The sequence below is a fragment of the Neolamprologus brichardi genome, chromosome 1 (assembly GCF_056152115.1).
Source record: "Neolamprologus brichardi isolate AB-2024 chromosome 1, ASM5615211v1, whole genome shotgun sequence".
Classification (NCBI taxonomy): domain Eukaryota; kingdom Metazoa; phylum Chordata; class Actinopteri; order Cichliformes; family Cichlidae; genus Neolamprologus; species Neolamprologus brichardi.
This window is the reverse complement of record NC_142104.1, coordinates 11,736,183-12,022,500: the sequence shown is the minus strand read 5'-3', so window position 1 is coordinate 12,022,500 and position 286,318 is coordinate 11,736,183. Positions and strand designations below refer to the sequence as shown.

Sequence of the window (286,318 nt, the reverse complement as noted above, 5' to 3'; positions counted from 1 at the left end):
CTTTGCTCCTCGCTCCCCTTATGAACGAGGCCCAAATATACTTTAAATCTCCCATTTGGGCTTTAGTTCAACCTGGTTACCATTTGATGAACCAAACAGAACCACATCAATCGTAAAAGCAGAGACAAGCTCCTGAGAACACCAAAAATGGAACTTTTAAGAGAAATTGTGTCTGTAAACATTATGAATAGAATCAATGACGAAAGGCATCCCTGGTGGAGGGCTGTTTATCTCAAGCACAGAACAACCACCCACCTTTAAACCCTCTGTTTCCAAGGACCAGCCAATATGAAAGAATTAAAACGAGTGTTTCTCATTTTCCCTTAAAATTAAAAAGTCATAGTTTACTTCATATTTTACACTTGCCTCTCTGTGATCCACAGTTTGAGAAACACTAGGATGAAATAAGGGGTTGCTCCAAGGCGAAGTATAGGACTGAAAAAGTTATTTTTTATCATGCAGTGCCACTGGAGTACATTCAAAGCATAAAAATATGGCTGAAAAGGTTCATCTTTAGTTTATTCATTATTAAGGATCTATTTGTTTTCCTAGGACAAAAGGAGTAGTGTATCACAACATTAAGAAAATAAATTTGTGTAGCTCTTTGGATAAATTGTTCCTTCTTTCACCAGTACTAGTCCAGAACTTCATGCAACCCTTAAACACAATCATATTAATATTGCTAAACAAGTGTTATATGGTTAATATCATGGAATCAAACCCATAAAGCATTTTATTGCTGTGTATTTTAGCAGTTTAACTTTTCCACAGCGGCCTCCCTGATGGAGTGGAAACAGACATTATTGCAACCATCAAGAAAACATTCAACTTCAGCCAAGGTGAAGCAATCCATCTCTTTCAGACTCTGATGGAGTGCATGAAGAGCAAAGAACTGGTAAACTTTCACTTTCTTAATCACATTTAGTTGCTCTTAATTCTTATTTATATTCACTCATTTTCTCCCACAGTGACAGTGATTTGTGAAGTTCAGAGGGACTAAACAGAAATGTATAAAAACTAAAAGCACCAGAAATTGTGAAAGAAGGTGGTTTAGATTTCAACCTAAACAGGGGGTTTTCAAAGTATGATACCATGGGCCTCCCCACCCAAACAAAGCTGAAACTTTACCTTGACAGAAAGACACACCACCGAGGAAGGGTTTGGGAGATGCAAGCAACAGCATAACCTTACCAATAATTTGTGGCGTACAACCTTGTATTTTGTTCTTCTTTCGTTCTGTTTGTTTACATTTTGATATCCTTAAAACTGAGATAAAACTCAACTTTTGATAGATCTTACATTTTTTAACACGAGTCTTCCTAAATAGCAGAATTGGTTTCAAAACTGTTGGACTGAGATGAATTACAACTTTGAGGTTAAAGAGAAGAGCAGAAGCACTCTCCAGGAAAAGAAAGACAAAACAATTAATCCATATCATAATCATATGTCTTCCAACAGTTATGAAGAAAATAGAATTGAATCTAATTTTTGGCAATTGCACAGTTTTACTTAAAATTGATCTAAATCAGTAAACGTTTTTACTTTCATAATTAAGAAATAAAATAAAATAAAAGTAGGACATCGAGTCCTTTATTTGTAATTACACTTATAGATTTTGATTGGTACTGGACAATAAAGACATAAGAGAAGAGAAGGTTAGCCGAGCCTAAAAATAAGGATTTTGTGTTTCTTTGTAGAGATGGATTGAGAGAGATAATGAGCACAAATGCTGGTGCAAATTGTATTATATTTCACATCTCTTCTTATACACTTCTCTGTTACCTCTACCTGATTGAAATCCTCTTAACCTCCTGAGCCAAACAGCACACTAATGCAGAGACGACTGTGGATGTAATGTTATAGAATAGAATAGAATAGAATAGATTAGAAAAGAATAGCTTTTTATTGTCATTGTACTTGTACAACAAAATTGTGGATGTAAAATCTGCCTTCTTGCATATTGGTGACAACTGCTGATTTTTCTAAGTAGTGGATTTTTTGTTTGGGGTGGGGGGGGTGGGGGTTATGATTTCAGCTTCAACCATGTGGATAATGTCTGTGGGAGCCTTATTATAAGTGTTTTTTGTGTTGTTTGTTTTTTTAAAGATCACTGTGTTTCACATCAGTTCTGAGGAACATCAAGATATTGATGTAGCCATTCTAAGGGCCTTACTCCAAGGTTAGTGGATTCATTTTCTCTGAACCTTTTTATCCTCTCATTTTCTTTAATAAAGGAGCCAAGAAAGAAAGTCACGTAAAGTTGATTCAGTCTGTTCATACACTATAGCCATTGGCATTTGAAGGTTAAGATTTCAAGACTTGGTAATGTTGTTTTTCTGATATAGATATGCTTTGAGAACCTAGTTCCCCCCAGTGTGCCCTTTTCTCTCAGCTCTGAGGAGATCATGTTGCTCACATTCACATGGCCTCCTTATTCCAACAATCACTGAGCTCTGTCTCTCACAGCTGTATCCCACCCTTCTCTGTATCCTATTTTAAAAAAAACTTTTTATTATGTCCTGCCATTATTCTTTGAATCGTTTTTTATTGTAAAATTGTATAGGAGAATAATATAGTTAAAATGTTGTTAAATTAAAACGCAAGCAGTCTTTTTCTCTTAACAAAACGCGTGAATGAGGTTAAGTATGTTCAGAAGATGAAAGTTGAGGGCTGTGGCTTAAATATCCACTTAGGCAAATATTTGTCAGTCTCAGGTGCTGTTTTCATAGTACAGTACTAGCTCACCCTTAAAAAGATCTTGGGGTGCAATCACTTTTTTGCTTTTAAAAATATTGGGGTTTCTTCAGAGATCCTTGAGTTTTCTAATGAGATATAGATTGTCTCTTATACACATATTTAGGTATTGTTAATGGGCACTATTCTTCCTTTGTTTGTTTTTTTTAACCTAAAGACTAATTTCAATCAAACGTAGCGTAAGAGTGTAAATGGTTCCATCCAGAGACCTGTGCAGATTAGACTAATTACTTGATGGAAGCATGAAAAAGTAGCAGTTATTTTTGCACATTTGCTTCCTTTTTCAGTTTCCATTTGCAGGTAAAAAGAGACGCAAACAAAAAGATAAGGGAAAATGACCTCAGATTGAAGAACTCACTTTCCTTTTTTACATCCAGACAGTATAAATTATGTGTACTGTGGACATGACCATTCGATTCAGATGGCTCCTAAAGTACAATCAGGTAGATTAGTGTAGAAGAGACCAGTGGACTGAGCAGGATTTACTTTGTAGTCTAATCTGCTCTGTAGCTGTATTAGTGTGTAATTGACTGTATTACTGTGCTGGACATGCTCTGCTAATGCCCTCTAATCCTGTGTGTTGGCTAACAGGAAATACACAGTTAATAAGGCTTTAGTTGCCTGTGAAGTAATATGTGTTTCTGTGTGTTTATACATAGCTTTACCTGTGTGTTTCAGGCACAAACGCATCTGCCTTCGATCAGCTGGTCCTGACTTTGGCCTGGGACCGTGTAGACATTGCCAAGAATCATGTGTTTGTGTACGGACAGCAGCTCCTGGTATGTCTGTATGTTTGTTTGTGTGTGTGTGAGCCACAACTCCCAGGAATGTTTGCTTAGCTCAGCATTAGCTACAAACCTTTGCACTCACCCAAAATAACCCCAGAATTGTTGTTGACCACAGTTTGTAGTCTGAAGACCTAGGAGACTGTGTTTGGGCAGGCTGCCACAAATTACTTGTCTTGACTGTAACGTGAACCTTATTACAGTTGTCTTCATAAGCAGGCCTCAGTGCCTTTGTTTATTTTAAAACTGGAGGACGTCTGGCTCTTGTGTAAATAAGAGAGTGGATAATATTTATTTTTATTTGTATTTGTATTTGTGTTTTTTGTTTTTTTGGTCTTCTTAATTTTGTTTTATAGATATTTTCTATAAGAGAATGCTTCATACCAGCATGTGTATTTTTTGTGTGTGAAGGTGAGCTCTTTGGAACAAGCAATGTTGGATGCACTTGTAATGGACAGGGTGGACTTTGTTAAGCTGCTCATAGAGAATGGAGTGAGCATGCACCGTTTCCTGACAATCAGTCGGCTCGAGGAGCTCTACAACACGGTACCATCCTATGTCATGTCATAGCCACTTAATGAGAGAGGTGATGGATATAAAAGATGTCATTTTAAATGTGTGGTCTTTTTTTTATATTGTAGAAGCAACCTCCCAACAACCCAACTCTTCTTCACCTTGTTAGAGATGTCAAACAGGTAATTGCTTCATTTACTATCAATTTACACAATCTTTTTTTTCCTGATATTAAGTGTAATCCTCTTAATCTATGTTTATTGTACCTTTTTACAGAGCCATCTGCCTCCAAACTATAAAATCACTTTGATTGATGTTGGCCTGGTTATTGAGTACCTGATGGGCGGGACTTACAGGTGCAACTACACCAGGAAACGCTTTCGAATCATTTACAACAATCTTCATGGAAATAGTAGGGTGAGAAACAGCTGATTTTTTGAATGTGTCATAAAACTCTTCCACTTTGTATTTTATTTTAACTTTTAGCCATCAGTGCTGGACAGACCTGGCATACCCAAATGTCTAGTGAGGGTGCATTGGGAGTGTCTTATGGAGGCCCTGATTTGCAAAAACTTCAGTTCCTACCCTAGCAATCCAAAGATGGCTGGGGAGATCGAGAATCGTGGACCATGTTTCGCACCTCCATTTCTGAAGCTGCTATATGGAGCTATGGCCACAAGGTGTCTTGATAACCCTAAAACCAGATATTGGACACCAGAGGTGAACAGAACGTTCAGGCTATAGAAGGAGACTTGTTTAGCTTGGGTTGGCTTGTAATGCCGTAGATGCGGCTAACAGGTACTGACTGGCCAAGTGAACTCTGTCCCTAGGAAACTGAAGCAAAAAATGTGGTGTGGGAGGAGCTCGGTGAAATCCTCAACTATGGTCAGAAGCCTTGGGAAGTGACCAGAAAATTAGTTTGCAGGCAGATACAAGTGGCAGAAATGAGCTTCTTCTGAAAGGTGTTTGGCTTTCACTTAGAGCTAGGGTGAGGGCCCGGCCATTCAGGAGGGGCTCAGAGTAGAGACACTACTCCTCCACATCAAAAAGACCCTGTTGAGGTGATTTGGGCATCTGACAAGGAAGCATCCTGGACGTGAGGTGTTTTGTAGGTTGTTACCTACAGGTCAGGCCCAGGACGCACTGGATAGACTGTTTCTCAGCTTGCTTGGGAGCACCTCTCTGACGCCCCAGATGAAGTGGAGGAGGTGGTGGATGAGAGGGGAGATCTTGGTTTATTTAATTCGACTGCTATCCTTGCAGCCCATTCTCACATATGCTGCAGAAAATGGATGGATGGATTTAGGCCAATATTTTTGTTTTTTATCTTGCCAAGCTAACAAGCAAAAATTGTCAACAAAACATGTTGGTGACATTGTTGGTTGACATATTTTGGGCTTTAATATGTATAATTATATTTGTTATGAACAAGTAGTCTACTAAACGTGAATATGGGCTCATGTTTTTGCACAGAGGTCTGGGCGCCATACAGCAGGTCCTGGTTTAAGAAAAAGTCATGAGTCTTTTAGCATGCAGGCTGACAAGAAGGAGAAGACAAGGCACAACCACTTTATCAAGACTGCGCAACCGTACAAACCCAAGGTAAACATGCCTAAAAGGCTGTGGTGAATTAAAGCCTCTGCATATCTGGAACCATTGTAAGGTCTGTCTCCTTCTTAACCCCCCATTGTTCATTTACTTCTCAGCTCGAGTCTTCCACTGAGCAGAAACAAAAGAAAAGCAAAGAAGAGATTGTGGACATTGACGACCCAGAGACGCGGCGTTTCCCCTACCCTTTTAATGAGCTCCTGGTCTGGGCTGTGCTGATGAAAAGGCAGAAAATGTCACTCTTCCTCTGGCAGCATGGAGAAGAAAACATGGCAAAGGCACTGGTGGCCTGCAAACTCTGCCGGTCTATGAGCTATGAGGCCAAGAAGAGTGATGTAGTGGATGACACCTCAGAGGAGCTAAAGGTGTACTCAAAGTAAGATTTTCTATGACTTTTGATAAGTTTCAGATATGAGTGAAATATTCTTTTTATATATCAGGAGTGAAATAATCGTGCGGGTTGTATCGCAGTGAGTTTGGCAGGTTGGCAGTAGACCTGCTGGAGCAGTCATTCAGGCAGGATGAGACTATGGCCATGAAGCTTCTGACTTATGAGCTAAAGAACTGGAGCAACTCCACCTGTTTGAAGTTGGCTGTCTCGTCTCACCTACGACCATTTGTGGCTCATACCTGCACCCAGATGCTGCTGTCAGACATGTGGATGGGACGACTGAATATGCGCAAGAACTCCTGGTACAAGGTTCATGTTCCATTTAGATTTTATTTTTGGTAGAAGATAAAGCTGGTATAATTTTCATGTGATATTTAGTGCTTTGCTTCCAGATTTAATATACAAAAATTGCTATCAGTACCTTTTATTTAAAAATGGTCAACAAAAATCTATTTTCTGTACTTGTTAAGTGAGTCATTAGGGAATAAAGCATTTATTTAAGGAGGTCATACTCTGAAATCACAGTTAGACCGTGAGCAGCTAATGAAGCCGAGTTACACTGTAGTGATTAATATTGGACACCAGAGATGAACAGAACGTTCAGGCTATAGAAGAAGAAGCATTGCTTCGCCCCGCCACACACACTATAGAAAAGTATTTACATTTGTGAAAAGCAGCAAAATTGGTAGTGCACACATCAGGTTAGTTTTTCTCTTAAATAGCAATATTATGGGTTTCATCAGTGTTTGTAATTCAAAGGACTGTCTCGACAAATATAGCAGTACCCACCCCCATGAGTTTGCATGTATCTGCAGGTGATTCTGAGTATCTTGGTGCCTCCTGCCATCCTCCTGCTGGAGTACAAATCCAAGGCTGAGATGGCTCACATTCCTCAGAGTCAGGATGACCACCAGATGACCATGGAGGACAGCGAACACAACTTCCAGAACATAGCTGAAGACATTCAAATGGTTAGATTTACTCACTGTCTTTGTTGTGTGCACTCTAGAATTCACCAATGTTTCGACAGACTTTATGAATGAAAAGCTGTCAATTTGTTCTAGTTGAGCAGTATTAAAGGCTGTATCTATGTATAACAATGAAAAGTGGGAAAACTGTAATAAGATAATTAAATCTTTTTTCCTCATTGTGTAATTTGGGCCTGTTTAATGTTTTTTGCAGGATGTGTTTAAGGAGACAAGATCCCATGACCACGTGGAGACAAAAAGTGACATGGAGACACATGTTCGTTCCAGGAAGCTGCCTTTAACCAGGAAAATCTATGCCTTCTATCATGCTCCTATTGTCAAGTTCTGGTCCAATACGGTACGAAGATTACAGTGAAAGTGCATAGATATATATGGAAAAGCAAGTTGACTAAGATCTTCTCAGACACTTAAATGATCTTTTTGCCAGCATTGCTTCACTTAAGAAATTTAGTCGCCAAATATCCTTCAACTAAAGCCAATATGCACCCTTGTGTCAGGGAATCAGATACCATACAAGAGGTTTCTGCCACAACTTTTTCTACTCTTTGGTGCATGGAGAAGGGGATAAAGTCTGAAGAAGTTAAAACTCCAGCAATACTTGTCTAGGAAAAATTCAGTAAAGCAATAAAGGTGTTGCTCGAGACTTAACGACTTCAGGTAATCAAACACCATTGAGACAGTAGAAGGTACAAGGGGCAGCCCTGATTGATCTCACAGTATCTCACCCACATGAAAGCTTATGGAACATAATCACACTAAAATATCCAATATAAAACTTACAATTAATGGTTCTAGATTATTGGTAAGAGGTCTTTATATATATTTTTTTCTTCTTCTTTTTGTTTTGTATCTGGTATTCATCATTCAGTTGTTGGTTTTGTTTTACCTGTGTTTAGGCAGTCCCCAAGTGGCAAAGCACCACCTTCATCTCCACATCGTTACTTTTTATTTTAAATAAAATACAGTAGAGAGTGGGCAGGAAAGTATGTTCAAATCAGAAGGCAAGGGGTGCACCTTTCAAACAGCATGAGTCCTTCTACTAATTTTCCTTGAGGAAAATTATGTTATAATATATTTTCTTAAATACGCTCATGCACTGTCAGGTTCACGCTCTTCTTTTCTCTCGCATTTTTCTCACTGTTGCCCAACACTAGTTCTCAGAAACTTAGGCTGGGAGTGATCTTTGTTGGTTACCGATACCATCACTAAAACCCACCAACCTACAGAATATAGCCTCTGCCTACGCTTATCTACATCTGCTTTAGCGGATTTCATCCAAGTTTCAGCACATTACTGCATCACTGCACCGCTGACTTGCCTATCACCCGTGGGATAATGGCTGATTTTTCCAGCAGATCACACCTCACATGTCAAGGTTCAACAGTTTTCACAACTGACTTAATTAACGTTACACTAAGAAACTGGACGTGTGTGTGTGTGGGAGGACATTTTAAGACTTTCCCACAGTTTACAGTGTGTTTGACCTACTTAAAAAATAGTACTACTTAAGTAGCAATTTTATATAAACTTAAATTGAGAGTCAGCGTAACGATGGGAAACACTAGAGGAAGGAAGGAAGGAAGCAAGGAAGCATTGCTTCCTTCCTGAACCCCTCCTGTGCTTAAAAAGTTATGTGACTTAAAAAATAGCAGAAAATTAATGTTACTTAAAACAGCAAAACTGGCTGATTCGTATAGGGTCAGGTGGGAACTGTTCTCAGATTTAGTTGATTTTGATATGAATGATATTTGCGTGGAGGCAAAGTCTCTTCAGAAATGCTGACAGTTAAACTTGCTGACACAGACACTGCTGATGTTAAGCAGGTATAATGTTCACCGTCTTCGTTTACTGTGTTAGTTTGTTCATGGTTGTTGCTAGGTATAGAACACAAAGTGAAACTGAGGTGGGAAAGGTCTCAAGGTTTGTTACTATTTAACCACAAAACAAACTGCTGGAAAATTTTAAATTTGATCTGAGATATATCTATATCTGTCTATTTATCTGCCTGTCTATTTAACTGTCTGCCATCAGAGAGTCTGATTTTATATATTTTTATATATATATTTATACTTATATATATATATATATATATATAGAGAGAGAGAGAGAGAGAGAGAGAGAGAGAGAGAGAGAGAGAGAGATTATTATTTTATCAGAGTGTCTGTGTAAAATTGTACAATATCTGGCTGTGCAGAAGTTGAAGAAATTTACTTAAAACCATATGCCAGCTTCATGGTGCCTCTAAAGAAAAAGCTGGACTCGACAAAAACATCAGGCATCTGACACTTATTCATCCGCACAAGAAAACATGTTCAGCAAATAGTAATAATATAGTAATGTGATACAAATTACACGTTTAAAGACTAATTTGATGTTATGGTATGACAGTTTGTCTGTGTAGGTTCTCAGTCATTTAGGTCATGGTAGTTTAAGGAGCTTGGAAAGAAAGTGACTGGACTTCTGAAAGTTTCTGGAAGACATTGCAAATCTTATCCAAGAGGCTTCTTTAGTTCTAAAACCAAATGGTGTCCCAGATATTTAAACCCTAGTGCAGATTGTCCCTTAAAGGGTTGGCAGCTTCCACTGAGGCTGCATTCTATTTCATTTTATTTTTTTAACTTTGTGTCATTGACATTTTATTTTATTAAAATGTTTGCAAAATAAACGGTACCTTTTCCACCATTCTATTGCCTAAAGACCTGCTCTGTCAACATCCTTTTTAAACCTTTTGTTGCCAAACATTAAAAACTCCCCCTTGTTTGGTTTCTTGGTGGCACACTCATCCTGTTTCTTGCATCCTCCTCTAACACAACAGCCATCTGCATGGCCTCTTTTACCACATCCATGAACCGTCTCTTTAGCAGCTCTATGTTTAATATCCTCTGCCAATTATGTCAGGGATCCCTCTTCTCCACATGTCCAAAGAGGGCAAATGAACTACTAAGCCCAGGAGTTGTGACTAATATTGGGTTGTTAATATGTTACAGTAAATGTGCTGCTGGTAAGAGGCCCTAAAGCCTTTATGGTTAGGTATTTACTTTTCAATTTATCACTGTGAGTAATCAGTTTTATATTAAATGCACTGACTAAACAGGTTTTAATAAAAATAACAATTGTTTGAGCATTTTCTGTTCTATTTATCAAGTAATCCACCAAAGTGCCCCATTAATACCTTTTGGGAACTGAGAGTTGTGACTTTCACCTGAGACTGAGAGGGATGAATTTCTCTCACAATATTTATTCAGACGGCTAACCACCAGCTGAGCTCTGAGGCCAGAGACTTCAGGGACATGACTATTTGTTCCCAACTCAAAGTGATGAAGTTCAACCCTTTCGAAGGACTTTAACTGACCTCATCTCAAAATAATTAACAGGGGAAGTTATCTGAATTAGGGCTCTTTGTAAGCCAGGGCCATTTTCCATTTCCGTCCCCTCTGATTTATATACTATAGGGAATCTGGTGTGCATTGTTTCACATGTAGGAGGGATGGGAGGGAGAAATTGTTCTTCTTTTCTTTTTTTAAATGAACCTTACTTTATTTGTCTCCCATATTCAGCTTTTCTACTTGGGCTACTTGATGTTGTACACATATGTGGTGCTGGTGAAAATGCCTCCATGGCCTTCTCCTCAAGAGTGGATGGTCATCCTCTACATCTTTACGGCTGCCATTGAGAAAATCAGAGAGGTGCGTGGATCAGAAGTGTTCCTTTTTCAGATGCATGAGTCTCCATAAGTTCATTGTCCAAAATGAGTTTGCATTTCATAGGAATACACAGAGGTTAGCTTATTATTACAGCTTCTTTCTGGAGGACTGACTGTTGTTTAATGTCGTTCTGATTTCACTTCTCCTATCTATTACCGTTTTTACTCTCTAGATGTTTATGGCTGAGGCTGGCAAAATAAGTCAGAAAATAAAGGTGTGGTTCAGCGAATATTTCAACGTGTCCGACTTCCTGGCCATTGTGACATTCTTTATTGGTTGTGGCCTGAGGTTGGGCGGAGGTGATGCCTTTGGCCCTGGGAGGACGGTTTATTGTCTTAACATAGTCTTCTGGTATGTGCGACTCCTGGATTTCCTGACTGTTAATCAACAAGCTGGGCCCTACGTTATGATGATTGCCAAAATGGTGAGTCTTTTCTAAGTTTAGTATTCATTTGAACACAAATTTTACAGCAACTTTTGACACTGAGGGTGAGATTGTTGTGCTTGTGGTACGAAAGTAAATTAAGCAATGTCTGGTATGTGGTTCTAGGAAAATTCAACTTGAGGCATGCAGAGTGAATCTCACGTAAAAGGGAAAACATTGCCTCCAGGCTCCTGGGCCTGTCAGACATAGTTTCTGCATAACAGAAATGAAGAACTGCAGACTGAGTTACTTTAGCCCCAGGTTGAGTGTTTTAGTCCTGCAAAACCTTTGCTGTGCTGGTTAACAAGGGGCATCCTCCTTTAGAGGCCCATGAAAACCCCAGAAACCTCAACAATAGTACCTAGCATGCTAGGTGTCCCATCCCCACCCCCACTCCCACTTTTACCTCTCATGTTAGACGTACTGCAGCCCAGCTGGACGACGGCGTCTTCTAAAGCCAATTTGCTGTTCCTCTCAGCAGCCTCTGATAATGACCTGATAGCTTGTCAGAAGGCTTGTCCTCGAACCTCCATGCTTTCTGTGTGGTTGTTGGCCGCAAATTCTCCTTATCCCATCTCTGCAAGGAGCACCAGCTGCAAATCTGGCTTCTTTTTTCTTAGTTTGTTTCTAAAGTTTGTTCATAATTTAAACATACTCTCAGAGATTCCTGGCTTTTGTGTATTGATGAATATGCCATGTTTATTTTCGCTTTTTTAATCACTTTCAATTCATATTTAAACAGCACCATCTGCAGGTATTGTACCCCACTATGTTATCCTAAACTGCCACATTTAGTTTCACAATTTATTGTGCTATTAAAATATAACATCACATGCGATGGCATAGTTAACTATAATATTGGATGAAATGATGAGATAAACTCTGAAGCTGGTTCATTTTAATTGGCATTCTGTGGTGAAACACTAAATTGCTTCCTTACTGGGACTAAACAATTATGAGCTAGCTTAGCACTTACTTGAGCGAAACTGATTAGCCTGGCTTTGTCCAAAGCTTAAACATGTCCATCAACCAGCTCCTTTAAATTCTGACACCCTTTAAAAATAAATAATTATTATAATAATAATAATTTCATTCTTTATTGCAAAGTGAATTTTTTTTTTAAAAAAGGAATTGTGTGGCATCACACTTAATTCGAAGTCTAATTGGTGCAATTCCAGGTGTTGATATATGGATTTTTTTAAAACCTTTGGACAAAATCAGACACATTATTTTGCTTATTTTCAGTTTTGTTTTGTTTTTAGTTAAGCTAACTATGCTAGCTGGAGCTTCATATGTAGTTGGCATTTGAATAAATAAATATTATGTATATTTGACTGAAGTCTACTATATATACGGTATTTAAAAGTAGTGGTATTAGTGTTGTATTGGTGGTATCAGTGTTCCAACTCAGCCAGAAAGCAAATACATATTTCCTAATTTATTAGATTTCTTCTTAAATTAAGCAAAATTTAATAAGAATGTAATCAACATATGTTTAATAATGTGCACTTCAACAGCTTAAAAAATATATTAGACTAATAATCCTGGTGATTTCAGTACAAGCTTTGGAAAGGTTTTCTACTATCAGCTAAAATCAAGAATTTTTTAGACCAAACTAAAAACTGGAAAAGCATCAGCTTGTTTTTGTTTCATATAAAAACTTAAATTCGAGTTTACTTGAAATCCCGGATGTTTTATTTATATTTATATTTATATAAAAAAAAATTTTAGGGACTTTTTAGTGTGTGTGTATGTGTGTATATATATATATATATATATATATATATATATATATATATATATATATATATATATATATATACACACACACTAAAAAGTCCCTAAAATTTTTTTTTTAGCAGTCTAATATTTTCATATATGGATAAATAATATGGTTATTATTTATCCATCATGTTTTCCATTGACTTGATGTGATGCACTTGCAGGTGGCCAACATGTTCTATATTGTGGTAATAATGGCTATAGTCCTGCTGAGCTATGGAGTACCTAGGAAAGCCATTCTGTATCCGAATGAGGAGCCAAGCTGGACGCTGGCCAAAGACGTGGTTTTTCAGCCGTACTGGATGATGTATGGGGAAGTATATGCCTATGAAATCGACGGTAAGGACGATGAGCTTGGTAGGGGAGATTAGGAGGGTAAGGGCAGTTTTGTTCAAAGCTTCTCACCACAGCATGACAGCTAATCATCAGTCAAAACATGCACTGGAAATCAAACCCACGATATCCTAATCATCGTTTGCTCCCACAGCCTCTTTGGCACAACATGGTTCCCAAAAAGCTGCAACCAGAACAGGTCACTTTAGGAGGGCAGGACATTTTTCTCTACCACAGCATCAACTGTCCTGATGTGGCTCTTAATGGTCTAGATTAAAAGGCAGTGCTTAAGTGGTCATCATTTGTGTTGGGTGCATTTGAAGCTTTGGTGGAACAAAACACTTGGCCAACCTCCATAATCTGAGCTGGTATGCTGACATTTTACAAGCTGCTAAATTTATCACATAGGTTATCATGACCTTGTGGCAGCTAAAGAATCAATTCACGATGTTTCAAACAGCTGTAGCCAGTAGAAATAAAAATAAAATGAATACGTCTGATACAAAACTATGAAGAATGTTACACGACTTCAGTCATTTGAGCATTTTTTTCCCAGTCCTTTTTTATCTCCATCACACTGTTGAAGCTTTGCTGTCCTCCTTTATCTTTGAATGTTAGTTGTAGAAGACAATGAATTAAACTTGCATGTGTGTGCATTGTAATATTAGAAGGTTGGTGGATGTTTGTCCTGCTCCTTCCTAATGGACTTCTTTTCTGTGATCACTGTTGTTGGCACAGTTTGTGCCAACAATAGTGAGCCATCGGTGAGGTCGCTGTGCACAGCAGGAGTGTGGCTGACGCCTTTCCTACAAGCAGTCTACCTCTTTGTGCAGTACATATTGATGGTCAACCTCCTAATCGCCTTTTTCAAGTAAGTACTTTTTAGCCTCAGCATTGCCCAGCTTTGAGCTATGTGAACATTTAAACTTCTATTCCTCCATATTGGTTTTGTCCATTTACTGATACTGCTTTCTGATTTCATTGTTGATCTTTGTATTCTTGCCATTGATGCAGTTGACAGTTAAATGTTTAACTCTGCTTCCAGCAATGTCTATATGCAAGTAAAGTCCATTTCTAATCTGGTGTGGAAGTACCAGCGTTACCACTTCATTATGGCCTACCATGAGAAGCCTGTCCTCCCACCTCCCTTCATCCTACTGTGCCATATATACTCCCTCTTCTGTATGTGTAGAAAAAGGAAGAAGGAGAATATCTACGGACCAAGTACATACTCCATGTTGTTTTAAATATGACACATTTAAATACTTTATATACTCATTACAAGCAGTTTAAGTGGTCATCAAAGAAATGTACAGCAGTTACAAGTTGCTGTTGCTTCGTTTTTTTTCAGAGCTGTTTCTCACAGAGGAAGACCAAAAGAAGCTTCATGATTTTGAGGAGCAGTGTGTGGAGACGTACTTTCATGAGAAGGATGATCAGTTTCACTCGGGAAGTGAGGAACGCATACGCCTTACTTCAGAAAGGTAAGACCACTGTTGGCCTTCACAGAGGCAAGATACAATTTCAAAATATTAAAACAAATGGCAGTTTCTTTTTGTTTATTTGTTTTAATAAACACCCAGAAAATTGTACCAGTAATATTAAACAAGAAATCTATTTTCTTAAGTTTTAGCACCAAATTATAACATGAGTCATCTCAGGGACGTAAAAAGGCTGTTATGGAAGTACTTGCCCAAGGACAGGAGGAAAAACTCAGCAAAAAGGGAAAAGAGCAACATTCAACAAACAATATAACAATATCTGAACAGTTTTATTGATTTGAATTGAATGAGGAAAGTTACAGGTAATTTGGGTTGTTCTGTAAGTAATGAAAGCTGCTGTTTGTCATTTACAGGGTTGAGGTCATGTGCTTGCAGCTGAAGGAGGTTGGAAACAAGGTGAACTTTATAAAGCGCTCATTGCACACATTGGACTCTCAGATTGGCCACCTGCAGGACCTCTCAGCCCTGACCGTGGACACTCTGAAGACACTCACAGTTCAGAGGGCATCAGAAGCCAGCAAGGTCCACAATCAGATCACTCGGGAGCTCAGTCTGTCTAAGAATGTGGTCCCGAGCATTGCCCCCATGTCGACAGATACTGGCCCCCTCTCCAAATCATCTGTGAAAGGAAAGAGCAGTGTTAGTGCCTACTTTGGCTCCTCTTTTCCCCAGACAGGAGCTACCATTGCAGATGCTCTGTTTGGGATGGGCGCAGAACGAAGGGCTGGAACAGAAAGCCGACGGAGAATCGGGCTCAGTCCTGCATCAGAATTGGGGCCGGACCCCACCCTGAACCCAGCATTGAGTCTAGAGAGGAGGGGCTTGTTCGGGCTTGGACACCTCGCTGCAGAGGTTGGCTCGTCAAGCAGTGCCGACTGCAGGGCCTTTGAGCAAAGTGTTGTGCCCATTTCCTCTTCAGAGCTGCGTCAACGAGGACACTCGCTCACTCAGACTAAGCAGACCCGTCCACAAGAGCTGGGCCCTTCCGACTCACCATCCAGCCTGCCTAATGTGCCCTCCCTTGGGGTTCAGTTCCACATCAGCAGCACCCCCTCCCAGCCCAGTGGCTCCAGCCACCCTGAACTAGCCCTGTCTGGGCTTTACCAGCACCCCCTACAGTCAGACAGCACCTCTGTAGAGTTTGGGGCATTTGTGGGTAAGTATGTGAATGAGGCTGAATCTGGTGATGAGAAGATAAAAGAGGAGGATGAAAAGTGTGTGTGTCTCTATCCTACTGTTGTTATTGTGTCTAAGACTTCTGGCTCTACTCAGCCTGTTTGCTTGCCTGCTTGCACTGTGAAGCCTGAGAACACAGAGAGGTTAGCAAAGGGGGAGAGAGAGTGGGACTCCAATTTGGGATATGTAAACGAGGCATTCAGTGACGACGAGGACAGATCCGGCTATCTGAGTAGACAGTATACAGATGATGAACTCTCTCCAGACCCCGAGTTAACATCACCACTGGGTGACAGCTATGGAAATAATAGACTGCCAGGCTGCACTGAAACGTTTGCTGTGGCATCCAGGAGACCCCACAGACAGTGGATAAAGAGAGTGGGAGTGTCAGAACAAGCAACATCTTGCTATGAATGTCAGAGTTGGTCAGAAGGTCATCATGACAAGAGGAGCCTGGCGAGTGGGCCAAATGCAGCAAGAGGTTTGAGTTTCAGTCTGAGCTCCGTTTGCCAGGTGCTGGGGCTGTCCACCTCCAGATCAGGAGTGCAGTAGTGCTTTGGCTGGGGACCTTCTCCTTTCCTTTCTCTGCTCTGTCTGGACCTTTTGCCCGACTTGTTCTTGGGTAGTTCTGTGGTTTTCACCTAAGTCACACGAGTGTGGGTGATTGGTTTTCTTATTGAAGTTAACAATGAATTTTGTTTTGTATTGTTTTGTTTTGTAGGGCTGCACCCAAATATTTGAGTATTCGGATTTATTTAGTTGCATAGGCATCAAAATAAATAAATAAATAAATATATGTGTATTTATATATCAGAGACACACCTGGAAATTATGGGTTTTCACAGTTCTCCTTAACAGCAGTGATCGTCATTTTAGCTCACCACCTCACTGTTTTAAGATTGTTGCAAGTTTTAGCAGCTCTTTTTTATAACCACAAAAAAAAATCAGTGGGCATTTTTACTCGGCGTAAACCACATCTCTCTCTCTCTGTACCATCCAGCAAGCAGCAGTACCTAGACAGATTTTTACACTGCATGTGGCACTATTTCACAATAGTTAGTGATTATGCGTGTCCGCCGGATCTCAAAAGAACTTGTATTCGGGACAGCCCTATTATTTTATGGTATTTGTGTCTGTCAGGTGGGGGTGAGGAATCAGATGTTGAACTGAGATTATTTCACCTTGAAGGGGTTGGTCGTGTCATTAAATCAGGGACTGTGTATGTTTTTTTTTGTTTGTCTTAATTTGAATTCATTTGAGCAGTTGCATTAGATTTTGTAATAGGAATATAACTTGATGTTTTCTTGGTTCAGGACATAAAGACAGTGAGGAACTCCAGCACTCTTTGGCCAAAGCAACCCCCACCTCTAGCAAACAGCAAAGCCCGACCCCACAGACCAAATCCCAGGTGTGTGTATGTCACCTATACTGATGTGTATTTTATTTATTTATTTTAAAATTTCTCTTCTCATAATGTCAGACCTCCGCAGACAGTGAATGTTTTTTTTTTTTCTTCTTTTTTTTTTTTCATATGTAGACTCCTAACATGACTGACTGGCTGTTTGCATGTAAAAACAACAAAACCACAGCAAAACAAACTGGTGTAATTTTTCCTGAATTTGCAAATACGTGTTCTGACTAATCAAAAAAAAAAAACAAAACTGGAAGAGTCATTCAGTAACTTGTTAATTGGTGTGTGACAGATGGCTGACTCATTAAAACATGATGAGTAAACAGGATGCTAAATTTCTGTTAGGTTAACTTAACAGTTGTATGAAATAATCTTCCCAGTTACAGCTAAGCTGTCAAATTCACCACAGATCTGTGATTAAGAACTGTTTGCCTTCATGCAACTTTTTGCATGTGTGCTTTTGTTTTTGTTATTTTAGTTTTTTAATCTCACTGTGTTTTTATGTCGTCCCCAGGCTCAACCCGAAGGTCGCGCTCACATCAGAGCAGTCAACTCTTATGCTGGCTTCACCGAGTTTGACAGAAACCCAGCCTTTCTTCATCCAGACTCGAGTAAGTTCACAAAACAGCGATGAATTATAACACGCAGTGGGTCCAGAAGTTTTGTAATTTTTCCTTTGTACACCACCACACAATGTGATTGTGTCACACAGTTTCAGTGTGATTTTAGGTAGCACATTAACTGTTGAGGAATTATAGCTGTTTTTATACAAATACTGCGTTAGATTGAAAGTGGGAAGATGGAAATGCTGCACGTAATGGTAGTGATGGTTGAATGATGGGGAACAAAACAAAAACAGCTGCAAATACTAGAACTCAGCCATCTTGGGTATGACGTCACTCCCAGCTTAAGTTTCCAAGGTAAAAAAACACAGCAAACGTCCCCTATTTTCAGAGGCTCAAGGTAACTGAACAACTGACTGAAGAACAGTTTCGTGAGGCCGATAACGTCGCTGTCGCTCACTGGGAATCAATCACGTTCTGATTGTTTGAACTAAAATCCACTTTGAAGATGGCCAGATGAAAAATGACAAACATTGTTCCAGAATACTTTTGAACAGACTGTATATTGATGTGATCAATGTTTCACGTCTTTTGAAATATACGGGTTGTTTGTCACTGGTTGTGTTTCTTTAGCTCTGACAAAGAAGGACAGGAGCAGAGTGTCTGCTGAAGACATCCTCACACATGATGACCCCAGGGCTGCAGTACTGGTAAGATTAGTCCGTGTACTTTCCATTGGAAAAAGTCATATATTGTGCAGATTAACTCTAAACTATATTTGTACCTGTTCCTGTAACTGTTTAACAACTTCTGCTTTCTTTACCAGGAAAGAATTCAGGTCAAATCGGCCCAAGCCAGCAGCCTGTAAGTTTTCACACCCACACACGCACGGGCACAGAGTAAAGTCAAAGTCAAGCTGGGCTTTAGTACTTATTTGTATTTATTTGTGTATTTCCCCTATCAGGCGGGCCCCCGGGGAAGACACACTAACAGGTGAGATCTGTGCTCCTCTGAAATCTGCGTAGTCAGGGTTTTCTGTCTGGCTTAACTAGTCCGGTTGCTTTACTTACAATGTTATCACAATGATCTTTGATCTGTTAGCTTTCTCAGCATCCTTTGTGCAATAAAATCTATACTGTAACAGGTTTCACCAAAAACACCATTCCCTTTTTTAAAATACCATTTTCACAATATTTTGTTAATGTTTAACTGAAGAATTGTGATTTGTCTTTCGCAGCATTGTTCTTTAGAATAAACTCAGTTGACCTTAAGGGAAGAACACGTCACAGCACGTGTTTAGAGTTGTGCGAAGCATTTTCCAGAGAAGGAAAGGTCTAGAACAGATCAATAATATGTGATAGAGAGGAACAATTTCACTGATATTTAAAAGCCTACACATGCAGACAAATCTGATAGGAGAGAGAAACGCTGCTGCAGAATGTTTAATGGGGGTTTTTTTTTGGTTTGTTTTTTTTTCTGGATGAGTTTTTTACTGTTTAGTTCTTCTTCTGTGGTTACAGCTGCAGTTTCTCTCTATACGCCACGTCACGCCCACCTCGGACCCAGAAAGGACTGTGAGTGTCGCTGACTGGCCAAAAAGCACAATAATTATCTGCATTAGTCATTTCATCTATTCTGAGCTTTAGTGGGAGATTAATCCAGTGAAAAATGGCTAATCCAATCAGTTTTAAAGCAAACTTTTAAAATGAGTGGAAAATGGTATTTGTTGTTTTTGTCTTTATATATGAAAATCATTTTATGTATTTTTGAACAAAACAAGTATTTAAATGTATCTGCAACACATTTTTGGCTCTGAATAGTGTCAGTCGGTAAAAAAAACAGTCATTAAAATATTTTAAATAATTTTTTAATATCTATACAAACAAATTGATGATACTAAAGACATGACAAATTAAAATAAGATATTTGTGTGAAATATTTGATCATACATGTGACTTTTAGAATTTCTTAGAAAACAAAGGACTGGTATGAAATGGTAATAAATGTAATAATGTATAGATATTACATTTTTATACTTAAATCTATTTTTTTTCTTAAATTAAAAAAACTTTTAGAAGTAAAAAAGAGCGTGGGCCTGTTTGTGCCTCTGTTAAGTGGTGCAGTGACACCTGCTGGCGGATGTTGGAACAATTCACATTTTTCTTAAAGGAACATTATTTATTTAACTGTGGACATGCAGTACTTTTAATCCATTGAGATTGCTTTAATGGAAGCTGCCCTAATTTGGAAGTGTCAGGTCTGGCTTCATTTGATTTTAATAGAAATAAATGGCACTTCTCTAGTGCTCAAATCACTATTTGAAAAACTCAGGAACAGCAAGGCTTCTTTGCAGAAACCATGACACAAACCTTTTTAAAAGCAGGTTTAAATGTGAAATATTTCAACTGAGCTGAATCTGTTAACCAAAATAAGCCACAAAACACAAAATTCCATCTAGTTTCCCAATAATCAAGTAAAGCAGGCATCTATACAGCTAATATCTCCAAAACGTATCATTTAAAATGTTGTTCTGGAGATTTATTAAAACAAGATAATTAAAATAGAACAATTATTAAGCTGCATAATGTTATGCAATTATGCCCCTTTTTTAAAATGTTGCTTCTCTCTGGTAGGATTACTTGTATTACTACAACTAATTATTTAGTTTTAAATGATTATAATTAAAGTTCAAGAAAATTCATGATTACAAAGAAGTTGATTTTTCTTAATACTACAGTGACATTATTGAAGACAGTTATTGGAGACTCTGGTACAACCTAGAGTATTACAACAGTGTGCAATGAACTTAACCTTAAAATGATTGCTTCAAACATGCATACGCAGTCAGCTTCCATCGTTAAAGTGACTTTAGTGTATGAAGTGCAGTGCAGTTTATTTCCAATAATACCGCGAATCCCCCACAAATAGTCAACTAGTTGCTGCAGAATGGTGATTTAACGGCTTGGCGACCATGTTTTTATATAGGAACATAACCAGAATACAAGTTGACAGCTAGTTAAGTTGAGTTTTATAATACTAAGAGCTGATTGCAAATATGTCCTGCACTTATTTCTGTGTTCTAGTCGCAAGGAAGTTGTAGTTCTACATTACTGTGACTAAACAAGCATGATCTCAGTATTAACTAAAAAATTACAATAATGATTTTTTTATAATCGGACAGCCCTGACTTACAGCAAAGAAGCTTTATCAATAAAATAGCACTGAGGGTCAGAGGTAAAACATGTCTGTTTGATAGTCTGAACGGTCTTAAATGATTAATTCCAAAGATCATTGAGTCATTATTGCTGGTATGTTTTGCACAAATATAAACACATTATTTTCTGTTTTCCGTAGCTATTGGCTCTCCATTCAAGCCCATTGATAGCTACCAGTACTCAGGTGAGATGGTGATGCTAGACAGTAAGATCTGTTCCATGTTTGTATCTATTAATATTTTATTAAAATCAGTACTAAAATGTAGGCGAAAAGTGTAACCGAGACAAAGTATTTTGTGCAGTTTTACTTCAGTTCACTCCTCTACTGCTGCTGTATATGGTGTATGTTCATGTGTACTTTTCCTCTTGTAGCTGTGGAGCGGAACAACTTGATGAGGCTGTCTCAAAGCATCCCCTTCACCCCTGTGCCACCTAGAGGTAAGAACACTACTTTACAAGGTGAAAATCCCAGCCGAAAGCTTGACGCAGGCAGTTGAAGAATGAGGAAGTATCAAGACGGAACATCACAGATCTGCTTTCAGTATTGTTTGTGCTTTTTTCCTCACCCTTTATCTGCAGCTGGGTCAGCAATAGCTGTCGTTTGATCGTGAAGCAAATAAGTGTACTTGTGTGTGCTGTTCATTTTGACTTCTCGATTGTCACAAATCTCTCTTTGCACATCTGTGCTACCAAATTATCTGCCATTAATACTGCCTGACAAAAGCAGTCACTGTTGAAACAGTAAAGCAGCCAAAAGGGATTCAAATTTGCTAAAAAGCTAGTAAAATATTTATATACTGCATGTTTATGGCACAGAATCAAATGCTACAAAACACTCCATCTTCACCTGCTTAGTCCATTTGAATCAAAGAGGTGCTTGAACACGAGTGTCTTAAATCTATTTAGATATATATTTTAAATGAGGAAAGCGGAGTCTTATCTTGTCAAAACAGCTGCTGAAGTGGAAACTAAGTACTAGAATGAGGAAGAAAGGTGACTTTAATGACTTTGAATGTGACACGGTTGTTGTGCCAGACAGGTTTGTCTGAGTGTTTTTAGAAACTTCTGATCTGGTGGGATTTCTCCACATCATCTGTAGACTTTATAGATGATAGTAAAAAAGAAGCAAATATCCCAGTTTTCCAGATGAAAATGTTTTAACTCAGAGCAAAATGGCCACACTGCTTGCAGCTGATAGGAAAGCAACAGTAACTCAGATAACCATTTTTCATAAAAATGGTTTAATAATAGATAAAGCTCAATTTCTGCTGCAACTTCAAGATGGCGGGGTCAAAATCTGGTGTAAAGCTTATAAAAGCATAGCTCCATGGTGGTGGATGATTAATAGCGTGAAGAATATTTTCTTGGGACACTTTGGACACCTTAGTCAGCAACAAAACTCACGTAGGCTATGGTTTTAAGCGATGCTCATTTGATACTACGTCCATCTCTTTATACCTACAGTGTACCCATCTTCTGATGGTTGCTCCAGCAAGATAACCCACCATGTCACAAAGCTCAAATCATCTGAAACTGGTTTCTTGAACATGACCATTAATTCACTGTACTCAGATGGTCTCTGCAGTCACCAGCTCTCAATCCAGTAGAGCAACTTTGTTTTTGAATCTGTCTCTCAAAGAATGAATGCAGTTCTGGGGGCAAAAGGAAGTCCAAGCTGGTGTTATTCGTGAACCTAATAAAGTGGCCTGTGAGTGTATGTGGTAGAGTTTGATGTGTTATATGGGTAAGAGGCATGCTGCCAGTTACTGATCAAATTTCAGAAATAAAATCTGGTTAAGTTCTATGTGAATTAGTGCTGTAACAGCTGTAAGAGTTGGCCCAAATCACGTTTGACTATTCTTTCAAAGAACATTTAAATATGTTTTACGCGCACAACTTCTCTGTCAGAAGTCCAGCTCCAGTCTGTGCTGCTCAGAGCACAAAGAAATGCTTCTTTTTTTTTTTACCCCCGTAATCAAATCTAGAATATTTGTTAACAGCCCTAATATGAACACCTCCAGGATGCAGCACGACAGCCAAATGAGTCTGTATAGTCTTTTAACCATTAACCGTTACTCTAATCCTATTCTAATCTCTAATCTAATGCCAAATGTGTTTTATTTTTGTTGTTTTCTTGTTGTTTTTTTATTATTCTCCCAAATCAGCCAGTGAAAGAAAATAATCACGTAAAAAACCACTAGGTTTTTCAAAACATAGGGTTGCAAACACGTCTTAGCCTTGAGGCTCACATTACCAGACTGTATGAATTTATTTCCATGTCCTGTTCAGAGGCTTGTTGGTTGATCGATATCTGTTAAATTTATGTGATCAAATTGCTAAACTAATGATTCCTTTTTAAATTAATCTGTCATACTGGTTCTTAGAGAAGTGGATGTAAACTGTAAGTGGCCTAAGAGCATTCAAGGACCTGCAGTTCTTGTTACACCTGGATTTATTGGGTGTTGTTTCCTGAGCCCTTGTCTGCTCCTAATGAGGAAGAGGAAGAGTGGAACAAAGGGTTTTCAGGCTCTCACTGACACACCCAGAGGAGCTCTGTGCCAATTTTCCAATGCATGAGTTGTAAAAACCCCGACTCATTCAGTAGAATAAGTCTGATAAATCCCTGATGAGGATGCATCTTGTAACTGCACTGACTTCAGTTAAATTCCAGCCCAAAGACATTGTTTGTTTGCCTTCTTTGATATAAATGTCCCAAGAATAGTCAATCGAAAAGTGACTTAAAGTATTCAAATACAGAGCACGGAAGAGAAATGTGTAGCAAATATACATCCCTTATTTATCCAGGTGAAAATTTATTAAAGTGGTAGCAGAGATTGACAAAACTTTTGCAACTCATGCACCAGATTGCCCCCCCCCCCCCCCCCCCCCCCCCCCCCCCCATTACTTTCAGACTCTGGCGACCAACAATTGAGAAACAAAGTGAGAACAGTCAGAATATGTTAGTTTGTCCAATGATGTTTTAGCATCTGAAAATTGGGCCTTTATATTAAAATGGCTGTAATTCCTAACCGGTTAAAGTTATTTATTTTTCTTTGCATTAATGGAAGTTATGCCATTTACAAAAAGATTTGCCTCAAGATGCTTTAGGTAAAAATCCACAAATATTATGGTGAAAACCTAAACAATTAGAAAATTTGGAAAAATGAGCATAGAGCATAACTAGCTGCTCGACCCGCAGCTACTGTAGTTAAAGAGACATTGAATCAAATCTGTCGAAAACAAGCGCCTGTCACTATTAGACCAATACGCCTGCATGAATGAGTTTTAAAGCTACTGTTTATTTTAAGGTCGTGACAGTGTGAGGTGTAATCATCACCCGCTGCTCTGTGTTCCTTCAGGGGAGCCGGTGACCGTTTACCGTCTGGAGGAGAGCTCCCCGAACACGATCAACAACAGCATGTCTTCCTGGGCTCAGCGGGGCCTCTGTGCAAAAATAGAGTTTCTCAGCAAGGAGGAGATGGGCGGAGGACTCAGACGGGCCCTCAAGGTGCTCTGTACTTGGTCAGAGTACGACATCCTGAAACCAGGACACCTGTATATAGTCAAATCCTTCCTCCCTGAGGTGGTCCAAACATGGCAGAGCATCTACAAGGAGGACACTGTGCTCCATCTTTGTCTCAGGGTAAAATATTTTGACCTGTGGATTACTCTGGCATGTTGGGGGTAGCAAAATAATGTCATTTATGGCAATATTTTAACATTTTTATTCGTTTATCACTGTTGGCAACCCTCACATGCACTGCTTTGTGTAATTTTGCATTATAAAGGTTATTTGAAGCTTTTCATCCAGTGCTGCTTTGTGTCACTGCAGGAAATTCAACAACAACGAGCTGCTCAGAAACTGACATTTGCTTTCAACCAAATCAGGCCGAAGACAATCCCCTATTCACCGAGGTGAGTGTGCCTGACACAGAAATCCCATTCAACCATAAAGTACAGAACCACTTTCAGGCTTTATTTTTCATATCCTACCATTCCTCTTATTTCTGTCAGTCATTCACTAGGGTGTACAACATCCTACATCCACTTTGATGAGCATGTCTGTCACTGTGTTATCACTGGGTACTAGTATCAGTTCTTTAAAAATCTAATTATATTTCCATAGAAATATTTTTTGAGACCTTGACTACAAGCTTGTTCAAGTTTTCCATCTGCGACATAAACTTTAAGTTGTTCATGAGGCTTGTTGATTGTGCGTCATGGTGACAATTTTTATTTACACTTTTACACCCATGTACATCTACATAATAAAAATAGTCTGTTGGAAGATGGTGGCTAGATAAAGCCATTATTGTCATCCTGTGTTCTTATTTACTGTCATAGTCTGAACTAGAGGCCAGTCTACATTCCTTTATTTGTTAAGCAAATGAACCCTTTGTTTACTATTCATCTGTATCAGTTTTGCAGGCCTCAATTTCCAGGACTTAAAGCATAAAAGTCAAAGATTTCACTTCCTTTTTTTTTTTTTAAGCTTGTTACAGCTTTAACAGTTCTGGTCAGCTGGACAAACTCTTGGTTTTTTTTATTAAAGCATTAAAACCACAGTCGGCCTCTTTTTCCATCACAATGTGTGTAATCTGATATCATTCTGGTCATCGCATCAGTCACAATAATTCAAACCAATGTCTAAAAATGACCACCGATGAGTCATGGCAACAACAACCAGGCCAGTATTTCCTGAGACCACTTCAAAATAAAAGTCAGCTTATATTAATCCAGTGCAGTGCTTTCACAAAACAGGAAGAGTTTCGTTTGCACTGGCAGTGAGCAGAATTTGTGTGCGTCTTTTGATCTGTTTGCGTTTTTTTTTCTTGTACAGTGCTCCTGTTGTTCTCATGTGATGTGCTCCATGAGAGCTAAAAGTCTTTGTTAAAATGTTTTTAACATAGATATTGCTTTACTTTATGGGTTCAGTCACCAGCGTCGCATCATTCAGTTATTTGGTGGTATTTTGATATCATTTTTTTGAGATCCAGCCATTTAGTGAGCTTGATATTTCCTGTGTTATTGCAGTTCACCTGGCTCGGCTGCTTTCCAAATTAAAATGCAAAGCAGCTGCCACATTTCTGGTGCTAATATTTGCATTTTAAGAAGCCAAACTAATGTTTCCTGGAGCACCAAAGACTTTCTGTCATTTGAAATGTTTGGGGGGGTTTGTTTAACTTTAGATGCAGTTCATTTTTTAACTAATACCAAGTCTCCATAATGAAAACTTAATGCATGATATATTTTGTTGCGTCCTTTCCAACAACTTCAAACTGCTTTTGAATGAAGCCTGTTCTGCTGTGTGCTTTCAGGTTCCTGGAGGTCTTTTTGCTGTATTGCCACTCTGCTGGACAGTGGTTCGCTATAGAGGAGTGCATTACCGGCGAGTTCAGGAAGTTCAACAACAACAATGGTGATGAGATCGTCCCCACCAATCTCCTGGAGGAAACCATGCTGGCCTTCAGCCACTGGACCTACGAGTACACCCGGGGAGAGCTACTGGTGCTCGACTTGCAGGGTAAAATGTCTTCACACACCCTCAGGACATGTGATGGGTCCCACCTAATACAACTACAACTCATCTTTCAATGCCTCAAAAACTGTCAAGTTCATTTATTTAACAATAGGATCCATCACTTTCAGTGCATGGATCCATCAATAATCAGTTATGAAGTTCAAGACAAAGGGCTCGTTTAGAAATGATGACATCTGTACTTGTAGTTGCCAAACGTGAGCAGTTAGCTGAGGTGTTCTCATCTTCTTTACTCTGTCAGCTGTGAAACAAATCTTGTGCCTCCTGTAGGTGTCGGGGAGATTTTGACGGATCCTTCAGTTATAAAGAGCGGTGAGAAGGGGTGAGTGCTCCATTTCTTACATAAATCAGTCGCCCTTTTAATCTGTGATGTTATTTCAGAATTAGAATACTTTTTTCTCAGAGGAAATAATGCAGTCCTAATTGCTCTAAGACAGTAAGAAGAGCAACTAGCAAGTTAAAGTTAAATAGTGCAGTATATTACAAAATAGCTCTAATTTATAAATATCCCAATATATTACAAAGAATTGACTGTAGGTAAAGTTAAAATTATACTGTCTTCATATTTAATTCAGTTTTAACATTACTGTCAGTTTGTCCTAAATGATGTCTCCGTGCCTGCTGCAGATCTTACGATATGATATTTGGACCTGCAAACCTGGGAGACGATGCTATTCGAAACTTCCGTACAAAACACCACTGCAACTCCTGCTGTCGGAAACTCAAACTTCCCGGTGAGAGAGATTTAATTGTTGCTTTAGTTAGATTAATTTTCACTTTAATCTTACATGAAATGAGTGGTTCGCAAACAGTGGGGCCTGGAGCCATTACAGGTAGAGTCCAGGGGATTTTAGTCAAATTTAACTTGATCTGCTTCTGAGGTGGGACATACTAAGAAAAAATCCAAAGCCCAGCTGATACATGATTTTAATGACATCCTAAAGTATTTTTTTTTCTGCTGGCCAGACATTGTGGATCATGGAAGGTTGGATGAGTGCTATCGTAATGGGTGTACACCAACCTCCTGCTGCCACACAGTCATCAGTAATACCACACTACCACAGTAGTTATATCTAAACCTTGCAGTATTTCACAAAACAGCTGTTCTCACATTAGAAAAAGATGCTTTGTTCCACATTTAGTTTCTTGCATATTTCCATTCCTAGTCTCTGGGCAGGAATATTTAACACTAAACGGGTTATAAACAAAAAGCAAACACATATCAGACATACAAGTTCCAGTCATAATCAAATGCACATGCAAACCTTCAACCCTTACATCACCTCTCCACCCACGGAAGATACTACTGTGAAACCACACGCGTCAATTTGTGCGCACACATCCTTTCATTGGTCGCGTTATAACGTCAACAGAATAAAATTAGTGACAAACAGGGTTGCTTACTGGCCGCTGACTCATGATTGTTTTTTAAAAAAAAAAAACCCTCACACCTGATGATATATATTAAATATTAATATTATTAATATTTATTTACATTCTCATTTTATTTAGACTTTATTTTCATTTATGTATCCATAGATTTTTAATTGTTATGTATTTAATGTACTCTTATTCTGCTTTTAAGCCAATTAAATTTCTACTTTTTAAAAAAAATGTATTCTACATTATTGCATACATGTTTCATTATTAGGTTGCCACTTATCTGTGAAGCTTTTTGAACTGCACTAACCTGCGTGAATTCTGATTTATTGACCACACTTTAACTTTGTTCCCATTTTTCATGTTCATCAGATCTGAAGAGGAACGACTACACACCAGATAAAGTGACATTCCCACAAGAAGAACCTCCGAGCGCCGGGGGTGGCGTTAAAGAGTCCCGCCAATCAATGAGGCTGATGCTGTGATGCGTGCGAGGAGACACTAACCTGATTCATTATAGTCATAGCCAAGGAGCAGGAAGGTGCAATGAACTGGAATAGCTATGTTTCAATCGAAACCGGTGCATGCAGACTGTGTCATGTTTTTCTGTCCCACCCACCAAAATGCTGTGTGAACATAAATCAAGCATCTTACTCTTTGTTTTTGTTTTTTTTAGTATATACATGGGAAGGGTGTGGAGAAGGTTTTAAAATATTTTGTACAATTTTATGAATATATATATATATATATATGTAAACTGGATATATCAACAGGTACAGTGTCATTGCAAAGGATTTATTTATTAAGAAGTCTGAAAAGTTGCCTTGTTTTACCAAAAAAAGAAGAAAAAAAGAACAAATCTAAGTGCATTGTATATCTGTTACAGCAGCTTCAGAAGAGATCGCTTGCTGAAACCCAGTCACTGCTACACGGCGGATTGCCACCAGATCATTTTTACAGACTTGTATCAAACGTTTTGTCTCTTAGTTATTGAAAACATATACACGAATAAAGATCTTGTAAAGTATGGGCAGATTGCAATGCAACTTTTACAGAACAATGTATGTAATTTTATTGTATTGAAAGTGTGTCCAGCAAAATATCGATGATAGTTTTTATTGTTACAAAGGTACTATTGCTATATCTTTGTCATCAACTATTGTATGAGCAAAATACAGTCTAGTGTATCTTATAGATACTGTTACCTGGCATGAGCTGAACAGATAAAAATATTTTATTCAGGGGAAGTGACAAACATAAGGGTATTACTGTATACATTTTGTACTGGATATCATTTTAAACAAATAAAATGTTAAAGTTTTAGCAACATCGCCCAAGACTTAAAATAATCATTGTGTTAACATTTTGTGGTCTCTATTCAGATTCTAACTCTTATTTTTCTGCCTGCCTGCAGCTCTTACAGTAAGTACACATCAATATTTTGCTCTTTTTTTATTCTAAGTTATGATATTATTATTTTTCAACCAAAATAATTATGAACATGGTGATTTTGTGCTTATTCTGAAAAAACAAATCTAAATGTATTCAGGGTTTAGACAGATGGTTTGATAAAACGCACTTTAAATGCATCACCGTTAGTGACGGCCAGTCAGGTGTATGGAGAAATGACCTTAACGAACCTTAACATTTTATGATCAAACCTAAAAAGAAAGGTAACAGCTTAACCAGAAAGCAAAAATTAATTGACAAATTATATTAATTGATCGTCATCAATAATACGAAAAAATAAAAGTGAAACCGCTAGTTAAAATTATAGCTTAAAAGTTGAAAATTATTAACAAGATTTAGGTTAGCCAACTGTAGTGGTTAGCTAAGGCTGAGCAGTAAAATATTAATAAAAAGCTGGAAATTATTAGCCACTGGTAGGTTAGCTTGTGGAAACTGTTCAAACTCGTATATAATAGTATCGGAGACACTGAATCGTTAGCAAACATTAATACTAACGATTAATGTTAGTATTAATATTACACACAGCTGTAATATTAACGGTTATTACAGCTGTCTAAAATTAGCAATAAGCTATAAATTATTAACTCAAGGTACTGACTTCAGAGTTAATGTAGCTAATTAGTAAAACGTTGGATAATTATTAGCCAATATTATAGCCAGCAGCTAAAATTCTTGAATTGGAAGCTGATTAAATTATTGTATGTAATTAATGGCCAATTTATTAGGTACATTTTGCTAGTACAGGGTTGGGCTCGCTTTCAGAACTGCCTTAATTCTTTATGAGACAGTCAATAAGGTGCTGAGAACATAAACCCAAAAATGCTAAAGTTATTAGACTTAGATGTTACGGCTGGGGGCCATTTGAGTAAACTAAACTCAGCGTCATGCTCATGGAACCAGTTTGAGACGATTTGTGGTGCCGTGTGTTATTCTGCAGCAATCAGAAGATGGATACACTGTGGTTATAATGATGGACATGGGCATCAACAATACTTTGGTAGGCTGTGGTGTTTAAGTGATGCTCTGTTGGTGCTAAGAGGTTCAAAGTGTGTCAAGTACAACATCTCCCCGCGTCGTTATGCCAGCAACAGCCTGAACTAGTGATACAAGGTGGGTGTATTCTTTCACAATCTGACCCTACCCGCTAAATATTGCAGCAGAAATGGAGACTCACGGGGCCAAGTAATATTGTTTTCTCAATCTTGTGTTGTCCAGTTTTGGTGTGAATGCACCGTTTCTTGTTCTGAGCTGACAGGAGTGAGGTACCCACCTGTTGAAATTTTAACTGACAGTGTGAATAAAGGAGTTTGTTGCCAAAAAATGGACAAACAGCTGAAAGTGTCTATAAAACATAACTAAAAGGAGTGGAATATTGACATAGTTGTCCTGAACTAAGAACTGGGAATGTGTAAGTGTTTGGAGCTACTGACATAACTACATTTCTACTCTAAGAAATACAACAAGCCAAATTCAGTTTTGTAACCTTTTCTAGATAAAGTGAAAATGATTAGTTGTTCCCATGGTAAAGTCTGCCACCTGACATTTAGTTATAGTCCAAGCATGCACATCTAACCAACACGGGTTAAATTACACTTGAAATATTGCCGGTGCGCTCAAGCTACCAGCAGCCCTGCGTGCAGATGAAAGGCTTAGAAATACTTGATTGTCATTCTGCAAAAGGAAACAGTAGCTGTGCTGTTTTCACAGATTCCTGAGGTGAGAAGCGGCTGCTTGTTATCAAGTCCGCACACAGAGAAACCTCTGTTGAGCTGCCTCTGGTCACACTCACCTGTGCCATAATTTGATACTTGAAAGGAGAACTTTGACTGTAGATAACTGGAAGATTTGCATTTTTTACATTCTTAGCAGAACCTTCATCCCCACAAGTCGGACATCAGGTGTGGCTGCAGTCATTACAGGACAGAGAGTCACTTGAAAACTGTATGAAAGAAAGAAAAAAAGTCTCATCCACCCTCCCACTGGGTGTGGTTTGCTTCTAATATAGTCGACTGTGATCGTGACTAGGCGTTTCACTTCTTGAAGCTGAGCACTGAGTTTACATCTCAGCAGCTGCAAACCATGGCCACAGTCACTGTTGAATACTGGTAAGTCTAATGTATTCTGTGCACACTGTATCAGCACGCTTGCTTTGCTTTCTACTTATTCATTATGCTTTTAAGATGTAGCTTTACTTTGAGATGATTTTTTTGTTTTTAAATGCATCATTTAATTTATCATTTATGTTGCTTATTTTTTCTGTATTTCAAACTAGAGCTTAAAGGTGTGGTAAATGTTGATGTTCCCTTATTGTTGGTTTGTGGCACAGTAAAGGATGAAGTTATGCTTTTCGCTACCGGGATCTAGCTGGTCTCCTCCGGCAGGTTCCTGGTGTGAAAGTAACAGGACTCACAGGAGAAGACAGTAAGCTGCTCTGGTCTTTATGTCATACATTGTCTGTGGAAATCCACTCATGCCATTTCAATTACAAACATATTTCACTGTCGCTTTTTAAGTTTCATGCGGGGAAAAAAAGTGTACATATACAGTTTTCTTTTATTATTATTTACTTATTTCTACCTACCCATGAAACATGTCACAGATCTGTATTTTGGTGGTAGAAGGAATAAATCAGTATTTCAACGTGGCGTCCTCCCCCCACACAAACCCCCCCCCCCCACAGTTTAGCTAGTAGTCATGCTGACAGTATGTGTGTGAAATGATATGAACACGGTTTCATTTTTGTGAATTTCTCACCCCATCGCAGACAGTTTTGAGGTGTCAGTGAACGGTGAGCTAATCTACTCCAAGCTGAAGACGGGAGAGTTTCCTGATAATGAAGAGGTTAGTGAAATGTAGATCTACATCTTATTCAGACTGTAGTGTCCCTTTTTTCCAACTGAATTTATGTTAATTTGAACACTGTGCTGTTCAACAACAAAGCCAGCTAAGTACAGTTTTCTTTTCAAGCTGAACAAACACATGATTTTCATGAACATAAATTAGCTTCCTTTTTTTTTTTTAGTGGCACATGTTTACAAACCAACTTTTGGCTTGTCATTCTAACAAGGAAGTACCTGGGCTCTGTTTACAAAAGCGGGTTTATCAAACAAACTCTGAGTTTGGCACTGAAATCTGGATTGAATAACCCTGAGATGAGGACACAGCAGATCAGAATTGCTTCAAAACCATTAGTTATTAATCTGGTTAGTGTTTGTCTTAGGCAACTTGCACACGAGTTATTTTTAAAATTTTAATTTTGGGCTTTCTTTTTGAAAAACATATCTGTCCGCATTAAAATGCAATAAATTATAAGTGTTGTTTAGATCAGAGGTGGGCAATTCATTTTCTCATGGGGCCACATGAGAAACTTGGGACTGTTGTGGACGGTGGAACCAATAAGCTAAACTCAATCTCAATGCTGCTCGATATTCATTTTATCCCTTTATAAACTGATTAGTGCAGCAATATAATCTTAACTGTATAGAAGTGTTGGCCAATCAGACGTCTAGAAACAACAGCACAGCATCGTTTGGCCTCATAAAAAAGACAAAGATGGTTTCTGAAGGTTTTTAAAAGCTCAGTGATCTAAAACACTGTTTAGATGTGAACCAAAGCTACTTGTAGAAAAGGCTCCATTTACCAAAACAGCCATGTATGTGTGCAGAAGACTTTAGCCATGTGTTATAATGAGGCACATTTTTAGAAACTAGAAGATGTGTTTTCACTTAGGCAGTAGAGCTTTGTTCTACATGTCTATGTTTGTTCTGATTAAGGGAAAAAAGTCTACATTAAGCAGAGACATTAACTTAACCTCTAACCTAACCCCTAACAAAGATTAAGTGATTGCTAAAGCGATGAAATGAGTGCAGAATAACCTAATAACACTTGACAGCTGCCCCACAGTCCACAGAAAGATGTCGTTTATAGATTATATTCTAAGATGAAAACAAGTCCCCGATGATTGCTGTGTTCTCATGCTGATAACAGACTGGTTAAAAAAGGAATTAACTGTAACAAATAGCAAATACATAACTGGATAACTGGGTTTACAGTTTGTGGAGGTGTGAACTTGTACGTGTTAAACCCCAACTGAAGAAGCTAATTTGGTCAACAGTAAATAGCACTGTCCTACTCGCGCACTCAATGCACTTTAAATATAAATATTTTTAGCGACTATCATTCTGCTCAATATTAATTTTATCCCTCGTTCTGTTCACATTTATCACACTTATGTTACTTTGTTTCTATATGAGAGAGATTCTGAAATGGTTTTGACTTATTTCTGTTAAAAGAGATTTTAAAAACCCACACAAATGTACATTTCTCTCTGTAATCCTCATAGTTTTTTCTTATTTTAAAAATGTAGATTTTAAAATTGTTTGAATTTGATTAACAACAAACTAATAGCTTCTTATTTTATCATATTTATGTTTCAACTTTTTGAATTCTTCACCCTTTTGTAGTTTCTGTTGAACTCTTCACCCTTTAAAAGCCTACAGGGCGTAACCCTTCAAGTTTTTGTCCTGAACTGAGCAGTTTCTGTCACATTTCTGCTTATAGAGTTGGATTAAAAGTTAGTAAGTAGGGTGTATGCCTTTGCAGCTGCCCTTGAAAAAACTTGGAACTATTTGAATGATTATCAAACCACACTTTTATTAAGATTTCCGGAGGTGTCAGAACTCGTCATCATGGGTACAGGGAGGTTGTCAGATGTCAGTTAACTGAACTCCCTCTTCATTGTGTTTTCTTCTATGATATTGTTTTTATTTTACTGACCCAACTCGTGTATTATGTTTTAGCTGCAATAACACACAACTGTCCCGACTTTTTAGTTAAAAAACTTGCTCACAATGAAACAAAATTTAAACTAAATAAACTTTTTTCTTTTTGTTTTTTTTACAACTTCTGAAAAATGTTGCAGGCAAAGTAGGCTGACAAATCAACTGTAGCGCTGCATTTGTAGATACTCGACTGGGGTCACAAATGAACTGAGCTTTGAAGTGAGCTTTGATGTCGACTGTATGATTGAGGAAGTGAAGCTGTGTCAGTCATCTGCAGGAAGGGAGGGCTTAGAGAGAAACTCGGGCTTTGTTGAAGTGAGCAGACGAGCGTCACAGACTCTGTTACTGTGGTAACTGACCCATGGGTTATTTCTGGAACTGAAAACCAAGAGGTTTTTTCTCATAATCAGGGTTAACAAACTCAGAGTTCTCACTGAACCTGCTTTCTAGAACAGGATGTGTTGAATTACTAACTTGATGGGGCACGCTGACAGCTCACCACACATCAATGTTAAATATCTTTGTGTTCAACCAGCTGACAGAGAAGGTGAGAGCGATGGTCCCAAAAACGAAAGGAACGAAAAAGAACTGGAAACAGAGATGCTCTACCCAATAGGAGATGGAGGATGAAATGCCAGCTGATTTGCACTGACTGTATTTGACCGATGTTCTTATTTGTTTGTGTGTTTCCCTATTCTCTATCCAAAGAAATTAACATAAGCATCAAAGAAAGGGACATTAACACATTTTGTTAATTAAGTGTCACAGATCAGACAACTTGTTTGCTGTGAATGCACACACAGATGAGATGCTGATGGGAGCCCATCAGAGGACCTGACTGCTGATCTGCACTCCTGTTTATGAATGCCCACACTAAAAACTGCATGTGGTGTGTGCACGATGCCACTGGAGAAGCTTTTCAGCCGAGCCTGGCCTGAAGATGTGCTCTCATCAGGTCTGTGTAGCACAGGTTATTATGAAACACATCTAAGTTTAGTTTATATTCATCATTTGGATTTTCCCTTTTTAGATAAACAAAAACATTGTTTCTGTGCCTTGAATAGAATAATTGTGAATGAGGAGACTGATGTCACTCTCATGTATCTGCCTTAGGATAGCTCACACAGGTGAACAGCAGTCCTTGTTAGCCCCTTGATTATTATGCTTGTTTAATAGAAACCTTCAGTTTATGGAATAAACGAGTGTCATGTTTTAACTCCGAGCTGCACGTCAGCTGTGACAAAATGGTTTTTTGAACACTGTCGAATACTCGCAGACTGTTTTAATTCAGATCTGCTGCAGTGGTCTCTGCACACTTCCTGTCGTCTGTGGTGCTCTGCATATATTCCTGAAGCGCTATGTAGTAAATGTGTCAAGCAAACAGGAAGTGCACAGAGTTTTAAATAGTTTTGAAGTGTAGCTGAAAAAAAACAAACACATTTTATCACATCTTTGAAATGTGCACAAAGATCTGATCATCAGTTTTGTGCCTCATAGTGTATTGTGTGGAAAAAAACAAACAAACAAACATGAATGATGGGTTACAAATGGACTCTTTCGACACAAATGAAATATAAGATGTTGATTATGGTATGTTTTTGTGATTTCCAGTCCTCTCTATGTTACGCTGATAAGCTAACTAGCGGCTAGCTGCAGCTTCATATTGATGGTGCAGACATGAGAGTGACATCCATCTTCTAATCCAGTGGGTCTCAAACCTCTTTCTACCGTGCCACAAATCCCACAAAAGTTTAACGTTCCTTAAGAATAAGAAATATCTAAGCTGAATTTGACTTAAAATAAGCTTCAGATTAGCATTTGTAGCATTAGCAACCTCAGCAGCACTTTATAGTAATGTCACACTATTAACCATTAATATAGCAAATTCATCATTTATATAGCATTATCTGCCTTGGTATGTCATTTATATACACAAATGTTTATCCATCTGTTGCTGTTACCCTTGTATAGCTAACACTGCTACTACATCACTGCTAACAATAATCACAGTCATAATAATATATGTGTATTTATAAATGGCATACTAAGGAGGAGTAATGCTTCATAAATGATGAATTAAGCACTTGCTAATACCTTAATCATGATTAATAGTGCGACATTATTATTAAGTGCTACCACTGTCTATTTATCCCCTCCCCCTCTCAACTGGCCACCCTTGCCCCACAATAGTGCCCTGCCCCACTGTTTGAGAAACACTGTAACATTACCTGATAAGCAAGAGAAGTTACAAGAGTCGAATAGTTTTTCTTTTTTGTCTTTCTATTTAGTGAGCCTTCCAGTGTAACATTTTTAACCTCCTAGGACCTGGCGTCCACATATGTGGACATCCCATTTTGGGTTATTTAGACTAAAATACTAAATTTTCCTCTACAAGGGCCTGATATCCACTGATGAGGACATTATACTGCTACTGTTCTATCACAATTTTAAACGAATATCCTCATATGTGGCTCTGATTTTTCATAAAAACAAAAATAAGGTAAAAAAAATATCTGGTAATTCTTTGTTTTTACATTCATTGGGCCCCAATCAGCCCAAATAGCAAAGAGAAATTAAAAATGCATGCCGTGGACGAGTTCGGGTCTTAGGAGGTTAAAGAAGCTAGACAACATGAGATACTTTGTGAACTTTTTTTTTCTAGGAGGTATTTTTTATTTTAATATGTGGTGTATATGTTTTATACTTTGCCACATATAAAAAAGCACATGGGACTATTATTTTTGATAGACCTGTGTGGTGAGTGCACTGTCATCTGATCTTTTTAAAGGTTTAGACAGATTTTGAATTAGTGACACATATTTAATATATGTTTCAAACACGTTAGCTTTGTTGTTCATGTTTGCAGCTCTTTTTTTTTTTTCTCAAAAATGAAATAAAAACAAAGAAATCACTGTTGAATCTCTGCGATTTTCACACCCGGGCTGATGTCATCCGTAGGATAATATTATCAGTCACTGTAATGAAAGGAAAAACTTTCTCAACTGATTGTCATATCTGATAAATGATATTAGTCTAAATATACACAAGCTGTGTTATATGATATATTTGTTTACATATGGTACAACAAACAAATATATATTCAAATATTTTATGACTTTTTAAAAATCTTATTGTATCATACACGTTCAACCCTGAAATGAAGCATTATCAAAGTAAAGTCTCACTGTTGTCATTTGTTTAAATGGAGTCTTTGTTTTCCACTGTGTGAAAGGATTAAATCTAAAGCTTCGCCTCTCTGCTGTGTAACAAGTTTTTCTTTAATTAAACATGCATCACAATGACACACCAGACTGACGTGGTGTTTCCTATTGTCACTGAACCACTCCAACTTGCTATTGTTTGCTATTGCTGCTATTGTTTCCACAGTTCAGAAATTCAACAGCTATGTCCTGTTGAGGCATTTCTAAAACCAGGAACAAAAAAAAGGCGCATTAGCTGGAAACTATTTTCCTTGATGGAGTATTTGGTGTTTGGTGGAACTGGGAGAGGATGACATACAATAAACTACGACTGAATAAAGGGCACTAATGAATTCCTGAAAAATACAACATTATAAACTAAAATGTATCATTATTTCCTCCAATTTTACCTTATTTCAGCTATTTTCTTATAGTATGTGTTGATTGTTTTGTGTGCAGTAACACAGGAAGTGCCCATCATTGATATTTTATCTATAAAAAAACAAACAAATTTAATGCACAGAAAGAATAACCAGACACCATCTTTTAAAGGACATCAGACAGCTGAAACAATGCAAAGCCATGGCCCTGTTTGGTCTTCTTTCAGAGCACTTATAGAGGTCACCATCTGTGTAATCTTTGTAGCTTATAATCCATAAAATAAACAGATCATGATAATAACTGAGGATTTGTAAGCAGCTGCTTGGCTGCTCGGGTTCACTAGAAGACTAAAAAAACTATCAACAGGAAGCACAAAGCCACATCAGAGGGTCAAGGTTTTCTGTTTCACAAACAGTGGGACTGCATGTATGTCATGTCTGTAACGGAGTAACATGCACATACTACCCTGAGAGCAGAGTTTCGGTGCCCCATTAATGCTCTATTGTTAACGCTGTAATTGTGTCTCCCTCAGCAGAGACACCCACATCTTATTTATAACAGACAAGTTGGTCTTTATCTGTTTTCTGTGATTTCTATAAACGCTGTCATTCTCTGCTGCTGGCCAGTTCCACTCTGTTAAGCCTAAACTCTCCATGTGTCTTTGATCCTGTTGTTTGTGATTGCTCCTGTAAGCTGCTTTAGCTGGTAAATGTTTACTGACTGTTAAATGGCTGCGATAATGTGGAGGAACCTCTTTAACGCTGAAGCTTGTTGAGTAAAGCAAAGTTTTGGGGAGCTTCAGGCATCTTCAAGCTTCAGCCTGCTGATTGGTTGGGCTTCTTCTGTGTTCCTACAAGGAGTCTGCAAGCTTTCTTGACGGGTTTCTCCCACAGTCCAAACAGATACATGTTTGGTGACCTGGTTATTCTAAACTGAGATGAATAATGCAGATTTTTTTCCCTAGTGATTATGATGGTTGAAAGAACTTGCAATATCACAACAATGTCCATATAAATAATTGTCCTTGTGCAAAATGAATGAAGTTCAGAATACAACAGGGCAAATATTACTGTAAATAATACAAATACAGTCAGATTTTGTGTTGAATTACAGGATGTGGGCAAGTTTGGTTTCTGGAGAAAGGAATCTGTACTTTTATGATCAAACCTGAAAGTTAGAGCTTGATCGGATGAGCTTGAACCATCCCTTAGTTTTGCTGCCTTTAGCGTCAGGATGATGGGGAACTTCCCATGATGCACGATGTGTTTTTACTTTATATTTCTGAAATACTACTTCTAAAAATAATACTTCTAAATATCATTCAGGCATAAAAAAGGAAATCATAAGCACAACTGCAAGAAAGAAATGGACTATTTTGCCTGCAGGATCATTTTTCACATGCACAAAAAAGGTCACTGCCCCCCCCCCCCCCCTCCCCCTCCCCCCCTCGGAGTCACATATTTGTTTAACTATCAGTATTTTTTTGGTTCAGCGAGTCCTGCAGTCTGGCGATCTGTACCCCATCTCTCACCCTACAGTAGCTCGAATAGGCTCAATTTTACACCCACTCAAAGTGTCACAGTTGTCTTGTGTTCAGTGCAGTATCCTCATCTGCTGGCCGACACTCAAATTATCCACCGAGACCTTTCGTGACTGGGCACCGCAGTGGTTAGCACTGTTACCTCACAGCAAGCAGGTCCTTGTTTCAAATCCACGGGGTCTTTCTGTGTAGCGTTTGCAGTTCCTGCTCGTTTCTGTTCCACTGCGTCACAGAGATTAAACTGGTGAAACTTTGCTCTTGAATGCAATCATGCTCTCGGTTAAAGAATAATTCTGAACAACATAGGAGTTGATGGCGTAAAACTGATTTGGATGCAGTTTTAACAGAGCTTTTTTTTTTTTCATACTTAAAAATGTCATGTGGATATCTTCTGTTCTTATGACGTTACAAAAAAATTATTAAAATTATTTCTTGGTATGAAGGTAAAATTTTGCACGGCTTCAATAAATACACTAAAGGTATTGTACAGAAAAAAGTGGCAGATTCTGAGGGGGCAGGTAGGGACTTTTTCTAGATTTGGTTTATTTTATTTTGAATTAACATACAGTGATTTGCCATTCAAAAAAAAAACACATCAATTCATGTGCAGGCCAAGTTTCGGTTTCAGTCGGGTCAAACTGTCACGCCGCGCTAGCCCTCTTTAGTCAGTATACAGCTAATTCACTGGAGGTCTCCATCTCCTGAGAGCGTAACACACCCACAGTTTAATATTTGTGGGTTTGATACACTTTCCATGATTGCCTCGCTGTTATGTATCTTGGTTAACAGCAGGATGTACTCACAAACACAGCCAGATTTTACCAGAAATCTGGAGTATGTGGTTTACATCTTTCTACTTTCACTCATTTACTGAGAAAAGCTCATATATAGCTATGGCCTCAGCCCACCACAAGCCTTTGACCTGGTTTCCCTTCCTGGGAAATGGATTTGGTGAATTCTGTATCTGTGTTGAAGTTGCTGTTTCTCATGGCAGCAATGCTTTTTTTGTCACATGATGAAGTGGTCACATTTGGTCCAACTCCCAGTTCCCACGAAACCATTTCAGGGGCCGTGTTCTGCTCCCTTGAAAGCCTTCGATCTTCAGATTAGATACTGAGAAAGCCTCGCACAGTTTAGAAAAAGAAATTGACCTCTGACATTTTCTCTAACTTCTTATGTTTCCCACGAACGCAATCATACCCAGAAAGCATGTTTTGCTAAAATCTTGAGAGGGCCTTACTGGTATAAAAAGAGTTGGTGGGGGGCAAATTCTCCTACCTCCTCCTTCTGCATTTTAGCAACGAGACATGTTTCATGACAAACTGGGGTTGATTGTCTGTTCCTGTTGAATCAGGTTTGTATAGAAAAGCATGGCCAGGTTTCTAAGTTTTAAGAAATATGTAAACAAGGTTTGCAATTTCTGCTGCTACCATTTCAGAGGTATTGCAATAAAAATAATTTTAGCAATAAAATAAAATGAATCAACAGACTTGAAATTATTCAAGAAACCACTGAAAGAGTCTACAAGAACCCCAAGAAATGTGCAGATATTACTCGAGTTTGACTCTCCAGCTGTCTGTTTGTTTTAGATTCAATTTTAAGATTTAATTTGTCAGTCTTTGGCCGTACCAATTGTTTTGGCATAACTTTTTCCCGCTTTCTGTGTCAACAGATCACAAAGCTTTGAGTTTTTGATTCCTAAAACAGAGTTTTGTTATCTTCTGCTGTCTTAATCACCGTCACATTTTACTGTGAGATGGCATCATTCAGTCTGGCAGTGTCTTTGACACCATGACTAACTTGGTTGGTCAGTGAGTGCACTGAATCTCAACTAATCACTTGGTGGCTTGGGGTGGTTTTGATCACAAGGCAGTTGCTAAGGTCACCTGCTGGAGGTGACCGACTAGAGTAACTTAGACTGCCAACACACTGAATGCATGCGTCTCTTTTTTGTACGCACTTCTGTAATCTACATGTGCACTAAAAGCACTTTTCAGATTTTAAACTGCAATCACCCACATTTAGTTTCTTGTGCACTTGTGCAGATGCTGACGATGACCTGCTTTACCTCCAAGGCACAGCTGCCCCATTGATTTTTATATTTTTATTGTCCTACTTTAATATTTTATTTAATGACATTTAATAGTTTTACATTTATTTTGATTTAAATAATTAATTAATTTTCCGTTACTGAAACATTTGCTACAGGTTTAATGTTTTGCTGCTGAGCGTTTTAGATTTTTCGGTTATTTAAAATTCGTTCTTGATCATTTAGTGACTCTGTTTATTCTTGATGTCACACTTGCTATGGCCTATTTTAAATTTAAATTGCTTTGTATATTATAATTGATCCTTTTTGCAGGTCTGAATCTTCATTTAACTATTTATTTGCCACTTTGGTGTTTTTGTAAAGCACTTTGTAATGCTAATTCTTATAAGTGTTGTCCAAAAAAACGTTCTTATTATGAAACTGAAAAATAAGATAACCCTTTAAACTTGCTGCGATATCTCTGCATGATTTGTTTGGCACTGAAAGCTCCTTTCATTACATGTGGTTTTCACAGCTATAGCTTCCTGATGCAAATATCACACCTGAAAAGATCTCCAGAGGTCTTATCTACCTAACTTATGAATGTCATTTGAATTAATTTTGTCAAATTACATTTGAGCCTCATTGCAGATCATCTCCATGTGTTCAGTGATTCCTTCAGGTGTCAGGGGTTTGTGAACCTGGCTTTGAAGACAGTGGATGTGCTGATTATGTTGTGTAAACAGATGAAGCAATGAAAGCTGGCAATGTAATTTCCTGCAAAACATTAATAAAGGATCTAAGTTGATAATATGCAAACCTACAATTTCCTTCCTTATTTAGAGTGATAAGAGCATCACTTCGCAGCAGCCTCTCACTGCTAAGTGGCAACAGTCACACCCAGAACATCTACTTTGAACACAACATGGCAACTAAGCAGCCTCTCGTTTTGTATAGCTTAACTTCGAATTAGGATACTTATACATTTTAATTGATGACATACATGAAGGAAAAAGAAGGCCTTTGTGTGGAGACCTATACATCTACCCGTGATCGTGAAATCAACTATTTATACTGTCTGGATTCAACTTCTGTTCCTCTGGTCGTTACTATTACTTCCTTCTCCTAACAATACAGAGAGTAGTCACTTTACTAAAATGTTGGTTTTTTTTTTAATTATTTAATTCGTTTATTCGGTGCTGCACTAAAACATTTTTTAGTGCAGCACAACAGGATTTGAGTTTGAGCGTCCACCAGATGGATTTTTTTTTTGTGAACCCTTGTTGTTTAAGTGGAGGAGCACTGGAGAGACAGCAGGATATCTTATTTATGAAAATGTGTCTGCACGTGAAAGGAGGGACTGCCATTTACATTTCCCTGTCACGCTCCTGACCTCCGGCACAGACATTCAGGGGAGGAAAAAAATAAAACATGACAACATTTAATAAACACTTTTATTTAAAAAAGCAAAATAAATTAGAAACAATGTAAAAATATAATTTGGAGGAATTTTATTTTATTTCCCAGGAGTAATCTATTTGTATTCAGAATGGTCCCTGCTTTTTGGTAAGTTGACAAAGAAATGTTTTATCTAGCACCGTTGGATGGGAGTACAGAACAGCGTTGCTGATCTTGCAAAAATTATACAGTTCATATGAATTCAGGACAAACAGCAGAATGCAGTGTACTGGTTTCATATAAATACAATATATTAAATTTTACATTTTACTCTGGAATGCCTCTATACCATAAAAAAGAGAGGGGCAGAGGATCATGAAATCAAAATCTGAAGCCTTTTACCTTCACTGCAAAAAAAAAATAAAAATAAAAAAATCAGCCAGGATATGTAAACTGATCTCACTCACTGCAACATTTCCAAAGGCATTCAAATTGGTTTTACAATCTTTAGGGGCAAGCGACGAATGTCAGTTTTAAGGGGCTCTGAGACTGTGCAAACGTTACAGTAACATCGTGAAATAACGTTCTTTCACTACAGAGGGCCCGTTTTGCAGAGTGGTCGCCGGACGTTGTCCAACGTTTACGAAATCGTGCCGAATAATTTTAAAATATGAGGATGCATCAAGTGTGGAGAATGCCAGCTAGCGCACCAAGAGGAAGGTAAGCCCAGCAAGGCCGACACCGGCGGCAGCAAACAGCGCTTTCTTCATGGATGAGTCCTGGCTCACTTCTCTGGCACTGCGGGAGAACTTACAGAAGCCTTCCTACAAGAAGACAAACAGAAACAACATGTTCAGTATAATTACGAGTGCTGCTTCCAGTTATCCCCCCCCGTTTTAGAGAAAGCAGCTACACCTCTGCACCCCCCCCCCACACACACACACACAAAGCCTGTATATAAAAGATGGAGGTAGCCACCACGCTGTAAACAATTGGTTTGTTAAGTCTTGTTATGAGCAATACTGCTGGGTCTTTACCTGACAGTACAAAGGAACTGCTGTTGTGATTTGTCGCTATATAAACAAACCTAAACTGAAGCCTCGAGCTGAGCGTTTTCACCATCTTTATGTTTTTAAAGCAGACACAACAAACAAGGTGCAGATCTGTCTGCCAAACCACACACCATTGAGCACACCTGGATTTAACCTCCTTTTAACTCTCGGAATTACCAAAATTTACAAAATGAACTCCATGTTGAATAGTGCGGGTTTAAAAGCACGTCCGTGTCACTGGTTTACTGGTCAGACATCCAACTTTAATACCATCTACATCATTTCATTTGTTAATGTTTTATGATGATTGTTATGGTACATTAAAACTAAAACTAGGTGTGAAAACTAGAACAACTTGAATCAGGAGGCTTTGCGATGTTTGTGACACAAAATTTACCAGCTGCATCAATTTTGTTCTGGCTAAATGTTGAAGGGTATGAAGGCCAAAGTCTTCAAAATCGATTCATTTTTGTTTGTTTGTTTCCCCAGGAACAAAGAGGACATAAAAAAATGTATAAAATATATATGTATTTTTAATCTATTGGCTGATTTGTTTTTGCCTAAGTATCAATGTCGACCCCAAATTCCTATTATGTTAATTATGAACAAATTTAGGCATAAACAATGATAAATATTGGCTACTGCCATCAGTAGAAGTCATCTTAATTGTTTGGGCTGATATCAGTACATCTTTGTGTATAAAACTCAAATAAATGTACAACAACAAAAGTAGTATGTTGGAATTTGAATTTTCAATATTTAAAATTGTTTGTATTGATTTCTTGTCAAGTGGGCTCTGGTCAGATCTTATTTTATCATTTGTTTTTATTTTATTGTGGCTTCGAGTTTTGTTTTTTTGGCTTTGTTTTAATGAGCAATAATAATCTTGATCAGTGCATCCCCAGCATTAAAAACAGGGAAAGTCCTACAGCTGCATCTCTCCATCGTGTTTTCAGACTGAAGACATACATTCTGACCAGCGAGTGCACCTGCTCTCAGCTCCAGGTGTTCTCGCTGCCCGACAGCTGCTTGTTTTTCTAGTCATACCACGCTAACTTTCAATACAGCTAAAGCCAAACTCAACACACACACACACACACACACACACACACACACACACACACACACACACACACACACACACTTTGACTGTTACTACAAAAAGTCCATCTGGCTGTGTCTGTTGAAACCAGCTGCCAGCCAAAGAAAGGAGGGGTGTGTGTGTGGGTGTGTGTGTGTTGGGTAAGCCCATTCATAAAAGCCAGCATCTGATGTTCAGTTGAGGCTTTTGGGACTCAGCCAGAGGGCATTATAGTTCACGTTTTTCCAGTAAATAAGCAGCCTCCCAGCAGGTTTAACCCTGCTAAGTCATCATCTGTGATCACCCTAACCTTCTGCTACTGGAACATGTTTTATATTTTTCTCTTTTTTTTTTAAATTGTTCCTCTAAGTCTAATCCTTCTAAGTTGCCTTAATTACCTTTTTTCTCCACTTTAAAATCTTTTAGATTTCTTGGCTAGACAAACTTTTTTTTACCTACCACCATTATTGAGATCTTGTTGTTTTAGCATAAATTCCCCAGCATGTTGTCTACAATTACTTTGTAATTCCCAGAATCACAGCAGTCTCAACACTCATTGTGATGCCAAACAAAGTAATAAACAAGGCAGAATCTAAGAGAATTGTCCCTGGTTGTATCTTATGGCATAAACCTAAACAACAGTGATCCTATCAGACTGGTGATTTCCAGTGACAGTAATTCAAAGAAAAACAAAACACAAAAATCCCCCAGACAACTACCACTTTGAATCCACTGTTTTGCTCTTGACATAATCAAAGCCTCCCTTATCTTCAGTTTTTGTGTTGACTCAGTTTCAGGGAACACCTACCCATCCATCATTATCCAACAGCCAGTCTTTCTTCTCTTCTCCCAGGTAATCAGCTATGGTCTCTGCCAGCCTTCTGCAGCTCATGGGCTCCTGTCCCAGTTCCTGCTGTTGACCAGGGTCCAGCCCCGGCTTCTGCTCCAGGATCTTTCTGGCCAGCACTCCAGTAAAGGCGAAAAGAGAAACAACCCTCCCCCAGTTCAAGTGTCCATCTCCAACCAGCTCCTTCATCACCTTTCTGAGGCTGAGGCAGTGGTCCGGTCCACACTGCACCAGGAAGGTCTGAGCGAGGTTGTCGAAGCGAGCTTGGTGCTGTCTTTCGATGTCCCAGCCTAGACGCCTCATGGCAGCGGCTGATTCGCTGGGAGGTGGAGGGGCTTGATGTGGACTCGTGCAGCAAAAGGACAGGTAGTCCTCGGCCAAAACCAGGGTCTCTTTCCACAGCCCACAGAATTTCATTTTCTACAAGTGAGGGAAAAAGAAGACGAGCTTAAGGAACTTGCCAATCGAGACACTGAACTACTATGAAGAACAAATGCTGATGATCTGGTTTTATCATCAGTAAATCTGCCGACTGCTTCCTAAACTGTGTGTTTGGTTCTGTATAATTAACAACTACAAAGCCTCGCTGTTATCCCAACCCTGGATAACTGGGAGGGTTATATCAGGAAGGGCATCTGATCTGCCTTGCTGTGGCAACTCCCTTGAGAAATATGGAAGCAACTGAAAGTACCTTCTTCATTTGAAAAGTGAAAATGTGACACTGGTTTTTCCCAGCATTTAAAACAAGGTGCTAACACCCACCTTCTGCCAAAGGGAAACAAACACAATTATTTTTTTTTTGATTTAAAAAAATGTGTATAAAAGCTACCAAAAATTATGGTAAAATGACTCAAACAACCACGATGACATGGTCAAATTACCAAACTGTCTTCTTTGTATTGTATTCCCTCTCTGTACTACAGTAACTAAACGGTTTTAAAGCCTTTTAGCTCTGAACTGATGTCATATAAATAATGAATACTGGCTGCTGACATCTCCCAGAGTCATCTTAACTGATTACAGTCTCTGTATAAAACCTAAATGTAAAATTATGAAGGCAAAATCCTTTAGCTTTTGCCTCCAGCTACCTCAATCGTGTGATTAACAACAGACGGTCTTTCAAACTAGTTTCATCAGCTTTGCTTTTGCACCCGCAGCTGTTTTCATATTAACACCGGCCAACCTAACGTAAGGGTTTTTCCATTCTCGACATAAAAATGCGTAAAAGTCAAACACTATGACCTGTGAGTCGGCTTCGGTTTCCGCGTCAGGTGTCGTTAAACGCAGGCAAAGAGAAACTGTGGTGTTAGCAGAGTATTTCCGTAGGCTGTGCTGCGGTTTAGCGTTAGCTTTCTGTTAACGGAAGCCACAGCGATGCTGAAGACGCTCAGCTATCTCCACTTAAAGAGTAACGAACAGACACGCAGATCAAACAGATTGTAGTTTGGGAGTGGGGTCACTTTACATGACCGTTTACTGTAGCAGCTAGCCGTCGGCCGGGTTGTTGGCTTTAGCTTCGCTGAGTAATCGTTGATCTGTCACCAGAGCAATGGAGGACACAAAGGAGCGCTCGCGGACGGAGAGCGAGCTCAGCTACGACAGCCACGTCTACGCAGTAAAAGCCGGTTTAAACCGACCAAAAAAAGACACCCCAGTGTGGACATTTTCCTGTATCTCTCTAACAAGACACAAATCAGCTAAATAAACACGTTTTTCTTAAATATATTAAACAAAGACTCACCCTCCCAGCGATATCAGACTGCTCTCTGCACATACAGACGGCGGAAGGAGAGCGTCGGTACAGTTCAGTCTTCCCTTCAGCTGATGCAGAATGTGTGACTCCGCCTCTCGACATGATTTTTGTGCTGGGAACGTCGTGTGGACTGTGGAAAGAAGACACCACCGTCACGGAATAACCAGCGGAAGTGTGGTCATGGTTTGGTGTGGTACAAAAAAGGGTGACAAATAATCCATAAATCATTGTTTTACGTTAAGTAGTTGTCATGAAAGATGTCTTTGTGCCTGGGTATTTTTTAAATTTACATTGCCACAAATGAAGACTATAAATACAATGTAGAAAGTTATTGTAAACCCCCCCCCCCAAAAAACTGGATGGTTAACTTGTTTGGTGTTGTGTTTTACCAGACGAGGAAAGACTTGACATGATCAGAACATAAAAGGATCATTCTACAATTCGGGGACAATTTAGGCTTTAAAATGTTGTTTGTTTGTTTTTTAATTAACCCTATATTTTAACATTTTCTGCTGTCCGTTAAGAAACTCAAATAATAAACCACCAAAAAATTAGGCATCAAAGTGATATTTTTTTTTGAGATGCCATACTACAGAACCTGAAAAAGGAGAGTTTAAAAATATAGTTTAATATAATCTTGACCGTTAATTTAAAGGAAGTTACCATCATACTAAATACTCAGTTTTAGATAAAACTTGTTTTATATCAAAGTTTGAAAACAAGCTAGCACAAATTAACATGGATGAATAGATATATAATCTAGCATTATTTATCATAATTTGCATAAGTGTATAATACTTGTTTTATATGCATGGTAACAGGGTGTGTAGATAGCAGTGTTACAAATCAGTGCGATCAGTAAGTATCTGTGTTTTCTCAGAGAAAGGTTGAGCTGAAGGTAAATAAACAAGTGTAGTTATATAAATAAAGGAAAGAAACTGAATTTAATATGTCTTCTGGACACCAAGTATTACAAACTATGCCAAAGAGAACTGACCTCAGAGAACTGCCACTAGCACATGACTTATGTCACTTCCTTTTTCCAAGTTTTTTCTCTTCTGTTTCCCAACTAGATAGGTTTCATTAACAGAAGTCCACAAGTGTTGTGGGACATAACTTGCAGTATATAATTACTGTTCTTTAAAGTATATTGATGATTAAAATATCACTTAACAATTGTAAAAGACATGTCAACAAAATTTAAAAAAAAAGAAAGAAGTGGATTTATAGTTTATTTTAACTGTTATACTTAACATGCAATTTGGTTATCAAGAAGGACACAGGGCTATATTTCTTCTCCAGTGTATGGATTTTCAGGGAGTCCAGGACTTCTGACTTGTAGCTTTCAATTATTAATCATTTACTAGTAGGGACTTAAAAGAGGGGGATTTAATGTCTATCAGAGAGATCAGCAAGTAAAAAAATTAACAATTTTACTTTTTGGTGAAGTCAAGGATGTTATATTGTTCTCTCTTCAAGGTGTACGCCCTATAGCTTACGCATTACTTCTTAGATGCAATAGACAGTGGGTGTTGTCCATTGTGTCTAAAAAAAAAAACAATGGACATCTCTGCACAGGCTCTTTAAAAATTGGTATGTCCTCTGAGCTTTCACCTTCCTGCTCTAACGTCTGGAGCTCCTCCATGTCATCTGCTGACAGCACGAAATCTTTCTTTCTTTCAAGAATTCTGTGAAAATTCCTTTCTGCATCACTCAGTCCTCTGCCTCCTGAAGTGTGGGCAGTGGTTGAAAACAGGAGTTGGTAAATCCTGCTCTCCACCAAATAAAATATTATAACATTTCTGAAATCCTATGAAATGGAAGTCATGAGTCTCATTGGACTTTTTGGACCCTTGTTGACATAAAATGTGGAAGCTGCAGTCCCCGTCATTAAAAAAAAGTCAATGTTGTCTGTTAGTCAAACCCCCCTCATTATGCTGTCATTAAAAATCCCAGGATATCATAAACTGTGATGAAACTGTGATGACACAGAGGTCACAAAACTCATTTTCCTTAGCTTGGTTTGTCTTTTGGCTTAAAAAGTCCAGGTAAATCTAATTTTGAAATCAAGGATTAATTCAGTTAATTCTTAACATTTCCCACGGCTCAGAAAGTAAACTTGCGGTTTATGGACATTTTTTTTCGCCACTAAACAGTGACATCTGTTACTCGTTCCAAATCCATGATCAGCATGAGGAAGTGAAACATACAGAGGATATGCATATAATCACTATGATGATAAACTCAGTGTTAATTTTAGGGACTTTCACTTCATGGTAATACCCGTTGTATGCTTGTCCTTCAATCTCCGTATCACCTTCCCTACATCACGGCCTTTCTCTGTCTACACTGGTGTTTCCCCCTGGGTGATTCCCATTATAAATTTATGACAATCTGAATGCAGGCAAGCAACGAAAGTGAAAAAAATACACATAAAACAGAGCAACCTAATCCCCAGAGTGCATGTTTTCTATGACATAAGTTCAATCATCTGAAATGCAAAGTTAGTGGCTTTCGGAGAAGGTCGGTGTCACAGAAACACAGTGATGCAGCTGTTATGTTATTAAAGTTGGATGCTGCCCTTCCTACAGCAGAAACAGCAGAAAACAGCAGAAACAGCAGAAAACAAAAAAAAACCCCTCCTGTGCTGTACTGACTGCACTTAGTGGCATTGTGGTAAACATGTCACTAGATACATAAAGTGATGATGTGGATAGAGGTGGCCGACCTTTGACCTTTGTTTAGAAAAAACAGAGACGTGTAAGAAAGGCATCAACAATGCTTTGAGGTCACAGACTGAACAAACAGTAGAGGGTCATGACATGAAAAGTCAATGAGCGTCTCCCACCTGACACCCTCAGAATCAGCTTATTCTTTGTCTCTTAGGCTATTTAATGAATTCATGCAAGGCTTTGATGCATAAACTTGGAGGGATGGATAAAAATTTGGGGCTTTTTGATTCATTTGATATTTCTCAGAATTTGAGCCCTTCTAATAAGCACAGGAGATTACCACAGGGCGATTTTATATGGAAACAATATGTTTGCTTCCTTCAGGGGAATAACGTCACTGTTACAAAATGCTGTTTAAACGTTATCGTTCTGACGTAAAAGTTCATTTTTTTTCTTCCAACATTATGTACACTTTACATCATCGTGGACCTTTTCACATGCTTCCTGCATTACAGCATTTGTTTTCCTACCATACAGAGAACCATTGTTCACCCTTCATCGTCATAGTCCATGAAAATCAAATATCAGAAACAGGAACTCAAAAGAGATGTGCGTATCTAGAAATGCCTCGATAATAAAAAAAACCAAACAAACTACCAGATGAAAATTTAACTTAACAGTTTTAACTGGGATTCCAATAAGAAAGGAAACCCAACTTTACAAAGTTGACCTTTTTTATAAGACCATAAAAAAGCTTCCATGTGTGCTTATTGTTTTACTTAGCAAGTGAGTCAGGAATGTTACATTCAAAATAAAATATATATTTGGCTTTCACATACCAATACCAACCAGTAACTTAAAGTTAAAGTAACTAAAGTTAGTGTATCTTTTTTGGTGAGATGGTTAACATTTTTTTGTTCTGTGTATTTCTTTATTATTTTCTGTGGTGTTTATTTTGGTCAAATCCAGATATAAAAGCGTTGCAGTTTAGATGGAGTTGTTTAAAAAGGGTAGATGTGCTAAGCTAAAACTATAGCTTTCACATTTTTAGTCAGTAGCTTGTGTTATTTTCCAGCTGTTTTTGCAGTTTGTATGACACTAAAGATAAGATTTAGCACTATGTTAAAATTTCAAACATCCTGTCAGCATTAGTAATGTCCTGCTTTGAGTCCCCTCTAGCATACGTTTTGCTTCCCATTTACTTTTTTGATATATGGTCACCTTAATCACAAACAAAGTCAAGTGTTGAATCTTTTTTTTATCTCCATATCCTCTGCAGAGCCAGACAGTTTTATGTTTACTGTGGATCAGTTACGTAATTCAACAAGCTCAGTACCTGTTAACTGATTATCAGACAATCATAAAATGTCTGGTATGTGGAAAAAAATAAGGTAAATAAAACAGACAATATAAATCAACTGCATTCAAACAGATTGTGTACTATAAAGCAATCTGGCATGGTATGTGAGTAGTAATAATTGTGATAACAAGTACCCGACTGAAATAGTCCAACAAGGTTTGAGAATTCAAACAAAATCCTGTCCTGATCTTTAGCACAGGGAACCAATATCTTTTTCTTTCAGGAACTGTTATGAAATCATTCATTAATTTATATGAAAAAAACAAAAACAAACAGCAAAAAAAAAAAAGCCAACAAAAACCTCAGTTTTACTGAGCTTTTCATTGCTGCACTACCCTCTTTCTGCTGGGATACAGTGTAAACGCCCCCTAGTGCCACTAAATGGAACCAAAGAAGACCACATTTTCTTCTGTCTACTACCCCCTTCTCATTTTCTCTCTACTAACTTTCCCAAAAATCATACTTGGGGGTTTAAATGCTTCAGTGATTTCACCAATTATAACCTTGCAATAAAAGGTTTGTCAGATCTCTGCTTATTTACATCTCTCCCCTTCCCAGAACAGAAGAAATGCAAATTTCAGCCACTGGAACCGAATCTAGGTCATCCTAAATGCCGGGAGGCTGAAGTTGAATGCAGCTTGAAAGGCACAATCAGTTAAAATGAGGGGATTTACAAAAGTCTTTACATGCTGCTGTATGCTTTGTTAAGCCATATCAGGTCAACCTTATATGGGTTGGCATTTGCATCTTTAGAGTGCGGTTAGACATGAGTGCATTAAAAGGATATATATAGTATCCTGTGTGTCAAGTAGGGGCCAGGGTAGAAGTGGCTGTAGCCTACATGAAAATTTATATTTTTTCCACAATAAAATATGCATTTTGAAATAAGAAAACTGAGGTTCTATTCAAATTTATTTTCTTGTGTTTAATCATGACATCAGCTACAGCAAAATACCAAAAAAGTAGAGACAATATACACAACACATTTAACAGCATGTGCAACTACAGCTTCTTAAGAAAAGCGACAGTGGGCATTATTTACATGACAATCGGTAATAGTGTTTGCAGTATGACACATAAGTTTGATCATGCAGATGATTTCTAAAGGTTATTTGGTTCTTTACAGGAATACATATTTCACACTATGTTAAAAAATAACATATTTATTTAGCATCAGTCATCAGGGTAACAATAACAAAGACTGGGAATACCAACTTCTGCTTAAACAAATATCCACTTTATAGATATTATTGAATATTTTGATTCAGAGACGTCTGAGGGCTTGGCTGACTGAAGGTTTCTTCAATACACACCTGAAGTAGTGCTAATATTTCAGGCTGGGCTTTGGGATTATTGGCCACCAAATGTAGATACCTTTGTTGGAAACTACCACGATAAAAACTCTAGGCCCAAACCTGCATGAGACAGAAGTGCAGAGTTAAAAACATACATTTTTATGTCTGTAGCTACATTAAAACAATAAATTAACCAGCCACTTTATTAGATACCCATTCAACTACTCGTTAACACATATATCTAATCGGCCAATCACCTGGCAGCAACATTTAGGCATGTAGACATGCTTTGACCAAGCACTGGAATGGGGAAGAAAGATGATTTAAGTCTGAGTATTTCAGAAACTGCTGATTTATTGGGACTTTCAACAGAATCATATCAATAGTTTACTGACAAAGGTCCAGAAGAGAAAATATCCAGTGATCAGCAGTTTTCTGGATGAAAATCCCTTGTTAATAGGTCATAGGAGAATGGTCAGACTACTTCCAGCTGATAGGAAGTTAACACTAACTCAAATAATAACTTGAAAAAGAGTATCTTTGAGTGCAAATATGATGAGCCTTGAAGCAGATGGGCTACCGAATGCCACTCCTGTCATCTAAGGACCGACAACTGAGACTACAATTTGACCAAACTTGGAAAAATGTTGCCTGGTTTGATGAGCCTTAATTTCTGTTAGCTGGTGCGATCAGAATTTAGCATAAATAACATGAAACCATGGATCCATCCTGACTCGTTTCAACAGTTCAGGTTGCTGGTGATGGTGTGACAGTGTTTAGGATATTTTCTTGGCACATTTTGTGTCCCTCGCTATCAACTGAATATCATTTAAGCACCACAACTTAACCTGAGTTTTCTTGCTGACTATGTCCACCTCTTTATAACTACAGTGTACCCATCTTTTGATAGTTACTTCTAGCAGGATAACACACCATGTTACAAAGCTCAAATCATCTCACAAAGAATTAAAGACGTTCTGAGAGCAAACGAATGTCCAATCCAGTATTAGCAAGGTGTGCCTAATAAAGTGGCTAGTGAATTTATAAAATGACTCATTCACTAACGGAACATGAAGTATATTTTTAAATTAAAAAGCCACAGTAAATTCCAAAACAAGCCTACTGTTTACCCAAAACAAGAGTTTTATAAAACGGGAAATATAATTTGATCCTGTTGAGAAACTCCAGCTCACCCGTAAAGTGCTATCCCAGGAAGCTGAACAGAGCGCTGTGCCATCAGGTGACACTCTCACTCTGCTAACACGGTTCTCGTGACCAAACAATATGGTGGCACGAGTGCCCTTCAAAACATCCCATACATTGATAGTGTAGTCATTATAACCAGCGAAGAGCAGACGGCCTGAGGGTGGAAGAAAGAGAAAGATATGGTGGAGACATAGATGAAAAGGAAGTGGGAAAACCAGGGAAGCAGGCACTCACAAATTATAAGGTGAAATTCCCTTTGAATCTAAATTTGAGACAGAACAGAGAACCAAAGCGTTCTCAAGCTTTCGTGAGCCAAAACGTACTGAACACATTTGTTACAGCAATTTAAAGAGTGTTTGACTGACTCCTCACCGCTCAGAGAGAAGTCACAGGTGGAAGCACCAAATATGATGCTGTCCTTCTGGTAGACGGCCACTTCACGGTCAGCTCTCAAGTCATAGAAACGGCACTTTGGAAAACCAGAAAACATAGAAACAACCAGTATGTAAAAACATACCACGGTGGTTATTCCAGTAAATGGCCTACAGTGCAGATTATCAGAGTAAATCACAGCAACGAGGCTGAGGTTGCTTTTAGAGCTAAACTGATGTTGGCGTTGTTCCTGCCACGCCGTAATTAAGGTGACCAATCAAATTACAGTGAGACAGGAAAAATAATGAACACTTAACCTAAATCCAACCTGAGAGGTAGCATAAAACTAAACATGTTTCATGACACAGAATACACATCTCTGTACATGTACATGGGACAACTGTTAGTTAAATGTAACACATGTTTAACGTTTGTAAAAGGACCTTCTTTGTCTCAAAAAAAAAAAAAAAAACTCCCTCAAAAGGCAATTTAAAGATGACAAAAGGAAATTCGAAATTGGAAAATGAGTCAGCTAAGTTTAAAAAAACAATCTCAACAACGACTATTGTTCAGAGACAATAACTCCAGTCTCCCAAGGGAAATGGATCCATTAATCTGGGACAATCTGCTCTTTATTGTGACCTCGTTGCACTTTATATTATCTCGGCTGACGTCTTAAAGTCTTCCTGCTTTAAGGTATTTCTGCCAGAAAGCACTGAAGGAAAATTTCTTCCATCAATGGCTTTTTCCTTTTGTCTCAGCCACTTGTCTGCTAATATAAAACCTAATGTAGTTGTACAATTTTATCCAGGTGTAAGCTTTGAACCACAGTTCAGAGTATCAGTGCAGTCCTGCTTTCTTCCAAAAACATAAAGTCTCTCAGGCTTTGCAGGTTTAAGGAGGAATCATTTCATCCCAGTCCCAGCTTGTGTCCCAGTTTGTTTTAGAAAGAATTTTACGGATGACAATAAGTCTTTATACTAAGGTAATTAATCGATAATAACAATTTTACATCTTAATAAGTCTAAATAAGTGCTGATAATAAGATTACAAACACTCATAATACCTTACAGGATTTGTATGTTTTTTTTGTTACTTTAATGATATTACCACATTTTTTAAAATGTATTTAATAACAGTTAACTATGCACTTTAAAACTGACCTATACATTTTTTTCCTAGAAATACCTTATTAAGGGTAATAAAGCTATTAATAACTAATGTGCTTTTTAAAACTTTGGGTGTCTGGCTTGAGTACTACATGATGTCGAGATTGAAAAAATGTGACTAAAAACAACCTAAAGTACAATATTTTAGTGCAATAACATCTCAATGTCTTTTGTTGTCATTGCTTTTAGTCTCTTATTGATAGTTCTGTATTGATTTTCTGCATTTGGTATGTTTCTGTTTTTTACTTCTATTTTAATCATCATCCTTAAGGTTAAGCTTATACTCATTTTTATCTTGTTTTGTACTCTTAATGTATCTATTCTGTAGCGTTGCTTTTAAAGCACCTTTATAATAAATAAAACTATTAATGTTGTTATAAATGCCTTGATAAGAAAAAGCGAATCACAGAGTTCACAATAAAGCTTAATGATGTTCCAAAAATAAATCAGAGGAAGCTCTGTGACTCAATATTACTGCTCCACGCAGGAACTGAGACAGTCATTTAGGTATCGTATCACTGATGGCACAGAGTGACATGAGCTCATCAAAACAAACAGATGAGCAGGTCACATGACAGGACTCACCGTCGCATCATCAGAGGCAGATGCAAATGCATCTCCACTGGGGTAGTACCTATGCACAAGTAGACAAAAGCAGGTTTAGAAATGATGCGGTAATAATGTACTTTCCATTGAAGAGGAAATTGACAGATTCTGTTTTTAATTTAAGCTTTTCTTTTGAAGTAAGTAAATTATTTTGGTGCAGGATCTGCATCACAGAGCTCAGTCTGTATGACACAAACAAGTCTTCTAAATGAAAAATGTGTTGGTTTCTCAATACTCTCCTTTTGTTCACACACTCAAAAAATATCTATAAGAAAATACAAAAATGTAAAAATAATGTCTCAGAAATAAATTAAAACTATTATATTTATTTTTTTATTATTATTTTTTTGTTTTTCTCTCAACATCAAAAGGCAGCAGCTGTCTTCACTCAATGTGTAAACATATGTGGTTTTGCTCTTCGTGGATTTTGATTTATTCAATTTGCTCCCTTTGGCTACAGCTTTTTAATGTCTGTCAAAGAAATGATCCATTTTTCATTTGTAAAATCAAGAAACTGTGATTCACTTAAGCTTTTTAAAAGAGTAGGACCCACTTCACGCAGTTGATGTCAGACTCGTGGCTCTCGAAAGATTGAATGTTCTGTCCAGAGCGCATGTCCCACACATTGGCCTTCATATCACAGCCCTGACAACACAAACACACACATACAGATAAACAGACACACACAGGCGCACAAAGAAAATACTGTTGTTCTCCAGTAAAATCCCAGTTTCTTCATCATAGTTCAATGAAAACCAAACATAAAGAAGTGAATTACAGGGTTTCCCCTGAAGAAGACCACATGAATCTCAAACCAATCCACAGAATATTTCTCTCTATCTCTCTTTCGCTCTCACCCCAGAGACAAAAGTGTTTCCAGTCTCAGATGGGGCGAGGTCCAGGGACAGGACATCAGCTGTGTGACCGTGGAAACTCTGCAGCAGCTGCCCGCTCTCCACATCCCACAATGCACATGTGCCATCGCCACTGGAGGTCAGGAGCTAGCAGACACAAACGTACAGAGATACATGAATATAAGAACAAGGCCGTGCATCTTCTTTATATATACAACACTTTTTATCACTCATGTCTGTTTGTTTAACTCTCAAGCAACCCAACTACTTTAGCAGCTAAAATGATAAGCATCATTTATGACCCAATCATATTTTATGGAAACTTGAACTAAAAGCACAAATTGCAGAAACTAAATAATTTAGACAATTGCCATTTTACAAAACAATTTTTTTTAACTCAAAGGTATATTTCAGTGAATTGTGTAGTACAATTGTGTATTTTTACATGCTAGTATAATTTTAACACCAAAATATGACACCATCGTCAGTGTGTTTTTTCCATCCTGTTCTAACTATACACAAAGCTCTGATTGTTGATGTGTAATATTATAAAACACTGAAATATAACTAAATGTTAGCAGTTAAAAATAAATACAGTCCTTTCCGCAGCATTGGGGAGTTCCTGTAAAAACTTTTCGGAGAAGCAGATTGAAGTAATCATGGCATGAAACGTCACAAAGGCACGTTCCAATATCTGATTGAGGTTAGAAATGTTTTTTAGGGAAATGTTTTTAAATATCTTTGCCCAATCGAGAACCTTGAAGCCAGTGAAACCCAGACCATAGAAACTAAACAAAAAGGAAGCTTAGAAATATTAAAATAGTTTGGAAATCCAAGCTTGGCTGAAACTGGGATACACAACGGAACAATGATCCCAAGCACACCAGCGAATCTACAGCAGAATGGCTGAAAAATAAAATAATCAAGGTGCTGTCCTTGCAGCACCTTGATTATTTTTGATTTTTTTTTTTGCTGCGAAATGTGGTTCTAAAAGCTACTGAGTCATGAGGTGTCCTGTGACAGCAGCCATTTTCACATGACCGTTAACTCTAGCACTTGATTAATTCAGAGAAGTGAAGGTTTCCTTACCCTAAACACCCACACAGACATATGATTAGTGGTTTTATCTTTGCTGGGTTTTTTTCCTCCTTCTTTAAAAGTATTTTTAGCTGCTTGGTTTCATTTCTCAGTTCAATTACGTAGAAATGAAACAGATAATACACTAGATAGTGTGCTCCTAATCATTACGGAATTATGGTCAAATAAAGTACTTTTTCAAATTAAGTGTTCGGCTTGTTTTATTCTGCTTTTATAGATGGATCGCTCTGAGGGGTTGTCAGTTAATTTGCCAGGAAATCTGATCTAAAGAGGGACCTTTTGGTATTTATTAGTCAAGGCAGGGTTTTTTTTATAGCACAGTTCAAGCACAAGATAAATCAAAGGGCTTTACATAAACATTAAAAGGACATTAATAATAAAAACCTAAAAAAAATAAATACATGAATGAAATAAAATTAAAAACGAAACAAAATATCGAGAAACCGTCATCAGAATACATAAAGTGAGTTGCATATGATACAAACAGGCAACGTGGGGAAGAAGAGTACATCCTCTCTGTTACAAAAGCTCTTACTATGTATCTGAATACAAAGAAGCAGACAAAATGTCAACAAATCCTCTGATGAAAACAGATTACGGGCACTTAGAGACACATGCAGACATCTGAGGTCCCTGCCGGCTGGTGGATTAGAGAGCTCCTGCTGGATGACCCCAGGCACAGAAAACACCACACATCCTGCCTGCACCAAGCGGTAACTCCAGTTTCAACACGAATATAATTATCAGTAAGCCACAATTACTCCCACACACAGATGGAAATCTCAGCGATCTGACGGAGAGCCTTTGCATCACTTTACGCACCACCAGCCTGATCTTAAAACTTCCATGGTTGGTTCGTTATTACTCAGTGAAACCACACAACAGCACCAGCTGAAAACCTGAGCTAACACACGCATATACGAAAATACTACATGATCAAAGCATGTAATCTAGACTTTAAGGGATTTTAAAGCTGTTCAATTGAGTCTCCTACACACTGCTGCAGTAAAATATACAGGAACTTAAAAAATATAAAGACTGGCATGCATGACAGTGTGTTGAAGGGAGAAAAAAGATGACAGACAGGAAGACGACATGCATGTGTGTATTTTTGTGTCAAATGTTCTGCCCTCAAGTCACTGTGCTCCACTCTTCTTTAGATAAAAGCCACTCAGTGTCTATTAATACACCCATGAGAGAGGATCATACCCCCCCCCTCGTCTCTTTCCGGCCCCTCCTCATCCCTGCCACCCATCTCCTTTCTCCTTTCCTCCTCTGCCCTCATTTTACCTCCACTCCCACTGTGTTCCTGTGCCTCACCGAGGGCCAAAGTGAAGTAAATTATTAATGCCAAATATTTCAGGTCGTCTCCTTCATGTTCCCTTTTTGATTCTCTTCCTCTCCCTATCTGTATTTCCTGCTGGGGTAAACGCAGAAAAGACCCCTAACTTTCAACATATGGAAGCCAGTATTTAAAAGAAAAATGAAGAAGATAACCGTCACTATTTCTTGAAACAACAAGACTGATTAGATGTAATGAAGGAAGGATGGAGGTGGAAGGGAAACATTCATACGATGAGCGGCTTGATCGGGTAATTATGCCATGTTTTTTCTTTATATTTAGCAGTGCTACAAAAGCTTTTCTCGCTATCATGGCTCAAAGTAAAGAAAAATCCTTGTTGCACTCGTTGGCTGCATTGAATATGCTACCATGTACTTCTACTGGCTATTTGAGAAGCCTGGATTGGGCCTGGAGGACCACATCCCCTAGAAGCTCCACCAGCTGATGCGCCGCTCACCTGCATGTCAGAGTTGGTGAAGGAGCAGCCTGACACATAGTTGGTGTGCATAGCAACCGACTTCTTCTTCGCAGCCAAGTTCTCATTTTTGTCCAGAGACAACGGGATCACTGAGCACTTGTTATCCAGCCCACTTTGGGAGAAAGCAAATGTTCAGTAATGGGTTTCACCCCAGTTACAGCGACAAAGTAGTCACCGATAACCATTCATGATTAAACACACCTACCCGCATGCTATAGCACAGCCTGAGGGGGCATAAGCACACGCCAGCACCCACGTGCACGGCAGGGGAACTCCATGCTCCTGTGGGGAACAGAGAACGTCATAAACACACATACGCACAGAAAAAAAAAAAAGTTATTATGGTTAAGAAAAACACATATCTTCTTTTTAAACATAAAAACAAGCAAGGCAGCTTGTGCACAGCTGTGGTTTAATCTGGATGTGGTGTGTATTAATGAGGATTAAATTCAGTGTACTTATGCTTCCTCGTCACGAGGCATAACGGCTAGAAAAGCTGAATCCTGGCTATCATTTAAGGCCGGACACATACACTGAGTGATTATGGGGGACAGATGGATAGATAATATTTAAATTCATATTTCCATATAGTCGTGTCAAGTCCTCTTTCTCTCTCTTTGAGGATATGGATGGCCCACTCACACCCTCAACACCAGCACATATGGTGATGGAACAGGCATCTGAGCATTCAGAGGAAGAGAAAAATCACTCAGACTTACAGAGTGGACCACCGGGGGAGGTTATACGGGGCTATTGGGAAGAAGAGGCCTATTCATTTATCTCCCCTAAAGACACAGTTTACCTTCTTTGGGACGGAGACTGATTCTGATCTTTTTTTATGTTGAGGGAAATTATTAAGGTAGACTAAAAACATGAGCATTAGCATTAATGCAAGAGCATTAATGGTGCTGTAACAGTATGCATTATATGTTATATTTACTCAAAAAATTAAACTTGTTATTTTTAAACTTGGGACAAAATTCCTGTAATGTAATTTTTGCTGCAACTTGAGATGACACAATTTGGACTGAAGCGTGAAAGATTCACAGCAGCAGATTGACATATTTTGCAGGCCCCTGACGTAAAATGTTCCTCTTTTCCTTTCCAGAAATTTGCAAGGAGAGGAAAAGCACATAATGTTTCCAAGTTCCCAAATTTCATAGACATGAAATTCATAGTTTTTTTGTAATTTTGCAAGAATAATAAAAAAGACACTAATTCAAGGAATTCTTACACATACAAAAACGCCACATAAAGGTTTACACACCTTATTAAGAGTGAATGCATCCCAGACGATCACTTTTCCGTCCTAAAATAGAGAAATGAAGTATTTTAATGGAAAAATAAACGCACAAAAACAAATAGGACAACACAGAATAACAGACACACTGTTGTGTCATAGAAACAACACAATATTTATCTTTAGATACTACATCTTGTGTATGGATGGATGTATGTGTGTGTGAGCAGGTGCATACCTGTGATGAGCTGACCATGCGTCGCTTATCTTTGCACCAGTCCATACACAGCACCTTGTTCCCGTGACCCTTCAGTACACGTCTGGTCTTTATGGAGAGAGCACTCAACACCTCAACCTTCTCTGCCACCTGGTGCACTGAGGTGTAAAACACACACACACACATGCACAATTCACCAGTGAAAAGGAAGTGAAAACATTAGTGAAACAAGTGGTTTTTATGAATGTAGAAATCTGTGCATTTTGCTGTTTTTTCTAACAATTTCATAATCAAAATAATCTTTATCTAAAAAAAGATAAAGATATTTTTTATATTTCTCAACTGCTAATGCTCTGTTGTTGTACATTTCACTTAAATGCACATTAGCCTGTTATTAAATATCAATGATCTGATGCTCTCACTCTGCCAGTGAACATCACTGTCGATAGGCAATGCTTTTATCAGATAGATATTTAGTAAACTTGGCTTTCAAAACTGCTGTCATGTAATGTTTTTGTAGTTCAAATATGCTTGTTATTAGATCATTGCTAGCTCTGCCAGTAAATTAGAGCATTAGTAGGCATAACGCTAAAGAGTTTGTCCTTGCAGGTGCACTGTTGTCTCTGCATGCCAGCTTCATAGACTGGAGCCCTAAATTATTATATATAAAGGCAGTTGTAACATTCAAGTGAAAAAAAAAAACCCATTAATAATTCTGATCTGTTAAATAAAGTTTTTCATTCACCAGCACTTTTAACTAACAGCCGTATATTTCCAGTGTTTTCTATACCAGATTTATTCATGATCAAATATCTAGTGCCCCCCCCCCCCCCCCTCTTTTTTTAAGGTTCCCACCCTTTGCCCCTCAATTAAAATAACAAATCCTGGAAACGCCCCTGCACGCTGCCTTCCTCCTCACCCTGTCAAAACCTCTCCTCTGCCACCCCATGTAAAATTTCAGAGACAAGTCCGACAGCTGGCAGCTGCATATTTTAAGCAGATAAGAAAATGTTTCATTAGAAAACGAGAAGCAGAGTGCTTGAAGCTCGTTTTGCTGTTTGTTTAATTCATCACTTACACTCCACGTCGTTCAGCTTGTTTCGCTCCTCCTCCAGCTTCTTCTTCAGAGTCTCGCTCTCCCTCTTCAGTGACTCCAGGGTTTCCCCTTTTTGGAGCCCCTGACAAGCCATCTTCGAGAGCGGAGAAAAGAGGAGAGCAGAGGGAGGAAGGGAGCGGGAAACAAGGGAGAATTGGGAGAAGCGGGTGGTTGGCGGTTAGAGGTTTGTTTAAATAGTCCTCGAGCGCGACTGTGATGCTGTTGCGCGTGCTGCACTCCGCTGCTCTGCTCAGCCTCCTCCCCCTCTCTGCTCCCTGCACCGCTGTTCACCGGGTGCTCCTCAGTCTCCACCTTTTGTCTTATTCCCACATTTCAGTTATGGCATGAGAGCTGCTTTCAAAACACGTTGTTATTTAACATAAAAATGTATGCAAGAAAATTTTATATGAGAAAATATTAAGATGTTTAAATAGTGATGCGGCATTATATATGAGAAAGCTGACACTCAATCTTCAGTTTAAGTTTGTGGGACAATTCTGAAAAAGGTAGGTCTAAATCCTATTTTGAGTTTTTAGCTTTTCATCAGTTTTTTTCTGGAAAATGTTAATTAAAGTTAATTTAGACAGTCCTTCAAAATATTTAGTTTTCTATTTTATAATTATATTAAAATATCTATAAAAAAAATAGGAAGTATATTATACATAATTCTGACTATATAAACTGCTATTGTAAATAGGCAGGGTGCAGGGGCGTTTCAAGGATTTGTTGGTGTATCCAAACACCTGCTTATAAAAAATAAAATTAAAAACCATCAGAATCTTAGAAAATCTTGTTATAGCCTCTATTTGTCTTTATATATTATTTACTGAAATGTCTGCAGAGGGACCAACTCAGTCACAGAAGGTCAGGCAGTCTGCAAACGAGTGGCCACGAACAAAGAAGTGATTCAATATTTAAAGCTTGATTCTCACACATACACGCTGGCTGGAGTCTAACAGAATGAAGCCAGATTGACCTAAACACAGATGCAAGATGCATAAACCAGAGCTGCTCTGCTCGCCTTGAGGCACATGCAAAGGGTCACTGCTTATACACTCCCATTTACGTTAACCTGTGTGCAGACAAACAAAGCTTTCACAGTAAAACAAAGAACAGAGTAAAACAGTTACAGCTTTTATTTTTCTACTACACTTCTCAGCGCCAGTGCTGGAAGTGAGTCGCTCTTCTTGCATCACTTTGCCACTACTGGAGATTCCAGGCTCTGGTTTCCTAGGTAACCCTTTACCATATTGCCGCCCTGTACCACCCTGACACATGGCTCAGTGGTTCGCTTCGCTCTTACTGATGCTAAAAAAAGTTTTATATTTCTTTTAGTTTGTTTATTATATTCTCTCTGGAGACCTCATCTTTCAGGCTGCTTTTAAATAAAAGGTTAAATGGGTAAAATTATTACTGGTCAGTTTGTTCCCTGCGCCATCTTTAGGTAATAAATGGTATTACATGAAAGTATAGCCCAGCCCTTGTTTAACTTTGCCTGATGTCTCTTCAGCACAATAAAGAGATTTCTATGACTTAAGCTCAGAGCAGCTGTTTCTTCACATTCTGTTAATAGCTTTTTAGTAGAATTTAATGAGTGGTGGTGATGATTGTGCACTATAACTTCAATGAATTTAATCATTGTTTTTATTTATTAAACGAAGTTTACTTTAAACCCATAGCGGTACCACCTATACATTCTTGTAACAACAGCAGCAGCACACATAAAGCTTGATGAACTAGCTAGCAGGTGATGATACAACATGTCTAAACATGCTTCAGTTTCAATACTGTGCCATGTTGATAGTGATTAACGTGTTTGTGTGTCCTTTTCTGCAAGTGAATATCAAATAAAATTGACAATTTTTCCCACACTGGCCATTCAAATGTTATTTAACATAATCATTACATCAAACCTGAATAGAATCAAAGTAAGCAGTTTGATCCTTTGTTACAGATCTATTGTTTGTTTAATTGAAGCAGATATGTTAATATTATGTAAAGTACATGTTAGGAAGTGTATTTCTGTCCTTGTTTGGAGATGTTCACAGGGGACACTGGTGTCAAGTGAGCTGAGAGCCACTTCCTGTGTGTGTGTGTGTATATGTCAAAAGGTGCTGATGAGCGATGGGTCATTAGTTCAACAGATGCTGCACAAACTGTGAGTGTCTTCAAACTAAAGATGTACCTCACATGTAGAAGCACGTCCTGATTTTACCACTAACCCTAACACTAAGCCACAGGAAGAAATATATATTTTTAAAAAACAGCAAGAAAATTGTTTTACAGACAAGTGCAAATAATTTGTTTACACCCATCTGCTACTACAGCTTTAATATTGTGATAAAATTAAAATGCATATTAGAATAGTAGCATTTTTTGCCAGCATGGAAGTACAGTAACTTGGACAGGTGAGCTAACCTGGTTTCCACCTGTCAAAACTACGAACACTGGCATTTAGCTGTGTAAAGTGAATAATTTCAAAGTAATACAATGGTTTTGATATTTAACAAAAAAATCTCCAGTTCATCTGCAGAATGAGGCAACTAAATTAATAAAATGGAGCAAGCTACCAAGCTCAAAACCAGAGCTAAACAGTATTTATGTGTTCCCTAAATGCAGATAATACTTGACTCACACATTTTTTATATTTAAAGGGGACTAGCAGAATATCTGCCTTCAGATATGCAAGGTTGTAGCATTCATGTTAGTGATGCTGGAGGCAACGAGCATTAGTGACAAAAACATCCTGCAGCACTGTTGAGCATACCAAGCTGTCCATATTATCCCTCGATTGGTGATTTAGGAATACTGGCATTTTTTGCCAGTATTGCAGAAACAGACGTCTCATCATGTGAATGTTGTTAGGTGGTAGCTGCTCAAGTATAACGCTTTTAAATCAGGGACAGAGGACTTTTACATCTATGCTTATGACATCTACACATGACATCTATGCTTATGTTCAACTTAATAAATTTAGTAGACATGGTTGATTAGATTAAAGGCTATTTGCCGGCCCTGAAGGGCGAAGACCTTTTCTCTAAAAACAACAACCTTCTGTTAGAAAATGTTGACTGCTTAGGTATAAATTTGTTGCACAATCATAAGATTACTTACATAAATGCAGTATCAGCTTTTAAATTAGGCTACATCTTGTTAATTGGTATGCATTGCATGAGCCAATAATGAATGATTATGTTATAAACATGGACTCGGGCTGTTTTTATATAATCGTAATGAATAATTCGAGACTGCCACAACAATCGTAAGTGGTGCATGCTCTGTTGTATTTCAGGTAAACAGCAGTACACACTCATTGCAATCATTCACAATGGTATTCATTAGCATAATGCTGCCTTTTGTTTGATTTTTGAGGGGAGATGTAGCAATGAAAATGAAAGGAGAACATTACCATTTCCACACAGAGGGAGCAGTAGTTGGTGGCCTCGTTCTTAATGTAGATGTTCATCAGAGGACTCGGTTTACTGCAGCTGTCGCAGGGGCCAAAAGTGGCCGCCACGAAAGTCTGGTCACACATGGCTGCAGAGGATCACCAGCACACCTGCAGAAACCCACAAGACACACACATAAAGATGACTTTAATCATCAGGATTACATGTTGGAGGGTTTTCTTTGTGGCTCTTCTGGTTTCGTTTCTCAGCTCTGACACTTGTCTTGTTTTGCGTTTGTGTGTGTGGAGCTGTACAGAAGATAAGCAGCTGGTAATCTACTCCAGCCTGATCCTTTTCTGAGGAGAGAAGCTATTCTGGGAACCACACACATCCAGCAACACAGTGTTCACAGCAATGCATGATAAAGGACTTCCAAATTTGAACTAAATATGGTCATCCAAAATATGGATCAACATTTTATCATTTCCCTACACAATTATATACATTTAAACTGAAACATGAACAGTTTCCCTCATTTATAATGAATTATCATTTCATGTCATTGGCTTTCCATGACAGTATAACTCATATAATGTGTAAATAATGTATATATAGAACAGCATAGTGTCATATTGGTAGATTGCATTGAGAAGTTTGCACGCAAACTCAAAAAAGTTAGTTTTCATTTGAACTTCTTACTGTCCTTTGATATGTGATGTAATCACGTGTCAACTTTCTGTTTAAGTTGTCCTCATATGATCTTTTGTATCCAGTGTCTTAATCATTTGGATACATTTAAATACCGAACACGGTCTTTGATGATTTTATCTAAACTGCAGAGTCCCAAACATCTAAAACACCAGCTTCCAGTCAGTTCACACAGATAGCTGCCATATCAACAAATAACAATAAATCTTACCTTACAAAATACTTTTTCCCCTCTGTAGAGCAGGTGCTTGTCTCTGGAGATGGAGGTTTTCTAGTGAAGAGGATTGTCAGTGAGGGACAGAGAGGGAATGGTAAGCTTCTTAGTGAAGCATTTAAGCCCCAGCTTTTACCGCCATGCTTTATACACTCCTGCAGCATTACCTGTAAGGCCTGGGAGGTTACTTTTACTGTGTAACCCCAGTGCATTAGTCTTTTGGATCACCACCAGCTGCACAATTACTTTATGGCACCAATTTACCAGTTATAAGCACAACCGAATTTGCAGAGGTTTTACAGAAAAAGTGAAAACATTTCTGTGGGTGAAAATGTCTCATTAATGTCAGAGGACAATGGCTGGAGTGCTTCCAGCTGATAGGAAGGCAACAGTAACTCAAACAACCACATGTTACAACTAAGGTATGCAGAAGAGCACGTCTGAATGTTCAATGTGTTGAACCCTCAGTATCAGCCGGTATCAGTTGGCCATCATTTAAACTCACAGTCTGATCACTTATTTCAGAGTGAAAACACACCTTCTGATGACTGCTTCCAGCAGGTTGACTCACCGTGTCATGAAGCTCAAATCATTTAAAAGTGTTTTTAGACTGAGATAGGGAGTTCAGTGTACTCAAATGGGCTCCAAAGTCACAAGATCTCAGTCCAGTAGAGCACTTTTGGGAACCGATTTGCACCACGGGTCAGCTGACATCTGCAGTAAATTGTGTGTGATGATGTGATGTCATCATGTCACTATCAAACAAACTCTGAGGAATGTTTCCAGCAGCTTGTTGAATCAGTGCCACAGAGAATTAAGGCCGTTCGGGACACCAAGCCAAGCGGGTACTAGCTAGCGAGGTGTAACTAATGAAATCTGCTGTTCAGCAAAATATTGATTTGAGTTTAAGCATAATAAACATTTTTGTTCATCAAAAGCTCAGAAAGTACAGTACCCTCAACAGATTAAAGGCAATAACATCTAAATGAAGTCAGGGAAACTGTGTGTAAACCTTCCAATTTTCAGGTTTTATACTTTCACTGAAACCTCAGAAATCAGACTGCTTCACCCCCCAAAAGAAAAAAAACAAAAAAATTCCACATCTTATTTTGTTTCATGATTAATTTTACCTAAAACAACCCAAAACTCTCAAAAATAAGAAACACAGAAACCCAAACAGTGCGGAATTCTTTTATTTTACTTTTACAGATTTGACAATTTATTCCAAGTTTCTTAACAGTGAACACATTCACTAAGCACAGCTACCAGAAACTACAAACAGTCCAGTTTTTCCAAATGTACACATGGGATCGGAGAGGAAACATCTGGTACCGGCTTCAGCATGTTCACACCAGTACCTCAAGAGCTCGGGAGGGGATGTATCTCTTTTTAAGTTAGTTTTGAACATTTCTTTAAAACGGCACAATTTATGCTAGTGCTGATGAGAACAATGGTAATTTATAATGTCTGAGTCATATCATACAGCCGATTCTCTCTTTAGTATGGAAATGCAGAGTGAATGAATGACATATTTCTCTTGTTTGAGAGCCCAAGAGAAGCCCAGGGGAACAAGATGCTGCAGCAGCTCTGCTCAACTAAGAAAGTAACACGAACCACTGAATGAATGAATGAAGATGCTTTTTGTTTTTACTCTGAAACTAGCTAATCCTTTGCAGTGTCCTCTGACTCTGAGCTTCATCTCGGACACCTGCGCCACACATCAACTTATAGTGTTAACAAAGAGATGTTAGTCAGTCAGGACATTAGCTAGAGGAAGGTCAACAGGCTGCACTTGTGTGAAAAGAACGGGGAAGTTTGATGGATTTCTTTTTCCAGTCCATACCCATCTATCGTTTATCAGATTTCCTCTGCAGTGTTGAAAAAAAGTTCATTTTGATGTCTGTGACACCAACTGCAGGACCGAATGACACGCAATCAAAATAAAAAACACATTTCTATTCATTTTACAGTGAAAGAAAACAAATACTGCACTGACAGAACAAAACAATGCCATAACGTTCGTCGATCATGTGTGTAAGTCATTCAGATAGCAAGTGATTCAGATAAGGCTTGGTCTACAATGTGCAGCTAAAAATCATGATACACTTCAATGTTTTTAAACATTCATATAGTTGATTAATTCCTTCAGTAACCATCTTTCTTACGACTACAAGATATGTTCTCTTTGCACACGACATACACTAAACCAACTACAAATCCAACCAATATAACAAAAACATGGTCCCAGGAAAGTGCAACACAAAATAGCTTTACATAATTACTCCACTTAAAACTAGAGTTTGGCATTCATACGTCACCTTGATCGTTTTTTCCCCTCTGAATGTAAATTTTACATCCTTGAAAAGGTTTCAATCAAAACTGCAGAATCCAGTTCATGTGTGTAAGGAGAAAATATTCCATCAAAGTGAAATGTGTTTTTTGAAAGGGTAAGGTCACCGCGCAAAATAAGGTTCACATCAAGGCGAGAGGCAGCTTAATACTAACGGCACAACAAGAAGTAAACTAGAAGTGCCAAAAGAAGAGGCAGCGAATGAAGGAAAAGCTGTTTTCACACACAAACTCTGAATAATGGCTGGTAAATCGGGTCACTGCATCCTTTTACTTCTTTTCCACTGTGTCCAGTCGAAACTGGTTTTATACGTTTTCTCAAAAAGCACTTGTGCCTAACCCCAACCAGTGATGTCAGTGAATATAGGAGGGGCTATCACAAGAAACTGACCAATGACTGGCCTGATTTCTTCACATGGAAATGACCCAAAATCTGCTGGTAACACTGCATAATAACGGTTTCTCACACCTGCTGAAATGTGAGCTTATTCTCGGAACTGTTTTCACATCAGCACTGGTTCCAGTACTGCTGCCCACGTAAGTGGGAAAAGGGGATTTTGTTTAGGTGAGGATGCCACCTGGGTAATGTAGGAGGTTGGACATGATACACCCATTTAGCTCCATAATTAGCTGCACTTTTTTTAACGCGAGCTGGCAGGTCAAATATATTAAATATCTCATGCAACTCTTCTCACAAATCCAGCAGATGCATGTGTGAAAACTACTGCAATAACAACATGGGCAGATTACCAGACAGTCCGACACTTCACCTGTGCCTGGGTTTCTCTTCTTTAAAATCAAAAACATGCACTTGGATTTTGCCAAACCCATGCAGTTTAAGTGGGGGCAGCAGGAGTAGCAGTGCATGCAAGCAAACAATCTGTGCACCAACAACAAAATGACAAAAAACAAAACTTCTTTGTCACCCTTAACCCAGCTGTGAAACTGAGAAGAGGAATAAATGAACACATTCTGGTTTCCTGGTAATAAAAGTCCACGTTGGGACATGCTGAGTGAAGGTGGATGGGTAGGAGATGTAAGAGGAGTCGAACAGAGCTGTGTTTGTGAGAGGATGTAGCAGAGGGAATGTAAAGCTCAATAGATTTGTATTAAACCAACTTCAAAGAGCCTTTAGAATCTATTCTGCTCAGTAATACATGGATTTAGATTATCTTAAGAAAATAACAATACTGAACAAAGTAAATAATCACACAATGACAACAGTAAAACATTTTATGGCTCTGAGCCAGAAGACAAGAAAAAAAAACAGTAAGCAGAGTGTAAGGTTGGTACTCATACAGTATGTGTTCATGTCAGTGTTTCCTGTGACGCTCGGCTTTGGTCACAGCTGTAAACGGTGCAGACTGTCGCAGGTTAAACCCTTTGCAGAGTTTGAACCTCAAACCTTCTCAATCTGTCCTCGCCTATAAAACCTGTGCTACACTTCATCTGCCAGACATGCAGGCTAAACATGACAAAAAAAAACATATCAAGGTTTAAGACACGACCTAACAAATAATTAGCTGTGCCGGCACTCATTAAAGATACTACATATTTACCTGATATTGACATAATAGCCAAGGAAGCAACTAAAACTGTCTCTAAGAAGCTGTTTGCCGTGGGAAAGAGTGGTCCCATCCTTTACTTCGGACACATTCGCTGCAAGGGGGAAGCTTCTAATCTTAAAAAGGGATGTAGCTATAAGTGCAATAAATAAAATACAGGATATATATTATTCATATTTATATATATATTTATTTATGTATAAATAATATAGTACAGATGATGAATTTTGTCTTGGCTTGACGTGTTCAGAGAATAAAACGTACAAAGTGAAATCTGCTCAGTGGTCACCTCAACACGGGGTGGAGAGAGCGCCGACTTTTTCACCTCATCATTCAGCTGCCCTCACACAGGAGCTCAGAATTCACCCAACATGAGGGCAGACTGCTAGACTGACAAATCATAATTTGTTTTGAGGCTTCAGCTCCACCTGGTGGGCCTGCTCTCGTGTATTGAGACAACAACAACAACAACAACTACTATCTTAACGATTACTGGAAACGCAGATGAAGGATCGATGGAGAGTACTGGAGGCATTGATCTGGTCCTGTGGCTTCTCTAAGAGGCAGGCGTTTTGTACAAGCAGCGGATGATGCTCAGGGCTTACGGCCAGATTTAAACCAGCGGAAATGACCACATGTGTGCGTATCTGTGCGTTCGTGAAAGAGAGAAGGCGAGTGTGCGTCTGTACGTTCGGAGGATGAAAGTACTTTACAGATGTGACGTGTCTGCATTTTTCATGTATGTGCGTGTTTAAACTAGAGAAACTGCTGAACCTTTTCACCTGTATATTTAAACATGACTTCAAATCGTGTTAACTTGAGTGAAATTTGCAAGTGTTTGTGGTGTTTTAAATTTTTTGGGGAGACGGTGACTTGCAGGGACTGTGGCCACTAAGACAAATTTGCCGCAGGGCTCAGAGTGCTCTCATGGGCTCGGATTAGACACGGGTGAGGAAGGCCAAATTGAGCGAGCCGGGGATCTGGATGGTTTCCAGTGCGAGGCAAGAAGGGTTAAACGGGAAGGTGACGGGATAGATCATCTTCGTGTCCATCAACAGCTGGGGACTCTCACAGCGGTCCCGCAAGCGAGTCTGGAGAGACAGAGATGATGGAAAAAGTTCATGTGCATTAAAAAAAAAAGGTAGTAGACAGAAAATATATTAAGCCAGTCTGTCTGAAGACTCGACAAGTAAGAAAAGTTATCTTGGTGCAGAATTGATTGCATGAACTTTTGTTCGTAAATACAGATCAGTGCAGTGACTCAGATCTGAGAGGACCCCTGAGCTCAACATAGTGCCTATGGGAAGTGTCAGGGAACTGTACTTGTTATCAAATTTACAGCTCTCCTATTACAAGATAGCTACCACTAAAAAGTAACCTGTTACTTTAAAAATAAATTATATAAACTCCATCTTTGCAATTATCTATCCAGCTACTGTACATCGACTTTACTTTACTTCACAGTGAGTCGATCTTGGCAGAACCCGCTCCACCACATAAACAAGCGCATTCATTTCCATCAGAGCGACGGCTTTAGGCAAAGTCAAAGCTAGCAGTTGTGGTTTTGGAGCTGTAGCTACATATCATTCTCTTCCTCACCAGCAATGTAGTTTTAACTTGACGTTACTTCTGACATATTCCTCTCACATGACATATATTAGCACAAAGGAAACTGAATATAAAAGCCATCCCTATCCAATGCTGACCTTAACATGCACACTGACACTGGATGCATTCATCTCTGCAGCTGTGTTGCTTGGCGTTTTAGTTACTCAAGCAGAACAGAAGTTTCTGTTTATCAGATGCCCAGAAATGCCAGAAAAATGCTGATGTTTTTCAAAGCAGCACACATTCATTGCCTTTACGGTACATGCACTAGTTAACAACAACAGGTGTCTCAAAGACCTCACAATATTAGTGACAAAACCCAAACAATCAGACAGTTTTCTACGAGTGACCGCTTTGAGGAAGAATTTCCTTTTTTTTTTTGCCTGTCCCATTTGGTTCTTTAGCCGTCAGAATTGTTGTCTGAAGACCAACAAGGATACCCAATGGATTTATTTTGCCAAATGGATCATCATGGCATTGCCGTATTGGTCCATTTGACTTCCTGTTAAAAGGAAGAATTTCCTTTTAACAGGAAGATAACCCGGGTAGAGCCAGCCTCACTCAACTGCAGCTTGCCTGGAACCAGGAAAAAATGACCCCAAAACACTGAAGATATAGCAGTATAGACTTGATTTAGCCAAAAAAGAAATTACCTGTATGGTCCGTATGAATGCGACTGACACTCTCTCCTCAAACTCGTTGACGGGGGTGTAGAGGTTCAGGACTTTTACGATCTGAAAGACACAAGACAGAAAAGTTACAAAACACAGAAAGAGAAACGTTTTAGCTGAAGCTTTAGCTGATAATAATTTTAAAAATCAGATTTTATCTGAATGAGGTGTAATGACAGAATATTTTACCTGAGCAGTGGTGAGAGCGTGGCACATGGAGCAGATGGCCTCTGCATCCTCGTCAGTCTTCTTCTTCACCTGCAGCAGCTGAGCGGCCTGGATCAGAGGCTCCAGCGTCTCTTTGGCTCCGCAGGTCATCAGACCTTTGTCTCTGAGCCACTCCTCCAGCTGACTCACATTGTACCTGCAAACACGCATTATGAGATAACACATCCGGCCTCACTCTGGAGATCTTCTCTGAGCAGCGACACCTCATACCTGATCTGCATGCCTTTGCTCCAGGAGCACATGTCTTTGCGTAGCAGCAGGTTGTTGAGTGTGACAGCGCCGATGATGTAAAACTGCTGCTTCACCACCTGCTTGATGAGCTCAGGGTCGGTGCCGTGCTGGCACATGGTGGAGTGGAAGGCGCTGAGCTGTCGCAGGATGGAGTCCAGGGTGTAGGTGCCCTCGTCGGCAATGCTTGATGTCCGTTTACGCAGACCCGTGGGCTTAACTCCCGACACGCCCTGAATGGTCTCGTGCTCCAACATGCCAGAGACTGAGGAAACACACGCACACAGGAGGTGTATAAGTACATGTGCTCTACCCGCTTGTTAAATGATGATCAACCGACCCTGATTATAAGTTCAACCCTCTCAGCATGTACTTACTTCTTTTGCATCGAGTCTTGTGAAAACTATATGTTAGCCCAACTACATCTCTGTAGCTAGCTGTGGGTGCCTGAACATTTTATGGCAACTTCCTAACTTCACCAACCACCTAAAATCGTACTATTTTTAAATCCTCGTCTATAATTACATTTATAGCAGTAAAATTATAGTATCACATGGATTTATTTCAGAAATTCCTCAGCTAGAATTTTTCATCTTTTCTTTATTTTGATAGCTTACAGTTATGGCTAACTGCACCTCATAAATCCTCTTTTTCATGGAAGTGTAACATCAGTAAGAGCAGATACAGTGAGTACTTTGGACCATATTTAACTGTCAAAGGTGTCTTAAAGCTTGTTTGCATAAAAGAACCAAAGGAGCAGGAAATTACTTATCAAGTGACACACACACATCACATGTACAGGGACACACCTATCATGGGCTGGAGGATGTTCTCCATGCATTTGATCAGCTGCTGGTAGATCTGGATGGCCAGGTCGCTGATCACTTGTCTGTACTCTGCGAGGTCGAAGTTGGACAGACAGTGCTCGTTCTGCCTCGACGTGTTGTGCTTCATGAATTGCTGAGACAAGCACAGAAAACAATGTGTTAGAGAAGGTGAACGATGTCAATATTAATCCACGACACAGTCGGTCAATACAAAAAACAAACAAACAAAACAACAGCTTGTTACGTCAAGCTTTATATTTTTTGTCCTTTAGGTCATTTTTAACAGATTAGTATATAAAGGACTGCAACAGCAAGATAATAAAAGAGATTCCTTCTTTCCGAATATCTAAATACAGTGATACCAGATGTCTTATTGAACTGACTAGAAAAACCTTGTATGTACTGGAATGGGACATTTTCTGTGTTTTGTGTATTGTTGTTGGTCTCACTTCGTCTCCGCTGTACTGTTTCAAACAGTGCAGGAAGCGGCAGGTGTTGGCCAGCCAGAAAGAGACGGTCTCAAAATCATCTCCTCGTTTCTGATGAAGAAGAAAACATCAGCAGAAGTTTGTGTTCACTGCAGAACCTTTTTTAGTTATGTAATGCAAAAAAAACATCCAAAAATTTAATTTAAGAACAAAGGAGCTGGAAACGCAAAATGTGAACTTTATTCAAATATTAAAAGCATACGTACCTTTAAGATCTTTTTAATGCTGTTGATGGTTGACGTGAGCAGAGTGCGGACCTTCTGGTCATCGTTGACGTAGTCTGCATGTCTCAGACACATGAACAGGATGTAGGCTGGCAGACCTGGGATCAGATTCACTGCTACACCACGAGGTTTTAGTTCTGGAGAGATGGAGGAGGGGTGAGTTTATTTGTAGATTTTATTTTGTGCAAACCGTGAATTGAGGCTTCAGTTTCCAGGGAATTTCAGTAATTTCAGGACTCCTTTCCATCTACTTTAACGCTTTAGATAGTGGACTATATCATTAATTCTAAATTCTTACCCAGGATGAGGTTCTTAACCAGTTTCATTTCATCCTCCTTCTTGTACTCTAGCATTCCCTGGAAGTCTTTCTCCCTGCGAGGAATGTTGACAGGGTGGATCGGCTCATCCACCATCTGTCCCGGAGATGTCTGGCCTTCGGTTTGACCGGCTGGAAGAAGCATGGCATGTGACAGTCAGCTGACATGTGGTGGAAACGAGCATATATGAATAGAGATTTTTAGGTTTCGGTTTTTCTCGCTTTACCTCCCATCTCTCCAATCCTCTTGGAGTAAACTTTCAGCTGCTTCTTGAGCTTTCGGATTGTTCTGTCCTGCTTCTCTAGCTGCTCCATTAGATCCTAAAAACACAGCGAGGGACACAGAGGAGAGAACAGTGAGGACTAACAGACAGCATCATCAGACACAGACCGCTTAGCAATGTCGCCCTCCAGTGGCGACAAGGAGGAATCCTACTCTTCTGTTAGTGGCTTTGCAGTGGACATCAGCTCAAACACGGAAATCAAAAGGTTAGAAGATGAAGAGAAAAGAATTTAAAAACATCCTTAGTGTGATTTTTAAAATCAACATTAGTACTGCTGTACTGGTTTTTGTTTTGGGGGGGTTTTCAGAGGAAGATTGCAGGATTTTTTTGGCTGTTAGGAAAAAGAAGAAGGTGCAGCGCTGCTCTGCTGTGAGTTACAAGACACTGTTGCAGAGAATTAGAGCGGCACCCTGCAGCATTTCATTCAGAACAATCTCAGTTAGTCAGAAACGTGCAAACATGCAGGCAAACACACACGCGGTCTCTACATACAACCATCCGACGTAAAATGACGACTCGAGCCTCTCGGGATGCCGTGGGGTCGTCTGCCATGAGTTCCTGTCAGGTGACACCATCCACACAAATGAGCGTGTGGGACGCAGCTCTGTAGCGGCTGGTTTCGTTTGTGTATGTATGGCCATGAAAGTGACTCAAATCACACAGTCGAAATGCTTTTATTCACATTTCCACCACTGGAAGAGTTTTTAGTCATGGTCTTATTATTAGTGATGTAACATATCAGTCAAATGAGCTGTGGCCATCTTTACGGATAGTGTAATATCCACACAAGTCTTCGTAGTCCCAGTTTTCTCAAACCGTGGGGTGGAATGATTATTTCAGAAGCGTTGGTTGGGGGTGTGACCTTTTCTTAGTGGTATGTGGTAATGTATTTACAGCAAATTAAAATTATTCTGTGGGTTTTTGGCCTGTTAATAATAAATAATGTGATTGCAGATTTAATATGAGTGTAAGATATACAAATTGTCTGTAGCTGTCAGTAGTTATATGGATATATATCAAGAAAAGTTTGTGTATACACACACCTAAAATCCATTCTTGTGTGTATACTGGTAAAAATAAGTGTGTTGTTTTTATTTTTATCATTTAAAAATTATGCTGAATTTCTGAGACAAAATTTAGCTCCTCCCCGTATCTGTGTGTGGAAGCTGCAGCGTACCAGGTTCTCATTGGTGAGCCGGGTGATCTCGTGTTGCAGACTGGCTTCGATTCTGGCCTCTGGAGGCAGCTGCAGATTCTGGGCTAAGAGCTGCTGCTGCCGGTTGTTCTCCTCCTTGACGTTCTGCAGCTCGCTGCGCAACGACTCCACCTCATTATCGTAAGTCCTCCGCTGAGTCTGCAGCTGGTGCTCCAGTAGCCTGAGAGAGGTAAGAGAGAAAGAGACAGAAATCAGCATCATACTGTGAGGGGGAGAAAAGCAGTGAGACGCCCAGTGCAGAAGGGAAAGAGAAGCTGTAGTTTCCACCAGAAAGTGGTGCTTGAGGACAGCAGCAGCAGCATGCTGTGCAGACACTACCAGCAGCCCAGAGTCCGGCCTCTCTGAACAACGCTCATTCATTCTCCTCCTCTCTTCAGAGTAAAAGTTTCTCTGAGGAAAACTGAACCGAGCCAAATCAGTACTCAGAGATCAGGCTCAGGAACGGAGCAGGTAGAGCTGACAGAGGTTCAGTTTTCATTCAGCAACCAACATGCAGTGTTTCTACCTTTTTATGAAAACTACAGTAGCAGTTAGTATAACAGCAGCACTTCATACACTTTATTAAAAAAGAACTTTGACTGCCTTTCTTGGTGGATATACACTGTTTTTCTGTTTTTCCAACAATTTCTCTGATGCAATCCTTTCTTGCTGATGCCTTTTAGGGATCAATCGTTTTATGCATATAGTGCATAAAATGACTTCTATTATTTTACTAGTTTTTATGATCCATTTGTTTTTCTGCATGCATAAATCATTTTGTACAAAGATGATTAGCAGATATTTCTTCTTGAGTTTGTCCAACCAGTCTACATGTGTTTTGTGGACTTGGAGAAGACATTTGTCCACATTCCTCGAGGTGTCCTGTGCTTTGGGAATATGGGGCTATCGGCTCTGGTGGGGATTGAATTCGTGTGCAGCCGCCTGTTTGATTCTAAAACGTTTTTAAGGTTATAGTAGTCTGGGTTTTATTTCTAAAACTTTCTAAAAATATTCCTCTGGAGAAATTTTTTTCTCTACCAGCACCTCGTATAGCTCAAGGTAAAAAATGTGTTTGAACTCTTTATTATGTATTTAAAGTACTGCACGCACACACATCACAGTGCAACCCCCTCAGAGAAAAATAACTGCTCTATGACACTACCAGACCTCTCAAGATTTAAAGACAAACACTGTAAAAAAATAAAAAGCATGAAGAAAGTGATTAACCTTAGTCAATGTCTGTGAACAACACTTAAGAGTTTTTTCACAGCTTTTTAACGATAGTAAGCAGTTATTGAGGAAACACTTGAGTGAATAAAAAAATTCAGCCCATCTAACTTCACAAGCTGAAGGCATCACAGCATAAAAGGAAGAAAAATTCCAAGGTCAACTGACATTTAACAAGCTTTCATAGCTGCATAAAACATGGTTAGTACAGTACGAAGACAAATCCTGCTTCACTGTCAGAAATAAATCTAGAAACTCAAACCAAAGCTTTGCATCAGTGACTGTACATTACACAACACCTAAAGAAAGTTTTACATTATAGCACCCTGTGAAGTGTGTGGCAGAAACAATAAGGAAGACAAATAATCAGAAGGCAGTCAAAATAAACAGACTGATGTGAGAGAGAAACGTGAGCGAAGAAAACCAACGGGTCACATTCTTTCCCGTGAAAAAAGGCAAACGTATCATGCTCAAAAACACCGTTAAACCTGATGGTCTCCTTCAAGCCCTGATTAACCAGCCACAGCTCTCCGTCCTCATTCAGCTTACGCAAGTCTGGAGCAGCAGATCTAACCGACACACAACACAAAGCAACATGAACATTACAATGGCACAAAGAAACGTGAAGGGTGGTCGGGTGAGCGGGACCACATGAGCAAGAATATTTATCTGAGGTGTGATAACATCCTGCATCTGGTCTTCAACACAAAATAACAATAATACTAATTTGTGTGATGTCATAAAGTTAAAGGAAGAAAACCTGTAAAACCTGATCCTGATGATGTGTGAAGTCCTATTTCTGACTCAATGCATTTCAGTAATACATTAAAGTGGACCTATTCCGCTCGTTTCTAACCCCTTCTGTCTTTTACAACAGCTGCATCAATCTTGCCGCCTCATTAACAAGGTTAGAACAGCAGGTGGCGCTTCTCTGCCTGAAATGACCAAATTAGAGAAAACTACTTTCACAGGGATCACGAAGAGTAAAAAAGACAAAGGAGCATCTGGAACAGAGCCTTTAGTGTCAAACCTGAGATTATGGTTGACAGAGATGAGATGGACATGTGCAGACCTCATTACTGTAACAGTATGTGCACAACAGAAAATAAAGAAAAGGTCCACTTTAATCATTTATTCAACCACTGCAGGTAACAGTGGTATAAATCTACTGATGTGAATTAGCAGTATTTTATATGTGTGTGAGTGAATGAGTTTGTTCTTGCATTTACTGAGTGATCCAGTGACCAAACTTTGTAGTCAGTGGGAACAGAAAAGGTCAAGAAATGGGACACATGAATGCAGCGATACAAAGTTGAACTTTTAGGGAAGCTCTACTGTAAAACAACATTGTCGCTGTAGATATTTCTAATCTGATCTCATTGATCTTATCAGCTGTCAAACATTTGGCCTCATTCAATAAAATGTGCATGTGTTACTGTGCACAGTAATGCTTATTCTTGCAAGATCACTTTCAAATTTAGCTCCCATCGCCTCCGTGTGCAAATCCAAATCATTCTATATTGAATGGCATGTGGCTGTTTTTTGCTGTCTAGAAACTGTCATACTCCATTTCTCTATGAAGTCGAGAGTGAAAAGGGAAGCACGGTTGCTAAAAAAACAAAACAAAAAAGTAAAAGGAGTGAGAGCTTTGAGGTAGAAGCCAGAGAAGGCACACTTTTCTGAAGTGTTTCCTTAGGAGTGAAAAGCTTGGACTGCAATAGCCGAGGCAGTAAATATTGTGTCTCCAGAGACTCGGAGCGAAAGGTGACACAGGCAAAAGTTTCGACATCAGAGCTGCTGTGAAAACTTGGAAACAGACCAGAAGAAAAAGGAGGCAACGGGTGAAGGATGAGCACCACCTGGATCCATCACCCAAAGCCATTTATTACGCCGAAGTAGCATTTAGTAAAGAGGCGATGTTAACTGTCAATTAGGATGATCTCTATTAAATTAATTGTGCCAAATATGCTTGGATTATTTATTTTTTAATAAAGCCACCCTAATATGCTACGCTTTCGGCAAAAATGTGTGTGAGACAGAAAGGCCCTTGTGATTGTCTGAGGCTGCTGTAAACCAGCTTTCAGGAAAAAAATATGGATGAATTTGGGATTTCTGCATGAAACGTTTGAAATGTTCAAGCGCAGATTTGTGAATGAGGCCTAATGTCTGCACTGTTCTGAAACCAGTAAAATTATTATGAGGAAAAGTAAATTGACTTAACATTTTAAAATACAGAGATTGTAACATTTTACCCTTTTCCATTTTAGTTGTGCACACAGACTGTATATAAAAGATGGAAGCCCTGCTGTGACGTGTTTTGGACTTTACTATCTTCGTGTTTTGAAATTGGATGAGCATGGGTCAAATCTAATGAACCCTTTAAAGCCTGAACCATTAAATAATAATTACCAGAAAATTAACATTTTTTGAAAATGGAAAATTCTGTGTTGAACTTTGTGACAAAATTTTTAAAAAGATTGTAAATTAAATATTAATTTGCAAACATGAGCTTTAATTTTTGTCATAATTGCTACAGGTATTTTTTTTGTGCAATGTATTGTGTAAATGAATTTGTTTTTTTGGAGCGTGGAGTGGGGAAATCACAGTGACGTCTGAAAAACTCAGAAGGTACCCCTGATGAAGACAATACATTACAACATGTGCAGCATATAAGATCTGAATAATAATAAGACTTGAACCAAGTGTTGAGGCAAAAAAAAAAAAAAAAAAAAAAACATCGGAAGGCTGCTCATGTGGCCATTTTCCAATAGATTTCTCTCTACAGTAACTTTGTTTGCAAACAGGAGTCAAATGTTTGCAAACGCAGCCTCTTTTGCATCTCCTTCCTTGCTGCCTCCCTCCTTTATATACAGTCTGTGGTTGTGTGTAAATGCACGCTTCCGCACAAGTACGCTGTGCATCGCTGTTTTAGTGTAATAATGAAAACAATTAAAACATAAATGAATCATTTCATGCACCATTCATGCCAAACTCCTTCTATAAAGCTGAGGCTGAAGCTCTTCTACATCGGGATCTAAACTGTGGCACGGTTAGTCACTTTGGGCGTAAAAGTCAAACCGAAACTCAAAGCCGTCTCCCTCGCTGCTCAGATAGTTTCATGCTGTTATGTGAAGCAGGTCCTGCAGTAACTACATCACCGTGAATACAGAGATAAAGTCACAACAACTGCAGAGCCATTAAAGTCACAGAACTCTTTGTTTTAAAGAGAAGACAGAAGAAGCAACTCTGCTCCGGTTCATGCTGAACAGTTTGACCCATGCAAACCATTTTCTCACTTCCCTCATGAGCCACATAAATATTCTTGATGTCAGTAAGTACAGCTACATATACACAATGTCCTCTTTCTGTTAGGCCAAAACAGAATCTAATATTTTATTTTGCAGCGTGTTCTCACTCCTGTGCGTCAAATATGCCGTTTTTGCCGTCTGTCCACCATTATGTACAACAAGTTACAAAGACCTGCTTTAGGAAGCTGAAAGGTTAATCATCCAGAAAATGTCTTCACGTCCTACTTCACTTTTTAAAACCTTTTTTCACTTTCTTTTTTTAAACGTTAGAAGTCAGTCATATGCATATAGTATTAAAGACAGAAAATTAGGGGACTAGATTAGTTTATCCTAATAAAGTTCTTTCATTCTAATCATAGTTCATTGTAATGAAAATGTCTTCATGAGCTATAATTGTTTATTTATTACTCTAAAGGGCAGACAGATGCAGCAGTATTATATTTTCCAAACGAGTTCAAAACAAAAAAAAATCAATATAAAATTAACATCCATCCATTTTTTTTCAGCATTTTCAAAATATTTTGAGTCTCAGAAGGAAGTTCAAATGTTCAATTTCACACATTTTCTGAACTATTTTTAATCGATTAAAGGATTTTTTTTGTTCAATTATTTCTGTAACATTTTTCTATCCGTCATATTTTTCAAATCCAATCGGCACACTTCACAAATAAATAACACTAAACCTAATCGGTCAGCTAGTTTCCAATCAGTAAGACGAAATTACAGATCAGGCCCACAATATACCAAAATGATGTGAACTTTTCTTTTCTCCTTCATCTTTCCCTTTCAGTTTTACTGGAAGGTTTGGTTTAGACACTAAACGCATTAGTTTTAGGAAAAACTAACAATGAGTTGGGTAAGACACGCCGGTGGCATTATTTGACGCCGTGATAATGACAATAGGCGCGTTATTCATCATGCTTTTAGGGCCAAAAAAATGTTACGCTCTGCCGCTCAAGCTTTCATCAGCACTACAGACTGAAATCAGCTGCAGTAACATCTGTCATTTATAACCCAGTATTTCAGCGACAGCGTGGCCATGCATGCTCTGCTCCACGATGCATCGGCCACGTCTCATCAGTTACCTCAGCCTACTCAGGAGATCACTGACTTCCAGCTGCTGACGCATGAACCTAGGAGATCTGACAGGACAAACAGGGATTCACACACACATCGCACACACAGCGCTCACACATACACAGTATCATAATGGCACTAGAGAATACAAAGGTGGATGTGAGTTAGTCGAGGACAATGAGTAAAGACATGGAGGTGAGGAAGAGAAGTACCTGTTGGTGTCTTTGAGGCCTACGTAAGCTTGCTTGACTTCGTCGTCCTTCAGTTTGGACACGTCATCTTTATACACTGAAGGCTCCGTCATGGTCTCCTGGAAATAAGCGAAGAGACAATAGAGAAACAATACTTATCACTTGTGATCAAAAGTTTTGATGTTTTTTGGGATACATGACTAAGAACCATTCACCTAATACATATAATATTTGCATCTACAGTACTGCGGTTATCGCCTTTTTTTAAAAAAAAACATCTGAAATAACCTTCAATCAATTTTGTTCAAGTATTCATGACACACTCATATTATTCAAAAACCACAATTTCAACTTGAAGGGAGCTTTCATACTGAAGTACAACACACACACAGACACACACACACACACACACACACACACACACAAAGACAAAGGACAAGACAAATGTACAATACACAGGTGAAGACAGTGTCTGATTATAAATATGACTATTATGTCTTGACTCTCTAATTTTACTTCTTTTAATTATCTGTTCTTTTCCTTTCTATTAATTTTGTAATTATAGTATCGTATCCTTTAATTTGAGTTATAAATAAATACACATAAATACTGCTTGGTGTCAGATGAGCCCCAGTCTCCTCATAAATCTGAACTTGATCTGATATTAAAGTGATTTAGATCTGTTTACACCTCATTATGTTGTATTGAACAGTTAGAGTTAAGGGCGGCTTAAACTCTGAATTCATATTAACATTTAAAAGCAGAACCTCTATGCTTCAGTCAGATATCCATGATATTCAGGTAAATATTTATATATTATATAACGCTCCACTAATTCTACACATGTAACTGTAGCCAAATATGAAATTTTAAAATCTATCACTTATGTCTACTTAATCTATTGCTTTTTAGCACATGTATACTGATCACAGATTCACTGGCCACACATTTAAATGATGCTCAAGTGGTACTAAAGGGCCTAAAGTGTGTCAAGAGAATATATTTCCCACACCACCACCAGCCTGAACTGTTGATACAAGGCACAATGGGTACATGCTTTCCTGTTATTTTACACCAAATTCAGAATTTCCTGAACATAATTTCCTCTGGGATTAATAAAGTATTATACTTTATTAGGTATTAAAATAAAGTATAAAGTATTTTCACTAATTAATTTACGTATATCCGCTTAAAATTAAGCAGGCTGTCTTGACTATGTCTACACCCCTAAAGGCACTGAGCTGCTGTGATGCGGTCGGTTGGACATTTGATTAACAAGCAGTTAAACATCTTTGTACCTAACAAAGTGGCCATTGAGGGTCTATCCAATATTAAGCTACATTTCTCACTTATTTTCAGATTCTTACCCACTTACTTAACTTTGTATTACAACATTTTATAACCGGTCATACTTGCTCCACACGGAAATATCAGTAACTTCTTTGACCTTTCTACTTTAGTCTTCAATTTAGGTTACAAATTTTCACACAGCTTCAAGAGAACAGGACTTAATGTGTTTCACTGAGCGTGTGAAAGCAGACAATGGCAGCGAGTCGCATCTCTTCATTCCACAAAGTTAAACTAATGCAGAATAAAAGACAATAAAAGACAACTGAATCAAGAAAGCAGTTGTTTTATGTTGTTTTTCATTGCTGATAGCGTCCTCGCTGTAAATGGAAACCAGAATAAATGCTGTAATTCTGTGTTTCACTGAGATGCCTGAGGATGTTTCATACACAGCACAGACCATGAAAAAACATGTCAAATACTCGTGGTTGACGCCATTTTTTCAACTGTACCTTCTCATCCTGTGGGGAAGCATGAATGGAGGAGAGAAGGTGGAGACGGGGCAGTTAGGCACGATGGACAGGTTGAAGCATTGTCAATACCCCCAAAAAGAGTTCACGTGTCGAATAAATAAAGACTCGTTTTACGATCTAAGCTCAATGAAGTTTTAGTTTTAAACACAACAAGAGTTATAAGAAAAAATCCTTTGGGTCAATAGAGTTGACCAATTTTTTTGTTATCTGCTTACTAACAACAACAACAACAAACGCAGACAGAGATGAAAACACACAAATATGAGAAGGTGGATGTAAAAAAGCAGCATTTCATCCACCTTCACAGTTATGAGACCTTGTAAAACATGACAACATGCCAAACACAAGACCCCTTTTTGCTTTTCTCTAATTGAATGTGAACAAAATAAAGAATATCAAGTGCTGTCTCTACCTTGTGGTGCACGGCCTCCTTCTGACTGACCAGCTGGGAGCGCAGGATCAGCACCTCCTCCTTGCGGACCTCCAGTTCCTCACAGGAGGCGTTGAGCTGTTCCAGGAGCACCTTGTAAGCTGGCGAGCCCGGAGCACCGGCGCCTGTAGCAGCGTTACCGAGCAGACTTTTCCTCATCTCCACCAGGTCATGTTTCAGCTTCTTGTTCTCTGACTCGAGCTCCTGACGCTGAAAGATGAAGTTACAGTCAGAAATACGAGCAGAAAATTTGACTTTGTTTTCATTTGCTGTATAAGAAGCATTGATGATGTCATTCAGAGGAGTGAGTGGAGGTTAGGACACCTATGGTCATGTTACTTACCTTCAGGGACTCGTACTCCAGCTCAGCCCCACGAGCCTGAAACGAAAACACGTTTATATACTTTTAATCTGTAGTGATAATTATTCATGTAGATGATTTTGGTCTGAGTTATTTTATAAGTACTGAGGAAGACCTGAACCTAAACAAGCTCTAATTATATTCTATATCATCTCAAATATCCATTATCTGACTGAACTTCATGTTAACAGATCTTTCAACTTTTGGTTTTAGATCATCTGTTTTTCAGTGAGTGCAGTGAAAATGGGTGAAGGTACCATGGCACTAGTCCGCTGCAGCTGCTCCTCTCTGTTTTCCAGTTCGTTGCGCAGCAACTGCTTGTCTTGCTCCAGCTCTGTGACACGTTTCTGCAGCTTGAGAGTTAGCGAGGTGTCGATTCCTCGTGTCACATCCTGCATGTGAGAAGAACGATTACAAATGTGCCACATGAAACGTATTGAAATGCAAATGCTTAAAGCACATAAACATCAACTATAATAACATTTTCAAACACTAATATTAAACATCTCCTAACTTGTATTCCAGTTAGGGTTATGCTTCACTTTAACTTTAATGATTTGTTTCCCTAATGGTTGAAACTCCATCTTCAGATCACAATTAATTTTCTTACTTCGCGGCCACGGGTACCATCTTCCAACTCGGCGTACTCTGAGTTGTACGTGTACTCTGATTCGTTGCTGCTGTGGGTAGAATCTGTTCTCCTGTGGCCAGGCTTCGAGACGTTCTGCAGACAAAAGAGGAAATAAGCCTTTTAATTTGAACAAGTATTGACTCGCACTCACTCTGCTGCGCTTGCAGATTAAAAGTGCAGTTAGGCACTGAACACTACCAAGCATCTGCCTTCCACAGAGTCTATGAAGAGTCAGTATTTCTGCTGTTCTCACCTTTTCTGGAAGCTTAACATTTAAACAAAGGTGTAGAAATGTGGCTCATTGTTCGCAGTACATGAGCAAATGTGTTGCTCACCGAAGAAAGAGCCATCTCCTTGAGGTCGTCGTATTTCTCCTCGAGGCGAAGGTGTTCGCTCAGGAGATTCTGGTAGCGAGAACGCTCCTCGTTCAGGTCGGTCTCCAGCTGTTGAGTCTCCTCTGCTATCGCACGAGTCATTTTCTCTGAGGGGTAAAACATAAAGAACAAGTCGTTTCAAACTTTGCAAAGATGAAATTAACTGAGCTGTTGGATGCAACTTAAATGTATGCGGTGATGCGTACCTGTCATCTGCTGACTCTGTTCCTGAATCGACCGATTCAAGTCGTCCTTCTCTTTCTTCAGCAGCCCGTTCTGATCCTTCAGCTCTGCCACCATCTAAAAACACACAAATGTGATCCTTACATCACAAATGATTAAACCTTTCTTACAGAACATATTGTGTGGGACACATTTGTTGCTGAGATTTGTTTTAAACTAGACTCTTAGATTTGTGAGAATAATCTCAAGAAATGAAATGTAATGAGAGATGTTATGATAGCGCTGCAATGAGTCTGACTCGGTCTGTGCTGTTCTCCAATGTCTCTTTGCAACAGGGGAGTCAACTCAACTGTGTGCAGTGGTCTGGCTTATTTTTCTATCTAAAAGCAACATTTCCAACACTTACGTCCCTTTAAACCTAAATCTATGTCCTGCAAAAAGCACATCAATATTTTTGGAGGGATTTCACTCTAAGGGAAACTAAACATAAGTAAAAACAATAACAACAAAAAAAAAAGTATCTTTGATACAGTAGCTCAACCCGCTAACAGTACTTTGGCCTAATGAGCAAAAAGAAAATTAAAAATACGAAACTATGACAACTCTTTGGGTCTTCAGTCTAATAGCCTTCACTGGCAACAGTGTAAAGAAAGAGAAAGCAATGTAAACTAGAGAAAACCACAAACACCAGCTGTCTCACTAAATCACTACTCTCCTGTGCTCACCTGCCCTGGGGCAATACTGCCCTCTGAGCCCACCATGTGCCCCTCTCCCCCCGGTTCGCTCTGGCTCCTGAATTGCCAATATGTGTAGTCAAGCAAAAAAGAACACACAGTTTTGTGATAAACAAGATCTATTTCTCCTGGAGACTACCGGGGACTTTACTTATTAGGGGTCATTGTTGATTCTAGTTTCAAACTAATAATGTGGATTTTTGAAGTAGTCTCAGAGACATGAGGAAGAGGAAGCAGCGAAAGAAAAGTGATGTGACTAAATTCATCCACAGCAAGCGAGCGTTCAGTATGCAACCAAAATATGTGGAAATTAATAAAGGAAGAGAAAGAAGTGGATGACAATGAAGAGAAATATGAAGATGCTATATATTCATAGTGGACAGTGATGCGTCAGTGGCTCCTGTCTTACTTTCTCCATTTCGTCCCTGTAACTTTGCGCCCAGTCCTCGATGGTCTTCTTCTCCTGCTGTGTGGCACTCAGCTCCTTCTTCAGCCTCTCCAACTCCTCCAGCAGAGAAGACACCTGGTTGGCTTTGTTCTTGGCATCCTCCTCCACCCCGCGCAACCGGTTCAGCTCACTGCGCATTCGCTCGCTCTCCACTGCGTAGGAACTCTCCAGGCCGACTAGCCTCTCGTTGACCAACCGGTTTTCCTTGGTCTGGGTGTACAGGATAAAAGTTAAGCTAAAAAAAACCTCATAGAGAACAAAATAAATGAATAAATAAATAAATAACACGACAGGTCAACATGTCACCTGCTCGTCGATCTTCCTCTGCAGCTGCATGATTTTGTTCTCCATGCCTTTGTTGAGCTTCTTAAAGTGTTCGACTGAGCGAGCCTCAATCTTCAGCTTCTTCAGCTCACGCTTGGCCCTCATCCTGCGGATGCAGCACTGCAGGTAGACGATGGCTTCCAGGCAGCGCTTGTACCAGCACCGGGCCAACCAGCCACGAATGTGCTTCTGAATGATTACCGCCTTATGCTCCCGCAACAGCTACAGTCACATACAAAGGCAGTGATAGAGAGGAAAAGAAATACTAGTACATTAAAGTGAATTTTAGAAAACTTACACTTCCTTCTGTCCACTGAAAACTGTGCAAACATAGAATAACAGATTATAATATTAAAAACAGGAGTGTTTTCATGACTCACCGCCTGATACTTCTGCCGGGCCATGTAAGCTCTGAGGATGGTTTGCATGGCCAGAGCAGCTGCCTGCTTCTGCTTGTAGCGTTTCCTCTCCACGTACATCCTCTGATACTTCTGGATGAAAGTGGCTGCCTGAGTGCGGCGCAAGAACTTGGCCAGGCTGAGGAGAAGCAAGAGGCAGGATTTCAATTTCTGTACACCTCTAGTTTTTAGCTGGATAAAATGTTAAGTGCCACAGTTCTCACCAGCGGGCCTGGTATCCTCTGGTGAACCTTTGTATGGTAATGGCGGCACTGCGCTTGCGCAGGTACTTCTTGCGTGCCAACCAGCAGCGGATGGTTTTTTGGATGCGGATACAGGCGGCACGCAGCTTGTCTGCCCTCAGTTTCTCCAAGTAAGCCACCTGACCGGCTCTGAAGAAGATCTTAGTCTTACCAAACTGATATTTATCCTGATCCTGTGGGACAAAAGAAGCAGTGATCAGAGGTGAAACGAAACTCAATCATGATTTAAAAGTTGTTTTAATCTGTTGTTTTATAACAGAGAACTGTAAAATGAAGCAAGGGACCAACTATCTGACCTGCACTAATTTCTCCAGAACGTTCTTGCAGGTCAACTTCTTGTCAGCGAGGACGTCTTTCTGCTTCATCAGCACTCGGTAACGGCTGAAGAACTCCTGATACGTCCATCTGACAAACAAACACAGACGCTTAAAATCTGATCCTTTCAATTTATCAAATTTTCCTCCGAAATACTTCTAGTACCAAAAGCTGGAAAGATTCAAGTATTTGGAGTTTTGGTCGGCAGACTCTTTGATCTAAGAAGAAGTTATTTTGAATTTTTTTTTGCATTGAGCATCACATTGAGGGAGATGGTACTAAACTGTCTACATTTTGATATGTAAAACAATTTATTCAGTAGTGCTGAGTGTGTGAAGTTTTGCTGTTTGTTGTATAGTCGTCTCTTTACTTAAAAATTTATTCAATACACTATGTTTTGGTTTTGATTTTGCTTTCCTCAACTCCTTTTCACCTTTATTATTACCTCTACACGTCTCTTGGATTTTCTGGGGAAAGTAAGAACTGTGCACATACTGGAGAAGCTCACGGTGAGATGAGCAGTGACAGCATTTTTGAGACTCTTCACCGTGTCTCTGTCTATTTGAGTGAGTTAATTCAGTACTCATCACTTCAGATGATCCAACTGCTTGCACTGGCCTTCTGCTATGCAAATGTTATATTTCTTCTATATGAACACACATTAAATAATTAGACGTTTACAGTGTGAGTCAGTCACAGTGTTGCTGGGGTGCTTCAGTACCTCGATGGGAAGCCTGCAGCAGAGATCCGGATGGTTTCCAGGACGCCGCAGGCTCTGAGCTGCTGCACCGCACGTTTGGGATCAAACCTGCCGATATCGAATAACCACAGCCAATGTGAATCATGTATACACAGTTTTGTACAATAAAACACTGCATAAACATGCAGTGTTACTGGTGTCTAAAATTTAAACAGAGAACTTGAAAAAGAGATAAATCTTCCTACAAAAACAGCAGATTATAAAACAACGCTGACACTCACGAGAAGGCCAACTTGAAGTCATTGGGTTTGATACAGCGTACGTAGTGAGGAGTGGTCGCGTTCAACGTGTCCATCAGCTTTTGTAGAGAGTTACGAAACTACAAGAGAGGATCACCATCATCATCATGACCTAAATCCCTTTTGTAAAATTAAGATGAAAGTCTTTAAAGTTCATTAAGTCACAATTAACAGGCTTCAGATTTCCCAAAATAAACTCATAAGAAAGATAAAATACTGGCAACTCTAGTAGATACGCCTATGATAACAACTTGAAACTCTTACGTCACCTCGTTCTGGAGTTATCGCATTCACAAACTTACGTGTCCACGCCTAATGCCCACAGACACTCACATAAATACCACACAGAGTGTCTAAGTTACACAAGTCCAGCTAAGAGTGAGACAGCCACCTGACAGCCGACAGTCTTCTTGTGCTCTTTGCTGCTCGTGTCCCGGCTCTTGTCGGGTTTGATGCTGAGACGGGTGCGGCCCCCGGTTCCCTGGACCTGACCAGTGGGGCTGGTTGCCTTTTCCTCGTCCTGGAACAGCTCCACCAGCAGGTCAAACTAAAAACAACAGCCCACTCATAGTTACCAGCTGATAGTGACATGAATCCTAAATGATAAGATGCATCTCTGCTGCTGCCATATTGCTCAGGGATTCTGATTACTGGTTGTGATGTGGTTTGATAAACAATACCACACTTTTCTGCTGCTTTTCAATGTCCCAGTGGAAATAATAAATAAATAAATAAATACACAGATAATAAAAGTTGAACATGTGAGAACTTATCTTACTGTCTGAAATCTTACTGTCCCAAATATGTTTAATTTAATATATCACAATAAGCAATCCTTCTTTTTAGATGACTTAAAGTTCATAAACAAAGGCTTATATCTAACATAAGCATTTGGGTCATTCTAATTTAGCAGTTTCCAATATTGTAAACACACATCTTCTATTTAAAACAAACCAAACAGCCTCTGCCTTTGCCTACTTTAGGAGGTCCAGCTCCCCCTGAGGAACACGGCGCCTGCAATGATGCATCATTCCTACATTTGTGCATGGCATCACACACTGCAGATAATTCTGACTTACTGATATTTCATTTTGTTTCAGTATTTAGGCTTTAATTCAACTCCTACAAATCACAAATGATTTTTTTTTATGCTGCCATGCGTTCTGATTTTTCTTACTTACCGTGCAGTGCATACTGGCTTACAAAGCAGGACAGCAGCTCTATTTTTGCGACACTGAAAACCATCACTATGAGGACTTACTGTAAAACCCCATTTCCGAAAAATGTTTGGACACTGTGTTTGCAAATCTCACAAACCCATATTTTACTAACAACAGAACATATAAAACGTATCAAGTGTTTAGATATTTGAGAGATTTTACTATATCGTGAATAAAACATTGGCTCATTTTGAATTTGATGGCAGCAACACGTCTATAAAAGGTTGGAAGCGGTGCAGCAAAAGGCTGTTAAGTAAAGTGGTACTAAAAAGAAACAGCTGGAGGATAATAACAATCAGGTTAACTGGCATCAGATCAGCGACGTGGTTAGGTATTTAACAAAATGAGCATCTTAGAGAGGCAGTGTTTCTCAGAAGTAAAAGCGGCCAGAGGCTCACCACTCTACAAAAAACTGCTTCTACAAATTCTGGAAGAATTTCAGAATAATGGTCCCCAACATAAGATACTGAATATCTCATCATCTATAGTACATAATATCAAGTAATTCAGAGAATCTGAAGAAATCACAAGGGACAAAGCCAGAAATATCAATACTGGATGCTTATGGCGGCACTGCATTAAAATCATGCATGATTCTCTCATGAAATCAATGCATGGGCTCGGGAACACATCCAGAAATCTGTCTGCGATATCCATAAAGCTCCATAATGCAAAGAAGAAGCTGTATGTGAATCCATAAAGTCCACTGTCTTCTTTGGGCCAAAGCTAATTTGAAATGGGCTGAGGCAAAGTGGAAAACTGGTCTGCGGTCCGAACTAAAAAGGAGATGTGCCATCTGACTTATTCAGCACTCCCTGAAGGTGCGGTACAGCCAGTGAAATTAGCAGCTTGCACATGTGGAAAGGCACCATCAGTGCTGAAAGGTTTATACACATTTTAGAGCAACATATGCTCCCATGCAGATGATATCTTTTTCAGGGAAGGCCTTGCATATTTTAGCAAGCTGATGCTAAACCACATATTACAGTTATTACAACAGCACGGCTTTGTAGTAGAAGAGTCCTGGTGCTGAACTGGCCTGGCTGCAGTCCAGAGCTTTCACCAACTGAAAACACTTTGAGCATTATTAAGTGTAAAATACACCAAAGAAGACCCTGGACTCGCAGACGCTTACAGACCGTTGTGGTAAACTTTATTTTTTTTCTTATACTGGCACATTTGATATGTTTTGGCTGATTAAAAAATGGGTTTATGAGATTTGCAAATGATTACATTCTCTTTTTATTTATGTCTTTTTTTGGAATTGGACTTTTCAATTTACAATGTTCAATGTTTTCAATTTACAAATGCAGTGTGGAGACATCAGAGTGAGTTAATTAATTAAAACTTCTACGGACAAAACAACCAAAACAAAACAGCTCGAACGCAGTTTGAGAGTTTAAGTAGAAGAGCGAAAAGATTGGTTGATTTGTTAAAAAGTTTTGTTAAATTCAGTCACAGTCAGAGTTGTTACAATGCTTTACAAACAAATGTAATTAAAAGGTTAAGTTTTGTCATATATGACAGTATGCAGTGGCCATATATGAGTGTACGGCATCATTATGCCATGAAATAATATCACAAACATGTCATGTTCCATATGACATGAAGGTTATATGAGGAGGATGCTGTGTTATGTGTTGCTGCAGTGCCATGCTGCTTCTAACCAGCATCATTAAGCAGGACAGCCACATCCACAAAGGCTTTACGTGCTGCTCGCTCTCAGATAAAAATACTTTCCTTCCTTCATCCCTTTATTTTCAATGTTGAATCCCCCCTTTAGTGCTTTCCATGCAGCAAACAAAGGCATACACAAAACTCAAATCTCCTCAGTGCTGTTAGAGTGTATTAACTCACAGAGAGAGACAAAGGAGGAGGAAAGTCAAAGGAAAAAGGAGCTAAATGAAGAGCTACAGGCAGACTAGCGTTGTAAGAACGCTTGTGTTTACCTTCTGCTGGCAGTGAAGGTTGTCATGATGAGGACAGAACCAAACATACATGGACAACATATGGAGACACAATTACAAAAAACAAAAAACAAAAAAAAAACCCCCCCACAATGAAAGGTTAAAAGGAAAGCCAAATGTCAAAAAATCCTAAAGGTCAGTTTCTAAATCACGATCTTCCCCCATCCAAAGCAATCACACACAATTATGATTCAAATGGAAAGGAAAAGAAAACCAGGAAGACAAATGAAGCTGAAATGGATGGAAGGAACCGTGATTTAAAAAACAAACAAAACAAAAACATTTTCATTGACGTCCAGCAGACATGCAGTATAAAACACATCTGTGGTTGAAAGGTGGCTGCATTCAGACCCAATTCCTGCAAAGACATCTCATTTGGGTTGCTTGGAAAATGAAAGTTTAAGAGATGACACCTTTAAAAAAAAAATTGCAAACAAATGTAACGTGAAACTGGCTTCCCCATCACAGTGAGAAAGAAGAAAAAGTGATGTTTTCCCAAACGCTGCTTATCTGATGCTGTGCGCACACGTTTCTCAACTGTTTTGTTGTAGAACAACATCCAATTTTTGAATTCATTAATTCTTTTAATCAAAACTTTGTCAATACCGACAAAACAATAAAACTAGAGAGTAAGACACAGGCCATAATAATTTAAGAATTTATGCTTAAGAGTTGAAGAGCCTGAAATCTTCTGAAAGATTGGAGAGGAGATGGCATTCAGTGTGCCGGAGTGCATTTCTGGATGAGAGACCTAAAGCAGAAATGCAGATTCTTCAGAGTCTTTATGATACTTTATCTGTTAATGTGTTAAACTACACAAACAGCTAGCAGCTAAATGTTTATGAATCATTTCAGTTTTACTGGCTGTCGAGGGCTGGTTTAAGAGCTGGTTTTAGACGCAGATACAGACAATATTACAGATGAATAGAAGGCAGTTTTTTAGACAGCGTGATCCTCAGTTAATTGCAATATTATAAATAAATATAAATATGTATTCATATTCATATTAAGTATTAGCTAAGTAAAAACAAACACGCACACACAGAAACATTAAGAATGATGGGATAAGCTTGGCAGAGAACCTTAATTTGACTAAATCTCATTAAGAGGTCAACCCCAATTGCTTTAATGCCCCTGATTCCCATGGCAACTATAAGAGTACAAATCTGTGTGGGAGAGTGAAAAGGTCTTGTTAGATGTTAGAGCGAACTATATCTATATTTCAACCCTTACCCACTTCTGGCTTTGCTGAAAAGGTCTATAAAGGAACAGCCGAAGGTCACTGTGAGAATTTTAAACAAACACACTTCAATAAAGTCTGCGTGTGTGTTTCTGTGCGTACGTGTGTGTGTGTGTGTGTGTGTGTGTGTGTGTGTGTGTGTGTGTGTGTGTGTGTGTGTGTGTGTGTGTGTGTGTGTGTGTGTGTGTGCGTGTAGCCAAAACAGCGAAGAGGATTTAAAGGCTTAGGCCCTTTTTAACCCAACAGGGTTTTACACAGTGATCTCCAGCCAAGACCAAAACACGCACACACACGCACACACACAAACACACACAAACACACACGTGACGTTAATTCAGCTGCAATCTAACTAACTTGGACTTGCAGCTATGTGTGTAAAAAACTGGGTCTCTGAGTACTGCTGCATATATAAGGTTTTGTGATCTACTATAACATATACTTACATTTAACTGAAGTCCTTAACTCAGGTATAAAGTTGCAGAAAGGTCTTTTGTGTGTCAAACTTATGTCTATCCTGCATTTAGGATAAATGTGTGGCACACGTCTAGCTTTTTGTGCCACATGCAAGTAAAAACCTACACAACAGAATTTATCTCTGCTAGTGTCACTATCCTCTTCACCAGTAGAGGGCGCTGTTCCCCGTATACTTTAAGTTGAACAGCATGTTTGGCCAACAAACAACTTTCTATTTTTTCCACACAGAGACCAGGTGGCACATCTCTGCAGGAGCAGCAGACGTACATGTCAGTGGATGCTTCACAGTTCTTGAAGTCCAATGTGTTTTAAAGGCTAACATTTGGCTGATTACATACAACAAAACATATTTTCATTGTTGGTGTTTGTGCGTCTCACCTTGCTGGCTTTCATCACATTGATTTGCTCTTCATTCACCGTGTCCTTGTTCTTTTCCAGGAAGCCCTCACACTGGTACTCCACCTGCCCAACAACACAGCAAAGCTTGTGTTACACTTAAGACGAGCGGGTGCCCCACTTTATGTGGCAACTGCACAGCATTTCCAACCCACATACTGAGAAAATGGTCCAGTTTACAAAACTCAGCACACATGGAGGACACCTTTAATGAACGGTTGTAAGGGAAGCAGGGAAGGCTGCATCATGGGTCAAGTGCAGGTCAACAAGTCACAGTCTTTTACTGCTTAAGTGGCGCTCAACAGGGAAACTGAGCTGTTCAGTGAATCATCATGAATGACACTAGCATAAATAAATAGAAATAGAACAAAAAAGCTATTAAAATGTACATTTGAGTGGGTGAAGCTGATGGAAAGACATTCTCAAAATTTTCAGCCTTTAATTATTTTTGCTTTAATAGATTTTTTCCATTTATTATTGTTTTTGAATGAGGTGAGAATAATGACATGGAGTAACAGTGTACATGTGTGTCTGACAAGAAACGGGTAGCTCAAAAAAAGATATTAAAAGACACAGATGATTACCATAAGCTAAGAGTCTTATAATACAGGGAGCGAGGAGTATCTGGATACAATGATGTGCATTTGTCCTTTACATGCCAGAAATCAAACCTATAGTTTGCACAGTTTGTAATTTTGTCGTGTCAACATTTCAAATCACTTGTCAGCATTAGTCTTGTGTTCCTCGTTGACCTACACAATGCACTAAGTTTATCAAATCAAATGTATTTGTATAGCACTGTTCAAACACAAGGCAATGCTTTGCAGAGGGAAGAAAAGATAAGGAGAGAGAAGGAAAAAAAATCATGCAAGACATAAATGTACTGAAGAAGCACTCCTAATTTATTCGGTTTTATTTTGGTTTGCTATGATGGGAGCGACATAGGTGACCTCTTCCTGATGACCTGAGAGTTCCACATGTTTTGTAAAGTATGTTTGAAGTGTAATGTCGTCGGAGATCATTTAGTGCTTAGTGAATTTTTTTTAAAATCTGTCTTAGGAGACGCATAAAGTTTTTCTGTATATGCTTTAGAGAGGAATATTTTAATTTTTGTTGTTTTTTGTTTTGTTAAATGGTAATAGACTTTGTCTGGTCTGTTGAAAACGCGTTGTTCCACAATTATTCTGGCCTGATTTAAAAATGTAACCATTTTTTTTAGAACCTCTTTTAGAAACTCCAGCTATACAGACTTATTCAAGCTCTATGATCACGTGGTGACACTGATATGTAGAGTTGTGTGTCATAATTATAGTAAGAGATTTTATAATATCTAATAATTATTATAAAATTATTTTATTTGTTGGATCTGTTCAGCCCGAGTTACTCCTGTAAGAACTTAAGCTATAGGATGTTTTTTCCTCTTGGTAATGAGTCAAACTGAACTACAGTGAAAGCACATTTCATCTAATACAAAAAGTATAAATATTGGAAATCCTTAGACTTATATGGCTCTAGGTATCCTAATATAACATCATTTGGTCTTTTAATCCGCTTTCTCGGCAACCTTATAGTGAAGCTGTAAAAACAGACATGAAAATTAATGCTTTGTCACACAGCATCTCATTAGAGAACACAAAACTTATTATTACACCACTACACGAACATGTCATTGCGAAAATGCTCATTTACGTTAGAGCACCAATAATTATTATTATTTTTTTTAAATAGTCCATCTTCCTACCCTAAAAATACCTCACACATGCAGTTAATCTGTTCCCTCATGCTGTTAAATCTTTTAAATCAACCTTTTTTAAATGTACACAAACACTTATGATACACCAAAAAAAAAGAAAAGAAATGTAACAACCTAATATGTAACAGTGTGGAAACACAAAGCATACAGTCTGACAGACCCACCTTGTCTGCAAAATGCTGGATGATGAAGGCGCGGTTGGACATGCGAGGCTTCTCAAACAGGGAACAAGTCTTTAGGTGGGTGTTGTACAGCTTTTGAGCCCATGAGTCATCCGAACCTTTAGGCATCTGTTACAGAAAGAAAGAAACCCTGAATAATGCATTTTCATCTTTTCAGAAATGACAATGAATGTGTTTATTGCAGTTGTTTGATTGCATTTTCTTGTCATTCATTGCATACTGACAAACATACGTCCTTGCCATAATGTGAGAAATGCGTTCCCACCTCAAATGTCAACAGCCTGTAAAATGACCTTGCAGAGTTTGAGAGCGACAGAGAGATAAGCTCAACAGACACAGGACAAGAAACTGGAGCCTTTAATACCACAGCTGCCACAGCATTAACTAAAACAAAGCTCAATTCTGTTTATTTCATACACGCTCAATATTTAATTCCAGTCTTACTAACATGAATGAACATAAACTAAAAACAACCTCATGTCCGCCTCCTGTTTAGTTTCACAGTGAGAAAGAAGAAAAAGAGAGCTGTGGTTAATATTTAGCTTTGGGTTTCTCAGTTTTAGGTATTGGTGACTTTAGCCTTGTGTGTGGTGGGAGGCAATGACAAGCTGCAGGCTGACGTCAAGAAATGGAAAGCAGAATGTGGGTGTGAATGAAGAAACCCACAGGCCTCTGCTTAACATGCAGCACAGGCTCAGTTTACTTTATTTTGCTTGTTTATATTCATGAGAAAGTTTATGTAAGTAACTTATGTAATGGTAATTCCTTTCTTTTTCTTTAAAGATATGTAGTTGGAGAAAGTCGGTTCTTAAAAACTTTTGCATGAAGAGCAAACTGCTCAAATAGAAGACAAACGTGAAGAACGATGCAACCTAAGCAACAGAATCGCTGACCGTGATATAACTGATCTGAAATACACCGGTGAAGTAATCAATCGGTGTAGTAAACAAGATTGATCGCCTTGTAAAAATGAAACGCTCTGCTGGGAAAACTGATGTTAAAGTAACATGTAGCACCAACCACAGCATTGCTGTATTAGGATGATGCACAAGCCAGTCCACAGAAACTGCTCGGGAACACAACAATTACCCTGTATTCACCCACGCGGTGCTAACCTAGAACCAGTGCCATGCATTTCTACAAATAAAACACTGACACCTGTACAAACTAGCACCAGCATGGGACCACAGAATTGCTAGGTTCAGAGTTCAGTGTCTAAGGGAGGGATTATCATCAGACCTAGCACACAGATTCAACTCCCATGATTTAGTTCTCACAGAATTAGCAGGAACTCTACAAATCGAATTAGCTCAAACCTAAGAAACTGGAACCAAGTATTTCAATGTTGTGCCCGTTCTGCATACACTATTTGTCGGATAAAGTAAGACGTACCCTGCACTCCTCGTCCAACAGGTCCAGGATGCCCATCTTAGCTTCTATGAGGTTGATGCACGGCTGATTGTCATAGAAGTCGATCAGAGTCCAGGGGATCTGCTCCTTCATGTACTCCTCCTGCTCCAGTTTGAACACATGCTGTGCAGATAGAAACACACAGTTAGGTATTTAACTTTAATAGTATTTACAACCTTTAAATATAAGGAGTGGCCTAACAAGAGTTATGCTGCTCTTTATAAATTATTTACATTTTGCAGAAAGTAAATCAGAATTGATTTTTTCATGTAAATTGTCCATTATTTAGTTCTATTTTTAAACTCTGAGGTTTTTCGTGGAATTTGCATATTTTGTTCAGAACCACCACTGACATGCTTTTGAAGTTTGTGAACTGCCACGTTTTGATTGAGAGCAGTTATTGATTGTTTGCCTTTTGCTGCTGCTTACCATGTTGAACTGTTGCTGCAGCTTCTCATTAGCGTAGTTGATACAGAACTGCTCAAAGCTGTTGATTTCAAATGTCTCAAACCTTGTGAAGAACAAGAGTGATGTTAATGACCTGAAACACACTTTTTCACTGCTGTATTTTAATTTGATGAGCAAATTCAGACAAATCCAGCGAAAGAATGATGCTAAAAAGCTCAGACTGATTAGCTACCCCTTTGTAACTACTACATACTTTGAAAGTACGACACAGACATACCCGTAGATGTCGAGGACTCCGATGAAGGAGTGCTGTTTAACATTTGTCACCAGGGCCTTGTTGACGTGCTCCACAATCCAGTTGAAGAGCTTGGCGTAGATATGTTTGGACAGGGCATCACGGGCATTCGTGGCCTGCAGACGAGGAAGGGGCTTGATATACGTCTCTGTGGCTGTCTTCAGCTTCCTGTGGCACAGCCACTGGGACATATCCTGGTAGGTCACGCCCACCAGCTCGCAAAACGCCATCAGGTGACGATTGTTGGGCTACATCAGAAAGAAGAAGTTTTTATCTCCACTATCCAACACAAACCCAACACAAAAGTGATCCATGATGATCTATGATGTGGTTCCACATCACAGATGGATATGATGTGGGGCCACTAAATGCATCTTTAGGGAGGAATAAGTGAGTAAAAAAGTGGCATTTATTAAAAAATTCTCAATAAAACAAAAGAAAAAATAGATCCCAGTGGAATTAATCCAAACAACTAAAGCTGCAGCCTCATTTCTGCCTCTACCTATTTACTAATTTTAAAGCTTCTTAGCTTGTAAGCACGTGATAGGCTCATGAATACGCAAACTGTGAATACAAGGTACCTACAGGTATAAGCAAGCAAGATTTTGAAAACCCCCTAAAATTGAAATTCAGAACAAACTGGCTGGCATTACCATGTTCAGAGTTCCTACCGGGGGATTTAAAGCACAAGTATGAAGGATTCTTCTGTTTTTAAGGCATTCTTTAAGGAATGACCTACATCATTAAGTTTGATCAGGGATGCAAAACTCATTTTATCAAGGGCCACATACAGTCCACTTTGATCTAAAGTGGCCAGATGAGCGAAACTTTTCTTTCTGCCAGTGTAACAAAGTTTAATTACAGAGATGTGTGCAATTTCAAAAGTACACCTCTGTCTTTCTATGTCATAAAAGTGTAAAACATTTTCATAAAACAAAGTTTTTGTTAATTTGCAAATAAAACCCCCATTTAATTGTTTATCTGTTACTTAATTACTTTGGTGTAGTATGAATGGCTGTGGGGGACACTTTATGAGTTGGAAAAGCTGTAAAACTAATGAAAATACAGCAAAAAGCCCCCAAATTTATGCCATACTATATATTTTCAAGGAACTGGAGTCTGGAGCTGATTCTGGCCGTTGGTCTTATGTTTGACATCCCTGAGTTCAATAGAGTATCTTATCAGTATGTAGTGTTCAATGTACTTGGTGCACTACTGTTTCCATTTAAATTCAAATGTTTTCCTACATTTTGCTGAAATGTTAATGCTGAAACGTTATAACGTGTATATAACATACATATGTTTAACTTTATGTCCATATATATAGAAATCCCAATCATATCCTCCCATGCTTCTCCTTTCCAACAATCCCGTAAAGCAAAGGATATAATCATGCAAACTTCTCTATCTCTGATCAGCAGCCAGTTCCCAGGAAATGCAAAATAAACCCACTGACCAACACCCAATTCTATGGGACCACACGAAACAACTAAAATATGATTAATAATCACATGCAATCACATTCTGAGCAGCTGAACTGAGAAAGTCCCTCCTAATTCCGACACTTATTTATGCATCACCCAGTGATACGCTCCCCCTTTTCTTTATGCAGTATAAGGTGTATCCTCACAGGAATAACGCTGCTGTCTGCATCTCTGTCCTTAATCTCCACATTTCCCAGATGAAGAATGGCAGCCAAAACCTGGAACAAACCCATCTGATAGGACTCATTAATACCTGCAGAGGACACACAAACACATCCTTAGGTTTTTACTTCCATTTTTTCCATACAGATTTCAACCTGCGTGTATTTTTAGGTGTGTGAGTTACCCAGCAAGGAAAAAGCATTGCGTGTGGTGCAAAGCTCCTTGGTGTCATCCACTCCGTCGATAACGGGGCTGCGGCCCTGCCTCGTGTACAGGAAGTCATTTGCACTGCCTGAATAGAGACACAGAGGGGCAAACATGGAACAGTGAGTCTTACATTGTGCTACTTGGACACGTGTGCTACTAAAACCTCAGCCACTAACTAGGAAAGCTTGTATTACAATCATATGCTGTGACATTGTGTCCAGAATGAACTCAACGTGCAACCTTGCAACTAACCAGAGCTGCAATCCTGATTTGCTGAACTGAAGGGTCAAATAAAACAAGGACACAAAATTGTGGTCATCAAACGAATCTCATGGTCAGATTTCAGAAGATTTCTACAGGCCCTACTACTTCTACTTTCTAAAGGCCCTGGTCTCTATTTAAGGTAATACGTCATATTCTGCTGAGCTGAAGTTTTTTGTTTTTGTTTCATTGTTATGAACAACTTATTCACTGTATCTTCCTGAGTTTAGGTAGAAATGATCAAAATCTGTTTTTATTCTGTGACACTGACTCACTCAGAGTGATGCTGGGTGTTTGTTCACTGTCAGATCAGGAGACTGATAACGTGGAAAACTCTCAGTTCTCAGAAATAAACAAAATCAAGAACGCTTCTTCTGCGTATGAGCCAAACTTTCTTACAATCGGTTTCTTTATACACACTTAACACCGAATTAGGGCATGGTCTGTTGCCTGGCAACAAGAGTCAGTGACATGACTGTGACAACCACTCCATTAACTGAGCCAGGAAGTTAGCAGGAGAGGAAAAGACAGCAGCTGCGTGTGTGTGTGTGTGTGTAGGAGAAAGAGTGCCAAGTGAGTGGCAGTAAATGGCGGTGCCAGCAGAGAGTGTGTGTCCATGACTAGGATGAGCAGGTGCAGGTCCACAGTGGGAGCGCTCTATAAGGGAGCCTGATGAACCAGAGAATCAATGAGTCACAGCTCAGTTCCTACAGCAGGAACTTTGCCTGATGCATCTAAGCCGATATCTTACTAATAATTTAGAGAAATCTCTGACTGTCCATCTATGTGTGTTTCACTCATCTCATCAACTGCTTGTCCAATCGTATTAGTGCCAGACCATTACACTAACCTGAACCTATATATATATCTAAACGAGATCTAGATCTTTGGGCAGGATGCTTTGCATTTGTCGTTTCATTTTTTTTAATGCTCTAAAACACATAAAAATCAGGAAGCAATTTCAATCTAAGCCTAATTTTTATTACTCATTACAAAGTCAGTGACTTCTTGAGCCAATGGATTTCACCGTTCTGGCATACTGTCTACAGCGAGAATGACTCACAAGCCAAAAAAATAAATACACTTGGGAAATAAAATTCCCCTAGTCTGTTAAGTCATTTTAATGAAATGCTTTCACTTTACAGCATAAAGTGAAAGTCTAACCATTATGTTCTATTTGTGGGTAAGTTTCATTCACAAAAATATAACAGACGAATGAGGAAGGAAGTTAGTTCTAGCTACAGCTGGTCTTTCGTAGCCTTAAACAAAAAGGAGCATCATTTAGGAGTAGAATGTAGTATATGTGCTGAAAGGGTCAGAGGAGGAAGCGAGTAGTCTGGGGTTGAATCCCAGCTGTGTACGCAGGTGCTCATCTGGTGATCGGTGCTTAGAACAGGGAGGGTTTTTTTGGCCTCTCCTAGTTTTCTGTTCTGTAACATATTTACAGGAGTCCGATGCCACCACCAGCATGACTCATATTAGAGGTCTGGACTGCTTGTGAAATCTATTTGCACCTAAAATTGAAGTGAAAAAGAAAAAGATCACTCTTATGTGGCACTTAATGTTTTTTTCATGAGGTCTAAACAAGTAGCAACCTTTGGTGCTGAAAAAAAAATAGCACTGAAGCGTTGACGTGCCATAAACTGCATTTCCTCTGCTTCCTCCACTTCAAGGCTGCTTTAAAAAGTGAGCTTATCCCCACAGACGTCCATATTAAATTGCCCCACATTAAAGCATTTAAAAACATGCTTACACCCTGGTACAAAAACAGTAGCGGTCTCTATGGATAGTCTCCCCCTTCAGCGAGCGATTTATTTACATTTAATTAAGAGGTGTGGCCACTTTGATTGGCAAATGTACAACACAAGACTCCTGTATCCCCTGGCTGTCTTCTAGGCCTCAGCTGTGCTGGCTGAACAGTGGACTGCATTTCTCTTCTCTGTTTGTGCTATTGGTGCCTTTTGGGGCTTTTAATGGCACAGTCTAAAAAAAAAAAAAACAACTTTATTTATATAGCACCTTTCAAGATAAAAATCACAAAGTGCTTGACAGAAGCTAAAACCTAAAAATAAAAATCAACCAAAAGCAAGTCTGTCTAATAATACGGTTTGATTTGTGATACAGACCATCCAAGAAGTTTGTGTTCCCATTTTGGTGAAATTCTTGTTTTTTTAATACTCTATTGCTTGGCACTACTTTGCATATATTTATGTGACTGCATGCAATTCATGCAGCTCATGAGCTTGCTAATCAAGCTAGCTAGCATTAGCTCGCAAATTAGCACTCTAACCTCTTGTCTAAATTAGGAAACTTCTGGCTTTAAAAACACTGACATTGTTAAATGCTGATGTTGAGGCTCCAAAATGTATAGTGCAAACCAATAGCTTTCTATACTTCTTGGCCTGTATACATCCATCTTTTATACAGGTCATTGGTTTGGCGCTCTCAAAATGAGTGAGACCATGATGGCAACTTTTATAAAGTCTGAACCTCTAAAGCATTTCATTAATAGCCATGTGTGTTCAGGTGCTGCAAATGAATGTAGCACTTCTACAGCTAGAGCTTTTGTATTTAATTCCATTGTCAGTATACATATAAGTACATATATATATATATATATATATATATATATATATACATATATATATATATATATATATATATATATATATATATATATATATATATATATATATATATATATATATATATATATATATATATATATATATGTGTGTGTGTGTGTGTGTGTGTGTGTGTGTGTGTGTGTGTGTGTGTGTGTGTGTGTGCGCGTGTGTGTGTAGGTGTGTGAAACGTGTATCCGACCGACTTACTTAGCTTCAGAGCCTTGAACTCAGGCAGATGGGCAGATGCACAAAGCTGATAGAAGATATGATAATTTCTCTCCTCGTCCGCCTGGAAGAAAGCAGAAAGATCATATGTGATTAATCAATAAGATATTATATTTTTTAATTAATAATGAATAAAATGGTTTAATATTAATGTTCACTAAAATAGTTAATCATCATTCAGATATGTTTTTTTACTTTTTTACAGCTAACATTCATGGAACAAGAAAAATCAGCTGCTTGTTTCTTTACATACTGCATTCTGCTTTACAATTATACAGTTTGACAGCCTAACATTTGGAAGCTCCACAGGCTGACAGCTGGAAACTCGGTGCCTTGCTCAAGGGTACAATAGCAGATGTCAGAGAGTCAGGTGTGAACAATAATAATAATAATAATAATAATAATAATGGATTGCATTTATATAGCGCTTTTCGAGACCCTCAAAGTGCTTTACAATTCCACTATTCATTCCACTATCCACTCTCACATTCACACACTGGTGGAGGCAAGCTACAGTTGTAGCCACAGCTGCCCTGGGGCAGACTGACAGAAGCGAGGCTGCCATATCGCACCATCTGGCCCTCACCAGTAGGCGGTAGGTGAAGTGTCTTGCCCAAGGACACAACGACCGAGACTGTCCGAGCCGGGGCTCGAACCGGCAACCTTCCGATTACAAGACGAACTGCCAACTCTTTGAGCCACAATCGCCCAGTATTTGAACATCTTGAGATGTTCAAATCTTGAGATGTTCAAATCCTGGAAATTGTCCTGATATGCCCTGGAAATTCTTCCCAGTTAACATGGAGTTGTGTTACCTACCTGTGTTTAACCCTTTACTGGACAACTGACTACATTGTGAGAAATACAATAACTCAAGCTACAGATGAATATGTAGTGAAAAAAAATTGATTTAAAAGGTGCTTTTAATCTAGAAAAAAACCCCATCAAGATCTGCAGTCTGTTACCTGTGCTCCACATCAGCGGGACTGCACACACACACACACACACACACACACACACACACACACACACACACACACACACACACACACACACACACACACACACACACACACACACACACACACACACACACACACACACACACACACACTACAACTCAAGTATGTGAAAAATGTGAGGAGGAAAGTAATCACGTTTCTCTGCCAACATCCTCATTCGTCAGTAGCATTGTCTATAATAACTGTGTGTGTGTGTGTGTGTGTGCGCATGTGAGAGGGAGGGAAAGTGAGTGAGTGAGAGAGAGAAAATGTTTCTTTTTCCAGGCATTAAATGTCCTTGTTCTTTTATCATCTACATGCCACCCTACAGGCTTCTCCAATAAGAAAACACACCCACTAAATATATAAGAAAGAAAGATAACAGCTTATATAAGAGAAAAACTCTATTTATAGAATATTTAAAGACAGTATTCAGTAAACTTTTAAGAGGTATTATGAAGTATTTCCCATAAAAATGAAATGAAATCCTTATTTGAAATGAGCTGGCCAATCTCTAGTCCAGGATCATCTGCTCGGGTATGTTGAGACAGGTTCCAGTATGGCTGCTATTTTGAAATTAGTCCTGGAAGTTTAATTCAGACCACTTACACTGTGTGCACTGTGATTTTGCCATGAACATCAAACTTGCAAAGCTTATATACACAACAAAAGTCAACTTCACACAAAACTGATTTGACTTTTGTGCGCAGGGTCACTGCTCATCTGATCGGACTCCACAGTTTCCAAACCCAGTGGTCAGCCAGCCCAGACAAAGAGATGGAAGGAATAGGAAAGAAGGAAAGGAGTGCCGTGCTGTCACCCAGTGTGACAGATGAGCAGTTAAAGGACGGGTTTACTTGGTTTCCTTCGTCTTTGTGAAGGAGGAAATGATTGTTGCATACCTATTCTGTACTTACAGGGCAAGTTTTTCATGATCACCACTAATGATGTTACATAGCACATGCTGCTGAGGAGTGACTGCATTACAAAGAGTACCATCATCCTGTGTAACAGCATTTCACAGTCTACCCATTGTACAGCAGGGTTAATGTTACACAAGCTGTAGGATCAATGATTGAGACTTTACTACTCAAGTGATGATATTATTAAACACCTTCCAGTGAGTTTTTTTTTTTTTTTTTACTGCCAGTGCAGTTTTCTTATGAATGACCTGAAGAATGTTGCTGTAACTCTAGCAGGGCAACAGCTTTCATTATAATGCTGTATAGGCCAACAACAAGCTTTTCCCCAAAGCACTCCTAATATTAAGGAAGCAAGCTAACGACAAGATGCTCATCCAGAACAAAGCAAGTGATGCTCAAAAACATTCAGGAAATTCAGAGTAGAAACTTAAACTGTCTAAAGGTTAACTTTTGAGCATTAATCGGTGACTGCTGAAAAAGGCATAAAAAACGTAATGAGGGAACAAATCAATACACAGAACAACAAACACAGCATAGGCTTATTTTGTGCCCTCACCTGAAATACCACTCGCGATTTCTCCAGCAGATATGTTCTCATGTTGGCACCGATGATACGGTAACGGTTGTCAAAGCCGATCTCGATGTATTTCCCAAAGCGACTGCTGTTGTCATTTCTGGTGGTCTTTGCATTTCCGATGGCCTGGGTAAGAGAACACAGACACAACCAACAATCATCTCAAAGTGCGTCTTTAGGGGAGGCTATGCAGATAACCACAACTGGTCCGCACACTGTAAATGCAAAGAGTCTGTGCATTTGGATAGTGGAAAGACCCCGATCATGTTAAGAGTGCTCAGATTTTGACTGGGTAGATATTAGAGCAGAGTGAACGGTCATTTTTACTGTGGTTAAAACAGGAAAAAACACATTTATCTTACAACCTGGAGAACCCAGTACCAGATGCAAAGTATACCTGTTATAAAACTGAAACCTCCACCACTTTTGATGGTTCCTAAGCACAGCATCATTACTAAAGAGGCCAGTAAGTACAGTAAGGGCTGAATGTTGATCCCTGATTAATTATGTATTGCAACATATTTGTGATCGTCGGAAAGGAGGTATTATCTAGCAATTTCCACAAAAAGCTAACAACTGATGTATTATTATTATTATTATTATTATTATAATTATTATTATTATTATTATTATTATTATTATCATCATCATCTCCTATGTGTCTCTTCAGGTTTTCATTTTGGCCTCACAGTTCTGCAGAAGACTCCATTTAGATGACATTCTGGTGAAAATATGTACATTAAAAAAATAGTGTTAGGCTTAAAAGGCTAAATGACACTTTTCTACAGTTGTGCACATATAACTCCAAAAACAAGCAACTGCTGTCATGTCAAGTAAGTTAAGGTACAAAGTAATGTCTGAAGCTGGAAAACAACATTACAGTAACAGTGTCAGCGAACTGTTAAATTGGAACTGATCTGTTTGAATGTTACAGAGTTGATGATCTGATTTGCGTCTTCTGATTGGTTGTGTTGTGAACATGTAGCTTTTTTTGTGATCAACAGAAGTGACTTTGAGAGGTTTCTGCCAGGAAACCATGTTTTGGAGGAGGCTCAGCGTGGGATTTAGCGGGTTTTAGCACACACATTTTCTAGGTTTTCACAGAGGCGGCTTTTAGAGGCTCTTGCATCTAAACTCTTCTTTTCTTTTGACTGATATTGCTTTTCTTTTTTTCTTTTTTTTTTTACCCCATAACGCCAACAATGAGTGGTACCAGGTGTTAATCAGTAGGCAGGTTTTGTTGTTACCTTCTGATAGGAAACAGCTAACCTGGCTCTATCTGACTGCTGGCTTTGCAATTGTAAAGGTGACGTCAGTTCTCTCATCTTAAAGGCTGAACTACAACTTGCACATAAAGACCAAAGTTTCTGTATTATGTTCATCTTAATCTAAAACCAAAACAGTACATCAAGCTCTCAATCAGCCATATTGATGTAAATAGACCATTGAAGCTGCCCGGAGACAAAACAAAGTTAAGAACCAGGTCAGTTAAATGTAGTTAAATTGTGGGTTCTTGTTGAATTAAGGTCAAACACAGTCTTTCACTGCAGACAGAGGGACTTTTATCAGAGCAGGTATTCCAATCTCTGCCTGCATCAGCCAACACGTACAAACACCTCGTTCAAACACTCTCCCTCTGTCACGAACACAAACAAACACACACAGGTTCTGTGAAATCGATGCAACAATCTACTCTGCATCCAGGCTGAAGTGACATCACCGCAGCAAAAGAAGAAAGCTCTCTATTCATTCTGTCAGCCTGTTCCTGATTGGCTGAAGGGGAGAGCAGCAGTGGTCGAGGAGAGTGATGTTAGCAGACGGGTAGGAAAGAACGGATAAGGTGGGGGAAGGGGAGGGTTAAAGGAGTGGCATACGGGCAGAAAAGAGCTCTGCAACCTTCCTGGACTTATGAGTCCATGGGAACAAATACACAAACAAGCACACTTAAGGATAAAACTTGTGTTATCACAGCACAGAGCAGCCTGAGGCCACAGTCTGGTGAAGAAACAGAACAAAATAGTCTGTAAAGATGAGTAAGAATGAAAGCAAGGAAGAGAAGAGGCCCTTTTCCACAAGAGGATTTTTCTTTTTTGTGTGACCACAGTGAAAATCTCCCTGACAGGACTTCTGTCTGAGACTTTTTTTATGGGGAGAAAGACGTACCTACTCTGGGAAGTAGCCCAGAAAAACTTTTGGGTGAGGCTTAAAGCTGAAGACAACTATTTAAATTACAAACAGATGAAAAGTAAAAATTGAAATTGGAAAATGATGGCAGCTTTAAACTTACTGTTCAAAGAGAGTGAAAGAGAATGGGACAACAAACGGCTGTGGGTGACCGAGGAAGAAAGTGAATGAACAGTACATAAGAAGTAGTAAATAAGAGAAATAAAACACTATTTTTGTGATTCATATAAAATAGATACAAATCACTAATAAATACACCATATTCATATCTCCACATATACCCAAGGGAAGGTGCTTTTTCTAAATGAAGAGAAGGCTTCTTCCAGTCTGCTGTCAATGCTTGATGTGTGTAAGTGCGTGCTTGTATCGGCCATCGCACTGCCCTGAAGCTCTGATGCAGACTGAAAAGAAAAGACAGACGCAGACAGCCGAGATACAACCTGGCTGTTACGTGAGTAAAAACAGCTGTCAGGACTAATTTGCCTAAGCTTCACAGGTCTTCACTGCAGTAGAAACACAGACAGACAACAACAATGTGAAGGAAAATTTTTAATCCCTGAAAAAAGTTTTGGAGAGACAAAGATTCGAATAATCTAAACAGGAAAATTCTTGTTATGACGGGCAAGGAACCTAGCTTCCAACGATAAACTTTCTGTAATTCCATAACTCTTAAACTTTGTAAGACTCTGTAGTGCGGAAGCACAACGTGTGTTTTGATCTGTAATTTTAAGTATACAGGTTAGACAAAAGTGAATTTAATTAAATAGAAAACAGGTGAACGATCAGGATCGAGTCCTCACCTCCATGATGGGGTTGGAAGCCAAGACTTTCTCCTCCACATTGGCCTCACTGGCTGAGCCGCTGACCGTAGCAAAGTATCTCATGGCGTATTTGGCTGACACCGTCTTTCCTGCACCAGACTCCCCGCTTACAATAATCGACTGGTTCCTCTCATCCCTGAAATTAAAAAAACGAAACAAAACAGCCTTTATAGTTCATGCATAATGATGCTGATAAAGTCCAGTTTGTAGATTACAATATAGTGTTGGGATCATATGGATTTTTTTTATGTCACTAAATGAAACGATAACACAGGTCTGCAACCAAATAACTGAATAGGATTTTTTGACTGTCCAATAACAATAACAGTCAAAAATTTGTTATTGGACTTCTGTGCTAATCACAGTTTGGCCATAACGAACACCTTGTTCGAACATAAGAGTGTCCATAAGTGCACGTGGCACCAGGACGCTCTAGGCCGTAGGTCGATGATCGATTTTGTAATCGTATCACCAGACCTGCGACCATATGTTCTGGACACTCGGGTAAAGAGAGGGGCTGAGCTGTCAACTGATCACCACCTGGTGGTGAGTTGGATCAGGTGGCGGGGGAGGACGCTGGACAGACCTGGTGCACCTAAACGTGTAGTGAGGGTGTGCTGGGAACGACTAGCAGAGGCCCCAGTCCGCGAGATCTTCAACGCACACCTCCGGCAGAGCTTCAACAGCATTCCGAGGGAGGCGGGGGACATCGAGTCCGAATGGACCATGTTCAGCGCCTCCATTGCCGAAGCTGCTGCATTGAGCTGCGGCCGCAAGGTGGTTGGTGCCTGCCGTGGTGGTAATCCCCGAACCAAATGGTGGACACCAGAGGTGAAGGGAGCAACCAGGCTGAAGAAGGAGTCCTATCGGGCTTGGTTAGCCTGTGGGACTCCGGAGGCAGCCGACAGGTATCGACAGGCCAAGCGGAATGCGGCTCGGGCAGTGGCTGAAGCAAAAACTCGGGTGTGGGAGGAGTTCGGAGAGGCCATGGAAAAAGACTTTCGGACTGCCTCGAAGAGGTTCTGGCAAACCGTCAGGCGTCTCAGGAGGGGAAAGCGGTGCTCTACCTGCACTGTGTATAGTGCTGGCGGAGCGCTGCTGACGTCGACTGAGAAAATTGTCAGGCGGTGGAAGGAATACTTCGAGGACCTCCTTAATCCCACTGACGCGTCTTCCAAGGAGGAAGCAGAGTCTGGGGATGAGGGGAGTGACCCGCCAATTTCTGGGGGCGAGGTCACTGAGGCAGTTAAACAACTCCTTGGTGGCAGAGCCCCTGGTGTTGATGAGGTCCGCCCCGAGTTCCTGAAGGCTCTGGACGTTGTAGGGCTGTCCTGGCTGACACGCCTCTGCAATGTTGCGTGGAGATCAGGGGCAGTACCCGTGGATTGGCAGACCGGGGTGGTGGTCCCCATCTTTAAGAAGGGGGACCGGAGGGTGTGTTCCAACTACAGGGGGATCACACTCCTCAGCCTCCCCGGGAAAGTCTATGCCAGGGTGCTGGAAAGGAGAGTTCGTCCGCTAGTCGAACCTCTGATACAGGAGGAACAATGCGGTTTTCGTCCTGGTCGCGGAACACTGGACCAGCTCTTCATCCTCTCGAGGATACTTGAGGGTGCATGGGAGTTTGCCCAACCAGTCTACATGTGTTTTGTGGACTTGGAGAAGGCATTCGACCGTGTCCCTCGGGGTGTCCTGTGGGAGGTGTTGCGGGAGTATGGGGTGTCTGGCCCATTGCTACGGGCCATTCGATCCCTATACAACCGTTGCAAGAGCTTGGTTCGCATTGCCGGCAATAAGTCGGACTCGTTCCCGGTGGGTGATGGGCTCCGCCAGGGCTGCCCTTTGTCACCGGTTCTGTTCATAATTTTTATGGACAGGATTTCTAGGCGCAGCCAAGTGGCGGAGGGCTTTCGCTTTGGTGGCCTCAGGATCTCATCTCTGCTTTTCGCGGATGATGTGGTTCTGTTGGCTTCATCGGGTGAGGGCCTCCAGCTCGCACTGGAGCGGTTCGCAGCTGAGTGTGACGCAGCGGGAATGAGGATCAGCACCTCCAAATCTGAGGCCATGGTTCTCAGCCGGAAAAGGGTGGAGTGCCCACTCCGGGTCGGGGATGAGGTCCTGCCCCAAGTGGAGGAGTTCAAGTATCTCGGGGTCTTGTTCGCGAGTGATGGGAGAAGGGAGCCGGAGATCGACAGACGGATTGGGGCTGCAGCTGCAGTAATGCAGACGCTGCACCGGTCCGTCGTGGTGAAGAGGGAGCTGAGTGTAAAAGCGAAGCTCTCAATTTACCGGTCGATCTACGTCCCTACCCTCACCTATGGCCACGAGCTGTGGGTAGTGACCGAAAGGACGAGATCGCGGATACAAGCGGCGGAAATGAGCTTCCTCCGAAGGGTGGCTGGCATCTCCCTTAGAGATAGGGTGAGAAGTTCGGCCATCCGGGAGGGGCTCAGAGTAGAGCCGCTGCTGCTCCACATCGAAAGGAGCCAGCTGAGGTGGTTTGGGCATCTGGTAAGGATGCCCCCTGGGCGCCTCCTGGGTGAGGTGTTCCAGGCATGTCCCACCGGGAGGAGGCCCCGGGGCAGACCCAGGACACGCTGGAGAGATTATATCTCTCGGCTGGCCTGGGAACGCCTTGGTGTTCCCCCGGATGAGCTGGAGGAGGTGGCTGGGGAGAGGGAGGTCTGGGCCTCTTTGCTTAGGCTGCTGCCCCCGCGACCCGGCCCCGGATAAAGCGGATGAAGATGGATGGATGGATGGATGGATTTTTTGACTGTTTCAGATTTTTACTCACTGAAACCAGGAAATATTTTTAAAATTCCAGGTTTTCTTGCAAAACTCATATTTTTAGTTTAATTAAGCATACAATTTCGCTTTTTAAACTGAAATCAGGTATTTTATACTTGAGTCAAAAAAAAACATATCCAATAATGATTTCTCACATTAATTTAATATTTCTAAGAGCAAGAATCAAGTGAAATGAAGCAAAAGCGTGTTCAGAGGAGCATCGAAGAGAAGAAGAAAAGGTTTCACAGACAAAAAGAGTAAACGTAGTGTTCAATATAATCATAAATGAATAGTTTTTTATTTCTTTGTTCAATTATAAGAAAAATTATGCATAGTTAATTGTAATAAAAAATCGATTTTTTTCATCGCTGCTGTGCTTTTTTAATGTAAACTCCTCATGTTTTGCAAAAAAACTGTACATGACGGAGGGAAATGGAGATCATTTTTTGATTTAGCACCCTAAAAATCATCAAATTTACCAAAAATATCCCACGCAGCTGATTTTTTTTTTGTAGACCAGTGTAATTAAAAGAATGGAAACAGTTGGATGCATATTGCTACAGCTTTCAGTCCAAATTAAATATAGCTTCATAATTAAAAGTGTGACACACACAATTTCAGGAGACAGATGCCAGATAGGAAGTGTCACATGCTATCATCATCAACACTTTTTCAGCCTGCTGACAGAACAAGCATCGCAGGTCTGTACAATTTAATGTATCTGCAGGTCACTTTCCTTGTTCTATGCATGAGACATAATCCTTACATACTGCTACTTCCTAAGGCATCACCTTTCTTCTGTAGTTCCAGTTGCAGATCCTACTCCATCTCCAGCCACCATTTATCCTTTTTGCGGGCTTTAAGGGAAGTTTATGTTCACTCTGATTTGAGTTTACATACATTTAGTTTCACTTCAATCAGTCTCAAACATGTTGCATCAGTTAGGACTCTGAAGCTTTGTGCAAATTTCACTTGAATAAGAACACTAACCTACAGACTTACCCTAGTTTACAATAAACATATGATTATTTAATGATTATAATATAAAGAGGATTGCAACCATGAGATCGTAGACATGTTTGTGGCTGCTGCCTCTGGCCCTCCTTCACTGCCCTGTGGTCTGAGTAAACTTAGTGCAACATCCTGTCAATATTCAATGTGTTAATGATATGAGCCCCCACCACGAGAGTGCAAAGATCTACTAGTTGGCTCCTGCAGAGAGTCTTTGTGGGCTACGCATGTGATTAAAATAAGAGAGGGAGAGTCAGTGAGACCACCGTGTGACTATTTCTGGCTCCGCTTTGACCTACAAACTCTAATGAGAGAGGCAGGGCTGAGCAACAGGGAGACTTCAACCAAGCCTGCTCAGGTAACACACACATGCTCAGACAAACCTGGCCATCTGCTTGTAAGCTTCCTCTGCTACGGCGAAGATATGTGGGTCCATGTCGCCCATGTTCTGACCGCTGTAGGCATTGATGATATCTGTTCCATAGATGGGCAGCGTCTCGTACGGGTTAATGGCCACAAGCACGATTCCTACGACGTGAAAAAAACCCGGAAGAATGAGCTGAACAGCAGCAAGACCACATAAAGAGGAATTATGGTGTTATGATGCTAAATGATTAATATTGTTAATTATCTTTTTATCTCACGTGAACTGAATTTGTCTTACAATAGTAGCAAACATGTCTTGAGTTTATCAGTGAGGATAATGGAATAAAGTAGCTAAAATGCTGTATGCAGACAAAGCTCGACTTGTTTATTTAAATTAATAAATCTTCCATTATTAAGGTGATTAAAACAAGCTGAGAAATAAAGCTTATATTACTTTCAGCATTAAAAAGGAACTCTGTGACAAATCAATATTTATCCCTTCAGTGACACCATTACTTAAAGCTGTAATTTTAAACTTGCAAACATACAGTCTGGCATCTTTGATAGACGAAGCACCTACTTACCGCAGTAAGTGTAGATAAGCTTCGAGTCGATGAAGCGGACTTTGAGGTTGTGCAGCACTGCTGGCTCGTGGAGGTAGCTGAGCGCTGTGAGGTCATTCTCGCCCACCAAAATGTCAGGATTTCGCAGGTAAGGCAGGTTTTTTGTCTTAGGGTCCAGCTTGTGCTCAATGTTCTGAGGACGACCACAAGAACAGGACTTAATCAAGAAACAGCACATTATTCAAAATATGGCACAACAAGGTATTCGTTTTATTAAAAGATACAAAATCCTGGGTAAAAATATTAAAATGAGACTTTAGATTTGTTAGAACTTGTAGAAAAACATTCATCCATCTTCTACTCGTCACAAAGGTCCAGGTCACAGGGGCAGTGATGCCCAAACCTACAGCTACCATTTCCACCTGTTCTGGAGGGAGACTGCAATGTTTCCAGCCCAGCAGAGCTGCAACATCCCTCCAGTGTGTCCTGGGTCTGCCCAGAGGTCTCCTCCCAGTTGGACATGACCCAAACAACTCACCCAGGAGGAATCCTAGTCAGATGCCTGAACCACTTCGACTGGCTTCTTTTGATGCGGAGGTATGTCAGCTCTACCCTGTCTCACCAATGACTCGTCAAAAGCTTGTCGTCCAAAGTCTGAGTCCAGACAACTTCATTTGGATGTCTGGGTTCAGTTAAAAAAACAAAGACACAAATATTCGACTGGAACTAAAAAAAAATGAAGGGACTCGAGCGATATAAGCTATATTACAGGATTTACAGCACTTAAATGTGCTGTTTCTAACAATAATAAGGAGCTACCAGCCAAGTAGATTATTTGGTCCTATACAATACAATGTCACCATTAAACTCACTATGCCCACTGATCAAATGATGAGAAGAGAACATGTTTTTTAACCCACTGCTAAAAGGAGCTTTGCTAACATCAAACTAAATTAAGTCCTGCAATAAAATCCACTCAGAGATTTTATCTTTTACTGTTTCCATGCTGCTGTTTTCTGTCTGGGGCTTTCTGAAGAGATCAGATCATTTATATAACCACTAACAGAGGTCCACACTAACAGGGTATTTGAACAATATTTCATATCCACGTTCTCAGAAATGTCATGAGACAGGCTACTGATTTTCCACGGCTCAACGCTGGAGAGTATAAATGTTGTTTTCATTTTCGCTCCCCTCTTTCTGTGTGAAAGCTTCTGCTGCTCGCTCCTTTTATATCTTTGTGAGATGGATGTACTGTATTTCAGATACTTGTTTGATAAGGATATTTGGTGCGGTAAGAGGAAATCTTCAGGAAAACAATATCAAGATTGAGACAGATTAGCTACATGTTTCACAGAATAATTGAGTTATTATGATCAGCAGAGGTCATCTAACACACATGAGCATATTGCACCAAAGCTGTATAACTATTCAATTTAATCAAAATCAGAATTCTTATCATTTTGCATATTTTAATTGCTTTTTGAAAAAAAAATTAGTTTCAATTTGAGTGGATTTGCTCATTTAATTATTTTTTTTTTTTAAAAATGCTTTGTTTTAGTGTCGACTTTAGTCTTGTTAATTAGTTAATTTGGAGGGTATACGGAGGGTAGGTGACTCAAAAACAACAACAACATCTGCCTCATCAGACAGAACACGTCTTCTATACATGTATCTTATTTTTATATTTTTCTAAGTCTGGTTTTGAGTTATTTCATTTTACTGAAAGAGGTTTTTGCACCTATTTTCATTTATTTATTTATTTTTACTCAGCTATAGTAACCTTGGCTAACCTGGATTGTTACTACTTTTATGGCAGCGTAAAGCCCAGGGATAGGAGGTTTGTGACATTTAGCTTGAACAAAAAGGAAAAAACCTCATAAATCTCCATCTGACCTATACTGACTCCCAAAATCTGTTGATTGTTCTTTGGCACTTTTCAACAAATTAAATTTGAAATGTTTGAAGTTTTAGCTATATTAAGCAGCTGAGAAGCTAAACAGAACAAAACCTTTATCCTATTCTTCATGCCCATCATAAAAACACCAAATTTTGGAGCATCTTTTGGATGAATGATGCTTCATCTCCACAGACTTGGAGAATCTATACTAAGATGTGTTAAAACTGTTCTGATAGGAAGCAGAGGCTCAACACACTAACACACTTTATGTTGGTGTTTCTTTCGATTTGTTAATAGTCTGTGTTTTTAAATATGACTGCATAAATCTTAAATCACTACGGGCAATATAGTAAATGGTTCAGCCACTATCAGGCATTCATTTAAATGAGTGCCTCGTGGTAAGGAATAGCTTCATGCTGGTAGCTGTTTTTATTCTAAGCCAACAAATTAAATGTACTGAGATACATTAAAAATGCTCCACGGGGCATCTTTGCTTCTGCTACATCTCATTAGTGGTTATTGGTTTTATCATTAGCGCTCTGCATAAAGGAATCCTGCAGAGAGACAGAAAAACCAAGAGAAAGAAGAGAGGGGGAAAAAACAAAGAGGAAGAGGCTGTTTCTTCCCCCACCCTGCTCCTCTTCTTACCATCCTCACCTTTCCATCTTCCAGCATGAGCTGCAGGGAGACATCTCCACTTTTGTAGTCCTTGGTGAGCTCAGCAGACTTCCACACCTCCTCTGCATCAGGGATCCAAACCCGAGCACACTGACACACACAAAAACACACACAAAAACAGATAAAGTTAGAAACCAGACATTTCATTTCACATCAGGTACACAATAAAGTGCTTTAATACTTGCATAAAAACTGTAGAGATGCTGCTGCGTTTATACTATTAAACACAGGACCGTTTCTATGGACATCCAAATTTCTATCGTTTTCCCAGCCATGATTTTTAAATGAAATTATCCATCCATCCATCTATCACAGGGTCGCCGGGGGGGCCTATCCCAGCTATTGTAGGGCAAGAGGTGGGGTACACCCTGGACAGGTCGCCTGTCTGTCACAGGGCTAACACACAGAGAGACAGACAACTATTTACACTCACATTCATACCTATGGGTCATTTCTATGTGTAATTTAAAAAGAAACAAACAAACAAAAACAACACATGCTTTCTGCCCTTTTTACAAAATAAGTTTTTTTCTCCTCCCTGGAAGTAATACACATATAACCATCTTCGCTGTTGCAGAATTCTTCCATAAAATTTGAATTCACGATTCACTGAGTGACATATCTCCTCTTTTCTCACATCTCTGGATGAACCCACTCCCCCTGATGCTCCATGCCAACACAAATCACTTAGTTTCCTTCTGCTCAATTCACATGGAGGAGGACAACAGGACAGTTTTACTAAAACGCCTCGTTTTTAATATATCCAATATATCCTTTTAATATCCATGACCTCAGAGAAAACACTGGGTTCTGTGTTTCACAGTCATGAGAACTCAGCTCCTAATGGTCAGTTAAGTTATAGGAACAAACAACTGAACAAACACTAGCTTATACTGACTAAAGAAAGCAGCAGTGGATCTTGCATGATGATAACTTCAAACCCACAAACACACAGGCATCACTAGAAAAGTGTTTCAGGCCTTACATACATGTGACTGGTGGCAATCAGCTGATCACAGAAATGTGGGAATACAGTGATGGACGCTGCCGGTCACATGGCTGAAGAGACTAGCTTATAAATGGTGACGCATGCCCACGCTTATGCAAGGAAGCCCAACTGTACAGGAGTCAGCTGGAGAACCATGCAGTGACTGGGGCATTAATAGGACCACGGTGTGATGGGACAAGGTGACCGCAGAGTGCCTGGCAGAAGACAAAAGCTGAACAGTGCATGTGTTTAGCTTTTTTCTTTTAGAGTATATTTAACATTACAAAAGGGGAAAAAATGAACAGGAATAACTTTTAATACAGAAATATTAAAGTGCCAATTTTTTCCAGAGCATCTAATGCACATGACGATAAAAATCCTTGTTGAACTTTCAGGAACGCTCTCAAGCCTAAAGGATTTTTTTAACCTTCATTACGTAAACTGCTCATGACAATTTCACAGAAGCAAAAGACAAAGACCTCACTGTAGAGGAGCATAACGGGAGAATAAGTGGTTAATTTTGTCTGCTGCTTCACTACCAATCATCTGAATCATGACCTCATAGTCACACAAATCCTCATGAACCCTCCCTTCGTAGTGCATGAGAGTGGCGGGGGTGAAATGGCAGCTTTAGCAGAGAAACTGTTGAGTCTTAATATTTTAGAGCCTTGTGAACCAATTAGGGTTTTTCACCTGTAAAAAAAGTGCTGATTCTCATTCCAGCCCCGTCACAACTGTCTGCAAACCACCTCAGGTGCACTGGTAAGTTTTGGTAAAGAGAGAGCTGAGTGTGAAAACAAAACTGTTGGTTTATTGGTCGATCCAAGTCCTCCCCTCATACCCCATGGTCCCAAGCTTGGGTAGCGACCAAAAGAATGAGATTGCCGGGGAGAGGGAGCCTGCCATCGCTGCTGAGAATGCTGCCCCATGGCCCAGACACAGATAGGGATAGATGATGGATGGAAGCTCCATCAAGTCCTCAGGTTATCCACATTATTCCTATCTCTCTCGCTTTTGGTGCAGAAACACTAAACACTGTGACCTGTATAGTTAGGCTGTGTATAGTGTGGCACTTAAGAAAAATGAGAATGGCACTAAGTTAGAGGATGAAGAAATTTTGAGAAAAAAAAAAAAGATATACATGGAACACAGTAAATAGGGAATATTTAAGGTGTGTAAAAATAGGATACAATCACATTAAAACGAATAAAGTGAGTTGTGTTCCCAAGAGGTTAAAAACTAAAACTCTTAAAAGTCAACTCTTCCATTGAAGCAGTGTTGTTACCCAAACTGCCAGGTTTTGGCATCCATATAAAAGGGAACCAGTGCAGGATCACAAAATTACTGGGATGAAGTTAGAACTTGTATAAGTGGCCTACGAGGTTAAACCACCAATGGCACCTACCAATGATTGGCAGATTCAGCCCAGAATCCCCCAGGTGTAAATTACTAGGGCTGTCCTGAATACCATCTTTTAAATGTCTGAGAGTTAATAATGATAATAAATAGGAAATATTTAAAGCTTTGCCCAACTAAGGGGGTAGGAGGGTCAAATTTGATAACAGCAATGTTGTCTGACAATGTGCTACACTTGGAGAGAAAGGCAGAGGCAGCACAATGTCACACAGGGAGTGCACAACTCTGTCTGGGGTCACTCTGAGCTAACGCACAAGTCCCATAGGTTTTTCACAAGAAGCCCATTTGAAAGAGAAAAAAAAAACACTAAAGGGGCTAATTAGCCGCAATAAAGTGAACAGAAGCATGAGGATCAATTTTTAACATTCGTTACAGTCTCAGAAATTACAGTTCTCATGTGGGCTGGTTCTCCAAACAGCACCAAGCCTGGATATGCAGCAGCAATGTATTAGTAGAAAAGAAGTATATAAATGCTTTTGTGACAGTGGATCCAAAGTTGGATTTTTAAAGGATCATTTTAAGTCTGCAAAATGCACAACAGCTGCTTCTACAGTAGCAAAAAAATCTTTACTTGAAGTGCCTTATAGTCCCCGTGTTGTGACATTTTAAAGTTGGATATCTTTTGCATTTCTGTACTGAAATTACTCACCAGCATCTACTTTATAGCAATACCCGCATGTCTTAGATAAGCCAGTACTAGCTGATAAATCTACAAATATGAGCTAATTTATGTATCACTCTGAGTTTATCTAATACTGAGACAATAAGTGTTATGTTTGTTGTATTCAGTATGTTTGAAGACATTGACAGATGGAGAAACTGCACATCTATGCGTCTGTGCCGAGTTACACATGAAACAGCAGCTAAAAGGGAGAAGCTCTCACACACCGACCAAATGATCAAACCACAGGACTCAACCACATTACTGTCTGACACCGATGCTCGCTATCATCTGCAGCATCAAACATCCTGCCTTATCTCTCATAAGAGACACTTTGTTATTTGAATTCCAGTGGATTTCCAGTAATTTTATTCAAAATTAAATCAATAGATAACTCTCTACAACAGAACAGAACAATTTTAGTAAAAGTGACATGCTTTTGATGGCTGCTGAGATCGTTTTTAGAGAGGCTGCTGGTAAATTCTGCTACGTCGCTTCAGATGAGCCACTTTTAATGTTCATTGTTGGAAAAAAAAAATCAGACATGATCAAATGCATGTTTTCTTAAATGAAAGCATGAAATAGAGCAACATTCATCGACATGCCAATGGCCCCTGTCAGGGCCGAGGCCACTACCAAGCTTTCTCCAGACATTTTGATCCAGTTTATTTACACAATCACAATAACAGTGGCCTCAAAACCTTTATACTGCAAGGTAAAGACTATAAAAAGAAACCTCTGGCTCACGGAGAGGCAACCATCTGCCTAAGACAAGTAAAAACACCACTCTGCAAGGCAAAAACTTATCAAACAGCATGTTTGACTGAGCAGCACAAAACTCCTAAATCAAGAAAGAAGGTAGATATAAATGAAACGTCCTTTTTAAGCTTTTACTCATGAAGGTTTAGGTTCTTTTCATGTTCATATCGGTGTTTTCACTCCGTTTAGTCTTCTCAAAGAAGCACAGGCTGTACAATCATGTTAAAGATTGTGATCCTAATATTACAGGTCAGGTTATTGGCATAGCTGCTGGAAAACTGGCCTTACTCTACCAGCCCTTACAGCAGAAACTGTTCCTCCATGCTCAGCTCATGTAAACGCATAAAAAGCTTTCCACCATTTTCCTTCCAACTTCAGAGAGATTTTGCTTTGTGCCAGATAACGACCACCATCATTAAATTATGGTCGATATGTTTTGTTGTGGCTTTAAAGTTGGCAGCTGTAACTTTCTTGCGAGGAAAGTTTGTTGTAATAAAAAGTGGGAATAAAAAGAGAGCATACTGCATAGGCTGGATCTCGGGAGGATGGTGTATCATGAACTAAGTTTTCTATCAGCCAAACAGAATATTTAAAAAAAGGTGGAAATGATGAAAAGTTTTTCAGTATGGACTAGTTTTATTCTAGAAAATAAACAGGGGCTTGTTGAACTCATAACCTTTGTATTTTCTCTTATTGAAGTCTTTTTTCTTATCAAAAATATTAATCCAAGAAAAACAGAGTCCAGTACCCCTGGTACAGACAAGAATCAAAGTATTTCAGTAACATCCACCCAACACTGTCCTTTGATAATTAGCTGTATTCAATGAGCAGGATTTGGTATAGGCCCTGGATATTACTTTTAGTTACTGTAATTTGTAATTTACGCATTTCTTTTTCTCTGTGTCACTTGCAAAACTATATCACACTGCATACTCTGGTAACAAATAACAGAGCAACAATAGCTTGTCTCTATAGTGAGTTCCTCATCCAGTGAACAGACTCAAACTGCCTCGTCTCCTCTGCAGCCTTGGTGAGTTTGGCGTACCTGTACATAAACCAGTTGTTCACCTGATTAAATTTCTGGTTAAAGTGATCCTCCAGCGTAAAAGTGGATCTTCAGATGACCCAAACAAAGGCTACCGCTTCCAGCTGCAGTCCATGAGTGTGGAGTTGGAACCTGTTCAACTGCAGTATTAGAAACTCTCTGCAGAGTCTATTTGGTTAGCAGCAACTGAAATTTCAAAGTAGGAGCGAAGGGATTTTCCACTGGCATGGCAATCACAGATAAATAAGACACAAAACACTCATAAGTGGTTGTTAATATATATGATTTCTATACACATCAAGCTACTTAAAAGGAATTAAGAGAGACAGATTGGATGGAATTATAAGCTCTATATATGCAAGTGAATATAGGCTTTTACCATCTTCCTCCTCATTCCAACATGTCATCACTCCCTGCGTTAGACCATCCCAGCAGCCAGCCTCATGGCAACAAAGAGGCAGAAAGAACGAGAATGAGGAGGAGAAGAGGAGGAGGATGGAGACTAAAAATAGCAACAGCAAGTTCTGAGCATCATCACACCTCACAGAGGCAAAGCTGCACACTTTCTGATCCTGGTAATTGTCACAAAAAGCACACACACACAAAGCACGTGTTTCACACACCACTAGGTGTGAGGCACGATTATCCTGAATTAGTTAACACTGAAATATGCTCCCAATTTGCACATTAGCAGACATACATGGAGGGGGAAAGGAAAGACAGCACTGTAGTACAGCTGCAGAGGTAATGAATCATATTTATAGTCCAACAAATTCCCCAGGGTTCGGAAATAGAGGAGAGATGTAGGTTGAAACCACGCAGTCTCTCTCACACACTCGCATTCACACACAGAAACTGACAGACATCTACATGTTTCAAGGACATCATCGTCCACAGTGAAAAAGAAGCTGGAAATGCTGGAGAGAAAAATGTGATGAGTCAGGGTGCAGCGACTGTCTACCTCAAAGGCAGACAGAGGGACACGGGTGGATGGTGGAAGGGATGGATGGAGGCTGGTTAGGCTAGGCTGGTGTCTTCTGGGGTGGCAGACAATGAGGGGAGGCATGACAATAAAGGAGCAAAGACGTCAGAGCATGTGTGACATCAGCAATCATGTGACTACAGTGTCTCTACTTTCCCCCCACATGCTGAATGCAAGACACGTCCATGCAGCACATACTTGGTTGCAGCAAAGCAAGGATGAAATGTTTTCTGTGTGGCGATTTAAAATGTGTTCACTCCTAAAGAGAAAACAACATCTCTTATCAATATCACAGTATAACCAGCATATAAACATTGCAGCATTAACTTCCATTTGTCCCTCATTGTTGTTCTAATTTGAAACTAATCCTGGCGTATCCAGTTTATTTTCTTACAGTCCAGGAAAAGACAGAGTCACTGACGTGTTTATTAAAACAGTTTAAAGGGAACATATTATGCTCAATTCCAGATCCATTGAGAATAATACGTCCGTACACTGATCTGGCGGTCATTCTTTGACTGTCAGTGAATCAAAATAAAATCAAATAAGCAGCAAATTGCTGTGAAATAGATTCTCGTGAATTTGGAGGCAGCGAAATGACCTCCACTGGAGGTTTATGCCCCTGATTCTTGGCATGCAGGAAGATTTTCCATGTATACAAATGTAAGTATGAAATATGAAGGGAACACTTTTTTTTTCTAAAATGAACCTTCCCCATTTTAAGCGCTATCTGAAAATAATAAATCAAGCTAGTACAAGTGGAGCTATGGAGGGTCTACTGTGAGCTCCTCCTAAATGACTGAGGCCTTATATCTAAGAGTGAGCAAAGCCCACCCAGGGTGGAGCGCCCACTCCAAGATGGGAGTTGCTACCCCAAGTGGAAGAGGATACTTCTCTGGAAGTATCTCAGGGTCAACTTTATTTTAATTACTTTTGTTTTTAAATAGATTTGTAGTATAGGTTTCATTGAATACCGCATGAACTACTAGAGCAGCTTTGCATGACTTCATGGATGAAAGTAACACCTATTTATCTCATACTATGTCTTGGTGCAGCTTCTTATATCGTCTGCCGTCTAAAAGATGTTGCTTTAGCTCCCTTCCCTGCTCCAAACATTGATGATTGGCTCATAAACTAACAATTTAGCTGACACTATATATACTTTATATATATGGGGGGGAGGGGGGGGGGGCATAGCAGATGCTTCAGCTTTTTCATATTGGCTACATTCAGAAGACAATGATTTAAAAGAAGAAATCCTGTATTTTAGTTCTTTTTAAGGGCCAAATAGCGCAATCTTGGGATTGGGTTTGTGTAACACATTTTTAATCTCCAGGTCTATGCTAAGGTAAGACAGATGGCATCAAGGTTTACTTCAAACTTAATAAATGCTCCCCTGAGCCCAAGATGATATTATTACCTGAAACATAAAGTGAACATTATAGTTACATAATAATAGGTTTTCAGTACACAGTAGGGGTCAGCAGGCAATTAACAGAAGGGAAAGGTCTTGAAGTTGCAAGTCGAGCTGATGCTAATCCTGGTTTAATTGAGACAAAGGATTAGGAACTGATTAGGCTACCTATGGCTAAACACCAGCTAATCGTATTTCGCTCAATTACACCGCAACTTCTTTACATGATGGCCAAAGTTTGTGCTCTTAGCATCTAAAAATCAACAAATGAAAGAAGAAAGAAACTACTGAGATGAAGATTAAACCTCTTCCACCAAACACTGTGGAACCATTGTGGTACCTTTTGAATATGACAGAACTGATGTTATCACAGAAGACCTGCACACGTCCTGGAAGTCATTTCAGCTTTAACTCTTCCGTATTCGACTGCAACGCCTCTTGGTATTAAATAATTTCTGCTAATGCAGAAACTGGAGGTGTACTGAGGTTTTCAATGTCACAGAGATCAGGAAGCTGGGAGTGTGTAAAGCGCACCGTTTTGGGGTTGCAAGGCTGTGGCGATGGGGCGGGGCATCCATCAGAAGTGTTTATTCTCTGCTCAGAGTCAACAACAGATTAAAGAGACGCAAATACGGAGCTCTGAGCTTTCGCTCTAGAAGTGGGCGCCTTTTGGCCTACTGCAAGTCTCTTTTCCCCACTTATAACTCACCTTCTCATAAAGTGAGAGCCTTCATGGCTGGGTTTGTCCTCATCAGTGAAGTGATACATTTACTGCATACTGCAGTTGCAGGCAGAAATATTAAGGAGCCATAGACGTGCTAAGGTAACACAAGCCTACTTCTTTATCTATCTATGGATCAATCATGCTTATCATGAGAGGTTCACCCCTAAATGCCTATTTGGAGCCAGGAAAAATCCCTTCATGATTTATACTTTTTCCCCCATGCAAATGTAACTGAAAATCTATTGATTTTTGCGATATTTACAATTTTCCAAATGACTGTATTTCTCTGGGTATTTGGTTTTTGGGTGTAATCTACCTGCTACAAAAAGAGCAAAATACTTCAAAACTATATTTCAGATTCTCATAATTTTCATTTCAGAAGGATTATGGCTGAACAACCTGAAACATCAAACATGCAGCTAAACTGTCTTCAAATAAAATATCTATTCCTCGGTCTAGTGACTGAGACAATGTTGTTCTTTTGACCGAACAGAGGAGCAAAAGGAATTTAGACAAGTACACTGCACCTCATAAAAGTAAGTCAAGCGGAAATGGATGAAAACCTTAATATATTTTGTAGCACAGACTGGCAAAGGCGACCTTCCAGACAGCCGCAGCGGTATGCGAAAAAGTGTTTTGCTCACATATTCTCAGTAAAGCGGTCAATGGAGACTGCAGAAACCTCATCACATGATACCACTCATGTGAGAATCTGCTGTTTTTCTGCTCAGCTGGGCAGACACAGCATGATGCCAAGATTTAGAGAGATTTCAGCGCTGTTGGAGAGCTTGGTAGAAAGGAACCTTGATTGTCTGCGCTCCCAACTAGACCATTGGCACAACTAGCGTGCCAATCGTCTACTGACTGCCCAAGATCTCTTACTAAGAGGCTCTGACGCTGATCAGCATCTAATCACATTAGTTTGGCCAGTGCTGACTCTTGGCATAGTGTAGAAGTAGTGTTGTTTGCCTCTTTGCACTATAAAAGAGCAGAGAATGGGACCCACAATTGTCCTCTCTTATATTTACGACACCACAACACACCAACAGAGTAAGTGGAAGACAGTTCCAGCTCGCCAGTTCTTTAGTTATTTAAAACAGTCAATAAAAAGCAAATAAATCTATGTGATAGCAATTACAGTGCTAGATAAATTATCCAGGAGAACATATTGCTGGTCCATCCAACCAACAAAGTTGTACTGAAGCCTGCAAAGCCAGATGCGCATCCAAAACAGGCAGGAAAAACTACAAGCTACTTCCACTAATTCAATTTCGTCAAACCGTAACAAAGATGTTGCTGTTACTCAGATAACAAAACTCAGCACAGGCTAAAATCTGATTTGTTGCTAAGTGGAAGTTATTACTGTCCTTCTGATTTCAGTGACATAACCATTTCGAAGGGCGTGTCAGGATTGGGGCTCCACAGCCACCATTATAGAGGCAATATAATAAAACCAAATTCAAAACTACAGCATAGAAAGGTTCTTTATATGACATAAAGAGAAACACCAGTTTATCATTAAAAGCATCCATCTCCTTAAAAAATAATGACACAACTATTTAATCAAGAGGGAAGGAATTTCTTTAAAGCTTAAAAAGGAGCAAAAACTTACTTTCAGAAACATATACTCCAACTCCCGGTTCATTTTGACTGTTGAGCGAGCTTCTAGCTCATGCTGTGACTCTGATGGTTTTGTGGATGCCTCCAGCCACACGCGCCACAAGACCAGACACTAACTGATCGAGCAGTGAGCTCCAAAGCTCGCTGGCAGATGAAATCTTCCCATTGTGTCTGCAGACACAAGCGGCGTTCAACGACGTTCTCCAAACTTCCTTGCCCCGTGGCAGACGACTGGCCTTCCCAGCTGTCTGTCAACAAAAATCTCAGCTTCCTTCATTGATCACATGAGCTACGAGCCAGACGGCGAGTAAACAGGACCGTCTCACAAGCCGCTCTGAAAAACAACTGCAGGCCGGGAGCTGCAAAGATGAAAACTGAACCTGGATGATACATGAAGGGAGCTAGCCTATTAAAGGAACCTAATATCTTCCCGTAAAGCAACATTGAAATTCTGTAATTATTTATTTCTTTTACCATTGAATTCTGGTCATTTTTTATGCTTTCTGGTCAAAATCAGATGATACATCAACACAGTCACATTAAAAAGACTCGCTATTTTACTCACGAACATTCAGCCATAGAATACTTCCATGTATCTTGGTTTGGATTGCAATGACCTCATGCATGAACGAGTACAACATGATTGCGCAATTACTTTAACCAGGTCATGGCAGTAACTGAATGCACATGCTCTCAATTACAGATAAAGGGGAAAAAATAAACCCATGACGTTGAATAATATAAAACCTGCCACCTGACGAGTTGGAAAAACACCTACAGATCTGACTATTCATGAAGTTTTTTAAATCAAACTGGGTTTTGTAACTCGAGCATGCTAACGTATCATTAAAAATGTCACATTTAATAGTGGTTGCAATTACACTAACTCACGACAGACTGCGATACAATACTACCACTATAGTATCACAATGGTATTGCAGTACTGTGAATAACTGAAACAGAAAGTCATCTGCATCAATGTTAAACTGGAGTCCAACATATCACTTTAGGTTCTCAGTAAACTGTGGGCCACCTGTTTGCAGCTAAAGCGTGCATAATGACAAACACACTAAACTGCAAGCTAACATGGTGGCTAATATACAGCTGCACAAAAAAGCAGCCAAAACTAAAGGTTGTGGCGCTGTCTTGTTTTTTTGTTGTTGTTGTTTTTTGTTTTTATTTGCAGGCAACTCTGTGCAAGAAATTAGTGTTTTAAACAGGTGAACTTTTTTTTCTAATATCCTGTACAATCACTGACTTGCCATGTTTAGACCACTGAAACAAGCTAGAGCAAAATGAAGGTACCGATATTCTGTCAAACTAACATCTGCAGTGTGTTTGCTAGTTATAATTCTCCACAGATTGACAAAAATGTAATAAACATATGTAAGAAATAAAGGCTTTGATACCAAGTTTAGGTCAGTTCAGGCTAATGCCATAAGCGTTAGGGATATCAGCATATCAAGGCACAATATGCAAACTGATGGTTTTCTTTCCAATAAATGAATTAATTCTTAGACTTGAGGTCATAAAATAATATTTTCAAAAAAGGTTTGTCCACATTTTAGGTCTCTTAGGTAGTCTGCGTCTTGATACCAGAATAAATGAGACAAAATGATCATTCAGTTATGGCAGAAGTGCACCAATGCACGGCTGTCAATGGGTTGAAAAGGTCAGACATGCTGGCAACACCCCAACCAGTGATGTAACAGCAGGTGTTTCCCCTTCCATCATCTGCTCCTGACTACTCTCACTGTGTGACTTCACTAACTAGCTTGTGGCCATATGTGCAGTTTGCTCAACAGGTTATCTCGTATCATACGGCTCTCATCTTCGCTGAAACAACCTGCAGCTCTTTGAGCTTAGGACCCATGTCAATTGAGACAGTGAGAATTTTTAGAGGTGAGACAACGAGAAGCTGGACAATCACAAAAACAATACAGAGAATAAAAATATCACATTTTTTAAGTACCTTTCCACTGCAGCAATGCTGGGTAGGTCTGACGTGCCCTATAATAAATATTATAATAGAAATAAGAAGAATATTTATGTTAAATATCCTTTTTAAAGCCAGCGTTCCAAAAACCCTTACAAAAACATTCAGTGTAAACAATATTTCAGACTCGAAGGATAAATTACAATTAAAATATCAATATAAAATTTAAAAACCAGCCACTACAAGTCTTGAGTTCAACAACAACAATATAATTAAGTGTGACTCAACAGTTAAGATTAAAAATATATAATAAGTAATCTAAAAATGTAAAAATTGGGAAATTTATTTATTTTTAAATGACATAAATCCTTAACAGTGATTTAAATGTAACAATTCTGCAACTATTTTGACAAATAAAAAAAATTATACCAACTGCTGGAACTGAGACATTGTTGTTCATTCTTGTTGTTTACATTGTTGATCATTTTTCTTTTAGCATAGGTTTAACCAATCAGCGTCAAGCCCCACACAGCAGCTTTTCAGGGACGATCAGATATACCTACTGTGAAACAAGTACTGTGCTCTGATATGTCCCTGAAAGGACGGGCAGTTCCTGCAGTTTGACACACTATCTTAAAGCTCGCTGCAAGTTCCTACAGTAGAAAACTTTTACATTTTAACTGACACTTGAATTATGAACCCGCAGCCCTTTGCTGTACGTCTTTCCCCACTTTCATATTGTCATTGCTTCACTATCCAAAAAAATTATCTTAGAAAAGAACAAAAGCATAAATAAATACTGTGCTGTAATTAATATACAATATGCAGACTAATTTGAGCGTTGTGAAAACCTCATGTGGGAATAATTTTCTAATCAGCTACAGAGAGATCTTTTTGTAACCGCCTCGTAGTATAATCACATATTTTATAAGTGCCTGTGTGTGATGCCATAATCAACCAAGAAATAATAGCAGTAATGACCTAACCTACTATTAGCATGCGTATCTTTTCCTCCGTTTTTGCAACTTAACCTTTACTATCTTTTACTATTAAAGGAAAAAATGGATCTTACGCTGGATCATTCAACGAGCCCAAATAAACACAACTTTTGTTGTTTTGACTTTGTGTTGTATTACACTGACCTTTTTACATAACTTTCTTTTGTATTTTATTTAGATTGTTCCTTACTGAGTGCTTTTTTTTTCATTTTGCTTATTGAGCTTCTTATTGCATTATATGCAACAATGTATGTTAAGAAAAGTCTAACCATGTTTAACTCTCCGACACGGCGAATCATGAAGCTGTTTCAGTGTGGCAGGAACACGTTCATTTTCTTTTCATTTGGTTTTCGATTCTGATCTTCACTGGTTTGTTGGTTTATTTGTTTAAATATGAAAACTACCCAGCATCTCAGCTCAAAGTGCATGACACCCTTCTTGCTCTCAGCAGAGACCTTCAATCTTAAGTTCACTTCACTGTTGCAAACTTAGCAACTTTGTCACAAGATTTAGCAGCTTTTTATAACTCCCTTTTCAAAGAAGCCATTAAGGAAAAGAAAAAAATCAATGGCGCTCTTGCTTTAGCTGGGAAAGAGCCACACCTCCTCCTGTAAAGTCCAGTGGCTGTATGGGTACACTGCTTGTAACTTTCTGAGTAATCGTAGCAGAGCTGATATTTTTAACTTTCTTTATGATATTCTCAGACGCCCCCTTCTTGCTCAACTGCTCACTCTTGGTCACCTCAGCTCAAAATAAAAAAGTAATGCTATGCAGGGTAGCCCTAGTTCTGAGTTTAGTTTTACAAATCAATGTTGAGTCTAGCTATTTTAAAAAACACAGCACATGTGCCCGTTATAGTGCAGCAAACACTCAGCTGTATGACACTCAAGTGTATTTTTGAAGCTTCAGTTGTGCGGTAAAAGGCCTTTTCAGCTCTGAGTCATCTTTTTAAGGTGCAGCCCTCTCTTTCTTCTGTCTCTGTTTGCTTCTCTTTCCCTCTTACTAGTTTTGATCTTGATCGGTTTTATATTGTTGGTCCGAGTTACAAAAAACCCCAAACAAAACAAAACACAGACGAGAGTCTTAAAGCAAAGAACTTCACCCCTGAGTCACCTCTCTTTAAACAGGCAGTCAGGTCATGCAGGAGACAAACACAGATTGCTGGTGTGTGTGTGGATGTTTGTGATAACATATGCACAGTAAGCTCCTATAAGGCTGACTCGTGTGCACAGAGGGCAGACTGTTTCCCGCCCCTGTGCTGGAAAAGTAAATCACATAGAGAGTCCTCCTAAAATACACTGTGCCATTCAAAGGAGAAACGAATTCTTGTCAGCAGCCATGCAAGCACATACGACCAAACACTCACCTGCATTTAAAGCCATTTCACCGCTTTAACAGATTTTTATGGAAACAGGCAGCTCAGTCGATGCATGGCTATAAGCCATATCCTGCTGACAGAGGAAGCAAACTCAGCAGCATCTATTGGTAGCTGGTTGTAATCAAACACCTAAGTGCTATTTAAGCAGAATCCATGCATCTTAATGTGTATTTTTTTCTATCCCAGCAGAACCCTTAATTAATAATCTGCCAGTCAATTTCTCTGTCAATCACTTAATTGTTTAAAAAACAAAATTAGAAAAGGAAAGGTGACATCTTTAATCCCTGTCCAGATATAAAGTGATTCGCTTTTTGCATATGACTTTTTAGCCTACTGGTTGTCATTGGGAACATTCCAGGCTTTATAGGTAGCCTTCTAAAGCCGCAGACACACTCTAGAGATTGTTCAGGAAATCCCTAGCAACCTGAAATCCTCATGACCTCTAGGAAAGTGCTAAATGACAGAAATTCAAAGTGGTTTCCTGAGTTTCTCACTTAAAAGATGGAAAAAACTTAGAGTTTAAAGTTTAGATCCATCCCTTCTGAATCAATGATGGTTATTTCAAGCTGCTAAAATTCTTTAACATTCCTGGTTTCTGGTCGCCATATCGCCGCTCATCTTTTCCTGTGTGGACATCCTTTAACACTCTTTCCCTTTTGCAAAAGCCTGATCATGTTAATTCACAATCTCAAGAAAAAACAGTAAATTATGACAATTCTGAAGGATGTCTGCAAAGACCTATTTTGCTTTTCCTTATTTTCTTCTATGTATTGATACTTTTGAATGGTGATGCTCTTCCTAAAAAAGTTGTTCCTATGAGCCCAAAGCTCAGATTTCAGACAGTTTTTTTCTATTCTTTGCTCTGTCGGATGTCAGTGAGAGAATTAGCTCTAAACTAAAAGCACAGAAGCTCCACCCACCTGCCATTCAAACCTTCTGTTTGTGAGGGGCAACCAATTAGAAGAAAGATGGCTTAAAGGAAAAAAGGAAGGGAGCTAAAACAGTTAATTCTGACACTGGATGAACTGAAGGGCTGAACAAAGGCCCACTACAAGATCAATGGGGATTATTTTAAATCATGCAAAGCTACTCTAATACAATCCAAGTCTACGATAAGGAACAATAGGTGCACAAAATTCAAACATGATCAAGTCTAACCAGCAAAAGTTGACATTAAATAGGATCTAATCAATGCAGATAAGTGTCATTCTTTCCAGATGATTTCCCATCAGTGCTTTAGCTCTACATGCAGCAATTAACATGTGCCTTTTTAACTGATTCTAGAAAAACAGCCCTGAGGATGCTTCAGTGTCCTTTTGGTGACCAAAGGTTTAAAACTGTCTCCTCCTTGGAGCTTTGTCTAGGTAACAGAGACTGCAAAAAGGTCCAGAGATTCACTCAAAAGAAGAGTTTAGTCAAGGTTTGAAATCATTGCACCGTCTTTGTACCACAAACCTTATTCACACTAAAGACACCAGCTGTCAAAGTAGGGGGATGGGTGACTCATCTCCCCTCCCTCTCCCTCACACAAGCATACACACCACTTTCTTGCATCTCTGCCTCACATTTACAACCACCAACACGCAAAAGCAAAACAACAGCATGACCTTGAGAGTTAAAAGTGCAACACAGGCCTCTTTCTAGCAGCAGTATCATGGTGTCTTCAGGGACTATTTGGGTCTGCACAGCCACACCGAGGCTTCAGGGCCTCTGAGCATCCTGGATGCTGAGGGGAAGGATGCTAAAGTGTCCGGATGCGGCGGTCTTTATGTGCATGAGCCAAGAGTACATAAAGAAAGGGCTCATACAACTGAGCCAAGAAGCTAAATCCAAAGTAATCTCTGACATTAAATATGTCGATGCAAAGGTTTGAGCTAAAGCTAAAATAACAGGGTTTAAAGCCGAAAAAGCAGAGCCTCCATGTTGGCTGGCACCGCCTTTGCATCATCCTAGCCCCCTGGCTTCCAGAGAGTAAAATGTAAAATTAAAATATGAACGTAAAAAATAATATATGTTTTTTCTCTTTGGCGATCCAATGGCAAAGTAAATATTTTGGAAGATGTTTCTGCACGCAAAGGAGGACTATGAAGAGAGGAGGAAGAGGCGAGGAAACGACTCTGTGCTGCATCTGTCAGCTGCACCCATTTCAGCTGTTCATCCAAGGTTACATGTAAACACCTAAACACGAGATTTAAGCGGTTTCAACCCCGTTTTCATTCATTTGCAGCCGCGGACACAGAGCCTGCACATTCCCCGAGGTGCAAAAATCAAACTTTCGGCGTTTTGTTCGTCCAATCTTTTTTTCCTAGAGGGTGAAGCCACGATTCGGACATTTATTTAGCGGACCGGCTACAAAAAGCAGGCACCTACACAAAGCTACACACTCGCGTTACCTTTGTGTACAGCTCCTCCGACGCTGCCATGACGGTCACTCGCTATGTCCTTCCTCCAATCTGGGCTGAAAGTCCGGCAGGTCTCCGCGCTGCTCGGGGCTCAGCGTGTGTTTTCATGTAGCGGGAAAGCAAAGCGTTTGTTGCCACGGAGACTCAGGGGGGAGACGTGCCTCTTATCGCCATGATAACCCAACAGGCTCCAGGCTGCCGAGGTTTCGCTGTCTCCCACTTTGCATTCTGGGTATGATGATGGATAAAATGATTCAGCCAAACGGAGGAAAACTGCTGCCGCGTGGGAAACGGCGCCCCCTAATGGTCAAGGCTTTATACTACACATAAAGGAACGCAGGAAAGAAAAGGAAAGGAAACACGGGCTCAGAAATATTTAAACATAGTAAACAATCGATAATTTGTACAATGCAGAGCTTCAGTTTCTTCTTTTAAAATGATGTTTTTTATTGCATCTCGTGGTGTATGACGTTTTGAGCACACCAGCTCTTCATCAGACAATGAAACACAAGACAGCGCCATGTTAAACCACCTGTGATAGTTCACAAGACCAATGGCAATAATATCCAATCAGAATCACGACTTATATAGGACAGATAACTGATAAATAATCTACATGTAGTGCGTACTACCCTAGCGTGAGTCAGAAAAATCAGTGCCTAAGAAAACAAGTAAGGAAACAGTAAGTGATCTCTCCACACACCCAGCAGCCAACATCAGGGATATATATAATATAATGGCATTGATGCAATTGGTTAGGCAGATATAAAACCTACTCATGTTCAGTTTATTTATTGCATCCAGCAATGCAGGCACCTCTTTCTGAGTTTTCTTCCTCCTTAATGGTATATATTTGTGTTTACATTTTCATAATTGTATATACATATAGCAAAAACCTTAGGTGACATATTCTGGTTAACTGGGTGAGTCATATATTATTTGTGTATTGTCGATGTAAAAACCCACCTAGGGACAAGGACTGGAAATTAAAAATATTTGTATCTTTGCAGCACGTCACTGTCAAGGTCTGTATTGTGTCATTGCTAAATTGCATTGTTCCTATTAAAATAGTTTTTATCATAATGACGATTAAAAAAACATTCTCTGTCAGTAAAATACATTTTCTGTAGTGACTGTGATGTATAATGCTAACCACATAAGGTGACTGTTGTGTCACTCACTCTGTTGATGTGATAAAACCCGCTGTGCACACCCTGTAAGGGTGAGGTGAATACTAAGTTTGATGTACAGTTGTGCTCATAAGTTTACATACCCTGGAAGAATTTGTGATTTTTGGCCATTTTTCAAAAAATATGAATTATATTACAAAAACTTTTCTTTCACTCGTGGCCAGTGGTTGTGTTTTCCCTTTTTAAATCATAATAACACAAACTACCCAAATGACACTGATCAAAAGTTTACATACCCTCGAAGTTTTGGCAGGATAACACACACACACACAAAGAGGTTTAAATGACTACTAAAGGTAACCCTCCTCACCTGTGATCTGTTTACTTGTAACGTGTGTGCGTGTGTGTGTATAAAAACTCATTGAGTTTCTGGGCTTCAGACAGACTGCTGCATGTTTCATGTTGTGCTGCACTGATGCTGGATTCTGAGCCATGGGAAACGCAAAAGAAGATAGTTGGAATTTATAAAACAGGAAAGATATAAAAAGATAAGGATCGCTGATGTTTTGAGGATGTGTGAGCAACATAGGCTGAAGGAACTTAGTCAGAACTGATGGTACGATGAATGCAGAAAATGCTGGAGGAAAATTTGCACTCATCAGCCCTGAAGCTGCATATGGAAGACACTCGGATGATCCAACATGACAATGATCCAAAACACAAGGCCAAATCTACCAACCACTTTGGGGAAATCTGAAACGTGCAGTTCACGCAAGACAGGCCAAAAATTTTGAACTGGAGGCAATTTGCCAAGAAGACTGGGCAGCTTTACCATCTGAGAAAATAAAAGTGCCTCAACCACAACTACTACAAAGGTCTTACAGCTGTCATTGATGTTAACGGAGGCAATACACGGTATATAGAATAGAAAATAGAATAGAATAGCCCTTTATTGTCATTGTACATGTAAGACAAAATTCTAGGTCCTCCACACCAACTGTGCCAGAACAAAATATAAATGGTAGAGAGCAGGAATAAATAGCAAACAGGAGAAATATCCTGAGGAGCGCTAGAAGGTCAGCAGCAGCTTTCGGTCCAGTTTATTCTTCCTTAGGGCATGGAGGAAGTGGAGCCACTGCTAGGTTGGGTTGGTGTGCAGTTATAGGTGTACAGGGTGTACAGTAGGGGGCTGGGAATGCAGCTCTGCGGGGATCCGGTGCTGGAACTAGGGTATGTAAACTTTTGGTAGGGTATGTAAATTTCTGATCAGTGTCATTCTGATTTAAAAAGGGCAAACACAACCACTGACCATGAGTAAAAGAAACGTTTTTGTATTATCATTCATATTCTCTGAAAAATGGCCAAAAATCACAAATTCTGCCAGGGCACAACTGGACTGACAACAAATATGAAAAGTGGGGCTGAAATTTAACAACAGATGACGAGTTTAGACATCTGTTAGATCAGAATCTAATATTTAAAATTCACATTGAAAACTCTGTGTTAATATTAATAATATACTAATATTAACACTTGTGCATGTATGTGTGTGCTTCCTTCCTCCTTATCATTATCATAAATGCATAAAAACCACAAATGCTCTCTTGGCTGTCATAATATTTTACACATTTGTCCCCAGAGTTGGCACAAACTGAAGGCTCAAGAAACTGGCTTGAGATGATTTGATCTTTGCGACAATGTGTGTTATCCTGCTGTACACTGTGGTGTATCCAGTGACATGGTCAGCAACAATACTCAGGTAGGCTGTGTTGTTTAAACCCACCCAAGAGTGGCACCTGGCGTACTTTTTTTTGCTGCTGTAGCTAATCTGCTTCAAAGATTCGACATGTTGTGTCCAGAGATGCTCTTCTGCGCACCTTGGTTGTAATGAGTGATTATTTTAGCTTCTGTTACTTTCATATTAGTTCATATTAGCAGTCTGGGCATTCTCCTCTGATCACTGGCATCAACAAGCCCCTTTCACCCAGAGAACTGCTGCTCACTGAATATTTTCTTTATTTTTTTCAGATAATTCTCGGTTAACTCTAGAGATGGTTGTATGGAAAAATCTCAGTACATCCGCATTTTCTGAAATAGTCAGATGAGACCATTTAACTGTCATGTTTTAAAGTCCATTAAATCACCTTTTTCCCCCTCATTCCGATGCTCAGTTTGAAATTCAGCAGGCTGTCTTTACCATGTCTAAATAACCAAATGCAATGAGTTTCTGCCATGTGATTGATTAAATATTTGCCTTACCGAACAGTTGAACCAGTGTATAATTCATATTCATCTTCACATGACATTGTATTGTAATTATAGTTTTAAGTATTTAGCTCCTTTTCGTTCTACCAAGCTGTTCTTGTATTCTTTACCCTATTGATGTATTCATTCTGTTGTATTTTAATGACAGCTCCTTCTCCCAGTGAGCCCAGGCTCCATTTTGTTTGGAGTTTTTGGCCCTGGTTAGGTCTCCCAAGGCAAATTAGTCCTGAGTGAGGAAATGGAAAAGAGAACAAGGGACCAGCTTACCCTGACTGGGATAGGGCTACCTGGGCCTCACCCTGGAGTCAGGAATGGGAGGGAGCTTAAGGGAGAGCACTTACAGGCCTTAACCCATGTAGGCCACCTGGAGTTGCCCTTAATGAGAGGCGGTGGGCAAGGGTGGGTATCCTTGTATCCTTATAGCTTGCTGTGTGCACCCTGGGGGGTTTCACCCATGGATGAGGGGGTTGCTTACCTGTGCCAGTGACTGGGTTTGTGCCTATGGACCGAATGATATTTTAGAGAACACAGCCTTCTGGGAGTGTCCTCCATTTAGTGACTTTGTCATCCTACTGGTGGACTTTAGTGCTTATAGGGGAAATGACACTGAGACCTGGTGGGGGGTGACTGGGAGGAACGGTCTGCCTAATGTTGTGTTATTAGATTTCTGGGCAAATAACGGTTTATCAATTATAAACACCATGTTCAAACAGAAGGGTGCCGCTAAGTGCACATGGCACCAGGACACCCTGGTTGCAGGTCGAGGGTCGATTTTGTAAGATCTGCAAGTATATCTTCTGGACACTTGGGTGAAGAGAGGAACTGAGCTGTCAACTTATCACCACCTAGTGGTGAGTTGGACAAATCTGGCGTGCCTAAACATTTAGGCTCCTCTGCTTGTGTGACCATATTCCAAGGTAAGCAGAAGAAAATAGATGCTTGAATATTTATTCTTATTTCAACTATTTTGTTATAAGCTGTACTTAAATTCTGGCTCCTGGAACACAGAAATATTCTAACTTCCATCCATCTTCATCCGCTTTATCCGAGGCCGGGTCGCGGGGGCAGCAGCCTAAGCAGAGAGGCCCAGACCTCCCTCTCCCCAGCCACCTCCTCCAGCTTATCCGGGGGAACACCAAGGCGTTCCCAGGCCAGCCGAGAGATATAATCTCTCCAGCGTGTCCTGGGTCTGCCCCGGGGCCTCCTCCCGGTGGGACATGCCCGGAACACCTCACCGAGGAGGCGCCCAGGAGGTATCCTTGTCAGATGCCCGAACCACCTCAGCTGGCTCCGTTCGATGTGGAGCAGCAGCGGCTCTACTCTGAGCCCTTCCCGGATGGCCGAACTTCTCACCCTATCTCTAAGGGAGAGGCCAGCCACCCTTCAGAGGAAGCTCATTTCTGCCGATATTCTAACTTCTAGAAAATAAACTATATTAAATCTTACTATGTAAACATTAGATTTACCATGTAAACATTAGCAATCTGAAAGCACATGAAATACATCGTAGGTCTTTAAAGAATACACAAAAAGTATTGTGCAAAACTACTTTATTTACAAAACAAAATGGCACAATGTGACAGCAGGGCAGCCATGTACATGCACAACTTGGACAGATGTCCTAGCTTTGATTTATCACACCACAAGTAAATTGCATCTGGCCAGTAAAAACCCCTGGAAAAGCACTATGCAGGGCTAAAGATAAAACTACTTTAAGTCATGATTACACAAGATTATTTCCCCGAAACTTACACTATTTGTTCCTTGTTTTTGTCCACCAATGTATACAGCATAAAGACTGGTCCCTCTGAAGGATTTTACCCTTCAGGTCCTGTATCCCCTCTAACCCTTTAAAACCTGATTCATTCATGATGACTCCATCCTTAGGAGAGGACTGTGTCAGCATATAAAATGGAGCAGCACACAGTGTAAACTTAAAAACACTGCATTTTGCTCTTGTAAGAAGAAGATCTATTTCTGACACTTCTTGAAGGAACTACCTGCTACCGGCATTTGAGCCGCACCCAAGCTTTTTAGCATCTCTTTTAAACATCTGCTCAGTGCACCTTGATGAATAAAAATGCAGTATGTGAAGCTTCACCTTCGGGAGCCCAGCATCACACATGCAGTTCAAAGTGACACCCCAGCCTTCACTGCAAGGTCCTTTAATGCAGACACAATCATAGCGTTAATAAAACGGAACTTGGCCTCTGAATTACTATATTCAATCATTCAAGCATATTGACAGCATAATTTAGAGTAAGGTCATACAGTGAATAATACAAATCTGATGTAAAACATTCTGCCCCTGTGCCAGACAAATATATATCAGATACATACACACACACACACAATCATAATCTCCAGACTTAACACCACACTAAATCACCCCCGCGCCCAAACCTCACAAGATGCAAGCTTCTGCTGCTCGCCCCTCACTTCAGCTCGTAAACAGTCATATCTGCTGTCCATCCATTGTTCAGAGGCATCACAGACTGTTTCTTCAGTGTACATGGACAAACATGGAGGTAAAGACAAGACATGAAGGAAATGTAGGAGGACAATAACAGAGGAAAGGATGTGGTGGCAGTAGAGAAAAAGCCAAAGGGTGGGTTGAAACAAAACAAAAAAAAAAAAAACATAAAAAAAGGATTTGACATGGTTGACCTGGAGGTGTGGAATCCAGTTGGGTGGGGCCCAGGCCAGTGTGGAGAGGGTGGAGTGATAGGAGAGGTAATATTAAATCTCTGAGACTTAAGTGGAGAGGGTTAGGGGCTAGGAGGTGCTGAGGGGGCCATCTGAGGCTGCGTGTACATCAGCCTGCCAGTTTACTGGCCACAAGAGAGGGTTTCCTCTGGGGCAGGTCCTGGGGGGTGGGGATGTGGTCCCCTGTGATCTCGGTCTTCTCTGGTGCAGCTGTTGGCAGCTGTTTGTTCTTTATCTTCGCTTTTGCCATGTTGTAGTCACCAGAGTCAAAGTACTTTTGCTGCAGAAAAACAGAAGATTCAAATTAAACAAAAGTGGCACCAATGAAAATAGACACCAATTTAAAAATGTCTCATTTTTTAAATGTCAGAGTAAATCCCACAAACTGCGATCTACAGGCTGGGCCATTTATATGGATACACCGTAATAAAATGGGAATGGTTGGTGATATTAAAGTCCTGTTTGTGGCACATTAGTATATGTGAGGGGGCAAACTCCTCAAGATGGGTGGTGACCATGGTGGCCATTTAGAAGTCGGCCGACTTGGATACAACTTTTGTTTTTTCAATAGGAAGAGGGCCATGTGACACATCAAACTTATTGGTAATGTCACAAGAAAAACAATGGTGTGATTGGTTTCAACGTAACTTTATTCTTTCATGAGTTATTTACAAGTTTCTCTTTGTTCACAGCCATTGACATGTCGAAGAGGTTAACACGTGAGGAGCGGATCGAAATTGTGTTGATATCTGGTGAATGCACTAACCGGATCATTGCAGCAGATTTCAATGCAAGACACCCTACGAGACACCCATCTCTCATGCTACAGTTAGCAAACTGCTTGCTAAGTTTTGTGAAACTGGTCCAGTGTTGGATTTGCCAAAATGTGGACGCAAGAAAACTGTCACTAATGAAGAAACATCAGTGGTTGTCCTAGCTTCATTCAGCAAGAGCCCACAGCGTAGCACTCACTGCATGTCACTGGAGAGTGGGATTAGTCGAACATCCCTTCGGCGGATATTAGCTACTCACAAATGGCACCCTTACAAACTCCAGCATCTCAACGAGGATGACCCAGATTGGCGCACAGAATTTGCAGAATGGGCAAAACAAAAATTGGAACAGGACCCTCAGTTGACACAGAAGATTTTGTTCAGTGATGAGGCAAACTTTTATGTGCATGGTGAAGTCAACAAACAAAACCACCGTTATTGGTCTGACACTAACCCACATTGGATGGATCCCTCCAAGACTGTTGGAACAACAAAAGTGATGGTTTGGTGTGGTATATGGTAGGGCTGTGCGATATGACCAAAATCTCATATCCCGATATAAGAATTCTATCGTCCTGATAACGATATAAAATCACAAAAATGTAAAAATTTTTGTAAATTCTGTGAATCTTGGGCAGCTCATCTTGCGGGAAGTGTTTCCAACTGTGCGTCATGTACCTGGAGTCGAGTGTTTTAACCGATGCATGAAACAATACATTTTTATGTGGAACGTAAACAAGCGTACACACAATGGTGTTACCGTCGTTGTTGCTAACCACAACGCATAAAAACAGACGCTTGTCCGTCTGTAGTGTGGTTATATTAAATATAAGAGAAAGAGAGAAATTTAAGAAATTAATATAGCCACTATAGTGACCATCAAAACGGTGAAAAAAATATTGTTGTAAACAGTTTATTTTGCGACACCACGAAACAAACGATAGCGTAAAATGAAACGATAGACGTTTTTATATCGTCATCCGATATATATTGTTATATCGAACAGCCCTAGTATATGGGGTACAACGATAGTGGGTCCATTCTTCATCAATGGAAACCTCAAGGCCACTGGATATTTGAAATTGCTACATGATGATGTGTTTCCCTCTTTATGCACTGAAGCTGGCACGTTCCCTGAGTTTTTCAGTGGGAGAAAATTTTCATCACTCATCCAAGTGACTTCTTCAGTTTCAGCTGACTGCAGGTTTCCCCACCCTTATAAACAGTACTTCTGCACAATGACTGAAACTAGCATCACTTGCAAATAATAACTTTAGGGAACATCAGTTTTTCAAAAAGAAATTACTGCAGCAGGTAATTTCTTGTGAGAAGTACAAGAAAATATTTATTTATTCAAAGAAAATTCATCTTGGTTAGTGTATTATTATCAAAACAAACATGATTACTAAAATGTTCTAAAAGAGAATGGAAAATTTCCTGGAAGCTGACCACACAGGTTAAATCACGCTGTGACATATTGTTAAGCCCTTCAGCAGATATTAGATTAGTCTTCTACTGACAGGTGATTACTTTTAAAAAGTCAAGTAATTATTACGGTGCCAATCACAAGTTATTTAAACCTAAACCTATTTTCAATTCTCTGCTGTCCCAGATTTTACAACATGACAGAAGCAGAAAATCCTTAAATTGCATCTACAATCAAAGTCGATTTTACCAAGACTGAACTGTTTTCTATGGAAGACAATTCTGGAAATGTACTTATTTTATAAGTTAAAAAAAATAAAATAAAACAGAAACCCCGAAATATGTGTCAGTTTCTCAGTTTAATTTCCTGATACTGGACATATTTCTCTATTAACTATGTCCAACACCAATAACTTGCTAGTCAGGACCGTGTAGTGCACCTATATAAAATAACAAAAGCTTCAAGGACAATCCTAAAGTGAACCCTTTATGTTTTGAAGACAAACACAAGAGATTACTCACCCCTTTCTGAAGGCGTTTCCGAAGTAAATCCGACCCTCCGGGTTTATTTCCCAAATTTGGATATCTTGCTTTCAGTTTAGCCTCCTCTGCCTTCTCGGGGCTGATCGTCTTTTCCTGAACCTCCTGTAAACAAACAGAAGCATAAGATTAGATTAATCAGCTGTCGGTCAGCTGGTAGCTCCAGACAGCACCACATTTACACAGACGTTTAAGCCCGTAAAACTATGAATAAAACCTATCTAATGACGTTTGAAGGCTGCTTATTGAACAACTTTACTGAATACGTTGGTGGCAAAGGGTGGTCCTCCGTGGAAAAGCGTTTAAATTCACCGCTCCCGCATATTAACGTCAAGCTAGACAGAAGCATTAGCATATCCTACTAGCCAGTAACGTGTAGGTTGGACCACCGATTGGGATTCTCGTTTCTGTAAAAAAAAAATAAAAATAATAATGATAAAAAAAATCACGCTATCAATTGCCAGGCTGGCGAGACAGTTAATTAGACAGGCCCTGATTTAGCACTTCTAGTTTAAAGAGAACTGTCACTGTGCTGAATGAGCTAAGCTAATTTTTTTTTAGCAGCTAAGCTAATAGACACTTTGAATGTCACGTCAGCTAACATCAAAACACTTCCACCTGAAAGACAAAGCGCGAATTACTACGTAATACAAGATCGTTGGGATTCCCGACGAACAATATTAATCTACCTGGGTCTCGGTAGCTAGTTATGATTTATGTCAACAACGAAATAGAGGAAGAGGAGAAGCTAAGCTACAATGTTAGGTTACCACGAAGCAACCATCCCCGGGGCTCGTGAGGAAAATCCCGCGTTTACCTTCTCTTCCACCGGCGTCTCCTCAGCTGTCTGAGTCTCTTCGTTATCCCCCGACATGTTTAAATAGTCGTGATTTTTGTCAGGAGACCGCTCACCAGCCGAACAAGTGTTCCACAAATCCCCCGCTCGCGTGTTGCTCGCCCGATTCGACTCTGACTCACCGAACCCAACCGAGAGCTGCCGAACGCTCACTCCCGCACACAATACTACGTCACATGCGGAGACACCACGCGCGCTCCCGCCGTGCACACGCACCGGGTACGGAGTTCAGATTTAGGTTGCATAATGACACAAAGATCAGCTGCTGGGTCCATGTGCTGTGTCACAAATCCAGATCTCAGAAAATAATCTGGAGGATGGAGAGCCCGGCACCGCTTAATGCTGGCCGATTTATTTTCCGTTTCCTCACGATTTTTTTTTTTTTTTTTTTTTACACAAAACCAGTTTCATTGCACAAAACCAAGAGGAATACAGCTATACAAAATAAAGTGTTTTCTTTTTATACCCACCCCCAGAGGAATTTGTTTTTTCTTCTGATTAAAAAAAGCCAAATATGAGCACGTGCAGTGTAAACGATTAATGTTTCAGAACCCATTTGTCATTTTTTAGAAATGTATTGACATGTTTAATGAACCAGTTTGAAATGATTTGAGCTTTTGTGACATGATGTGTTATGCTGCTGGAAGCCGCCATCAGAATATGAGTACACTGGCCATAAAGGGATGACACGATCAGCAGCAATCAACACGTTGGATGTGGGATTTAGCTCAGATCATGCTAAGGGCCCCCACAGTGTGCCAAGAAACAAGTTTAAACTAGTGTACTTGAACAAGTATACTTGCATTACTTCTTAAACCCTTTTACTTAAAATCAATGATATTCACACTACCCCTTCGAAAGGATCTTATTGTATCAAAAGTCAAACTTTTCCAGTCATCTCCAATCATTGTATTGACAACAAAGAGGATCCTTCAAGCTGTAAACGACCAGTCATTTAATCTTTGTTATGATACCTCAGATTCCAGAAATCTATAATTTTAAAGGCAAAATACCTGGAAATACCTTGCATGGTGGATCCGGTGGTTATGTAAGCTGGAAGTCATGTCAAGTCATTCTTTCAACAAGTTAATTAAAAGAATTTGGTGCGATCCATTTATTATTTCCCTCTATATCTCCTATATATCTATCTATATCTATATCTATATATAGATATAGATCTCTATATCTATATATATATATATCCCTATAAGCTCCGCGCGTGCAGCTTATAGGGATCAGTGTGTGTCTTATTCAGTGTGTGTCTTTCTCAGACACACACTGAAGGACAACAGACCACAGGCCCAGACCCTGACAGTGCCCAACAGGTGTGTGTTAGATACTTTTTCATATTTTTGTATTGTATGTAATTTTCAAAATAAAGTCCTCCAATATAGGAAACCATTCAGTTGGTTTGATTTTCAAAATAAAGGCTCGGGAAACCGTATAAAAGTTGATCAGGATTCTCTAAAATTTAACCTTTTCAGAAAAGAAAAAGTTAGTTTTCAGAAATGTACTTTTTTCAAAAACAACCCAGTTATTTAGTTTATAAAATTGGTTAAGTTTAGCCTATTCTCAGTTTTACAAATTGAGAGACTGATAAAAAATAACTGAAATATCTGAAATGCATTTGGGGTGTATGGTAACAAAGACTCACTGTTTTGAACCGGAGAAAAACGAAACGAAACAAATTTCTGTAATTACATAAAGCAATTTAACTTATGTTTAAACTTTCACTTACACCTCAGATATACCGTTTTTACTCTTATTGTGATTAAAATGGTTGATGTGCATGTACTTTTACTGATTACAGCCTAATATACAAGGAATGCTTGTGACTCATCCCAAAGAGTGCGCTATGCTGTCTGTGTTTGAAAAACATCAACAATGTACTAAAAACAAGGGCTGTCAGTAACAGATCTCAACACATGTATTTATAGTGTTGTTTTGCACCAGGATGAGTCAGTGACTACTGCCCAATGTTTAAAATAAAAAAAAATGTGTGGGGGTGTGACAGCTGAAAATCAGCTATCACACCCCACACATCATTCTTGCCATTCCCACATTCTCTTATGCACCCTTTATCTTGCATTTAGCAGAAAACCAGTTACTGTTTGCACATAAAGACGGAGGTGAGCATCGAGACACATCAAAAGGCAGAACAGGAAACATGGTGTGAGAATTAAAACCACAAAGAGACACAGCAGATTCCAGATTGCTTTAGAAGATATATAGATATATTTTTTCAGATTTGAATATTAATGTCAAAAATACATACTATGATATACAGTTTGCACTACATCATCTTAGCATGGCAGACGTCACAAGTAATAACTGAAATATTTAAATATTAAATAAACCGATGGTAAGTAAACTGAAAGTGAATGTGTAAACACTAAACTAAGGTTATTCTTTCTATTGCAACACTTCCAATAAAGTGGTTTTGTAACAGTACAAAAGTATTAGAATATTTCTATTTTCTGTTTCATTTCCAGTTACATTGAGAAAAAAAAATCCACAGTGCACTTCTGATGTTCTGCTGTGATGCTTTCACGTAAGTCTATCTTGATTGCTCGTTCGACTGGTTTTTTTTTGTTGTTGCTGTTTTTTTTTTCTTTCAGTGGTCCATGGTATATGTTGCACCGCGGTTTGCCATAGGGTTCTTCATCTATATGCACAACCTCTGCTCCGAGCTCAGGAATCACAGAGAGAAAACTGAGTACACGTTCAGCTGGGTCAATCTAATCTTCAAAAATTTAAAATCGGAATCGTTTATTATTAAAAGGCCATCACATTCAATTAGAAACAAATTATTTCTTATTTCACACTCAATAGGTCTAATTAACATTTCGATTTAACGCCTCGACTCTTTTCAAATCAATTTTTTGTCTAACTTTATGTGCGTCTACTCTCCTGCAAGACGCTGGAGGGGATACACACAACAGACGGTAAGCGTGTTACCCATGAAATCTGTTAAAAACATATTGACCAGGAGTACAACATCAGAAATACATCCTAAAACTGAAACTTTTGACTCCGCCTGTCTGCTCCAAAGCTGTAAGCTTAACAGAGAACAAGCTTTTATTTCTGATGAGTCTCCTAGGATCTCAGCTTGCTGCCCCCTTTGCCAGTTTTGGATGACAGGGGATGAAACATAAGTTTGTGGAGACAGACCATGAGAGGCTTTTGACTCTGGTCCTTAAACCTCGTCTCTTTTCAAATGGACTAACGGTCTGAGTCTGTCGCTGGCATCAAGTTGTGACTAATATTTCAGTAGTGGCCTGCCGGGTGGAGGAGGGAGGGCTTCAGGCCTCAGCAGCGGGAAGAGTACGGCGGGTCAACAGGGGACTCTGTGAAGGACTGGAGCTCGTAAGCAGCACCGCTGTCCACCTCCATGGACTTCCTGGAAAACAGCAGACGGATGTCCCTATGGAGGTAGATCTTCCCAGACTTAGAGCTCTGGAACCTGGTGGAGATTGGGAGAGGGAGAAAAGCATGAAATGACAGGCCAAAAGCATGAAAATGGGAGTATAAACATGGGTTCTGCTGGATATGCTCCACTTTGAGTGTTCAGACAAAAATAACGGCCATCTCACCTCAGGTGAATGAGGTAGCGCAAGGTTCGTCCCTGGCCCAGGGCGAGGGGTTTCCTGCTGGTCTGATTGTTTGTGTCACGACGGACGGGAACAGAGAAGGTCCTCTGGCGTAAGAAGGTCTGGTGTCCAGCTGGCATGGCTCGTAGGTCATAGGTCACAACAAACATCTTTACCACTGTCTTGTTAGGGTTGAATAAGGTCTGAGGGGTTTAACCGGAGAGCATGGCAGGGTTAAAACCATTTTAAAGTCAGGCTTTGTAATAAGTTTTAACACTGTCTTTCATTTAACTATAGCAAATATTTTTTTACACTTTACATGCTGTGATCAAGATACATAATATGACTATTCATCTATACCTACAATCCCAACAATGTAATCAGAGTATTAAGGAGATAAGAGCTTTCTGCACTATAAATGAAACAAAACATAGCCTTGAACAGGTCCCTGCATGTTTAATGATGTAGTTTCCTCTACATCCACAAGGAGTCTCCATTCACTTTTGTTACTTACTGTAATCTGCTCTTTGTTCTCAGACACGCTGTGATGTAGCTATATTTTGAAAACATGTCTACTGTCAACTGTGAAAGAAAATCCTCACCACTTGAATGGTTCCTGATGGAGGTACACGGTAGCCCCTTTTTCCCAGGGACTCCAGGTTTATCACACCCTGCCAGAAAACACATGACAATCAAAAACAGGCAAACAGAAGTAACACACATGAGCTAATATAGTTTTATCTCTAGGCTTAGGGGGCTTTATTATTACTTTATAGAAAAAGAAATTTTACCATATATGGTGAGGGAGCATTGTCATCAGAGACACTATAGAATGACACATCTGCAGGTAAGGTAAGGTGACTGGGGCAGAAGGATCCGCTGGCGCCGACCTCTGCTGTGAAACCCTCCACTGTCCCTAAAGGCTCCAGGCGGTAGTTCAGCACACACTCCTAATGGGACATAAGTTCACATGTTTTCATTTTTCTTTAAAAAAAAGTATGGTGGTTGCTCAAGGTTAAATCCCTTTGAGAATGTGACAGTTTAGGGATCCAAAAAGGAGAAGCGGACTTGAGCTAATGTCAAAAACCATAGCTGAAGAGAACAGATGATTCTGTGTTTGTGTGCTATACCTCAAAGTTTCCCAGCAGGCTGAGACTGGCAGGTGGAGCACTAGCACTGAACAGCTGCTGTGACTCATCCGTGTACCCCTCTCTCTTTAGACACACCCTGTAGTAAAAAAACACATGCTGGATCAACACGTTTTTAAATGCGTTATGTAAATGTGTTATGTAAATGCCTAAAGGTATTTACATGGCACACATTTCTAGTGTGCCTTAATAGATATGCGTCTCAGGTGAACTAAAATTATCTCAAACCGGCTTCCATCTGTGTATAAACACGAGTGGCAACTTGAAATGTTGGTTACTCTGAAATCCTAATTCACTAGAAGTGCAAATAAAGTGTTCAGGCCCACAGGTCACAACATAGAAACTTTACATATGACTCTTTCAATCAACCATGTTTTTTGGCAAAATATAAACAAATAATATCCTATAGTGCCTTTCACCAACCAGAGCAAAACTGCTCTTTTAAACAGCTAAAATGACCTTTCACCCCCGAATACCAAACTCTTCAAACATCTGCTGTACAAAAAAGCAGCACTGAGCTTCCACCCACATTTGCTGTGTGTAGGCAGAGCCATGAATCTCTGTGTATATAAAGCCAGTTCAGTGCTGTCTGCCATTTTGAGCTGCGTGTGTGCATTTCTAGATGCAGTCACAGTACAGCAGAGCTTCAGCAGGTGGCACTGTGAGAGGAAAAGTCAGCAGAATGGGGCTGACCCAGCTTTAGCCCTCTGTGAAGCTGCTATGGTCTCATCTTTTCTCACACAGCCTGATTTATGCAACTGTTTATCTGAGGCTTTTGTATCCAAGGGTTCGGGTGTGATTATAATCTGAATCTTCTGTACTTTACAATATAAGCTGTATAATAAACAAAATACCTCTATCTTCAAGTTTTTCTCGATATTTGTTACATATAATAAAAGCTGTGAGCCTGGAAAGTGAGCGAAACATGTAGGTTTTAAAAATCATGATGAAAAGTATGAGTAACTAGATCCAGATGGTACTGTAATCATCAGATAATGTGGGTGGTAACTGTAAGACAAAAGACTGCATTGTAACTAGTCAAAGCGCCCAAAACTTAGTTTCTTGTACAAAATGAGTTGGAAACTAGTAACTATAGTAACACAGATCCCAGGTGAGAAAATGTATACCTTTTCCCAGAGGCCCAAGGCAAACCCTTACAGCCAGCCACAGAGGTGTCCAGGTCAAAGTATCCTGTTTGACTTTTCCTCTGAGGAACCTGTAGCAGACACACAGGACACCATCAACACATATTTTTAGTTATTTATATTTTTATAGAGAGAGTGTCATGACCTGCATGTGTCAGCTTGCTGCTGGTGAGACTTAAATGTGTGTGTGTACAGTATGTGTAAAAGTGATCAGAAGACAGGAAACTGTGATGATGAAACTTGTGACTGGTGAGATGCTGATGAGTCATTTAGCTTACGTATCGCCATGTGTGCACATCAACGCTGAAAAACTACTCAGTAGCCCAGCAGCCAAAAAAAAAAAGCTATCCTAATCATCAACATTTAAAGTACTGTAGTATATTCATTGGTGAAGCACTGTGAGTAATGCTTCAACAAGAGGTGGTGAGCATGGTGTTATGACAAAGACTTGCATGGACTCTGACAGTGACTATTAAAGCATAGCTAAAACATTAGGTAAGCCCGCATCTGACTCAAGTGTCTTTTTCGCAGATGTTCAATTTTGAAGCTGAGAACTGTTTCAGTTAGAAGACATGAAGCTACTGTACATGAATGTGTGTGTGCTTGTGTGTTACTTACAGGGCTGGAGAGCAGAGGCAGGCCAGTGCAGGGGTGGAAGGCCTTGGTTGCTGTAGCGTCTAATGAGTGGCGATTCTGTTTCTTCCAGCTGTTGCAGGGACGCAGAGGGGAGGGACTCGAAGCACGCTGGGAGTATAGAGAGAATACATTAAAACAGCTTGCAAGTGGACAAGTGAACTTACATCATCTTCCCACCCCAGCTGAACTTAGAATAAAGCATGTTACTCTGTTACCTTTTTTTTGTCTTACATATAAAACTGTGATTAGCACAGGTGTGACACATTATTGATGACTAAAAGGGTATCACACATACTGGACAATGCTCATTAGAGAAAGAATTGTCTTACGAGAACAGTAGAAGGTGGAGTCATATCTAGACTTGATGTGCTGGAGCATCCAGAATCTGAGGGTGCCTGGTTCTCATCCTGCAGGGTCGGGGCCTGGGCAGGTTTGCAGTTTTGCATCTGCATTTGCATCTGGGATTGAGCTTGAGGCTTGCTGTGGTCGTGGCTTCTGTTACAGTTCATGTTTGGGCTGGCGTAGTCGCAAGTCCAGTTCGAAATCTGGGCTTGCCAGGAGCGGTTTTCGATGAGGGGGGAGGCAGGGGGGGATTCATGGCTGCTGGGTGTCCTGACTCTGAGCTTTTCCTTTGGAGGAGTTCGTAAACGCTGACCAGCCTGTGCATAGGACTGGCCTCTGAATGAGGGTTCTTCAAGTGTAGACTGAGCACCATTTTGGGCCCGGGGAGAATGGCATTCGGAACCCCGATCAACTCGGGGCTTGTCTGTGCAAACAGGCGTGTGTGTGGCAGCGGTGTGCGTGCTGCCTCTGTGAGGTTCGTGGCTAGGTATGTGGCCGTTGGTGTAGCCGTTGGTGGCAGTGTGTGGGGCATGTGGGGTGTGTGTGGTGTGCGAGTATGTGCGGACTGTGTGTGTCACTGTTGTTGTGTGAGTATGGTGCAGAGGGCTGCCGCTTCTGCTGTGCCGGGGGGACAGAGAGGGGACAGACAGTCTCTCCTGAATGAGCCTAGTAATGTCTTGAACTGCTTGGGCAATCAGAGAGCTGTCTGTATCCCTCTCCCTGTCTTTCTCCTTTTCTCTGTCCGACTCCTTCTCCCCGTTCCTCTCCTCTTCTCTGTCTCTTGTCTCAGTCATTTTTAGCCTCCTGCAGGCTGCAGGTTTAGGGGAGGAGCTTTCCCATTTCCCGAAAGAAGTGTCAGCCACAGGTGTGTTAAATGGGGTGGCCCACACATGTCCCACAGACTCATAGGGCGGTACCTCAGGCTCTTTGGTCTTACTGGCAGTTATATCATCATGGTTACTGCCCCACATGGCTTTGGGAGGGTTGTCAGAAGCAAAAAGGCCGGGAGGGAGTGGGGGTGCTGTGGGGTCACAAAAGTTGAGCCTCTGTGCAATACGGGCAATAACTTCCTGTCTCTCCTGCAGCAGGGAACCAATCAGTGGGTTTGTCTCAGGTGCAGCAGGCCTCGGGGAGGGGCAGCGGGGTGGCTCGGCCATGGAAAAATTCTTAAAAGCTCTCAGAGGCTCGGGGAGTGCACTCTTTGACCTCTCGTTGTTGTTGCTGGTACAAGAACCATAGTCTTCTACCTGTGTGGGTTCAGATGAACCATTGAGAGCTGAGTACAGCCACTTCCCTGCTTTACTTGTAGGAAGTGGGGAGGGGGAGTGGGAGCGGGATGGCGTGGGGGAGTGAGAGGGCCTGTGGAAGAGTGGGGAGCCCTGACGTTGGGGGGCGTTGCCCTGTGGGAGCTCTCCGTTCTGATACGAGTGATTTTCACCAGGCTCTTGGCTCTTCTTGCTGTATGGATGTGGCACAGATGTGTGAGGAAGGCTGTTAATGGGGATGTTGTTGATGGGGAGATTGGGAATGGGTAAGCCGTTGAGGAGAAGGCTGGACATTGAGTTGGAGCTCTTGCTGTACGTATTAGAGTTGCTGAGGAGGTTGTCCTTACTGGGGTCCTGGTTCTTTTTGAGGGTGGGCAGGCCACCATGGCTGTTAAGGTTTGGGTTGAGGCTGGGAGTCTTACTGTAAAGCGGAGGAAGGCCGGTATGGATGCTGCAGGCCAGGGTGGGATAGGTGGGCTGTCTGGGGAGCGACTGGACACGGACCTGCAGTGCAACACTCTGGGAAACATTGGGGACTGGGAATATGTGCTCTGAAGGTGGTTGGGAAAACTGCCACACCAACTCTTCGTCAGCAGCACTGATCCTGTTGGATGGAAAAATCCTGATTCAATAAACAGGGTCCTGTTAACTGTTAAGTTTAAAAGAACGTTCTGGGCTGTAATAACATTTTAGCTATGCACACAAAACTTACACATGTGTATATAAATGTGCAACTAACATAACTTTCGCTTTATTGTGGAACTAGCACTAGTGTGGAAGCTTGACTGAACAGTCTTCAGCTCATCACCGTTAAAGTCTTCAGTGAGTGTTACATCTGACCTGTACAGGATGTTTCTGGGGACGATGCCATGTGAGGCACTGAGCCAGGCGCTGAGCTGGGAGAAGAAGACGTAAGAACGAACAGCCAACAGCAGGGTCTTCTCTTCAATGAAACGATCGCCGCTTCTATAAAAAAAGAGAAAAAAAATGGTGGAAGTGTGCCAGTATGTCAGGTTAATGAGAAAACGATGTGTATTTTTTTAATCTTTCACAGTGTTCCTTGTTCCTACACATGTGAGAAGGAAAGTAGGCCAATATGTCAGACTAATTAACTCCCTGAGTACCGCACCAATTATATATATTTTTTATTATTCACTTTTTGGATTTTTGACCATTGTTTTATTTTCTAGTTCTTTTAAAGCTTTTAACTGTGCTTTGTTTTTCTGTCCTTTTGGGGTTTTTTTTGTTTTTTAACTAAAGATTTTTCAAATTTTTGTTGTTGTTGGTGAAGGTTTTCCTTGTCCCCCAAATATAAAATAAAATGCAGTTTTTATGCAGCAGTTTTGTAAAACACATGATGTAAGACGACTGTTATGCCCCATGTTTGGTCCATGTGCAACAGGCCTGCTGGTAAACAAGCACATGTAAATGATACTTAGAGACCCAACATACCATGTACATCCTTTCAAGTTTAGCAGCTGCAGTGACCCTTACAGACGTGTTATAAGTTTCTGCATCTGTGAGTATGCTGTTGTCCATTTGGCTCAGAGTCAGTTTTATCATCAGACTGTGAGCGTGAGGCTCTGTCCAGTCAAGTTAAAAAACATTTGTAACAAGATTATTGATATCATTTCCCTATCATTAAGGCATGAATAGCTCTGACAGTAATAACAATTTTGTATTCCACAAATCAAGTGCTTTTTCAGCTAGTCTCAACAAGATCAAACAGGGCTGAGAGCCAGTAAACAAGTTATGTTTGTGTTGTTTTTCTTCTTTGAAAAATCTGACTATTCTAGTAGCCTGAACAAATAGTGTCTTGAACACTTTCAAATCTATTTCTTTTAGAAAAATCTGCCTGCACAACAACTTCTTTGTGCTTAAGATGATTCTTCATCAGCAAAACCGAACATTAAAGTAAGCAGAGAGGTAATGCTTCTTGTATAGTAAAAGAGGACGGTGTACGTTACGAAAAATAGCAAAATAGACATTTTCTTGCATTCCCCATCTTTAAAATGGTGTGTGTGTGTGTGTGTGTGTGTGTGTGTGTGTGTGTGTGTGTGTGTGTGTGTGTGTGTGTGTGTGTGTGTGTGTGTGTGTCAGTCATACTGTCTAGGAACAGCCTGCAAGGTCCATCTCTCCAACAGCAGAGCATCTTGTTTGATGACCGGGTCACTGATGAGATCACTTGGGGGGCACTCATCGCCATAGCAACAGTCTGGAAGGAGCATGACCTCGATCATAATGGGTATGTTGTTCCTCCAAAGTAGGATCACCTCAGAACGGGTACGCCTCGCCTGCCGACACTAGGCGCACACACACATCCGTGGACAAAGGTGAGCGGTTAGTGTTTATTAGTGAATGTCAACACCAAAGTTAGGGGCACAGCAGGTAGAGAGTAAATATTGCTATTAACCTCTGAGTTTTAAAAAAAAGAAGATATTTTTATCCTGCACGGCAGTCCAGTGACAGAGGAATATACTGTAGACTCAATTTATTAGCTATACTTTGCAAAAATTAAAGCAGCCTAACACAGCAGTTCGTTACAAAGTTACAACTCTGTTGCCAAACTAGAAATAAAAATTTATTACAGAGCTTCATTATCTTTACTAATGCATCAGTACAGTGTGTATACCATCAAATCAGAGCAGCTTAGGTACCACTCATCCTGAAACATCCTGTTAACATGTTACACTTCATTCTGAATATTTAATTTTTTATGATCGCAGTTTTCTTTTGCTTTTATTGCACGAGGGCTGTTACCTAGTCTTACGTAATACGTTACTTTTCAACTGTCAGAAGTTAACAAGATACAAAAACAACTGAATGTGTTTAAATATTATTGTTTTGGTTTTTATAAATGCACAACTAAAACAATTCAGCTGACAGTTAATTCTTAACAGGTCACCTGTTATGCTTCGAAATTATGTGTATATCTTTTTATTGTTGGTGTTTTTGAATGAAGTCAGCATAGTGCATTGTTTACATTTTTGGGTGCTCCTCTATCATTGGGCTTAAACCCACAACACTGCAAAAAACATTATTATTTATTTATGTTTTAAACAAAACTTTTGAGACAGCAGACTCAGTTCCTGCACATCTCCACTTTCCAATTTATCTTTGTTTGTTTGTCTGTCTTGGGTTATTACGTTGAGATGTTAAAACCGTAAGATTAATGCGCAACTAATCAATACCTGAAGCGCTCAAAACGTCAGCTGTGGATTGGTATGACAAAATTTAAAAGGAATTCAGGGCAGTACACCAGATAAACTGGATGAACTGGTATACCGCCCAGCCTCAGGAAAGTCAACTTTTAGTTTACATAACAAAGACTGCATGAGTAACTGTGTACATTGACATTGCTTAAAGCAAGGAAAAATTCTGTGCCTGAAGGAGGACTGGAAGGTCACCCCACAGAAGGTTATCAGCGTTTTGTGCCTTTTACACCTCAATTCCTGATAAAATGTTTACTAAAGTGAATGATGGTGCAAATCTACATGTTGTTAAAATTCAGGTGGATCTATCATTTGACTACACGTAACATGGAGATTGGCTCTGTATCGACCTGTTAACCATTTCAGAAAGACAAGAACGCAATATAATTGCATTAAATGTGATCCCCTTATGTTTACATGTAAGGTTGATCCAAACTGCAGATAAATGCATGAAGTCACACTCTACTCACTCAGAAACGTAAATTATAATGTATATTTTTTTAGACCTTAAAAAAAAAAAAAAAAAAAAAATATATATATATATATATATATATATATATATATATATATATATATATATATATATATACTTTTAACACAGATTTTCTAACTTGAATTTTATATCGTAGGTCAAGCTTTTTAACCAATTGTTTAAAGCAACGCTCTTCGACCGTGTAACCACAGCACTAATTTCCATCCACCCTTTGCATTTCCGGTCAGATGGACTCTAACTCCCGTGTGCTGCAGCTCTCGGTAGAGTCACTTGTTTACATTTGGGTAGCATATCACCAGTTGTACTTAATGGTTTGTTGTTTCCACGCTTAGTGGGAACAGTTTTCTTGTACATTTTGCAAAGCATTGTGGTTGGTTGAAGTAGTTCTCTTTTTAGGTACTAAATCATCATCTGAGGGTGATGCACAGCTCTCAGACATGCCCGGGCTTGTCTGATAATTGTGTCCATAGCATGACCATAGTAATAATATCTCCACATGGAATTTTTAATCATGTAAAAATCTGTAGCGCTATCATTGCAGGTGATATGACATGGAACAGCCACGTAACTACCACTAACTGCTGACCCACAGCGAACCAAAGTAAGCCTATTTTACGAATACAAAACATAGGGCTCCTTTCAATATGTACATGCAGCCATATTCTTAATGTGGAACAGTTTAAAAAACACAAGCCTTTAAATGTAGGGTACAGTACCAGATAACTTTATGCCTTGCCTGGATGTATGAAATAAATCTTACCTGGGGTAGTTTGTCGCTGCATTCATGCTTGTGAAGAGGAGGCATGGCTGACTGGGCTGGTGGACAATGTAGCCCCTCAGTCCTGCCTTTCACAGAATACTCTGGTGTCCTTCCCTCTGTGATGAGTAAGGTCAGGAACACCAGGAACTCCTCCGCGTCGTACTCAAAAAACTCCTCTGTTGCATCTGGACAAGACAAAGAAAGGGTCAGCAGTAGCTATATGACCAGCGCACATTCAAACGAACAAATAATAATAATTTAAAAAAAAAAAAGGGGGGGGGGGGGATCAGCTGGAAAAAAGTATCAATTAAAAAAACAAAAACAAAATGTAATGTACCCATGCCAGAAAGCCACGTGTTCTGCCTGTTCAGTGTTGCATGCTTGAAAATGGCCATTTAACTTGGGCTGGAAAGACTTGTTTAGAGAAGGGGTGTGGGGCAATGCAGTGAATGACACAAGTTTTCCAGTTTGGCCACTTCAAAGGAATATATTTAGACCATCCATGTCAGCTGAGTTGTTGGGTGAAGCCACACACTGATTGTTTCTTCTCTATGTGGCGTGCACATAAACATCAGCCGCAATGACGATGACATCATTAATATTCATTGGAAAAACATTTGCAAACAAAAGATCAACCAGTTACACGAGGAAAACACTCAAGAGAAATCATAAGAGTGCATGCTCCACCAGTTTGGCCAGGGGCTGTGGGTGGGGCTGGCATGAGAGAGCAGGACCTTTAACGGCGCTATTCCCCTCTGACTAACAGCTATACAAGAGCACAAAGGAGAACTAGATGTCACAGTAAAATTACAGCTTATGCTAAGCCACTTTCAATAAATGTACTTGATTCTCAACTACAAAAAGGTGCAGCTGGGTCAGTAAGATGATAGTCAACTAACTCGCGTGTCTCCTGCCACAACAAAATTAAACAAATCCTGCTGTTTGTGTTATAAATGAGCTTAGACCTTAAGGAGGGTATTTTTAGCAAACAGCTGAAGAGCCTGTCTTAGTTCTCCATCTCCTGCTCTTCTCCAGAGAAAACTCCCAGAATCCCGCAGGAGGTCAGCTGATGCACAGCAGCACAAAGAATCACAGCTTTCTTTCTTCTGACGCACAGGAGTTGCCTGTACATATAACCTCTGCAGGTCTAAATAAGTGAGCCAGCAGCAAACCAAACTCAAGTCAAATTTAGGGGAAAACACTGCTCTCACTCTCTCTCTCTTCTTTGAAACTGTGACTGTGCTGGTCCTCACAAGAACACAAGTACAGAAGCACATAAACACACCCTGTCCTCCTCCCACCACAGCGGGGCTGGGTAGAATAGAGTCCCTCTCAGCTGGCTATGCAGAAGTGTGAGCTATGAGCTGCTGCTGTATATATGTGTGAGTGCGTGCATATCATAGCCAGCCAGTCGCACACATTCCACTCAGGGAACTCCTCCTACATGCCTTTGAGCTGGTGCTGCACGTGGAGAGAGACGCAGTCCAATACAAAACATGAGGAGGGAGGGAGGGGAGGAGGGGGTCTGTTAGCCAGCTGTAGGCTGAATAAAAGCAGGGTAAAGGAGATGGAGAGGGAGGCTATATTCACAGACAATCTCCTTTTCTTTATGGGCTGAATCAGAACTGTGTGAACAAAGGGAGTAGGAGACCAACAGTGAGATAGAACAAGAGAGAAGAGACAGGAGCAACGGGGTAATGTATGACAAAGGTCAGCATTCAAGGACACCGTCTCTCGTATTTACATGAGGGCTGGTTGCACACACTGGGTATGGTGGGTTCTGGCTGGCTGATTTCCAAGCAAGGTTTGATGTTCCCAGTTGGTCAAAGAGGCTCCTGGTACTACTGGGATCTGGGCTAAAGGTGACACTCAGGAACAAAATGAAGCATGGGCTGATGAATTGGCGTGGGGGGGGGGCAGCGCTTAAGTGAGCAGAGGGAAAAAACAGCCTCTGAGGAATGGTTTGCTAACCCCCAAAAGCAGACACACACACACACACACACACACACACACACACACACACACACACACACACACACACACACACACACACACACACACACACACACACACACACACACACACACACACACACACACACACACACAGCTCCCAATTCATATGTGCACAGTGGGTGTCAGATTACTTCGCTCTAGGGAAAGCCAGACTTGGGAACACATACACCCCTAAAGCACATATTGCAAAGACACACATGAATGCTAACAAACAAGGACAACATGACAACCAAAATGCACACAAAGGACCAGTGGTGGAGGCTCTGGTTAAGGGGCCCAGGCTCTGTATGTGTAGATGAGAGCTGTCATTCATTAAAGGACTGCGCCTGAATAGAGCATTCCTATGAAGCCTACACACACACACGCACAGAAAGAGACACAACTTGAATCAAAGTTAGGAGGTAATCAAGATACAGAATAAGACAAAAGAGGCTAAGGCGAAGAAAACCTTTGGACAGATGAAGTGTTCAAAAAGAATCACATTTGTGTCCGATTTCTGCTACTTCAAATGATTAAAAGCAGAACAAAAGTCAGAGTAAGGCATTTTTCTCATCTTGCTGGTACAGAGACTGATCCTTCTACATGGGAAAAACTCTCATCCAGAAAGCTCAACTCAATGACTGATGGAAGTAATGCAGTATCTTATTTTCAACCCTCTCCTGTTTCTGGAGAAACAGGTTGGTATATTTTCCTTTCTCACATGTAGCATGTGGCAGGAAAAGGTCCTGCTCTCTGTACCGTGAATGTTTTAAAGGCATTCACACTACAGAAAATACACTGTGTGTTTTAAGGGACCAGCATCATTGGGTGGTGACCTGAGACCAAGTTTTCCAGACTTAAGTCTACATGTTGTAGCTGTGTACTGTCAACAATGGGCAGTGTCAAAATTATGTGAAACAGCAGGTCTGTAGTCTACTTCTGCTTGTGATGCGCTGTTGTTGGTCCTTTAGCTTAGCCCCTGCTGTGGAGAAGACCAAATTAGATCTTCATAGACAAATAATGTATTTGAAGTGAAAACAAGTGTAAAAAAAACAAAAACAAAACAAAACCCCCAAACAATGAAAACTGTACAGTGCAGCCTCTTTCAGTGCTTTTCAGATCTACCTTCTTCGTGTTTAATGGTTTTATAACTCCTTCCTTTTCTTGGAAAACTCGGCTGTCTTTCCCTTTACTTATCAAACCAACTTTTTAAACTATCAGAAATGCCAGACTATGTGCTGGCTTTTTGCACTACAGCACACAAGCATGTCTGTGTAGGTTGTATACTCGAAATCCTACGCAAAAGACATAAATGTTGCACAATAAATTTTGCTTACAGTGAGGGAGCTGTCTGAGTAGTGTGTGGAAGAGGCTGTGCACATGATACACAAGAGTTGGCAGGTTAAAGACTGGGCAGTGTCTGATCATTGCATTAATCCAAATTCCATTTATAAAATCTGAATAATTAGTTTAACTGAAGAGTATTACTGGTGTGGACAAGGAAGGCAGCAGAGCTCCAACATCTAGTTGACTAGCTCTCACACGCACATGTGACCTTTAGAAACCTGAAAACTTCAGGGCTTTTTTTTTCATATATCGTTTTAAGCTAATAAATATATGTTAAAATTATTTCCTAAAGCTAGAGGCATGTGACAACGTTTTAAATCATACCTACAAATAGTTAATGTCACTTTAAAATTTATGTAACAGTTGTTTACTTGTCATTAAGCCTACAAGTTTAACGTTCAATCCTGCCTTTTCCTTCCCCTCATCTTCCGTTTACCCACTGGACCATGACTGATTAATTCCTGCCTCTCCATCTTTTCAAACAGGCAGTTTTGTCTCTCATTAGCCGATATGTTTGTATGCATACGCTTTAAATTAATGTTTGTCTGAGATACATTATTCCTTTCTTCCTTCAATTTGTTTTTGGGTCATCTACGTGTGTAAATTATGTTCTTCAGTTTACATTGGACCTCTTAAATTGTTTGAAAGAAGTACCATAAGCAACTACTAACAGTGCTTGAGAAATGCAAACAGAAAACAATTGTGTTTAGGTCCAGTGACAGTTCACTGATAAATGCTGCACTAAGCAAACCCAAACAGTAATAAATGTACACATGATGGAAAATGTTATTTTCCGCTTTTCCATGTGCATGTGATCTCTCATCTGTCTCCTGATCATGTGTGATGTGAATTATGTAACAGGTCGGATTAAGATTCGGGCGTCTTATTATTAGACCTATGACCGCCTGCCACCAAGAGCAGCCTGAATCCGCCTACAGATCGCCTGGTTCAGCACACGCACACACGCACACAATCACATACACACCTCTCAGCTGTGTCCATCTCCTCGAGCCAAAAGATCAGTATAGAGTCATGTGGGATGGAAAAAGGCCTCCAGGACAAGAGCATAGGGGTCATTCTCGATAGCCAACATTGTCGTCACAGTAAAGTGCCTTAGCAACCTGTTCAGTGTGCCTTTTTTTTGTTGCATGTGTTGCAACAGATTCTTACACTTGTTTCTGTCTTTATAAATTATATAATATAAATGCATTTAGTCTAGTAGAGCATTTACACTGTGTACCCAGTAGCTGTTTAAAAACAAACAGATGGCATGAAAGAGGGAGAGAAAGACAGAATGTAAGAGACACACATTTAGATAAGATGACCCATTAATCCGCGCACCATGGCCACACAATCACTGCATAGTTGTGCCTCTTTCTCTGCTATCCACACATACAAACATTCAAACACATACACTCACAGCTAATTAGAATGCTGCGTAAGTACCCATATGTCCACCATTCTCATCCTCCTCTGTACGGCCATTACTTTACCCGGTTTGTGTCTCTTCCAGAGTAGCATGGTTAAAACAGACCTGCGATATATAAACACTGTTACAATGGTAGTTTTTTTAAAATAAATTAGGTCAGCATATGCTTTTAACAGTCAATTTCAAATCATTCTCTCAGGCTTTGTTCTGTATGATGTTAATCAGAAGGGCTATCCCTAACATAGTCATCTCAGGTACACAGCTCCACTTTTGAGCACAGAAGCCCCACCCATCCCACTGTTCAAGCCTTCCAACTATGAGGGGCAGCCAATCAGAAGAAAGATGGGTTAAAAGAAGAAGCAAGCGAAACAGTTCGTTGTAGACAGAGGATTAAATAACTAAACTAGATTTGTATTATTTTGATTTGTGAAATATGCAAAGCTCTGTTTTCTTTAACTAATAATTATTTTCATTACTGACCAATGAACATTTTTTTCTAGAATCCATTTTTAATTAAATGCCAGAAAAACAGTTCCCACACCAAAGAGGCATCTTCAAAAATCTGATGCACAGAAGTTTTGTTTACTCTCTCTATTTAGCGTTTGTGTTTTAAAAAAAACTAACTAAAATATTCGCTGCATTATCAAAAGTGAGATGGAGGTAACTGGAGACAAAAGCTGGTGCAAGATCAGTCACAGATCAAAGTTACAGTGGGAATTCAACAATGCAGAGTTCACCTACCTAAAGCTGGTGTACTGATTATCAAGGAAAGAATTTATCTCACTCAAAAAAAGAGGGGGGATAACATACTGCAGGGCAGCAGCCAGAGCTCACAAAGAGAAAGACAGAAGGTCTGTAGAGATACTGAAGGAGACAGATGACTGAAGGGGAAAGCGGAAACCTACACAGTTAGTTCAAAGGGGAGACAGGAAGTCATTTTAACCATGTTTTCAGTTAACTGTCTGTCAAGTGAATTTCATTCAAATGTTTGAACCTTGGAAAAAATTTCTTAAAAATAAAGCAAATTAGGTGACATTTATCTCAGTCGAGTTCCTCTCAAAGAATACTCACAGGGACAGAAAAGAATAAATAAAAGACTCTTATAGATGAGAACAGCACATCAACACATTTCAACACACACCCTATGCACTGTGAGAGTCCAATTTTTACAGTGGGGATTTCCTTAATTTTATTTTAATTAATTAATTTAATTAAGTGAGTGTAACACTTATTTTGCAATATAGGGAAAAAACAAACAAAAAAAACCCCAAACATGATTCAACATTTACATAACAACAAAGATCTATCAGTGGGTGTTCCACTTGCCTTTGTATAAAACATCCACGTCTAATATTAGAATAAACTTAGAAGCAAGAGAAAAAGGAACAGTAAACACACACTTGCTTTGTTTAAGAGCAGCAGTATGCTGTAAACATAATAAATATCTCATAGTAATAATTGATTTTCATCCACACAAGATACTACAGCTCTGACTGCTCTTACAGGCTGAGACAATTTTCTAAAGATGAATATGCAATAAAACTGTGAACAAAGATCTGTACAAGTGGACCCATTTCTGGAGACAAATCAAGGAAACAAAGACACAAGTGGGTATTTGCAACTTACAAAAGTTCAAATGCCCAGTCTTAGTCCTGATGTTTAAAATCTTTTGAGGTTTTAAATTGATAAGTGTAAGACATTTGATTTTTTTGGGTCTGCAGACTTCAGATAACCAGCCAGCCGGGAGGCAGTGCATTAAGGCAATTTCCAGGCAGCTTCAGTGCAGCAGCAGTCTGCTGGGCTCACTGAGGTGTGTCAGCTCAACACACAATGATATCTAACTCCTTCTGAATGGAGCCAAACATAGAAGGTTCAGTCTTTCCTATCGCAAAATTTCTTATTATGATCGGGTACAGCAGTGGATGTCCTTGATTCTTGAACAGTTTGAAGTAAAGGGTTTTTGGGGGGGGGTTTGGCTGCACTTGCACCTCTTAGTCATCACTGCATGAAATATAAATTAAAAATGTGATGCAGTAATGAGCTCACCTTCAATCATGCATGGACTGGACACAGCAGATAGTGCCAAATGCTCAAGGGCTGCAATATAAACGCAGTTGTATTTTTAAGCCAAAGCTTTTCTCAGAAAATCTAAACTTCTATCATGTACAGTATGCATTACTGAAAGGATGATTAAAATAAAACAAAGCATTGGTTTCGTGTCACGTGACTTTTAACTGTGCATCAGTAGAGGAAAAAGAAATAAATAAACACAAATCTAACACTCGTTTCTGTTTCACTCATAAAATACGAGTGAGAATCTACTGTGCTGAATGCCGTTTCATTGAAACGAGAGATTAAAAAAGCAGCATACATCACATCTTCTTTGTCATCTTTGCAAGAGCAATCAACACCAACAACCAAAGGAAGCAGCACCACAACATGTGACATTATGCACTACTGGTGCACAGCATAACCTTCATCTAACAAAGCACCATCATTGCTTCTCAACAAACCCAACAATGCTCAAAAGAAATTACAAAATGCAAATTTTCATTATCTGGACACAACTGTCCTCTGGATTTTGAATGGGTAAAAAAAACCAAGGCTCTCTTTTTAAATCAAGAATTGTGCAGTCCTGATAGAGATATAAAGACACACTCACAGCTGCATTTTTACAAGACAGTTCTTCTATGCTAAATGCCTTTACTGCAGCCCCCAGTGTGATAAATATAGACACAACTTGGTAAGCACTCCTTTTCTGTTTTTTTTTCTCACTCTTATTTCAAAGTGAAGGTTCCCACAACCAACTATTTGATGACTTTGTAATGGTGTCTGCTATGAAAACCCATATTAGAAACTGCTAAAGTAGAGAGTGCCTGAAGTCATGCGCTATTAAAAGATAAGAATAATCATCAGTATTACAAAACTGAGAAAAGTTCTAACAGCCACAAGTTACTTGTTAAAATGCTGACATCCATGCAGTTCTCTGTTCCTTTTGATTTCTACATATTATAGCTGTTATGCTGAGCTAACTCTGTACAAGTATCACAGTACAACTTTGTGGACTATTTCTACAGGGACTCCCATGAAGTCCACCACAAAGCTATGCTTATGCAAGCAGCCTGATGTCCACTGTGCAACTACCTCAAAAAAAATGAAGGCATGCTTTTCAGCCTTAAAGTATACAAATGCACTGGTGGCAAAGCAGGTGGCAGTTTTGAAATGTCAGCAGATCTTGCGAATGCATTTCTACCACTATGGGAATTGTTTGCAAGGCTGTTCCCGCCCCCCTTTTTTTGTTCCATAATTCTGCAGTGTGACTGATTATATTTGGAGACCAGGTGGTTTTTACAGGACCAAATTAATTATATCTATTTTGCTTTACATCTGAGGGATCACGACTATCTGTCCCAAAATCTAATATAAAAAACAAAAAAGAACCAAAACAGATCTTCCACTATTCTTCCCAAACAAGAAGTCACAAAGGAAGTGTCTGTTTTTGTAGTCAGCTCTGACTTTTCAATACATGAGTCATGAAGCTCTCGTGTTAAAAACGTCAATGTTGTCTTAGAGTTAGATGATCTCCACAATGTGATCGACCAACTGTCTCCAAGTAAAGGAATAATTCATGTATGAGTTAGAAAATGAGAACAAAGCACTGAACACAACTGTCACGGCATACAGATGTTCCACTTTAAAGCTTTGTAAGAGATTAAGAGGGACCTACTAGTTTATGCCAAAAGAAAACTGACACAAGCTGAACAGGCAACAAATTGCAAAGGGAGATCCAGAGATCCTCTGTGAACCAGGCCTTTCTGTATTCTCAAACTCCCAAGGATTTGGAAAAACTGCCTTAGGTCTTAATGATGTTTGACCAATATGCAATACTTCCAAACTATAATATATATGAACAACAATGTTGTTTCTCCATTTCACAGCAATAACACAAGTTTCTGCGTGTTAAAAATAACTACATTAGAAAAGTATAGTGAATATCACAGCTAGAAATGAGCTGGGTATCAAGATGTAGGTAAAAAGGAGACCTTTCATATAATATAGGCTGTTTGGACCAGGCACTTATTCCACATGGTGATGTCACTCTTGCACTTTTTAAAAAAAACAGGTTTTCTCCAGTAAACTGTCAAAAAACGCGTCAAAAATCCACAGTACCAACGACTGTTTCTATTCCTCTGCATTAAAGACATTAAATTGGTGAAGTGTTGCGAAACTATGATATATCCTGTAATGCTGATGCTTGAATTTGGTTAAAAAAAATACTTGTGCTGAACAAAAACAGGACTTTGGATTTAAATTACGACACTTGGAGTGCGTGTAAAACAGTTTTGGTTGACCCAAATACTTTGACACTTTGTTGCCAGTCAACACAACACAGTCAAAAAGTACTACCACTAAATCCCAACGAGCCCATAAAACAAAATAATAACCTTCAATTTTAGTTACTGTAGATCAAAAACTTTATCATTTTTTGACTGGGACAGCATATTGGTTTACAGCTTTCATCTAAAATTACCAGTACTCACACTGGGACAGTAACACACAACCACAGGACCGGGTTACAAGTTAAAGCCAAAAAACAAAAACAAAAAAAGTCAAACATCTGGATAGAGCAAACAGTCTTGTATAACTTCACAAGCTGGTCCAAAAAACCACCCCCATGCCATGTACCACATATCACGAGCTAACAAGAAGCTTAGTGTATCACCAAAAACTGTAACATCGTGGGAAATTGTAAGGAAACAACACTTTGATGCACATGGTTTCAGACAACTGAATTAACAACATTTATCAGATACAGATGACAACATTTTTAAAGAGGTTCACCAGTGAAAAATAAGAAGCTTTACTATATCTATTTCTCAACATCTGCCAGTTTTAAAAGTGCTCCCGAACACAGTGCACCTATGTAAGGAATCTAAAAGCTTCAATCTTGCTAAATTTCCTGTGAAAGAAGAACCAGCCATAACCACACAGGCTCTGTAGCAATAAATAACCTCCGCTTTTCTTATTAAAAACAAACAAACAAAAACAACTTCCAACACAAAAGGAAGAAAAACAGATATGGTCTTAGTCATTTTCCTCCTGACTGACTGACCTGGGAATGGAAGAAGACTGTGATCAATGATCATAACTGCTGACCAGGGAAGAAAGGTGGGTGGGACACGTGTTACCAAGGCAACAGGAAAATTGTGTTAAAGATTCCCGTCACGGTGATTGAAGAGTGTCTCTGTGTAGCAATGATCTGCGCCAATATGTGTCTTTGCAAGTGACAGTTAACGCTTCAGCTGTGCTCTGTAAGGGTGCAGTGAGGTGCTCCGGCTCTATGCCACGGCCTTGCTTTGCACATTATGATTTTCTGTTATGACAGTTAAGCTGTTTATGTGATCATGCTCGCTTTGTGAGTGCTGAGCCCTCTCTAGGTCGCTGTGCATGTTATCCTCAGTGTTTATGGTACTCTAATGTGAATTGCTATACAGACAGAGCTTTTACTCTCCATCTCTGCAGTAAAACAGCAGAGGACCGTTGCTTTGCTTAACTTCACTTGTAATAAACAGGGTCAGCTGTGTTTCCATAGCGTTTTAAAACACGAATCACACATCACTGCCAGCTCACCTTTCCTGCTTTTGTCTGCCTTGTGTTACAAGATTACAAAACACTGGAAGTGGTGAAGTCTGCCAAGAAACCGGCATGTTTTTGCCAGCGGCTGTAAATAATGGTAAAGATCTCTCATAAAGAAAGAACTCCAGCTTCAATTTTAAAAACAAAAAAAATCACAGTTGTTTTAGTTTTTTACTAACAGAGTGAGAGACCCTGGTATTTTAAATTTCATCAATAAGCTGGCTGCCAATGTATCTCACCACTAAACCTTGGACTCTGTTGACAACTACTAGTTTTACAAAGACTATATTGGGATTTTCCTCTGCCTTTCTGAAAATGCTCCCACTTTCCTTTAAACTATGGACTCTGTAATGTGTGTGTGTGTGTGTGTGTGTATGTCCCTCTCCCACTAACAACACAAAGGGGCAGATTCACATGAGACATAGCAACAAGTTCTGATTGGCTAAGGGACTTTAGTCCCACTACAGCTGAGGAGAACCCTTCTTTGTGAACTCAGCTTTTATTCTCCAACTGCCAATAGACAAATGACACACAGACACACAAACACATGCACAACCCAGACTGGCACCCCACCTTGTCCTCTCTATCACACCCATTATTGTCAGACATAAAACAAGAGCTGTTGTTTAGTAGCTGAGTAACATACTACTGATGTTACATGATAAACAACCTCTGAGCTCATGGAAAACAAAAAAAAAAAAATCACCATTGTGAAGCTTAACTGGACTCCGAAGGACTAAACAAACAAACCTAATCTGAGCTGAGGTGCAAAAGGTTAACTTCAGGCTTTTTTATTTTATAAAAGAGCTATAAAGAGCTATGCATCTTGTCTAAACTGCTACTATTCGACTTCACTACTTCACATATCCTCATCTCCATGTCCAACTTACAGGTGGATATTTCTCATTTGGCTAATGAGAACAAAACTGTATGTCACTGAGTTCAAAACCAAGAAAACTTCTGTTCATACACACAAATCTGTTCAGCTTTCTTACAGTATTAGGTCAATACTGGATGATGAAAGAACCAGTAACAATGGCAGTTTATTGTGGTTAGGTAACTGCAATTGATGGAGTGTAATGAGTCTGCAGGATTTCACTGAAACTCCACAGTAATTAACGCAGCTTTAACTATACCGACTGGCAAATTCAGCTTCTACAGCCTTTCTGAACTGTAAATCTGCACACTCTTGGCTAGCCAGTGAATACAAATGGGTAAATTCAAATCCTGTACAGATATCCAGGGTTAAAAATGAGATGCAGTATGTTCCCTTCATCTTTGACAACCATAGCAACTGAAGTCCTTAAGTAAGGTACTTAAACCCCTTATTATTCAAATGAGTTGCTTGGCAGCTAACTGTATAAGACTGGTTACACTGGGCAGCTTCCTGGTGTAAATGCAGCAGAATGAACAGCAGTTAAGCAGAATGAAAAGTACAGTAAAATTTCATGAGATTTAAAAAAAAGACAGGCATTTGTGACATTTAGAAATAATAATTTATCACCTCTTCCTGGAGGTCTCCAAATCCTCCCTGATTTCACCTGAAATATCCATAACAGTATCTTTAAAGGTCCGGTGTACGCTTCCACAGTGCCCTTTTTGACCTCAACTCTCTGCAGTATCCTGTTTGACCTTATTTGCACACACTGGAGCTGTGAGGCACAAAGCCTCTGTTATTCAAGCAAGAGTGGTTCTTTTCAACCTCACTGTCTAACTAATATCTGTTATCTAACCTGAACTGGAGTGGAGTAAGTACAGCAATAGTGGACAAGGTGGGCAGTGGTCAAAGTGAGAACTGCTAAGCTCCAGTGGGGCCAACAGTTAAGTAGACCTCTCTAACGTAGCCTTTAAATGTACACTATAGAGACTACTTTTCATCTACTCGGATTCTTATCTTGCATTACTTCCCAAAGACTACAAACACGCAGCCTGATATTATACTAGATGTGCTGGAAAGAAGATGAAAACATTATAATTTTTATGAGAAATTTAAAATACAAAACAAAATCCTGGTCAATTTTACGGTTATATTCACTCCACATAAAACCACTATTAAATTTCAGCAAGCTGAATGCTGGCAGCGACAGGACACTAGGGCAGTGGGACAACCCAGCCTCTCTCTGTAATCAGAGCTACCCTGTCTAACGCAAATGCACAGGCCTTTGACCCCTCCTGTGCTGCTAGTGTCAATTTCTAGAAAGAGGAGTCTGAATTAAGCAACCCGAGCAGTGTAGCTCCAAAGGCCGTGTAAAAAGTGGGCCAGACTGATTTGGTTGGAGACTGGAATTAGCTGCTGTGGACAAAGAATCAAAAGGCTAAAGCTGACACAGTTGCTTTAAACCTTTGCCTTACTCCTAGCAGGGTTATACAAAATGATTAATCTGGTAGGAAAGGGCAAGGTTACAGCTCCTGACAGCAAATTTCAACAGCATTCATTAAAAGCATATACCTATACGAAAAAGAAATATAACCACTAAAGCCTGTCGAGCAAAGGTGAAAAGAACAATAACACAGTTGAGCAGGAAAGAGTGACTGTCAGCTGGTTTGCTGGGAGGATGAAGCAATGTTTGGAGTGATAAGGAATCACCTGACTCATTAGATAGCCTGGTTGTTGGCCTGAAAGAACTGAGATGAGACAATAGAGTTAAGGAGAGGGGGTAGTTGTGATGAGTTTCAAATTAACTCAACCTAACACTGTGGTTAATAAACAATGTGCTTAACGCCTCCACAAAGAGCCCCGAAGGTGTTCTCCAGTAACAGACACCGGGAGTCTGTGTGTTTGTGTATGTGCACCCATTATTTCATTACTCTAAAAGAAGAGGTCACATGAGAGAGAAGAACCCAATTAAATCTACAAAAGAAAGAAAAAAAAGTTGCATCTAATAATTTGATAAGTCAACAGAATCACAGTCACAGAAAACAATGCATTTCTTTTATTTTATTCTTGTATTTTGTGTCTTAATAGTGTCATCTGACATTTCATTTCTGAGTCACCTACTTTGGTCTTTTAGTAATTGACCACAACAGCACACAGTGAGCATGGGAACAGAGAAGCCGGTGAGGTGTGTGGTGTGTGAACTTGATTAAAGTGGTGCTTATGTAAGACTCTTTGCAACCAAAGATATGTGGTGTCTGGTAACAGAAATTAAACCCTTCAAGAGGATTCAACAGCCTTCTGATTCACCCTGGACTGTTGAGGCTATATTAAACATCAACCAGTCGAAAAACAAAACAAAACAAAAATGATGGCAACTGACAGTAGTGGTTTTGATTTTATAAACACTGGTTAGAGAATGGAATATTTATACTGCTATAAGATTTGGATTGGATCTTAGCTGGATCAGGTATTGGTGACGATGTGTTGGGCTGAACTATTCAGTGCTCTGTGTTGTTTTGTGTTTTTAATTTGCAATGTGGCAGCAGGAGCTATCAGGAGAACTAACAGCATAGAAGAAGCTAACAGCAAAGCAGTTTGGAGGGATTTCACTTGTACTTTTGCATTTTTTTTTTTTTACTTACTACTACTACTACTACTACTACTACTACTACTACTACTACTACTACTACTAATTTTCATTTCCACTTGTTATGTTTGGTCTGAGAGAAGTTACATAAAGTAGAGGCAAGAAGGACACTGGATCACTGCAACCCATGCTGGGATTCGATGAAACATTATTTCACTTAAGCTGTTTCCCATTATTTCCACGTTATGTACATGTGTGTTAGAAGCCTAATCAGACTACGTTAATCAATTATGCGAATATCACCCTTTTTTTCTCCACCGCATTTATCATGGACCTGCTGTCATTTATTATTTTACTTACAAATAAACACATTCTCTGAACAAACTTTGAAATCTGGTCATTCCTCACATTTTATTTCATTAAGATAAAACAGCGCTGTTGAGGTTAATCCTGATTTTGCCTTAAAACATATAAAAGATTCCCTGTCTCTTACAATGAGGAAAACAGCTATCAAATGCAATACTGGCATTGGATTGTGAGCAGACACCCAAGCCCCAGGTTTGCACTGTATCACAAATGGGAATTATCTTGATCAGCACATCTTTAAATGAAACACAGTCGAGAAAATGTTTTTATATGCAATGCCTGGAATACGAACAATGTAATTTACACACAGAAGCTTTCATAAAGATAACATTTAGATTTGGACTCATCAGCCACTCTTGACTTTCTGGTCATATCAGAATGAAATGCAAATTTAATTTGCAAAAATGAAAATGCATTTGCTTTATGACACAGTCACTCTGACTGCCAGTCAATAGGATGACTTTTTCCTGAACTCCCTGCATTATTACACAAACAAATATTTGCATAATGACTTCTTTGAGAAGCCTGTAAAGATACACGGTACACTGTCAGGTATTTAGTTCTTGTGTATAAAATACTAAGTCAAGGTAGCCCTAGTTCTGTCAATATGTTTTTTCTCTCGATATTATCAGCAGATAGTGGAGGTGGGGGTGTTAAACGCTGAGGTCTATATGTGATATGATACAGAGGAGTGGAGAGAAAATGGGGAGGAGAGAAAAGGGAGATAGGAGAAGTAAAAGAAAACCAGTGGAGCAAGGAAGTCAGAAAGAAAAGTAATTGCCAGGAGGTTTTCCCTCCTCTCAGACCTGGCAGAAGAGTGATAATCACACATCCCTTAACATACTCTCTCCAAACACCGCTGAGATTAACAAGAAGCTGTCATTTTGGTTTCTCAGTTCCAGAAATAACTCAGAAACCAATGAATGGATACTCTAAATATTTCTAACAAGCATGAGTGCCTTGTATTTTTGTGCTTTTCAAGCTAACAGGGCTCATCCCGCAGAGCTTATAGAGTAACAGCGAGGTTGTTATGTCACATCAGGGATTAAAACTTGAAGTGGAAGGAAGGATGCACCACCCAGATTTGATTTTTCATGGAGATTAAGTTCCTATACATAGAAACATGGTTTGTTTACTGCATTAACGCTGTTTAGCTTGTCTCCATCAATTCAAAAGCTTATACTAAAGGGTAAATTTAGATTTTAGTGAATTCATCTAGTTTTCTTTTCTTTTTTTTTTAAACCCTACAAGTATAAAAGGGAGACAAACTAAACAGATCAGTAATCAGTGACAGACAGAACTAAAAACAAAGAAACTAAATGCACAGAGACAAAGAGACACAGACATCACCACAACACCACCCCCACCAAGAAAAATCACCAGGCCCAGATGGCTCTTCCTGTTCCTGCAGAGCTGGCTGCTGGTTGGCTATGAGGAGCCACAGGGGCGGGAGGATGTGACGAACAAACAAGCAATGACATCACTCACTGGCAGTAGAAATATGACCCATGCTGCTACTTACTGCTTCAGCCAGTCCAGGGCCAATTGTGGACTCTGTATTTTTGATTGTCCAAAAAGTGTGTTAACAGTGCGGGTTAACAAAGTGGCTGGGCTAAGTGTTCCTGCTTTTATGTCTGCGTGAGGATAAAGCTCTTTAAAGTAGTAATCTTAAACATCACGTCTATATATGCACACACAGAATGTACATACAAGGTAAGAGCACACTTGCATTTAAGTCCAGATAAAGGTTTGGTGTTCTTAATAAAATGCTCAAGCATTATGTAAGAGCATTACTGGTCTGGGAGGAGTGGGTGCCCAATCCCATACGACCGCTAGGCTAGGCTACTTACAGTGAAACCTGTCACAACAGCATTGATTTAGGCTGATTACTCCAGGGGCCAGGATAGTAACTCACAGCTGAATGGTATTCGTTGCGAAAGGCAGCTCTAAAGCTGGGTGTACAATGGGCAGTCCAATATCCATGTCCGTTGCAGCTGGGTCAGCAAATGGCTGTTTTGTTGTATTGAAAAGGCAATATGGAAAAGCACTTAGAAGATAAAATTAATTCCAGCTGCAAGACTTTGACAGAAGAAATATCCCCAGGTTAAAAACCAAACAAACAAACAAACAAACAAAAAAAAACAGACAAAGAGAAGAAACATTTCTTAAAATAAAAAAAACAATAAAGTAGTAGAGGGATAATGCATAAATGGCCAGAATTATTATTTTTTACTTTACTATATAAAGTGAGATGACTATTGCTGTGATTCAGTGCTATACAAATAAAACTGAATTTGATTTAATGAAATTAAATGGTTAATCATTTTATTAAACCCTTTGAATTAAAGCCAGACATCTACACTTCTCCACACAATCTCATCATAATTGCTTTATTTCCAATCTATTGTGATGGTGTTTAGAGAAAAAAATTACAGAAACTCTGTCCAAATAACTTTGGACTTCACTGAAGCTAAAACATGTTGAGAACAGAAGCTCGGTAGATAAATGAGTAAATAAATTAAAAAAGACAATGATGGCTCCAACTGTGTGAGAGGAGTAAAACAGAAGAGAGCACCTGTTGTGTCAGCCTCCTGCTGTGGAGGTAAATCACAGCTGAGGAGGATGCAAAGACAGCACGAGACTAGACAGGTGCTATACGGGACAACAGTGCATGTCGCTCGGCGTTATCTAGGTCTCTCATCAGTGAGAGTGTAGACGCTGATCCGCTGGCAAGTGTTGGGGACATCTCGAGGCAGCTGTAATCTGGCTGAACGTATGGCAGAAGGCAGGCAGTGGTGCGAGCCTGGAGGGTGGGGGAAGGTGGACTTGTACTCGACTCCTCTTTCAACTGGAAGCACTGGTGTACAAACACCAAGTAGCATTCTAGAGAGCACAAATGCAGAACTGAGGCTTGCCAGCTGACTAAGTCCGACATGACTAGCTCTGAGATCATCTCAGACTATACTGTTTGAAAAGTGGACAATGAGAGCTGTGGTTGAGGGCATAAGGAAACTTGCTCATTACTCATCTATATGATCCCTAGTCAACATCTAATGCAAATCAGCTTTTATTTGTAATAAGCCTCCACTGATCTAAGAGTAAAAAAGGCAACAGCTGAGCAAAACGGAGGATTTTATACCATAAACAATTCCAGAGTGGTTTTGAATCGTGCTTTCCTCTGCTACACAAAGCAAACTTATGTCTTTTTAAAACCCAGCTTTACCACACTTAAGCAGCAACAGTTTGGAACAATACAAAAAGCCATTTTCCCCCCGACCAGTGTAAATGGATCTGGAGTTTTCCAAAGCTGTTCTTTATGGCACCTGTAAAAGCTGTCAGTTGAGCCACATGGTTCAACGGTACAGCGCTTATTAGGGCCAACAGCAATCTGTTGAATACTGTGCCACACTCACTCTGCTCTCACACCCGCATACACTCACACACATGGTGTCCTGACTCATAGCTCAACTCACAGAAAAACAAGGGGGTCAGATGACTCTGGTTAGGCCCCGGAGCAGAATATAAGTGCTCCTTTTTTATAAATAACAAACACACACTTCACTAAGGCCCCAAAGAGATGCTGCATGAACTTTAAGAAAAGTATTTTTTCTTCTTCTTGGAAGTCCAAATTATCTGGGAGCTGGGCTCTTTGAAGACCAAGACTGATTCTGCTTCTTTCCCCTAAATATCAGTTCTGATAAACTGATACCTGAGAAAGGGTCTGACATTAGTGCTCTTTTGTGGTTTTAAATTTAAAAACATGCACTCCTGTGTGTATGAATCCATTAACCTCATGAAGGGATAAGAAACCGCAAAATTTGGAGCATTTTCCTCCAACTTACATGGGATCTGATAGGTCTGCTCAGCACAAAGACTAGTCTGATATGTTGAATTTGACCATTGTTAGTCCACTAATTCTATCTCAAAAGGGTTAATGGTGAAGCAAGGAGCAAGATGTGGCAGAGTACTTCTTTTTCATCTTATCATTTCCCCAGAAGGTATGACTTTTTCTGCCAAGCTGATCAGGAGGTCAGAGGCAGTACAACTTGAGGCAGTGTGAAATAGATGTGTCTGGACTTGTTCAGTTTTTTCTTTTGGACTTACAAAGCAAGGCACTCCTAGGAACTCTCAGTCTGACCTTGGTGACCTTCAGTAGCCTTAAGGTCTTTCCCCACACATGGGGCCAGATTTACTGACAATCAGCAGCAGTGCAAAGCCCTCTTTTACCAGTAAAAAGCTAGTGTCAGCATTTACTGAATAGGTGCAGTATAAATTTTGTTACTGAAAGGCATGGACATGGTTGATTTTCCTGCTTGCCTTATTGCCCGTGTATTTGTAACAGTTTGACTTTCACAGTGCAAAATTTCGCTAAGAAATGATTTAAATGTACCACACAAATGTTGTTTAATAAGGTTTGTGACACTGTCTTATTTTTTCTCCTGATGTGGCTGTGATAGATGATGCTCAGAGTATTAATTCATTTAGAAATGTTATCAGAATGACTTTGTACTGGCACGAGTGAATGGCTTAATGATGTAAATGTGGTGCCAAAGCTTCCCTGTAGCTTGTCACTGAGTTTCAGGTTTTCAGCCATGCAGAGATGAGTCCTTCGTGAGAACTCCAGAGCTCACACAATGCTTTGTGTGGTTTTTCTCAGCAGTGCACATGCACACACAGCTCTGCGACATCGCAAATGAACTTATTTATGGATTAAAGTGTTTCAGATTAATGTCTGATTCTGCCTCCCAAGGTATTCAAGTTAAAAATAAAAATAAAATCCAGAACAATGCAGGTATTATGCACAGTAACCGAGGTAATGCATAAAACCTATCCTAGCATTCATTATTTTGGACAGTAGATTACTTGCTCCTTCATCAAGTTGACTAATTTGTGCTACTCTCTCTATTGTTAGTAGATCACCTTTAAAGCTAATATGGGCTATATCACTGAACTTTTATTTTTTAGACATTTGATGTGCATTTAAGAAAATAAATCCCAATCCCAATAAGCAGCTTTCCTGATGAAACTCTGAGCCCATGTGACAACAGACCAGGTAAATGTCCAGAGACTATCTCGTGCTGTTTCCTTCATGTGATAAAGGGCAGCTTTGTGGACAGTGACTGTCCTAATTACTCTGACAGTGTCCAGAGTTCAGGTGTGAAAACGCTGCTTGAGTAAACAGCTCCCCTCTTCTCCACTGCAGTCCCTTCTCTGAGAAATGAGGCAAGAAAAAGAAGGCATCTAGCCTATAAGCAATCTGGCATCTCCACCACAAGAACAGCACAGTATGTTCAAAATAACAATAGCACCACGGTATCTGCCAGTCAAACGGTGAGCTACTGCTGTGGTGCAGCTTCTACAGGCACAGGCTTTCATAATTAGAACATGACAGCGATAATCCATGAAGGGTAAAGAACAGACGCACTGTAGAAATGTGTCTTAGGCCAACAGCTCTCAATCTACTGGCCTGCACAAGGCAGGAAGACGCATACAGATTATTTGTAAATCAAATGCACCAGCAGGTTTGTTTTTGGCTGTTTAGTTGACCTAATATGCTGTGCTGCATTATTAGGCTATAATTACACTGTACTATGTCAACCAGTGTGCCCTTTACTCTGGCAAAGCACATCCCACAAATGTTTGGCTCTGTGTTTCTATATAAAGGATCCTACAGGCAAGGAAAGGTAAGGCTGGGATTAAAAGCCTATGCCCTTGTGGGGCACATGTTTACTGTGCGGTGTAAGGGTCCTATTATCAGCATATCGTGCTTAAGTAAGAGCCCACTCAAACCAGTCAGCAGTCTGTCTGCAGTTTCACAACATATGTAAACACAAAGACTATAACTGACTGAAAACAGTCACCCTTCACTGCTTTTAAGTATGGTGCTATTTTGGAATTTCCACAAATTCAAGCAACCACAACTCTGGGTCACAAACAACCACTCAGTCACCAAATGAATCATTTAGTTAGTGAATAATTCAACTAACATAATAAAGGAGCTTACACAAAACCTATTGTTAACAGTCTGAGGGCAGAGATTTAGGCACCGAGTTACCCTTTGCAAATTGATGCAATAGTATAATTAGCATAATCACACTGAAACAAACAAGGATGTCCCCCTCCGTCCCTGTTTTACCTCTTGCTGCAGATACAGTGAGCTGTAAACAGGTTGCAGAGCATAAGGCAGGAGCTTTATTTCCACAACAGGGTGGGTGTCAAGAATATTTTGCAGCAGCCCAGTGCAAGAGACTACCAAAACAAGAACTGCAGGTTATATGCAGATGCTAAAAATGAGGAAATAAAACAGCTGACAGGGTTAACATTGTAAATTAGAGCAACAAATGTGTGTTTTACTGCACACAAACGTACTCATTTACCCAAGTCAGGATCTGTTAATTCAAATAACCAGTGACCAGGCTGACCAGCTGTTACATAATTCTTTGACCTGATTCCTCTCTCGGGGAAATGGGTAGTCAGTCTACTAAACGCCGGAAACGCACAACTTACCCAAACACTGACCACCCCAGGGAGATACATTATAAATATATGTCTGTGTATGCGTGTTTTTCTGGTGGTACACATACCTCGCTCGGGCTTCATGTTGTCCAGTGTCATCAGGTTGCCTTCAGGTGCTCCTGCAGAGATCTTCCCAGTCTTCTTTTTTCCTAACACACCTAGCCTGGACAGCACACACAACGGGCGTCTGCCCCCTTGAACCCCCTCTCTGTGACTGAGAGCTGCTGCGTTACCTAAGCAATAAAATCAGCTGTGAAGCCTGCGTGTTGGTGCCAACTGCCCCCTATCCAACAACAAAGCATTGCTTTGTTAGCATGCTACTGTCTGCTCCCATCCAGTCGCGCTGTATTGTCAAACACAAAGATAACAGATAGCGTGTGCCACTTACAGTGAGCGTAAGGACTGTCAGTCTGCTTGGTAGCGCCTAGCCGTTCTGACTGCAAATAATTTAACTAGCAAGCCGGCTACTCTTGCAGCTAGTCTCAAATTCCACCACCTGAACCGTAGTTAAGTCGTGGTTCATTTCGGTGTCCCCGTTTGTGTAAGGCTGGCTCCTAACTACCAAGACGCGGGGGGTTTGCTAACTCAGCAGTGCTATCCAGAAAGCAAACTCAACCAACTATATAACCCCTACTGTTTCTGTATTGTTAAGCTGGTGCTAGTGACGACGACCTCGCAAACATCCCCAACCCCCTAGTAATGTAGCACAGGTAGCCACGGCTCAGCTGCTAATACCGATGACGGGCGGTCTCGGTATTTTTCTCTGCTAAGACGAGAACATTTTCAGCGTTATCATTCCTCTCGCGAAACGATAACCAGCGATAATCACACGGACATAGTGCACTTTCTGCCCGTCAACAAAGCTCGAATCGTCGCCATCTACTTTGCGTTAGAAACGCCACCTGTACAGACTTCCTTTGTGATCCTCATTAAAACTTTTCAAACCGACAACAAATAGTCCGACTCCGACCGAACGCTTCGGGGACGACGGCGACGTTTCGCACAAGCTTTTTTTCTATTTTTAAGGAGCAACCGTTGTTGTCAGGGCGCTGACACCAGCTGACTACTAAAACTAGAGGACTAGGTCGGTACTGATATTATTCAGGCGAAATGCAGATGAAAGGAACAGTGAGTCCTCCTAGTCGTGATGCTTTACAGTCTGCCTCCCTTCCTCACTTCCCTCCCTGCTGCTTGTCAAAACAGATCAGTGCAGCTCTAGTCACGTGTCCCAACAACAGTGCCTCTCGTCACTTCCCTCTCTACCAGCCTCGCATGAACTCGCAGCCATAGCAACCGCCAACTTAGAAGTGGTACCAAAACTTCTGAGGAAGTCGCGCCATGTGTGGCTAAAAAATGTAGATTTAAAAATAAAACACAAGCCCAGCAGCGTGCCTTTTCACTTCTGAAAGACAAACAGCGATTAAAAAGTCCGAGCGGAGACGAGGACGCACAAGAGATGGGCTTCTCTCCCAATGCTGATTGGTCAGAGGAATTCGGTGCGCGTTCACGTGCGCGCGTGAGGGTTCGTCTTTTTTTTATCGTTGTGGACATTTTGTTCTGGCTTCAACCTAAACAAGGCCAAGATTATTTTTGGAGATGCTGTTATATGTTAGTTGGCTACAAACTGGATGACAGTCATCTAAACTCACTCAGAAGTTTCTGGAAAACAGTAACCCTTGGCACACTACGTATTTTTCCTCCGTAGAAACTCCCCTGCGGTGTTTTTAAACAAAGGCGAGCGTTAATAGAACTTGATTTTTTTTTTGTTGTTTAAATAGCTCGAAATGTTTAAGCTATAGGTTGAGAGTTTCAAGGTTAAAAGCGAAACATTTTATAAGGCATGAATGACACTTGAAGATTCCCCACAGTCAGATGCTGGTAATGAGAGGTGACTTTAGGCATTAAGGCAAGAAATCCAAAGAGTAGGAAAAAATGAAGTAAAAAAACAGTAGGGGAGCCTGGGGGTGATTGTAACACTTACAGCTCGCAGAACATTTGTGCCACGATTCTTACACTTTGGCATAAAATAGCCTTATGTACCCACTGCAAGTAGAAATGTTTGTAACCTGTTCAACTTTCTCAGGCAATTAATTACCTGATGCATAACACAAGGAGTTCTATTGTTCATAGCCTGCCTCACTGCTGGGATATGTAGTAACACAACCTGGGGTAAATTATAACAATTAGAGTAAAAAAAAATCAAAATTGAGACCATATGCATCTTAGTCGTTTTATTGTGCATTGCTTCAGCAGTTTTAAGGTCTTCATCTAGGTCAAAAAGCTCCCACCTCTGACTTTTAAATCTGAGTCAGCTCTTGTCAGAAAATGTGCAGTAGAAGCAGTAACAGAAGAACAATGTAATTGTATTTCCCCCAAGAGTAGTCATGTTTTTCTCACCCACTGTCCTGGCACCCAAAAAAAGTAAAAAAAAATAAAAAAAATAAAAAAAAAAGGACATGGGAAACTGTTTTTCTTTGTCATCATGAGGATAGTTTTAATACTTTTAAAATAGGTGTTAAGACCACCCCACCCATTTCAACCATTGTTTAGCCAGCTGGAGCACCATGGGGGTCTGAAATTAGCATAGATTAAATGCCTCACATTTTACCCAGGACACTGCTCTTTAAAATTACAAGTTGCATTTCAGCAGTGTCAATGGTAATACAAATCCACACTTGATTAAAAAATAAAATAAAATCGTTCTGTATTGAAAATCAGTTAATTTGCTGTAAAATCTGAATGGTTATTCACATGGATTAGCAATTTCACATTCAATGTCAAGGAAGGTGTTATACATTAAACTAATGATATTTTGTAAGTGAAAGCAGTAGTTTTGCAATCATTCCTTTGTTGCAGTCTCACCTGCAGCGTTTTTTATTCCTATCATGATACATGTAAGATGTGGTGTGTTGACTTTCTGGTGGAAAATAGAGGACAAAGGAAAAATGCTCTGATCTAATCAACACTGTGATGAAACATTTGGGAAAAAAGGCAACAATAACGATTCACTTCATGAACAGACTCTGTAGACCTGGCTTTAGTTTGCTAGTGAAACTACACTATTTGGGATACAGAACAAAGAGCAAAATATTGTAGGATACTGCAAACTAAAAAAATGAAGCTATTTGTTGAAAGTAGGAATGTTAGTTCAAACATAACCACGGTTACCTGATAACGGGTGTGATAACAAATGTCAATTGTATCAAAAATTTTTTGTGTTGAATAAAATGGCTTTGACTGAAATATTGTAAAGGAGTTTGGGTATTTTTTTTTTAAACTAAGATTTATTTGTTTCTCTTGCATAAAGGGTGGGGATAATAAAATAAATAAAATGCTTAGTATCCATATGGGCTGCCAGCCAGACTGTTGCATAAAATGCTGGTATCAGTATCAACCCAGAGTTTGACAATCAATCCACTCCTAGTTGCAAGCCATTTAAATTTAAATTCAGCTGATTTGTGCTTTCTCTCTGATACCAGATGCATGTGACCCAGAGAATGTGGGTCATTTGCACAATAAGACAAACACTTACCAATTGATTGTGGGCTTTTATCGACAAAGCAGGAGCAAAGTTTACATATGTATGAGGATAACACTAACTGTTGTTTGTGCTGAGTCAAACATAGTGGAGCTCTGCATACCACCCTGACAAAACCCCAGGAGCTGTTGCATATCACAGGGTTGAAGATACGCATTTCTTTAAAACCATGGCATCCCCCATGCAATTGTCTGCACAATAGCCATAAATTGTGGTGAGTAAAATTAAACATGTATATATAGCACATCTGAATAAAAGAAAATGCTGTGCTTTGACATCTTACAGAACAAACTGCTTCATAAAGTTGCAATGTGCTTTATGATCACCGTTCTCCCTGAGAAAACTGGCTATGTTATTTTTAAAAACCAAATGAAAGTCAGGAGACATTTTGAGCTGCACAATTTAATTACATTCAAACACCAGCAACACAGTGAGGCCTGGAGTTTGTTTGATGATGTAATTTAGCAATAAACTGTTAAGCTAATAGTAGACAGTCCTAGAAAGCTACTCCAAAGCCCCTGCTGATTCTAATGGGGGCATTTTCTGAATGCATATAAAGCTCATTTGCCTTATCGTCTTAGCCCACGGTCAGAAAATCAGCTCAGTGTGATGGGGATAGTTATCTTCGTATGGTGCTGCTGAGTATTTGGATATATAGTACCCTGAATCTTTGTTATTCTCTTTCTTTTTCCTTTAAAGATGTTGGTAACTGCAGATAATGATTGTTTGTGAAAATTCATGTCACAGCTCCATCTAGTGACAGGATACAGGTGATGCAGTAAAAAAACAGTCGGCTACAAGATTAAAACCCCTGGTAGTTAAAAGCACTGATCGTCTCATCAGGTTAAAGTGTTCTTCAGGTAAACCTTTGGTCACGTCCTGGACAAGTACTGACGATCATTGTTGTATGCAGGGAATAACTTTATTGTTGCACTTTGAGATCATTCAGTTAAATTAGTAATGGGCTACAGAGTAGATAAATAGACTCACCTGTAGTTCTCTGAGAAAGTTAAAATGATAGCCCAGATGCAATCACATTTTGTTTTTCTGCACTTGGCTGCTTAAATGTGACTCACATTTTTAGCAATAAGAAACTGGTGGCTCTAGTTTCTTTGGCGTTATACATATTTTATAGTAAAGACAGACCCCTGTTTGTTAGTAGTTCATGGAGATTTAGAAAAAAATGAAGGTTATACAGGTTTGTTAAAACAGAAGCTTTCAGGTTGACATACTTTACTTGTTGTGGCAATGTGATTCATTTTGGAACTTTTCCAGACTAACAATTTATCTGTCAATTAAAAGCCTTCAATCCACATTTGTTAGAGGTAAAAATTACTCTGTGTGTCTGTGTGTGTGCGATCCATCATGTTCTCATCCCACGGTACAAATGCTGATGCATCAGATGGGCTGCTTGTATCACAGTGAATTCGTTTAAACTCTTTAATATTTGCAGCAACATGTGTGAATACATTCTAGATGTTTCTAGGAACACAACTTCATATATTTTTGAAGATGAGAAAGCCTGTGCAAATGAAGCCTCTAACCCTGAGGATCTATCTTCTGAAACTACTTGTCATGCAGGTTGACATCCAAGACAGACTCATATACCTGGATGTTTCCTACATGCCGATTCAATTTGAAGTTTTATTGATTCAATTTGTCCGTCTGAGCAAGAAAAGACAAAACCTAGTAAAAAGAAAATTAAAGTAACAATGTTAATAATACAACAGCAAAAATTCAGAAGCTGGAAATACCAACAGTTTATTTTCTACTTTTTGTGACTACAGAAATGTTGAAACATTTGAACACTGAAAAAAGCTGAATGACATCATCACTTGCTTCTCAATTTTCTTTCTTTTTTATCATTTGCTTAGCAATCACAACAGATGATATTGCACGGCACTGAGAAAGCAGTAGCAAAGCCTGGGAAACAGCAATGACAAATAAAGTCATGAGACATGGAGTTTTACATCTGAGAGTAACACCGACAGTATTGCCTCTCTGGCATACACGCACGCCCGCACGCACACACACAAACACCCACACACACACACACACACTGACACGCAGACTAAAAACCGAAGAAGCACTGTGAGTTGATAAGGAGGTCAAAAGAAAGAGATCGAGTCTGACAAGAGCACAAGGCTGACAAGAGCAAGGAGATTTCATTTTGAAATGCAAGTGCAAAATGAACTTCTACTGTAATTTATTCCTAAATGTCTATGACAACAAATATGCTTGTTTATCAAAACCCTTCAAGCATCTTTGTATATGAATAGCTGGAGGACACCCCTCTGCGGGTGGGAAACTAGTTCCCCAGCGTAAGAGATCCAGATGATTGTCTTAGGTGCTGCAGTATTATTATGAGACTTGTAGCCAAGCTACCCATCATATGGGAACTCCTTATGGGCAAAACAAATAATAAGAGATGAATTAGGAAACAGGAAAACATAGGCCCACGCTGCATTATCCTTTTGTTCACTTTACAGGCCTTTTTATGTAAAATTAAAGCATCTGTACTTATTCATTCAAGACACAATGAATGCATAACATCCTGATGTAATCTGTCATGGACATTTTGGTGATGACCCCTTAGTCCGTGGAGACTCTGTGCTGTCTGAGCATGACAGAGAGGAAACAGTACTAACAGTGCAGCCTCTGATACCCAGAGACCTACTGTTTTAAAATGTACCAGTCAGCCACACACATGCATACACATCAGCAAAAAGCGTGACAATATGCAGCACAAACACATTAGACAATGGGCAACGACAGAATCAAAGAGATGCATGCAAATGAGCTCACATACAAACTTGCATACTTCAGCAGTACTTGACATTTGAGGCGCACGCTCACATTCACAGACAGAAAAACAGAAGAGCAATCCGAATAATCGTCCCCATACACACTCGCACACGGATTCCTTGGTAAGGTTCTTTGCAGTTTTATTAGACTTTGCTTATAGTCATTACACGAGTACGTACCAAAAGAACAGATACTAGATGGAGCAAGGCGGCGGTGCCACGGCAATAAAAACAGACCCAGCTCCGCGGCACAGCCCCTGGCAGACCGGCTGCCCAGCCTAAACTCCACCTCACTCTGTGCATGAGACAGCAAAGTGAACGGGGCTTGCAGCCCTCGTTTCAAATGCTCCAGATTGTACATTGAACAGGAGATTCCCCACATGGTAGAGTAAGCTTGCCTACATAGCCCTACGCCTTCTACATTCTATACCCGTGCGAATGGCAAATCAAAACTCAACAAGTCTACCTCACAGATGCCAGTGCTTTTCAACATTATACATATTTTTTTTCCAATTTTTGGTTTGTTTTAAAAATCTTTGGATGTGCAGTAATACCCATAAAATAAGTGTTTTTAAAAAGTCAAAAGAATAGAAAAACACACACACGTACACACTGCTTTTTGCCAACTGTTCAACAAAGTAGCTCCTGTATAACTTTGTCTGCATTGGCAAATCAACTGTCTTGGTTTCTGGCAGTGTTTAAAACACACGTTGAAATGCCGGCTAGGATTTAGCTGAAGAAGAATAAAAACTACTCCTTTGTTATATCTAAGCATGGGAAATAAGGCTGTAACATAAATGGTCTTTTTTGTTTCTTTTCTTTTTTCCAAAAACCTACTATATACAAATCTAGAGTTTCTACAAATGCATAAATTAAAGTAGTGGTTAACCAATACAAAAAATGCAATTAAATTAAAATCACAACACAGAAGTAGAGAAAAGGGAAAATATGAACACAATATCACAGCAGTTGGTTTTACCCTGTAAAAGCAATAGTCTACCATCATAATATTGGCATAACCCAGTGTCCGATAAAAAATACGCTTCTCCCTCCATCCCAAAAGTTTCCTACATCAACCCTGAAACTTGTCCTCCATGTCTTGAAACAGAGCACTTCTGCCAAAAAAAACAAAACAGAACAAAAAACAGCAACTTCAAAATAGATAATCATACAGCTTTTTGAAGTAACAATAACAATTACCACACGAGTGGAGTTCTGCCTAACTCACAGATAGACGTCTCAATGCAGAACTCAAAGGAATTATTACTATGAGGTATTCAGACACATTGGTAAAGACATGCACGGCCAGAGTGCTGGACCTTCCTACACACAGCAGAGAGACAAGCAAGGTTAAGGGAAAGAGGGATGGAGGGATGAAGGGCGGGCAGGGGAGAGGATAAACAAAGACCTTTGGTTTAAACTGTAGAAGTGGACAACAAAAATTCCTTTGGTATGTTTTCATTGCATGGTTGCGCTGGCGAAAGCACCACGGTGTGATTAAAGAAAAAAATCTTCTCATTGTTTCTTCAGTAGTGGCCCTTCTACAGGCTGAGGTATTCACAGAGTCAAAGGTGAGAGGTCAACAGCGGTTTAACACTTTGGTTCAAGCAAGGCACTCGTCCTGGGAGTTTTAGAAAGATTGCAACACGTCTGCTTCTACTTTCAGGAACATGTCTGCCTATAGTTGAGTCATCAACTCTGCCCATGGCTATGTCAGGTTGTCTGCCTGTTGTAAGGTGAAGATGTCTGACCTATTTGTTGGATCAATATTATCAGCCTATAGATACACACTAACAGGCAGGCCAGGTGGAAATAAAGCTGCAACACTGAGAGCTCTGGTGGGGCAAGGCTTCAGATGCAAATTTAAAATCATTAATGAACCAAACTAAAAGTCTTTCCTGTCAACAAAGTGGTAGACAGTAATGTGTTTCTGTTATGAACAACCACTGATCACATTACTAATAAGGTAGTCGTACCCCACAGGCACCAGCATGGCTGATTGTGTGTATCTAAGGCTAGTTCAGCACATCTGCCTATAGCTACATCAGTATGACTATCTATGGAGCTGTAATCAGAGCACAGATGAAGCAAGAGCACGCATAGCGGGGGTGCATGGGTTGAGTGCAGGTGGGAGGGGGAGAAAGAGGAGGAGAAAGGAGAAGGGAAAAAGAGAAAGGAGATAGGGGGGAGGGGACACATACATCACATCTTTGAACACCACTCATAGAGGCCGTGCAATGAGAAAAAATCTTTGGTTATCTTTGGTATCATCAAAGTGATAAAAATCACGTATGGAACTTGAGTGAGGTAGCATCTTTGGTTCACACTATAAAACATCAGCAGGTCTTGACACATTTTTTTTTTTTTGGTTTCTTGTCGTCTTTTTGGTTTTTCTCTCAGAGATAAAGAAAAAGCAGCTCTCTCTTGCCTCTCCTTCAGCGCTTGTTCTGATGAATGTAGAGCTGCTAACCCTGGCCATGAAGAGGATGACGGCAAGGGGCCAGCGTAATATATCTAATGCTATGCTGCCCTGGGCCAGCCCTGTGTAGTGCTTTCCTCCTAGTGCTGAAATGCATAGCTTACTAGGAGTGTGGAGGCAGGGAGGGGAGGAAGTGCAGGGTGGATTGGCAGCAGGCAGGGAGCGGGGGTGCTTTCGTATTCAGGTGACAAGCTGACATTGCTGTGTAAGCGCCTGAAAGTGATTTGATCATTGATATCATTTCCTCCGCCCAACATCTTTGATGAGGAGATAAAATCAAATACATATGAAGTGCTTATTAAAACGTACCACCAGAGGCACTGTGGTTTTGACACTCTCCCTCACACAGTGTCAAAACCACACATAGATCCAGTAGCTTGTGTTTTACATAGAAAACTGGAGAGATTTGTCTTTGACATGTGCTGGATTTTAAACACATAAAGTAGAACTAAACCTGCCGGCATTAGCTAAGCAGATTAGAAGGATTAGATGTAGCTGTATTGACTAACCTTAACATTGAGTACAATGATCATAATTCAGGAGAGTGTCTGCGAAGTTAAAAGTGGTATAGTCTATTTCTTTCCAAGAAGGCATCTATAAGGCAAATATCAATAGTTAAATTTTTAGGGTTATACCATAGAGTATTTCCGTTTGCAGGGAGCAAATATTTAAACGTGACTCAAAATGTTCTGTGGAGAAGGAGAAGTATGATTTCCTTCTTCGTGGAGCACACTAACAGTCTGTCTCAGGAGGTAAGGGAGGAAAACAGGTAAAAAATACTTTTATCAACTACAAAATATATTCTTTGGTCAAATTACTTCATAGGATGTTCTTAAGTGGTTTGATTTCTAAACTGCAAAAGAGGCTTCAAGGTGTAGAAGGCTTTGGTTTTTCTTTTTTGAATTATTCAATGCCTCAGCATGTTGGAAGAAAGCACTACCATGTGGGTTGATGTTAGGCATTTTGTTTTCTATTTGGTTTGGTTTAGGGTTGGACCTTTTGGTTTTAGGGTTAGCAGTCTACGCATGGACATTTCCCTGTCTGTCTGGAATGCTTGATAGAAAGACAGACAGTTGGACAAACAGTCAGACAGTCCGCTCCACTGATCCGAACAAGGTTGCACAACAATCCAGTCTCTCCTGTGGGATTTTTTTTTCTTTAAAGTTGATTGGCCAATCCCACTGGAGCTCCACATTCTGGCTGTTTTCGAGGCCGTGGACAACTGCAGATCAGACTGTCAAGAGGCTGATTAAACCTCTGTTTAGGGACCCATCATCAAAACCAACCAATCAGATTAAAGATAACAGTGGCAAATGATAGATTCATACTGGGTGGGGAGGTGAGGGGAGGGTGTAATAAAGCTAGAGACCAGTGACAGCGAGTGTGTGTGTGAGGGGGAGTAAAACTATAGTCTTTTTGCAGTATGTTACACATAAATGTGTTGCTAAAACAAACATTGTAAAGCAGGTCAAAGGAGAAGTCTTTGGTTTGTTTTTTCATCTTTGGATACTATAAATATCAATATAGTACAGGTTTAAGGGCAAAACGTTGCTTCAAGGTCTTTTTTAAGTTTTCTTTGTTTCTCTTAAGTTTTAAAGCTTTTCCACCGAGGTTGAGTCAGTCCATGAGTTGGTCAAATCAGTCCTTCTTCAGGCTTTGGTGCAGGCGTTGGGGCCAGAGTTGGCTGAGTGACCAGAGCCGTCATCCACCCACTTATCTAGGCTCCGGCGGCGTGCGTTCATAAAGAAGTTGCTGACTGTAGCCAGCTCGAGGCCCAGCTGTTGAGCAATGGTGAGTTGCAGCTCTTTGGATGGACGCTTGTTCTCTTTGAAGATGGCATGGAGTGTCCGCCGCTGCACATCTGTGAACACAAGGCGGGGCTTCTTGGTCACATTTCCCCGCTCGCTTCTGCCGTGGTCCTGTTCCTTACGCTTACATGCTGTGGAGATTTCAGCAAAGAGACATACAGAGAGAGAGGGGATTTGTGAGAGAGGGCAGAAGACAGAAAAACGAGAATCACAACTTATCCTGGGATTTTAAAAAGTCCTGAGTAAAGAGTGTGGCCTGAACCATGAATTGGTTCTTTTCCACAATATTAGGCTGGGGAAGGCAGGTTGTAGGTTTCCACTCTAACTCCGAAAAGTCCTCAGTGATGATCACAAGTATTTCAAATGCTAAAATGTTGTTTTATCTTCATAAAAAGTAAAACAGAGGTTTTGTATGTGACAATTTGTATTTTTCCCTTTTGTATCGTGATTGTCAAGACCTGAGACCTGTTCAAAATACAAAAATTACATATTCTGATAACATAGGATTGGGGTCAGGGGTACTTAATCCTCTAGGGACTAAATGTGCTAAACTAATTTGATTATCTAAAGCCAGTCCAAGCCTCTTTACTGTGTAATGTTATACAGAAGTCAATTTGGATCTTCTCTGATATGGACTTTTCAGGTCCTATGGATACACATGCAGTTGAAATTTGTTTTTAGTGATGCCAACATGAAGAATATTCAGTTGTATCAAGAACCAAATTATACACAAGTTCTTATTTGCATATCTCTTTAATTTCCTTTAATTCCTAGAAACATATATTTTCTTGTGTTTCATGCTTGCTCTAATAAAATATTAGCCTTCAATGTAAACGATGCACAGCCTGTTTTGAAAGCTCCCTTATGTTTGATGTAGCTTGTGTGTGGTTTGAGTTTGGTGAAATCAAGTAAACTGTCTTTGGTGGTCTAAGCAAATTTTTGGATACTATTTCATATTTCACGTTTTTGGATACTAAACCAGTAGAACTGGTAATTGAAAGGTTTTATCAACACCACATTTTTCACAGACACATTTCTATTACGGTTTTTGCGTCATTTACTCTGAAAGAATCACACAGCCTGATTGTTGAAAGTAGTGCTATTTTTGTTCAAAACTCCTAATTTCAGATTTTTAAAAAGGTACATGGGATATAATAGCAAAATTAGACTCATAGATCCACACAGACCCTCTTTTGATTCAGGCACCAAAGGTTTCGTGGGTCCAGAAAAAGAGCAATCAGCAGGAAGCATGCCAGAACAATGAGCGCTGTCCACGGTGCTGAAAGCAATGTCCCCCGCGGGTGACGTAGATAAATAAAGAAAATGGCCTGGAGATGATTTTATACTGGAAAAACAAAAACTTGGGAATCCATCTGATAAAAAGTGAAACGTCAGTTAATCTGAACTCTTTGCTACATGGCTACAGCTTTTTTTTAAATTAACACCCCAAGCTCCAGTCATTTAAACAGAGAGTGAGGTCAGACCAGGAGGGGGCAGACGCGGGCTGCTAAGGTGAGACCAAATATGGGCTCACTGGGGAAATTAATGAACAACACATCACAACCACAAAACAATTCTCCGACCAGCACCGATTAATTTTGCAAAGTGCACGGAGCAAACAAACGCATTTCACGAGTCAACCCGAGACAACGTGCTGAAAACAGAAAACTTCGATCAGCCAAATTTAGACACATTTTTTGAAAAGAGGAGGAGAACAACTACAGTAAGTGTTTCCCTACACTAATAAACTAATAAAATGACTTCCCGTTTTATATTGTAGTAAAGCACTACATATTGTCGTTAAACTCTACTTTATTCCTCTTTTTGTTCTTAGTTTTGATGTATTATCTCCAAATGAAAGCTTAAATAACACTACGAGATACTTTAAAAACGATTAGAATTATAAAATCAAAAGCCTGCCCCCCGCCCCCGCCGAGATCTCACATGATACATGATTTCTAATTTCAAGCACTTTCTTCAGCATGTGCTAAAGTACAGCGAAGCGGCCTGTTAGCATGACCATAAAGTGGAGTGGGCCTATAATTGTGAGTATAAGCAGCCCGTTGTCTCCAGTACAGGTAAATATTAACAGAGGGCCGGAGCTCCTCGTGTAAGGGTTGCAATAAATCAGCACGAGTGAAGGCCACTCAGACAGCAGGAGCCAGCACAGAGGAGCCCGACCCCGCACGAGAGGCCCGCGAAGACAGGGAGCTTTCCCAGGACCGATGGGAACATAACAACGGCCTCGTTATCGGGTTAATCACACACACACACACACACACGCACACACACACACACACACACACACACACACACACACACACACACACACACACACACACACACACACACACACCGCTGCTGCTCCCGGCTAATCATTACAAACACGAGATAACTCCACACACTGAAACAGACTGCACACGTAGCGTGTACTGACACAATGTGACGAAAGCCCCGCGTTTCATAACCGTACAGAGAACAACAAACAGACATCTGAGCTGAAAACGTAGCGAAGATTTAGCCCAGCGTGTATTTATTTCAAGAATCTACATCCCGATTAAGTGGAAGTAGATAATTATTCACCAAGAATAATAAAAAGAAAAAAAAAAGAAAACACAACCAACATCAAGAAAGGTCTATGCAATCACAGCTTCTTTCCACAAAAAAAAAAAAAAGTTGTAATGAATTCCTAACTGATGCGCTGTCTGGAGTGGGTTCTCTCTTCACTTTTATATTCCATTGTATTCTATTTTATTCCATTCCATTCTACACATACAAATATTCAGATGGGTAATTGAATACGTGGGAAAACGAGAGAAGGCCCAAGATTAATTTCAGAAGCCTAAAATCAATGAACAGATCAAATCTACCTCAGCACAAGATCACATATCCAGTTCACACAGGAACGAACGGATCAATAAAATGGCGCTCAGACTATTTTATTCTGAATTTATTCAATTTTTAACTCTATTTTCTTCCTCTTTCACCATTATCCATCTTCTTTATGTGACATTTTCTAAATAAAACTCGCAATTGATATTTTGGTACTTTTTTTGGCCAACCCCCCCAAAATAATAAAAAAAAATCAACAAAAACAAGAGTTTATACAGTTTAAATATGTTTTTTTTTTAAACTTCGGTAACATCGACAAAGAAAAATACAACAATAACTGAAGCAGGCCTGTTACATCTTCCCTGCACTGTATGAATATCCATTTCTCTGAAAAATAAAATCCGAGCTTTAACGATACAAGTCAATATGCTGCTGGTCTGGGTTTAGTTTTAATTATATGCTCATTCCACTAATGATAAAATGATGCAAATGCAATATCAAATATGTGTGTGCTTCAAATATATGTGTGTTTCACTCATTTTCCACTGATAAAATCTCATCTTCAAAACAGACACACACACACGCACGCACACACACACACACACACACATCAGTAGCAGCAGATGGGAAAACTGAAAAATAATCAATTGTGATTACACTGATGTGCACACGCGCGAGCATACACGTGCACAAAAGCGCGCACTTTCCACCGCGCAGCCTCACTTTTCAAAAAGCACAAAAGCCCCATTTGTAGGTCATTGATCGGGCCTATAAACGTAAAAAAAATGTATTGGGTCTATGTGAACGCGCACGTGCTATTTGGGCCTCGCTGGGCGCCTTAATTGACTCGTGCGTACCACAGGGACAAATTAATACAGAGGTCTACCAGTTAATTAGAGAAACTTCAACGAAGTCAGGGTTTGTTCACCAGCTAAACACGAACACGTGCTCTTTTCAGTTCTCTTCTGCTGAGGAACTGAAGTCTCTAATTTTGCCAAAGAGAGCTCCAAACGTCTTTACACCAACTAAATAATGCATGACTCCGGCGTCGCTTTGATTCGGTTTATGACAAACTCCCAGGAACACGTGCACACACACTCTGTGTTTACATCAAGGGCAACTCCAAAAAAAGGAGCTGATCGGTTGCATCTACACCAAAATAAACACGTTCCTAACGATTTCTGGGAGAAGGATCAGTTTACGCACACAGTCCAGCGGTCGATATTTTGAGGTAAAATGACATGAATACTTGTTCCACACAAGCCCCAAAATCAGTGTAGAGACAGAAAAGGGATGCGTATTGATGTCAGGCCAGTCTCTGTACGGTCTTCAGCTCAGTGAAGTTTGTTTTCGGCTCTAATTCATCCTGTTGTTTATCTGACTGTATGTTGAATTTACCACTCAACATAAATCTAGGTTTAAAAAATATATAAGGCCATATCTATAGTAACCAGGGCCAACTTTTCCCGATTCCTTCCTAAAGCTGATATAATTTGACTTCCAGCATATGGAGGCAAGTAGAGAGATTACAAGGTATACATATCTTTTAAAGACCTATCCAGCACAGAGGAAACGCCGGTCCTGAATGCGACTCTTATGTGAATTTGAATGTCTTACAGTTGGTTTGCTATATTTTTTCCAGTATAGAAAAAAACAAACTACAAGCCCAGTTTCAATTCCTCTCTCCATTGCTCAGCACAAGATAACATTCAGCGCCAGTGACCTTCTGTGCCGAATTACAGCCATTTGCCGATCGTTTATTTTTCTTTGGAAATCAATGAAAAGATGAAAGCAAAAATGGGGCTTTACCGAGGCTTCGCTCACCTGCGAGCCTGAGCGCACTCATGCGTTGGAACTCAGGCTCCTGCAGCCATTTCCACATGCGGCGGAAGGTCTCTCTGCCGGACTTAAGCTTGGACCAGGGTTTGGGGTTTCGCAGCAAGTCGGACAGGGTCCCTTGGGACCTGCACAGGACCCGCTGGGCAAAGATGGCCTGAGGGATGCTGTAGCGCTTCAGCTCTGTGGTGATCCTCTGCGCCACCTCTTTGGTATTCACCTCCTCCATCTGTCCCCCAGAAACACCACCCCCTCCACCGCCGCCCCCTTGCTGCCCGGGCCCGGAGGCCTGCTCCCGGCTGTTCCCCAGCACTTGGCCGTGACTCTGCGCGCCAAGGTGGGCGTGCGGATGGTGATGGAGGCCGTTGATTTGTACCATACCAGCTGAGGAGCTCATGTGCTGCTCCGCATGTCTGCTGAGCATGGCCGGATGGTGAGCCTCGAACCCGCTCGGGGTGAGCATCTTCTCACCAGGCATAGCGGCACCAGGATGAGCGTAGGGGGGGATGCCGGCCTGGGACGTGTGTATGCTGGCCAGACCGGAACCAGATAACGGGGAGAGGCTCTGGCCCATGCACGGATCCTTGTGATGATATGCGGGATACAGACTGTTCATAGGCGCCAGACTCCGGTCCTCTCGCATCAGCGTGAAACTGCCGCTGACATTTCCGGGGATCCTCTGGTGCGGGTGCGGGTGAGGATGATGTGGATGGTGGTGGTGATGATGATGGGGAGGAAACTTGTCGGACACAGTGGAGATGGGGGGTAAGGGCTGCAGGGGGGTTAGGGTAGTGTAAGTGCTGCTCGCGCTCATGCCAGGGGGGGCTTCACACATGCTGATGGCTGGATGCAAGTGTCCAGAGTGGCTGGGATGATAGTCTCCGGTGTCGAGCAGGGTCGCCATGCCCATAGCACGGTGGCTTAAACCCCTAGGGCTCGGACGAGAATGTGGACTGTGGCCACTCAGCAGCTCTCCGTGACCGGACACGGACTCATGGCTCACTCCGTGCAGGTCGCCAATATTCTCCATCGACAGCTGTGCGTTCATGATCCGGGCAGCGCTGTGGACAAACCATCTATCTGACCTACCCCAGTTAGCTGATGTCCAGAAGTCCTCACGTCCAGTAAAAGTTCAAATTTCTTTTGTTGTTGTTTTTTTCTTGCAGTAGCCTCCTTTGCTATTGCCTCTTCTCTGTCCTTACATTCACCTATTTCATTATTCCCCTACCTCGCACGCTGTTTTGCAGAAAACAAAACTCCTCTTCCGAATCCCCCTTTGCTTGATAGTTGTTTTTTTTTTTAATAATTACTCTCTTAATTTTCTGATTCTCTTTATAATTCAAGCCCCCCCACCACCAACCAGCTGTCCTTGCGCTCCGGTCGGGTGCCGCGCCATCTCTCTAGCAGTGTGTCTCCAGCCCCTGTTCCACCGCAGCACAGCTCACTGTCTACACATGCGCAAAGGGGACACCCACCTCTACTCGTATTCTCTCTCTTTCTGTCTGTCTCTCTCTCTCTTTCAGGCACACGCGTACACACACCGCCCCATTCTCTGACGTCAGGTACCTTATTAAGGAAGGATGGTATGAAAAGCTGCTCACCGCTATTAGAAATATTCAGGACCCTTTAGCTTTTGCTGCAAATGCTAATAATGCTAATGGAGAGAGCTTACATTAAAGCCCTACGAAATCTGCTCATGGATGCTGACTGAGTACACAGCTATACCGTTAATTATCAGCTCTTATTTAGAAAATGTTAAATTCATTAAGGCTGTAATGAGGCTTCACCTTCAGTCCTCCTTAAACTATTAACCGCAAATGATGTAAACTTCCGGGTTCATATGGAGTTGATTTTTAACCGGTGAGTCTGGGATCCAAAACCTCCAAAACTCCCAAACAAAACAACAACGACACTTAATTCCTTTCGACGAAGCAGAAACGGTCGCCACAGAAATCAAAGCAGGATGAGTTAATTGTTCCCTAAAAGGCTGTCAATAAAGTCACAGCCTGTATATATTCATAAGCATCAAATACATCCATTCTTTTATCATTATTAGTCAGCTGCCCCAACCCGCCCCCACAACCGTGCCAAATATGTGGCAGTTTAACCAAACGAAGACCGTAGTACCTTTTCTTTTGATAGAAAAAGATGAGCAGATGTGTCTATTGTCCAACTATTAGGCTTAACGAACCAAGCCCAGCATGTGTGCATGAGTGTGCATGTGTGAGTGTGTGGGGGGCATATTCAATCCTTGTGCTTTAGAACTATTTGAGGATATAGTATGGCCATTAAACGGTGATAATAAAAATACAACACCCACATGTTATTTAGTCAATTAAGAACATTTGTTTTTTATTTGCAGAAACTTCTCAGAAATTTACACACGCATACACACACGTGCGCATTCACGGCAGGTGTGTACAATCCAGTCACCACCGATAGAAATCACGTGCTGACACGTAACATGACTACGTGTCCCTGTGTTGTTGTTGATGTTGTGGTGCACTTTGCATGAGTGTCCAACCCCCTCAAACCTGCAGCCTGACAAGAGCCCGCCCCCGCTTACATTTAAGTTACACGTCAAGGGCCGTTTAGCCTAATAGAGCGGTAGCGCAGGGCGTCCTCAGCCGGCCGAGGTGACAGCTTGCAGCGGTCAGTGTCCTTCTGGACCCCCTGCTGAATGAGGGACATGTCAAAGGTGACGCTTCAAGACTCCCAAAGCCAACATCTGCGGGGGGACAGATTAACCTTTCAGACTTTTCCCTGTTATGGACCTGCTAGGGGCCCCGCATCTGTCAGGGCCCCCACAATAGACCCTGCGCTCGGTTGAACGAGTTAAATAAAAGAAAAGAAAGAAAGAAAGAGAGAGAAGTTAAACTGCCTCTGATGTGAAGTCAATGTCAACGGCGTGTGTGTGACGTGTGTCGAGACAAAAGGACACTAATTCCTCGAAGTGTGGCTGTCCAACCGTGCAGACCTGCGGACATAATAGACTTTGGAGGGAGGAAAATAGAGCTGACGACAGGAAAACAAAAAACACTAAATAAAATTATGTTAATTTAACAATAGCACCAACTTATTCCACACTGAGGCATTTGGTTTTATTTCAAGCAGAATTTATTCTAATTTATTTTGATCAAAATTTTAAATACAATTTATTCTGTAAACTAAAAACTCAATTTCTCCCAATAAAACGTTTGATATTTTCGCGTCGGTTTTTATTTTTGATGCGCTCTCCTCGCACAAGCAAACGAGATCCAGCAGGGCTAAGGTTTGGCCTTACTTGGAAGCAAACCTCATCTACACATTCTCATACGGATCGATAGGCTTCTGCCATGTCTGCACGACCTGAGCTGTGTGTTTATGTGTGTTGGCTTTCTGTGGCCATTGTGCCGAGATAGGCCAAACCTTACGAGGCTGTGACATTTGCTTTGCAGAGAATATAAGGGACACGGTTTTCTGAGGACTTCTGAAAGAGGATACATTTCAAGCGGAATTCAATTCAATTAGCACAAAAGAAACAGAAGCAGAGACCAAAGTGTGCCACAGATCCATACATGCGCGGATGAAGAAATACCGGCGAGTTGGAGGGAAAAATATTATATTGATCAAGTCTTATGAAATAGTGTGCGCCAAGAAAAACTTGATCCAGAGAATGGGCACTGAATGTGCAAAATGTAGGTTTCACACTGATTATTAATCAGGGGCATAATTCCCATGAAGCCCCACAGCAGCATATCCGAGCAGCAACAATATAATGTCTGGCAGAGAGGACGGTGGATCAATATTTCAGCAGCTCTGCAAAATGACACAGCGTTGCAAGCTTTATAGATGCTCAAAATGACAATTACGGCTTGTTTAAGAATAAGCCTTTGCTAAATGGCATCTGGTGGAACTTAACTTTTATAAATGGGCCTACTTGATTTCGAGCAGTTTGGTCATTGACCCTTTGCAATATAACGTCGCATACATTCGTAAACTGAATCATCCTTTTGAAAATAAATCACTTCGCTTTTGTTTTATAGGTTTGAACCCATGAATTGATTTTACTGCTTCACCTCTAAAATCCCGAGATCCATAAATGGGTCCTCCTCTACATTTAGATTTTTTTTAAAAATTTGAATCGGGAATTTAACAGAGGGAAATATATTAAAGCCTAAATATCTGAAAACATATGAACAGATTTCTCCCTTTTTAAAAATGAAAATGTGCATTGCAGCGTTGATGGCTATCCTTTAGAGCAAAAAAGCACAGGCCTTGAAAACACACCACAGCGCGCCAATCAATACTGAATAAAATTATAATTCCTGGAGGGACTCAGGCTAAGGCCTACGATTTGTTATAATAAACCAACCTAAAAATATACGTTTTTTTGCATAATTTGTTTGTGGGATTTTAGACAGGCGGTAATTATTTTCTCTTTGAATAATGTGATTATTTAAATGAGCAACCGGGTTATTTAAAAAACAAACAAACAAGAACACAAAACAAAAAACAAACGGCATCTTATGGAAAATTGAAATAGTACTAAAAGTGTAGAAATTACGTTAGTTTAAGGCAGTAGGCCAGCTTTATTCTGAGGTTGAAAAGAAAAATAATAATTAAAATAAAAACAGGTCACATGAATAACATAATACAGCCTGGTATGAAATGGTAAACTTAGATGAAATGAAGCTAAAGAGCGAGCTAAAGATTTAAAGATCTTTGAAGATCATTTTAAGAAGTTTTTGTTGAAAGTTTTTTCTTTTCTTTCCTCCCCAATAACCAGAATTTTGGAACACACACGCCTTGGGGCTGTGATGTAAAATGGCTTAAGATTTCACCCCAGATTAAGGAATTTACTTTTTATTTCCCCACCTAATTATTATAAATGCCATCATGGCCGAGCAGCAGATGCCGGACCTGCTGCCTTGCTCAGGGGTAACTCAACTGCCTCTTGTGTTATTCCGCGTCACTTGCTCTGATTCGTGCACTCATGTGAAATTAACAAGGCATCACTTTACATTAAGGTGCCCATATGCCGCCCAATTACTCCCTGTAACTTTGGTAAGACTCCAATTATGACAACAAAACCGTGTCAACGATAGCCAAACCAGCCCCACTAAATGTGCGCTTCAAATCCAAATGACCTCGTACACAAACAGGCTGTGTGGCTTTTGGAGGCGACAATAACGAGTTTAGGGAAATTGAAAAACGTCTTCCAAATTTCCGAAATAAATAAATGTAATAAAAAAAAACCCTGCTTATTGCCGGGTTTTTGTAGCCACAATCTCTCGGCTTTTCCTTTTAACTATTTTAGTTGATCCTAATTATGGTTTTCTGTACTAATAGCGAACCTGTAAATAGTGTCTTGTATTATTTGCAGTTAACACGTATAAAAGTATCTCATGAGTAAACAGACTACACAAAGCTGCAGAATACACATTGGCACACTATGTCCTAAATATTTCTATAAACTGCAATTTGAACAAAAATCTAAAAAAAACTATTGTCTTCATGTAGATGTATCTGCTGATTTAGAACATTTATAATTTGGGGTTTAATAACTAAGGATTTTATTATTATTAATATTTGCAGCACTGCGTCAGATTTGGAAAAAAATCTATGCATTTTATCCATGCATTAACAACAGGAGTGTGGGTATATTTTTCAATAAGAGATTTGACAGCATGCTGGCCAGCTTAACTATCTTTACAGGTGCATCGTTATCATCGCATCTAAATGATCAATTTCTCTTTAGAAATTCAAATTAATGCGAACTGTGTGTGCAACCAAAAACGTCTGAATTCTGAAATACTTATGCGTGTGTTGGTGGGTACATTGCCTCACGAACTCGTAACTATTGGGACTTATTTTCTGATGTTTTAGATAAAATTAAAATTTGAGAAACGAAGTCGAATTTCAAGCAGTTTCAGTTAATTATGAAGCAAGCCGGTAACATCGGCCACGCAGTGCGGAAATTGTATTATTTTAAGTACAGTTAAACCAACATTTAACTAGGAAAAGACCATTTAATTGATGCCCTTGTGTAGATACTATAGACTGAAATGTGGCGCAGCTGCTTTAAGTTTGTGCGCATATGCGCCAGAGAAACACTCAGCTTGTGTGCGTCAGATTCGGAAAGCACTCTTTTTCCCCCACATCTCTTCTCAACAGGGTGCCAGTCTTCAAATGTGTGCATTTAAACTCTTCTTCTTCTTCTTCTGCGTCACACATAAACACAGACACGCACACGCACGGCCAACGCACGCACGCACACACTGTAGTTCCAGACTTTAACGCAGGATCCTATTCTGTCATGCATCTTTATCATCCTTCCAGCTCACTGCCTTACAGAAGCGCACAGAACGACAGAGCCTCAACATCAATTTACATAAGCTCTTTAACTCCAACATGCGAGCTGCAAAAAGCTGAGGATGCGCTGGCATCCTCGCGTCTCCTCCATCTATGTCCTTCCCGTCCCTTACTCTCCCTCATCCTCCTCCTCCTCCGGCTCTCCAAGCCTCCAGTTTTTCTCCAGAGCTGCCAGAGTCCCAAATCCTGACCGAGGTAAAGATCCTTAGCCGCTGCATGCGCCTCGTTTCCAGTCGCAAATTCGTCTCCCCGTACAAAGCCTCTCTTTTCCTGCAGCGATACCGTGCATCTCCCCGTGCTTTTCTCGATGCAGACGCATTTGAATAGCTGGCCGGTGTTGTTATGGATCCGTGCGCACTGAAAGAGAATCAGTATGCAAATTGTTTCAGTATCAATCGAAAGGTTCGATCCGCCTGAGCGTCAGCCCCTTTGGCACGAGAAGCTCCTTCGCTGCATAAATGTTTATAATGATCCCATATATTAACCCACAGTCAGATGAGAGAACAAACTGCAGTATTATTAAGACGCAGATCAAATATTTTTTTCAGGATAAAAAAAGGGAAATTTAAGGAAGCAGACGGAGCCTCCATGACTAAGACTTAAACAGATTTTATTTGTAAAATACTCCCACAATAAGTATAATCAGGGTGTATAAGTCCCTCTGAAGCATTTATGGACTACAATTAATATTCAATCAATATTTATTTTTCTCTTCTCACTTATGCTTATATTTGTGCAAATATATACATATTTTTAAAATAGAGAGAGAGAGAGATTGAAGCATTACAGCACAAGTTTAATCTTTGCAATCTCAAAATAAGCACTTGAAATAATCTACTACAAATATGAGCTAACTACTGTCTTACTTTTTTGGCATCACGTGGTTGGACTGAAATAGCTTTCTGTGGTCTGTCAGTGCGGTCATGTATGGTTTTCTGTCTCTACTATATTCTAATATATACTCTAATATTTCACTAAATCTAACCTGCAGGGCAGAACGGCAGTGCTTTGGAAAAAAACATTATGGAAAAGAAACACGTTTGTAACAATGCATTTAAGAGAGAAATTTAAATTGTAAAATAAGTGGGGGGTAAAAATATATGAGCTCTGCAAAGAGGGGAGACGTGTAGGGAGAGGCAAATAAGATGGTGGAGTAAAGGTGAAGACCTGAGTGGATCTATGAATTCAGGTAATCAAGAGCAGGAGATGGATGATGAAGGAAAAGAGAGGAAGGGGCACTAAAAGGTGAAAGGAAAGGCTATGGTGAGGGCAGAGAGAAGGAGAGTGTGGTCAGGAGGAGATAACGCATAGAGTCCGTTATCCATCTGTCCCAGGGTTAGAGTTTGGCCAGCTGAGGGGGTCAGGGGTGAAGGGTCAGTGAACCCTGGGCCTGAGGGCCAGTGGTCAGTGCACTGGCAGATACACACCAGAGAGAGGATGGTAAATAAAAAGTGGTGAGGTCCTCATACCATTCTGCTCACAGAGAAATTGTATTCTCAAACAAAATACATTTGGATTGTTTCCATTTACTAGATAAGGCGGAAGTCTCCTGTTTATAAGATTTTTCAAAGAGGTTTTTAGTAACTACGTCCATTACATTGTAACGCAAATTAAGACATAAAAAGGTTACTTAATATTTCATTTTTTGCTGACCAACAACTTTACTTCCAGGTCAATTTAATGGCTATTCTGGAGCTTTCAGTTGTATGACATGATCGTCACCAGCAGCTGGAGTCATGTAATATTTCATTGTTTGAATTTTCATTTTTATATGAGCACTTTAAGGAGTCCTTAATACACATTTTCTTGTATGTATACATCATACATGTGTTTTTTGATTTTATTTCACCTTTTAGAAATGTGATTCAAGGCATTCCTTGTGTATTTATATGAACCTTTTCAAAATTAAATAACACGCCATTCTAAACTGTAGACAAAATGCATCTTAATTACTAGTAAGTTTTAAAAGAACATTACCCTCACAACAAAGATGCAAAATATGATTTATTTATGAAAGCTAATTAGTTCCTGTGATTTTAAGTGCAGCAGAAGCAAATGGAGTCCCAGGAAGCTGAAAAGCTCAGAAGTGTAGATCAGTGTTTAAACTTTAATAATGCTTTGAACAGGAGTGTCCCTCCTGATCAGTTAAGATCCTCTCAGCCACTTACACTATCGGAAGTGCTATATTTAATAACTAAGCTCCACCTGTTAAAAGCAATGTGTGTGCAGCACACAGTGTGTGCAGATTTAACAAGGTGCTCAGTGGTTGGGTCAAGGATTGCTGTCTTTTACTTGTGTCTGAAAATCTATACCATGGAAAGGGGGAGGATTATATATTTCATGTCAACAGCAGACTGTCCTTTTCTTTGTGTGTGCGCGCGTGTGTGTGTTTGGCTGCGAGTGGCTTACCATTGTGCACAATAGGTTTCTGATGGCATGTGTACATCTCTGTGAGGCAGGAAGAAACTGACTTCGTTTTAGAGGATGTGTGCTTTGAACTTTTATATAGAAACTTCTTTATTCCAACTGTAAGCTTGTGGTTTTTATCAAATGTTGTTTAAAGAGAGAAATATAGCAGTTCCTCAATAGTCAGTTGCAGAAAAAGAAAACAACTTTCCTGGAGCAGATTACCAATGTTAATATTAGGCTGGTCAGAGCCATAATAATCTAGTATGGATATTTATCACAATTTAAAAATCACATGTCAGAAATAATATGGATATGTTTTTTTTAAATAAATAAAATCTTAGATAACTTTTGAATGACAGGGGATTCATTTTTCAATTTGGCTTTCCATGGACCTACAATAGCCATCACAATGCTTCACTTCACAGCCTTCATAGAAATATTGAATTAATACCTTTTTCAACATGAAATTCGAGGCCAAGACTACAATGATTCCAGTAGTGTTTCTTATTATTTTACAGTCCTCTTGTTGACCTTTTCTCCCCCTTTTTATATTATTATTTGTCCTCTTTGCCCAGTAGCAGATCTTGAGCATTTATTTTAAAGTGCCTGAGTGTCATAAAGAAACACGATATTTTTCAGGTTTTGACATTCAGGTGAATCATTAACTTGCAGAGAAGTTCAGTGTGTTGAGCTCACTCTGACTGCTTGCAGGCATGTTGCTTCCATGTCCTCCAGAGTCAGTGCAAATAAATGTTTGAGGATGAAATCGGGTTAATTCGTTTTGTACATTTATCTTGAGCAAAGCGTAGTTATAGGTGAACTGTAATTATGTCTCTGAATATCTGGATATCTAAGTTTGGGGGTTTATTTGAGGGGGGAGGGTGGGGGTGGGAGGAGACTGGTGAGATTAGTAGGGAAAGCGTGGACAATGATAGCTGTATCTAAAAGAGGATTACACAGGTTCATCCTGTCATCATGTACCTACCATTATAGGATTATGAAGGCCACTTCCACCTACTCCATTCAACACTGCAATAATGAAGGGTGAAGCCTTCAGAATAGCTCCACCACACTTGTACATGTTCAAAACATCAACAAGAAAGGGAACAAAGGCGGTCATGTCCATGTCAGGATTGCAACTTTGAGGTTTATCACATGTTTGGATCGCAGTGTTTAATCCAAGTGTTCGCTCTACATAGGTCACAGCCTAGTTTCTCTGAGAGTCAAGGTGGTGTGAGCAAAGAGATGCAATACTGGAGACCGAAAACACAATTTAATCCCAGATGGGCCCACAAACACATGCAGACAAGTTGAAGCCTGTTACACAACTAAAATGATATTAAGTATAAGTGTTAGGCACACACAAAAGATGAGCAAATGTATGAATGAATGGAGCTATAATTGCCCACTATACTCACACGCACACAACCACCATCTGTATAACAGTGAATACTGATTTGGCACAGTCTCTCATGATATCTATTGTTCATTAGTCATTGTTATCCCGCTTTGATGTAGCTGTAATGGGCTTTCGATGTGTAGACCGGCTCCATAAAGACTCCTGTTTAGTAACGGCTACAGTTTAAATGCTCTTAATGTGCTGCTGAGGTGTGGGGAGGGGCCAGGAGCTGTAAATCACAGAGAAATGGGAGGAAGAGGGGTGGAGGTGAAGAAAGGAGCGATTGGAGAGGAGAGAAAAGAAGAGACGAAAGGAGGGGAGGGAGGAGTGGAGGTTCAGGGACGAGTGTTTGGAATCTGTGTGTGTGCATTCTGACGAGCAGAGAGAACCTCCCTCGAAACTGCAGATGTGTTTACACAGCACAGGTTCACACAGTCACACACGGTCTCTCTCACACACACAAGCACACACAGTTCTCCCCGAGCTCTCACTCCATAGTTAAGGTGTCTCTGTGACACGTGCATGCTTACAGTAAGTTTAGCATTAGGTTCTACAACAGGGGATTGAACTAACGTGTGTGGATGTGTGTGTATGGTCTGTCTTGTTCCCAGTAGGGACAGAGCAAACAGACAGAGGTAGCTATCAGCCTCTCCATTGTATTCATCCAATCACTAATCTTTAATGGTTAAATCATTATCCATTCACCACCTTTTCAAAGGGCCAGGCAAACACTACTGGGCTGTCACAAGGCAGCACCATCCCTTAATATGTTACTGAACCACACACACACACTCTATGAGAATTACAATTTGCTGATAACACATGTGCCAAAACACACACTAATATAAGCATGTGCATTACATGTTGTGTAGGTATATGTATACAATACACAAAGAATCAGTGCTGTTGCCATCTCCAGGTCTGAGGGGCTTCCATCACTCCCAGCAGGATATTCGGGCAAATCTAATTGCAGGTAAATGTGCAGTGCTGCTCTCTGTGGCTCCTGTGTGGAAAAGATGGGAGGAGAAGCCCAGCGACATGGTTAGTATTGGTCGGGATGACTGATTGGCCCTGCCCTAACTACATTAGACTGTGGAGAAGTGGCTGGCTCCCTTTCCCTCCCCCCTACTCACTGCTGCTCCTCCGCTCCCTCTCAGCCCCTCTGCTCTTTCGGGGATGGCAGCAGAGGTAGTCAGTGGGGCTTTGTGGAGCTACTACGTGGGTCCGCTGGCTGTGACCCATCCCAGCCGTGGATCCCTGCGTATCAACCTCCAATAGAAAGGCATACGGTTGATTGGAGCCTATTAGCAGCCTGTTGGGCTGGAGGTAGTCCAAGTCCAGTGGAAGGCTCTGCCATCTAAGATCTGATCAGAGGTTATTAGCAGTAAAGAGCCACTGTGGATGAAGGGAGGAGAGACATCATTTACAGGGTCAGAGCTTGGCCGCACAGAGCCGGCTGGGCAGTGCACATACGTAGAAAACATGTGCGTGAAGCTACTCACACGCAAGACAGTAAAGGGCGACTCATTACTCAGTGAGAGCTCAGGTTTCCAGCGTAGACCTCTCCATTAGACCCCCAGTTAGGGAGAAATGAATGGCTGTAGCTTCTCCGCACTCATAAACCATCCAACCATCCACAGCAGGAGAAAATGAGATACAAGTAAAAAAGGAGGGGATCTTAGAGGTAGTGTGTGTGTGTGCGTGTGGGTGAGCTGAGGGGTCCTTGGGGTCTTTCAGATGGAAATGTCCAGCTGGCTGGCCGTCTGCTGCCTGACCCCTGAGCTCAAGGTCAAAAGCCAGGGCCCCCCAACCAACCGGCCACTGACCAGCATGCACACATACAGTATATACACACACACACACACACACACACACACACACACACACACACACACACACACACACACACACACACACACACACACACACACACACATGCAATACACATGTTCACCATGTTTGTGTGTATGTATGTGTGTTTTCAGAGAGAGGGAGAGGGAGCTTGCACTCTGCCGTGTGTGTGTGTAATTGATCATTTAATCTGGCTGACATCATAATCCCCGACGCGTGTTTAACTAACTGGCTGACCAGCAGAGGAGCAGAAGGGCTGAGTAATTATCTCATCTGGATACATTAATAACGAAGCATCACTCACCGTTACCCCGGCTCCATCGGTCCTGAATCAATCACGGAGCGCAGCCAAGTGTGTTTGCATGCGAGAGCGAAAGAGAGAAAGCCAGCGCCTGCATTTGTGTGTATGTATTCTGCGTGTTAGCATGTATGCGTCGTGTAGGCACCCATGAGTTTCACCTCTAAGCTGAGTGTCGGCCATCACGCAGCCCCAACTTGCAGCTGCAGCGAGGCAAAATGGAGACCGATGCATGTGTATGCCGGCTTCTGTGCTTCTGCAGTATCACACTGGTGTATAGATTTTTTCAGAAAACCAAAACGCTCAAAAAAAATGAACCACAAATCAACAATATTGGCGGTAAAACAATCAATGAATTCATCGAGAGACGAGAATATGAGAAGGATATGCGGTGTGCATCAAGAAACGAGCATATCGTTTCGTTTCTAACTGAAGTGCACATCCAAAGCCAATTGTTCAAAGGACAGCAAGCCACACAAATGCCAATCAAATTAAATGGCAGCTGAAACAAAAAGAAGTGGAGATAGCCATGTGTCCTTGTGCATGTGTCTCAGTGTGTGCATTGTGTGTGTGTGTGTGTGTGTGTGTGTGTGTATGAGGGTCTTAGGAAAATTATTGCTATTGATTTAAGGCGGAGAAATGTGGAAATGTTACCAGATGGGACATTTAGCTGTGAGTGGCTTCGGATGAGACGAGTCATCCTCAAAAGGCCAGGGCAGATGCAGTGAATACACATCAAAACACCAAATGCTGTCCAGACCTTTAAAGAAGAATCCACCATTCACCAAGAAATCTGAGGTACTGATTTCTTGAATTTGATGAAACATAAAAGTGTAGTCGAACAATATTTTATGTTTTTCTTGTTATCTGTGAAATCCCTGCAACATAGCTACGTAGTTATAACTAATGTCTTTTATAGAGCATCATTATTCGCCCAAACACGTCCACAAATGAACTAGTAGACATTGCTTTTTATTCCAGTGAACACTGGCACTGTTGTCTATATGTAGGAAATCCCACATATACTCAGATACAATGAACAGAGCAAGGATTTTGTATAAATCCTCGTGTAAAAATAAATGATTTTGCATTTTTTGATGAGAAAAAAGATACAATCTCTAGCTGTGATTTTAAACTTAAAGTTAAAATAACTTTGAATAATCAGAAACCAAGAAACTTGAGGAAACACTATTAAAGCGAGAAAGCTAGACACACAAGTAGACTTTCATTTTTAGAATTTAGATAATTGTGTATAGATTCTGTGACATTTTTTTTTAGCATGAAACTAAAAATAAATTTCATGTAAACAACTTTGGGGCAGCACGGTGGCACGGTGGTTAGCACTGTTGCCGCACAGCAAGAAGGTCCTGAGTTCAATTCCACCATCAGGCCGGGGTCTTTCTGTGTGGAGTTTGCATGTTCTCCCCGTGTTTGCGTGGGTTCTCTCCGGGTACTCCGGCTTCCTCCCACCGTCCAAAGACATGCACTTAGTGGGGATAGGTTAATTGGATAATCACAATTGCCACTAGGTGTGAATGTGCGAGTGAATGTGAGTGCGAATGGTTGTCTGTCCTCGTGTGTTGTCCCTGCGACAGACTGGCGACCTGTCCAGGGTGTACCCCGCCTCTCGCCCTATGACAGCTGGGATAGGCTCCAGCGCCCCCCGCAACCCTGAAAAGGATAAGCGGAAGCAAATGGATGGATGGATGGTAAACAACTTTGCATCAGATGCTAAGACAGTAAAGTCAAGTGACAGTCAGCTGTGCAAGATTGATCAGATTTCAGTTTAAGATCTTGCTGATCACGTTCAGAGCTCTGCAAGATTAGCAAACACTTGCATCCATACATGCAGGTCATTGAGGTTCCTGCAGGTTAGTGAGTGTCCTACACTGAAAACTAAAGGACTCTGTGTGTTTGAGGTTGCAGCACCTAAACTATAAAATGCACAACCATTACTGAGATCTGTGAACTCTATTGAAACTTTAAAAGAGGAGCTCAGTGCTTCTTTGTAGGACATTATTGTTTTGTAGCACTTTGTGTTCCTCATCTAAAAAGACGCTACAATCATAACTTGTACTCGCTTTCTTATTAACTTTTACACAAACACTGTATGACGTTTTCTGATAGAGGGCACCATAAAATATAAAACCAAACAAAAACAATTTGCTCTTGAAGATTACACATCACAGAGAAGTTTGAATGATCTATCTGTCAATTTTCTTCCATTATCCACTCAGGGTAGCGTGATAGTCCTTGGTTTGAATCCACCTCTCTGGGTACTGACTTCCTCCCACAGTCTAAAGAAGGGGTGGCCTCAAGGGCCTCAAGGGCCAGTGTCCTGAAGGTTTTAGATGTGTCCTTGATCCAACACAGCTGATTTAAATGGCTAAATTACCTCCTCAACATGTCTTGGTTTTCTAGAGGTCTGCTAATGAACTAATCATTTGATTCAGGTGTGCTGACCCCGGGTGACATCTAACACCTGCAGGACACCGGCCTTTGAGGCCTGGAGTTCCCCACCCCGCAGGTGTGAATGTGAGTGTAAATGGTTGTCTGTCTGTGTTAGCCCTGCGGTTGATTGGCAACCTGTCCAGACTGTACCTCATGTCTTTCTCTATGACAATTGAGATGATCTGTGTCCTTTTGGATGAGCTTGAATGAGTCAAGTTTCTTTGGGCTTTTACACATAAACAGTTGTACAACTATATTTACAGAGTTTTCCAACCTTTGAACCATGTCTTAATTTTGCTGTATAAAATCCTAAATCTATATGGATTTAAGAAAAACATATAATATTCATTTGTTGGCTTAATACTTACAGAGAGACATGAAAAGTTTCTTGTTTTGTTTTTTTTCTTCAAAGAGGAAAGCTGATGGTAGAGGAAAGGTATTCCAGTCCTGCCTCTGTAATCTCTGCTGGATGAGTTATGTTTTGAGACCACATTGTCCCTTTATCTGTCTGTTCTTAGTGACCACTGACTGCTGTTCGTCTGCTCTGCTGCAGGTTAGGAGCCTCTCAGTAGAGCTGTTCAGATTACACCAACAGCTCAATAGAGACAAACTCAGCATGCTGCAGCAGACACACACACACACACACAGGCACACATACATAGTGGTGCTTCAATCACTTCAGAGGACAGTACAATAACTACATTTATTTCCTTGAGCCCTAGTCTAACTCTAAGGATAACTATACTCATCTGCTAGTCCATCCTTAACCTTTAAATAACCTTCCTCCAACCTTATACCATGTCCTCACCTTAATATTTAATGACATACACTACAATCAAAGCAAGGCATAAGTGATATCATAGATGCCTGCACATTAATTTCAGTTAGTGAACCTAAACACATCTGGAAATATGCGCACACAAACAGTCGCACACAAAGAAAGCCTGGCAGTCTGGTGTTCTTCAAGTTAATTTGACACAGAATCGATTTGATCCCTCGTCATCTCAATAATGATAGAAAAGATGCTAAATGCAATAGAATCTCTGAAATCTAATATTTTGGGGTCAAATCGTTTAATGAAGAGCAATCTGACTCTGTACTCTCGCCGTTCATACTGCATGCTATCTATTAGGATGTTGTTTTTCCAGATGCTTTGTTGCATTAAAATGTCACAATCTGTAATCTAAAAGGAAAAATCAAAAGTAGCAGTAGCCCTCGCATTCAACAACGCATCTTCGAAAGTAACACAAGACAAAAGGCATGTAACCCCTCAAACTGATCAATGTTTTCCAATGGTGTCAGGTGATAGTTTACAGTTTATCTGTACAAAAGAAGGCCTGTATGTCAACAAAGTATATTCATCATTAATTTAAACTTGTGTCATTTTTGTGATTGGATGCTACATTAATTAGTTAAAAATTTAAACTTGAGGTTAAAAATGGGTAAAAAAATTGAATCATTATGAGCAACTGAAAGAGTCTGAACTTTCTTCCACAGACTGTATATAAAAGATGAAAGCAGCCATATAACCCACTGGTTTGTAAAGTCCCACTTTGAACCCCTGGTTCTACTTGTACACCGGGCTGGGGTGTAAGCTTCTCAGCCACGGCAAACAGTTTCAATTAGCAAGCTGCATTCATTTGGATTGATAAACAATTTGGATGTACCTGTGTGACTGCATAACACAGGCACACATTCCTGTTAATTAGTTCTAACAGACAACACCATACACCAAAACTGGAGCACAAACGTCATGGGAGGTCTGCTACTGTGGTATATTTAGCAACACAGCAACACACACAGAATTCCTGCATTTCCAAAAGTCCAAAAGCCACTAACACCACAAAGAAGAAGTCCACTTTTGTTACTTGAACTAGCCGAGGTGACAGAGTGTGACAGCAGGTGAATTATGGATTGTTCAGCTAATTTATTATGAATGGGTTTTCTATCAAAATATTGATATTTTCTGGGCATTTTAACACGGGGTGCTATGGAGACTGACTCGGTTTTGGCTCAGGGGTTGCCTCTTGTTCTTCCTTACTCATTACCAAATCAATGATGGAAAATTATAAACTCACACAAAAACCGTAGCAGTGTATGGCTTACATAACCGAACATGTTCAAAAACACTGGGTATATACATTCCCCTCGCTTCTTCTTTTTCTTCTTTATTTGGATTGGAAATAATCCTGCATCTGACATCTATTCCTGCAGAAGCCGATAATAGCTGTTATTGTGTATCTGAGCTGCAGTTTAGTGAAAAGGGACCTTTGAGTTGTTTATTTTCACAATCATGTGCAACAATCATTCCTTAACCTTATATGTGAGTGCTGTGTAGTACCTTACAGGTGTAGTATGTGTGCGTATCTCTGTAAGAGTGTGTGTGTATGATTACCCATGCTGTTATCAGCAGCAAGCCGCCATTCACTCCAGCTGAAATGAAAGGTTTTCCTCTGTCACAAAGCAGTTTCTTTGTTTCCATGGTGCTATGATTCTGTCAAAATCCCAGAGAAAACAGAGGGGGGAGACGAAAAAAATCAATGTCCCTCATCACCAACAGCAGTCCCAGCCTAGCAGGTTGCCGCAATGCAAGTGCACACGCCAGCACATGCATACACGGACAGTGGGGGACAGAAAAACAGAAAAATAAGTTGCCCTTGTGACTTAAATCTGTTTATTTGATTTTCTTTTCACTAAGTGAAGTGGAAGTGGACACCGGTTTATCTTTTGACAGCAAGAAAATGCTCGAAAAGACGCTGATGCTGAGAGGTTAAAATTGAGAAGTGTTCCAGATTCTGTATTTCTGACCAGTGCATGCAGAATATATCGACATGTGTAGCTGCCTTCGGTGAGCAAATAAAGCAAGAGTGTGAAATATTTTCACATCTCTGAGCAGGTCTTTGTGATCAGAGGAAGTGTGTTTGCTTGAACAGGTCAGCAATATATCCCCCCCCCCCCCCCCCCCCCCCCCCAAAAAAAAAAGAAAAAAAGAAAATGCAGAGATGCTGTGTAAGGCACAAATGTTGAATACAAAGTATGCCAGTGAGCAGTGACAAAGGATAAATGAGCTTTGAAGCTATAACACAATGAGTGAATTCAAGTCTTTGAATGCTTCTGCGGTGGACTTTCAACTGTTAACAAAGGTGTAGCAGAATACAGTAAAATTGCAATGATGGAGAGTGGATACCATCAGAGGCTCGCTATGCTTTACACGGGTGAGCAACATCAAACTACTCCAACCCATTTTTGTTATGTTGAACTTGTATTTTCTATTTATTGTATTGTGTTGTGTGTGTGTGTGTGTTTTTGTTGCAAAAATCCCAAAGAAGTAAAAACATACTTTTTTTAAATAGAATTACAAGTTTTTTGGTGGTGCAGTTCTTTTGTGTTGGTTTAGTTCTGTTATAGTCCACTGCCAGTTTGGATATGAATGAATATAATGTGAAACTTTGCATAAAGCATTTTAATCTCACTGTAACAAAGGTGAGTCATGACACCAACTGCATACATAAATGCAATTCCTCTAACTTGTTATGGATATGATTATTGCTTATAATGTGACTGCTTAAACAGATGAATCATGGATATTGTATTATTATTACAGTTCAAAAGTTTAAGACCACTTAAAATGGCAAAAAATCATATTTTGCATGGTTGGATCTCAACAAGGTTCCAAGTAGAGCTTCAATATGCAACAAGAAGAAATGGGAGCGAAAACATCTTTTTGAGCATGCAATTTATTGAAAAGAATGTTTAAAGTAATACAGGCTGTTTTTATAGCTGATCAAAAGTTTAGGACCACATGGTTTTAAAAGGCCAGATCTGTGCAAAAATGTGGATTCATTGTAATTTTTTGTCAGGTAGTCAGACTGTCATGACGTTTTGATGGCAAAGGCAAAAAAACCTTTCCCTTTTTGAAAGCGGTCGGGTTGTTGAACTGCATAAGCAGGGTCTCTCGCAATGCGCCATTGCTGCTGAGGTGGGACGCAGCAAGACAGTCATTTTCAATTTCAAGTGGAAGACCCAAACAAAATTTCACTAGCCCAGCACTGAGCCGGAGGATCCAATTGACTGTCCATCAAGACACTGGACGATCCTCGACCCAAATATTACTGGTGCTGACTGCCGCCCCATAACCATCAGACAGCATCTGAGACTGAAAGATTTCAAAAAACAAAAATGTTTTCAAAGGCCTCGTCTCCTTGAACGCCACAGAACCGACCGTTTGGAGTTTGAAAGAGAGCACCAAACATGGGACATTGAAAGACAGAAGAAAGTTTTATTCTCTGATGAGAAAAAAAATTACCTTGATGGTCCTGATTGTGTCCATTGTTGACAAGCAGATCCCACCTGAGATGTTTTCTACGTGCCACAGTTGAGGGGGCGCCATAATGGTCTGGGGTGCTTTTTCCTTCAGTGGAACAATGGAGCTTCAGGAGGTGCATGGGCGTCAAACGGCCACTGGCTATGTCCAGATGTTCTTTTGGACCAAGGGAAGTTTACAAAAATGGACAACAGTTCCAGACAGTAGATGCCCTTTGCATGGCCATCTTCAACACTGGGAGAATTGTTCCCACTCACCTCATAGAAACGCTTGCATCAAGCATACTGCAACAAATTTTTGAAGTGATCAACAATAATGATGCAGCTACTCATTACTGAGTTCATGTTTAGAACTTTGATTTCTGTTTTGGGGATTTCTGTTTTTTTTTTTTTTTTTGGAGGTGTGGTCCTAAACTTTTGATCAGCTGTTTCAGTTTAAGTGTTGTTTTTTGCATGCTCAAAATGTTTTGTCCCCCTCCCATTTCTTCTTGTTGCATGTTGAAGCTTTACTTGGAACCTTGTTAAGATCCAACCATGCAAAATTTTTTTCAAGTGGTCTTAAATTTTTGATCGGGACTGTATATCTATGTGGTAGTAGTAGCTAAAATGAGCTTAAAATTAGCCACTCATATTAAGATGGCACGAGAGTGTGTCATAGAAGTCATGATATTTAGGCATGCACCCTGCTTTCAAAAATTACTGGTTCATTCCATCTGAACTTCAACCAAACCTTTTGCTTGACCATTTCCAATTTGCATCAAAAAATTTATGGTAGAAAATGTGAACCTTGTGATTGCTGTGAATTTTTAGCTTTGTATATCAAATACCTTTCAAGATACCTTTCATTAAATTTAAATTATTGCAGGTATGAGCAAATATGACAAGTTTTATCACAAAAACAGAAATGTTGGTAGCTAGTCTAATCCAAACAGAACAATATCCAGGAGTTTCTAAATGGTACTCTTTAGTGTAACATATTTTTGTTTATTAAGAGCATGCTTTTTATTTTCAACACCTGTCATGGTCCTGGGTCTTTGACCCAGCTTTTGAGTTTGTTATAGACGTGTGATTTGTTAATTTCTTTGGACATTTGAGATGAGTTATGTTCTAGTTGTATATTTTCTGTATTAGTTAATCTTGCTCTCAGTTTTCCTAGACTTGTCTCAATGTTTCTTTATCCTCTCAGTCTCCCCGGTCATGTACCTGTGTCTGCCTGGTCTCTCTGTTCCATCTTTGTGACTGTCTGTGTCCCTGTCTTGTCAGGTTAATACATTTTTAGTACTGTCCCTGTGTTTTCTCTTATGTCCCTATGTTGTTTATCTTTCTGTGTTTCGCCCCCTTGTCTCCCCAGTCTGCCATGTCTCCATTTGGTTTATCCCCAGTCCTACTGTCAAGTTCACCTGTCTTTATCTTAGTCTCATTGTGTTTGTATGTGTCAATTCCTTTTTTATTCTGATAGTCTCATGTCTTGTTTGCGTTATGTTCAGTTTTTCTTCCCCACTCTTGTCAGTCTGATTCTATTCATCAGGGTTCCCAGTTGTGTCCACTCTGCCTTAATGCCCTCCAGTGTATATCTGTGTTGTGTTGTTCCCGTGAGTTCTGTGTTTCCCTTGTAATCTGGAAGCTTCCTAGTTTTAGCCGGAGTTTTTGCATTTTTAAGTCCAAAAATAAAGCAGTCTTCTTTAGTTCACCCTTTGTCTCTGGGTTCTGCCTTCACTGCCACACAGCTGACCATGACAAAAACAAGTTTAAATATACAGTATAAAATGAATGCTGTTCATATATCAAATACCTTTTTAAGGTATTTGATATAAATACCTCCATGAGGAGAGTTTACACAGACATGTCACCTGTCTGATGAACATGAGCAAAGTATCAAGCTTACAGAAAAGAACCAAACTAAAGTATGTATTCTAATATTGATCTGAGACCAGTACCGACATTAACGCCAATATATGGCTATATCTGCCCCCCTAGAGTCTGAGGAGGGGGAGGTATCCTCTGGAGAGAATGAAAGTCAGTTGAAGAAAAACAGAATACACGTGAAAGGGAGATGGGTGGAAAGCACACTAAAGGTGAGTTTAAATGTATGTTTATTTCGAGACAGTGGCACTGACAAAAATACTGGAAGCCAAGCTTCAACCTTTAACCAGATTTGAAGATATTAAGATTTTCACTTGGAGTGACCAAGTTTAGAAATGAGCACATCACAGGTACAGCTCAGGTTGGATTTTATTGGAGAAAGGATGTTGCTGAGAGGAAAAGAGGGAAGACCTCTAAATGAATAGAAGTAGTGAAGGAGGACATGCAGAGCGTTGGTATAGCTGAGCGGACAGGGTGAGATCGAGACAGATGATCTGCTGTGGTGACCCCTAAAGAGACTAGCCAATAAAGGAAAAGTTTAATTATACCACAGGGTAGTTTTCCACTTGCTTTCAGTCCATCTGAAGTGAGTATGGGCACAGAGAAGAGGGGGGTGTTTCAGGATCTTGTTTTTATTTGTTATAACTGCAACAGACTGTGTTTGATGACAATGATTTTCAGAAGGATTTCTAACCCCATGCTGTGATTTTTATTTGTGACTATTGTTGCTGCAGTGCTGCCTGATTATTCTTTTTGGCCTTGTTGTTTGCTTACAGATATTTCTCTAGATTATCTGAATCTTTTAATGATATGATGTACTGCTTGATGAAATCCCCAAATTCTCAGCAGTTTTTTAAGCTACTGAACACTTTCCCTACATAGGAATTTATTTATTTATGTTTTTTTTAACAGAGTTTTAAAACCTTCCACATGATCAAGTCAGGAAGACTCAGCCTGTCTAGAATAGTCTTTTTGTGCTCAGTCCTGCTAGATCAAAAGGATATTATTATAGACCTCCAACCACCTTTGCAGGTTTCTATAATCAGATGGAAATTTGTCAAGAAATTTAAATAAGTGGAGACCTGGGAGAAGATGACTAACCCCATGTTTTTCAGTACTGTAAAACGAATAACTAACAGTTATTAATTATTGACAGAATAATGGGGGACTTCTTTAAATGACCATGATATCAACAAGGCATTTTCAGCAAGAGACCTGAGGGGGACTAGATATGTTCTTTTTCTCACACCTCTGTATCCCCAGAGACTGTTGTGTGGAAAAATCCAAGAGGAGCAGAAATTTCTGAAATTCTCAGACTGAATCTTGGCTTAATTTCTCTTATAGTTGTAAAAGAATATCAGTACGATTCAGCTGATATGTGCAGTGACGTTTTTTGGAAAAGTCTGGCCCTCCACAGCACATCCATAATGACAACACTGAGTGTGCAACAACATCTATATGTGTTCTCACTCTGTCTGATTCCTTTACAGCAGACAAAAATATTCCCAATGCTTTCACCTTACCCACATCTTTTCACTTTTCACAGATGACTTACCTGCATTACAGAACAGTATGGCACATTTAAAAACAACAGAGTTGACCAAAGTGCTTTACAATCGGTTAAAAACATCGTCCCTGTGCCTCCCCGGCCAGCCCAGTGTGGCCACAAGTGTTTGTTGTTTTTCTCTCTCTCCTACCTGTCTGCCTGGCCGGAGCTCTGATTGGGCTCCCGCCCTTGGCCCACGCACCTGCAGCTGATCTCGAGTGAATTGCTCTTCTTAAGGCTGGGGCTCTGAGCTATTCGTCGCTGGAATATTGAGTGACCCTCGTCAGTATTGGCTGGCTTCATTGTGAATTAGTTGTTCCCGTGCTTGCCGCCGACTTACCCTCGTCTATGTTTATAGGTTTATCTGGACCCGCCCGTTTTGATTCCTGGACCCCGTGAGTGTGAGTGGGTTGCTCGTGTGAGGAGTGTTTGGACAAGGAGCGGAGCAAGTGTGAAGAAGTGTGTTTCCCCCCTATTGATCCCCGGGACCCTTGTGTTCCCCCCCCCCCCCCCCCCCTTCACGTGTACATAGCGCACCGGAGTGATTAATAAAGTGTTGTCGAACCGTGCTACCTCAGTCTGTGCCTGAGTCCGTCCACCACCGTGACAAAAAACGAGAAAACAATAGGGAACAAATATTGATCAATTAGAAACAAATACAGATAAATGAGAAGACACTCAAAGAACAGTGATGTTGCTTGAATAACATATTTTGGCTTGAGGCCTTTGTTGGGGTCATGGCATGAGTCAAAATGCGCTAGTCAAAATGTTCCTGGAGCTGCAAACACTTTGGAAAAAGGTGAAGGAACTTTGTTATTAGCCTCTGTTTGTCACGTAAACACTGTCACTTGTCTGAGTTTGAAAGAATGCAGAAGTAAGTTTATTGAAGTGCATGGGGGAAAAAAAAGAATTCTTCATAGTTGTTGCTCATAAGTTGAAGAAGTCATGAAGCAAAAAAATGTTAAAAGCTTTGAAGTATTTGAATTAAACAATGCAAATAATTTGTCATAAAATAGCACCTTATTGAATCTACTTTGGAATGCTGACAGACTTATGTGCTGTCCATTTGATTTTTATTTTGTTCTGATTTAAATCATCCAGCATTCATACGCTTGTTCAGAGCCACTGACCATAAAGGCTTCAGAGATTCACAGATTTTTGACTCTCCCTCCAAACATAACTAAAAAGTAGATTATTCTGTTTGGGAGTCTTTAGGGGGACCCAAAAACTGCCCTCTTCTCTTAAAAGACTGCACAGACGAAAGAACCCTGTGAAGTGTGTGTGTGTGTGTGTGTGTCTATCCCCTGGTGCTGTCAGCTAATGTGAGGCCATTAGAGTGTGTGTTGGTTTGTGTGCCCCTCTTAGAACCTCTTCATGCTTTTAAGACACTCCTCAAGATTCTTCAAGGCTGCAGATACACACAATGGACAGTCTGGAGCGAGGGCAGTGTGCGTCTGTGCGTGCGTGTGTGTAGGGGTGGGGTGGGAAGCTTACAGTATTTGTATTATGAAAGGCCACTTGCTAGTCTTCAAGGAAGCTCTCCAAAGTTGGAGACAGGCAGCCAGGACATCAAACCTAGTCATTAAAGAGGCTTTCACATAAATAAAGAGGCAGGCGATGAAGATGATGATGAAGAGGAGTAATTAGGAGGACATGAGAGGAAATGGATTCACTGCTTTTATCTCTTTTAGCTCCTCAAGGCCAAAGGAAAGTCTTAAGTAGGGGTGCAAACACTATAAGATTCTGGGATGATACTGATAAAGATGTTTGAAATAATAGTTAAGTTGATATTTTACATCTATCCTGCCTTTAAGTGAAGGAAAATAACAAAAATTTAGTATTAATCTACAAGCTCTTCATCACTTATTATTTGACTGTGCAAATTTAAGCAATCATACCTTTTAGAACCGGGACTACAGATATATTGACAGCAAAACTGATAAGGCACAGTAGATAGATGCCACTGGTGAAGATAATTTCAGCACAAAGCGAAAAATGGGATGATGATATGATGAACTGATCTTCAACTGCAGTTATAAGAGCATAGATAGATAGATAGATAGATAGATAGATATATACTGTACAGACCCAAGGCACACTGTCAAAACAGGATGTTATACTCATCTCATGCAGGCAGATGCTGCTGTTCCTTGTATATTACATCACGGCTATAAATCTTGATTTCTCTCATTGATCACAAACAGGTTCTGCAAATACAATCTCAAATTTAAAAGCTAATGCACAAAAAGCTTAAAAAAATCAATTTTTATTCCACTAGAGCAGGCCCATATTGCGAGAAAGTAGACAAAAATCAAAGCCGATATATACATTTTCCTGTGAAATCATTCCTTTCTGGCACAGCGTAACGAAGTTCAAGAGAACATAAAGCGCAGAGTTTCCCTTTTTTGGCGGGGGAGAAATGGCAGTGAGATGTAGTAGAAGTTTAGAGCATTAGATTTATTACCCAGGGGCCACAAGGAAAAAACGCATGATGGGAAAGAGAGGCATGCCATCTAAAAGAGATTAGAGACGTGTGAGCACTCCTCGGTGGGTGAGGTCATGCCCAAAAAACCATCACAGACACCAAACTGCACATAATAGCCCCCCGAAAACCCAAGAACACACGCACACAGACGCACACATGCACACGGGCTGTACGCCGCTGTTCTCGGTTGACACTCAGTGAACAGTGACTTCCTCTGAGTGTCAGTGAGAAGTAAAATGATAACATGTCTCGTTAGTTATATCAATCTGGAAAGTGAAACAAAATAACAGCTTTGGCTAACATATATGTGAAAATTTGTTAAAACAAGTTTGACAAAACAAATAAACTACATTCATGTTCAAACTGAACTCTGAATAGGCCCCTGTTCACAACTATGAATGAATGAAAGTGTTAAAAGCTGTCTTGTCTGATCCTCCACAGTTTGTAAACTCTCATATCCTTTTTGTTTGGACTCTAACATTTTCGTCCTCCTTTTATCCTTCAAAGCTCTATTGAAGATGTTCTTGATCTCAATGGGACTACACGCTTAAATAAAGATTGAAAGACGCATTAGAGAAACTTGCATTAAAGAGGAGTGGAAATGAAGAATGTGTAGCTGAATATAAAAGACACTTTCACAATTGTGTGTCCTGTTCTTGCTGAGCACCTGAGAAGACCAATGCTGTGTTGAGACCTTTCTTAACAGAGCTATTTTTTTAAATTTTAAAGTGCACTTTATGTTTTTCAGTGTCAGAGTGGCATGCTCAACCCTTTACATTTATTTTAGTGTGTTCATTTGTATAGCTCTGCTGATGGAGATTATGGTCGATAATTTCTCCAGTAATAGATTTGCATTGTGCGAGGTGCTTTGGCTCAGGTGGCAGAAGGCCTTGAGTGCGTTAAAAACACACTCCTGCTTATTCTCCCTGGCATGATGGAAAGTGAGTGATGAACAGCTAAGAGAGGTACAGGAGGAGAAGGTTAGGTTGAGCACGATTAGGTGTGCGTAAGGAGCAACACTAAAGGGTTGGGGGTCAATAGGTAGTGATCAGAAAAACAGCTGAGAGAGAAAAAACATCTAATGAGAAGGGGGAGAAATGTTTAAAAAGAAAGAAAACATTGGGAAGGATGGATTGGATAATGAGGAAAGAAAGCAAACGAGATGAAGATTGAGGAAAGGACAAAAAATGGGAAAGAGGGTAGGAGGGAAGAGAAGGAGGAAGAGAGAGAGTCAGCATATTGATCGAGCAGACCTGTCGGCAGCCAGACAGCCAGGGAGACGTCTGTCCTTGTGCTGCCACTCTCTGGCCTGCAGACACCTAAACCCCCACTCTGCTCCTGCCGGGGTGGTGGCGTCAGGCCGGGGGAACGTGCATGTTGCGTGTTAGTGTGTATGCACTAGTGTCACGTGCGTGAGAAGTGTGTGACGGTGCGTATTTACGCGTACGGTCATTTGTTTCTATGTGTCTACAGTGTGCGTATAAGTTGCCTTTCCTGTGCAGTCGGCTTGTCTGTGTTCCTCGTCTTCCAGGGCCTCAGGTGCGGAGTGTCTTTTCCTCCGTGGAATTAACTAGGTTCCAGTCAGGAAACTAATCTCACGCTCCCTGTCGCACACAGATGTACGTATCTCAGGAGTATGGATTTTATCAATACAAAGAGTGTCCTGCACCGGTGCAATAATCAGAGATGTAGTCTTTTCTTGAAGAGCTGCTGTCAACCACCATCAACCCCTTCCCTTCCTCCCTGCTCACGACTCTCATCCCATATGGGATTTTGCCCTTATATATAGAGTTCTGTTCCTGGATGTGAAACATCATTTCCAGAGAGTTTTCTCTGGCAGGAGGAGCAAGCTTAGGCAACTTTGGCAGCTGCAGCAGAGCTGGACAGTATTCAGAAAAAAAAAAGAAGCAATAAATCAATGTACTCAAATGCAAGTCGCAGCCCTGGCTTTGCAGTTTATGGAAAAGAGGCAAATCTCTTATTCTGTATGTGTGCACCCATCAAAAAAAGTTTTAAGGTGTTGTTTTTTTCCCCATATACATGTAATAAATGCATAAAATAGAACTAGCTACACAAAGTACAACACTGTCAAACTAACAAATGTTGTGACTTTTCCTTAAACTGCGCAGATAGTTTTCCTTTAAGAACATGTAATTTTCACAAGGATCATTACTTCAAACGAAAATAGTTCAAATAAAAACCGTGGATGATGATGTCTGGTAATAATAAAGGGGCATTGTTGTTTGCATATTGCTGTTGAGCTGAACAAATGGAATTCTAGTAACCTCCACTGTATTGCGGAGGAGGCAAAAATCTTTGAAAACAGGTTAAACAAAAGAAAAGCTATCTGCATGACCACAAGAATGTGAGAAAAGATGTTTTTTTTTGTATTTTGGGTGAACTCGCCCTTTCAGTTTGATGCCCTAGTAAAAGTATGTGCTTTTTGCTAACTTTCCATCTCTTGTGTACTATGTGGGAGACCTATTAAACTATATAAAAATTATGCACTCTATGACTGACATTAGAGCTTAAATAGGATAAAATGGGGGTTCTTTTCCCTCTCATACTCTTTCTTTCTCCCCATCTTTCTGTCCACCCATTACAACTGATCCTATTGTTCCAAACCCTGAGAGCTGCGAGTTGACCCGAGAGGTCAGATAATCAGATGTTGCTCTCAGTGACCGGCACTAACCTGCATTTCAGTGGGACAGTGTGGTATAAGCTTCTCCTCAGCTTGGAGCACAAGCCCATGTAATACAGGGTGCTGTGGTGCCTTATGAGTGACAATTAGAGTTACAGCACTCTGCAACTGCACACAAGGTGCTGGCAGCAGTGGACCTGAAACAAAGAGGGAGCAAGACTGGTACTTTTTATGGTGCAAAAAAATACATATATGAATGTGGAAAGCCTGTGTATGGGGGGAAAAAAGCCGCATCAGTCAATATCAGTTTATGGGATGAAACTGTGTAAAACAGGATGCATAATAATATGTCTTGATTCGTATTTTTCCTCTCTTGGACCTCCTCCGAAAGCTGAACACCTGCAACAATATATAAAGTAGACATTTAGTGAGGCTGGAGCATTAGTAGGAATATTTTGACTTCCTTAAAACCACTGAATTAAATGTAAAACATGTCTTATCATTGTTTAACCATAGTGCAAAGCATCTTAAATGACTGTGCCAGGTGTCTTGTCGTTAACGTTCACCTGCGTGAGAATTAGAGTGAAAACACAACAGATAAAATGGACAGAGAAAAGCAAATACATAGAAGAAAATGAAGGAGAAAGACAGGTATAAGCCAAAGAGAGTGAGGGAGAGAAAGAAGAAATGAGCACAGGAGAAGATGAATCCGATTTCTCCCGGTAAATTGGACTCCCCTGCTTTCTCTAATTCATGTTTCAGAGCTGCTGCATCGATGGTGAGATGGAGAGGGTGAAGGAAGAGAGAGAGAGAGGGAGAAGAAAGGAGGGGAAAGGGAAGACAAATCCATGCAGGGGAGAGCAGAGGGAGACTGTGGCCGCTCTCCCACAGGCAGACAGCAATCAATAAATCAATAGGAAACTGTGGTTGGCTGGAGAACGGCTGGGGCAGGGAGGATGGAGGATGGAAAAGAGAGAGACCTGAATCAAAGTAGCTTCAAGATGGATGGAGCGAGGAAAGAAAGGGAGAGGAGGAGGAGGGAGCGAGGGTTCAATAGAGGTGTAGGTGTAGAGGAGGTTGCAGGAAGAGGGGAGGAGTGCGTGGAGGAAAGGTGGTGTTAGCGGGAGCTGTAAAGGGAAAATGGGTGGAAGTCCAGCAGGCTTTTGGGGTCCCCTCCCAGTCCTGCCTGCAGCACATCCTGCATCAGTGGTGCAGTGATTGGGCTTGGCACTGCGCGATGCCCCGCTGTGGTCTGCCCAATGAGCCCAGTGAAGCGCGGCTGTATCTGGGGCTGAGGGGAAGCCGTAGGCCCCCTCTGCCCGCTGGGTGCAGCCTGGTTGACTGGCTGCTTGCCTGGCTGCCTGCCTGCTGGCTGCCTGGCTGGCTGGACATCGATCTCAGTGGGTTGGAGAGTACAGCTGGACGCACACTGAGAGCTGGGGCTAAATCTGGCTCAGGCTCAATCAACGTTTGCACCTGTCTTTTCCAAAGGGAATTAAATGTAGCAGATAGAGAGAAAGAAAGAGTAATGGTGTGTGTGAGCATGTGTGTGTGTGTGTGTGTGTTTGTGCGTGTGTGTGTGTTAAGGTTACATTTTGAGGGTGCAGTAGGAGTGGTTAGTTTGTAAGGAGCATGTTGGTTTTGTCAGTAGTTAACATGGTAGTACTGCAGCAGGTGAGGTTAAAGTTTGTGTGTGTTTGTTAAGCATGTGTGCATTTCTTATCTACAGTACACATGGCTTTGATGTGCAAATGAATGAGAGGCAGATAGTTGCTGAGCTCCACACACATCAGGAGAAATGTTGAAGTTAAATAAAAGAGATAGTCAGATCAAATACTGTTTCTGTTGAATTCCTCCCTTAAATTAACTTTTTCTCATGTAGGTTCATGCAAAGCAGATCTCACAGCTCTAAAAATAATAGCCAACTTGTTTAGTGCTTATTTGCTTTATTGCTAAGGCGCTGATGCGAAGATGGCTAATACTCTGACATGCCCTTTCAAAATTAACATAAGCAAGAACAAAGAGTAGAGAAGTTGCTTGTTTGTTGGTTTAATCTTACCATAAACCAAAGAGGAAAAACTGAATGTGCAAAAGTGTGTGTAACTTTTCTTTTTCCACTTTGGTTTTTAGTTGTGATTAGAACAAAAAGTAAACACTTCCATGACAAGTAGTTGTCATCTAAATGTGATGCGTTTAGACAAAAAAAAGCAAGTGTGCATCAAGTCTTTATGCTGATAAGCAACAAACGATTATAGGGTCTAGTTTAATATCACTTCCTATTGATGCCATTGCACTGACACTGGTTGCAGTTCACCAAAAAGCACACAGTCCTCAATGAATAGATCTCAGCCAGTCAGATATGGAAATCTGCATGTTTGATTTGGCATAGATTTTACACTGGATGTCTTTCTTGACAAAACATTCCCCAATTATCTGGGTTTAGGACTAAGAGTGCACTTGCTTGTTCCCCTCTCCCCGTGGCTATGTTGTCTCAATGAACAGGAGTGAATTGATAAAGTAATTAGGCTTGCTTCAACAATCATTTTTATTTCCTTTTTTGCCAGTATTAGTTATGTCAGAACAGAAATTCAAAATATCCTTTGGTTTTTCTTATAAAGTGTAGTTGATTCCTCCCACAAAATGCATTATACTAATGCATGCTGACTCATTGATTAAGGGTGTACAACAGCACATACTCCCTTGATTGCACCCATTTCCAAAGAGTAGGAACAAAAATGAGTGTTGTCAGCTGTTGAAAACCAGAAACTTACTTATGTGTATAAACAGCAAGTTGGTGATTGCTCCCTTTTTCTTTTTGAAGCGTGAAATCAAAATGATTGGATGATTGACTAAGAGAGTGTGATATTTACAGAAAGGGGTTCAAAAATTTAGAACTGGAACTACAGTAATTAATGTCTCTTCCCAATTTGAAGCATAATTAAAATTGCAAAAAAGGACAAAAATCACCCTCTAATGTTTTTTTTATTGGCCTAGAGCTGTAAAAAGCCACATTCATTGTGGACTATGTTGCCTTTGCCCCCATTGTAAGCAGAATAACTGAGAGTTGGTGGTCTCCCACTTAGAAAGTCTTCTGGTATCCTTCAGTCTTTTTGACTTTGAGAAAGAAAGCAAACACATGTGTTTTGCAAAGCAATTTCTTTAACTACAAAATAGCAAGCGTGCTTAATACTTTTTTTTCTCTTTATAAATGTCACCCATGTGCTATAAATTAACGTCAGCTAATACAAGACACTGATGTGCACAAATACAGAATTTAAAAATCATTTCAATGCCGTAAAAATCCTGCATAGTTGCACAAGTGCAGCAGTTGGAAATGACCTGCATTGCAGCTGTACTTGGATCAAACGCATCTTGCTCTTATCCAAATCAAACTCAAATGTTCAAACAAAAAATGATTTCTGCTAATGTCAGATTGAGCCGACAACTGGAGCAGTAACATAACTGGCTGAAACTAAATCAAGCTGTTTTCAATCATTAATTACGAAAACATTTAAAATTCCTTAAATCTAATTTTCAGTTTCAACAGAAACACATCGGTAAAGCATCATGTGTGTGTGAGAAGTGTGATGGCTGTATCCTTTTGGACTAACAGTACATTCATTTGCACTCACGGCATTTCAGTCTTTGTATTTAGAAACCACTGGGCTGCAATTTAAGCATTAGAAAGTGGCAACTTAGACAAACTGATCTCTATTAGCCTGCTCTGAACTCTGGGATGTTTAAAGCTATTGTCAATAGTCATTGTGCAATTAAGTTGTTTGCATTGATAGGCTGTTAGATGGCTTTCTGCACAGCCTTTATAAACTGCGGGGCAGCTGTGTGGACTGTCAGATTTATAATCACCGTGCAGCAACTTGTTAACTGTCTCTAACAAATATCTGCTTTATCTCAGTTTCCTTTTTTCATGTCTTCCACTTTTCTTTCCTGACTGTCCTCTCATCTACTCTATTTTCTTATCCCTTCTGCTTCTCTCCTCTCCTTGCTTTTCTTCTCCCTTTGACCTTTCCACTCTTACATAGCCTGTCTTCTCCTGTCTTTTCTTTTCCTCCTATTCTTTCTGCTCCAGTCCTCCTTTGCATTCCTTTTCCTCTCCTCTTCTCTCCTCTCTGGGGTCCCATCCTAAAGAGGCTGCTCCCACCCAGACACAGATGGCCCCCAGATCAGATTTATCAAGGCCAGTAGGGCCCTCTGCAAAAGGTCACTCTCTTAAAAGCTGACCGATCAATGGTCTAACTCCTAACAGCCATGCTTTTTCGTCTCTTCTTTTTTAGCGTGTTGTGTATGTATGTAGGTGTGTATGCTTTTAATCACGCACGTACCTGCCTGTGTGTATGCGCAGCTCTGAGGACCAACAGAGACAAAGACCCTGGGTGTTACTAATCGAAGGGCTGTCCCTCAGACGGTCCTCTTAATGACCTCTTCCACCTCTAATAGTGCAACCTTATTGAGGCGCTACTAAATATTTCAGCAAGTCATTAGCTCATTACACGTCATTATCTACAGCGTGTTCAGCCCGCCAGGATTAGCTGCGAGACTTTTAGCAACTTCTCTGCGGGAAATCAATAAACGGCAGACACTTTCAATCACCGGGATCATCTGTGTGTGGCTATCAGAAATTCACACAATCATAGATTTATGTGTGGGACCGTGCACACACAGACGGCGTGTTGATTTAGCTGAACGCGTTGATCCCTTTTGAATATTATCTTAAATAAATATGATGAATGCATTATTCTCCTGCGTTTTATTTCATCTGACTGAGAAAACAGAAGAATATTTGTTCCACAGAATTCTGTTTACTGGGTCTCAAGATTTATTATGAAAAAAATAATAACAATCACTGACATGCACTGGCATTTTTTTTTATTACTGAATTTCAGCTTCCCCAAATTTTACTTCCCCAAACTGATGTTTTAAAGGGCTGGACAAGATTGTGAGCTAAGCTAGAGTGCCAAATTATTAAGAACATATTTTAATACAACACGGGATGTTTTTGGGGAAGGCTGAAATAATTTAGTTACATTACAGCGCATAATTTCCAACTTCTGTGATGATTACTTTTGAGTTTTGGTGGTTTTCAATAAGTAAAATCTGCGTCTCTTGGAGCAGCCTTCATTATCACAATGTCATTATCTGAAATCAGCTAGTTGTGTGCTACAGTAAGTTATTCCTTTAGGTCAGGACATTGACAGGAGTCAGATCAAATGCACCCAGCAGATATCTTTCATTAGACTGTAAATCCCCAGATTCCACATCATGAATTCTCAGGCCTTGTCTGAGATAACCATGATTCAGTTTGGAGGACACCAAAAAGATTATACTACAAAAAACACTACATAGAATTTATATGCAATGTATGAAGCCTCTTATTTGCATGTAGCATGATTTAAATAAAGGGTCATGGGCCAAGGTTGAGTGCCTCATCTGTAGTGTGCCGGAGAGTTTATGTGTTGAACCTGAGCATGCCTGCTGCCTGGAAGGGAGACGAGAGCTGTTTAAAGCAACCATGAAACCTCTTTGACACACTTTAGGAGTCACTTAACAATGGGCAGGGTGTGTGTGGTTAAGTGTGTGACTAATTTCCTTTAACACAGTGTGAGATTGAGAGACTCGGGGCCGGAGGGGGGCGGAGCTGCTACTTGTTAAGGAGGTCAGAGGTCAGCTTTTCTTGAATAGATCCAGAAATCCTCAATTAATTAGGCAAACACACACGCAAACAGAAACACATGCCTGCATACAAACGCATGTATGAGCATATAGGAGAGTCTATTATAAGCTGATCAATGTTTTTGTGCACAGCCACGGCGTTGCATGCCAAAGAGAAATTGATATAATTTTGCGCGGCCAGTGAATCGACAATCAGTCAACGACAAATGGGAAGCGCAGCATCTGTAAACAGTCTTAACAGATACGAGCTAAACAGCAGCTTTCTCTGCTTCAGCTTTTGCCTTAAACAATGTATCTGCGGGTCCATCTATCACTCTCTCCTCACCCCTTCCTCCAGCAGCGCAGAGACAGAAGAGGGGGATGTTTGAATCAGCTAAAAGTTTAAAAGCTTTATTATAAAGAGGAAATACAATTGCTGTCTTTGTTGTTCATCTGTCTTCCCTTCTGCTGTCTTGCACTCTCCATTTGGACAGCAACGGCATTACTCAGCAAAACACTGAATGTGCTCATCAGAGAAATTAATACGCAAGATCTAATCTAATCAATGTAATCTGATTCCATGTGCTCCACTATTAAAGGGTTTTCTGCGAGAAATACGCTCCTGCAGTAAGTAGCTTGCTTAGAATGGTCTCAGAAATAATATTATGTTTACTGTTCAAGTAAACATAATATTATTTATGACTTATTAAATAGTCTCTCCACAGAAGTAATACCCACTAACATCTAGATAGAGGGAGAGAACAACCGCAGCAGATGAAATTAAGAAGCATGCATTTTGTATGCACTCTTTTTTTAGTGTATTAATTATGAATAGTTGTTCACATAGTGCATTTAAAGTGATCCCCCCTTACACCCAAACCTCAAGTAAAATCATGAACAGGTTTCGTATGTTGTCCAAATTCTGCATTTTTATTTTCTGTCTCTCACTTTTTTTACGCTCCTGATATCGCTCACCTTTCATTTCTTCCCTCGTCTCGTTCATACTTATTTCATTCGCAGCCCCATCCCGGCAGCCACCCCAACAATATTTCACATCCTGATTTATTTTGGTCCTGGAGTCATGTGACCCTAAATATTGTAACTGACCCTGGGTGTATTGATCTTCCTGTGCAGGCTAGCGCTGTGACTTCCTGCCTTATAACGACCCTCTGAAACCCTCCGCTATCTATCATTATCAACATCATCATTTAGGAGAAAAAGAGTGTCGAGCTTCATATTTATCCATTTGTGTACATGTATTTGCATTTGTGTACCTTGTGTTGTCTTTTTTTTTCCCTGCATGTATCCATATTTTTTTTTACCTGCCTAAAAATCAACAGGGTTTTTTTTTTTGCCCCCGTTAAGGTGTGTGTTTTTGTTTATCTGCAGGTGTGTCGTGTTTGTTGCTGCCACTGCATGTGTGCAAGCGTGTGAGTGCTACTAATGATGTTATTTTGCCAGAGGAGAGAAAAAGCTCCTGTCACCATAGTAATGAGGGGTATTTATATCAGTTACCTGGCACTAAACCACTCTGATCTCCTCTTCTCATGTCTTTTTCTCACGAGACAGGTGTGTGTCTGAGCTGCATTTGTATGCACCAACTATCCGGACCTGCTGCTATATGGCGGTGTGTGTTAGTGCGTGCATCTAAGTGCGCGTAAATGTGTAGATCTATAAGAAGATTGCAGGATATGATGGCCGGAGCACAAAATGGTGTGAGTGCGTGCGTTCATGAGAGAAGAAGGAGTGTTTAGAGGGTGGAAGAGACAAAGAGGTTAAATTGAAAGGAAATGATGAGTGATGAGTCTGTGTTGCACATTAGTGTTCTGCAGGTTTTTTATTATTATTTTTTTCCCCCACTGTGATTGTCTGTTTCCTTGGACCTCGATGCTCCTGTAGCCTTGGGGAGCAGTTTTTATCCTTATCTGGACGTCCAGGAGTGTGACACATCCCGATACGCCTTAAGAAATTTCAACATCTTTTGACCAGCGGCCTTAAAGAAGATGTGTGTACGTGTGAGTGTGTGTGTCGAGATGGTGGAGGGTGTTGGTGTTGGTGGTGGTGGGGGGGTGAGGCCGTATCCATGGTAACACCCCACCGCCACCCCCACTGGGTCCTAAAAGACAAAGCCTCACACACACACACACACATATACACACATGCACACGGAGCACTACAGGGCCAGCTGAGCCAGATCAATATTTCTCCCCATTTAAAGAACAGAATTCAGAGAATGGCTTTTCAGCGCCCAGACTACAGCCGTGCTTTAGACCTTGGGTTTTTACACTAAACACCCAATCTGCAAAGTGGCGAGGCTTTTTTGTACTGACCCAAAATAATTCCTGCCCTGAATCTTTTCTTTTCTTTCATTTCACTGTATTGATGGATCCGTTCAGCCCCGGCAGGACCTCTGTCTTGCTCTCTATCTTTGTGTGATTTCCCCCCGTCTTTCTCTCACTCTGTTTTCCTACTTTTTACTTTTACCCTCTCTCCACTTTCTCTCCCTGCCTCTCCGAGTGAGTGACAGGGTCAGATTGCATTCAGCATCCTCACTCTTTGTCTCACCCTGTGGCTGACCACAGCTCAGGTCCCAGCAGGTCTCCCTGTGGTCCCCCGGGGCGTCCAAGTCCATCTCTGAGGCTGAAGGGCTGGACTGGCCTTGGCCTTCTGGCCCTGTTGGGTGACTGGAGGAGGGGTGGGTGGTGTGGTTGTGAGGGAGTCCTTGACTTTTGTCTGTGGGTAAAATGGAGGAGAGCTCCCTCTAGCACTTCTAAATTGGAATAACACTCAAAAAATAGAAAAGCAAAAAACAAACCCCAGATCCTTTCACTGCGCAAAAAGATGCAAAAAAACGTCTAATTATTTTATGTGCCTCTAAAATATAATATGCAAGCTGATAAATGCATGAACATGTATGCAAGACATGCATACACAGATGGTATCAAGTGTCAAACACAAACAAATGTCAGACTCAAACATGCATAGAGAATTGCCCGAGGCTGATTGGGGCATCCTATTTCTGAGGCAGCCATGGGAGGTATTTGAGCCCTCTTTGGTTCGATATCTTGGCAACCCCCATGTGTGTGTGTGTGAGCATTGTGAGCGCCTGCATTTCATTAAACACATCCCACACATCCCACTCGCTTCCTCCTAATGGAATAATTCATTGTTCCTTGATTCTGCTTGTTTGGAATCTTCACAGAGGCGAGTCTTTCAGTCTTTCACCATCGGCGTTAAGACTGTGATCTGAGTGAGGGAAACTGATAATTGATTTCATCAAGCAACGAGGCTGTTGGCCACTTGGAGCAGAGAATGAGAGATTGGAGGGGACTTTACCTGAGTGGATCCATTTTCTACATAATCCTCTACAATCATCCTCAAGTCATCATTGTGCTACTGGAGGTGCCGGTGTGACACATTAAAGATTACTGTGCAATGCTGTCATTAGATGTTAACACTCAGTGACCTGTTAAGTGCTCTTGAACAAAGCCCTGGCAAGCTGTGGTGGCATTAATGAGGGAATGGTGCATACAAGGAGTGAAGTGAAAGTCAATCCCTTGCTGCTGTGAAACTGTTTTAAAGCAGGATGAGCCAGTTGTCACGTGTTACGTGTTGCAGTCTGACAGAGCTCAAGACAGAAAGAATTAAAGTCTTGTAACAGAGATATCTGAACCACATAACTACTTTGAAGGATGTAGTTCCCTTTTTGTGACAGAACATACACATGTTTTTAATAATTTCTATGAAAATTATTTAATTTTTTCATTTCCTAAAGTTAAATTCCAACAGATCTCTCTGGCACAGGCAGGCTTTCTCCCAAACAAACACACACTTTCACACGGTTTTGAGCTTGCACTTTAATTTGAGTCAGTTTTCAGCTCACTTAACCTGTGTATAGAAGGAAGATGTAGCACCTGGAGGAAACTACAGTCACAGAGAGGACGTTCAATGTTCATCTAAAATCTTTGCAAAGGTCAGTCACCCTCTGTGTAGGCTGCAGAGGGAGTTGAAAAGTGTATAGTCCTTCATAAAGATCAGCTGCTGTGGCGAGTTTGAATGATTCTGAATTTCAGTTTATGTCAGTGATGGAAGAGTAGGAAAAGGGTATTTTATCCAATATCCAAAGAAATGTCTGAAATACTGTTACAGAATGAGCCAATTTGTCAGTGTCCATGAAAATATTTGACAAGTCTTGTGTTTTTGAATCCTTGAACATATTTCACAAGTGAAGCGATTGTCTTGTGATTTGGTGCAATGTAAACAAAACTGAATTTGATTAAACTGTTGGAATTCAATAAACTGAACTGAGACACTCCATCACTGCAGATTTCAGTGTATTTTTTAAAAAATCTATATAATATGGTCCCCCATTTCCAGAGCCTTAAAAAATGGATAAACTAACAGAATGTTAAATATAGCGATATTTTAAATCTAGAATTAATGGACATTACCAAATGCTGTATTTCCTTTGCTGGACCTTTACTGCAGCTACCTTCAGTTGTGCTTGTGAGTCTTTCTCCGTTCAGCTTTGAATCTAATAATTGAAAACACTCTATTAAGTTGAGATCAGGCGATTGGCTTGGCTATTGAATAATATCCCTTTTCTTTGCCTTGAGAAACTCTTGTGTTGGCTTTGTAGTATGCTTTGAATCATTATCCATTTCCACTGTGAAGTTCTTTTTTTTGCAGCATTTGCAGCATACTCTAAATAGAGAGTATTGTCCTTAACACTTCAGAATTCATTCTGCAACTTATATCAGCAATCACATCATAAATAATCACTAGGTTCCCGGTTCCAGTGGGAGCCATTCATTCCTATAACACAACATTGTCTCCACCATGTTTAGCAGAACATGTGACACGCTTCGAATTATTAGCTGTTTTTTGTTTACCCTGGTAGAAGCTAATCTTGTTTTCATCAGCTTGTTTTTTTTAGATGTTTTCAGGAAAAGTCTAATTTGCACTTCCTCTTCCTGAGTGTAACCAGCAGTTTGCACCTTCTAAATATCTAGATCACACCTTGTCATTGGTTAAGTGTAATCTCATTGACTTTACATTTAAATAATTAAAAAAAATCTTCATGGAATGAAAACTGTTATAACCTCAGGATAATGATACTTGGAAACTCAGAGTCTTTACCAGCACATTTGACCACTTTCAGAGATGTCAACAGTTAGCCACATCACATACAGGAGCCTGTTCCCAACATACCATTCAGACGGGGATAACCCCTTTGAAGGTTCTGGGGTGCAACGCCCCCAAATGCACATGAACACTAAAACTATCTACAACAAAAACAATGGAGATTGTATCCCTGACAAAATGGGTCTATAGTTCGTGTTATATATTAGCGCTGCAACAAATTGGGAAAATACACAATGACACTCAATCCAATTTAGACTGGACCCATATGGAAAAGAAATAAAAAAACTTATAAAAGACTTGCATAAGATTAGGCCTACTTCATATAGTGAATCATATAAGGCTTATATGATTTACTCATGAAAGTGGCCACTTTGATATATTGTTTTTGTAAGTATCCAAAACATAGAAGTTTCATTTATATAATTTTTCAAGGGATCTTATATCTGTTTTCACTCTTGTATTCTTTTCATAGAAGTTTCACACAAGACAGATACAAACTTTATAAGATTTATATATATCTTTTCCATATGGGGAAGGAGATGGAAAAATTCCTTTTATGCTAAAATGCATGAAACTCTTTACAGCATGGTTCTTTCTGGTGGTCAGCTCTGGTTTTAGTCCTTCAGCAGTGCCTGAGTGTTTGTTAGCTTAGAGAAAATAATGCAAATTTCATGCACTGAGCATACTAATTTCAAGTTATTGCATCAGTAGGAAATGTCCTATGTGCAGGACTTTTTTATAAATTGGATTAACTGACTTTTTCAGTACCCTGATTTGACATTTATTTTCAAATCTTATTCAGCTATACTGGATTAGCCAAAAACAGACATTCATATTAGATCATTTTATCTCTGAATTGGCTTTTAACTGAGTTTTAGAAGAATATAATTACTATATCATATTATTTATTGTCATTATGATAAAATACCAACTGACACACCAGGGCTTGGACTACAGCCCAAAAAGACAGGAGCTCTCCAAAGACATAATAACCACACTGGGTATTCACTAGTTATTAGATTTAATGTTTTCATCCTTGTGACAAACACAACCTTTTATAGTTAGATACGGCATCTTCCTTGTCTGAGTAATTGATCAGGGGTGCATGAATGCATGTCATAAAGTGAATGCCGCCTTCATTTTGGCAGTGACCTGTTAGAGATGCTTCTCTGAGCTATTTGTGGTGGTACTTCTTCCATCAGCAGCGACCAAGGTTTTCTACTGAAGGAACAAGTCAAGATATACAGGCGGCCAGACACAGCCATATTTCAGTTGGGAAAAGGAGACGTGTGTGCACTCACGGTCCAATACACACACATTAAGCCACATACTGAGGCAAACAGTATATCAGCGCATACACACACACACACACACACACACACACACACACACACACACACACACACACACACACACACACACACACACACAGAGGAGGGAGGGAGGTGCTAGTGAAGTGGCAGGCCAGGGGGACAGAGTGAGGTGGGGCCAGGGGTGGCGTGACAAGGGGACAGGGACACGCTGTTAGTTGCGTGTGTGTCAAGGCTAGCGATGCTTTAGTGTGTGTCTGTATGTGTGTGTGTGTGGTGCATGTGCTTGGCATTGACACAAGCACCTTGAGGTGTGGCAGACAGCCACCATCTGCCTGTAAATAATGTGTGCTGGAGGAGGAAAGTCAAAACCTGGAGAAAACAGTTATATGTATAAAACAGCTTAACTTAAGAAAAAAAACATATTCTTATGTTGAAGAAATGACTCAAAAAACATCAAAATAGCAAAAAAAGACAAAAAGTATTTTAAACATTTATTACAGCGATACTTCATGCATGCGTTATTGGATCAGTCTGTCAAAAAACTTGAGTCCAGCTGCAGGAAGTTTAATCCAGTGGACTTGCATCTCTGCATGAAAGAGATGACCCAACACAGCAAAGCCCAAGCCAAGAACTCCCAGCAGATTTTGGGGGTGAGTGTGGTGTTGTGCAAAAACTTTGAGCAACAAAAGTTCCCAAGAGCCCTGTCCCCACCACCTTTGAAAATGAAAGAAGTTTAAAAGTTTGTAGGCTTAGAGACCAGGACTCTCTGTACATAATTTTAACTGAAAAAGAAACCAAACAGCCAATGGCTGTCTGAAAAACCTCCAGATGCTATGATGAGAAGGAAAAAGCTGTAGCACACCCATTAGTCAGTCCTTGAGGGTAGAGTGGTGAAAAGGAAGCTACTCTGGTACAGAAGTAAACTCAATAAGACTTAGTGCTATAGGGACTGCCAAGGATGCTTCTGAATAAAGCATGTGTGTGAATGAGATTTAAAGGGGACTTATTGTGTTCATTTTTTTTTGTTGCTGAAGATCCACTACAGTAGCTTTGACCACTTCACAGTTCCTCAAAAACCTTTTTTTTTTATTTTTTATCTCATACTCTTTACAGTGGATTTCTTTCTTTAATTACAAACATGATTTATATGTATGACCCTGTTAAAGCCATTCTACATATGCACTAAAACATTGTTTCAGAGGTATGCACAAGGTTTGGTGTCTGTGCTTTGATACAGGAGCAATCGTTAACACCACAGAGCCAAACCCTCGTCTTTAAAAGAGCCACAAACTGTTCATGAAGAGGAGAGGTTCAAGTGGCAACAGGACCATCAGCCCAGAGACTGTTACTTGCATCTAGTTTTACTTTGACGACTTATTTTCGGTCACTCCCTCATAAGTTACTAGCTTTGGTAAAATTTCATTTGTTTGCAAGATAACGCCCAAATCTTGCAAATAATGCTAAAGTGTGACCACTCAGTAGGTTGTATGTGATGAGTTGGGACTGGGATCAGGCTCTCATTTATAAGACTGAGTAGGAATACCTCTCTTCAAGGGGAGGAAAACAAGGATGAGATCATCACATGAAAATATACTAACAGTGCTAGCATGCATTTGTACACAAAGAGACAGCTTTCTGAGAGGAAACACTCAAATCTGCCCACCTTCAGCTTCAGTTTTCAGCTTTTTCTACTTCCAGTGCTTACTTGCAATGTGCAGCTTACTTAATTACTGTTTATTGAGCAGTTTATGGAAAATTCATGCTTTACAATAAACACATTACATTAAGTTCTAATTCCATGTCGGCCAACCTGAAATCTGTTTCGTTCTGTGCAAGTACACGTTATGTGGAAGCATTTTCTTCCCACTTCCCATGTGGCACTGGCATGTTTATCAAGGCTCATTAGTGTAACACATATGTCAGTGTTTTATTAAAAGCCTTTTTCACTGTGTCTCTATAGATGGATATGGATAATTTTACGTGGTAAAGAGCAAAGTGTGGGCAGAAATCAACGCTGTCATTTATTGGTCTCCGTCTTGTAAAGCGGCAGGAAGCTGCACCAGGAGCAGGCGCAGCAATCATGCTTTATTGTTTTATGGTGCTCAAATAAAAACATGAATCATCTGGCTTTCTAAAGTGCAACGTCTAACAATGTCAGACTGACTGTTTGTGCCTGCATCTGCAGTCTTAGGGAACCACTGTGAAAAAGCGAGTGAAATAAAGAGATACAAAGAGACTGAGTGTTGAAGCAGATGAAGGCGAGCATATGAAAAAGAAACATGTAATCTATCTATCTGTTTATCTATCTATCTTGGAATTTCTATGTATGCATGTTTGTAGGTGGGGGTTGATTAAAGTGCTGCGAGCAGGCAAGATGAGACACAGGAGGCATCACACAAACTAGATTTACGCACCAAGTATCTCTAGAGTAGATGTAGGTGTCATTCCTCTCAATATTTCATACCTGTACCGATCGTTTTATGCTTGCATTTGCACTTTAGAAGACAACACCAATGTATGAAATGTAAATAATGCTGTCTGTCCAACATCCACAAATGTATATAATAAAAATGCCAGAATTGCCGCTATTTGTTTATATATTTATTTTATTAGAGATCTAGACACTTTAGTGCATGAAAATCCAGTTAGGGCGTCTGTTTTCTAAGATGGAATAACCACACTGTCTGGCACCAACAATCCCACCTTGTCTGGGTGAGCCGTCTCTCTCACTGTAATGTTTATGGGCTAATGTTTTCGCTAGACTTCTTTGTTTGTTTTGCAGTTTAAATGTCTGAGAGCTTGTTGTCTTTGCATTTTGCAGCTCCGCATAAATCTGTTTTTGCGAACCACTCCCCAACAGCAGAATAGTATTTGTTGTTAGAAATGATACACTTACAAGGCTGATTGAAATTCAATAGTTATGCATTCACAATGGATCCAGGGTGTGCTATCAGCCTGAAAACGGCATCATACAATCTACCTACCCAGGTAATAATTAAACCTGTACTTTCCTGATATAATATCAAAATTCCTGCTGTTTTTGTTAAAAACAAATAAACAGACAAAAAACACTGTAAAATTGCACAGGTCTAATTTACTTTCTCAGTTTAGGTTAATTATGCTGCTTTTAATCCAACGTCACTGCAACCAATCATGTCCCATCATAGATCTAACGGACCTCATAGTATCACATTATCCCAACAGAGGACTTCCAAGATAAGATAAGATAAGATAAGATAAGATAAGACTTTATTGATCCCACAACGGGGAAGATTTTGCGTCACCTTAGCTCAGGTACAGATATCAGAAGGAAATACAAAAATACAAATAAGTACAATCAGTGAAAAAAAGTAAGATAATACACTATATACAATGGTAGCATACACAGTCTGTGATTATGGATATGGTTGGAAATATGGAAGACATAAACTATATAGCTTGACATAACTATTGTACCACTACTATTCCTATTTATAGACATGTACACACACACACACATGTACACACTAAATATACATATGTATACATATACATACATATATACCTGCACATGTCCATACACATGGAAGGTCCATTATGCATGAAGTGGTGACCGTGGATGTTCACAGTGTCCAGTGACTTGTGACATCGTGATTGAGTAGTTATAGAGTCTAATTGCTGTTGGGATGAATGATCTGCGAAAGCGCTCCTTCCTGCAGCGAGGGTGTTTCAGTCTCTGACTTAAGGAGCTGCTCAGCCCACTCACATACTCATGCAGTGGGTGATGTGGGTTGTTCATGATGGATGTCAGCTTTACTAACATCCTCCTCTCGCCAACCACCTCCACAGACTCCAGGGGACATCCCAGCACGGAGCTAGACCTCCGCACCAGTTTGTCAATCCTGCTCCTGTCCCTCTCCGTGCATCCACTCCCCCAGCAGGCCGCTGCATAGAAAAGAGCAGATGCTACCACACTGTCATAGAATGTCCTTAACAGAGTCCTGCAGACTCCGAAGGACCTAAGACTGCAGACACTGTTGTGGTTCGGAGAATTTCTAAAAATCGAATGGGACACAGAGCCTTCAGCTATCAGCGCCCACTGCTGTGAAAGCAGGTCTCATTTTGGATTCAGTATCTGCACCAGTGTGTGAATGTTTGTGTGAATGGGTGGATGACTGGTTGTGTAAAGAGCTTTGGGGTCCTTAGGGACTAGTAAAAGGGCTATACAAATACAGGCCCTTTACCATTTACCATTTCAGGAGACAGCCACAGTCTCAGCTTATAAGATCAGAATTCAAAAATTTCCTTTTTGATAAATGTAAACATCACACAGCCAAAACCTTTTGATGCTTTTCAGCATTGTCTTTTATTCTCTAATGGTTGCTGTTCCAACATGGCGGCAGCTTTTCAGCTGCCAGTCAAACATACACACCACCAACAACATCCTTCAGGACCTGGTTTGCTCTTATAGGCAGGGGAGGCGTGAGGAGCTGATGCAGCTCAGGTGATTCGGTCTCTCTGCACCTGTGCCACGCCCGCCACAATAAAACCCGTAGTTTAGGTTGGAATAAGGTGATCCTGAGCCATCTCTTAGTGGTGCTGCTACTTTAGCCTGTTGGAGGACTTCTTTTTCACTCTGCCTTTTCACTTGCCATGCATTTTACTACCCAGTGCCTTTAGTTTGTGTTTTCTTCTTGGTCATAGGGCATTGTGTGATTGTTGAGGCTTTTCTCTAATATGCCAGGGTCTTTACCTTTAAATGTAAAGCTCCTTGACTCCTTGACGTGACTGTTAGGAATTGGCCCTATATGAACTGAACTGCACTGAACTTTGTCTGTAGACTTGTCTGTTTTATGCAGTTAAATTAAGGTTTGTTAACCAAAACAGGCCAAATCAAAGAAGCTTTGTAGTTGCAGGCAGTGATAGGGGTGTAAAAAGGACTCAATTCTCTTTTCTGTGGTTAGATTTAGGCAACAAAAAGAGAAAAACTCTTTAACATTAAAACTGTCAAAACTTGGAGAGTGATGGTAATATGGCAGGTATACCGACTAGCCACAACAACCACCTGTAGATGTGCAAGACGTGTAATAATTTGCCATTAGAGGGTAGGAGGAAATTTGTCCAGGGTAGTTTTTTTTGTTCATTTCCTTTGAGTCCACAATTACAACCTTTGCGTCTTTGCTCAGGATGTGTCTAACCTCTCTGCCTGTGAGTAGTCATTAAAATAAAAGCCTAGAAAAACAATGCCGTGTTGACTGGAAAGGTAATTAGTCTTCATTTCTTGAGCTGAAGAAGTGACAGGCTGTCTGCCATGAGGAATATATATGTTTTGCAGTTTTGGAGACTAAAAGGAAATTTCAATCTTCCCAACAAGCAACATTGAAATGTCTGACATTCTGCTTTGCTCCCAAATATATACACTCTAGAAAAACAAATTTATTTGCACATTTCTTTGAGACTTGTTAATTTCTTTTCCTTTTTACGGATTTCTGCTTTGTAACCATCATGTACTGTGAAGAGACATGAAAAAGCAGCTTTGACTGCTGTGTAAAAGGCCTTTGCCCAGCACTACTTATTAAGGCTGGCTTGAGTAGTGTTCACACTGTCTGATTTTCATGGGGCTCAACAGCACAATCAAAACTAAAAACAAAAGCAGTCTGATAGTCAACACCTCTCCACACCATGCATTGAAGGAATTGATTATTTTCTGAATTGAACTGATTCACTGATGAGTTTGTGATATTCTCTTGGGTATTGTGCCTAACATGTTCTTATTTTTATTTGATGCCTTCTTTTATGAAGATTTGATGTGAAATCTTCCAACAGTAGAGAAAGCTTCCAACAAATCCTGGATCCACAGCAGCAGCTACATCTGGTAACACCTTTTGAGCAACAAACTATAGAGATCCTACATACTATGGAGAGCTTGTGAGTGATGCTAGACAAATTGAAGTAACTAATCGGTGTACATATGTTTTTTTTATAAAAACACATATAGTGACAAAATGCATCTGTTGGCCCACTTTTAACTATTAAAACATGTTGAATGTCATCATAACTTTAGCCCTAAAAAAGTCTCAACCTTCACAAAACATACATTTCCTCACTGTTAAGTTAAAAATTCTAGAAAATATTTGTAGTGCTCGTTCCTCTTTGCAGACCAAATTCTCCCTGTTTGTCTCTCTCATCACCTACCTTTCTCTGCCCTCAGTCATTTCTCTTCCATCTCCTATTCATCAGCCTCACTCTCTTTCTCTGTGTAGGTTTCTCTTGCTCCCTGTTCTGCTCTCCCTCCTCCCTCTCCGTTGCTGAAACAATCATCAATTACCCTTATCCCTCTGTGTTATCCTTCTCTCAATCTCCCTCCATCTTTCCTGCCCATCCAGCAGAGTGGTTCCTCCTGGTTGGCTGTAGGCCACCCAACCCCGTCCCTGTCAGTCACCCTGCAAACGGTAGCTGAGCAGAGACTGACAGCTCTATGAGCAAATCAATAATAATCTTGAGCCTATGTAATCCTATACCTGAGGAGAACCCTTCTTCGTTTCGCTTACCGTTTCATGCATCCCGATTTGCATATTCCCTGTACGTAATGTGCTAGCCCAGAAAAGGAAGACGATGACCTGTGATGCAGGAAAACAAGCCACAATCTAAAAAATCAGGACGCGCATGTGAACATTCACACCAACACAAAAACACACTATGATACCCACACACTGTCCTGTCCTGACTGTCACCAGGGGTAAGGTCATCGTGTTTGATGTATCAGCCGACTCATATGACAGCCTTCATATAACTCCAACCTCTTTCCTCCCCAAGAAAATTAACAGTTAGGGCTGAAGGACTGAACGAGAAGAGAAGATGTTGCGCCTGTCTCATAAAAAATGAACCATAATAAAGTCAACTTTGTGAGCTTGAACCTTTTTTCTGTCTCTTTCATAAGAATAGTGATTTGATTTCTCTTGCCTGAAAATTGTAATTTGCTGTTGTTAATGCTGTGAATCATAATTAAATTCATTTTTTGTTCTATGTATTATTCTTGGTGTGATTGTCATGTGATTAATTTAAGTAAGCCCCTAAAACCAGAGAAGGTGCAGTGCAGCACACTTGATGCTCCTCCACCATAGGTGAAAGGTTTTGGATTGTAATTATTGTTGTTTTGACCCACACAGCTCTCTGGGACTGATGAGGGATTTATAGTAGTGAGCGTGTGTTCATTAGTGTAGATTTTCGCCTACGCAGAACCTAGAGGGGTATGCAACCCATACAAATATGCTTGAATGTATAAAAAAACCTCACAAAAAACCCCAACAGGCAGCTTGGAGTGGACGATTCTGTGCGTAGGTCGAATACCAATTAACTGAAAAGTGGACAGGACGGGGAAAAAACATGAATGATTAAAAAGAACAGCACGAAAAGGACGGACAGTGGCTGCAGTTGGCAGTTCTTGTTGTTTTTAAAGCTCATTTCACTGCATGTTTTTGTGTGTTAGAACTTGGCTCTTTTCTGTGGCTGAGTGAAAGATCAACAGCAGCACAATCAAGACTTGCCCACAGATTTGTTTGCGAGGCAGCGCTCACAAAGAGCAGAGACGAGAGAGCAAACAGCTACAGCATGAAGCCGTCAGTCTGCAAAGCTGTTTGTAGGCAAATACGGACACAAGCGCACAACCATAAATCTGCTTTAAATGAAGCGTACCACAGATTGAATGTTAGGTGGGTGGTGAGTAAAGATCATGTTAATGTGGCTAAAAATTAAAGTCCCCCATTTTCAAAACACAGTATGTGGGAGTGCGTTCTGCACATTGAGGCTTTTGTTGTTTTTTACTGAATTTTCTTCCTTAGATAGCCACAGATGTTTCTGTAGATCTCCATGTTGAAAGTGAGACCCTGGGGGACAAAGTCACAATGCCAAATCCTGGAATATTTAAAAGAAAAGAAAATAAGAGAAAAACATGCTCATTTGTTGGTCCTTGACTCTGCAGGCTCTGCCACTGTCTTCTTGGTCATAGTAGGAGACCTAGCTGTTATCAGCACTGATAAGCTTGGTTTTTTTTTAGGTTAGTTTGACACAAAATTTTTAATTTTTCTCTGCACAAATTTGAGGCCCATGGAAAGATTGTGGATGCAAGTGCAAAAAATGAGGAATCTTATGACAGCCGGAGAGCTGGATGTGGTGCAGAGATGCACAAGGAGACGAATGAGATATGTTCCAAAATTTACTACACCTGCATTTTAAGGGTGGAACTATTTGATCAAGCCTTGTTAAAAAAAATGTGTAAATATAATTTTCAGCATTTGTGAAAAAGATCCCCTGTTTGTTCTCAGACTGGAATGATGAGAATGAGGTGTTATTTAATTTAATTCCAAAACCTATATGTTGAATGCTGTTTACATCAGCTGCTCTTAGTATATTTTGTCCTGTAGTGCATGCATTACCACATTTGATGACTACATATCAGCAAAGTCCCGAAGCAAGGAAAACAGGATAAGCTCAAAACAACATCATAGTGCAGTCCAGCTGGCAAATTCTCCCAAAACATTATAGCTCCAGTCGATGCTTTCCTGTATCACATCAAAAACTGCACTGTTGATAGAACAAAGCTGCTGATGTTTTATACACTAATGGTCCGATGATATTGGATTTAAAGGATTCATATGGACCAGTCTTTTTGAGAGGAGCATGTTGTCTAGCTGCAGAGGAGAGTTGAGTACACGAGAACCATCTTCACTCATCTTCTTTCTCTTGAGTTAATCCACTTGCCCTCACTCAGCTTCCCTTGTGCATAGGTCCCTCAGATACTATCTCCATCTGCTGTAATTATGGAGACCCCCACCCCCTACTCGCTCAGCCACACAAACACACACACACCAAACACACTGCCCACTGGTGTAATTCTTGCTGCCTAGGGGGTCATGGGAGATTATGAGTGGGATCGATCAATGTGATGGTTCACACACACAAATGCTCACACACACATTCACAACCTCATCATCGATGAGGGCCTCCTTACCTCCCCTCGCCTACTGAGGGACATCCTGCAGCTAATGAGGACACACAAACACTGCCGACACTATCGACCACCTTAGCTTAACAAGGTACTTCATATATGGACCTGCTGGAAGACCATCAGCTTCGAGGCTCCCTTCTCTACACCTGCTCCACCACCGGAAAGTATAGTTAAAGAGACAATTAGTGCACAGTGATACAATGTCCAGGAAGAGTCTCTCCCACTGCTCTTACTTCCTGGACCCTTGGTGCTTCACGTCATAGCAGAGGATGTACATGAAAATGCAAGTAAAGTTTAGCATCCAAGCCTGCAAATAATTTGCATAAATCATCATTTTTATTAGACACCCAAAGTGCATAGAGAGCAATACAAACACCTCTGGAAAAATGTATGTATTGCTATGGGCAAAAAATAAAAATCGCTAGTCAAAGGAAAAGTGTACTTGGCATTGACTTTCTGGTTTTATCTCACCTCTGCTTTGTAATACCTCAGCTTTTGATAAATGGTGTTTCAGCATTAGAATATCATATAGAAATTAAGGATGTGGGTAGTGGCTAGTCTTCTTATTCAATCCTTCTCGCTGTTTTACATGAATAATTTTAAAGTCCATTCATCCATGTTTTCTCCCACATACCAATTCAGGGTCGCAGGGGTGCTGGAGTGTATCCCAGCTGCCACAGGGCAAGAGCCAGCGTACACCCAGGCTGCCAGTCTATCACAGGGTCAGCATAGAGAGACAGACAACCATTCACACTCACATTCACACATATGGTCAATTTAGAATCACCAATTAGCGCAACCCTACAAGCATCATGTGTTTAGACTGTGGGAGGAAGCCAGAGTTCCCAGGGAGAAACCATAGAGACAGTGGGAAAACATGCAAACTCCCCACAGAAAGGCCTCAGTCAGATGGTGAATTTGAACCGACAACTAATTAATATAGATCACACTTCCTGTGACTGTTTCACAATAACAGCTAAAAAGGGCTTTTGCAATTAAATGTATTCAACACCCTGCAGAATATTTCTGCTGCAGGAGCATAAGCAGCAAACAGCAGATTATATACTAAATTAATAGCAGAATGAATGCCAGTTACACACTGAACTGTTTCCTTGAATTCCCCATCAGTAGGGACACACTATCAGCTTAGAACAGGAGTGCAGCAAAGAATAAATACAAATGTAAGGAGATAATTATGCAATGAATTACCTTTGAACAAATAGTGGAAGAAATACCATAATTAGTTATTATTAATAAACATTGTTTTACAAAAATATACTGTTAGCTAATTGAACCATTAGCTACCTATTATGGCGTACAATTAATTACAGAGGTGCCATCATATCAGTGCATCTACTCATGCAATTCAACTTTAAATGGAGAGAATTCACATTTGATTTTCTGAAACCCTTAAAAGGCATGGTATAATTAATGTTCCCAAGAGCATATTTTCCCCTGAGGTGGTTAGCTCTGTGCAAATATCCATGTGCCTCTGAATTTTCTAAGCATGTTTTATCTACAAAGACATTATACTAAAATGCACCAACTATGCACATGTCCTTCAGTAAGATTTCAAGCAGACTTCAAAGATCTAATGATTGCTACACATTGCAGCTACAACTTTCCACATGCGTAACTGAATATAACCCTCATCTTAGAAGTGCCTTCAGGAAAGCATTAATGATGAGCTGAAAGCAAAGTACATACATACATTACGTAAAAGGCAACACATACTCTGGATAATCAATGTAAAAAGCAAAATAAAAGAGATGGCCTGCAAAGTTGTATAATTCTGAAGCCGTACAGCTTGTTATGATTAGGTCCAAAGAGAATCACTTGGAACTGGATAATATGTACACAACAACCACAATGAATTTGTACCATAGAAAGCAGAAAAGTCTCTGGGATGTGTCGGAATGTCGAGGCGTATTAAAATACTGAAGTTGTGTTTGTCTTTATGTTTATACTGCAAGAGAGCACCTGTGACTTCACTATTTGCACCTATATGTGTTTCTATGTGAATGTGCATGCTTCTGTGATGTATGCATTATGGAAGCTGACTGCTGGTGGCCAGAGAAGACGTCAGTTTACTGCTGCGAACATGAAAGAGTTCTCCGAGGGGGGGAGGGAACTGGTCAGCAGACATGACCTACAGAATCAATGTCCTTATAAAAGAATAAATGACAAGATCAGAAGAAAGGCTAACATCAAGAAGTAACAGAGGATGGGTCCAGTCAAAAGCACTGACAGACAAAAAGAAGAACAACCTGTATTTTCAAAAAATATAAAACGCATTAATGTGTTTTTTGTGTATTCTCTATAAAAATAATCCACAAAGTACCTGAACTGATTCAATTTAACTTCACTGATAAAAGTGCATATATCCTGTGCATTTAAACCCTACACAGTCCAATACACTCTACTGCTAGTTTAAGTTGTAGCATAGAAGAAAAGTTGGTTTATTCTCTCTTGCTTTACAGTTATATGTGCATGTCATATTAGGGTCCATAGTGTTACATAATTAAATTTGAAACCTGCCACTCACTAAACTGAGTGACAAAAGCAATATACTATATACATATGGACAAACAGTTAATATAATACCTTAAAATATGGAAGTTTGAACATCCATGTTTCCTCTGCTATTAGGAAACACTATTTACTAATGAAAATTGAATAGGAAAGAGTAAGAAAGCGCTTTTAACCAACATCTGTCCTATTGGACACGATAGATGTTGATTTAGGAGGCTTGAATGGGATGCGGGATTCACTGGTTCCTTTCATCTGCATTTGTGTCTGTGTGGTTAGCCAGCTAAACAATCTCACCAATTACTCTGAAAACTCCCTGGATGGCACAAGACACTTTGCCAAAAGAAAAGTACCATCTGTGTCAAGTGTCATCAGGCGTGAAGTTCATTCAGACCTGGTGATCAGGACATGGGATCACATTCAATCACAGCACAAAGCACACAAAGGGCAACAATTCAAGACTTTCAGATAAAGACCTGCAGAACCCAAGTGTGTTCATCTTCTTTATGCTGGTGGGGGTCCAGAAGACCACTCCTCCTCCTGTATCGACATTGTGTGCCCTTTCAGAGCCCCCCGTCACCTTGGTTTCCTTTGTCACTGGGTTGGCTGGCTCTGTAACAACCAGTAGGGTTCCCCCACTACAGGAGCAGTTACTTTCTCCACTTAAAGGTCAGTGATGTTACCTGGAGGCTTTCAGTACTCTGTCCATCTCTCTGCTGAACAACTTCAAACAAGAGCAACTGTACAATGCATTATTCATGTGAGGAATTTGGAAAGCTCGGGGTTAGTGATGTTGGTGTTGTTTTGGTTGGGATAGGAAGGTGAGCTAGAACTCAGACATACAGGCAGGTGATAACTCTAAAAAAAAAAATATCATGATTTATTAGAAAGGTATTGGGCCACTTTTAATGCAGCATGGCATTGATTCTGCCAGGGGGGATGAAACAAATAATTCTTCTAAGACATATCTGAGTTTTGATAAAGGCACTGAATTGTCATCTGAGGGTACTTTGGGGCACCTGGATCCCAGGGAGGCTGACACCACAGCGCCTGGCCTCTACAGAATCGGCTGCTGGGATGGGTGCACAGATATCAAAGGTACTCTTGGGAGGCTGCGAATAGCCTGGTTCTCCTGAATCCTTCTCTGCCTGTCTCTGGCTCCTGGGGGGTGTTATTGAGGCTTCCTAACCCCCTATCACTTTCACATACATTTTGTGACAAAGACACATACACACTGACTCACAACACTCTCTTTCTCTTTCTCTCTCTCACACTCATACACACACACACACACACACACACACACACACACACACACACACACACACACACACACACACACACTCTGTCCTTCTAATATACCCACCCCCTCTTCCCCTCTCCTGCCTGTCTTGCCTTATACATAGTCATACTGTAGACCACATACAATGTAATAACTTTAGATAACACGAATACAAATGAAGACATGAACAGATAAACCCTGAACAAGAGGAGCCTGTAGAGAATTTATGGAGCTGACCTTGGAAAAGCAAAGTGTGTTTGGCACGACAGTGATTTCAGATCATAATTCTGATTGCAAAATCTGCCAGAGAGGACAGGATCTAAAAAAATGCACTTTTCCTTGACTTGTTGGAAAGTGGTCACTGGAGCTTCTTGGCTGTTGCTGGCTAGAATCAGTCACAAGGAGAATGCTGCACCAAAACCCTACAGGGGATTAGCTTGGTTGCTAGCAGATTGCTGCAGTTGCCCATAGTTTACATGCTTGGTAACTTGGTAACTAAATACTGAGCAGCAGAAAAACTCAAAAATGTGTGAACCAAACAGGCAACATAAACCATCTGCCTTCAAGGCAGCATGTTTCAAAGGGCACATCTCTTACTTTAAATGTTATGGTCTCCTTTTCACAGTGGGAGCATTGCTTAATGAATGCTTGGCAAGTGTTTGAAGAAAAAAATCCAGCAGAACCAGGCTCTTGGAGCTATCATGAGTGGTTGGGGGTGAGAGGAGGAAGGACTAAGAACGCTTTGGTAGAGAGCCAGAGATTAATACTAACAAAAGATTAAATGCAGAGTGGTGAAAAACAGTCTAGAACTAAGGAATGATTCAAAACAATAGAATAGAATAGAATAGAATAAAATAAGATAAAATAGAATAACAAATTATATAAAATAGAATAAAATACTATGTTGCATCAGGAAAATTGCATTTAGTAATATTGGAATTTAGTGGTTCAGATTCCTTCATCGATTCTCTTGAGATTAGCATTGGCTTCTCACCACCATCGCTAAGCAACATTTCAAAGATGTAACATTCTTGCAAATTCATTGCACACTGTGTGGTCAAATGTTTGTGGATGTTGGAGGTATTTCCTTTATTTGTTATGATGGAGAAGGTAGAGCAGGTCACCTTCTAATCGGAAGGTTGGTGGTTTGGCGGATTGGGCAGGATACTAACCCCAAGTTGCTCTCTGATGCATCAATCAGAGTATGAATGTGTGTGAACGTTAGATAGAAGGCACTTACACAGAAAAAGCACAGGGAAAAGTGCTGGTGTGAATGAGGCAAGTTGCATAAAGTGCTTTGAGTGCTCAGACAAAGTAAAAACTGCTATTTAAGAACCAGTCCATCTACCATTTTTACCATAAGTGCTGAGGTCATTACTCAAAAAAGTAATGTATTACACATTTTACACAGACCAATTTTCTGTAGTGTAGTGCATTAGGGTACTTAATTAACCCCAGGAGATAGTAATTAGTTATACTACTCATTACATTTCTTTTTGTGTTTCTTCATAAAATGATGTGAACTGGATTGTCTCATAGTCACCAGTTAACAACATAAACCTGAATCTATAGTCCCAAAGAGAAGAGGCTGCAGCCTGACTGCTCATCCGTTTGTTACCTGTTTAAGTTTAGGGTCTGCCTGCTGGGCTCGGGTCAGCATTCACGCGGCTTTAACATCACTCTGGGTTCTTGGCAAGCTTAGCGTTAGCATGCTGTCTGTGCAGGTGCTTGTGAAGAGCTGAAGGTGTGTTAGAAGAATAATGGAGTTATTTCTGTTCTGGATGTAGTTTACATTATCACTGTGCTTCTCGTCCTTTTGCTCAATAAAATACCAATAAAATGACCAACTGGGGCTTTTGATTTCACAGTAATTGCAGGCAATCACTTGCAAATGGCCAGAGAATACTCATTTTTCCCCAGCCAGTTTTGACCTATGTGATTGAGGCCAATCACAAACTTTTGGGCAACACCTATGATTATGTAATCAACGTGACAAACTTTAGTCAAATGGCAAAAAAATCTTTAAAGGTAAAATCTCTTTTACAATTCCCTTATATAAATACGGTATGACTATGGAATAATTAGTGGATTTTGAGTGTGGCCTGGGACTCATACAAAGAGGAAATTGGCAAATGCAGGATGGGGTTTTGCACACACAGCAGCTGTAATGAAACCAGCTATTTAAGCGAATGTGGCTGTAATGAAGAGCTGTGATTAGGGAGCGAGGCCCTAACAAGGGTGTGTTTATTGAGAGGCAGTGGAATGAAAGTGTTACTAAGAGAGAGAGAAGTGGGGGAGGAAGGGAGGAATGGGAGGAGAGAAAGAGAGCGAACTTATAGGCTGAGTGATGCTGCCAGAGCCAATTCATTACGACTGCAGCTCTGTCAATCCCTGCTCATCTCCCGTAGCACTAGACCACTAATGGAATTAGTCCCTGTCACACACACACACACACACACACACACACACACACACGCACACACACACACACACACACACACACAGAATAAGGAAGAGGGAGCGAGGCCAACCCAACACAAACACACACTGCATTAACACAATGGGTCCTGAAGATATATCTCTGTGACAAAGCTTTCACACTTGCATCCCATAAATCCTTGGAGGTCAGCAGGCTAACCACACAGACACATGCACCATACGCTACAAATGATTAAAATAAACAAATATATAATAACAAAATCTTGACACAGAAAATCTTTACTATGATTTCATATTTATTTTATTGCATTCTTGGCAATTTGACTTAAGCAGCAGAAGCAGATCAAAGTTCATCACACACGACAAAAAGTATCTCACTTAAAAAGTAGAGAATTATTTAAATATTATCAACACACAAACACACCGGAATGAATCTGAATCTGAATTATGCTTCTGGTGGCACATGACAAAGACAGTGCTTTTGACTGACTGAGAGCTGCTTATCTGATTTGACTGAATAGAGGTCAACACCAGACGGCCAGTCCTGAGGACAGACCCCCACCTTGCTTTTAAACAGCATCTTCCATCCCTCCTGACCATCCCCCCATCATCTACTTCCCTCCTGTCCACTACTTCCATGGCCTTTACTATCTCCCATCCTCCTCCTCCTTGCTGTGAGAGAACAGTCATTAGATTACACCAATGGTCATGACCGTAAGAATTCTCCATCACTTTCCAGTAAACTTCATTGTCCAAGACCTCACCAGAGCAGCAGGAGGCTAAAGGACATGGATTTTCATCCTTACCCGAATGTACTCTATGGTTCTGCCTGAAATATATACAAATATTGGACTTTTGCTGCATTTCTAATACTAGACAAAGCTGTGGTTAGTCCAGCAGCCTGTCCTCTAAATGTACTTTCAGCTCATACTACTTAGTACATTATGATCCTGTTTAGTACACACAGGCGTACATGCACATGCTGGAGCTGACGCTTGCTGTGACAGAAACCCTACATATCTGCCATGATAGGCAGACGCTACAACATATGCTCCATCACAGCAGGGTGGTATGCTTTTTATGGCCAGCTCCCCCCATGCTTACGAACCCAACCTTTTCCGCCCAGAGCAGAGGGTCAGAAAGTGAATCAAAGAGAATTGTGATTGGCTGGCTTTGACTAGATGCCCTCAAGGGTCAGGGGTGAGCGACCCTGCAAGGCCTGGTGAAGAGTCAATTCTCCCCAGGTCAGAGGTCGGAAGTAATGCTCCCTTACAGCAGCTTCAGGAGCAGGCGTATCAGGGAGATGATGTCTGGGTGCCGCACACACACATCTTAGACTGGAAGGGGAGAGGTAAGTGTGAAGGGCTTGATTGGGAATAAGGGAGGATGATGGAGGCGTTGCTGCAGGGGTGGAGGAGGTGAGGAGGAGGAGGGTGGTGTTTGGTCCTCTGAATGCCTTTGACCTCTGCACTGACCCCCTGCTGAATGCTCTCCCCCCTGACTGACAGTAATGATTGTGTTAGTGTGCGTTTGTGTATGTACAAGTGTTAGCACTCAACAAATACTGTTTTCATATGGTTTCAGGCATAAATAGATGGAAATAGACTTTCTTGTAATTTTTTAAAGTGGTCTTGAGCAATAGTTCTTCGAGATCCATCAAGCTCCTTAGTTGATCTAATCTACTGTTTGCTGGAGCTTGGTTAGAATGGTTTTATAAGAAGGTTGGCTGCCAGGAAGCCATTTTTAAGGAGGGGCACAGGAAGAAACAGTTGATGTATGCCAACACAAGAACTGGACTGAAAATGAATGGTAACAGGTAACAGGTCTTATAAAGTCATCCATTAGACCAAATTTGATCTTTTCATCTTTTCATCAATATGGTGGGAGGAGAGATGTGCATCAGTAAATGTTTAAATCCTTCAAGGTTTAAATCTCCATTTTAGCATTTCAGTGATCCCCAAACACACGATCAGTGCAATGAAAGCATACCTGGATAGAAAAATACGCAATGCAACACGATCAGTCAGGGACTAACCTCCCCAGAGCCCAGATTTCAACATTATTAAAGCAGTCTGGGATCATCTTGGGAGACAATGGAACAAAAAAGCCAACATCCAAAGAAGAGCTTTGAAAGTCCTTCATGAAGCAGAGAGCTATTCCTGAAGAGTACTTCAAGAAAGTACAAAAAAAGTTAAGGCTGTGATGAAGAATAAACTAGTTGGTTGAACTAAATATTGAGTTTTGAAAGTTTGCTAGGATTTAGTTTTTGCTTTACATATATTTCTGTGCATTTTTGTACATGTTTTAAAATATATCACTGCATTTTTAATTTTCATAGCAAAATGTCAAACATTTTTTTCCAAGTTGCTAAAGTGCAACTACAAGTCAAATTTGGCAAAAATGAGGTGAAATTAAGCATGGAGATCACTGCTGAGAAAGTAAGGGGTGTCACATTTCTTAGCTGAGATGGCATATAGTTCCACATTTAACAAACAAACAAAAACATCTAAAGACTTGAGTATTCAGGTGCACTGCACAGTCAGCCCAACTTCTAAATGAACAGGCAACGGTAATTGTAAACCTAAGAAAGTACATTTTTGCTTAAACCGAACTAGGCGGCAAGTGAAAATGTAAAAATAAATAGCAAATGAAAATGTTATACACACAAAATATGTAATTTTGAGAGTATTTCACAAACTGCCCTGAGACTTTGTGGCAGTCACTGAAAAAAAAAAGGATTTTGTGTCCCTGAACACAAATCAATAGATGACATTTCGTGACTGCTTCACAAACTGCTGTAAGACTGTTTTGATCTATCTATCTATCTCTATCTGTCTCGCTAAATCAATGCTGCATGCATAAATTGCTACAACCCTTAAAATAGTCTGTGAACTGCCGGAACAAGATAGTCTAAAACAATCGACCATAATGCAAAAGCTCTTTTGTTTTTCTTTGCTTTCTTTTCTTTGATTGGTGAATATTTTTCGAATTTTCCAATTTTATGTATTTACGCAGTCATGGACAGTGATACAATATAATCATCCTTACCCAGAGTCAATAAAATGTGATGATTATTTTTAAAAAATAAGATCAAAAGTTATTTGCTCTCTGTTTAACTGGCAGGCAGTGAAAAATCTGTAAAATCCAGTCATTACTTCCCATTATTTAAATGGTAAATGGCCTGCATTTGTATAGCGCTTTTCTAGTCCCTAAGGACCCCAAAGCGCTTTACACAACCGGTCATCCACCCATTCACACACTGGTGATGGCAAGATACATTGTAGCCACAGCCACCCTGGGGCGCACTGACAGAGGCGAGGCTGCCGGACACTGGCGCCACAGGACCCTCTGACCACCACCAGTAGGTAACGAGTGAAGTGTCTTGCCCAAGGACACAACAACCGAGACTGTCCAAGCCAGGGCTCGAACAGGCAACCTTCCGATTACCAGGCGAACTCCCAACTCTTGAGCCACTATCACCCCTAAATAAATGACTTCTTGTGTCTTCCACTGATTGCAAATGAAACATTGATGCAAAACCTTTGACTGTGTTTAAAGCTTCAGGTTCAGCATTTCGGCCTGTGTTGGTTTGGAAGTAAAAGTAGCCATATTAGGATAATAAAGTGGAAGCTTAATTTTCCAGCTCTAGGTATTTTGACTTGGTTTCTTCTGATCCAACAATACTTGAAGTGCTTCCAATAGAAAGTACTCAAGATCACTATCACATCACTCTACTTGTACAGCACATCTGCTTTTGCTGAAATGGCAAATCTCAAATTCAGGGTTGCAGTGAGCTTTGCAGTAACAGAGAGGTGCCTGTTTCCTGTAATGTTGCATATGTTCTTTGGCATTTTGTTGGCTATACATTTTTAATAACTACTAAGCTTTAACACAGCTATCTAGCCACATATCCAAACCACTGCTGCACCATAGCAACAATCCACCGACTGTGACTCTGGGGACTCTTTGTGGCAAGTGAAAGGCTAGGAGGTTGTTTTTAAGTCAACCACAGGACACTGTTGATTGAATAATTAATGTGTGACTTCATGTAACAGACAAAAAAGGGGACACTGGGTCTCCATTCCTGCCCTTCCAAGAATGCTATCTGTCTGTTGAGGAAATATGACCAGCTATCCTCCTCTTCCCTTCTATTTTATTATTTCCTGGTCTTCCCTTCCCTCTGATGAGCTCCTTACCTCCCCTTCCTCTCTACTTCTGGTTAGCTGTTTTTGACCTCTGCCCCCTTATGTGATCATGCTAAAATGGCACGCACACGTCCATGACCCTGACACACAGCTGACACACACGCACACACACTCAGAGATATCAACCGGGCCACTGAATGTTCTTGACAGCGTGGAGAAACACAGCTGGTTTAAAACACAGTGAGATGAGACTTTAATGTGTGTGACCAGGGACTCCTGCTGGCATCCAAACACTAACAACTAACAATAGAAACACACATATGGTCAAAAAAAGACACACACACACTTACACATGCTCGACGACCACAGCTAGCACAAACCAACAAGGTACAGCACATTATTTATGTCACCAGCACACAAACACGTACAGTCTTTTTTGATATCCGTGTCCTTTAATTCCCACACAGACATACTTTCATACACACATATGCACACACAGATGCACACATAATCCCTTCATTGCATGTGCACCGTCCTTGTGCTTCTTCCCAGCCATGTTTGTATGTATAGTGTGAGTATGTGTGTGTCTGCGAGTGCGCAGCCTTCACAGTGAAACACTGCACCAGAGAGATTGGAATCAATACTTTCTGCTCCGTCATTTGTCACATCTTTACAAGGCTGAAGCCATCTGAACACCAGTCTATTCTACTTTGGTGCCATTTATCAAATTGCCCCACGTTGCAAAGATGAACACACACATCCACACACAAATATACACAACTACATACCCGAGGGCAAACAGATGCAGCATGCACATACTCTCTTCACTATTGTCTAAACTTTTGCACCATAATAAAGGACATGACAAACTGATGTGTTGATTGCCACTTTGTGATAGAAATGTTCATGAATAAAATAAAATAATAAAATAAAAAAAAACAATTGAAAGTGACAAAGGTAAGAGAGAACCCTTTGGGCCTCTTGGCAGTTTGATTTTGGGATCTTAGTCACCCCGTGTACATTTAATTTGCTAGTATAGTCTAAAAACTATTACCTAGGAAAATAGTTATAGATTTCATTTAAGCAAAAGTAGTAGTCAGGGTATGCAGCATACAAGCAGTTCTGATAAACAACAGGAGGAGCCAGAGGTTGGAAAAGTATTGACTTCTCCACTCATCATAAGTTATCCTACCCAAATATCACTGCACATCATTCCACTAAAAAGACAAGTGCCATCCCACGCATCTCTGCGCTTAGTCAGCTCAGATTGCTACTGGGAAGCCCTGAAGAAATGCAGAAGGACCAGGAATACAGATCACATTATCTAAAAAAGGAAACATTAATTTTAAATAATTAACTAGGATTAGTGCTTCAGGGACAAAGGGAACAATTAGACTCAAACACAGCAATATAGAAATAAGAAATACCAGAATGTCAACACAATCCAGGCACTTACAGGTTTGTGCCTCCTGACAAAATGCTCTAATTTCAGTTCATACAATATATATAAAGCAATATATCAAGACACACTTCATTTACACTTCAGTTATAATAAAATCTTATGACATCCCTGTGGGGGACAAACAAAAATCCAGATCAAGGTAATCGGCTTTTCATTTATCACAAATCATTTGACTGTCTGGAAATGTATTTGCTTCAGCTTTTCTTTAAAACACAGAAACATACTGTGGCATGTGCAAAAAAAACATTAAGGAGTTATTGAACTTCCAATTATGTCGCCAATGAGTCTCTCTGGCTGAGCACCACCTTGTGAATAAGCCGACTGCACCTGAATGGCACCTCCCACTTACTCGTCTGTTCCTCTTATTATGTTTCATAATACCGATGGGTCTTCTAGAACCTAGAATTGGAGTATGCTACATTTGATCACCTTAATCTGTGGCTAGATTTGAACTTACCCATATTCCTCAAACACATCAAAAACTCTATACTGATGGCTCCAAAATTCATTGTATTGTATTCACTCACACAACCACTGCACATGAGACACAGGTGAAAAGACATGATCTGAACTTTGTGACATGGTGGAAGCAGCCATCAGATTAAGGGTTGATGTGGCTATAAGGGGAAGGACGTGGTCAGCAACTCAGGTAGACTGTGGTGTTTAAATGATGCTCATTTGGTGCAAAGCGGCCCCAAGTGTGCCAAGATAATACCTCTCTATCACAACAAACTACACTAAAGTATTTATATGAGTTCCTTTGCCACTCAAATGCTCAATTTGAACTTAAGCAGGTGGTATTCACCAGTTCTACATACCAGCATTGAATTGCTGGCATGCAATTGGCTAATTAGATGTTTGCATTAATAAACAGTTTAACAGGTAGTTCTAATGAAGTCGCTGGTGACTGTGTGTGCTAATACAGCTTCACAACAGGAGAGTCTGATGTTTAGAATTATGTGAAAATAGTTTTAAAAATGTTCAATTTAATGATAATATATTCAGCTGTTCTCATTTTAGCCTGACTAGAATGCACAAAAAAGAGCTCAGTCAGAGCTCTAAATTAAAGTAGAGATAAATTCAAAATGCTTTGATATAAATTGTGGAATTCACCAATAACTGCCCCAGAATTTCATCTGAGTACATCCAATTTAGGATCATGTGAGTCAGCCTATCCCAGCCGCCATAGGGTGAGAGGCAGGGTACAATCTAGACAAATCGCCAATCCCCAGAATTTAAAGACTGAAAATGTATCATATTTTTTTTCACTTTGTAAATATATTTACAAAGGTAACATCTTGAAAGACAACATCTTGCAGAAAAGTGATGAGATTTAAGTTATAGAGTGTGTTTTTTGTAAGCACCATTATCTTATCCTCCAGCCACAGTTAGTGATGAATGAATGTCACAAAAGCAATTTTTTCTTCTTTGTACACACTTGTGCCTTTTATTATCAATAATAAAGAACAATATTGGAATCTTAATGAATCTTACCCCTCTGTGATCTACTGAACAAAACAAAATAAACTTTATTTTTCCTGTCTGTACCACTGGTGTTTCACACACTAGCCAGCGTTTTTTTTTTCTTCAAATTGTCTTGACGTGAACTCTTGAGCTATGTTTTTGGTTAAAAGATGATGAAGATTTTGAGTGAAGTTGCCTTTGTCCAAACCCATCAGGTATTTTTCTGTAACCGTCCTCACTGAGTGCCTTGTGAGTGTGTAACAGGATCTTGGAAATTTCAGCGAGATTGCTCCACTAACCAATTTTCCTGAACCCTGTGGTAACATTCCAAAAAGCCAGATATGACTTTATTCAATTCATCCACAAACGATAAAGCAATTTGGCTCCGACCACTTTCGGCTGCCTTACACATGGCCTGCCACACACACACACACACACACACACACACACACACACACACACACACACACACACACACACACACACACACACACACCTATACGGGTTTCTATGTATTGCAAGGACACTTTTTCCAAACCAGCCCAGGTGGTGGACTATGGGGACACCACTTTCCGCTTGCCCCTGAGAGATGCTGAATACGTCAAAAAATCTGTTTTGAGCCACAGAGCACAGATCTCACTTCAAAGTTCCTATACACGCAACACAACTAGAGATATAAGAACCTGTTTTTTTGCAACCTTATCAGGACATAGATAATTAGGTGAGAAGCCCCGCCTATGAAAATATTAGACATTTTAACACCCAACAGGATTTGTAAGGACACTGGCTATACAACACACATACCTGTCACCAAAGTATATTATAGGGCCAAAAATGAATAAGTGGGACATGGCTAAACTCAAACACTACTACTGCATATTAAAATTAATAGTTAACAAAACGTGGTCTTATGACAAAAATCGAACATCACAAAACACAAAGACCTGAATTTGAGAACTAGCTCAATGCAATTTGCAAAGACAAACCTTATTCTTAGATTTGTATTGGAGCCATCACATATTTATAATGTGAATTCCCTATAGTCTTTATGAAATGTCTAATGCTCAAGTCAAAGCAATACAGGGATAAGAGTTCCAAAGGTAACTTTTCAACCATGAATTTACAGGTCTTCTCTGTTAAAGGCTAGCAATTAAAGGTTAGATTTCCTAGTTGGTATATTATGCATTTACATTAAGCACATATCTTCCTTAATTTGAGTTATACAACTGCTGATGAGAATTTGCTTTTAGGAACTTTTCCCCTCAGTATAAGAAAGCCTCACTGAAAGACAAATATTCAGTTCCAAAAGAAAAGGTTCCAGGGTTGTGTATCTTCAGAGTTCTTGAATTGGTAATAAGATACATGCTCAAGCACAGAAAAGGTGCTTTTCACATATCATGTTCCCTTTAAGTACGGTCTTTAGAGACAAAAAAAAATTATATATATATATATATATATATATATATATATATATATATATATATATATAAATAATAGCCAATCTGATGGTGAATACTCAAGTTTATTTCAACAAGAACACGTGCTTTTTGCAAACATGACATATATGTCAAACATCTGTGTATATATTTTTGTAACTTGATTAATCGTTTAGCGGCTGTTCCTTTTTTTTAGAGTTATGCCGCGGTTCCTGACGAAGTCTCTCACATTTTGAACAGAGCGACTGTCTAATACAGGACGTTCAGCATTTTTACACTGTTTGATTTCTGTCACAGTGGCTAGTTTCCCATTTGCAATGTGCCCACGGAAATGTCTCATGACTGCTGCAATCTCTTTGGGAGACCATGGACATTTTTGTCTCCTTCGAGGATTTTCCCCTTCTGCGCCATTTCCAGGGAATGCTACAAGGGGGAGAGAAAATAAGATCAGCTTACTTTTGATTTGTTAATTATTAAGTTATTATAAAGTTACTCTTCAAGAACAATATGGATGTAAACATCAAATCCATTTCATGGTACACATATCAAAAAGAAGTCCAGGCATTAACCACAGCATTTTTTCACTTGGTTTAAATAGCTGTGGGGCTTTAGATTTACACGGGGGTTTGGCTTTTTGCCATGTTAGATAAATACAGTGTCTTAAAAGCTATATTCTGATTAGAAGATCTAGCTCGTTCTTTCCCGCAAAAACATTAACTCAAAGAAAACTATTAAAGATAGAACTTCTAACTATGTGAATGCCACGGGACACCCAATTACAAAGTGACATTAGTTCCCATCCAGTTTCATCATGTCCTCCTTTATTGTCCTCTACTTCCAATCATGCAGAATCCAGGTTCAACCCATTACTTCAGCTTTGTCCTCTGATCTTTTCACTTAGTTTGTCAAGCAAATTATTCCTCATTTCCACCACTCTTATTCTCATGTGATTTTGTACTGTAACAGTAGCCCAGTTCAGACCTGGCATTATGACAAGTTCTGGGTGATCAGATACAACCAGCATTAATGAAAACTCTAAAGATATCCAGGATACTTTGAGGACTCATTCAAGATCCAGTGATGTAAGGCACACATTTGTTTCCATTCCTCTGAAAGTCAAAACAATCTGTTCCGAAGACAATGTAGGACAGTCTACTCTGATGTCATACTCAGCAAAACAAGATGACTCACATGAAACCTCTTTCTCATTTGATAAAAACCGTGAAACATGGGAGATTAAAAAACATTTGAGTCAGAAATAACTCGTGCAAAAAAATATTAGTTTAAAGATGTACACATTTACAGAATCACCAACACTGACAATAAACTCTCATATTGTCTCTTAAAATAAAAATAAAAAGATTTCAATCAAAAGGTGATCTAACATGCCAATGTAGTTTTCATATATGGTTTAAAAAGCAAGATAAGCAGTTTCCCATCTTTGTTTTCGAATAGTTATGAACATTTGAACTGTTAATCAGGCTTTTGAAGATGATTAATGGTAAGTATTAATATGCAATATTAGTATTTAAGCTGAGTTTACTGGAGCTTTAAGTGAGCCAACTTTCAAGTCGATGTGTACTGTAAACCTATGCAGACAGATCAGTATTTAAGGCTTTACTCTCACCATCCACTGGAGCACAACTTGGGCGTCATCAAGATATTACAAAATAGAGCAAAGACACAGCGGCCAGGGAAGCACAAGAACATGACATCAAGAAGGCCCCGAGTAAATGAGGTTATCCCAGCTGGACTTTTGTCAAACCTGGGAAGGCACCTAAAGAACGCTCCAGCCAATCCAGGAGCGAAGAAGGACAAGAACAGCTGATACGGATTTTCTTAAAAGATAACGTCTCTGTGGCTTTCAAATCCCAAAACTGAAATAAGAACCAAAATAAGAAAAGTATTCTAATGTTGAACCTGAGAAGAAAATTCCTCATGCCAACTTTAAGGTCATACTGGATATTAGTCATGAACTATGCAATGTTTGTAAAATTCTGGCATGTCATATTGACCAAACTTTCATATCAGATCTTGTCAAACACTGTTACAGAGATAACCATTTGCTAGTCTGTTGTTCAAAGAATCTGTTCAAAGGTGTCTTGATATTTTAAAATATTTTATTCTTGTGGTACCTCGTGATGTGCCTTCTCCAGCCGAGTCCACATCTGTAAATAGAAAAGTAAAACAAAAATATCACAAACAACATGAGTGGCTTGGTAATCATGGAAGAGCCATCAATATGCAGGGTGGTGGATAGTTATACCGTTTGAGGTGTTTGGAGGTTCCTCTACAGGTGGCATAGTACTCCTCCCTATAGTACAAGGAGTATTTTAGCTCAATATAGCAGTCACATTTTCTGTTCCTGTTTAGACTTTCCTTTAACACGAAAATAATTTTCACTAACAAGGAGAGAGGCACCCATAAATACAAGTAATCCTCAGGTCCATAGCTCAGTCCTAAAATGACTGAAGAAGTTTAAAGTTACATTGACCATTTCTTCAGCTGGCATATCAGTGAATTGTCATGATATATCTGCAGTACCAGTTAAAACTTTGGACACACCTGTTTATTCATTCTGAATTTGAATAAGCATTGTGTCTTTTCAAAGTAATCTTAACTGCATTTCCCAAAACTAGAAAGCATTTTACTAGAAATAAAACATAAAAGCCATCTACAAAGATGAAAGACATCAAAAATCCCGTCAAACACTGTTACAGAGATAACCATTTGCTAGTCTGTTGTTCAAAGATGTCTTGATATTTTAAAATATTTTATTCTTGTGGTACCTTGTGATGTGCCTTCTCCAGCCGAGTCCACATCTATAAATAGATAAGTAAAACAAAAATATCACAAACAACACGAGTGGCTTGGTAATTATGGAAGAGCCATCAATATGTAGGGTGATGGATAGTTATACCGTTTGAGGTGTTTGGAGGTTCCTCTACAGGTGGCATAGTACTCCTCCCTGTAGTACAATGAGTATTTTAGCTTAATATAGCAGTCACATTTTCTGTTCCTGTTTAGACTTTCCTTTAACACGACAATGATTTTCACTAACAAGGAGAGAGGCACCCATAAATACAAGTAATCCTCAGGTCCATAGCTCAGTCCTAAAATGACTGAGGTCGCCAGTCTCCCACAGGACTAACACAGAGAAAAACAACTATATGCAATCACATTCACATCAATGGGCAATTTAGAGTGACCAATTAACCTAACCCCAGTTTCTTTGGACTGTGCGAGGAAGCTGAAGTATGCCGAGAGAACCCACGCAAACATGGAGAAAACAACTCCATGTTTGCGGACCCTGGACCGATGAACTCAGGAGCGTCTTGCTGTGAGGCAACAGTGCTAACCACTATGCTAACGTCCCGCCTTATCGACTGGGCAGCCAAGTCCAATAAGTGCACTTGCTGGGGTTAGGATAAGCGGAAGAGATGTTCTCGGCATACCTTGTAAAAATGTAAACACAATACTCCAACAGTCCAGTTATAAGACAATCATCATCAGTGGGCACACTGTAGGAAGTGGGTAATACTGTCAGAGGTCCCTGGAGGTACCTCAACAAATTGCCTAGTTCCCTTTTCTGTAGTTGAATAGTGTAGCTCAATATTAATGCTCTGTTGCGTTGTGGTTGATTCATTTACACACATCTCTGGCTAGATATCTGTAGCATCACAACACAAAACTATCAATGTAAGTACTATTACATTTTTTGTACTGATCTGGTTAGACCTTTCTTTAGTGACATTATTTGACAGACATCAATCTTTATGACTATGTCAAGAATAGCTTAAGCAGTGTATTAACCTCAGCCCAAAACAAATTAAGACATTTTCAATACTTAAGACTTACAGTGCACATATAATCCTTACTACTACCTTTTAAATAACTGTGTATACCTGAAACATCTCACAATATTGCATTCAACTGAATACTACATAAATATGAGTTGTTTGTTGGTGCATTTACCCATTTTTGTTTGTGCTGGTGGGTATTCTTTGTCAGCCTCGCCGTCTTCACTCTCACCAGAGTCTGTCAAGTCTAGGTTATCTGACAAAAAAATATGTTAAGCAGCATCTTGATGCATTCTCAATCATCCAGGTAAGTAAATCTCCAAGAGTTGATTCTGTTCATCTGGACATAGCGTTTTGTGGGAAAAACGTTTCGTCACTCATCCAAGTGACTTCTTCAGTCTCAGCTTACTGCAGGTTTCCCCAATCTTATAAACAGTACATTTGCATAATGACTGAAACCAGCCCACTGAAGGAACAATGGGCTGGGAGGTCAGTTCCTTAATCTTAATTATGCAAATTCTCATGACCATTGATCAACAACCACTGACCAAAACCCACTGATCAAAGACCACTGATCAATAGCCATGAGTACCATACACAGAGAGTTGGGGAATGGCTGCAATCACAGCACTGTAAGATGGCCTTAGGCCCCCTCCTTGATTATGAATCGAGGCATTCTGAATGCATCAAGACGTTTTAACCCACTTTGGCAAGGACGGCCTGAAGCTTGTACGTCAGTATGAGCAAACAGCACGTAAGATGGTGGATTACAGGAACCACCTGAGATTCAGCCTCAGATGCAGACAAAACCGGATTACTCCTAAAAGTCTGCAAATGAGCTCTTCGTTAAAGGCTTCCGGGCAACAAAAATCCTCCAGAAGGCACAGCATCAGTTGCTTAATGAACGGGTGAGGCAAACAAATTTTACCATGGACATGCTAAAATCTCAAGAGGAGCGGATCCAACAGAGACTGACAATGCTTCTAGATGAGAATACTCTTAAAAAGGTGTTTGACTTTACTGAGAAGGCTCGTCTAGCACAGCACAAGAAGTCTAAGACCAGGCAACAAAGGAAGTTTGACTTACTTGTTGTACGTCGGAAACCACGGCAAAATACGGAGAGTGTCCTCAGTGACCAGAAGAGACAAGGATGCGACACAGAGGATGTGGACAAGTGGGTGAAGAATTTGTCTGACAGACAGCTCACCGAAACAGAGAAAAACATCCTTGCTCAAGGGCTGAATTTTGCTGTCACACCGGGACAAATCCCGCTAGTGGAGCTGATCACAGCCACAGAAACAGCAATTCGTAACAACAATATTGCAGAAATGGAAGCATAGCAACTACAGACGAAAGTTTTGGCCTGTCTCAGCAATGCAAAGCCCCCAGCATCCAAAATCACCATGGAGAGGAAGGTGCTCCACCTGGAGACTCTGTTGTCCTGCTGGGAGACTTCAATGCTCACGTGGGTAACGACAGCAAGACTTGGAGGGGCGTGATTGGGAGGAACGGCCTCCCTGATCTGAACCCGAGCGGTGTTTTGTTATTGGACTTGGCCATAACAAACACCTTGTTCGAACATAAGAGTGTCCACAAGTGCACGTGGCACCAGGACGCTCTAGGCTGCAGATCGATGATTGATTTTGTAATCGTATCACCAGACCTGCGAACATATGTTCTGGACACTCAGGTAAAGAGAGGGGCTGAGCTGTCAACTGATCACCACCTGGTGGTGAGTTGGATCAGGTGGCAGGAGAGGACGCTGGACAGAACCGGTGCACCTAAACGCTAGGGGTGCAACGATACTCGTATCGATATTGAACCGTTTGATACAGTGCTTTCGGTTCGGTACGCATATGTATCGAACAATACAACATTTTTAATTTATTTTATCAACTTCCCTTCTGACGATGCTGTCTGTGTTGAGCGCTCAGTGGATCTGCGCTCGACAGTGCAGCCTAGGCGGAGTAGTCGAACGCAGATTCACTGAGCGCAGGGCAAGCTAGCGAGACAGAAGCTAAGCTCGTTGCAACATGGCAAATTGAACCTCCCCCACCCTCATTCAGATCTGGCGTTTGGAACTATTTTGGTTTTCATGTGAAGTATGACCCTGAAGGTAAGCGCGTCATGGATTAAAGTAAAACAGTATGTTGGATGTGCCAGCAATGCTCAATTACATGGGTGGGAACTAGTGTGTTAGCGCAGTTAGCTCGTTGTGTTGGCCGTCCAGCCCCACGCACAAGGCAATCCGCAGTAGCTCGTTAACGGAGGTGTTGTGTCGTTAACCTCATTTCAGATTAACGCTGACAGCACTAGTGGGAACACAACGAATATGACTGCACATTTACTCCGACATCATCCTAGTGCAAAGACAAGTGGAAGCAGACAAAAACAACAAGCATGCATGCTACAAACTTTACCCGAGTCATTTAGACAGCCGTTAGCACATGATTCTCCTTATGGGGACCTGATATATTTAATATGGTGCTGAGAATATAGCCCAGAAGAAGCGTATAGTATAGCTTTTATTTTGGAAAGAGCCATTTCTCTGTAATAAACTCTCTTTTCCAAAGATGAGTGATTCCTCAATCAGATACAGGGCTCGCAAAATATATGTCAATGCTTTTGCATTCTTTCGGAAATGTAGCTGGGTAATTATGTCATTGGCATCGGTGAGCCACTGTCAATATGTGACATATTGAAATTGCGTTTGAATTTGCGCTTGTTTTTTGCTTTCACTTTGCAATCGTGCGAACTGCGTATAGAGAGCGACAGCACTGATTGGTGAGTGATGATAATTTGCGCACCAATTCCTCTGACATCTTATCAATCGTTAGCTTACTATGCAAACATGACAAGTGAAATCTCCCGCAGCAAGCTTAAACATGTGAGAGGTTGATCGCGCAGAGAATCGCTGAGCGTTATGTGAGTGCATGTGTAAAAGCAGCAGGATATATATTTTAGTTCTGCTGAGCCAAATAAGACAGGTCAGGGTGAAGAAGTGACAGCCAAACAAAGCTTACCACAAAACGGAAAAGTTATGACAAATCAGACTATAAGGCAAAAAGAAAGTGCAGCTTTATGGTTTCATGGACAAAAGAATTTCTGTGGCTGCAATATGACGAGCTAAATAACCAGGGCTGCACATAAGTGGTCCGCAGGTGCGCATTCGCTGTCAAAATAAAAAACGCGCACAAGATAAGAAGTTGCAACGCGTGTTTGCGTACATAGGATTTTCTGGAGGAGGACAGACATTTGTTTAGAACTCTTAAAGATGTTGAAGAAGCAAAATCCTTTAAGCAATTACTTTGGTGTTCCTTCACCTCCAAAGAAATGGAGTCTAAACCACAAAAGAAGCGCGTATTCTCAGAAAAGTGGTTGCAGGAGGTGAGCTGGCTTCAAACAAATGATGAACGCACAGAGATGTGGTGCAGAATGTGCCGTGAAAATTTAATAAATGACAAATTAATAAAAAGGCATGAACATTTTTTTTGTATCGAAAAAATATCGAACCGTGACACCAAAGTATCGAACTGAACCGAACCGTGAATTTTGTGTATCGTTGCACCCCTACTAAACGCGTAGTGAGGGTGTGCTGGGAACGTCTAGCAGAGGCCCCAGTCCGCAAGATCTTCAACGCACACCTCCGGCAGAGCTTCAACAGCATTCCGAGGGAGACTGGGGACATTGAGTCCGAATGGACCATGATCAGCGTCTCCATTGCCGAAGCTGCTGCATTGAGCTGCGGCCGCAAGGTGGTTGGTGCCTGCCGTGGTGGTAATCACCTAACCAAATGGTGCACACCAGAGGTGAAAGGAGCCACCAGGCTGAAGAAGGAGTCCTATCAGGCTTGGTTAGCCTGTGGGACTCCGGAGGCAGTCGACAGGTATCGACAGGCCAAGCGGAATGCGGCTCGGGCAGTGGCTGAAGCAAAAACTCGGGTGTGGGAGGAGTTCGGGGAGGCCATGGAAAAAGACTTTCGGACTGCCTCGAAGAGATTCTGGCAAATCGTCAGGCGTCTCAGGAGGGGAATGCGGTGCTCTACCTGCGCTGTGTATAGTGCTGGCAGAGCGCTGCTGACGTCGACTGAGAAAATTGTCAGGCGGTGGAAGGAATACTTCGAGGACATCCTTAATCCCACTGACACGTCTTCCGAGGAGGAAGCAGAGTCTGGGGATGAGGGGAATGACCTACCAATTTCCGGCGGCGAGGTCACTGAGGCAGTTAAACAACTCCTTGGTGGCAGAGCCCCTGGTGTTGATGTGGTCCGCCCCGAGTTCCTGAAGGCTCTGGACGTTGTAGGGCTGTCCTGGTTGACACGCCTCTACAATGTTGCGTGGAGATCAGGGGCAGTACCCCTGGACTGGCAGACCGGGGTGGTGGTCCCCATCTTTAAGAAGGGAGACCGGAGGGTGTGTTCCAACTACAGGGGGCTCACACTCCTCAGCCTCCCTAGGAAAGTCTATGCCAGGGTGCTGGAAAGGAGAGTTCGTCTGCTAGTCGAACCTCGGACACAGGAGGAACAATGTGGTTTTCGTCCTGGTCGCAGAACACTGGACCAGCTCTTTATCCTCTCAAGGATACTTGAGGGTGCATGGGAGTTTGCCCAACCAGTCTACATGTGTTTTGTGGACTTGGAGAAGGCATTCGACCGTGTCCCTCAGGGTGTCCTGTGGGAGGTGTTGCGGGAGTATGGTGTATCAGGCCGATTATTACGGGCCATTCGATCCCTATACAACCGTTGCCAGAGCTTGGTTCGCGTTGCCGGCAGTAAGTCGGACTCGTTCCCGGTGGGTGATGGGCTCCGCCAGGGCTGCCCTTTGTCACCGGTTTTGTTCATAATTCTTATGGACAGGATTTCTAGGCGCAGCCAAGAAGTGGAGGGCTTTCACTTTGGTGGCCTCAGAATCTCAAGTCTGCTTTTTGCGGATGATGTGGTTCTGTTGGCTTCATCGGGTGAGGGCCTCCAGCTCGCAATGGAACGGTTCGCAGCCGAGGGTGAAGCAGCGGGAATGAGGATCAGCACCTCCAAATCTGAGGCCATGGTTCTCAGCCGGAAAAGGGTGGAGTGCCCACTCCGGGTCGGGGATGAGTTCCTGCCCCAAGTGGAGGAGTTCAAGTATCTCGGGGTCTTGTTCACGAGTGATGGGAGAAGGGAGCCGGAGATTGACAGACGGATTGGGGCTGCGGCTGCAGTGATGCGGACGCTTCACCGGTCCGTCGTGGTGAAGAGGGTGACCGAAAGAACGAGATTGCGGACACAAGCAGCAGAAATGAGCTTCCTCCGAAGGGTGGCTGGCCTCTCCCTCAGATATAGGGTGAGAAGTTCGGCCATCCGGGAGGGGCTCAGAGTAGAGCCGCTGCTGCTCCACATTGAAAGGAGCCAGCTGAGGTGGTACGGGCATCTGACAAGGATGCCTCCTGGGCGCCTCCTGGGCGCCTCCTGGGCGAGGTGTTCCGGGCATGTCCCACCGGGAGGAGGCCCCGGGGCAGGCCAGGACACGCTGGAGAGATTATATCTCTCGGCTGGCCTGGGGACGCCTTGGTGTTCCCCCGGATAAGCTGGAGGAGGTGGCTGGGGAGAGGGAGGTCTGGGCCTCTGCTTAGGCTGCTGCCCCTGCGACCCGGCCTCGGATAAAGCGGATGAAGATGGATGGATGGACGGGTGAGAGATGTCATTACGGAGGCAGATGAAACCATGGTCTTGTACGACGTTACATCTCTCTTCACTTGCATCCCAGTCACGGAAGCATTGAAGGTAGTCCGTAAGAGATTATGACACCAACCTCAGCAACAGGACCACTCTCAGCATCGACCAAGTGTGTTTGCTTTTGGAACTGTGTCTTCATTCCACCTACTTCACATACAAGGGTCAGTTCTACAGGCAGAAACATGGGTGTGCCATGGGCTCCCCAGTTTCACCCATCGTGGCCAATTTGTACATGGAAGAAGTGGAAAAGAGGGCTTTGCTATCCTACCCTGGAACACCACCAATCCATTGGTTCAGGTATGTGGATGACACCTGGGTGAAAATCAAATCTCAGGACGTACCACAATTCACGGATCACATTAACTCTGTGGACCGACACATGAAATTCACCAGGGAGGCTATGAAAAGTGGCAGGTTAGCTTTCTTAGACTGAGATTTCCATCAGTAATGGGGGACATCTAAAAGCTGACGTGTACCGTAAACCTACACATACGGATCAGTATTTAAGGTTTGACTCTCATCATCCACTGGAGCACAAACTGGGTGTCATTAGGAGCGAACACCATCCCCACTGACACAGCGGCCAAGGAGGCAGAAGAACATCACATCAGGAAGGCCCTGAGTAAATGTGGTTATCCCAGCTGGACTTTTGTCAAAGCTGGGACGGCTCCTAAAGAAAGCTCCAGCCAATCCAGGAGAGAAGGACAACTGCTGCCCAAACGAAAACCTGTAGTGATCCCATATGTGTCAGGAGTATCGGAGCAGTTGAGACGCATTTTATCTAAACACTGGGTCTCTGTGGCTTTCAAACCCCAAAACACTGTGCCAAAAACTAGTCCACCCCAAGGATCGGGTCCCCCGACACAAACAGAGTAAAATAGTGTACGCTGTTAAGTGCCAGGAGGATTGCCAGGATTTATACATCGGGGAAACCAAACAACCTCTGGCGAAGCGCATGGCACAACACAGAAGAGCTCTCTGTGAATGGTATTCATGGCCATTGATCAGTGGTCTTTGATCAGTGGGTTTTGGTCAGTGGTTGCTGATCAATGGTCATGAGAATTTGCATAATTAAGATTAAGGACTGACCTCCAAGCCCATTGTTCCTTCAGTGGGCTGGTTTCAGTCATTATGCAAATGTACTGTTTATAAGATTGAAACCTGCAGTCAGCTGAGACTGAAGAAGTCACTTGGATGAGTGACGAAACATTTCTCCCACAAAACACTATGTCCAGATGAACAGAATCAACTTCAGCTATGTCCAGATGAACAGAATCAACTTTTTGGAGATGTTAAACAGCAGGTACAAACATTCCTTGTTTCTCTTAACAGCTTTAATGTAAAAGTAAGGTTATTAAATATATTGTGTTAAGAACACTCAAAAGCTTAAAAACTAGACACCTTAAAATACTATCTACTTAGAAATACCTTCAATTTCAATCTCTTCCAATGTTTTGCCTTGGAGATTTCCAAGGGTCCCTTTCTCCATGGCAAGTAGTAGTTTTGATATTTTTGCCAGCTGGGTTGTAGCCTCTGGAAGTCTGTAAAATTCTCTGTGGACACGGATATCATGGCCTAGAAAGTAAGCAACTTGGTCAAGCTCGTGATTTTTTAGGTTCAAGACGTGTGACAAAGTTGCAACATGCTTGCGTAGCTGTGTTGACCTAAGGAGTTCAGGACTTTGTGCACGACAGTCATTTGCATAAATCCTGAGACAGTCCTGTCCTCTGTAAGGAGTCAAACAGTTGGGTCTTGCAAAGAGGAAGGGGTTTTCTTCCGGGACTCCACACTCTAGTCTTCTGCTTATGAGCTGCGTTAGGGCTTCAACCATGTCTGGTGATAACAGTACAGCAACCTGCTCATCAACTTCAAAGGAGGACGATGCCATGGGCACAGCAGCTTGAGAACGGTCAGGGTGCTCTGAAACCTTGTGCAAGCAAACACAAAAGTACATTAACATCCATTCAACACAGATACGTTGAGACTATACAATACAATTATGAAGGTACACTGGTTATTGACATAAATGAGGTAAATGTAATGAATTAATATTGAGTGAAAATTAATTCTCCAGTGTGAACCAACATGACACTCGGCAGTATCCACACACAGTCCTCATAATGTAGGTATCTTACATTAACCAACACTATAGGACTTGTGTCTAACACCCTCACTATCAACATCCAAACAACTCGGCTGTGTTCTTGTTGCAATAATAACAGCACCAGAAAATTAGTCACCTGCTCATCAACTTCAAAGGAGGACGATGCCATGGGCACAGCAGCTTGAGAACGGTCAGGGTGCTCTGAAACCTTGTGCAAGCAAACACAAAAGTACATTAACATCCATTCAACACAGATACGTTGAGACTATACAATACAATTATGAAGGTACACTGGTTATTGACATAAATGAGGTAAATGTAATGAAGTAATATTGAGTGAAAATTAATTCTCCAGTGTGAACCAACATGACTCTCGGCAGTATCCACACACAGTCCTCATAATAATGTACCTGAAAGCTTCATACACTGCAGGGTCTCTGTTACACACAGACTTGAGAGCCCATCTTTCAATAGACTTACGCATCCAAAACACACACAGTCCTCATAATGTAGGTATCTTACATTAACCAACACTATAGGACTTGTGTCTAAAACCCTCACTATCAACATCCAAACAACTCGGCTGTGTTCTTGTTGCAATAATAACAACACCAGAAAATTAGTCACCTGCTCATCAACTTCAAAGGAGGACGATGCCATGGGCACAGCAGCTTGAGGACGGCCAGGGTGCTCTGAAACCTTGTGCAAGCAAACACAAAAGTACATTAACATCCATTCAACACAGATACGTTGAGACTATACAATACAGTTATGAAGGTACACTGGTTATTGACATAAATGAGGTAAATGTAATGAATTAATATTGAGTGAAAATTAATTCTCCAGTGTGAACCAACATGACACTCGGCAGTATCCACACACAGTCCTCATAATGTAGGTATCTTACATTAACCAACACTATAGGACTTGTGTCTAACACCCTCACTATCAACATCCAAACAACTCGGCTGTGTTCTTGTTGCAATAATAACACCACCAGAAAATTAGTCACCTGCTCATCAACTTCAAAGGAGGACGATGCCATGGGCACAGCAGCTTGAGAACGGTCAGGGTGCTCTGAAACCTTGTGCAAGCAAACACAAAAGTACATTAACATCCATTCAACACAGATACGTTGAGACTATACAATACAATTATGAAGGTACACTGGTTATTGACATAAATGAGGTAAATGTAATGAAGTAATATTGAGTGAAAATTAATTCTCCAGTGTGAACCAACATGACTCTCGGCAGTATCCACACACAGTCCTCATAATAATGTACCTGAAAGCTTCATACACTGCAGGGTCTCTGTTACACACAGACTTGAGAGCCCATCTTTCAATAGACTTACGCATCCAAAACACACACAGTCCTCATAATGTAGGTATCTTACATTAACCAACACTATAGGACTTGTGTCTAAAACCCTCACTATCAACATCCAAACAACTCGGCTGTGTTCTTGTTGCAATAATAACAACACCAGAAAATTAGTCACCTGCTCATCAACTTCAAAGGAGGACGATGCCATGGGCACAGCAGCTTGAGGACGGCCAGGGTGCTCTGAAACCTTGTGCAAGCAAACACAAAAGTACATTAACATCCATTCAACACAGATACGTTGAGACTATACAATACAATTATGAAGGTACACTGGTTATTGACATAAATGAGGTAAATGTAATGAATTAATATTGAGTGAAAATTAATTCTCCAGTGTGAACCAACATGACACTCGGCAGTATCCACACACAGTCCTCATAATGTAGGTATCTTACATTAACCAACACTATAGGACTTGTGTCTAACACCCTCACTATCAACATCCAAATAACTCGGCTGTGTTCTTGTTGCAATAATAACAACACCAGAAAATTAGTCACCTGCTCATCAACTTCAAAGGAGGACGATGCCATGGGCACAGCAGCTTGAGAACGGTCAGGGTGCTCTGAAACCTTGTGCAAGCAAACACAAAAGTACATTAACATCCATTCAACACAGATACGTTGAGACTATACAATACAATTATGAAGGTACACTGGTTATTGACATAAATTAGGTAAATCTAATGAATTAATATTGAGTGAAAATTAATTCTCCAGTGTGAACCAACATGACACTCGGCAGTATCCACACACAGTCCTCATAATAATGTACCTGAAAGCTTCATACACTGCAGGGTCTCTGTTACACACAGACTTGAGAGCCCATCTTTCAATAGACTTACGCATCCAAAACACACACAGTCCTCATAATGTAGGTATCTTACATTAACCAACACTATAGGACTTGTGTCTAAAACCCTCACTATCAACATCCAAACAACTCGGCTGTGTTCTTGTTGCAATAATAACAACACCAGAAAATTAGTCACCTGCTCATCAACTTCAAAGGAGGACGATGCCATGGGCACAGCAGCTTGAGGACGGCCAGGGTGCTCCGAAACCTTGTGCAAGCAAACACAAAAGTACATTAACATCCATTCAACACAGATACGTTGAGACTATACAATACAATTATGAAGGTACACTGGTTATTGACATAAATGAGGTAAATGTAATGAAGTAATATTGAGTGAAAATTAATTCTCCAGTGTGAACCAACATGACTCTCGGCAGTATCCACACACAGTCCTCATAATAATGTACCTGAAAGCTTCATACACTGCAGGGTCTCTGTTACACACAGACTTGAGAGCCCATCTTTCAATAGACTTACGCATCCAAAACACACACAGTCCTCATAATGTAGGTATCTTACATTAACCAACACTATAGGACTTGTGTCTAACACCCTCACTATCAACATCCACACAACTCGGCTGTGTTCTTGTTGCAATAATAACAACACCAGAAAATTAGTCACCTGCTCATCAACTTCAAAGGAGGACGATGCCATGGGCACAGCAGCTTGAGGACGGCCAGGGTGCTCTGAAACCTTGTTCAAGCAAACACAAAAGTACATTAACATCCATTCAACACAGATACGTTGAGACTATACAATACAGTTATGAAGGTACACTGGTTATTGACATAAATGAGGTAAATGTAATGAATTAATATTGAGTGAAAATTAATTCTCCAGTGTGAACCAACATGACACTCGGCAGTATCCACACACAGTCCTCATAATGTAGGTATCTTACATTAACCAACACTATAGGACTTGTGTCTAACACCCTCACTATCAACATCCAAACAACTCGGCTGTGTTCTTGTTGCAATAATAACACCACCAGAAAATTAGTCACCTGCTCATCAACTTCAAAGGAGGACGATGCCATGGGCACAGCTGCTTGAGGACGGCCAGGGTGCTCTGAAACCTTGTGCAAGCAAACACAAAAGTACATTAACATCTATTCAACACAGATACGTTGAGACTATACAATACAGTTATGAAGGTACACTGGTTATTGACATAAATGAGGTAAATGTAATGAAGTAATATTGAGTGAAAATTAATTCTCCAGTGTGAACCAACATGACTCTCGGCAGTATCCACACACAGTCCTCATAATAATGTACCTGAAAGCTTCATACACTGCAGGGTCTCTGTTACACACAGACTTGAGAGCCCATCTTTCAATAGACTTACGCATCCAAAACACACACAGTCCTCATAATGTAGGTATCTTACATTAACCAACACTATAGGACTTGTGTCTAACACCCTCACTATCAACATCCAAACAACTCGGCTGTGTTCTTGTTGCAATAATAACAACACCAGAAAATTAGTCACCTGCTCATCAACTTCAAAGGAGGACGATGCCATGGGCACAGCAGCTTGAGGACGGCCAGGGTGCTCTGAAACCTTGTGCAAGCAAACACAAAAGTACATTAACATCCATTCAACACAGATACGTTGAGACTATACAATACAATTATGAAGGTACACTGGTTATTGACATAAATGAGGTAAATGTAATGAATTAATATTGAGTGAAAATTAATTCTCCAGTGTGAACCAACATGACACTCGGCAGTATCCACACACAGTCCTCATAATGTAGGTATCTTACATTAACCAACACTATAGGACTTGTGTCTAACACCCTCACTATCAACATCCAAATAACTCGGCTGTGTTCTTGTTGCAATAATAACACCACCAGAAAATTAGTCACCTGCTCATCAACTTCAAAGGAGGACGATGCCATGGGCACAGCAGCTTGAGGACGGCCAGGGTGCTCTGAAACCTTGTGCAAGCAAACACAAAAGTACATTAACATCCATTCAACACAGATACGTTGAGACTATACAATACAATTATGAAGGTACACTGGTTATTGACATAAATGAGGTAAATGTAATGAAGTAATATTGAGTGAAAATTAATTCTCCAGTGTGAACCAACATGACTCTCGGCAGTATCCACACACAGTCCTCATAATAATGTACCTGAAAGCTTCATACACTGCAGGGTCTCTGTTACACACAGACTTGAGAGCCCATCTTTCAATAGACTTACGCATCCAAAACACACACAGTCCTCATAATGTAGGTATCTTACATTAACCAACACTATAGGACTTGTGTCTAAAACCCTCCCTATCAATATCCAAACAACTCGGCTGTGTTCTTGTTGCAATAATAACAACACCAGAAAATTAGTCACCTGCTCATCAACTTCAAAGGAGGACGATGCCATGGGCACAGCAGCTTGAGGACGGCCAGGGTGCTCTGAAACCTTGTGCAAGCAAACACAAAAGTACATTAACATCCATTCAACACAGATACGTTGAGACTATACAATACAGTTATGAAGGTACACTGGTTATTGACATAAATGAGGTAAATGTAATGAATTAATATTGAGTGAAAATTAATTCTCCAGTGTGAACCAACATGACACTCGGCAGTATCCACACACAGTCCTCATAATGTAGGTATCTTACATTAACCAACACTATAGGACTTGTGTCTAACACCCTCACTATCAACATCCACACAACTCGGCTGTGTTCTTGTTGCAATAATAACAACACCAGAAAATTAGTCACCTGCTCATCAACTTCAAAGGAGGACGATGCCATGGGCACAGCTGCTTGAGGACGGCCAGGGTGCTCTGAAACCTTGTGCAAGCAAACACAAAAGTACATTAACATCCATTCAACACAGATACGTTGAGACTATACAATACAGTTATGAAGGTACACTGGTTATTGACATAAATGAGGTAAATGTAATGAATTAATATTGAGTGAAAATTAATTCTCCAGTGTGAACCAACATGACACTCGGCAGTATCCACACACAGTCCTCATAATGTAGGTATCTTACATTAACCAACACTATAGGACTTGTGTCTAACACCCTCACTATCAACATCCACACAACTCGGCTGTGTTCTTGTTGCAATAATAACAACACCAGAAAATTAGTCACCTGCTCATCAACTTCAAAGGAGGACGATGCCATGGGCACAGCTGCTTGAGAACGGTCAGGGTGCTCTGAAACCTTGTGCAAGCAAACACAAAAGTACATTAACATCCATTCAACACAGATACGTTGAGACTATACAATACAGTTATGAAGGTACACTGGTTATTGACATAAATGAGGTAAATGTAATGAAGTAATATTGAGTGAAAATTAATTCTCCAGTGTGAACCAACATGACTCTCGGCAGTATCCACACACAGTCCTCATAATGTAGGTATCTTACATTAACCAACACTATAGGACTTGTGTCTAACACCCTCACTATCAACATCCACACAACTCGGCTGTGTTCTTGTTGCAATAATAACACCACCAGAAAATTAGTCACCTGCTCATCAACTTCAAAGGAGGACGATGCCATGGGCACAGCAGCTTGAGAACGGTCAGGGTGCTCCGAAACCTTGTGCAAGCAAACACAAAAGTACATTAACATCCATTCAACACAGATACGTTGAGACTATACAATACAGTTACGTAGCTACACTACGGTAAATGTAAATATAATATGTACCTTTACTCTCCATGGCCAGTCAGAGTCACCGTAGTTGTATGTTATTGCTTCCCCCGGCTTGATGTCTTTTATGGCAAATAAACAGAGATGAGGCTTTCCATTTACTGTGATTGTCCTCATTTTGCTGTTTGGGCTCACGTGATCGTCATTCACCAGTCTGCCCAAGGAGCCATCCTCTCTGGCTGCATCAATGCTGAGATAACAAAAAATGTAAGACACAAAATTACACAAGGTTTATAAAAAGGCTGAACAATTTGATTACATTTTTAATTATATGGATTTGTAACAAGCTAGCAGTTTGTCTTAATGTGGTCGTCACAACTTTTGCAAAAAGTAGGCTGAAAAATGAATTATTTTAATTTACATACCACAATTGTTGTCCATTGTACCTGAATTCAAAAAGAAAAACCTTTAAGGCGTCATGGTACAATCTTGTTCTGTTTTCATATTCCTTCTTGGTTACAACGTCTCCGCGATATTCCAGAAGGAAGTCTCCTTTGTTATAGTTGCACCTACTAAACACTCCTCGACCTTACAAAGAAAATAGAAAATGTCAACATGGGTCTACTACAATGGTTAAACTTATGACTGTGCCAAAAATCCTCAACAAGTATCCTAGTACCTCACCTTTTACTGAATTTATGAATTTCACTTCAAATCCATCTTTGTCCTGCCCCAAAGATGAAAATTTTACTGCTTCATCTTTTGGTTTAATTTTTGCTCTCGGGGGCCTCATTGCAATACACTGTCTCAGAAAAAGAAAAAAAAATAGTACAATTTATTTAATATTTCAGGAAAATAGTTGATAATGAAAACTGATCTTTCACAGGAGGTGTCTTTAACCCTCTGGAGTCAATGGTATAATCGGCTGTTTTTGACTACTTTTGATTTAATTGTTTTATCGGCTCATGTTCATTTATCCACCACAATAGGAAATGAGATTGTTGGGTTTTTCTCTGTATCTATGAAGCGCCTTGAGGCGACTTTTGTTGTGATTTGGCGCTATATAAATAAAATTGAATTGAGAGGCAATAATGTATCTATGTTTTGTTTTTTAAGAAAATACCGTTTTTATATTTTCCTGCACTAAACTTGACGACAGTTTTCAGGAAAAAGCGTAAATTGTGTATCATAACTCTGGTTTTACTTGGCCTATCAACACATTTTTAAAAACTGTTATATACGCATGTTGCTGATACACCGTAAATTGGTCATATAATCTGCACTCCAGAGAGTTAAATGTTAGCTACCTCGGTTATCTGAAATGTCTCATTAATAGCGTGTCACCTATATTTCAGCGTTGCTTAAAATCTGGAGACAGTGGGATGGATGAATAAATAATAACATCTCAGTAATTTCAAATGTTACAGTTTAACTAAAAAGGTGTGTGTTAGACTAGGTATTTAACCTTGACTAATTAAATACACAACCGCGTGTCATCAAAAAAGCTAGCTTTAGCATGAGAATTACATTGAAATACAAAACTCAATCAAGGAATATACACCAAAGAAAAATCTCAACAAAACTAAATCTGACCAGTTGCTGGGCTACAAAGCTGGCAAAATTCGAAAGTTTAAAGTTTAAAGTTACCTGTTGGCTTCTCCACACCAGCGTCGGTGTCGGTACTCCTCAACTCGAAGTCACGAAGTGAGGGGGAGGGGTGAAAAACAGCTCATTGGCTAAAAAGTGGTCAGGTGATGAGAGTTCTGACTTTTTTATGGAATTTCAGTGAAACATTTACAGTGACGAAGGACTGAGTTTTATTGCATTTGTTTGTTTATAGGAAATTCCTCTTTTAAAAAGTATTTAGTTATTTATTTGAGGCAAAGGTACACTACAAGGGAATACATGTTTCATCACACACCACCAGCCGAGGTCCACCACTGAAGCAATGGTTTTACACTTGCATCTGCATATGTTAAACAAATCTGAGATTCAACCAACAACATAGTGTGACATATTTTAGATCCTTATGTTAAACCAGCATGTATCAAGATGTGGCTTTCTTCGGAAAAATGTATTTAATTATTATATTTTTGTTCTGATCTTTTGTTTGAAGATACAGAAGGTGCATCCTGAAACCAATGAATTTATCACTAGCAATTATGGACAGTTTGAGAAACCAAACATTGTTTTGTTTAGCAGTACAGAATAAATGAGATCATATGATATGACTAAAAAAATCTGAAACTAATAAATCCTATGGAAATTATACAGTGTAAAATTGGCTCTGTTTACAATATAGAACAAGCAGAACAAAACCTTAAAGAAACATGCCATTTTCCTGCATTAGTTATTAGTTATAACAACAAACTTGACAGATTAAATGCAAAACATGTATGTTAGGTTGAATAGATATGATAATTTGATAGTAGTTATTGAGTGAGTAGTTGTTTGGCTGTGTGTTATAGACAGGGGTGCACATAACTGGTACGCAGGTACGAATGCGTGACAAAAATTAGGAATGCGTAGTGACACTTTGCGTACTTGACTGTCTCATTTAATCTTACATGTGTTGCTTGTCACCAGCTAAATGTCCAAAAAAACAACAGACATTAAGCAGCTTCTTTGGTGTGCCACCACTTTCTAAGAAACACCAACCAGAGCCAGAGAAAAGACTTTTTTCAGAAAAGTGGCTCCAAGATGTGCCGTGGCTTGAAGCTAACAATCACATCCACATCTAGCAGACAAATCAGGTGTGTTTTTTAAAGGCTCAAAGAATTTTAACCATCCTTTATTTGACAAACATGAAAAAAAGTAAGGTGTCACGGTTCTGGGTCATTTTGACCCAGCATTTTGAGTTCTTGTGTTTTGGTTTAATTTTGGATTGTATTCTGATTCTTGTGCTTTGTTGATTATTAGTAGAATTCTATGTTTTTGTTTATTCTTGTTAAGGGATTAGTTCTTAGGTTTTGTGTCTCATGTTTAGTGTAGATTTGTTCTGGTGCCCTCCTGTAGGTTTAGTTTAGTGTCTAGTCTGCATCTTTGTGTAGTTGTTTCTTGTTTCCTGTTTTATTGTGAAGGTCCGTGTCTTATGTGAGTGTATTCAGTTTAGCTTCCCTTGTCTCGTCTCGTCAATTACTTCCAGTTGTGTTCCCCACCTGTGTGTATTTAAGTCGTGTCTTCTCGTGTGCTGGTCGCTGGTCTGTCTGTGTTTCAACCGTGTTCACCCTGCTGTCCAACTTCAGGTTCAACTGCTCACCTTCCTTCATGTTCGTGTTCATGTTTGCTGTTCAGTAGTTTAGTTTGTCCCAGTATAGATTAGTTTTGTTTCCGTTTTGCCATTTCCACCTTGTGCTTTATTTTTTCAATAAATCTCCTTCGCATCTACGAGTACCTGCGCTTGGATCCTCATTTAATTCCTCCACATGTCTCATCCCGTTCGCTGTGACATTACTGACCAGCCACATTATGGATCCATCGGCATTTGCCCCACCCAAGGAACTTCAGGAGGTCATAATCGACTCTGCTTCCAGGTTGGTCAACCTATGGCTAGAGCATGAGGGAGAGTGAGCTGCTCTGCGCTGTGGAAGCCAGGCTACAGCAGCTCATTTCCGGCCACCCCTGGCTATTGGACTAACTGCACCCGCTCATTCAGGATTTCATTCTCCACAAACTTCATCTTCACCCTCCCCCACTCAGTCTGCAGCCCCGCCTGCAGCTCAAGTCTGCAGCCCCGCTGCCTGCAGCTCGGTCTGCAGCCCTGCTGCCTTTAGCTCAGTTGCCAACTCCACCACCATTATCATCTCAACCATTACTTCAGTCGCCCTCAGTTCAGTCTGCTGCCCAGCTGCCCTGAGTTCAGTCTGCCATTCAGTCTCCTGTGTTGCCGCTAGCTCAGCCAGTAGCACGGCTGGGGGTTCTGGAGAGCCCCGCCAGTGTCACGTCTCGTCAGCTGGGGGTTCAGGAGAGCCTAGTCAGCGTCACGCCTCGTCAGCTGCACGGTCCGAGGAGCCCGTCCGGCATCACGTCTCGTTAGCTGGGGGTCCCGGAGGACCCAGCCAGCATATCCTCGTGTCCGCTGACGGCTCTAGGGAGTCCGTTCAGCCACCACCTGCAACTTACACACCATCGCCTGCAGCGTCACCACCTGCAGCTGCCACGCTGCCGTCTGGTTCCGTGGCTGCCACGCTGCCGTCTGGTCCCTCCTCGTCTGGTCCCTCCTCGTCTGGTCCCTCCTCGTCTGGTCCCTCCTCGTCTGGTCCCTCCTCGTCTGGTCCCTCCTCGTCTGGTGCTGCGGTTGCTACACTGCCGTTGGCCTCCGGACCTGCTCTGTTGCCGCCACTGCCTTCCTCCTGACTTGTTTCGCCTGCGTTGCCGCCGCCGCTGCTGTCCACACGGCCGCCCCCCTGAACTGTTCTGGATTTGGCTCATGTGCTGTCGACCCCCCTAAACTTTTTTGTGGACTCATGTTTGATCTGGTTTAGCTTTGTTTTGAATCGTTTTCATGTGTTTCTGGACTTATGCTCCTTGTCTTTTTTTTTTTTTTTTTTTTTTTTTTTTTTCTGTCCCTTGTCACGTCTCGTCAATTACTTCTAGCTATGTTCCCCACCTGTGTGTAATCTCCCGATGTTCTTCTGTGTATATTTAAGTCGTGTCTTCTCGTGTGCTGGTCGCTGGTCTGTCTGCGTTTCAACCATGTTCACCCTGCTGTGTAAGGCCGGGTGGACAATAGATGATAACAAGTAAGACTGGTTTCTGAGTTTCACAGCTGGGGTGGACAATGTTAAGCATCAGGCTTTCAAATGAATTAAAAGTCTGTCTTGGTCTTTCATTAATTAATAGACTGGTGTGAAAAATTGCTGCCACACCGCCCCCTCAACCTGTGCTTCGAGATTTCTGGTAGTTAGAATGACTCGGGGGTGTTGATTCATTTAAATTAACATAATCATCCTGCTGCAATCAGGTTTCTGTAAGGCAGAGTAAATCAATTTGTTGATCAATTATTAAGTCATGTACTAACAGAGACTTGGAGGAGAGAGACCTAATATTTAATAATCCACATTTCACTGTTTTACTCTTTGGTTCAGATGTGGATACTGTATTGTTCTTTCTTTGTAATTGTTTATGTTTAAGTTGTTTGTTGCTGGTTTTTAGTTTGTTTTTTTTCTTTTTGGAAGCAGACACAGTCTTTATGAAGATGGGTTTTTGGGGGGGTAGCAGGAGGAGAGAAGCTGCAGAGAGGCGTGTAAGACTGCAACTCTGCTTCCTGGTCCCAACTCTGGATAGTCATATTTTGAGGGGTTTAATAAATTTGTCCATATTTCTAGAAATGAGAGCTGCTCCATCCAAAGTGGGATGGATGCCGTCTCTCCTAACAAGACCAGGTTTCCTCCAGAAGGTTTGCCAATTATCTATGAAGCCCACATCGTTTCTGGGACACCACTCAGACAGCCAGCAATTTAAGGAGAACATGCGGCTAAATATGTCACTCCTGGTCTGATTGGGGAGGGGACCAGAGAAAACTACAGAGTCCGACATTGTTTTGGCAAAGTTGCACACCGATTCAATATTGATTTTAGTGACCTCCGATTGGCGTAACCGGGTGTCATTACTGCCGACGTGAATTATGATTTTACTGAATTTACGTTTACCCTTAGCCAGCAGTTTTAAATTTCCTTCAATGTCGCCTGCTCTGGCCCCTGGAAGACAATTGACTATGGTTGCCGGTGTCTCTAGCTTCACATGTCTGAGAACAGAATCACCAATTACCAGAGTTTGACCCCCAGCGGGTGTGTCGCAGAGTGGGGAAAAACGGTTAGACACATGAACGGGTTGGTGGTGTACCTGGGGCTTCTGTTTAGGACTATGCTTCCTCCTCACCGTCACCCAGCCGCCCTCTTTCCCCAGCTGCTTGGGATCTGCCGGGGAACAGCTAGCGGGGCCTACGCTATCTTCGGCTGCACCAGCTACAGGGGCCTGGCTAGCTAAGGGTGAATGAAGGGTGCGATGCCGAGTCTCCAATTCAGTAATCCTGGCCTCCAGAGCTGCAAATATGCTACATTTGTTACAGATATCATTACTGCTAAAGGAGGCCGAGGAGTAACTAAACATCTGACACAATGAGCAAGAAAGTGCAGGAGGGACAGGTGAAGTAGCCATGGTGCTAACGAGTCGGCTACGAGCTAAGCTAAGCTAGCAAAACAGTACAGAGACAGTGAGTGAAAACTTTGGCTATAAATTAGGTAGTGAGTACACAGAAAGTGTGCTTCGGATGAAGCACGTGAAGATTATACTCTGAAAAAAGAATGTATTTAAAAGTTGTTAATTAAACTGCTAAGCAAATAAGCTACTCAGAAACACCACTGTGTTTGAGCAGGAACAGGAAGTGATACTCTACTACAGAGCGAGCGAACACCAAGTGACAGGGTAGGTAGCAGTAGGTTGTTTTCCTGACACCATGTCAGGGCTCTCACCTCTGCTCTGTAAGCAGACTCGTCTCCATCTGAAATGCAACGAATGATGGTAGTGTCACCTGCCCATCCAAAACCTTTATTTTGGTTTCCTTTTGAGGGTTTTTAACCAGTCAAAGGTGGACTTACTGATGTGTTTCAGATCATTGTCCTTTTGTATAACCCAAGTACCCAACTTCATGAGTTCATGTTCAGTTCATGTCCACTTCAGGACATGAACTGATTGCCGGCCATTCTCCTTCAGGATTTTCTGGTAGAGAGCAGAAGTCATGGTTCCATCAATTACAGCAAGGTGTCATGAAGCAAAGCAGTTCCAGACCATCACATAACACCACCATGTGTGACTGTTGCTATATGTTCTTTTTATGAAATGTTGTGTTAGTTTGATAAAAGATGTAACGGGATTCAAAGCTTCCAAAATGTTCATCTTTTGTCTTGTCAGTCAACAGAATATTTTCCCAAAAGTCTTCAGGATCATTAAGATTTTTTTTGGCACATATGAGAGGAGCCCTTGTGTTCTTTTTGGTCAATGGTAGTTTTTTCCTTGGACCTCTCCCATGGATGCCATTTTTGCCCAGACTTTTTCTTATTGTTGAATAATGAACTCTGATCTTAACTGAGACAAGTGAGGTCTGCAGTTCTTTAGATGCTGTTCTGGCTGTTCTCTTGTGACCTCCTTGATGAGTCGGCAGTGCGCTCTTAGAGTAATTTTGGTAGGCAGGCTGCTCCTGGGAAGGTTCAGCACTGTTTTAAGTCTTCTCCATTTGTGGATAATGACTCTCTGCAGTGCCAAAGCGATGGAAATGTCTTTGTAACCCTTCCCAGATGGATAGATGTCAATGACTTTGTTTCTCATATTGTTTTTGTAGATTGTGAAGCTCTTTGGCTTTTTGAGATCTTTTAGCCTTCTTCACTTTGTCAGACAGGTTCTCTTTAAGTGATTTCTTCATTCAGCAGGTCTGTAATAATCAGGTATGGGTGTGGCCAGTGAAACTGAACTCAGCTTTACAAAAACTGTTAATTGATGATTTAACAAGAGGGGGCAGTTACTATTTCACACTGGACCGGGTAGGTATGGATAGCTTATTTCCCTTAGTAAATTTTGTATTTACTCATATTATCTTTGTGTAATATGAAAACGTGTTTGATGATCTGAAACATGTGAGTGTGATAAATATGCAAAAAAATAAAATAAAAAAAACTAAGAAATTAGGAAGGGGGCAAATACTTTTTCACACCACTGCATGTGTTTTATGATCCAGGTGGGAGAGGGCAATATGCTGAGCTAATGCTATTGCATCATCTGTGGATCTTTCTGGCCTGTAGGTAAACTGAAACTGGTCGAGCAGGCATTGAAGATGTGATGTGAACTTTGACTATATGCTCAAAGCACTTCATAACAATGGGCGTAAGTGCTCTTGGGTGACAGTCACTGAGTCAGCTCACATTAGGTTTCTTCAGGACGGTGGTCCTCTTGAAGCATGAGGGGACTATAAACAAGAGAAAAGTCATCACTTTACCCAGCTGACTTATCTAATTATAGGCTAATCTCAAACCTTACTTTTACATTCTTTAAAGAGTACCAGAATGCTGAATCTGTTCATCTGGACATACTATTTTTAGTGATTTTTAGAAATGTTTCATCCCCAACTGGTGAATTCTTCAGTCTCAGCCTACTGCAGGTTTCCCCAACCTTATAAACAGTACATTTACATAATGACAGAAACTAGCATCAACAATGGGCTGTGAGGTCAGTTCCATGATCATTAGTATCCAATTTGTCATGACCATTGATCAGTGGCCATGAGAACTGATGAGGCCAGGGTGTATGTTTAAGAACAATTGTTTGGATGATCAATTTGGTCACCTATAACATCTCAACATTTCTGTCTTCTGTCCACAACCCATTTATATGCAGCTCCAAACACCACATCCAGAACCCTTTGGATTTTGTTGAGAAGGTGAGAGATCATATATGGCAGGCATCTTTGCACAGACTGGATCTAGGGTCCTGCCTGGTGTGGTAAACACCAGCCTCTACTGGTCTTGCACTTGGAGCCCTGATTAGTGCTTCATCCTACAAGGGTTTGTCCTTCCATGATGCTTCCTGCTCCACCTCCTCCTCCTGAGGTTTCAGCTGCTTGAACTATTTACTAAGCACCTAATCACTTGTGTTTATCTTCCTGATGCACTGATGATTAGGGATGGGTATCGTTTAGGTTTTATCCGATACCAGTACCAAACCGGTACTTTTGAAACGGTGCCGGTGCTTAAACGGTGCTTGAACCGGTGCTTAAAGAATGGAGAACACACACTTTGTCCAAAAACCTCTCATGTTTAGCTGTTTTTTTGTAAAAAGATAAGAATGTTAGCCGTTTCTGCAGCTATAGGGGATTTATGGCATTACTCTTGGCTGGAAGCAGTGCTTAAACAATGGAAAAAAACACAAACTTTATCCAAAAACCTCTCATGTTTAGCTGTTTCCCTCTTTTTCTTTGGTCATTTTAGCCTTTGGCCAGGGTGAAGGGAGTATCTGCCATCAAACAAGAAGACAGCCGCATGTAAATATGATGGTGTTTGCTAGTTCACCTTACGTGCATTAATTTTATAACGTGGTTAGCGTACTCAACGTAAATTACACACGAACAACAACAAGGCAACGAGTGTTGCCCAGCCATGACAGATGGTGTCATAAAGCAGCTGATTTCATGCAGGATAGGACCCAAACGCAAACTCACTAGGGTGAAATGTGAACTTAAAATACAGCTTTATTACTGAGCACAAAAAAGTCATACAAAACCGAAACTGGGAAAAATAACATGAACTATAATGGGAGCCCTAAATACATGAGGAAGGACACAGGGACACGCACATAGTAAGGAGGGAGGAAGCAACACAGGACTGAGGGAGAGACTGACCTAAATACACAGAAGGATAAGAAGGAAGTGAGAACACACAAGGAACACAGTAACACGAATAACCATAACGAGACAGGGGGAGCAAAACTGAACAGAATGAACATGGAAACACAGGACCTTCACAATAAAATAGGAAAACTGCTCTTGACGAAGGCGGTCGCACTTTTCTCCTCTCCTCTATTATAATATATAATAATACATATAATATATATAATATAAAGGATTCCTAGAGCAAAATATGAAAAAAGAAATGCTTAAAAAATTAACCATCACACAGTCAAGAGTTAATAAAGCATAACTACAGTATATATTAAGTGCTAGATTAAGTAGTTTAGTCATCTCAGTATCACTGAAAGTGGAGTTTTAAATTTAACAGAGTTTTAAGGATTTATCTATGGTCATGTTTTGAAACACTATTTTTAATAAAAACTACAACAATGGGTACCTTCCAACTGTCAGCCAGTCAGAATACAGAACTTTGTTATGTAACACACAATCTTTTTAAAAAAAAAACCGTAATTATAAGGACCTTCTGCCTGCCAGCCAATCAGAACACAGAATTGTTTTATGTAACACACACTATCTGACAAAAACCGTAATTATAGGGACCTTCCGGCTGTTAGCCAATCAGAAGCCTTAAAAAATACACGTTGTGTGAATATTCATGACCAGGTGCAGTACCCAAACCGGTCTACAGGGGAGCTGTGTTGATACACAGATTATACACAAAAGTTGGGTAATTGTGAATAGTAAGGACTTTTTTTCGATTTCGCTGAAATTTTGAATTTAGGCTTTTGACACCTATTTAAGCACCCTCACATCGAGTTTTCATTCCATGAATTGTGAGGACATCGGCCCTGTCCTCATAATTCCAAATGTCCGGACAGTGTGGCGTGTATTCTTGTGAAATGTCCTCATAAACCACCTTTGCGCACACACACACACACACACACACACACACACACACACACACAAACATTCACATAGCCTTACTACATACTGAAAGTGCAGTTAATCCAGGCAGTTCTACAGTAAGCGTTCTCTTGAGAAGGCTCTTATTCAGCTCAGTTTTCCAGGAAGGTTAAAGCAACACTTAGGACTGCATGATACATCTAAAATATTGTATCATATTATTCTACTTTTTAACAGCTCAGCATATCACAGGACTAAAGTTTTCCAATAAAAAGACATTTTATTTAAAAGTGTGTGGTCTTGAGTACGGTTATGCGATACAACGGCACTATCAGACCTGGGTTATCCTCATGTCTGTCTTTATGTGTATATCCTTATCCTTATCGCAAACAGGGGCTTTTTTCACTGTTTACTGATTGGTTTGCTCACTTGGTCACTTTTGTGTTTGTGTCTACTGGTCATGAGCCATTAGACAGACTTTTTAGGAAAATCGATAGGAAGCATAAGGCTCGCATCAAACTAATCAGCCTTCCATTGAGCCCTTTTTCCCCATTAAAGAAGCATCTGAATCCCACATGTTAGTTTTTGTATTTTTCTTTATTTTGTACCCATCTGAACAATAAAAAGTGCAAATTATTATTTCAGCAGTTGGAGACAGCTTCGTAGACCATAAAGACTACACCTCTGAAAGGCAGGAAGACAAACAGCCAAACTCAGACCCAGAGGACACTCTGTCTGTTAAACCTCACACAGTTTTACTTCTGTATGCCTCACGCAGTGAAACATGAGGATTGGAGTTGATTTTAAAGAAAAAAAACATCTTTATTCCTGAAGGCGATATTCAGACCAGCCCTTTTGATCTGCCCCGAGGCCTGCTGGTGGGCATCTCCTAATGAGGAAAGGCCATTGAATATATCCTCTGCCTACTGATTTTTATTGGTGACATACACTAATAGGATTCTGCAGCTCTGGAATGAAAGATCAATGAAAAAAGGCTGGAGCAGTTTTAAGATGGCAAGATGGTGGTCTATTCTGCTAATGAGTACTACATTTATACCGATCAGCAACAATATTAAAACCACTGATAGGTGAATAACATTGATCATTTCATTATATTTCAGTATTATGCTGGGAAACTTACGATTCATGCAACCAGACCAAGCACACCCCCACATGGCAGCAGGACTCCAACAGCAAGACACAATGCAAAGAACTGCTCAGAGTAAGAGTGTTTCCCACACTTTGTTCTCATGTTTAAAGAAATAACCTGGGTAAGCAGTTAGGGATAGTATGTTTTGAAATGGAGCTAGATTCTGTAAATAAGAGTCTGCACATTCTGCTGCTGATGATACATAAAATGCTTCAGTGTTTTTACATGTTCGGACCCTAACTAACCTTGCAAAGCATCATGCAGATACACAAATTAACCTACACCAGAACGCCAATAACGCCCGTCGTCTGTGAAATAAAATTGCAATTTATTTTTTATTAAGAAAGGAATGTTTTTCTTAGTGTGTTGTTTGTAAAAATCAATGAATTTCATGTACTGCCACAGACTCAACGGTAAAATTAAGTAAAAACATACCTTTAAACTTTAAGATAGTATTTGTTGTCAGACCGATGATGTATCTCCCTTCATGTTGCCAAACTTTGAGTGAGAACAGCAGAAAGTGCAAAAAAAAAAAAGTGGCATGAATTTGTAAAAGATACGTCAAAATAATTCAGCTATAATAATATAAATTGTCTTAAAGCATCCTAACTTTAGCAACATGACAATATTTTAAAAAGTTCCCAAGTTAGCAGAGTATCCATTGTACTGGGGTAACAACCTGAATCTATGGAAGCACAACAGTGCAACCCACAGGACCCAAAGGTTTCATCACCATTGTCACTACAGGACACCCAGGACACACTACAGGGTCCTATGACCGTGCCTTGATGGGTCAGTACTATGCTAGTATTGCTGTAGCTGATGGGACTTTTTTGAGCAGATGTCTATGGTTGCATGTTGGTTGGTTGGTTTTTAGGTACATTTAGGCACATACATGTCCTCCACAAGTACTCACAAACTCCTTTGCCGCTCATGACTTCCTAATGCAGTATCATAGTTCCTCTCTTCACACCATTTCATACCTTTCTTTAGATCCATCAATACACAGTGCAGCTCCTCCTGACTTTTCTATACTATAACATCAACACTCTCAAAGCAAATATTGTATCTGTAGTGCTCTTTCTCAGCATAAAGCCATACCGCTCATGGATTTTCACCTCTATTCTTAACCTAGTTTCAACAACTCTTTCCCATATCTTCATGGTATGGCTCATCACTTTTATCCATCTATAGTTACTACAGTTCTGCAAATCATCCTTGTTCTTGAAAATCAGTACCAGTACGCTGCTCCATTCCTCAGGCTGTCCTCCATACTCTCACTCTCAAGAATTACATTAAACAGTCCTATCAAAAAGTCCACTGTCTTCTCTCCTAGACATCTCCATACCTCCACTGGTATTACATCTGGACTAATTGCCTTTCCACTCTTCATTATCCTCATAGCTGCAATATTGAGACGGAAAACAATTTAAATGAGGGTCTGAAACAACTTAATAGAAGCCCTCATTAAAATTATGTTTTCTGTCCCAATAGTGCTCAGTGCATTCTGCACATTTCCAGCTCCATATTTTTTATTCTTTCACTCTGCTAGAATAGTTTTACATGACTGACATTTCAAAATAATGGTGAAGCCTCTTATTACATCCACATTCTGAAGAAAGTCCTGTTAGCTCCTCTGTCCTTAGATTAAAGTCGTCCAACTTTGACAAAGAAAGCACAAAAACTGCCCAGTCAATGAGAAATACATCAAGACCTCAAACCCTAATGGATAGTTTCTGAATACTTTAACTGGATCATTCCTACACTTTACATAGCAGAGATATGGTAGCTCTCAAACAAGTTAAAGTGAAGCTAACACCCCAGACCACTGGGACTGCAACAGAACATCTCACACCTCTTCTTTACCAGGCATGGAACAAGACAACAGGCTTTCTCCATTTACACCCATTGATTCTGTCACTAACATGTGTTTGAGACTTGTTTGGCTAAAAGTCGAACTTTAGGTCACATCAAACCATTTAATTCATGTTCTCAACTCCTGTGATCGAAAATTGTCCTTTCACGTCCTGCTGAAAGTTGGAGGATTCACAAACAGTGATACCAGAACAAAAAGGTTTGGTCTTCTTTTTGATTCAGCGATG

The 286,318-nt window shown here is 40.3% G+C and overlaps 9 protein-coding genes and 1 long non-coding RNA gene across 18 annotated transcripts in view; 2 read left to right on the top strand and 8 right to left on the bottom strand.

The window, feature by feature from the left end:
• trpm7 (transient receptor potential cation channel, subfamily M, member 7) overlaps window positions 1–29,396 on the top strand; it is a 107,088-nt gene extending 77,692 nt beyond the window's left edge. For 2 of the 3 annotated variants that reach the window (XM_006779833.3, XM_087853185.1), the window contains exons 9-40: window positions 772–895; window positions 2,107–2,179; window positions 3,433–3,533; window positions 3,951–4,085; window positions 4,181–4,234; window positions 4,329–4,469; window positions 5,526–5,654; window positions 5,759–6,036; window positions 6,132–6,360; window positions 6,867–7,022; window positions 7,234–7,377; window positions 10,598–10,726; window positions 10,917–11,168; window positions 13,115–13,289; window positions 14,022–14,154; window positions 14,329–14,507; window positions 14,635–14,767; window positions 15,139–15,941; window positions 17,275–17,369; window positions 17,887–17,983; window positions 18,569–18,645; window positions 18,762–18,799; window positions 18,900–18,928; window positions 19,456–19,509; window positions 21,290–21,334; window positions 21,523–21,588; window positions 24,510–24,793; window positions 24,983–25,065; window positions 26,469–26,674; window positions 26,960–27,011; window positions 27,317–27,423; window positions 28,442–29,396. In XM_006779833.3, the coding sequence (XP_006779896.2) occupies window positions 772–895; window positions 2,107–2,179; window positions 3,433–3,533; window positions 3,951–4,085; window positions 4,181–4,234; window positions 4,329–4,469; window positions 5,526–5,654; window positions 5,759–6,036; window positions 6,132–6,360; window positions 6,867–7,022; window positions 7,234–7,377; window positions 10,598–10,726; window positions 10,917–11,168; window positions 13,115–13,289; window positions 14,022–14,154; window positions 14,329–14,507; window positions 14,635–14,767; window positions 15,139–15,941; window positions 17,275–17,369; window positions 17,887–17,983; window positions 18,569–18,645; window positions 18,762–18,799; window positions 18,900–18,928; window positions 19,456–19,509; window positions 21,290–21,334; window positions 21,523–21,588; window positions 24,510–24,793; window positions 24,983–25,065; window positions 26,469–26,674; window positions 26,960–27,011; window positions 27,317–27,423; window positions 28,442–28,554 (4,714 nt within the window). In that variant the 3' untranslated portion in view covers window positions 28,555–29,396. The remainder of the gene's footprint in view (window positions 1–771; window positions 896–2,106; window positions 2,180–3,432; window positions 3,534–3,950; window positions 4,086–4,180; window positions 4,235–4,328; window positions 4,470–5,525; window positions 5,655–5,758; window positions 6,037–6,131; window positions 6,361–6,866; window positions 7,023–7,233; window positions 7,378–10,597; window positions 10,727–10,916; window positions 11,169–13,114; window positions 13,290–14,021; window positions 14,155–14,328; window positions 14,508–14,634; window positions 14,768–15,138; window positions 15,942–17,274; window positions 17,370–17,886; window positions 17,984–18,568; window positions 18,646–18,761; window positions 18,800–18,899; window positions 18,929–19,455; window positions 19,510–21,289; window positions 21,335–21,522; window positions 21,589–24,509; window positions 24,794–24,982; window positions 25,066–26,468; window positions 26,675–26,959; window positions 27,012–27,316; window positions 27,424–28,441) is intronic. The other variant, XM_087829587.1, reaches the window with a different exon arrangement.
• Window positions 29,397–29,668: 272 nt separating this feature from the next.
• On the top strand, window positions 29,669–37,239 carry LOC118453752 (uncharacterized). 2 transcript variants are annotated; one of them, XR_004843436.2, is made up of 5 exons: window positions 29,669–29,742; window positions 31,406–31,644; window positions 31,866–31,960; window positions 32,304–32,380; window positions 34,856–37,239. It is a non-coding gene; the product is annotated as an uncharacterized LOC118453752 (long non-coding RNA). The 2 variants fall into 2 exon arrangements; XR_004843435.2 differs by having other exon boundaries at window positions 29,682–30,649.
• Window positions 37,240–42,906: 5,667 nt separating this feature from the next.
• bcl2l10 (BCL2 like 10) lies at window positions 42,907–47,721 on the bottom strand. Of its 2 annotated transcripts, none has more exons than XM_006779831.3 (3): window positions 47,590–47,721; window positions 45,810–46,268; window positions 42,907–43,692 (listed from the first exon to the last, which is right to left on the bottom strand). In XM_006779831.3, exons 1-3 carry the CDS (start codon window positions 47,701–47,703, stop codon window positions 43,570–43,572), a joined length of 696 nt encoding a protein of 231 aa, XP_006779894.1. In that variant the 5' UTR covers window positions 47,704–47,721; the 3' UTR covers window positions 42,907–43,569. The 2 variants fall into 2 exon arrangements, with proteins under 2 accessions (XP_006779894.1, XP_006779895.1); XM_006779832.3 differs by lacking the exon at window positions 47,590–47,721 and adding an exon at window positions 47,091–47,409.
• A 4,806-nt stretch (window positions 47,722–52,527) lies between these two features.
• On the bottom strand, window positions 52,528–67,048 carry gnb5b (guanine nucleotide binding protein (G protein), beta 5b). Its single transcript, XM_006779829.2, has 13 exons — window positions 66,915–67,048; window positions 66,016–66,165; window positions 62,589–62,700; window positions 61,532–61,668; window positions 61,321–61,362; window positions 60,259–60,335; window positions 60,033–60,165; window positions 57,139–57,282; window positions 56,835–56,926; window positions 56,261–56,309; window positions 54,507–54,603; window positions 54,122–54,288; window positions 52,528–53,048 (listed from the first exon to the last, which is right to left on the bottom strand). The coding sequence occupies exons 2-13, from the start codon at window positions 66,139–66,141 to the stop codon at window positions 53,037–53,039; spliced, it is 1,188 nt and encodes a 395-aa protein (XP_006779892.1). The 5' UTR covers window positions 66,142–66,165; window positions 66,915–67,048; the 3' UTR covers window positions 52,528–53,036.
• A 1,046-nt stretch (window positions 67,049–68,094) lies between these two features.
• myo5aa (myosin VAa) lies at window positions 68,095–133,656 on the bottom strand. Of its 3 annotated transcripts, XM_087852898.1 has the most exons (42): window positions 133,417–133,656; window positions 117,082–117,192; window positions 114,546–114,717; window positions 113,979–114,123; window positions 109,777–109,933; window positions 106,775–106,918; window positions 104,277–104,358; window positions 101,159–101,266; window positions 100,959–101,065; window positions 99,311–99,576; window positions 99,055–99,136; window positions 98,608–98,748; window positions 97,198–97,323; window positions 95,263–95,346; window positions 90,375–90,530; window positions 89,966–90,063; window positions 89,706–89,792; window positions 88,966–89,074; window positions 88,631–88,842; window positions 88,389–88,545; window positions 87,991–88,230; window positions 87,646–87,894; window positions 86,526–86,619; window positions 86,281–86,426; window positions 85,925–86,038; window positions 85,572–85,706; window positions 85,297–85,332; window positions 84,936–85,163; window positions 82,725–82,822; window positions 82,521–82,577; window positions 78,616–78,696; window positions 76,883–77,081; window positions 76,198–76,263; window positions 75,649–75,742; window positions 75,404–75,553; window positions 75,088–75,242; window positions 74,843–74,932; window positions 74,376–74,526; window positions 73,549–73,831; window positions 73,300–73,474; window positions 73,093–73,173; window positions 68,095–71,922 (listed from the first exon to the last, which is right to left on the bottom strand). In XM_087852898.1, exons 1-42 carry the CDS (start codon window positions 133,444–133,446, stop codon window positions 71,770–71,772), a joined length of 5,649 nt encoding a protein of 1,882 aa, XP_087709024.1. In that variant the 5' UTR covers window positions 133,447–133,656; the 3' UTR covers window positions 68,095–71,769. The 3 variants fall into 3 exon arrangements, with proteins under 3 accessions (XP_087709024.1, XP_087708938.1, XP_087708990.1); XM_087852812.1 differs by lacking the exons at window positions 78,616–78,696; window positions 82,521–82,577; XM_087852864.1 differs by lacking the exons at window positions 76,198–76,263; window positions 78,616–78,696; window positions 82,521–82,577.
• Window positions 133,657–138,353: 4,697 nt separating this feature from the next.
• Window positions 138,354–143,285, bottom strand: arpp19a (cAMP regulated phosphoprotein 19a). Its single transcript, XM_006779828.3, has 3 exons — window positions 143,082–143,285; window positions 142,247–142,369; window positions 138,354–139,806 (listed from the first exon to the last, which is right to left on the bottom strand). The coding sequence occupies exons 1-3, from the start codon at window positions 143,136–143,138 to the stop codon at window positions 139,636–139,638; spliced, it is 351 nt and encodes a 116-aa protein (XP_006779891.1). The 5' UTR covers window positions 143,139–143,285; the 3' UTR covers window positions 138,354–139,635.
• Window positions 143,286–145,332: 2,047 nt separating this feature from the next.
• atosa (atos homolog A) lies at window positions 145,333–177,937 on the bottom strand. The gene is made up of 12 exons (XM_006779827.2): window positions 176,533–177,937; window positions 155,712–155,896; window positions 153,353–153,549; window positions 152,087–152,212; window positions 149,969–151,850; window positions 149,622–149,747; window positions 148,986–149,074; window positions 147,841–147,937; window positions 147,502–147,660; window positions 147,313–147,381; window positions 146,714–146,913; window positions 145,333–146,583 (listed from the first exon to the last, which is right to left on the bottom strand). Exons 1-12 carry the CDS (start codon window positions 176,561–176,563, stop codon window positions 146,430–146,432), a joined length of 3,315 nt encoding a protein of 1,104 aa, XP_006779890.1. The 5' UTR covers window positions 176,564–177,937; the 3' UTR covers window positions 145,333–146,429.
• Window positions 177,938–181,776: 3,839 nt separating this feature from the next.
• Window positions 181,777–193,230, bottom strand: onecut1 (one cut homeobox 1). 2 transcript variants are annotated; one of them, XM_006779825.3, is made up of 2 exons: window positions 191,735–193,230; window positions 181,777–187,224 (listed from the first exon to the last, which is right to left on the bottom strand). In XM_006779825.3, the coding sequence occupies exons 1-2, from the start codon at window positions 192,807–192,809 to the stop codon at window positions 186,935–186,937; spliced, it is 1,365 nt and encodes a 454-aa protein (XP_006779888.2). In that variant the 5' UTR covers window positions 192,810–193,230; the 3' UTR covers window positions 181,777–186,934. The 2 variants fall into 2 exon arrangements, with proteins under 2 accessions (XP_006779888.2, XP_006779889.2); XM_006779826.3 differs by having other exon boundaries at window positions 191,750–193,230.
• Window positions 193,231–255,316: 62,086 nt separating this feature from the next.
• LOC148106301 (uncharacterized) lies at window positions 255,317–266,719 on the bottom strand. Of its 2 annotated transcripts, XM_087852554.1 has the most exons (7): window positions 266,188–266,719; window positions 259,225–259,305; window positions 258,170–258,217; window positions 258,039–258,071; window positions 257,516–257,563; window positions 257,385–257,417; window positions 255,317–255,672 (listed from the first exon to the last, which is right to left on the bottom strand). In XM_087852554.1, the coding sequence occupies exons 1-7, from the start codon at window positions 266,717–266,719 to the stop codon at window positions 255,422–255,424; spliced, it is 1,026 nt and encodes a 341-aa protein (XP_087708680.1). In that variant the 3' UTR covers window positions 255,317–255,421. The 2 variants fall into 2 exon arrangements, with proteins under 2 accessions (XP_087708680.1, XP_087708698.1); XM_087852572.1 differs by lacking the exons at window positions 257,385–257,417; window positions 257,516–257,563.
• A 4,702-nt stretch (window positions 266,720–271,421) lies between these two features.
• LOC148106300 (N-lysine methyltransferase KMT5A-A-like) lies at window positions 271,422–277,184 on the bottom strand. Its single transcript, XM_087843279.1, has 6 exons — window positions 273,451–277,184; window positions 273,192–273,354; window positions 272,824–273,016; window positions 272,641–272,712; window positions 272,256–272,327; window positions 271,422–271,448 (listed from the first exon to the last, which is right to left on the bottom strand). The coding sequence occupies exons 1-6, from the start codon at window positions 273,557–273,559 to the stop codon at window positions 271,422–271,424; spliced, it is 636 nt and encodes a 211-aa protein (XP_087699405.1). The 5' UTR covers window positions 273,560–277,184.
• Window positions 277,185–286,318: the final 9,134 nt, after the last annotated feature.

Coding starts and splice junctions, on each gene's coding strand:
- atosa (XM_006779827.2), bottom strand. CDS start 176,563: ATGACACTGGACAACATGAAGCCCGAGCGAG. Junction 151,851..152,086: donor CCCAGAAACATCCTGTACAG/GTCAGATGTAAC, acceptor TCCATCCAACAG/GATCAGTGCTGCTGACGAAG. Junction 149,748..149,968: donor CTCCACCTTCTACTGTTCTC/GTAAGACAATTC, acceptor CTATACTCCCAG/CGTGCTTCGAGTCCCTCCCC.
- gnb5b (XM_006779829.2), bottom strand. CDS start 66,141: ATGTGTGACCAGACTTTCGTGGCGGCCACTTTTGGCCCCTGCGACAGC. Junction 61,669..62,588: donor CAAGCTGAACGACGTGGAGT/GTAAGTGATGAA, acceptor TTTACACCTCAG/TGCACCAGGTGGCAGAGAAG. Junction 56,310..56,834: donor TCTGACATCAACTGCGTGAA/GTGGGTCCTACT, acceptor ACTTGTGCATAG/GTACTACCCCAGTGGAGATG.
- myo5aa (XM_087852898.1), bottom strand. CDS start 133,446: ATGGCAGCGTCGGAGGAGCTGTACACAAAG. Junction 95,347..97,197: donor TCCAGCATTTTGCAGACAAG/GTGGGTCTGTCA, acceptor GTTGTTGGGCAG/GTGGAGTACCAGTGTGAGGG. Junction 85,707..85,924: donor ATGGTACCCGTGGCCGCGAA/GTAAGAAAATTA, acceptor TCTCACATGCAG/GATGTGACACGAGGAATCGA.
- LOC148106301 (XM_087852554.1), bottom strand. CDS start 266,719: ATGTTAATGTACTTTTGTGTTTGCTTGCACAAGGTTTCAGAGCACCCT. Junction 259,306..266,187: donor GGAAGAGATTGAAATTGAAG/GTATTTCTAAGT, acceptor TTTTTTTGTCAG/ATAACCTAGACTTGACAGAC. Junction 257,418..257,515: donor ACCTCCAAACACCTCAAACG/GTATAACTATCC, acceptor TTCTATTTACAG/ATGTGGACTCGGCTGGAGAA.
- bcl2l10 (XM_006779831.3), bottom strand. CDS start 47,703: ATGTCGAGAGGCGGAGTCACACATTCTGCATCAGCTGAAGGGAAGACT. Junction 46,269..47,589: donor AGTCTGATATCGCTGGGAGG/GTGAGTCTTTGT, acceptor CCTCACTTGTAG/AAAATGAAATTCTGTGGGCT. Junction 43,693..45,809: donor TGTTGGATAATGATGGATGG/GTAGGTGTTCCC, acceptor GTCTTCTTGTAG/GAAGGCTTCTGTAAGTTCTC.
- arpp19a (XM_006779828.3), bottom strand. CDS start 143,138: ATGTCGGGGGATAACGAAGAGACTCAGACAGCTGAGGAGACGCCGGTG. Junction 142,370..143,081: donor AGACGCCGGTGGAAGAGAAG/GTAAACGCGGGA, acceptor GTTTGTTTACAG/GAGGTTCAGGAAAAGACGAT. Junction 139,807..142,246: donor GGAAACGCCTTCAGAAAGGG/GTGAGTAATCTC, acceptor GTTTTTCTGCAG/CAAAAGTACTTTGACTCTGG.
- onecut1 (XM_006779825.3), bottom strand. CDS start 192,809: ATGAACGCACAGCTGTCGATGGAGAATATTGGCGACCTGCACGGAGTG. Junction 187,225..191,734: donor CGCAGGTGAGCGAAGCCTCG/GTAAAGCCCCAT, acceptor AAATCTCCACAG/CATGTAAGCGTAAGGAACAG.
- LOC148106300 (XM_087843279.1), bottom strand. CDS start 273,559: ATGAGGCCCCCGAGAGCAAAAATTAAACCAAAAGATGAAGCAGTAAAA. Junction 273,017..273,191: donor TACAATGGACAACAATTGTG/GTATGTAAATTA, acceptor TTGTTATCTCAG/CATTGATGCAGCCAGAGAGG. Junction 271,449..272,255: donor CCTTTGAAGTTGATGAGCAG/GTGACTAATTTT, acceptor TATTGCAACAAG/AACACAGCCGAGTTGTTTGG.